Raw genomic sequence first — 250875 nt, forward strand, 5'->3', positions numbered from 1 at the left:
CATGTTCTCCAGCCAGATGAAGCAGAATTAGATGAGACTCTGAGTTACTTTGAGAAGCCGATACAGATACTTGACCAGAAAGACAAACAACTCAGAAACAAGACTATTCCTCTCGTGAAAGTTCAGTGGAGTAGACATGGAGTTGAAGAAGCAACTTGGGAAGTCGAATCAGATATGAGACAACTCTTTCCAGAGCTATTTCACTGATGTGAGTTCTTATTCAGTATTTCTGTTATTTCCTTATCTCATATGCGTATAGACTGCATGCGATTTCGAGGACGAAATCATATCTTAGAGGGGGAGAATTGTAAGGCCCAAAATTATTTAATTTTTATCCGAGAATATTTAATTTGAGAATTTTTGGAGTTTAGATTTAAATTCTAATATTCTTAAATTATTTAGGATTGAAATTGAATTAAAAAGAAGTTTCAAGGGCCAATTTGCAAATAGTGAAGAAATGAGGGGTCAAAGTGCAATTTTTATAGCTAGTGGAGGACACTTGTCTACACATGAATATGAACGTGTATTGTAAGCATTTTGAATCAGAGTTATCAATTCCTTCAGCCCAAAATCGAGAACATCATCTTCTACCTTGGAATTTTGTCTTCCAAGTTAAATATTTCAAGATCCGTGCATCCGAATTAAATTCCGGGCATAGTTCCGTGATCCTTGAAAGAAGAGCTTCAATTTGGTGTAAGTATCTTTATGATTCAGTATATTTCGAAATTGTGTGTGTGAAGAACTCAGAATTTGAGTATGGATTTATGTTCTTGAGATTCTATGTGTTGTATTATCGCAATCGGGTCGAAGATTGGATGCCGTTTCTATTTCTTATGAATTTTTCAGCATGTATTTTGAAATGTTAGCTGATGATATGCTGGTATATTGATGTATTTTGGCTGGTATATCATGTATTTTAAGTAGATATGAATGATAGATTGGTTGGATTTCAGTTTCGGCTACCGATTCCGTACCGTTATGCCGTCGGTTTGAAAAATGATTAAGTTTGAGTCTAGATTGTTTGAGCTGAGTATGATGTGAGTTCTTGCTGATGTTCTTAGACATGTTTGATGTATTTTCAGATTGAAAACAGGGGACTTCAAGTTAAGAATCATGACTTCGAAACCAATCGACGGAAGAACAAGGTTTGTGACTTGTTAGCCTTGAAGATTGAGAAGAGAATGAGCAGATTTTGATTGTGTTTTTGTTGTGCAGCTATATCAGATTTGAAGAGCTTTGAAACCAAGTTTGAAAGGTATAAGACAACCTTAGAATAAGGGCTTTGAATATTCAAGAGGTTTCCTTGAATGCCCTTTTCAAAACCACATACTATGTGCTTATATGTGTTGTATTTGCACACTTACTTGCTTGTTTTATTTAACTTGTTATTAGTTGGCTTTTAGTCTTATGCTTCTAGATTTTGATGCATTCATATTGAGCCAACAGTCCTTGCAATTTTAATGGTAGATTCGTCAAAAGAATTTGGACGTTTGGATATATATCGAGGAGCATAGGAGATAGATCGACTCCTATTGCTAGAAACCCGATATAGTGTTTCAAAGTCCGGGAAAAGAGTTCAACGCCACCCCAAAAGGGAGAGTAGGTGGGAGATTTGTTGTGTTCTTCTTCCCCGGGTTCCCAAGAACCGATATAGAACTTGATAGCAGATTTTTTTAAAATCATGCATTGCAATAGATTGGTTTAATGCTTGTTGAGAGGTTTATATGAGTATTTCTTTGAACTATATGTTATGCATGATCTAGTTGTTTTATACTGGGATTCAATTCTCACCGGAGATATCCGGCTATTTCTATGTTTGTATGTGTGCATGGGAATAGATGGGGCGAGCACAGGACAAAGAAGATTGTAAGAAGAACGAGAGCAAGAGTAGCATGTGGTGAACTTGGGTTTATGTAGTAGAGTTGATGTCAACCTTTGTATTTAGATCTTGTCTATGTTTTGTTATAAACACTTGCATATAAAGACTTGTATGAATGACAAGAATAAGAACATTTGAGCATATAGATATGTATGTTGTCAAGAACAAGAGTATGTAAGATCTTATGGTTGTATGTCAAGTTCCTTGTTTAGTTACTTGGTTAGTTCATGGATTTCCATGTTTTCATCTAGATTTTGATGTTAAATTCATGCTATATATGTTTGTCAATGTTTGAGGACCAAAACAGGGACAAAGACATCATTTTTCAGCTGTTTGGAAGGCAAATCAGAGGGCCAGGCGCGCCCGCCCAGCCCAGAGGCGTGGTCGCGCCTAACCAAGGCACCTTGGGTGCCTTTGACCGAGCCCTATGCGCGCCCGCGCCACATGAGGCGCGCCCGCGCGTCAAGGTCTACTAAAAAAGAAAAAAAATTGTTGATCTTTTGCGACGTGTTTTTGCGTCGCCAAATGTCCTGTATTATTTATTTGATTTTTAAGCAGATTAATATTCTGATTGAATATTTCTTGTTATTAATCGCCCTATAAGATGAGATTAGCACCCGAGGTCCCCACATCTTGGGTGTCGCCAGTACAGGTTGTGCCGAAAAAAGGAGGTATGACTGTGGTAAAAATGAGAAAAACGAGTTGATTTCGACTCGTACTGTTACTGGTTGGAGAGTTTGCATTGATTATAGAAGGTTGAATAAGGCTACTAAAAAAGATCATTTTCCTCTTCCTTTTATTGATCATATGCTTGACAGGTTGGCAGGTTATAAACATTACTGTTTTTTAGATGGCTATTCTGGCTACAATCAAATTGCTATAGCGCCAGAGGATCAAGAGAAAACAACTTTCACATGTCCCTATGGTACTTATTCTTTTAGGAGAATGCCATTTGGTTTGTGTAATGCACCGGCTACTTTTCAGCGGTGCATGATGGCAATTTTTTCTGACATGGTGGAAGAAGTGATGGAAATTTTTATGGATGATTTTTTTGTGTTTGGGTCTTCTTTTGATCATTTTTTGCACAATCTGACCCTTGTTTTGCAGCGTTGCCAAGAAAAAAATCTAGTGCTTAACTGGGAAAAATGTCACTTCATGGTGCAAGAAGGCATCGTACTTGGGCATAAAGTGTCATCTAATGGGCTTGAGGTGGATCGAGCAAAAGTGGCTGTGATTGAAAAGCTTCCACCGCCAAATAATGTGAAAGCCATTAGAAGTTTCTTGGGACACGCCGGGTTCTATCGTCGTTTTATCAGAGATTTTTCTAAAATTACTAAGCCTTTGTGTAATTTATTAGAAAAAGATACATCTTTTATTTTTGATGATGCGTGTTTGCAGGCATTCACAAAGATCAAGGAGACATTAATTTCCGCGCCTATTATGATTGTGCCTGACTGGAAAGAGCCATTTGAAGTAATGTGTGATGCCAGCGATTATGCTGTGGGAGCAGTTTTGGGACAAAGAAGAGATAAAATGTTTCGGGCAATTTACTATGCCAGCCGCACTCTTGACGGAGCCCAACAAAATTACACTACTACTGAAAAAGAGATGTTGGCTGTGGTATTTTCTTTTGACAAATTCAGGTCCTATCTCATTGGCTCAAAAGTAATTGTTTACACTGACCATGCAGCTATTCGTTATCTCTTTGCCAAGAAGGATGCCAAGCCGAGATTGATTCGGTGGATACTCTTACTACAAGAGTTTGACTTTGAAATTAGAGACAAGAAAGGGAGTGAGAATTTAGTGGCGGATCATCTGTCTCGCTTGGAGTTGGAAGGAAGAGTTGAACATGGCCTCATCAAGGAGCAATTTCCTGATGAACATCTTTTTGAGGTAACTTCTAAACTTCCTTGGTTTGCTGATTTTGCTAATTTTCTTTCTTGTGGTGTTTTGCCTCCAGATCTTAATCATCACCAAAGGAAGAAATTTTTCCATGATGTCAAATTCTATCTGTGGGATGATCCGTTTGTGTACAAGAAGTGTTCGAACCAAGTGATAAGAAGATGTGTAGAGGAAGATGAAGCAAAAGAAATTTTGGAACAATGTCATTCTGCACCGTATGGTGGTCACTTTGGAGTCACACGGACAGCCACCAAGGTACTTCAGTCTGGTTTTTACTGGCCAAATTTATTTAAAGACAATTATACCTTGGTAAAATAATGTGATAGATGTCAAAGGATGGGAAATATATCGAGGCGTCATGAATTACCTCTCACCAATATTTTAGAAGTTGAATTATTTGATGTGTGGGGAATTGATTTTATGGGACCATTTCCTATATCTTTTGGGCAATCTTACATTTTATTGGTTGTTGATTATGTCTCGAAATGGGTGGAAGCAATCGCCACCTCCACTAATGGTGCTCGTGTAGTGGTGCAGTTTGTGCAGAAACATATTTTCACGAGGTTTGGAACTCCAAGGGCCATTATCAGTGATGAAGGTACGCATTTTTGCAATAAATAATTAATTACTGACAAAATATGGTGTTCGACATAAATTGGCATGTGCATACCATCCCCAAAAAAATGGGCAAGCTGAAATATCCAACCGGGAAATTAAGCAAATTCTGGAAAAGAATGTTAACACGAACCGGAAGGATTGGGCAATCAAGTTGGATGATGCACTATGGGCATACCGGACCGCGTTCAAAACTCCTATTGGCATGTCGCCATACAGGTTGGTCTTTGGTAAAGCATGTCATCTGCCAGTGGAGTTAGAACATCGAGCATATTGGGCGGTGAAAAAGTTGAATTTTGATATGAAAGCTGCTGGCGAAGAGTGATTGTTGCAATTGCATGAGATCGAGGAGTTTCGTAATCATTCATACGAAAATGCCAAGCTCTACAAAGAACAGACCAAAAAGTGGCATGACAAACTATTGTTAAAAAGAGAATTTGAGCCTGGACAGCATGTATTATTGTTTAATTCTCGTCTTAGATTATTTCCAGGTAAGTTGAAATCTCGTTGATCTGGTCTGTTCACCGTTGTTAAAGTGCATCCATATGGAGCCATTGAACTGAGCTGTCAAGATGGTCAGACATTCCAAGTCAATGGGCAGAGGTTGAAACATTACTTTGGTAATGAAGTGTGGAACATGAAGAAAGTTGCTTTGATCGAACCTGCTTAACAACACCAGGAATGTCGGGCTGACGACATTAAACCAAGCGCTCTTTGGGAGGCAACCCAAATTTTTAAATTTTGTTTTATTTTATTTTATTTTTTTTTAGTTACTTTTATTGAATTTCAGTTATTTTTATTTATTTTATTAATTTTGGTCCTAATTCGGAGTTTATTGCAGGTTCTTTTCTTCACAAAATCACATTTTGGAGTATGAAATTCGAGAATTTGGCGCTCCAGCGCTCTCTATGCGGCGCTCCAGCGCTGTTCTTATGTTGAAATTTGTTTTTTTAGAAAATTCAAGGATTTAGCGCTCTAGCGCTATCCTCTAGGCGCTCCAGCGCTTCTCTGTACGTGCAAAGTCGAAGGTTTAGCGCCCCAGCGCTACTTCCTTAGCGCTCCAGCGCTCTCTCTAAAAAAAACAGGCGCTTCAGCGCTTTGATCCCAGCGCTCCAGCGCTATCGCAGAATATTTGAAAAATAAAAGGGGATAGCAGAGTTCATTCATTCACACCCCACCTTTTCCATCTTAGCCTCCACGCGATCCGCCCTAGCAAATCGAAAAAACTTTTTTCCCTGAATATCTCGGCCACACCATCAATCGCACGTATTCATCCTTTCCTAGCATCTTGTTCGAATTTTAGTCATCCGGGTTCCAATATTTTTGCAGCTAGGGTTCCACGCAAAAAGGGATTCCATCCAATTTTCAGCTGTAGCAGCTCAGGTTTGATTTAACGGAGACAGGGGAATCTTTGTTGGTCGTCTTCTCTTTGAATCACTTTGCTCGTTCACTTTACCGTCGACTCAGAGATATTGCAAGGTTCAAGGTAAATTGATGGAATTGTTGAGATTAGTTTCTGAAATTTGCGGCTTGGAAGATTAATTGGATTGTGATATGTTTCCGTGGTGATTATGTGCACTTGAGTCATTCTAAAGTGATTATCCGATAGGCGATTCGTGAATGGGATTGTATATATTGGGTTGAAAATATTTAGTGGAGAGGTTATTGTGTGTTAAATTGTGTTGATTGGATTGTTTTTGCACTGAGTTGTTGGAGGAGTTGTATTCTTGCTGCAGTATTCTGTTGTTGGGGTTGTGATTAGAATATTGTAATGGCACCGAGAAAGAAACAAAAGCAGGGGGCATCTTCGTCCGTACTTTCGATGCTCATCGGTTTTGGGATGAAGAGGCCGCCAAGAATTATCCTCTCATGGTGAGCAGGAGCATGGTTAGAGAACGAGGTTTTGATCCTAATTCCCCTCTACCATTGTGGGATGTGCGACATGCAGCTGATGAGCGAAGATGGACGAGTTTTGTCCAACCTCCCGGTGATGCTGTGATTTCTTTAGTCCGGGAATTTTATGCCAATCTGAAATGCAAGCATGAGCAATACCATGTTCTAGTGCGAGGTAAGCGAGTGGCATTTGATGGACATTCTATTAACACCCTCTTCCATATGCCATATCTTGATATGGATGACTATTCGGAGTTCCAGGCCGGTGAGATAGACTATGATGAGATTCTAGCGACCCTGTGTGAGGAAGGGGCGCAATGGAAGATGAAAGATGAGAAGGTGGTGCATTTTCCGTCTGGAAAAATGAAGCAAGACGCGAGGTCTTGGTTTTTCTTGGTGGCTGCTCGTGTTTTGCCCACAGGTCACACTTCTGAGGTGACGAAAAAACGGGCTGTCTTGACTTACTGTATCGTCACTGGGAAGACGATAAACTTGGGAAATATCATTCAGGAATCCATTCTTGCAGCAGTTAGGGGCGCTACTACTGGAGGATTGCTGTAGTAACCCAGATACCATTTTAAGATAATAATATGTTAAACATGATTAAGGGTTGGTATTTAACCAATTTCGAAGTGTTATTGGACTTCAGAAGTAAAATTTGGGCTTTTTCATTTTGGGCCGGATAGTAAGTTCCGATCCCGGATAGTAAGCTCTGATCCCGGATAGTAAGCTCCGATCCCGGATAGTAAGCTCCGATCGGAACGGAAGCTCCGATCCTGGAACGGAAGTTCCGATCCCCAGCTGTCAAAAATGATCGATGACTCAGTCGCGAGTTTTGACAAGTGTCGGTCATAGAGCAGATCGGAAGCTCCGATCGTAGATCGGAAGTTCCGATCCTGGCGTGGCAGACATGCACGCAATGAGCTGGATCGGAAGCTCCGATCCCGAAATCGGAAGTTCCGATCCTGGCCGAGAAATTTGGCTATAAAAAGGGCCGTTCAGAGTTCATTTTCAATTACGAATTCCCGAGTTTCCTTCTTCAGTTATATAGTGTGAGATATACACTTGAGGGACCTATCGGTTATAATAGAGGTTCTGGAATAACCAAGGTGTGGTTATAGTCATCCGGGACTAGCGACTCCAAAGGGCTAACTACGGACGAAGGTATGGTCCGGGAATCTATTTAAGTTTTGGGAGTACTTATTAGCTTAGTTAAGGCTTATAGAATTTATGTAGTGATACGGTGAACTTTTGAATATAGGCTTGGAACCTAGGATCTATTATACTTGAACTAGCCTAGAGGTACGTACACATTGACTGAGATTGCCAGCGAGTATACATGTTTATATGTTGCATTTATTTGGAATTATTATATGGCATGATGTATGATTTACCGTTTTCTATACTCATATGTCATGTGCATATACACGTTGAGCCTATTTCTTGTTATACCTGATTATAGAGCCGCTCAGCTCTATACTCGATAGTCTGTCACTGAGGGTACCGCGACGGCGGGGGCATTTATGTTTGTCTAATCTGGTGTACTAGACGAGTGTGGTTGCACCCAGAGGTTGATCCGTGCGGTGGCAGCACTCATATGGCGCCGGTTCTGAGCATGACTTTTCAGATGACCCTGTACCAGTCATCATGTTGCATGTGTTATATACATATGTTTACTCATGTCTATGTACTGGGCGTAGCGCTCACGTCCTAGTTGTTATCTTGGACACCCTATTCCATGGGGCAGGTCGCAGGATGGACGGAGCTGGTAGTTCAAGGCAGGACTAGGGAGCAGGAGCTTTGAAAGTTTTTATACAGCAAGATTTATTAGCTGTATAATGTTTACTTTTAAGAATTTCGATATGGTTGTATCACTACAGATTTAAGCCTGGATTATATTACTAAGCTGATATGTAAATTATGGATTATGTTTCCGCACGTTTTTACTCTGTTAAGTATTTTGCTGTATTAAGTTTAATGCATGCTATTAGTTGCCAGTTAGTAGGTGATTCCATGCAGGGTCACTACATTTTTGGTATCAGAGCATGCATAGATTTTGGGATTAGTACTTGGGATTTAGTTAGTCTTGAGTAAAGTTTTGCGCATTTGGGATTTTAATGTGCAATTCTTTTCAGGATATGGCTGACGAGAGTCACGGTAGTGTTGGCCAGGGAGGTGGTCATCATCATCGTCTCCATCATCATCAGGATGATCAACATCGTCCTAATGAGGGTCGACGTCGCTATACTATTAATAAGTTTATGCAGGTAGGACCGAAACCCTTAGTGGGAGGCGAGAATCCTGAACAAGCTAGAAGCTGGATGTCTAAACTTGAGAGCACGTTCCGAGCTTTTGAGTGTACTGAGGAGCAGAAACTGGAAGTTCTAGAATTCGTTCTAGAGGATAGAGCACGTTTTTGGTGGGATGCCAAGGTTGCTCAGGCACGTACTGAGAGAGGACAGGTGACTTGGGGGGATTTCTGTCGGGAGTTTCAGAAATTATATTTTCCTCCGGCTGTTCGCCAAGCACGATCTATGGAGTTGCTTACTTTGAGGCAAGGATCAATGACTATTGATCAGTATCAGCAGCGATTTCTTGATCTGCTACCTTTCAGTCCCCATATCAATGAGAGTGATGCGTCGAAATATGATATCTTTCTGCAAGGCCTGAACCAAGATATCTATTCTCAGGTTGTCGTCTGTGATGACCCGGTATCTTATGAGACTTTGGTGAACCGTTGCCGTCTTGTGGAGACCAGCAACAGGCGTGGACAGTTGATGATGCCAGCACAGCCTAGTGGATTTGTTGAGCCTCGAGCTCAATCTGTTGTGCAATCCGGACCTACGTCTTCTTCTACTCCTACTACTTCATCTGGATCTCGTGGTTCACGAGGTATGTTCCGTTTTGGGAAGAAGAAGAAGGAGGAGTTTTGTAGCCATTGTGGTGGGAAGCATCCTGCAGCTTCATGTCGGAGAGCTACTGGTGCTTGTTATATTTGCGGTCAGCAGGGACATCTGCGGAGTGATTGTCCTCATCGCATGGGTTCTGCTAGTGGATCGGGATCCCAGGTTGGATCTCAGGCTTCTACTTTTCCACGTCAGCAGCCAGCACCACAGATTTCTTCTGGTTATCGTCCCCAGACTCAAGGGCAAGTGTTTGCTCTGTCTCAGGAGCAGGCTACTGAGGGAAGCGATCGCATGTTGGCAGGTAACTTCTTGTTATGTGGTATTCCTGCACTTGTATTAATTGATACGGGAGCATCACATTCCTTTATTTCTAGTCGCTTCGTTAAGAGACATAGATTACCTTATGTATCATTAGATATGGATTTAGTTGTATCTACTCCGTTGGAGCAGAAGGTAGTAACTAAGCGTCTAGTGATGGGTTGCCTTCTGGAGTTTGAGGGTAATGTGTTATCGGCTAATTTGATGATATTAGCGATGACGGATTTTGACTGTATCTTGGGAATAGATATGCTGACTTTGTATCACGCTACTGTGGATTGTTATCAGCGTCTGGTACAGTTTCATCCTGTTGAGGGTGATAGTTGGTACTTTTATGGTGAGGGTGCGCGACCTCCGATGCCACTTGTTTCGGCTCTAAAGGCATGTCATGTCTTGGAGTCAGGTGGGGAGAGCTACCTCATCTATGCAGTTGATATGTCCATGAGTAGTACGGGTATTGATCAGCTACCGGTTGTCAGTGAGTTTCCTGACGTATTCCCTGATGAGATTCCTGGTTTTCCTCCGGTTCGAGAGGTTGAATTTGGTATTGATCTAGTACCAGGAACTACGCCTATATCCCGAGCACCTTATCGTCTGGCACCGTCAGAGATGAGGGAATTGAAACAGCAGTTGCAAGATCTAATTGATAAGGGATATATTCGTCCGAGTGTTTCTCCGTGGGGAGCACCTGTTTTGTTTGTCAAGAAGAAGGATGGATCGATGCGATTATGTATTGATTACAGGAAGTTGAATCGTTTCACCATCAAGAATAAGTATCCTTTGCCACGGATTGATGATCTGTTTGATCAACTACAGGGTACTTCTGTTTATTCGAAGATAGATCTGAGATCTGGATACCATCAGATGCGGGTACGAGACTCAGATATATCTACGACTGCTTTCAGGACCAGATACGGGCATTATGAGTTTCTGGTGATGCCATTCGGTTTGACGAATGCACCGGCAGTCTTTATGAATCTAATGAATCAGGTATTTCGAGATTATCTGGATAGATTTGTCATCGTTTTCATAGATGATATTCTTGTTTATTCTCATAATAAGGATGAGCATGCACAGCATTTGAGAATTGTTCTACAGACGTTACGAGATAAGCAGCTATATGCGAAATTAAGCAAGTGTGAATTCTGGCTTGATCGGGTAGTATTTCTCGGTCATGTGATTTCTAATGAAGGGATATCTGTTGATCCTAGTAAGATAGAGGCAGTGCTGAACTGGTCTCGACCGACGACGGTTGCTGAGATTCGTAGTTTCTTGGGTCTAGCGGGATATTACCGTCGGTTCATCGAGAATTTTTCACAGTTGGCCAGGCCTTTGACTCAGCTTACACGGAAAGATGTTGCCTTCATTTGGTCCTCGGATTGTGAGGAGTCATTTCACGAGCTGCGTAGAAGTCTTACTACTGCACCTGTGCTAGCTCTACCTTCTGGATCAGGAGGTTATGTTGTCTATACTGATGCCTCTGGTCAGGGGTTAGGATGTGTTTTGACACAGCATGGACATGTTATTGCCTATGCTTCTCGATAGTTGAAGTTGCATGAGAGTAATTATCCAGTGCATGATCTCGAGTTAGCCGCCATTGTATTTGCGCTCAAGATTTGGAGACATTATCTTTATGGCGAGAAATTTGAGATATTTACGGATCACAAGAGTTTGAAGTATTTATTCACTCAGGCAGAATTGAATATGCGACAGAGACGCTGGATGGATCTCCTGAAGGATTATGATTGTGAAATCAAATATCATCCAGGTTCTGATAATCTTACTGCTGATGCCTTGTGTCGGCAGGTGAGACTGTCTGCACTTCAGACTAATGAAATATCTCATATGATTCAAGAATGTTGTTCATTTAGTTTTACGCTCAAGCACAAGAAAGGGAGGAATGGGATTCATTTGTATACTATTCTATCTGAGCCGGTATTGTATTCTCGGATCAGAGATGCTCAGATATCTGATGTTAAGACTCAGCGATTGGCACGTCTAGCCAATGGAGTTAATACATCTGGATTCCATTTTCAGGCAGATGGTTTATTGTGCCTATCCAATAGAGTGGTTGTACCTAATGTTGCGGAGCTCAGGAATGATATTCTATCTCAAGCTCACAGGAGTCGATTATCAGTTCATCCTGGAAGTATGAAAATGTATAAGGACTTGCGAACTAGATTCTGGTGGAAGGGAATGAAGCGAAGTGTTTATCAGTTTGTTTCGAGATGTTTGGTTTGTCAACAGGTCAAAGCTGAACATCGACGACCAGGTGGATTACTGCAGAATCTTGAGATTCCCGAATGGAAGTGGGAGCACGTGACTATGGATTTTGTCACCCACTTACCTATGACGTCACGTCAGTGTGATGCTATCTGGGTCGTTGTTGACCGTTTGACGAAATCAGCACATTTTATTCCTTATAACCGGGAGTATTCTTATGATCGCATGGCACGCTTATATATTCAGGAGATTGTGCGATTACATGGGATTCCAGTGAGTATCGTCAGTGATAGAGATCCGCGATTTACTTCACATTTTTGGGGTAGTTTTCAGCAGGCGTTGGGTACCACTCTGAGTTTGAGCACGGCGTATCATCCGGAGACTGACGGGCAGTCAGAGCGCACTATTCGTACGCTGGAGGATATGCTACGTTCTTCTGTCATGGATTTTGGTTTATCTTGGCAGGATCAGTTACCTTTGATTGAATTTGCCTACAATAACAGTTATCATCGTAGTATTGATATGGCACCTTTCGAGGCATTGTATGGTCGACGGTGTCGTACTCCGTTATTCTAGAATGAAGTCGTGGAACGGCAAGTCGAGGGTCCTGAATTGGTGCAGCAGATTGTAGACAAGGTAGATTTGATCAAGCATAGGATAAAAGTTGCTCAAGATAGACAAGCCAGTTATGCGAATATTCGCCGCAGGCCACTTCAGTTTGAGCCTGGTGAATATGTTTTTCTGCGAGTATCACCTTTTAGGAAGGTGATGAGATTTGATGTGAAAGGCAAGTTGTCTCCTCGTTACATTGGGCCTTTCCAGATACTGGAGAAGATCGGAGATGTTGCTTATCGTTTGGCTTTACCGCCATCTCTTTCCAGTATACACAATGTTTTTCATGTGTCGTTGCTTCGACAGTACATAGCTGATGAATCTCATGTGATTCAATCTACTGATATTCAGCTAGAGCCATATCTGTCTTTTGTTGAACGACCAATCTGTATCCTAGATAGGAAGGAGAAAGTTCTTCGGAACAAGACTATACCACTTGTGATGGTACAGTGGCAGCGCCGAGGCGTTGAAGAAGCAACTTGGGAAACTGAGAGTCGTATGCGAGCAGAATATCCTGAGTTGTTTGCTTTGTATTTTTGATTACCATATAAGATGTAATTACCATTGTTGTAATAAGACATGGTTTGATGTTTCATATTGTTATCTTTATTGTCTTTAGATGTTATTTTGCGGACGAAATATCTAAAGGTGGGGAGAATGTAGTAACCCAGATACCATTTTAAGATAATAATATGTTAAACATGATTAAGGGTTGGTATTTAACCAATTTCGGAGTGTTATTGGACTTCAGAAGTAAAATTTGGGCTTTTTCATTTTGGGCCGGATAGTAAGTTCCGATCCCGGATAGTAAGCTCCGATCCCGGATAGTAAGCTTCGATCGGAACGGAAGCTCCGATCCTGGAACGGAAGTTCCGATCCCCAGCTGTCAAAAATGATCGATGACTCAGTCGCGAGTTTTGACAAGTGTCGGTCATAGATCAGATCGGAAGCTCCGATCGTAGATCGGAAGTTCCGATCCTGGCGTGGCAGACATGCACGCAATGAGCTGGATCGGAAGCTCCGATCCCGAAATCGGAAGTTCCGATCCTGGCCGAGAAATTTGGCTATAAAAAGGGCCGTTCAGAGTTCATTTTTAATTACGAATTCCCGAGTTTCCTTCTTCAGTTATATAGTGTGAGATATACACTTGAGGGCCCTATCGGTTATAATAGAGGTTCTGGAATAACCAAGGTGTGGTTATAGTCATCCGGGACTAGCGACTCCAAAGGGCTAACTACGGACGAAGGTATGGTCCGGGAATCTATTTAAGTTTTGGGAGTACTTATTAGCTTAGTTAAGGCTTATAGAATTTATGTAGTGATACGGTGAACTTTTGAATATAGGCTTGGAACCTAGGATCTATTATACTTGAACTAGCCTAGAGGTACGTACACATTGACTGAGATTGCCAGCGAGTATACATGTTTATATGTTGCATTTATTTGGAATTATTATATGGCATGATGTATGATTTACCGTTTTCTATACTCATATGTCATGTGCATATACACGTTGAGCCTATTTCTTGTTATACCTGATTATAGAGCCGCTCAGCTCTATACTCGATAGTCTTTCACTGAGGGTACCGCGACGGCGGGGGCATTTATGTCTGTCTACTCTGGTGTACTAGACGAGTGTGGTTGCACCCAGAGGTTGATCCGTGCGGTGGCAGCACTCATATGGCGCCGGTTCTGAGCATGACTTTTCAGATGACCCTGTACCAGTCATCATGTTGCATGCGTTATATACATATGTTTACTCATGTCTATGTACTGGGCGTAGCGCTCACGTCCTAGTTGTTATCTTGGACACCCTATTCCATGGGGCAGGTCGCAGGATGGACGGAGCTGGTAGTTCAAGGCAGGACTAGGGAGCAGGAGCTTTGAAAGTTTTTATACAGCACGATTTATTAGCTGTATAATGTTTACTTTTAAGAATTTCGATATGGTTGTATCACTACAGATTTAAGCCTGGATTATATTACTAAGCTGATATGTAAATTATGGATTATGTTTCCGCACGTTTTTACTCTGTTAAGTATTTTGCTGTATTAAGTTTAATGCATGCTATTATTTGCCAGTTAGTAGGTGATTCCATGCAGGGTCACTACAATTGCCGCACCCATCATTGATCACTGCCCTTTGTGCACGTGCTGGGGTTATATGGGGTGCCGAGGAAGAGCTTTTTAAGGTCCAAGGACCGATTACTGGGACTACACGTGAGAATGTACCGCCACCTCCGCGAGCAGCAGCGCCTCGGGATCACCATGCGAGTAGCAGCCAGCCACCACCACTACTACTTACTGGAGCGTATGAGCATTTTGATGAGCGATTGACGCGAATGAAGCAGCGGCTAGACCTTCATTGTCGTCGGACTGATATTTTCATGGATTATATGGTGGATTTCACGACGACTCTAGCCCAGCGCTTTCCTGGCTCCAGTGAGGATCCGCAGTTTCCCCCACCTCCTACTTGGCCCCCTCGGGATGACGACATGGACGATGACCACTGATGGTCATTGTCGTAGGTATGTGTTTGTTCCTTGTTTTTATTGATATTGCACATTGAGAACAATGCACATATCTGAGTTTGGGGGATGTTGTTTGTTGTTTTAGATAAGTTTTGTTGAGTTGTTTGTTGAATGGATTGTTGTTGAAGCTGAAGCGAAGTTGAGTTGCGAGTTTGATGGGTTGTTGCATGCTAAATTAGTCACTAGTTCCTGCATCTGTGTTTTTAGTTTTCTCGTTTGTATTATGTTTTTGATTGTTTTGTTTTGTGTCAGTTTTATTGTTCAGTTTGTCGTTTTTTTTATGTTGTCTGTGTTCGTTTGTGTGGTTGTTTATTTGAGAAAACAAAAGCAAAAATGTGTAAAATGAGAAAATAAAAAGAAAAATGGCCTATGACGATGAAGTTGAAAAAAATAAAATGAAAATATAATCTAGTGTTGGCGACATTGGATCTTGAGTTCTCATTTTTTTTGCACTATAGCCTTGACTGTCGATACTCCTGATAAGTAGAGAAAATTGTGTGGATTTTGTGAGAAGATTAGCTGATTTGATTCTTAACTTTGGTGATACATACTCGAAACTGAGGTAGATTTTTACAAACAGAGAAATGATTTAGGCAACTTTTTTTTTGAGCCTGCAAGCCTTTGATTTGTTAGTCTTTTATTTGTAGCATTGCGATAAAAAAAGAAAAATCCAAAACTGAAAGAAGGCCGAAAAGAAAAAAAAAATCAAAAAATCCAATTGGATGAAAAAGAAAAAAAAAGCAAGAAAAGATAGAAAAGGATGGAGAAAGTAAGGTGAGGGGAGGCATTGAAGATGGATTGAAATTCGAGTCCAAAGAAAATGCAAAAAGGTGTAGAATGTATGGAGTAGAGGAGTCAGACAAATGTCTGACAATGCCCTGCAACTGATAAACCTAGCCTACTCAATACCGCATAAAATTATAAATATCCAATTCCCTTTACTTGAATCCTATATTCTTACATTGAATATCTATACTGGATACTTCTCTGCTATAAAAAGTGATTGCCTAATAGAACTACCTGATAAGTCTTGTTGATCTTTGTGAGTAACGGTTGAACTTGGTAGAGAGTGTGTTGAAACTAGAGAGCGGGGTTAATGATTCTTTGAGGCTTACTGATTGCATGATTTGATTGAAAGTTAGGTGGGTAGGCAAGATTGGCTAATCACACACACACGAGAACTCTTGAGAAAATTAGCTACACATGGATTAATTGCTGAACATCTGAGGCCAGTTGGGTTATTTTAGTTTTACTGCTTTCTTGTGTGTTTTTAATTCCTTGTGCGTCTTAGTATTTTGTTTGTTTTGTTTTGTTTTGTTTTGCTCGGGACTAGCAAAAGTTCAAGTTTGGGGGATTTGATAAGTGTAATTTTTACACTTATATTTTATATGAATTAGCTTGGTTTTTGTTGTGTTTTGAGCGATATTATGCATTTCTCTTGTTGTTTGTGTTGTTTGCAGGAATTTGAGTGTTATTCATTTTAGTTGGTCAAAATAAGTGAAAAAGAAGTGAAAAAGAGTTGAAGAACATAGAAATAAAAGTGCTCAGATTAGCGCTCCAGCGCTACAAGCCAAGCGCTCCAGCGCTACACGGATTCTTCCGAAGGGTGAAAAGTCGAGGAAATAGCGCTCCAGCGCTACATATACAGCGCTCCAGCGCTGTTGGAAGAAAATGACGGGCGCTCCAGCGCCGATGATTAGCGCTCCAGCGCTACGCAATCCTAAAATTTGGAAAGTTTCTGATCGAGTTTAAGAAAGGATTTTAAGGCTTATTCTGAGGATACGAGGGTTTTTAGGGAGTTTTCAGAGGAGAAGACGGCTATTGAGAATTTTTTAAGTGCACAAGAGCTCGAGATTCCGGTACGAAGACTGAAGACGGCGGCATCCGGCGACGGAAAAACTTCATTCTAATTCGTTCTAGTTTCTCTTTGAACTCTATTTTTCTTAGTTTATGGATTGTTGGAAAAACATGAGTTATTTGATTTTGAATTGCGTTATGAACTAATTTCTTAGTCTAGAGGTAGACGGATCTTGACTGGAAACCATGATTGAGATATTTTGATTTATATATTTAAATTTTTTCGCACAGTTTATTTGTGTTTTCCTGATCTTAATGCTTTCAATTTACTGGCCATAGATTGAATGTGTAACGCCCCATTTTTATCTTAAATGAGTTTATTTGAGTTAATCGGAGATTTCAGAGTTCTAGAGCCGACTTGATTTTGATCAGGGTCCTTTTTGCAAAAATTGGATTTTTTAGGGACTAAAACGCAAATTATGGATTTTATATATTATCTACACTTAGATTTTTAATTGGGAAAACTCACCTTCCTCCCCAAACCGTGAAGCACCATTGAAGCTTGGGGAAACGCCTTTCAAGCTTTTCCAATCTCGGTTTCCGGTCGATCCGTCCGTTAGAAATTATTTCTGAAGGCAGATTAGTGATCACTGCAGTGAGAGCTCCGTTATATCGTAAGTTTTTCTACGATCGGATACATTCTAGTTTTTGGATGTTGTTAGAATCGTTCTAGATTCGAGTATGTTGTTCTAGACAGAGTTCTGATCATTTATTATCTGTCGGTTTTGAATTAGAGCGACGTTTGGATTTGTTATGATTTTTGGAAGCCATTTTCGAAAATGTGGATTTTGAGATTGATGGGTTTGCTTTGTTATTGTTGTTTTTGGCATTGATATGAGGTTATATCAGTATTGAACTGCTGTCTGCATTTTCGGTTTGTTCAGTTTATAGCCGTTATGCCGTCGGTTTGAGTTTTGGGTTTTCGAATCGTTTTGAAAGAGTGGGTGCCCGGTGAGCGAACTTGTGGCTAAGGGCTTTGATGACTCTGTGTATAAACAATCTTTTGTTTAATATAATTTACACTTTTATTAATGGCAATGACTTTATCTTTCTTCATATTGTTATATTGTGATATACTATTGTTGTTTTGATAAAGACCTTGAATATACTATAGTGTATGTAAGATGTGGTAGAACATGAAGATGTCTATCATGAAACACATCTTATAGTCACTGTATATTCTAAACTATTCCTAGTCGATTGAGCCGTCCGATAATAAGGATAAGGATCGCTCGAGTTTGAGACTAGCATTTGCGATGCAGAGTACCACGTTTCATTAGTAAGGAACATAGAGATGTTCAAAGCATGCAAATGGATATTCATACGATGAATGATCGAACTACCCTATCCGGACTTTCCAAGTGGTTATCACTTATCGAGTGGATAAAGTCCGCGGTTTTGGTTGTACACCATTAGTCCTTACTACTTGAAACATCATTGAGACTCTATATGCTAGTACTGTGCTTTGACTCGTTTACCGACTCTATTGGGGTCATCAGGTGTCGGAATTGGGTACAGTTACAACACATATAGGAGTCGATGCTTTGTTGTCAAGGATTCACCACATACTTGCGAGTGTGGATATCCTATGCGATCTGAGGAGATATTAGTGTGACGAATCTCTGGCCAGAGTACATGATGTGTTTTAAGAAATGGTTTCTTAGTAACACATGCGATGTCACTATTTGATCTTCAAGATGTATTGCATAGTTATCGAATCTCGAACGACTCTCGATTTACCAATGGTTGTTGATTCGATCGGGATATATGGATGAAGGGACCGTACTGTACACTAACCAAAATATATTGGTTCTTACAGGCACTATCAGTGATACCTAGGGAATCATGGGGCGATGTTGCTAGGCGCTCTTACCATGATTCGATGGGCAAGTCGGAAATTGTTGTTCCGAGTCACAAGGAGTTGTGAGCCCACGGCTAGCTGTATCCCTGAACCATTGAGGGTCACACAGAGTAATGGATTTTTAATCCCCGTTGAGATAGTTAAATTTAAAGAGTTAAATTTAATGAACAAAGAAGTTGGACTTCTTATTTAAGAGTAGAGGAGTAAGATTTCCTAAAATGACATAGGGATGGGCATTTTTGGAAATCACTGAATTCGGATTCAGAAAAATTTATCTTGACTTTAAAAGGTGCAGAAATGGTTTCTGTGCACATTGGTGAAATCGGTTTATCAATCGGAGTCATGATGAATTTTATATTAATTTCTGAACATGCGGGCTTTGCTTGTCGGGCTTGAACTTATGACTAATGGGCCCTAAGCTGTTAGCGGCCTACATTATAAATAAGTTATTGCAGTACAGAAATTACACACAACAGGTCACAAAATTATTTTCGAAAAACCCTATTTTTCTAAGTGTGGCCGCCGCCCCCCTCCCCTCTGCTCGGAAAAATCCAGTCTGTGAATTTTGAATTACAGTCTGGTTTAACGGATCAAATTCGTTAATTCTCTTCGTAGAAACTTCTGATAGATTTTCTAGTGCAATCTATCAGAGGGATTAATTATCCGTTCGTGGACCTGATTGAAGAACAGTTCGTCCATCAGTTCCAGGGATATACAACAAGAGCAGAGAAATCTGTTGGTGTCCATAATCTCGATTCGAGATTGGAGGTAAAAATTTATAATTGTTATTTAATTTTTACATACACACAATTTAATCGTAAAGTTTTGATACCCATTATGAAATCGTTCCATATAAAAATTTTAAACTTCCGCTGCACCGGGTATCAATACTGATTGATCTGATCGCCGTTCTCCAACAGTGGTATCAGAGCCAGGTTGCTCAGATCAAGCGATTAAATTAATCGATTGTACAAAAATTTTTTAAGCCTCGGTTTTTGAAACAAAATAAATATTTTAAAAATAAAAATTTTTTTCGGGAAAACCCGGGCAGCGATTGGATCGCTGCCCGGGGGGGGCAGCGATGGTCGCTGCCCTGGCGCTGCCCAGGGCAGCGATCGTCGCTGCCCTAGGGGCAGCCGGGCTGCCCGGCCCGAGCCCCTTTGGGGCGCGGGCAGCCCGGGAGTGTCCCGGGCGGCCCGCGAAAAATTATTTTTAATTTTTAAATTAAAATTTTAATATGTTAAAATTCTATTTTTGGTCCGATCGAAAATTGTTTTTGATTTGTCCACGAGGCGTCGGATCGAATTGTTCGAGTCCGAAAATTTTAAAATTGATTTTTGGATAAATTTGAATTTTTGGAAAATTTAAATATTTTATCCGTTAAATTGAATTTTGAAATTAATTATTTTTGGTACAATTGATGATAAGATATGATCTTATGGATATGTTGAGTAAAATATGATTTTATGTATAAAATTGGATTTTATAGATAAAATATGATTTTATTTGATAAAAAGATAAAATATGATTTTGTATGTAAAATAAGATTTTATATATGGAATATGATTTTATCCTTTTAAATTTAAATTGCCATTGCATGTTATCCAATAAATTAATTTTGAATTAAATGTTATTGGATAAGGATGATCGATTGCCATGACCAATTTTGTAGGTGTATGTTAGGAATTTACATTTGTTTTTATTGTTGTTGGATTTATTAATGGGCCTGGTTTATGGCCCAATATGAATTGTCATATGTAATAAAAGTGGGCTTGGTTTATGGCCCGTTCCCACCCCTTAAAAATGTATCCCCTACTTGTCATTGTTATTTATTGTAAATACATTAGATTTAGTGGGAGATGAAGATTTGAAGATGGAGGTGGGCTCAGCAGACAATAAAGACAGAAGAAATGTAAATTGGAAGCACAATGTAATAGGATTGCATTGCATACTGCATATTACCTAGGATTGGACTAAGACTCGTGATTGGCAACCACGGGTCAATTAAAAATGGAATCGATCATCCTATATAATATGTGATATTATTGTTGTATGCATGTTTTAGACAAAATTGTGTGAATCCGGCAAGCATACAAAATTTTAAAAATGATGAGACAAATTTTCAAAATTAAAATCCCTCATTTTAAATATGATTTAAAATTGATATCAAGATAAATAAAGGAAATTTAAATTTGTTTAAATGTTCCTACCTTCCATCAACGATCAATGTATGAGATGCTACCCGCGGATACGGTCCGGCTCATATTATTGGGGGGGCCGTTCGTCGGAAAGCTATACATTGGATCGACACATGTTGTAAGTTGGGTGGAACTCCCATGGGATCGGCTCATATTATTGGGGGATCCACATGGCGACCGTCCATCACAACTTAATATTGATGGGTCATCTTGACATGTCACAATAAACGGCGTCATATTATTGGGCCCTTATTGGACATGAGATAAAAACGTGGAGGTTGCTTTGGAAGCAATTGGGCTCTACCTTTTGAAAATTATGGTTGGCTGATATTATTCGGGACCATAGTTTGTCAATTGGACTCCATGTTCTCACTAAGAAAAACAGTTTCCCGTTTTCACTAGAAGGTAGTGAAATCGTTAAAATAGTGGGAGTGAGATTCATAAAATAAATTTCGCCTATTTTATGTCTTAGTAAATTAATTAAACAATCACTGATATTTGTCTGTTTCTTTTCAGTATTTCATAAAGATGAATTCGCGTAATCCACTCTTCTCGATCCTCGAACAAAATAAATTGACTGGCGCAAACTATACGGAATGGTTCCGTAAGTTGAAGATTGTCTTGACTTCGGAGAAGATGCTCTACGTGTTAGAAAAATCTCCTCCGAAGGAAGCACCAGCTGACATAAGTCCAGAAGAGTTAGTCAAACTTGATACATGGTGGGACCATGATATCAAGGCCAAATGCTATATGCAAGCCTCGATGTCTGATGAACTCCAGAGGCGATTTGAGGATACCGTGAATGCTGCTGACATTCACGTACAACTCAAGGAACTTTTTGGGGCTCAATCGAGAGCTGAAAGGTTCGCTACTGTAAAAGAGCTAATGACGTGTCGCATGCGTGAAGGGACTTCGGTCCGTGATCATGAGGTACGAGTGATTTGGCTCATACAGAAGTTGGTAACCCTTGATTTGGTGTTGGAGCATGAACTCAACGTGGACTTACTACTTCTATCTCTTCCTTCTTCGTTTGACGGATTTGTGGTGAATTTCAATATGAACAAGATAGAGGCCTCCCTTGAAGAGATGGTCAATATGCTTGTGACATATGAATCCACTTTAAAGAAGGATAAACCGGCTTTCTTGGTGGGCTCCTCTTCTTCTGCTAAGAAGGGGCCAAGTACAAAGGGTAAGAAACGTTCTGCCCCACCCAAGAAAATCGAACCCGAGAAGAAGTACAAGACAAAGGCTTCAAACATGGAAAAGTCCAAGGATGTTTGCCATTATTGCAAGAAGCCCGGTCATTGGAAGCGTAACTGCAAGGAATATCTAGAGCAGTTGCGAACTGCGAAGGGTATGTTCTATATTGAAATAAATGTTTCACTTAATACTACTTCTTGGGTATTGGATACCGGATGTGGATCTCACATTTGCAATGATTTGCAGGTGATGACAAGAAGTCGCAGGCTTAGAATGGGTGAGACCCAGCTGAGGCTCGGAAATGGTTCCAGATTTGAAGCTAAAGCTGTGGGAGATGTTTATTTAAATTTGCAGAACGGTTTTAAGTTACTTTTGAGAGATGTTTTATTTGTTCGATTTGATTAAAAACATTATTTCTGTTTCTATGCTTGATAGAGATGGTTATTCTTGCAATTTTGTGAATGGGATTTGCAATATTTACAAGAATGAATGTTTGATTGGAAATGGACAACTTGAAAACGGTCTATATAACTTAAAACTAAAAGACGTTCCAATAAATTATGTTGATAAACCGGCAATAACAAACAAAAGGAAAATCGATAGTCAAAACCCGGCAAACCTTTGGCACGCTAGGCTAGGTCATATTTCCTCAAGGAGGATGAACAAGCTAGTGGGAGAGGGCATGTTTGATATGTCTGATATTAACTCTCTACCTACTTGTGAATCCTGCCTAAAAGGAAAAATGACTAAATCTCCTTTTAAGGGGAAACCTGAGCGTAGTCAAAATCTGTTGGATTTGATTCATACAGATGTTTGTGGTCCATTTAGAGTTGGTACTCAATATGGCCACACCTACTTCATTACCTTTACTGATGATTATTCTAGGTATGGGTATTTATATTTAATGAAATATAAGTCTGAAGCATTTGAAAAGTTCAAAGAATTCAAGGCTGAAGTAGAAAACAAGCTAGGTAAAAGTATTAAAGCACTTCGATCGGATCGAGGTGGAGAATACTTAAGTACCGAGTTTTTGGACTATCTAAAAGAGAATGGGATTCTCTCTCAGTGGACTCCTCCTATGACACCACAGCTGAATGGTGTATTGGAGCGTCGTAATCGAACTTTGTTGGACATGGTTCGATCCATGATGAGCTTCACTGAGCTTCCACCTTCGTTTTGGGGCTATGCGCTTGAAACGGCGGTATTGTTGTTGAACAACGTCCACACTAAAGCAGTGGACAAAACACCATACGAGTTATGGAATGGCAAAGCTCCTAAGTATTCGTACTTGAGGATTTGGGGATGTCCTGCTTACGTGAAGTAGACAGTGGGAGATAAGTTGGATAGTCGATCCACCTTATGTTATTTTATAGGGTATCCGAAAAATTCAATCGGATATTATTTCTATTATCCTGCTGAAACAAAGGTGTTTGTTTCAAGGAATGCCACCTTCTTGGAGAAGGAGTTCTTATTGGATAAGAAAGGCGAGATGATGGAACTCGAAGAAATTCAAGAAGAACCCGAAATACAAAATAATGATCCTACACCTCAGGAACCATTGATAGACACGCCTATACCTAGAAGATCCGAGAGGACTTCTAGACCTCCTATTCGATATGGTCTTCTTCTTGAAGGGGATCAAGATGAACCCGACGTTGGATGTGATCCAAGAAACTTCAAAGAAGCAATTTCTGATGCGGATTCAAATTTATGGCTTGAAGCTATGCAGTCGGAAATAGATTCGATGCATACAAACCAAGTTTGGTCTTTAGTAGATCCTCCCGATGGAATTGTTCCAATAGGGTGTAAATGGATCTACAAGAGAAAGCTTGGGCCTGATGGTAAGGTATTGACCTACAAGGCGCGATTGGTGGCGAAAGGTTATACTCAAAGACAAGGAGTTGACTATGATGAAACCTTTTCACCAGTTTCAATGTTCAAGTCCATAAGAATCCTTATTGCCATAGCTGCTTGGTATGACTATGAGATATGACAAATGGATGTGAAGACTGCTTTTCTTAATGGAGACATTAAGGAAGAAATCTATATGACGCAGCCTGAGGGATACACATCCATGGGAAGCGAGCATAAGGTATGCAAGCTTCAGAGATCAATCTATGGTCTAAAACAAGCATCAAGAAGTTGGAACCAGAAATTTGATGAAACAATAAAGGATTTTGGTTTCATCAAGAACCCGGAGGAACCATGCGTGTACAAGAAAGTAGTTAAGGATGTTGTGACATTCTTAGTACTTTATGTTGATGACATCCTACTCATTGGGAATGACGTAGGGATGTTGCAGTCAACAAAGACATGGTTATCAGGTAGATTCTCGATGAAGGATTTGGGTGAGGCATCCTATATTCTAGGGATACAGATCTATAGAGATAGATCTAAGAGAATGATAGGACTCACTCAAGCAACCTACATCGACACCATATTGAAACGGTTTTCAATGGATGGGTCCAAGAGAGGACATCTACCCATGTGTCATGGAGTTTCTCTATCCAAGTCTATGTGTCCCAAGACTGATGAAGAGATAGAGAAAATGACACATGTACCATATGCGTCAGCCATAGGTAGTATCATGTATGGGATGATATCTACCAGACCGGATGTAGCATTTGCTCTGAGTGTCACGAGCAGATATCAAGCTAATCCCGGTCAAATGCATTGGAAAGCCGTGAAGGACATTCTTAAGTACTTACGAAGGACTAAGAATATGTTCATGGTATATGGAGGAAGAGAACTAAAATTGGAAGGCTATACCAACTCTAGCTTCCAAAGTGACGTGGATGACTCGAAGTCAACCTCTGGATTTGTGTTCATGCTCAATGGCGGTGCTGTCTCTTGGAAGAGTTCCAAGCAGGACACCACAGCGGATTCCACCACTGAGGCATAATACATTGCAGCATCAGCTGCTGCTAAAGAGGCCGTTTGGATGAGGAATTTCGTCCAAGAGTTGGGCGTCATTCCTGAAGTTGTTGGTCCAGTCCCGGTGTACTGTGACAACACGGGTGCCGTTGCTCAGGCAAAGGAACCAAGGTCTCATCAAAGATCCAAACACGTACTAAGGAAATACCACATCATCCGGGAGATTGTGGAAAGAGGAGACATCACTGTCGAAAGAGTGGCCTCTGCAGACAATATCGCTGATCCACTTACTAAGCCCTTGTCAGGACCATTATTTGACAAACATCGCGAAGCAATGGGTCTACATAGTATGACTAGTTGGCTTTAGGGCAAGTGGGAGATTGAAAGAGTGGGTGCCCGGTGAGCCAACTTGTGGCTAAGGGCTTTGATGACTCTGTGTATAAACAATCTTTTGTTTAATATAATTTACACTTTTATTAATGGCAGATATCACTTACTAAGCCCTTGTCAGGACCAATATCACTTTTATCTTTCTTCATATTGTTATATTGTGATATACTATTGTTGTTTTGATAAAGACCTTGAATATACTATAGTGTATGTAAGATGTGGTAGAACATGGAGATGTCTATCATGAAACACATCTTATAGTCACTGTATATTCTAAACTGTTCCTAGTCGATTGAGCCGTCCGATAATAAGGATAAGGATCGCTCGAGTTTGAGACTAGCATTTGCGATGCAGAGTACCACGTTTCATTGGTAAGGAACATAGAGATGTTCAAAGCATGCAAATGGATATTCATACGATGAATGATCGAACTACCCTATCCGGACTTTCCAAGTGGTTATCACTTATCGAGTGGATAAAGTCCGCGGTTTTGGTTGTACACCATTAGTCCTTACTACTTGAAACATCATTGAGACTCTATATGCTAGTACTGTGCTTTGACTCGTTTACCGACTCTATTGGGGTCATCAGGTGTCGGGATTGGGTACAGTTACAATACATACAGGAGTCGATGCTTTGTTGTCAAGGATTCACCACATACTTGCGAGTGTGGATATCCTATGCGATCTGAGGAGATATTAGTGTGACGAATCTCTGGCCAGAGTACATGATGTGTTTTAAGAAATGGTTTTTTAGTAACACATGCGATGTCACTATTTGATCTTCAAGATGTATTGCATAGTTATCGAATCTCGAACGACTCTCGATTTACCAATGGTTGTTGATTCGATCGGGATATATGGATGAAGGGACCGTACTGTACGCTAACCAAAATCTATTTGTTCTTGCAGGCACTATCAGTGATACCTAGGGAATCATGGGGCGATGTTGCTAGGCGCTCTTACCATGATTCGATGGGCAAGTCGAAAATTGTTGTTCCGAGTCACAAGGAGTTGTGAGCTCACGGCTAGCTGTATCCCTGAACCATTGAGGGTCACACAGAGTAATGGATTTTTAATCCCCGTTGAGATAGTTAAATTTAAAGAGTTAAATTTAATGAACAAAGAAGTTGTACTTCTTATTTAAGAGTAGAGGAGTAAGATTTCCTAAAATGACATAGGGATGGGCATTTTTGGAAATCACTGAATTCGGATTCAGAAAAATTTATCTTGACTTTAAAAGGTGCAGAAATGGTTTCTGTGCACATTGGTGAAATCGGTTTATCAATCGGAGTCATGATGAATTTTATATTAATTTCTGAACATGCGGGCTTTGCTTGTCGGGCTTGAACTTATGACTAATGGGCCCTAAGCTGTTAGCGGTCTATATTATAAATAAGTTATTGCAGTACAGAAATTACACACAACAGGTCACAAAATTATTTTCAAAAAACCCTATTTTTCTAAGTGTGGCCGCCGCCCCCCTCCCCTCTGCTCGGAAAAATCCAGTCTGTGAATTTTGAATTACAGTCTGGTTTAACGGATCAAATTCGTTAATTCTCTTCGTAGAAACTTCTGATAGATTTTCTAGTGCAATCTATCAGAGGGATTAATTATCCGTTCGTGGACCTGATTGAAGAACAGTTCGTCCATTAGTTCCAGGGATATACAACAAGAGCAGAGAAATCTGTTGGTGTCCATAATCTCGATTCGAGATTGGAGGTAAAAATTTATAATTGCTATTTAATTTTTACACACACAATTTAATCGTAAAGTTTTGATACCCATTATGGAATCGTTCCATATAAAAATTTTAAACTTCCGCTGCACCGGGTATCAATACTGATTGATCTGATCGCCGTTCTCCAACACGTTTTTGGTATTGAGTGAAGCCTTGGCTTGTGAATGATCGTGGTTGTTGATCAACTCTTGTATTCGTACAGATTCGTTGGAGTGTGTCGAGCCCTGTGTTAGCAGCATTGTTCGTCGAGAGTTGGACGAAGAACGGTAAAGAGATTTCCTTGAACCGTTGTTTGTTGTTTAGGTTGTCTAGTTGTTGATACAATCTTTTGTTGTAGCTTGTCCGGAGTTGGATCTACGGCATTGAAAGGTAAAAGCAATCTTTGTAGCGGGATAGCATACTCGGGACAGTTGGTTCTTGAGTTTCCCTTGAAATCACATATTGCATTGATACTGGTTCTAGTTTATGGAACATGTATTTTGTTGATTATTTGAATGAATTATATGGCTAAGTTCCTTTTGTTTCTATATGCATTCATATTGAGCCAGCACTATTGTTTCGATGGGCATAACAGCCTTTTGTTAGACGTTTGGGAGCTATATTCGAGTGGCCTAGGACGTAGTCGTTGCGCCTAGTGCTAGCATACTCATTATAGTTGCTCAAAGTCTAGAGGAGTGGGATACGTGACACCACCTCGATTGGGAGAGTCGGTGAGTCGTCACGTGATCTCATCCTCGGGATCCCAAAAGCACAGCAGCAATCCTTTGTTATCAGATTTGATATCCCGGTTTAAAGACATGCATTTCATTACGTTGTTATTGATTTTGTTGTTGTCTTGGAAGCATGTTTATTGTTGCATTACTTGATATGTTGCTTTTACTGGGATTATCATTCTCACCGGTTATCCGGCTGTTGCTTTGTTTTGTATGTGTACTTGGCAACAGGAAGGGCAGGATCAAGTCAGCATAGACCTGGTTAGCGTCCAGAGCAAGAGATAGAAGTGAGACTCGTTTAGAAGTCGAATCAGCATGTCAACCTAGTTATGTTTTGCGATCATGTTTAGTCATTCGAACTTCTCGTATATGTTTTGTAAGCAAGAAACGATGTAGGTGCTATCGAATTGAATGTTGCTCTCCCCTAAACCTTTCTTGTATTGTTATTGGAATATCAAATACGCTTAATGCAAGTGTTTAGGTTTTGATTAAGTTTATTACAGTGCCTTAACTTTTCTGGGCGAGGGGACGGCTCGGGCGCGCGGCCTCTTTGCGAGGTATGAGCGCGGGCGCGCTTCCTTTGGCGCGGGCGCGCTGGGATTTGCGGGGCATAGGCGCGGGCGCGCGAGCCTCCTTTTAAAAATATATATATATATATATATATTGGGTTCTTGATTACTTATCGCTTGTTGTCTGATATTAGTTGATTAGAAACGAGGTCTCACATTAAGTGGTATCAGAGATTTAAGATTCTTGGTCGAACTAGAGTGAGCGGGTAGATCGAGTCTGCGTGTATTGACTCCTCGCATGTGTTTGAATTATTTTAACTGTGTACTTAATTCAATGCGAGCATGATTTATTATTGAGAATTATTGAATTACATGGTTATGTGATTTAATTTATAAAGCATGATCTACTTGAGATATAACTGTTTCTGTTACCGACTGGTATCCGGTATTCCAAGCGGTTGTAAGGGCACTGATTGTAGCGATTGAGATATCTCGTGTCCTAACCTTTGATTATCAGATGGGTCCTCGTCGAGTGATAAACAGAAACACACCGCCAGTTATCCCTGCGACTGAGCAGGCTAGCACTGAAGTTGATCAGTTGGATGCTTCAGCAACGCCTATGGAAACCTTGCTGAAGAGGTTTCAGTCGTTCAATCCGCCGTTATTGATGGGTTCAGAAAATCCAGTTGACTACGAGAGTTGGTTGGATGATATTGATCAGCTGTTCGATTCCATTGATTACACAGATAACTGCAGAATCAGGTTAGTCATTCATCAGCTACGTGGGGTTGCTAAGAGCTGGTGGATCATGACAAAGAAAGCAATGGAGAGTAGAGGTACGGAAGTTACTTGGACTCTTTTTAAATCTGAGTTTTATAAGCGGTTTTTTCCTATCTCGTATCGCAAAGATAAGGGAGCAGAGTTTGCCAATCTGAGGCAAGGGAATCTGAACATTGAAGAGTACGTGGCTAAGTTCGATAGTCTGTTGCGTTTTGCACCGCTAATTGCCGGAGATGAAGAAGCTAAGGCAGATCAGTTCATCAATGGTTTGAACCCCGACGTCTTCACATTGGTAAACACCAACAGGCCTAACAACTTTGCGGATGCTATGAATTACGCAAAGGGAGCGGAAGCAGGCTTGTGGAGGCAAAGAGGTAACCAGGTAGCACCTCAACAACAGAGGCAGTATCAGAACCCATCATCTCAGTATCAGAATCAGTCACCGCAGCATCAGAACCAGTAGCAAAGGTATGAAGGTGGAAATAGTGGGGGAAGCAGAAAAGATCAGTACAAAGCAAGAGGTAAATAGTTCAAAAGGCAGGGGAACAGTTCGTCTAGTTCCAGTGGTTCGAAGCAATTCCGTTCAGGACAGAGTTCTGGATCTTCAGCCATGTACTGCAGCAAGTGTGGGGGAAGACACTCACCGGATCAGTGTGTGGGAGTCTTCGGTAATTGTAACACCTGTCAGCAACCGGGACACTTCTCTAAGGTGTGCCCACAACGTAACAGAGATAGAGCTCAGAGTGGGAGTTCGTCTAGACCTGCAGCTCAGCCGGAGAGGCAGTCGTCTGCAGTGCACTCTTTCCAACCTCAGCAACAGCAAATAGACAGGGAGGTAGCACTAGTGCAAACCAGCCTCCGAGACAGCAAGCACGAGTCTTTGCTCTGACAGAGGATCAGGCTCAAGCAGCACCTGATGATGTTATAGCAGGTAACTGTTCGATTTTCGGTTATTCTGCTTATGTCTTGATAGATACAGGTGCTTCCCATTCCTTTATCTCTGAGAAATTTGTGTTATTGCATGCTTTGCCAACTGAATTGTTGACTACAGTAGTAGCTGTTACTTCACCTTTGGGTGGAGGAATTGTTTCTGTCAGACTAGTCAGGAACTGTGAACTTTGTTTTGAGGGAAATTTGTTAGAATTCGACTGTATTGTGCTTGGGTTGTCAGATTTTGATTGTATTGTCGGTATAGATGCTTTGACCAAGTACAGGGCAACAGTTGATTGTTTTCTGAAGGTTGTCAGGTTCAGACCTGAAATGGCAGACGAGTGGAAATTCTTTGGTAAGGGTTCTTGATCTAGAATTCCTTTGATTTCAGTGTTATCTATGACTCGTTTGTTACAGAGAGGTGCAGAAAGATTTTTGGTTTATGCGGTTGATGTACTGAAATCTAGCCTAGCTTTGGTTGACTTACCAGTGGTTAGAGATTTTGCTGATGTGTTTCCGGAAGATGTTCCTGGATTGCCACCCATTCGAGAGGTTGAATTCAGCATTGACTTAGTGCCAGGTACTCAACCTATTTCAAAAGTTCCTTATCGTATGGCACTTGTTGAATTGAGAGAGTTGAAGGAGCATCTTGAGGATTTAATTGCCAAGGGATACATCAGACCTAGTGTGTTGCCTTGGGGTGCTCCTGTGCTTTTTGTTCGGAAGAAGGATGGTTCTATGCGGCTCTGTATCGACTACCGCCAATTGAATCAGGCTAAGTTAAGAACATGTATCCTTTACCCCGAATAGATGACCTTTTTGATCAACTGCAGGGTTCTTCTGTCTACTCTAAGATTGATCTGAGGTCAGGTTATCACCAGTTGAGAGTGCGAGAGGAAGACGTTCCTAAGACCGCATTCAGAACGAGGTATGGTCATTTTGAGTTTATAGTCATGCCGTTCGGTTTGACTAACGCTCCAGCAGTTTTTATGGGTTTGATGTACCGTATCTTTCAGCGTTTTTTAGATGACTTCGTCATTATCTTTATCGATGATATTCTTATCTACTCGAAGAACCGTACTGACCATGCAGATCACTTGAGGACCGTACTCCAGATTTTACGAGCTGAGCAGTTGTTTGCCAAGCTGTCTAAGTGTGAATTCTGGTTAGATCGAGTTGTCTTTCTCGGTCATATTATTTCTGAAGATGGGATTTCTGTCGATTCCAGCAAGATTGAAGCGGTTATGAATTGGCCTAGACCTACTTCAGTGCCGGAGATCCGAAGCTTCATGGGTTTAGTTGGTTATTATCGTCGTTTCATCGAGGGTTTCTCGTCTATTGCCAAGCCTATTACCCAGCTGACTCAGAAGAATGCGCCTTTTGTCTGGACTGCAGATTGTGAGGCTAGCTTTGTTGATCTGAAGAGGAGACTGACCAGTGCTCCAATTCTTTCTATTCCGAAGGGTACTGGAGGTTTCACAGTCTATTGTGATGCTTCTAACCGAGGCTTGGGTTGTGTTCTTATGCAGCATAAGCATGTGGTAGCGTATGCATTGAGACAGCTGAAACCGCACGAGACTCGTTATCCGGTTCATGATCTTGAACTAGCTGCGATCGTCTTTGCTTTGAAGATCTGGCGTCACTATCTTTATGGTGAGTCTTTCGAGATCTTTTCTGACCATAAGAGCCTTAAGTACTTGTTTTCACAGGCAGAGCTGAATATGAGACAGAGAAGATGGTTAGACCTATTGAAGGATTTCGACTGTGAAATCAAGTATTATCCGGGGAAGTTGAATGCAGTTGCAGATGCCTTGAACCGAAAGCTACGTTCTTTATCTCTTACTACTATTGGTGTTTCTCAGTTGATCGATGATTGTTGCACTTCTGGTTTAGAGTTTGAAACAGATAGGGAGACTATCAGAGTGTTTGCTATTCAAGCCGAACCGGAGTTGTTTGTTGCAATCAGAGAAGTACAGAAGTCTGAGCCGAGCATTCAGGTTTCAGTAGAGAAAGTCAGATCTGGGCATCAGTCTGAATTCCAGGTTAGAGATGATGTACTGTATGTGAATAACCGTATTGTTGTGCCTGATATTTCGGAGTTGAGGCAGCGTATTCTTCGAGAGGCTCATTGCAGTCGGTTTAGTATTCATCCTGGAGGTCGTAAGATGTACAACGATCTGAAGATTCAGTTTTGGTGGAAGGGAATGAAGAGCGATGTAGCGAGGTTTGTATATCGGTGTTTGAACTGTCAGCAGGTGAAAGCAGAACGGAAGCGACCAGGAGGTCTGTTGCACAGTCTATCTGTTCCTGAATGGAAGTGGGATCACATTTCCATGGATTTCGTCACGAAGCTACCACGATCCGTTCGAGGATGCGATGCCATTTGGGTAGTGATCGACCGATTGACGAAGTCTACGTGTTTTATTCCGTACAGGATGACGTATCGTCATGATCAGATGGCTGAGTTGTATGTTAGCAATGTTGTGAGACTGCATGGTGTGCCGAAGTCGATCGTTTCAGACAGAGATCCTAGATTCACTTCTCACTTCTGGCACAGTCTTCAGGGGGCACTTGGTACTCGATTGCATCTGAGTACAGCTTATCATCCTCAGACCGATGGACAGTCAGAGCGGACTATCCAGACGTTAGAGGATATGCTGCGAGCGGTAGTGCTAGACTTTGGCACTAGTTGGCAGGATTTTTTGCCTCTTGTCGAGTTTTCTTACAACAACATCTTCCAAGCGAGTATCGGTATGGCGCCTTTTGAGGCTTTGTATGGTAAGAAGTGCCGATCTCCGTTGTTTTGGGATGAATTATCCGAGTCACCAGATTTGGGACCGGAGATGCTTAGAGATATGGCAGAGCAGGTTAAGATCATTCAGACCAGAATGAAGTCAGCTCAAGATAGACAGGCAAAGTATGCGAATGTCAGGCGTAGACCTCTGAGTTTTGATCAGGGAGACCGAGTCTTTCTGAAGATTTCACCTTTCAGAGGCACTGTTAGATTTGGGAAGAGAGGAAAGTTATCTCCGAGATTCATCGGTCCGTACGAGATTCTCGAGAAGATAGGCGATCTTGCCTACAGACTTGCACTTCCTCCGTCTTTATCTGGTATTCACGACGTTTTTCACGTCTCTATGCTGCGAAAGTATCAACCAGATATTTCTCATATCCTTCAGCCTGACGAAGCCGAGTTAGACGAGACCCTGAGCTATTTTGAACGACCGATTCAGATCCTTGATCGGAAAGAAAAGCAACTCAGAACCAAGTTGATTCCGTTGGTGAAAGTGCAGTGGAGCCGTCACGGCGTCGAGGAAGCGACTTGGGAGACAGAATCTGACATGAGACAGCGATTTCCGGAGTTATTCGGATGACGTGAGTTCTTCTTACTGTCTTTAGTTCTTTATTCTATCTTATGAGTTATGGTTCTTGTGGATTTCGAGGACGAAATCTCTTCTTAGTGGGGGAGAATTGTAACGCCCCGTTTTTATCTTAAATGAGTTTATTTGAGTTAATCGGAGATTTCAGAGTTCTATAGCCGACTTGATTTTGATCAGGGTCCTTTTTGCAAAAATTGGATTTTTTAGGGACTAAAACGCAAATTGTGGATTTTATATATTATCTACACTTAGATGTTTAATTGGGAAGACTCACCTTCCTCCCCAAACCGTGAAGCACCATTGAAGCTTGGGGAAACGCCTTTCAAGCTTTTCCAATCTCGGTTTCCGGTCGATCCGTCCGTTAGAAATTATTTCTGAAGGCAGATTAGTGATCACTGTAGTGAGAGCTCCGTTATATCGTAAGTTTTTCTACGATCGGATACATTCTAGTTTTTGGATGTTGTTAGAATCGTTCTAGATTCGAGTATGTTGTTCTAGACAGAGTTCTGATCGTTTATTATCTGTCGGTTTTGAATTAGAGCGACGTTTGGATTTGTTATGATTTTTGGAAGCCATTTTCGAAAATGTGGATTTTGAGATTGATGGGTTTGCTTTGTTATTGTTGTTTTGGGCATTGATATGAGGTTATATCAGTATTGAACTGTTGTCTGCATTTCCGGTTTGTTCAGTTTATAGCCGTTATGCCGTCGGTTTGAGTTTTGGGTTTTCGAATAGTTTTTGGTATTGAGTGAAGCCTTGGCTTGTGAATGATCGTGGTTGTTGATCAACTCTTGTATTCGTACAGATTCGTTGGAGTGTGTCGAGCCCTGTGTTAGCAGCATTGTTCGTCGAGAGTTGGACGAAGAACGGTAAAGAGATTTCCTTGAACCGTTGTTTGTTGTTTAGGTTGTCTAGTTGTTGATACAATCTTTTGTTGTAGCTTGTCCGGAGTTGGATCTACGGCATTTAAAGGTAAAAGCAATCTTTGTAGCGGGATAGCATACTCGGGACAGTTGGTTCTCGAGTTTCCCTTGAAATCACATATTGCATTGATACTGGTTCTAGTTTATGGAACCTGTATTTTGTTGATTATTTGATTGAATTATATGGCTAAGTTCCTTTTGTTTCTATATGCATTCATATTGAGCCAGCACTATTGTTTCGATGGGCAGAACAGCCTTTTGTTAGACGTTTGGGAGCTATATTCTAGTGGCCTAGGACGTAGTCGTTGCGCCTAGTACTAGCATATTCATTATAGTTGCTCAAAGTCTAGAGGAGTGGGATACGTGGCACCACCTCGATTGGGAGAGTCGGTGAGTCGTCACGTGATCTCATCCTCGGGATCCCAAAAGCACAGCAGCAATCCTTTGTTATCAGATTTGATATCCCGGTTTAAAGACATGCATTTCATTACGTTGTTATTGATTTTGTTGTTGTCTTGGAAGCATGTTTATTGTTGCATTACTTGATATGTTGCTTTTACTGGGATTATCATTCTCACTGGTTATCCGGCTGTTGCTTTGTTTTGTATGTGTACTTGGCAACAGGAAGGGCAAGATCAAGTCAGCATAGACCTGGTTAGCGTCCAGAGCAAGAGATAGAAGTGAGACTTGTTTAGAAGTCGAATCAGCATGTCAACCTAGTTATGTTTTGCGATCATGTTTAGTCATTCAAACTTCTCGTATATGTTTTGTAAGCAAGAAACGATGTAGGTGCTATCGAATTGAATGTTGCTCTCCCCTAAACCTTTCTTGTATTGTTATTGGAATATCAAATACTCTTAATGCAAGTGTTTAGGTTTTGATTGAGTTTATTACAGTGCCTTAACTTTTCTGGGCGAGGGGACGGCGCGGGCGCGCGGTTGTTGGCGCGGGCGCACGGAGCGTGGGCGCGCTTCCTTTGGCGCGGGCGCGCTGATGTCAGCGCGGGCGCGCGAGCCTCCTTTTAAAAAAAAATATATATATATATATATTGGGTTCTTGATTACTTATCGCTTGTTGTCTGATATTAGTTGATTAGAAACGAGGTCTCACAGAATGATATTTTATTTAGAATCTATCACTCGAGAGAGGAGATTTTGAATACGACATAGGAAAATACATCTATGGTGTTTATCCTGTTCGAGAGGCATATAACTCCATAGAAGTCATTAGAAGAATTCTTGTGCTTTTTACCGAATTTAATAATTGAACTTTGATAGAGATATTGAGTTTGTTATTGAATACGAATTTTTGCTTGACACTCGAGAGAGGTAGTAGAAAATAATAGGGATTCTTGACTAATAAACTAGAAGAATTAATAATTGAACAATAATTAGAAATAAATTATGGTGGACAGTCAAGTGAAGTCGAACTTTTAGCATTCATCGCTTATTGAATTTTACTCTCGTGAACTCGTGGTTATTTAGTTTTGTTCTTGCAAATTTTAGTTTTATAAAAATCAAACCATTTTCGTAGCTCTACATAGGATTATGATTTTATTAGTTGCAAATATTTGATATAATATCATTTATTCATTCTCCGTGGGATCGACTTGGACTTAATTCCTATATTATAACTTGACATCGTGCGCTTGCGAGCGAAAAACACGCAACATCTCTATATCTCACTTATTTAAACAACATTTATTTTTTATTTGTATCAATTATATAGTATAGTTTTCATATTAAATATCATTTGTACTACTCTTTTACTAATTTATCCTTATTAAATTTATAAAATGTATAATTATTTTATTTTACTAAGATTTCACTAAATAATGGCAAATGAGAAATTTATTTACAAAAGTTATTTTTCCAAAAACTTTCTAATATATATATGAAAATACACACAAGCCTAATTAGTAGGACGAAATGAGTATTTTTTTTAACCTTAGACAATAAATATTGATGTTTTTTTATTACATTTGTAGTCCCTAAATTAAAATTTCAAAAATATTCCACAATTAGTCGTCATCATTTGTTTTATAATGTCTCTTTCTAAAAACTAAAATATTTAGAAAGTCTATCGACTAATGACATGATTTCACTTGTCTTGAACACAATGGTGAAATTTAATGATTTGATTTATTTTTTTTATTTTTCTTAAAATTTTAATAATAATTATATTATGTTAAAAGCTTTTAGTAAATTAAAAACGTAACTGTGATGATAAAGTTGAAGTAAGTCCAAAAAATTAATATTTTTTTTAAATTTATAGACCAAATATCAAGCTAGCTTTCAATAATTATTTTTTGTTTTCATGAGTAACACAATATAGATTTAGGACATGAATTAAATATTAACAATTAATTTACCATGAATAAATAAATGGACACAAAAATGATATAATTAAATATTAATAATTAATCTAACTTGAATAAATAAATTGACTAATCTATAAAATGACATGAATAACCTTAAAAAACCTTGAAAATGATAAAAATATTAATTATTAAATAAAATAATGAAGGCAAAATTGTAAATTTATTATAAAATGTCAAAATATAGATTTAGAACATGAGTTAAATATTAAAAATTAATTTATCTTGAATAAATAAATGGACACAAAAATGATATGAATTAAATATTAACAATTAATATAGATTGAATAAATAAATTGATTAATTTATAAATAAATGAAAGACCTTAAAAAACCTTAAAAATTATAAGAATATTAATTATTAAATAAAATAATGAGGAACAAATTATAAATTCACAATTAAAAACATACAATTAATGAAAATAATGAGGGTATGGAAGGAAATTTACAATTCAAATTTATATATTTATATAGGTAAGTAATAAGTAATAGAGTAATAGATAATAGAATAGAGTAATAAAATAAATAATAGATAATAGATAAATTATATAGGTAATAGATAATAGATTAGTGAACCAACCAACGCATGTATTGCGTATTTTTATAATTATTTTTTATAATTAATTTGATTTATATTTAAATATGAATATATAAATAGTGGTCCATAAATTGGTTGATTTTATTGATAATAAATAGTACTCCATAGATTGGAACTAGGTGGGGGTCAACACGCACCGTTTAATTTCACGAGCCCGGCTATTGAGATAGGGCATGGTCTGTCGATTTGTCTTCTATTATTGCATACTAAAAAAATCATATAGGGCTCGTTTGGTTATGGTATTTAATTACGTAGATGATATGGTAGAAGTCAACCGCTTGACTCAAGCATATATTCCTCATAAGTTTTGGGGGATTGTGTCCTAACAGCCTGCTATATTATCAATCGACTTCCCACACCCCTTTTAGCCAATAAAACTCCTTTTGAAATGTTGTTTAATCGACAACCATCTTATGATCACTTAAAAGTCTTGGGTTGCCTTTGTTATGCTTCCATTTTACCACATGGAGATAAATTTTCTCCTCGAGCAGCCGAGTGTGTTTTCTTGGGTTATTCCCCTCATCAAAAAGGCTACAAGCTTCTTCATCTCTCCACTAATAAAATTTTTGTTTCTCGGGATGTTCGCTTCTATGAACACATTTTTCCTTTTGCTACTCCCACACCTTCGGTTCCCATATTTCCTCCTCCTACACACATGTTTTCTGATGATGATACTCCTCTACCTCCTCCTTCTATTCCTTCTCCTTCTCTGCCTCTTCGCCACTCCACTCGATCTTCTCGTCCACCCATCTGGACACGTGACTACAGTTGTCCTACTTTACATAATTCTTCTCATATTCCTTATCCTATATCTGATTTTATTTCCTATTCTCATCATGCTCCTACTTATCAAGCTTTTCTTACTAATCTTTCTGCCACTCATGAACCTCGTAGCTATCAAGAAGCAGTCACCAATCCCTGTTGGCGGGCTGCTATGGATGAAGAGTTAACTGCTTTAGTTTCCAATGGTACCTGGGAAATTGTTTCTCTTCCACCAGGAAAGACCGTGATTGGAAACAAATGGGTATTCAAAATTAAGTGTAAGGCTGATGGCAGTATTGATCGGTACAAGGCACGTCTTGTGGCCAAAGGTTACACTCAACAATATGGAATTGATTACCTTGATACATTTTCTCCTGTTGCTAAAATTGTGACTGTCCGTTGCTTACTCACTCTTGCGGCTCAGTTGAATTGGCCTCTACATCAAATGGATGTCACCAATGCATTTCTTCAAGGAGATCTAGACGAAGAAATCTATATGCAGCTTCCACAAGGCTTTGGTCCTCAGGGGGAGTCTAAGGTATGTCAATTACTCAAATCCTTGTATGGGCTGAAACAGGCTTCTAGACAATGGAATTTCAAGTTTGCTAAAATCATGCTTGATGCTGGATATTGTCAGTCACCGAATGATCATTCTCTGTTTGTCAAGAAAGATGATAAGGCAATTACTATTTTCCTGGTCTATGTAGATGACATAGTGATAACAGGTAGCAACAGTGACTCCATATTAGATCTTAAAACATATTTGCATTCCAAGATAAAAATTAAAGATCTTGGCCCACTCAAGTACTTCCTAGGCATTGAAGTTGCAAGATCAAAGAGGGGAATCAGTTTGAGTCAAAGAAAATATACTTTAGAATTGATTTCAGAAGCTGGGTTGTCAGCAGCTAAACCTTGTGACACACCCATGGAACAGAACTTAAGATTGACAACCAAAAAGTTTGATATTGGTGCTGGTCAGAGCAATTCTAGTGATGCTCTTCTCACAGATCCAGGAGCGTATAGGAGGCTTATTGGGAAGCTGATATACCTCACTGTCACACGTCCAGATATATGTTTTGCTGTGCAGACATTAAGTCAGTTTATGCAAGAGTCGAAGGAATCTCACATGGATGCAGCAATTCGAATCTTGAAATATTTAAAGACAGCACCTGGACTTGGAATTTTATTATCATCTAAGAACTCTTTTGAGATGAATGCGTTTTGTGATTCGGATTGGGGAACTTGTCCCATGACAAGGAGATCAATAACAGGTTATTGCATTAAGTTGGGCGATTCTCTAGTATCATGGAAGACAAAGAAACAAAGCACAATTTCTAGATCATCACCTGAAGCTGAATATAGATCTATGGCCAACACTACTTGTGAGATAACATGGATAAGAGGCTTGTTGAAGGATATGGGAGTACCTCTGTCGCAACCAACCATGCTGCATTGTGACAATAAATCTGCCATACACATAGCAGCAAACCCCATATTTCATGAAAGAACAAAACATATAGAAATAGATTGTCATTTGGTGAGAGAGAAGATACAAGAAAAGATAATCAAGACAGCCTATATTCCAACAAATGAGCAACTTGCTGACATATTTACGAAGGGACTTGGAAAAGCTCAACACATTTTTTTGTTGAACAAGCTCGGTATTGTAAATATATACCAAGCTTGAGGAGGAGTGTTAAGAGTCGTGTTTCTAATATTGTGTTTGTAAATAAGTAGTGTGTACATATAAATAGGTGCTGGAGTATTTCCAACTTAGTTAGTTGTAACCATTTTTGGTCAAACCTTATGGAAGCAGATTTACATTTTCTCTCGAGCAATATATTTTAACAGATATGTATATGGGGATTGGGGGCATCATCGTATAAAGTTGGGACTCTCCGTCTTCAATTGAAATAATAATATGTCAAATAGAAAATATAAATTTGTGGAAAAAAAACATTTATATTTTGACCCAAAATTTCATAGACTGATAGACCAATATTTTTTATTTTTTTTACTGTAATGGATAAATATTTTCCGGGGAAAAAAACAATAAATTATTGCACCCACCAAGGCACCAACGCACCCTAGAATAAATGTTTTTTTTTAAATAATAATAATAAAGAACAAAGAATATATGCATACGTACGTAGTTTGTAATTTTATGAATGTCCCTCGGATTCAATCATGAATATATCGGAAAAAAACAATAAATTATTGCACCCACCAAGGCACCAACGCACCCTAGAATAAATGTTTTTTTTTAAATAATAATAATAAAGAACAAAGAATATATGCATACGTACGTAGTTTGTAATTTTATGAATGTCCCTCGGATTCAATCATGAATATATCTGACAAAAGGCATGAAAATACTGACCAGTGTAATTAATTTGCATCGAGTAGCTACGTAGTAACGTGTGTCATTAACTAAAATAAAAATCTAAAAATGGTATACTAGTAACGAAACTCAGGCATAATTAATCACATCAAAGAGAAAATTAAATTTCATTCATATACATTAACCATTATATTGAAAAATATAGCCCCATATTAGCTATTATTAACTTAAAATGCTCACTCCAAGTCATATATTAAAATAATGATAAGTTTCGTCACCGTCTTACATATATTTATTTGTTAGATGGATTGACCTAATTTTTTATATAAATAATAAAAGATAATTTTTTATGGCTTAGTCGAATAGGTGATTTGTCTTAGAAAATTATATCATGAGACAATCTCACAAAAATTTTTGTACTAAAATAATTTGTAGTCGTTCTTTTAGGCAAATATTTTGAAAATTGAAATAATGGTGCTATTGTCTCGTCTCAGTCACTTAAGCTACATTTATACTCCCACTGTCTCACTCATTTAAATCATATATATATTTTTTTCATTCATCTCAATTTACATTTATATTCCCTCCGTCCCACTCATTTAAATTATATATATATATTTTCATCCATCTCAATTATATCGTATAATTTTCATATTTAATGTTATATATCTTTCTTACTGGTTTCCATATATAATGTATCTTTTACAAATTATATCTATTAAATTAATATCATTAACTATGTGTACGATTAATTTATTATATTTAATTCTTATTAAATAAGGATAAAATGAAACAAAATTTACTTTTTAAAACACTTTCTTAATTGAAAACACGAATATAAATAAGTGAGACGGAGGAGTATTTGAAAGACAAGTCGATAGCAATTCAAGATTCCAAAATATACTTTTGAATTTGATGCAGACATGCATATTAATTGGATGGGAAGAAATGAGTAAATTAGGGCGGTGGGGGCAGCTCCAAAGCAATAAATGTGAAGCGAATGAGTTTGAAAATTGAAAATAGAGCAAGAAAAACGGATGCATATTTACTGTGCGTACACCAATTTATATGCAAAAAAAGGCGAGAAGTAATTATATATGATAGTATTAATTTAATTTGTGACATTATTAGAAGTGGGAGTTTAAAGGTTGGAGCAGTTGACTGTTATTAATTAATATTTCTGATCTGAAACAAAAAAGATAAGAAGAGTTTAAAGGTTCAAGCAATAATTATTCTTTTAAAATATACGAGAAAATAAAATATATTAACACCGAAACTAAACTTTGGATACGAAATGAACTAAACTCGAAATAAACAAGTCAATAGAAGAAAAAATATCCCTTAAAATATTTGAAAAAAACTTAGGATTAGCTAAGTTTTTTTATATCTCTGAAATAAAACTAAAATCCTCCATCAAGTAATTTTTTTTTTCTCCATAAGTAATTTTCAATGCCCGTCTAAACTCTGAAAAAATATCCCTTAAAATATTAGGGAAAAAAACTTAGGTGAAATGTATCTCATGTTGCACTTTGAGATTCACAACCACGGGTTATACTCATTGAATTCATTGGTCAAATAAAAAAAATACAATTATCCAAATATTTATATATTTTAAAAAAAAATTATCGTTGCGATAAGAAAATTTTGTCAGTTGTACTCGATTTTGGACGTTTTGGCCCAAAAAATAAAATAAAATTGGACATGTTTCCCTGTAATTCGATTTCACTAGCGAAGATATATATTTCTGCCTTTTGCGCTATGAATTGCAATCGAGTTCATTCTGTTTGATACTATTCGATCAGTTTGATTTCGCGTGAATATAAATTTTATCAATAACTTGAGTTTTTATGCAAATTTCAATCAATTTAGTAGATTAATTCGGGAAATGTTGGTATGTTCGTTAGAGCAAAATTTCTCACCTACTCATATATAAGTAACCCAAAGGCTCCCAATTCAGCAATTAATGCAGTAATTTTTTGGAACCATATTTTGAGCTATGCGGCAATTTAATCACGGCTTATAATTTGGTTGATTATTATAATTTATTTGATCTGATTGATTAAATTTTATATAAAAATGATAAATTACAATTTTGTCTTTTTAACAAAAAAATAAAATATGAATAATATTATTTATAAGGGATGATATAGTAATTTAAATTCAATGATTTGATTGATGTAATATAAATAATTAATAGATGGATAAATAATATGACGTGAAAAACGCGAGATTAAATAAGATGAATTATAGACAAATTAATAATATATTATGTGCAAATTAAACTTCATGCTGAGGTAATCCCTGAACCTTAGACTCATGGCCAATCGTAGCATACGGCAACAGTTCTCTCATGCAACTCTAATACTGAAGCACTGGGTGATTTCATAATTTGAGAAAAAAAAGTGCCCACAAAGAAATTCACTGTAATTGAGGATTTGATGTAGAAGATTTAGGTATTGTGGGATTGCTTCTAGGAAGTGTTTGAGCTTTTCCTTCACAAACTTTGAAGGAATCCCAAAACACTGCCTTGGATTATTCAGGCTCTGATTGTGCTCCTACTTCCTAGCCTCCTAGGAGATCATAGTTCGCATGTTAACTTTAATATCATTGACATGTGAATGAATTCAACAACACCCAGTAGCCAGTGGTTTCCCCATTTCCTAAGCTGTACACTTCGCAATCTAAATATTTATGCGAAAGACAAGGATAAGTGATCAAAGTTCTTCAGTGCTCTTCTTAACAAGATAATAACATTTTGACCTTAAACACGTACCACCTCATAGATGGATTACTTAATCCGCATGCTTAATAATCCATTCATAAGAATAAACCTTAAAAAACGAATAAGCTTTTAAAATGCTAATAATTTTTTTTTCTCATTATTTCAGGAATGAACCAATCATTAACATGATTTCCGAATTCTCAATAAATTCAAGTAAAGCAGCATTAACCAATTCAATCAATCACGAGCTTCAAACAAATCAACAAAAAAAGAAGTGGAATATAAGGAATGTGGTTGACGATCACGAGTCCACAAATGGCCAAATGTTTTATTGTAATATGATATGATATGATTGAGATTTGAGGCCCCCACTTAGATGCCTATTACATATCCAATCCAACTACTACAAGTCTTCCAAACGAACGACTGCTGCTGAAACTGGGACATCATCAAGAAATGGAGAGCACCGAAGCTCGGTTGGGTGACACTGCGGGGAAACCCATTAGATGCAGAGGTATGAGCGCCATTCTATCTCAAATATTTGTTCATCATTTATGGGATTTATTCATAGACTAGTGTGTAAAATTTGTGGCTGCAGGGGGGTGGCCAGGAAGCCTGGGGAGCCTCTGGTGATAGAGGAAGTGATTGTAGCTCCTCCCAAATCCGGAGAAGTTAGAATTCAAATCATCTGCACTTTTCTCTGTTTCAGCGATGTCACTTTCTGGAAATTTAAAGTATGGATCTTGGAACTTTTACTTCATGTTTAATTTTAAAGAAATCGTCTTCAAGTTTCTGTCTTGTTGAATCTCGTGTATTTTTTTTTTTGGGTCATTATTCGTTTACCCTTGTGAAGGATCCTCCTGGTTATTATCCAAGAATACTGGGGCATGAATCTGTTGGGTAATTTTCAATCAATCTCATTTTTATTTTTCCAAATTTTGTCGATATATATATATATATATACATTCATGTATTTTTTAATTGATCGTTTTTAATAAATGCCTAAACAAACTTGATGAGGCGATATATGGTAGAAAATTTTAATGAAATACCATCTTTCTAAAACTAATCGATCTTAAGTATTATCTTAATATAGCTAGATATATACTTAAGTTCTTATCAAATGCATCAAGCTCGAATTAGAATTTTACTCTGAACTGAGCTCGAGTCAAAATTAATTCAATTTTTGTGCTCCAAGTCGATTAAAAGAGTTCAAACTTGAAAAAATAATGTAAAAAAAGTTGTTTACCAAACCTTATATTTTTTTATAAATGAATAACTTCCGACGCAAATATTTAATGGATATCGTTTCAAGAAACTGTGCGAGACCCACTTTATCCTAAGCTAAATTACTCAATCCTACACTATTTTGGGCCACAGTTGCAGAAACCTTATATATATAAAATCGACCATTTTCACCTGCCATGGTGTCGTAGGAGTTTTTGTGAATAAAAACATATAAAAATTCAGTCAATCCTCTAATTGATTAAAGAAATTTTGAAGGCAGTTGCTTGAGTATTCGCGTTTTGTCAATTGTATCATCGGATATAACTTCTTTATACATTCAAAGACATCGAAAAATTACATATTACACATCATACTAGAATGCTTAAACAATACTCTAACATGATTTAAGAATCATGGGGTGACCTTATTTAGACTAGACAGCCATTATGCAAGGCGGGAAGGGAGATTGCATGCAACCCAAACGAAGGGACATCTCCTAATTTCACATAATGAAACATTTTCATACGTGCATTACTTGAAATACCAGGTGGGCTACTTTTTCCAGACCGCGTATCTGTGGCCGCTGGTGGCAAGGGACCATTCCTTTCCCGAGGGGCACCACGAGCCATCTCCGATTTTCACGGATATTTTGTCACCTATAACTGCTGCATAAAGATTTGGCTGTGCTTCAAGGATATCAATCGAAGATCGACTGTGTATTCCTTGACATCGTCTGGTGTCAATCTATATTGATATTTAATAATTTAAAGTTAACAAATGCATGCTTTAAACAAACATTCTGTGCAAGAGAGGTGGAGAGGATTATGGTAGTGTTTGAGAGAGTTTTTAGGAAGCACTTCTCAACTTTTCCTTAACAAAATTTCACAGAATTTCAAAATTTTGTTAAGAAAAAATTGATAAGTGCTTCTTAGAAGCTCTCCCAAACACTACCTATATATAGCATACCAGTTTCACAATTTGGTCGTGAATGGAACTGCCCCAAGCATAGAAATGGTCGTAGAATACTGAAGGTATGCCTGGATGAGTGAGTATGTAAGCATAGCCCTGTACGTCACATGAAATGGAAATCAGCAAAGGTTTCAAAAGGGTAGAAGAGATACTGAAATTTAATTCTGTTGCATATAACGATGGCCCCCTAAGCAACTAACCGAAAACGATGAAAGTACCATACAAGTTAATACTTTCGTTTTGTCCAACTGAAAAGACAGTAATATTTGAGTTGTTTCCAGATGTATGGATAATTGAAGACCAGTTTAGGTCAGAAATCAGGATCTCACGACTAAATGTGAGAAAGAATATTATTAGATGATTCACAAATTTGTGAAGTTCAAATTTATCATTTGGAAGGCATTTATGAGAACAATCTCTGTTTGACAATATTGGCTTTCACTCACTAACATTTCGGTTTCCCATTCATAAACAAATATTTAGGGGAAAAGTTATGTTCTAAACAAATATTTTAAAAGTGATAATCAAGGCACCATGTTGTACAAATAAAAATGGTTGATATTACAATCAAGAGAAGATGGCAATACCTCCATAATATGATTTGATGGAAAAGGCCAATGAGCCTGCAAAAACAATTTTTTTCAAGTAAACAAACCTGAATCACTAAATTTTATTTGCAGCAAACAGAGATCAATCAGTACAAGAAGAGTATGATAATCATCAGCAATTTTGAAACACTGAATAACAGCTCTACCTGAGTTGATCCAGTGTCATGATTATCAAGAAACGTGACAGCCCTTGAAGGCCACCACCCTATAACACCAGGTGGCTTCCCTTGGGGGTCACGAAGACGCCAGAGTTCGCCTTTAACAGCTTCCTATAAGCAAGATATTGTCCAAAGAGAAAGGTAAAAAAAACTTGCAGCACCTGATTCTGTGGTTATTCACTGTCGTTTGAGTTTATGCATATCGTTTCAGATATCTTATAATTAATAGTAATGCGGAAAGATTTTTAAATATTAAGCAGAAACAAGTTTCAAATTAGTATGTTCAAATTACCTGAAGAATTCCCTTTGTTGTGAAGTCAAATGCAGCAGACAGTTGCCCCGTGCCATCAATCCAGTTGATAATCCTTTGCCGGTGACTATCTGCAATTTAGTTTTGGACAAAAATAAGTAGAGTGGGTCAATTGAATTTATTCAAGATGTAACCACGTATTGAGAACTCTCTTCATAAATTTCCCTTAAAAAATGGTAGAATAACTACTCATGTTTATGATGATAGCTGACATGGACTAATCCATTGCAATTGCAGTGTGAAACCTTGTTCTACGGAGTGAAATTTTCACACTTTTTCAGCAGAGTTAAATTCTAGTCCTACAGTTTTCATATTTCCAGTCAATTATATGAATTGATGAGCAAGAATATCTTCAAGAAGTTATACTTTGGTTGTACTCTAGGTAGTGGTCTCTGTAGTTGCAAGAATCCCAGAATTCTCCAACGGAAAATATAGGCTTCCCACCTTCAACATAATCTTTTACGTATTTTGCAGAGTACCTAGATTGGTACAACAAGAGAAATAGGATGAGTTATAAGCATAAACAAATAAAACATACAAGTCAATATTCCGAAATGACTAATCTCAAAACTTTATATAAAAAACAAAAGATGACATACCCTCTAGCGAAATCAAACCGAAAATCCTGAAAACCAACAGTATTACGCAGCCATCGAAGCCAGTTCGTGATGTCTCTCCTGACAAAGTCTTGCGTATGATCTATATTTGGCACCCCGTTAAAATTGTCTCCAGTACTTTTGTTCCCCTGAAGTGTTGATCAGTGCTACATACTATGAGTATGCCAGTGATTGAAATAGAAATCATAAGCATGAAAAAATTACAAAATCCCTACTCCCAATTCTTTTCACAAATTCAACTAAAGGATCCTTTGCCCTAGTGGCAAGGGTGAGGCTCCAAGACCTAGTGTTTATGGGTTCAAATCCACCTGAATGTTTAAATATAATTAGTTAACATTTATATAAATATCCCACCCCCAATGTATGAAATAAATAAATAAAATGACACTGACTATGCTTGAAAGAAGTTCTTTACAAGAGAAAAACCTCATGACCCAAGACCAAGCTTGTATTTCCACACACCAAAAGAAAGACAAAATCACAAATATTAGTGAATGAGAGCTACCAAAAAAGTCACATGAAGCCATTGAGCAATTGGTCAAGTGGCATCACCTCTCTCAAATATGGGAGAGGTCGTGGTTCTAAGCCCACAGACCCCACCCCCTTAGTTTTAAATAAACACACACATAATGCTGCAGCAACTCCAGATGGTATAACAAAAGTTATATTCCACTTGTGTCCATATATACTACCATGTACTAACCTTTCCACCAGTACAGGATGTAACAGCTTGTTCATCCCATGGTATTGGGATTCCATCATAACGGTTGTACATTCCGCCATTTCCCTGGGTGGTCCCAACGCGATGGTTTATGACAATGTCGGCCATTGCTCTAACTTTATATGTTTTCATCTTATTTAGTAAAGCTTTTAACATATTCTCAGAACCATACGAAGAATTGAGGGAGTAAAGGTTCTGTGGAAGATAACCTGTCATTTAAGAGAATCAGATGACAGAAGTGAACCGCAATAGCACATATAAAATAAGTACAACAATCAATTAGAATTGTTCAACCTTCAGGTGCAAATGAATGGGTGGGCGGGGGCAACCAAGCTGATGTAAAGCCAGATTGTGCTATATCAGGAACCTTTTTCTCTAGGTTCTTCCACCAGTCATGCTTATGAGACTCCCAATTGAAAGCCTACAAAGCAACTTTTTACAACATAGTTCTATCTGATTAAATATTTATTAAATGACTATTTTTCTTCTAAAATTTATTGAACAAATCAATTTCATCTGCTCAAACTAAACGACGAATATAATCAAGTCACCTGAAATAAAATTTCTTTACCCTTGCGCATTGCAGCAGCTGAACATAGAAAAAGATAAACGCGTTAATTCAGCTAGTATAAGATCAACAAAATGCATAATGATAACATGAATATGCAAGTTCCCAAGCAGTCTTAAAATGAAGTGAACATATTACCAATATCAGTCTGCTGATTATTTTGGTCATTGTCCTGCATTCAGTTCAAGGGCTATGAGTCAGAGTAGCCACCTTAGCTCGTTATAGAGATAAAACGATGTGAAGTATATTATACAAATTCAATTTTATATATTTCATTTTTTGCATTAATGCGTTAAATAAACTGACACCAATATACAAAAATGAAATCAAGTTCCTTACATTGGCTGTGTACCCCATATTGTATCACCAAGATATTGCCAAATATCTGGTAGACAAATGAATTGAAGTTCCTGCATTCACCAAAAACTCATCACTCGAAATTCACAACCAAGTTATGGAAGAACCATAAATCAAGAAACAATGTGCTTGACCACTCATGAAACATATTAGACCCCTCGTGAAGTTTAATTGAAAATGTTGGACAAACTTTCGATCGATCATTGTCGAACACCATTACGCATGTTCGACAAAATGCCATCAGGAGCAGGAATGACCCCAAAATAAATATGCTATATTCAAATAACATGTCAATAAACACAAACTAGAGAATCAGATCAGAAACTGTTTAATTTTCATTTAATAATATCTTTTCGAAAAATTGTAATTTCTACGCCAAAATATAAGAGTAGTCCTTGGTAGAATCCCCGATACTGCCACCCAAGACAACCCATAGTGTCAATCAACATAGACGCACACAATCTGATTCCTAGCAGGCTTAGTCCTTCAGCAAACTACACTAATGTAAAACATTAGCAATCATAACTAGACTCAAACAAAAGCTACCACCAGGTTTTCGCAAGACTCAAACATTTCATACAATGCCACCGCAGATTGGAAGGCTAACAGCACAAAACAAGAATCGGGAAGATATATACCACAAATCAGCAGAGTGGTGAAATGAGCGATCACAAGATGTTTGAAGTTAACTATATTTCCCGTATATATGGTACGAGAAAAGTTAAAAAGACGACATAATTCAACAAATTGAACAATGAATCTCCAGCAAAGAAAAGTTAAAACAAGTGGAGAATCAAAAAAAGTTGCAACTTTTGGGTGGGTAACACGCATAAAATGAATGAAATGTCAAATTGAGCGAGGTCGGGTTGGAAAAATTCTATTGGATTTGGCTTTTGAGATTCTATTCTTGTGGGTTTTTGATGGGGAATTGTGTTCCTCATGATTAACGGTGGACTCAAACGTAGGGAGTGTGAATGCATTGATTTGGGAAACTTCTCGTTCATGCCAAGTCTTTTGTATTTATTACAATTTCTTTTTTGAGAATTTAATTATTCAAGTCCATTTCAGAGTTGTATTTTTTAAATATCATACAATATAGTCTTGCATAATTATAAAAATACTAATGTGCCCTTTTTTTCTAACTTTCTCAATCTCTATCTACTACTTATAAATTTAATGAGTAATACTCGTGTGAGACAGTCTCATCCGTAAAACGGGTCAGTCCTACCTATATTTATAATAATAAGTAATATTTTTGGCATAAATTGTAATACTTTTTAATGGATAACTCATACAAGAGATCCGTCTCATAAAAATGACCCTTGAGACCGTCTCATATGAGTTTTTGCCAAATTTAATATCTCATTCCAAAAATAAAGTTTTCAGAATTTAAATATGATTGAATTTTGTGTTACCATGTCGATGGGAAATTGCTCAATTAAATATCGTGTCCATAAAAATGATATTTAGTTAAACAGTAAATTATTATTTAGATTATGAATAAAAGCACAATCTCCATGGTTTTGTATTTGTTTTTCGGTTTTGTTACTTTACACTTGTTTGATATTGTACATAATAATACCTCATAAAATATATTTTTATTAAAGCTCTTAGTTTTATTTAATTTACGACATTATTATTTAATGAAAAACGATTCAATCCATCTAGGGGATAGGATTTACTTTACTGATGACTATTCGGGGGCAAATTATGATGGTGTTGCAGGATACCATGATGTTGGTGTCTATAATTTGAAGGATGGAAGCATTGAAGCATTGCCTTGTTATTCTCCGAATTTGCATTGGCCTATCTGGATCACTCCAACTCTGTGTTGAACATGTGAGTTCTCTATCTATAATTTGATTGTGTTGGATGTGGTTTAGCAGGACGTCGAATGTACGTGGGAACTCATGTTGGATGAACTTTTATTGGTTGTGGTATCATGTTTGCTGATATGTATTATTGCTTAAATGTTGTTGAGATTAATAGAGACGCAGAGAGCGGTGAAGGTCGAATTTTAAGTGCAGTTTTTTGTGAAATTTTGTTCAGGAATGCAGGAAATGTCGAGAGCCTGAGGGCTTGGAATGGGACGAGATTTCTTACATTTGTGTGGTAAACATAATTACATAAACAAATATACAGTAAATGGTTCAACTGTTCAAGTATGCTCTAAAAGTTACATTCCTTCCATTTCCCTTCCCCGTGTATTTATGGAATTTCCATTATATAGTTGAAAATAAAAGATTTGTGAATAAAGCCATTTACGCAAGAATATCATGAGGTGATGCAAATGGGCCTAATATTCGCTTGTATTTATGAAATTAGATAACACATAGAATAAAGCATGCATGGTAGAATGTACGAAACCACAAAGCTTAATTAATTCGGAGTAGCATGCACAGCCCAAACCCACAAAACCGCCAGCCCAACTGACGCCCATATAGCTGCCGCAGGCCTCAGAGATTATGTTGGTATTAACCAGTGAGAATTGGCCCAAAATATCTGTTTGATGTGATCATTTTCCAAGCTCAAATCCAACGGTGGACGATATGTTAGGTGGCAGGTGACAGGTGATTGGTGGGATGGTGGCAGATGGGGCTTCTTAGTTGGGAAGTAAATTAAATGCCCTGCATTTAACTAAACGCGGAGAGGAGCTGATATGAATTTAGGAGGTGCTCGAAGATTCATATTGTTCCAAGATTTGCTCCGTGATTTACAATCAAGAATGGAAGGATTTGGAATTCATGGCAATCAAGTTGGAGTACTTGAAGATCAATTTGGAGGATGTTACAATACTATTGAAGTCCAAAGTAGTTCAGAAAGTGGAGAAAATATCAAAGAAAATACAAAAATAAGTGCCATGGACAGTGACATATGCGCGCCCGCGCCTTGTTCTACGCGCGCCCGCGCGTCCTTGCAATTTTTGAAGTTTGGCGGACAGAACCTTATGCGCGCCCGCGCCTCCGAGTTTTACACACAGTTCGGCGTGTTGTGTGTGTGCTAGACTTTTTGATATTTTTGGCATGATTTTCTTATTTTGAGTCTTTTATTCCTACTAGAAAACTTTTAAGAAGATATTATCATATCTTTAGATATATTTTTAAGTTATTTCGCGATATATTTTATTATTTGTAGTTGTATTATAAATACAACAAAAACATTCATTATTATATAGAATTCAGATTTTGATATTTATCAATTAAAATTCTCTCTAGAATTTTATTAAGCTTTTGCTTACCCAAAAATCAAACTTATCAAAGTTTTCAACTTTGTGGCGTTTGTCGATTGATTATCCTTGTGGGTTGTCAGAAACAGGTTTTCTGAAGGTCCCGTTGTGATCAATTGTTTCCTCTTCGTGATTGTTTGTTGCTAGTTTCAAGTAAACTAGAGGTGAATAATTCAAAACCTTTACTTGTTTTCAAGATTGGGCAATTTCTTGATTTCTTTTGTTATTGGATTGAGGGTACGATTTTAATATAATCGTGTTTGTCTTCCATACATTAAGAATTCATATCATTTGGTATCAAAGCTTAAGGTTTTGATTCAAGTAAGTCGTATCCTTCTTTAATCTATATTCTTTCTTCGTTCTTTGCTCATCTTTCCTTGTTCTTCGTTTTTCATCTCTCTCATCTCAAATTTTTGTGTCATTCTTTCAAACTTGTTATCCAAGTCTCGTGTCTTGTGCTACAAGTTATAAATTCAAAAAAAAAAAAGTGAAAAATCGAAAAAAAAAAAGTTCAAAAAAAAAATGAGATTTGAAATCGGTCAAAAAAAAAAAGTAGAGACCGAAAAAGTTTAAAAAAAAGGGAGAACCAAAATAACTTGTGGCAAAGTCTTGTGTCTTGTGAGTATTTGGGTAAAAAAAAATTATTTTAATCTTCATAAGTCTCTTGACTTGTTTTTGTGCAATCTACGTGAGTCGATTGGCAAGTGTTTACAAGTTTTGAACTTTAGAGTTTGATATTTAAAATCACAAAGCATAAGTTATTCTTTATTTGAGTGGAAAAAAAAAGAGTGTTTGAGCGATTTCTTTGGAGTGACTTGTGAGATTTTGGGTGAGGAATATTGTAATTACTAACCTTCTTCTTGCAGGTACGATGTCCTATAGAAATTATTTTGTTGGAGGAGATGATGAGTACATGGAGAGTAAAAGGAGATTTTATGGGTGTGGCAGTAATGGAAGTAATAAAAGTAAAATTTCATCATTCCATGGAGATGAGGATCCGAAATTGTATTTGAAGTGGGAGAAAAGGGTAGAGAGTGTATTAGATGATCGTGATATTTCTGAATCTAGGAAGGTAAAACTTGTCATAAAAGTGTTTACCGACTATGCTTGCACTTGGTGGGATAGGTTAGATGAGAATCGGGAGAGGCGTGGAATGAGTCCTATATCTACGTGGAATGAGTTGAAAAGGGTGTTGAGGAAACGCTTTGCTCCTAATCACTATGAGAGGAGAAGTGTTGTTTCCAAACGTGAGCATCAAGGTACATCTAAACTTACAAATTCTAGTACCTTTGATATTGCATGCTTATGGTGTCATAGAAAAGATAAGCATGATATGAGTCAATGTTTTAATGAGGCTATAATGAAATTGGAGGATTCTCGTGTAGAGATTGAATCTAATGGTGTCGTAGAGGTTGAATCAAAAGTTGAAGTTGAGTCGATAATTGAGGATGAAACTTCATTGATTGATGATGTGAGTGTCGAAATTTGTGCGGTGGAAGGTGAATGGCTTGTTGAAAACTCTTCTATTGTACATGGTGTGGTTGATAGTGGTATTAGTGTTGAATCTAAATGTGAAGTGGTAGGTGAGTTTGTATGTGTTGAGGAGTCATCTAATGTTCTTGTGATAGATGAGAGTTCTATTGATGTTCAAAGTGAGACTAGTACTTTGTTGGATGAGTCTTGTAATTTTGCTATTTAATTGAGTCCAAAAGAATTTTTTAAGGATCAATTGAAAGTTAAAAATTTGTGTGATATGGCTGAAAAAAAAAAGTGATAAAAAAAGTGAGATAGCCATGGAAAAAGAAAAAGAAAAGGAAATAATTAAGGCCGAAAGAAAGAGTGTACAAAAGAGTGAGATGGTCTTTGAAAGAATAAAATAGAGGAAAGAAAAGAGAGGAAAGAGACCAATAAACAAAGAAAATATTATGGTCCAAAATAGTGAGGTTGAAATTTTTGTGCAATTGAATGAAATTCCTAAAGTACTTATGTACAAAGAAGTTTTATCTCATTGTGATGATATAGCCGGTTCAATCCCGAGAAACGTTTGTTCTTCTTTGCAGGATTTTGGAGATGTATTGATGAGCAAGCAAAGAAGATACAACATGTTGGATCCATGTGAAATAGGTCACACACGAAGTGAGGTTAGAGATTTGAAAGTTGTTCCATTCGAGAGGTATGAATTAAATGTTGAATACCAATCAAATTTCTACTTTCAAAGGTATGATCTCAATTCTCAATTGTTGAGATTTAATGACTTCATTGAGAGATTTATGAATGTTCTATCTATGAAATATGGATTGAATTCAAATCTTAATCTTAAGTTATTGGAATCTAGGTATTTGAATAATTTGGATCAGATGATAGTGTTGAAATCATTTGTTGATCTTAATGTGTTGGAATCTTGGTGTGATATGAGATTAAGCAAGTTGATGTATGTTGTTATAAATTATTTGAATTGTTTTGATGTGAGTCAATTGTGCATGAATAGTATAGGTTGGAAGTCCTATTTGTTTGATTGGTTAGTGTTGACTTTTGGGCTAGCTAATGTGCGTAATATTTTCATGGGATTGATGAGTTGTGTTTTGCATGCCTCTAGGGATATATTTGTTGTTGTGTGCTTTGATTATATCTTAGTATATAACAAAATTTTTAAAGTGCATGTTGAACATTATAGAGTTATGTTAATCATGTTGGATATGAAGTTTTTGGGTCATGAGCATGTTAGAAAGTTGAATGTCTTTCGTGCAAAGGAACTTATTGATTTTGGTGTAAGTTCTCAAGGATTAAGAGTTGTTGGTGAAGAGTTGATTAAGTACCAACAAGGTAAGGAAAATGTGTTAGTTACTACACTATCACAAAGGTATGAGTTTTTATCTCTTTTGGTTACAAGGTTCTTATGGTTTGAAAATGTTAATGAATTGCAAGAATGGGTTAATAATTTTGAGGATGTGTTTGAAAAATACTTGTGCAATGTTAATGAAAAATTTTATGTGAGCACGTATTTATTTAAAGAAAATAAGTTTTTCTTTATATGTTCGTCATTGCATGATTTATTTGATGAAAGGACATGTGTGTTCAAAATGAAGTGTAATTTTGAGAGGTCCAAAATAATGAGTATAATGGATGAATATTTGTTGTGGTTACACATGAAGAGATATGCTGAGTGGAGTTGTAAGTGGGATAATGCATGTGAGTTGTTTCTTATTCCTAGAAAACAATGGTTGTATTTAACTATGCATTTTGTGTTAGGGTTAACTAGGTCTAAGAAGGCGAGGAACTTGAGTTTTGTAATGCTTAACAGAATTGTGATCATGTTTATGCATGCTAGTGGTTATAAGGTGTTTAGTTTGAGTATGGGAAAGTTTTTGTGTCTTGACATAGTTTTGAGTGTGCAAGGTATATTATTGCTTATGAGAAATATTTTTAAAGTTTCTAAGTTTTGCTTGGTTTTTGTAGACAAGGGGCAAGATTTGAGGACAAATCTTTTTGAAGAAGGGGAGTCTGATATGAATTTAGGAGGTGCTCGAAGATTCATATTGTTCCAAGATTTGCTCCGTGATTTACAATCAAGAATTGAAGGATTTGGAATTCATGGCAATCAAGTTGGAGTACTTGAAGATCAATTTGGAGGATGTTACAATACTATTGAAGTCCAAAGTAGTTCAGAAAGTGGAGGAAATATCAAAGAAAACACAAAAATAAATGTCATGGACAATGACATATGCGCGCCCGCGCCTTATTCTACGCGCGCCCTCGCGTCCTTGCAATTTTTGAAGTTTGGCGGACAGAACCTTATGCGCGCCCGCACCTGACGGACAGAGAGCCATGCGCGCCCGCGCCATTCCACGCGCGCCCGCGCCTTCGAGTTTTACACACAATTCGGCGTGTTGTGTGTGTGCGAGACTTTTTGATATTTTTGGCATGATTTTCTTATTTTGAGTCTTTTATTCCTACTAGGAAACTTTTAGGAAGATATTATCATATATTTAGATATATTTTTGAGTTATTTCGCGATATATTTAATTATTTGTAATTGTATTATAAATACAACAAAAACATTCATTATTATATAGAATTCAGATTTTGATATTTATCAATTAAAATTCTCTCTAGAATTTTATTAAGCTTTTGCTTACCCAAAAATCAAACTTATCAAAGTTTTCAACTTTGTGGCGTTTGTCGATTGATTATCCTCGTGGGTTGTCAGAAACAGGTTTTCTGAAGGTCCCGTTGTGATCAATTGTTTCCTCTTCGTGATTGTTTGTTGCTAGTTTCTAGTAAACTAGAGGTGAATAATCCAAAACCTTTACTTGTTTTCAAGATTGAGCAATTTCTTGATTTCTTTTGTTATTGGATTGAGGGTACGATTTTAATATAATCGTGTTTGCCTTCCATACATTAAAAATTCATATCAGGAGCTCTATAAATTGAGCTCCTCTCCCCCATTCAAAGTATCCCACAGCGCAGAGTGCAAAGAAAAAAGAAAGAAAAAAAAGAGAGAGTTTCTTGGGTTTTTTTGAGTGTTCTCTTGTGTGAGTTAGAGAAATATTTTTTTCTCGATAATACTCGGGTGTTGGGATCGGGTGAGAGATATAGTGTTTTGTACACTTGTAATATTTCTCCGGTATTAAATATTTGCAGCAGCTCTGTGGACGTAGCCTATATTGGGTGAACCACGTAAATCTTCGGTGTCCTTATTGATTATTTTTATTCCTCAATTATTATCGTCATGTTCGCTCCAGCATAATCCATAACAACTGTTATCAAAGCTGTTACGGTGTCCGGGAGCCTTGGTGAAAAATTTCTTAAAATTCTGAGTATGCTTTGTGGTTTCAGCTTTGTCTGATCTTTCACAACAGAAAAGATTTTTTGAAATTTTATTAAGGCATGAGAAGCGATGGCCGAAAATGACGGATCGGGATCGGGACCGGGAATCAATAAGTTCGACGGTACAGATTTCACGTTTTGGCGGTTACAGATTAAAGATTATCTGTATAGCAAGAAGCTACATCAACCTCTATCCGGGGTGAAGCCAGAAAAAGATGAAGGATGATGAGTGAGAGCTTCTTGACCGACAGGTGTTAGGGATAATACGATTGACCCTAACAAAGAACGTGGCCCACAACGTGGCTGAGGCAAAAACCACGGAGGAGATGATGTCTATTTTGTCGGACATGTATGAGAAGCCATTAGCAAATAATAAAGTGTTCCTCATGAAAAAGTTATTCAACTTGAAGATGGAGGAAGGTGTTTCGGTGGCAGCACACATCAATGAATTCAACACGATTGTTTCCCAGCTAACATCGGTTGAAATTAAATTTGATGATGAAATTCGTGCACTTATTCTTTTGGCGTCTTTACCAAATGTTTGGGAGCCGATGCGGGCAGCGGTTAGCAATTCTGCTGGAAAGGGAAAGTTACAATTCAATGATGTCAGAGATCGAATCCTTGGTGAAGAAGTTCGCAGGAGGGATTCGGGAGAAGCAACATTAGCGAGATTTGCCCTAAATCTCGAAAGCAGAAGTAGGAGCAGGAGTAGCGAAAAAGGTTCTAACCGATGGCGTGGCAGATCCAAATCAAGGAGTGGAAAAGACAAAAATACATTCGAAAAGAAATTAAAGTGCTGGAGCTGTGGTGAAACTGGTCACATGAAAAAGGACTGCAGATCACCCAAGAATAATGCAAATGTTGTTACTGAGGATGTACATGATGCCTTAGTACTATCCATGGAAAGCCCGGTTGATTCATGGATTATGGATTCGGGAGCTTCATTTCATACCACCGGTGATCGTGATGTGTTTAGTAATTACATCGCTGGTAATTACGGAAAAGTTTTCTTGGCTGATGAAAAACCGTTGGAAATAGCTGTATGGGTGATATCAGTTTGAAAATGTCAAACAGATCCATCTGGAAGCTCAACAAAGTGAAGCATGTACCAAAGTTGACCCGAAATCTGATCTCAGTGGGACAGCTCGATGACGAAGGCCATAAAGTGACCTTTGGTGATGGCTCTTGGAAAGTGAGCAAAGGAGCCATGATTATTGCTCGAGGAACGAAAACTAGAACCATGTACATGACTTTTAGTTGCAGAGACATTTTAGCAGCTGTGGATACTGGAGCTAACTCAAGTCTATGGCACTATAGAGTTGGACATATGAGTGAGAAAGGAATGAAGATGCTGATATCAAAAGGGAAGCTACCGGAGTTAAAAACTGTCGAACACAAATTGTGTGAAAGTTGTGTTCTTGAAAAGCAAAAAAGGGTGAGCTTTTCGAAAGGCGGTAGAGAACCGAAAGCAGCAAAGTTGGAGATGGTTCATACTGACGTGTGGGGGCCATCTCCTGTGACATCCCTTGGAGGCTCACGATATTATGTCACATTTATCGATGATTCGTGTAACACCCGAAAAATTTTAATACGTAAATTCGCATGCATAATTAAGGAAAATAATTATTTAAAATTTACATTTGGGTTAAATGACATTTAAATGTTATTATGTGAATTATATGCATGATTTAAATTTATTTTTTTATTTAACCCGCAATTATTATATTTTAGATTTTTGAGAAATTTTATTGAGTTGATCACGTAGACGGGACCGTGGACGGACGAGATACCAAAATTTTTAGCCAAAAATATTTTATGAGTTTTATGAGCCTTAAAATAATATTTTAAGGTATTTTGTCAAGAAAATTTTAGTATTTACTTATATATTTATTTAATAATTGATTTTTGGCCAAAATAATTCATTTTATTGACTTTTATTAATTTTTAAAAATCCTCTATATTATTATTTCGGGATTTTTGATTTTTTATCAGATTGTTAATATTTTAGGAGCTTAAAATTTTTATCTTTAAGGTATAATATCTATATATTGATTTAATGGGATTTTAAACCTATTATCTACTCAAATTTAAACCTAAACTAAATCCCTATGACCGATTAAAAAACCATCAGCCGCCTCCAACCCCTTTCTTCAACCTTGTTCACGCTTTCTTCAGCAGAAAAAACCCATAGCCGATCCAACCAAGCTCCATCTTTGAAGATTTTGGTCCGTTCGTCGTCCCGGAGCCCGTAAACGCATCTATCTTCGTCGATTTAATTATCAAGGCATGTCTATTCTTTCGTTTGAACACCATATAAGCTACTATTCATGCATGATTGTTTTATTCCAGATTTTTTATCATGAACTTTTCGATTTATGCATGTAGGTAAGGTTTTGATGCATGTTGATGATTCTTTCACTCATGGCTCACGTTTTTAATTGCATGGCTCGGTCCAGGGACTAGGGCTCGGTCAAGAGGTGAGTTAGGATCCTAGGAAGAGAACCATGGTCGGGCTAAGGGCTGGAGTTGGCCTGGTTCAAGGCTGGGATCGAGATGGGTCATGGGAGTCGGCAGTTTAGGGTTCAGTGGAAGGAGGCTTCGGGTTTGAGGTAGGGGCCATGGCTCGGACTGAGCCATGGTGGGTTAGGACCGCCCAGACATGGGCTACGTCTGGGCGGCAGCGCTCCGGCCAGGGGCGGCCGGAGCTGGCCGACAGCAGGCCATCGGCCGAGGAGGGCTGGGAAAGGGGGGATCGGGTTTTGGGCTGGGGCTGGGTTTGGGCCGGGTCTTGGGGTCCGGGTCAGGTCTGGTAGGTCTAGGGTCCGGTCATTAGGGCCGGGTCCGGGTTAGGTGGGCCGAGCTCGGGTATTTTAATTTTTAAGTATTTAATAGTTAAGTGGATTTTGGGCTATAATAATTAGTTAGAAAATTATTTGGGCCTCCAAATAATTTTATTTGGGCCTTAAATAATTTATTTAAGTTAGCCCAATGATTTTTATGGTCTTGGGAGCCCATGAATATTTTTGGGCCGGTCAGTGGATTTTTGGGCCAGTCTACAGTTTTATTGGGATTAATTAGGTTAATGGGTTTAAAAATCTTTATTTAGGCCCAGTTAAATTAATTAAGTTATTTGGGCTAAGATATGATTATTGGGCTTTTATTTAAGCTTAATGGGCTTAGAGTGAGTGACCAGTGATAAGTGCATTTTGTATGCATTATTTCATGTTATTTTTATGTCTATTTTGTGTGCATTCATATTATTTTTATGTGTTTTTATGTGTTTTAGTGCATGTGTGTGTATTTCACTCCTTGGGTTAATTTTGTAGGAAAATATATTGTTGAAGAGTGAATTGCGGACCAGCTTTGTTCAAAAAATCAAATTTAATTTTAGAGAGCTCCAAATCCGATCTCCACTGGTCAGATTAAATTTCACGATGTTTTGAAACTGCTGTCCAAATTTCAGCTCAATCCGACGGCTAGATCTTGAGATATGAATTTTTGAAAATCGTCGCTCGGTGCAGAAAACTTGTACTGCGCGCGCGCGAGAATCAAGCTCGCGCGCGCGCGAGTTTCGTGATCAGATCTCTGTTTTTAACTGCTGCGCGCGTGCGAGGCCTATGCCGCGCGCGCGCGTGTTTGGGGGTCATATGTGTTCCAAAAAATCCTTATTTTAAGAGGAAATTAACTGGTAGGCGTTTCGGACCATATATATAGAAGATATAACATATTTTTGGGGGTTTGGGAGGCTCCAGAGCGCAGACAACGCAAGAGGAGGCGGCTACAAGTCTTGGGAGAGAAGATTTTTCTTTTCTTTTCTTCTTCTAATTTTTATTTTTGAATTATTGTTTTTAATTATTGAGTAGTTTATTTTCAACCAAGACGGCATGATTGGGCCGAACAAATTCATGTAGAAAACTTGGATGTTTGTTTGGAATTTTTTAGAATTGATTTTATTTTATTGATTATCAGATTTATCTTTGCCTTACAAATTTCTTGGCCAGTTATTTGTTTGCTTGTTAATCGATTCCAATTTGTACAGAAGAGGTTTCGAATTCGATCACTTTGGTTTTCAATATAGTGTAAAACTGACTAGAAATAGAATTCGGTTTCAGTGTGCGGTTTAGGTGTAAACTGAATTTTCACAAATATTTAATGCATTCAAATTTGATTAGAATTACGAAAGATTAGTTCATCAATATTTGAATAGGTTTGATTGTTCTAGAAATAGACCTTTAAACAAATTAGGAGAATTCCCGTGAATTAAAATTAAATCTGAGTCCTGAATCGACTACATGTTACGTGATTTGTTCGGTACCTACGTGTGTCTTGGTTGTCTTTGTCTTAATTATTTTTATCTTCAGTTATTTTTATTTTTATTTCTTAATCAATTTTTATTTTATATTTTTATTTTATTTAATTCAAAATCCTTCTATTATTTTGTCTAGATTAAGTAAAATAATTAATTCTTGAGAATTGACTGCAGTCCCTGTGGGATCGACACTTGGACTCTCTGTCCACTTTACTATTACTTGACCTGGTACGCTTGCCAGTAGATTTATATCACACCGATTTAGCCGGTCAAGTTTTTGGCGCCGTTGCCGGGGACTGTTTAGTTGATATTAGGATAGATTATTTGCTTGAGGCTAGACATTTTTTTTTTATTTCTATCTTTTCGTTCTTTTCGTTTTTTTTTATTTTATTTTAATTTTGATTTTTTTTCTTTTCTTTTGCTTGTGAGGTACTTGGAGATGGATCATCATCAGGTGTTCACAAGATTTGGCCAGCAATACTTGGAGCCATTCTATGCTGTTTGGGGGAGATTCAATGATTTGGCGAACAGATTTCGATGCCATAAATTTTCGAGCTACACCCTCACTCAATTTTTTTTATGGTGGTTTGGATGAGATTACAAGAAATTGGGTGGATTATGGAGCGTTGGCCACTGGCAGTCAATTGTTTAGAAGAGATGAAGACAGTGCGATGCACTTGTTAAATGATATGGCAGATTTTGACTACCATTGGCATTGTGATCCTTCACTGCAAGGTTGGAGTCACCAATATCCTCCAGATATCAACTCTAAAAATTTTGCGAACCAGCCACCGGAGCATCAAGAAGACTGCATAGGGCGTTCCGAAGATTATGTGGCTCAGTTGGAAAATCTTGTGCGACAGCAGACAGAGTCAAATCAATTTTTAGAAAGCCGCATAAGTCTTTTGGATGAACAGATTGCGCTTATTAGAGAACCAATTTTGGATATCTGCCAATTGAGTGAAGTAACTGAGCCAGAGCATGAAGAAATCATTTTTGAGGAATCTTCTTGTGAAGAAGAGCCAAACGTAATAGTGGAGGAGGAAGAACTATACAAGGAGAGAGATTTTACCTCGTCAGTGGTCGTTTTATGTACACCGTTAGAAGATACTTTTTTGCCATTGACGCCACCTCCACAGTATTACATCCTCTTTGAGCTTCAGCCTAGAATCAGAGTCTCTTTCCAAAGGAAAAATTTCATGCCGAGTACTGTTGGACCGACAAGCTTAAACTGCAAATATCACGCCAAGCTTGAGGGCGAAGAAATTCAAAACCCATACGTAGAATCGTATGATTCTTACTATGGGCGGCAGCCGCTCTTTGATGGTGGCTTCTGCATAGTCGGGCTATAGACTATAATTTTAGCGCTGACTGGGAGGCAACCCAGTGTTTTTGTTTTTTTTTTATTATGTTTTTGGTTTTTATTTTTGTTTTTATTTGATTATTGTTTCTTTCCCATGCCAGTTGGTCGTGCCCGCCGATAATCTAGACTACTGATACCGTCCCAGAGGATACTGTCAAGAAGGAAGAGAATGCATCGAAAACCAGGGGAGTGTTATTTTTGTTTTTCATTACATTGTGTGTTTGTTTGCATTCTGTTCATTGTTCTGAAGCATTGAGGGCAATGCTTTGGATAAGTATGGGGGGGTAGACTAGTATTGCATTGTCTATGTGTTTGTGTTGCATCTGTCGTGTTTCATATTTCTTTGCATACAGTTTATTTTTGTTGTTGTTTGCATTGCATGGGTAGGATAAGTCATGGTAGCCTATGATGATGAAGTTTGAAAAAAAAAATTTTGAAAAATTTTGCTCTTGGCTTGACATGAGAAACTGTAGGTTGAACCGTGAATATTTTTAAGCACTAATGTTAGACCAGTGAATTGTAGCGAAAGATTTGATGAAGTTTCTGTCTGTTTGACCATTGCACGACAATAGGTGGTTTGTGGATCTTGATTGTGTTCTATGAATTTTGATGAGGCTCTAGTTTACACTTATGATCTTGGGTGCACCTAGAAAAAATTTATATACAATTCCATCCGGGCATTGAAAGGATTAAAATCCTAAAAAAAAAAAAAAAAAATTAAATTTAAGGCTAAGTATGCGGATTCAATGGGATTGATGCTCCATCCGGGCTATAGACGAGGGGATTAGAAAGAAAAAATAGAATGATTTTTCGTATCCTAGCCAGTTATAGCTAAGTCAGCGGGTAATTATTGGGGCTAATACAATACCGGGTGCAAAATCCGGAGGTGTGTAATTCATTATCTCAAGGGAGGTGGGTTTAGTCTAGAGGTCGTTGGAAGGAATGGACACTTGAAAAGTGAAACTTGCACTGATTTGTCATAGGTTGCTAAGCAGATTTGAGACGAATTCGGTCTAAGTTGTATGAAACTGGAATGACATTTCACACACACACGTTCACGTTAAACCGAAGGTGTATTATGAAAAGTTGAGAGCATGTCTGTGTTTTTTGTTTTGTTATTAAACTTCTCAGAGGCTTTGCACATTTATGAATCGTCCTCACTTATGTTTTTGTTTGCATGTTGTTTTTGCATGTCTTGCTCGAGGGCGAGCAAGAGTAAAGTATGAGGGTGTTGCTAAGTGCATTTTGTATGCATTATTTCATGTTATTTTTATGTCTATTTTGTGTGCATTCATATTATTTTTATGTGTTTTTATGTGTTTTAGTGCATGTGTGTGTATTTCACTCCTTGGGTTAATTTTGTAGGAAAATATATTGTTGAAGAGTGAATTGCGGACCAGCTTTGTTCAAAAAATCAAATTTAATTTTAGATAGCTCCAAATCCGATCTCCACTGGTCAGATTAAAGTTCACGATGTTTTGAAGCTGCTGTCCAAATTTCAGCTTAATCCGATGGCTAGATCTTGAGATATGAATTTTTGAAAATCGTCGCTCGGTGCAGAAAACTTGTACTGCGCGCGCGCGAGAATCAAGCTCGCGCGCGCGCGAGAATCAAGCTCGCGCGCGCGCGAGTTTCGTGATCAGATCTCTGTTTTTAACTGCTGCGCGCGTGCGAGGCCTATGCCGCGCGCGCGCGCGTGTTCGGGGGTCATATGTGTTCCGAAAAATCCTTATTTTAAGAGGAAATTAACTGGTAGGCGTTCCGGACCATATATATAGAAGATATAACATATTTTTGAGGGTTTGGTAGGCTCCAGAGCGCAGACAACGCAAGAGGAGATGGCTACAAGGCTTGGGAGAGAAGATTTTTCTTTTCTTTTCTTCTTCTAATTTTTATTTTTGAATTATTGTTTTTAATTATTGAGTAGTTTATTTTCAACCAAGACGGCATGATTGGGCCGAACAAATTCATGTAGAAAACTTGGATGTTTGTTTGGAATTTTTTAGAATTGATTTTATTTTATTGATTATCAGATTTATCTTTGCCTTACAAATTTCTTGGCCAGTTATTTGTTTGCTTGTTAATCGATTCCAATTTGTACAGAAGAGGTTTCGAATTCGATCACTTTGGTTTTCAACATAGTGTAAAACTGACTAGAAATAGAATTCGGTTTCAGTGTGCGGTTTAGGTGTAAACTGAATTTTCACAAATATTTAATGCATTCAAATTTGATTAGAATTACGAAAGATTAGTTCATCAATATTTGAATAGGTTTGATTGTTCTAGAAATAGACCTTTAAACAAATTAGGAGAATTCCCGTGAATTAAAATTAAATCTGAGTCCTGAATCGACTACATGTTACGTGATTTGTTCGGTACCTACGTGTGTCTTGGTTGTCTTTGTCTTAATTATTTTTATCTTCAGTTATTTTTATTTTTATTTCTTAATCAATTTTTATTTTATATTCTTATTTTATTTAATTCAAAATCCTTCTATTATTTTGTCTAGATTAAGTAAAATAATTAATTCTTGAGAATTGACTGCAGTCCCTGTGGGATCGATACTTGGACTCTCTGTCCACTTTACTATTACTTGACCTGGTACGCTTGCCAGTAGATTTATATCACACCGATTTAGCCGGTCAACCAGCAGTCTGGACCAACCCATGAAAAATAACTAAGTTCGGAATATATATTTAATTATTTTTATGCATGAAGTTTATATTTTAAGTATAAGTATATTTATTATGAAAACTAAATTAAATATATATTACGGACAATTTTTATTGCATGCATTCATGAAATTTTATATGATATGATTATGATTATGTATGAGTTGAGCAAAAATATTTTCTTGATGGAAATTGAAGTAGTGTGACATAAGGGTGGTTATCCACCATATGATATATGATTTATGCGGTAGTTTACTACCATAGGAGGTGATTTATCACCGCCACGTATGTTGGTTTATGAGACTGATCAGTCGACACAGATAAGCGTCACACTTACGGATAGGACCATAGACTGTTTCAAAAATATCATGCTCAATTATGTTATGTATGATGAGCAAAGATATGTTTATGATTAAGACTTATGTTTCAGTATTTATGTTATGAAAAATATTTCTATGCATGCTCATGTATCATGTATATGTATTAGTATGATTATGTGAAACATTATTTTAAACTTTGTTATAAAATATTAGACATATTGAGCCCCTAGACTCACTACGCTTATATGGTGCAGGTGAGTCAGATGATTATAATATTGCTCCTATCGGTGGCGAGGACGTATGAGCGAGCTGGTAGTGGATCCCGTGACCATCGCAGATTTTAGTTGATGTTTAAGAAACAATTATTTTTATTATGTTGAGTTTTTAAACAAGTTCATTTCCTTCTATTTTTAGGAATTTTGCATTATCAAACTTAGTATTTTTATTTCATGCATAATGATATTTTCAGCGAGTATTTAAGATATTTTTATGTAGTAATATTATTTCTTTTATGTTTATACATATATGTATGGGCGTATATGTATTGTATTATTTAAAAAAAAAAAAGTTTTTTCCGCATTTATTAGTAGTAGACGTTTCAATTGGTATCAGAGCGCGGTTCTTGGAGGGGTCTATCTGCTACGTGAAGCTCAGAAATCCTACTACCGGTCTATAAGTTTTAATTGTTTTCTTATGAATTATAAGGAGCATATGTAATGATTTAAGATTTTCATGTTAGTAAAGTTTTAGAACCCTTAAGTTATGCATTGCGATTTACGTAAAGAAAAACGTGGTGGTGCAGAATGCCTCTCAGACAGATGAATAGACGCGGAGGACCTCCACCTCCACCTCCACCTCCGCAGAACCCTATTTCAGCATTGGAGCAGGCCAATGCAAACATGATGGCTGGGATTACTGCTCTGTTGGAGCAGCAGGCGGTGCGCCCGAGGCTGTCACATGAGGAGGACGTGGCTGAGCGGTTCCAAAAGAAGGGACCGAAGGAGTTTTCGGGCACTACCGATCCGCTAGTTGCTGAGGGATGGATTCGATCCCTGGAGACCATCTTCGATTACATGGGGATTACTGATGCTGACCGGGTCAAGTGTGCAACCTATATGATGAAGGGAGATGCAGCTTTATGGTGGGAGGGCGCTGTCAGGGGAGTACACCTTCCTACCTTGACTTGGGCAGAGTTCAGGCGTATCTTCTACGCCAAGTACTTCACGGAGGATGTGCGTAGTCGCATGGTCCGAGAGTTTATGAGTTTCCGTTAGGGGGACAAGTCAGTGGTGGAGTACGTGAGTCAGTTTGAGAGGGGCTGTCATTTTGTGCCTTTGATTGCAGACAGTGCACCAGAGAAGCTGAGGCAGTTCGTTGAGGGATTGCGGGCTAAAGTCAAGCATGACGTTCGGATGATGGCCGTCACCACATATGAGGCTGCAGTTAGCAGAGCTTTGCGTTCTGAGGAGGGCAGAAAGGAGATTCAGAGAGAGCAGCAGGATAAGAGGCAATTTCAGCCAGGATATCAGAGGGCGACTTCGCAGCCTCCTGCGAAGAAGCAGTACGTAGGGCCATCTAAGGGCCCAAATCAGCAGAGGCCGCAGGGTCAGCAGCAGCAGAGGGGCGGGGCCCCTAAGACTGGAGGAGTTCCGATTTGCCCGCAGTGTCAGAAGACGCACACCGGGAAGTGTTTAGTGGGGTCCAATGTATGCTATCTTTGCAAGGAGCCAGGACATGTGTCTTACAACTGCCCGAAGAGGAAGAACACCACTGGGAGGGTGTTTGTCATGCAGGCTGAGGAGGCAGACCCAGATACCTCCTTCATCACCGGTATATCCTAACTTATGCTTTTAAGAAATTTTTTGGGAATTTACTTCATGATCCTAATTTGCATGGGTTATCTGTTTGCATGATTAGAGTAAGATGTATTTTTACTTGTGTTTAATTAAGAGAAATATTTATAACTTTTATTGGGAGAGAGTAAGTTTAGTATGCGATTGTTGGGATTTTCTGCGTGCAGGGAGAATTCTAGTAGGAGGAAACTCCACGTATGCGTTGCTAGATTCAGGGGCTACGCATTCGTTTATATCCCTAGAGTTTATCAGACGGATAGGCATTAAGCCCGAGGTTGCTGTTACCGGGTACGATGTAACCATGCCGTCTGGACAGGTCCTTTCTACCACTAGTATCTGCAGAGGCTTGGAGATGGATTTATAGGGGCGCACTATCAGGGCAGATTTAGTGGTCCTATCGTTGACTGGATTCGATCTGATTTTGGATATGGACTGGTTGTCAGTCAACGGGGCAGTGATTGATTTCCGGCAGAGAACAGTGGCAGTGAAACCAGGGAAGGGCGACCAGTTTGTTTTCTATGCATCTCCGAGCAGTGAGATCTCGCCGGTGATTTCTTATACACATGCGAGGAAGTTATTGAGACGTGGTTGCCAGGGGTTTTTTGCCAGTGTAGTCACATCAGCATTGCCACCTACCAGTTCCCTAGCAGAGATAGAGGTGGTACGTGACTTTCCAGATGTTTTTCCCGATGACGTTGTAGGAATTCCACTAGCGAGGGAAGTGGAGTACAGCATTGAGTTGATGCCGGACACTGTGCCTATTTCTAAGGCACCGTATCGACTCGCTCCTACAGAGATGAAAGAGTTGAAGGAGCAGATTCAGGAACTGTTGGAGAAGGGCTTTATTCGCCCTAGCTTTTCTCCTTGGGGAACTCCAGTGTTGTTTGTGAAAAAGAAGGATGGTAGCATAAGGCTTTGTATCGATTACCGAGAGCTCAATAGAGTCACAATGAAGAACAAGTATCCACTGCCGAGGATTGAGGATTTGTTTGATCAGTTGCAGGGAGCTTCGGTTTTCTCTAAGATCGATCTGCGATCTGGCTATCATCAGTTGAGGATTAGAGATGCAGATGTGTCCAAGACTGCTTTTCGGACACGCTATGGGCATTACGAGTTCTTGGTAATGCCGTTTGGTTTGACCAACGCTCCAGCGGTCTTCATGGATCTCATGAACCGCGTATTTCAGCCGTACCTTGATCAGTTCATCATAGTCTTCATTGATGATATCTTGATCTACTCGAGGAGCATTGAGGAGCATAGACAGCACTTGCAGACAGCATTGAAGACTTTGAGGGAGCATCGACTGTTTGCGAAATTCATTAAGTGCGAGTTTTGGCTAGAGCAGGTGGCGTTTCTTGGCCATATAGTTTCGAGAGATGGGATAGCAGTGGATCAGACGAAGGTGCAGGCAGTGCAGGATTGGGGAATTCCGAAGAATGCTTCAGAGATTCGCAGTTTCTTGGGTTTAGTAGGCTACTACCGGAAGTTCATCAAGGGTTTTTCTTCTATTGCAGTACCCTTGACTTCCTTGACCAAGAAAAATGCGAAGTTTATATGGAGTTCAGACTGCCAGAGGAGCTTCGATCAGCTTAAGAAAGCACTCACTACTGCGCCAGTGTTGGCGATGCCAGTGCCCCATGAGGAGTTAGTGGTGTTCACGGATGCATCTAAACTGGGTTTAGGCACCATGCTTATGCAGAGGGACAGAGTCATTGCTTATGCGTCGAGACAGTTGAAGATTCATGAGCAGAACTATCCGACGCACGATTTGGAGCTTGCTGCAGTGGTCTTCGCTTTGAAGATCTGGAGGCACTATTTATACGGTGAGAAGTGCAAGATTTTCACATACCATAAGAGTCTCAAGTACTTCTTCACTCAAAAGAAGTTGAACATGAGACAGCGCCGATGGTTGGAATTAGTGAAGGACTACGACTGTGACATTAGCTACCATCCGGGTAAGGCTAATGTGGTGGCTGATGCGTTGAGTCGGAAGACTTCAGTGGTATCCTGTTTGACAGTACAGTTGTCACTTCAGGAGGAGATTCAGAGATTCGGTTTGGAGTACTATTTGGGTGATCACGCACCAAGTTTGGCAATGTTAGTAGTACAGCCGAATCTTCGAGATCGTATCAGGGATGGACAACCTGCTGATGAGGATTTGCAGCGGTTGAGGCAGAAGGATGAGGCCAAGGGCAATCTTTTTTTTACCTTCAGTGATGGCATTATTCAGTACCGTGGTCGTATGTGCATACCAAACATTGATCAGTTGAGGACTGAGATCCTGACAGAGGCTCACACATCTCCGTATTCCATTCATCCAGGAAGTACGAAGATGTATAAAGATTTGCAGACGTATTGGTGGCTCGGCATGAAGAGTGATATCGCACGATTCGTATCTGAGTGTTTGACTTGTCAGCAGGTCAAGGCAGAGCACCAACGTCCAGCAGGGTTGCTTAATCCTCTACCCATTCCAGTATGAAAGTGGGAGAACATCACGATGGACTTTGTAGTTGGCCTTCCGAGGAGTGCTAGAGGATGTACAGCTATTTGGGTGATCGTGGATAGACTCACCAAGTCAGCTCATTTCTTGCCCGTGAGGACTACTTACTCGTTGACACAGTATGCAGAGCTTTATATCAAGGAGATTGTTAGACTGCATGGCATACCAGTGTCGATAGTATCAGACCGGGATCTGAGGTTTACATCTGCTTTTTGGAAGAGTTTACATACAGCATTGGGGACTAGACTATTGTTCAGTACAACGTTCCATCCCCAGACAGATGGTCAGTCTGAGAGAGTGATCCAGGTTCTCGAGGATCTACTTAGAACTTGTGTCATCGACTTTTAGGGTTCTTGGGAGACTAGATTACCGTTGGTGGAGTTTACCTATAACAACAGCTTCCAGGCATCTATAGGTATGGCTCCTTATGCAGCTCTCTACGGGAGGAGATGCAGATCTCCCGTGCATTGAGATGAGGTCGGTGAGAGGATTCTACTTGGTCCCGAGATTGTACAGCAGACTGCAGACATTATGATTCAGATTCGGGATCGTATGAGGACTGCTCAGAGTCTTCAGAAGAGTTATGGTGATACTCGACGACGAGATCTTGAGTTTGCAGTGGGTGATCATGTGTTTCTGAAGATATCACCTATGAAAGGGGTGATGAGATTTGGTCGAAGAGGTAAGCTGAATACGAGGTATATTGGGCCTTTTAAGATCTTGGAGAGAGTTGGCACGTTGGCCTACCGTTTGGCTTTGCCACCAGGGCTTGCGGCAGTGCACAACGTTTTCCATGTATCCATGCTACGGAGATATGTCCCGAATCCGGCGCATGTACTAGATTACGAACCTTTGCGGTTAGCATCGGATCTAGTATTTGAGGAGAGGCATGTTCGGATCTTAGCCAGAGAGGAGCGGAGATTGAGGACGCGGGTCATACCGATGGTCAAGGTCCAGTGGCAGAATCATTCAGAGGAGGAAGCCACTTGGGAGACCGAGGCAGACATGAGGACTCGCTACCCGGAGTTATTCGAGTAAGTACTTTAATTTTGAGGACGAAATTCAATTTAAGGGGGGGAGAATTATAACATCCGAAAAATTTTAATACGTAAATTCGCATACATAATTAAGGAAAATAATTATTTAAAATTTATATTTGGGTTAAATGACATTTATGTGTTATTATGTGAATTATATGCATGATTTAAATTTATTTTCTCATTTAACCCGCAATTATTATATTTTAGATTTTTGAGAAATTTTATTGAGTTGATCGCGTAGACGGGACCGTGGACGGACGAGATACCAAAATTTTTAGCCAAAAATATTTTATGAGTTTTATGAGCCTTAAAATAATATTTTAAAGTATTTTTTCAAGAAAATTTTAGTATTTACTTATATATTTATTTAATAATTGATTTTTGGCCAAAATAATTCATTTTATTGACTTTTATTAATTTTTAAAAATCCTCTATATTTTTTTTTCGGGATTTTTGATTTGTTATCAGATTGTTAATATTTTAGGAGCTTAAAATTTTTATTTTTAAGGTATAATATCTATATATTGATTTAATGGAATTTTAAACCTATTATCTACTCAAATTTAAACCTAAACTAAATCCCTATGACCGATTAAAAAACCATCAGCCGCCTCCAACCCCTTTCTTCAACCTTGTTCACGCTTTCTTCAGCAGAAAACACCCATAGCCGATCCAACCAAGCTCCATCTTTGAAGATTTTGGTCCGTTCGTCGTCCCGGAGCCCGTAAACGCATCTATCTTCGTCGATTTAATTATCAAGGCATGTCTATTCTTTCGTTTGAACACCATATAAGCTACTATTCACGCATGATTGTTTTATTCCAGATTTTTTATCATGAACTTTTCGATTTATGCATGTAGGTAAGGTTTTGATGCATGTTGATGATTCTTTCACTCATGGCTCACGTTTTTAATTGCATGGCTCGGTCCAGGGGCTAGGGCTCGGTCAAGAGGTGAGTTAGGGTCCTAGGAAGAGAACCATGGTTGGGCTAAGGGATGGAGTTGGCCTGGTTCAAGGCTGGGATCGAGATGGGTCATGGGAGTCGGCAGTTTAGGGTTCAGTGGAAGGAGGCTTCGGGTTTGAGGTAGGGGCCATGGCTCGGGCTGAGCCATGGTGGGTTAGGACCGCCCAGACGTGGGCTACATCTGGGCGGCAGCGCTCCGGCCAGGGGCGGCCGGAGCTGGCCGGCAGCAGGCCGGCCGAGGAGGGCTAGGAAAGGGGGGATCGGGTTTTGGGCTGGGGCTGGGTTTGGGCCGGGTCTTGGGGTTCGGGTCGGGTCTGGTAGGTCTAGGGTCAGGTGAGTAGGGCGGGGTTTGGGTTAGGTGGGCCGGGCTCGGGTATTTTAATTTTTAAGTATTTAATAGTTAAGTGGATTTTGGGCTTTAATAATTAGTTAGAAAATTATTTGGGCCTCCAAATAATTTTATTTGGGCCTTAAATAATTTATTTAAGTTAGCCCAATGATTTTTATGGGCTTGGGAGCCCATGAATATTTTTGGGCCGGTCAGTGGATTTTTGGGCCAGTCTAGAGTTTTATTGGGATTAATTAGGTTAATGGGTTTAAAAATATTTATTTAGGCCCAGTTAAGTTAATTAAGTTATTTGGGCTAAGATATGATTATTGGGATTTTATTTAAGCTTAATGGGCTTAGAGTGAGTGACCAGCAGTCTGGACCAACCCATAAAAAATAACTAAGTTCGAAATATATATTTAATTATTTTTATGCATGAAGTTTATATTTTAAGTATAAGTATATTTATTATGAAAAATAAATTAGATATATATTACGGACAATTTTTATTGCATGCATTTTGAAATTTTATATGATATGATTATGATTATGTATGAGTTGAGCAAAAATATTTTCTTGATGGAAATTGAAGTAGTGTGACATAAAGGTGATTATCCACCATATGATATATGATTTATGCGGTAGTTTACTACCATAGGAGGTGATTTATCACCGCCACATACGTTGGTTTATGAGACTGATCAGTCGACACAGATAAGCGTCACACTTACGGATAGGACCATAGACTGTTTCAAAAATACCATGCTCAATTATGTTATGTATGATGAGGAAAGATATGTTTATGATTAAGACTTATGTTTCAGTATTTATGTTATGAAAAAGGTTTCCATGCATGCTCATGTATCATGTATATGTATTAGTATGATTATGTGATGCATTATTTTAAACTTTGTTATAAAGAATTAGACATGTTGAGCCCCTAGGCTCACTACGCTTATATGGTGCAGGTGGGTCAGATGATTATAATATTGCTCCTACCGGTGGCGAGGACGTATGAGCGAGCTGGTAGTGGATCCCGTGACCGTCGCAGATTTTAGTTGATGTTTAAGAAATAATTATTTTTATTATGTTGAGTTTTTAAACAAGTTCATTTCCTTCTATTTTTAGGAATTTTGCATTATCAAACTTAGTATTTTTATTTCATGCATAATGATATTTTCAGCGAGTATTTAAGCTATTTTTATGTAGTAATATTATTTCTTTTTTGTTTATACATATATGTATGGGCGTATATGTATAGTATTATTTTTTATAAAAAAAAAGTTTTTTCTGCATTTATTAGTAGTAGACGTTTCAATTCGAGCAGGAAAGTCTGGGTTTATTTTTTGAAAAATAAATCTGATGTTTACGAAACCTTTAAAAGGTGGAAATTCATGGTGAAAAATGAGACCAACTTGAAGGTGAAGTTCTTACGGTCTGACAATGGGGGAAAATATGTAGATGATGAATTCAAGAAGTATTGTGAACTGAACGGGATCAAGATGGAGAAAACCATTTCTGGTACACCTCAACAGAATGGTGTGGCTGAAAGAATGAACAGAACCCTGAATGAACGTGCCAGAAGCATGAGATTGCACGCTGGACTGCCGAAATCATTTTGGGCTGATGCAGTTAACACTGCAGCGTATCTAATCAACAGAGGACCTTCGGTACCACTTGACTGCAGAATACCAGAGGAGGTCTGGAGCGCAAAGGAGTAAACCTTTCGTTCTTGATAGTGTTTGGTTGTCTTTCATATGTTCACATCGATTCAGCCAGCAGAACAAAACTTGATCCAAAATCAAAGAAGTGTTTTTTTATTGGTTATGGAGATAATGAGTTTGGTTATCGGTTCTGGGATGACCAAAATCGAAAGATCGTTCGGAGCAGAGATGTAATCTTCAATGAGTATGTGATGTATAAGGGCAGGTCAAGCGTTGGAGCTGGTGATGAATGTCCTGAAGTCAAGAAGACGGATGAAATACCATTGATGGATATTTCTGTGAATGAGTTGGAAACCAGTAACCTGAAAGATAAAAAAACTGTTGCACAAGATGATAAACCAAAAACTCCGGAAATTAAACTCAGGAGATCTTCTAAAACAATCAGACCACCTCAGAAATACTCTCCAACACTTCATTATATTTTGCTGACAGATAAAGGTGAACCAGAGACCTTTGAAGAAGCGATGCAAAATGATGATTCAATCAAGTGGGAGTTAGCCATGAAAGACGACATGGACTGCAAATATAAGAGAAATGGCATGAGCTGCTACATTGACTGTGTGAAGCCATGATTGAAATCAAGTCTTCAAGTGGGAGATTTGTCAGGTGGCAGGTGGCAGGTGATTGGTGGGATGGTGGCAGATGGGGCTTTTTAGTTGGGAAGTAAATTAAATGCCCTGCATTTAACTAAACGCGGAGAGGAGCTCTATAAATTGAGCTCCTCTCCCCCCATTCAAAGTATCCCACAGCGCAGAGAGCAAAGAAAAAAGAAAGAAAAAAAAAAGAGAGAGAGAGTTTCTTGGGTTTTCTTGAGTGTTCTCTTGTGTGAGTTAGAAAAATATTTTTTTTTCGGTAATACTCGGGTGCTGGGATCGGGTGAGAGATATAGTGTTTTGTACACTTGTAATATTTCTTCGGTATTAAATATTTGCAGCAGCTCCGTGGACGTAGCCTATATTGAGTGAACCACGTAAATCTTCGGTGTCCTTATTGATTATTTTTATTTCACAATTATTATCGTCATGTTCGCTCCGGCATAATCCATAACACGATACTCCAACTCCTCATCGAAATCGTTGACAAATTTAGGTACCTCAAATTCGTCATGTCTAACGTTATCCCACAAGAATTCCAACCTGTAGACGAATCTCAGCTTGCAATATAACCCGTTTCAATAAGTTTTAAAGCCACCCCTACTTTAATTTCTTTCATATGAAATAGTTTTCTTGAATTATATATTATTAAATGATCAATATTAATCCGATGGCAGGATATTACGTACCCTCGGCCAGCATTGTTGAAGAGGAGACGGCCGAGTGTGGAAAGAAAGAAGCAGCACTGAAAACTTGGGTGCACCATATATACAGATTCCATGTTATCTCTAACCTCCACCGGAATTGCTTTGTAAAGCCAACGTAAAGCAAATATTCCGGGGAAATTTTCAGCTCTAGTAACACCAGAGTTGATGTACACTACTGAGAATTTCTTCCCATTTAAGCCAGGAAATATCTCCTCCTCCAAGTATTTCATCACCGCCTCCACACTCACAATTCCTCCTGCATATATACAAAATCAATTGGGTTCTAAGATCAGCAGTAAATTTGTTTGAATTCTATATATATATATGCGCGTACGTACATATATATACCTGGAAAGAGTTTTCCTAAGATGTGAAGGATAGGATTGCCGCGTTTGTCCGTGCCTTGAATCTTGAAGATGTTGTGTTTCATGATGAGTTTTTGTTGTTCGCAGAGTGTGAGTACGGAAGAGGGAAGGTGGAATGTATTTTTGGAAGCCATGGGAGAGTTAATTATAATATGTTGATGCCTTGATGAAAAGAAACTGGTGCGATTTCTTATATGATCAGGGGTATGATGTATATGTGCTTGAGTATGGCTAGCATGATATACGTTAATCTTAGTCGATAATGTACACGCGTTGCCTGAAATATTTGGCAGAGAGAGAAATTGAACTTTGATTTAGTGAAAATATATATATTTCAAAAAAAATGAAGAAAAATAAAATAAAATGTGATAGAATAACGTTGATCACAGTAAGAATCCATCCACCAGGGTCCTTTTCCTTATTTTCATTTGTTACAAAAATTTTATTACCTATTTTGAAATAAATTAATTATTTGTGGTGACTAAATATTTGACACAAATGTACGAATCATGTGCCATTTTATCATTATTTCTAAACAAATCCAACAGGTACGATAATATTCCAATTGTTAGTTTGCTTCGACCAAAAACAAAATTAATTAATTGCGAGACTTGTCGGCATCTATTCCATGCATGCAATGCCAAAGGGTGCGTTTTCGAATATAATGAATTTAGGCTTTATTCATGCGGGTTAAGATATATCAAATATTCCGCTATTATATGTGTGAATTTACAAGTATATAATATATGGCATCTACTGTGAATGATTGAATTGATTTAAAAATTATATATATCTTTCTCGTGAATTCGTTAAAATAAAAAATTTAAAAAAAATTACTTAGTACGTAGGTCTTTGTAAAATTCGTAACTTGTTAAGAATCGGATTCTTGACAAGTAATTTTTTTAATATCAATATGTGATTAATTTATTTAATTTACTAGTATATGATTAATTCATGACACATCTTTCTCGTGAATTCGTTAAAATAATTTTTTTTTTAAAATACTTAGTTCGTACGCTTCGTAAAATTAGTAACTTTTTAAGAACCGGAATATGTATAAATTATTAGTCCATGTATAAATTATCTTATCTATTCTCACGTTCTTTTCGTTATACTATTTATCCATTTATTAATTATTTATTTTACATTAATTAAATCACTAATCATTTATCTTAAATCAATCAAATCATTAAATTTAAATTACTATATTATTCTTATAAATAATATTATTCATATTTTATTAATTCTTAAAAAAAATGTAAATTTATCATTTTTATATAAAATTTAATCAATCAAATCAAATAAAATATAATTTATCTATCAAATCAAAAACTATATTAACTATCATTTTTTATTTATTTATATTTGAGATTTTTCTTTTTTTAACGATTTTTCATACCATGTGTTTTTTATTCTCCATAAAAGAATCATTATTATCATCATTTTTAATAACAATTCTTGTGATACAGTCTTCATCAATCACTTGCATTTTTCTATCGTTATTATTTAATCAAACGATCTCTTTGTTATGCTAAAAATATTTACTTGCAAAGAATAACAATAATTTCATCATTCTCATTTGCATTCTGGTATGTTATCGTCTTCCATTACTTCGTTAATGATCAATGTATTTGTTGGACATCACATTTTCTTTTGATTTCTCGTTTTTCAAAATTTACTGATCTTTTTTTTTTGCCTACAATGCTCTCGTTGCTGAAATTTTTGATTGAATTTTGAATGTCTTTAATTACAAATGTTAACATTTCATATTTTATCTCAACCGTTTTGTTGCATATTTTTCTTTATTTATTTATTTGATTTAAAATTTGCATCAATGTAATTTTACATAGGGTGACAAATTTTACATAAATTCCGACCCGTCCTGATTTCCGACCCATTCTCGTCCCCAATATTTCCCGTCCCGAACTTTTTTCGACCCGAGTGGTCGGGATTTTTCCCGACCCGATCAATTTCGGGATCGGGATCGGGATAGGCAACTCTTCTCGACGGGATTCCCGACCCGATCCAAATATAAAAATAATATTTTTTTAATAATACTTTTTAATTAAAAAAAATAAATTTTTTTTAATTTTATGTTTTAATATTAATGTTTTATAATTATATACCATATAATTTTTTTATATTTATCCTTTCTAATATTAAAATTGAGTTATAAATTTTTATTTTGTTTTTTTTATTATTATTATTAATTATATGTTTTTTTTTATTAATCAAGTAGTTGTTTTAGTTTATTATGTAGTAAAAAAATGTTTTAGTTTTTTAATGGTTATGTATAAAGAAATTTTAATTTATTTGTAATGTATTAAGAAATTGTTTGATTTTTTCATAATTTTTTTTAAAAAAATATTATTCGGGATTACCCTCTCCCGACCCGACGGGATCCTGAATATTTGGGTCCCGACACTACTCGGGTGCGGGATCGGGAGAAAAAAAATATCCAAATTTCTATCTGGACGGGAATCGGGTAAGAGGGTTACGGGACGGGTCCCGATCCGATTCCACCCCTAATTTTACAGAATCTTTAATTTAATGTGAGACGTATCCATAATTTTTCTAGACTTTTTTTTGATTTACTAACTAACCCGTAGTAGATTGATTAACATAGATATATTTACAGACTTCAATAATATTTAAATAATATCAATCTTATAGTTTTGCTAAAATAATTGAAGATGTTCATCTCCAACTCTTGTAAAAATGTTCATTCGTTAATGTAACATCATCTCATAAAATAATTGTTAGATTTTTTGAGAAAGAAAAATAAATAATTTTTTAAATTTCAACTTTTATATATATGATATTTTTGTGTTGGTTTGTTCTTTATTTACTATTTTGGATTAAAACTTAATTCCACATGAATTGATTTATTTAACACCGACGTGTAATTTAATTTATATATATATATTAATAAAGTTTTAAAATCTGATATTTTATTGTATTTATGAACTCATGATATAATGATTTAGTTTAATACGTCCTTACGAAAATTAAACCTAACTTATAGTATTACTCTAATGATAAATCTAATATCTTATAATTTATCACGTCAACAATATATCATTAATTACGTTTATGTGTAAAAATATGCACAATTTGATGCATTCGCTAGCTGGGCCTTAAAACATTAATATCGACCCTGCATGACCTAGATATATGTTTGTTTTGACAAATATCTCATAGTGCGTATATAAATACATTGATTTATGTGTAAAGATATGAACAATTTGATGCATTCACTAGCTGAGCCTTAAAACATTAATATCGACCCCCTGCACAACCTAGATATATGTTTGTTTTGACAAATATCTCATAGTGCGTATATAAATACATTGATTTTTTACTAAAAAAAATCTGACTTGTCACTCTCTTCATCGCCTAGTTTTTCTTCACTTGGCTATTATACACTAACTCTTCCATTGCTGTGTGTATACATGCATATTTAAGAAAACCAATTAGCGCCGTAGTAAACAAAACGAAGGCTGAGATATGGATGAGGTGCGCCGTACAGGGGGGGTTGAGCCACATGTTCGTGACATTGTTCCTCTACTGCTTCGCCGAATCCATGGTGGTTCCGTCCATCACCGACGTCACCATGGCGGCGGTTTTCCCCGGAGAAGACAAGTGCTCCTTGGCCATTTATCTCTCTGGAGCGCAACAAGTGGTATGTAGATCCTGGCCTGGAATTATTTACTACTTTGCCAAAAAAAAAAAAAAAACATAATTTTCAGTACAAAATTAAAAAAACAGAGAATATAAAATGTATTTTGTAAAAAATATATACATCGAGTATTCAATAGATAAGAATTTTCATATGGTTTTATCACATGTAAAATTTTCGCAAGCGAAAGCATGAATTAAGATGTTGTGGAAGAAGAGTGGCATATATGAGGGAATTAAGTCACTTAAATTAAGAATTATAAATTTTAATTTTTTTTATATAAACACTAAACAAGTTTAAGTTTTAAACCAGTGGAACTTTATTCAAAAAAATTTACTCAAATTTCAACCACCTGACTTCGCCCAACCAATATTATTCCCACTTTTTTGGTTAATTTAATATTTTATATTATAAATAAAAATTAACTATTAGTTCATAAATAAATAATAACAATATAAAAATTTAGTTTTATATTATAATTATTTATATCAATTAAATTGCTTAACTATTTTAAAAATTCAAAATCAAATCTTTAGAAAAAAAAATAAAAGATCATAAAAAAAGGGAAAATTGTTTTTTTTTCCCATTAACTTGTCCATTTTTTGTTTTGGTCAATTAACTTTTCAAATATTGATTTTGATACACTTTGGTCCTATGGATGACGTGATACCAAAAAGTGACGATGTGGCATCGGTATGACACCAAAAAATACTGACATGTTAAGTTGTTACGTCATCAATTGAATCAAATAACCTAAAATTAAAATTTATTAAACCAAAACCAAATTTTAAAAAATCAATGACTCAAAAGTTAAAAAAATGGACAAGTTAATTAACTAAAAAATCATTTTCCGGTTTTAAAAAAAAACCAACATAAATTTAAGTTGCAGGAGAGTTTTGATATGGTGAGCTAGCACTCAATGTGGTCACAACACCGATCGACCAAGATGATATTCACTTATTGGACGTATATGATGTAGCTCAACAGTATGTGCGCACAATATCAAAACCAATTGTTTACGGGCGCTAATTTAGGGAGTTTTGATATAGCTCTATTTTATACGTGCTATTGCAGATAGTTGGGTTGGGAGCCCTAGTGGTGATGCCCATGCTAGGAAATCTATCGGACACGTACGGAAGAAAGATTATGCTCACCATCCCTATCACTCTTTCCATCATTCCCCTAGGTAATTAATTAACACTCTTTCTTAAATTGTATATGTAATATAATCGAACCATAATTAATTAATGGGTTGTATTTCATGAAAGGTGACCTGAATCTTGCAATGTAAACAAGTACTAGAGCTTAATGTATTTCATGAAAGATCAATTGAAGTTTGATTAAAATTTTTAGAATAATGGATGTTAGTGCATTAATTCTGTATTAATATTCATGAGTGATGCTTGTATTGATGATGCTATTCAGAATTTTAAGTCTGATTCGGTGACTTGTGAGCATTTGCACTCAAAAACTTGTATATATTTGATATCTAGCTAGGTCATGTGACAAACAAATGATAAATCTTTGAATTGAAATTACAGTGGTGCTGGCTTGCAGCATGACCAAGTACTATTTCTACGCTTACTATGTGCTCAAAACCATGATTGCCATGGCTACTCAAGGGAGTGTTTCATTTCTTGCTTTTGCATACGTGGTACGTTACTTTTCCATTGGAGCTAGCTACTATTGAAAAGGCCAATGCACCCATAATTTTAAAGAACTAGGGAGTGATTTTTGAAATTTGATGAGAAAAATTAGGAACTAATATATTACAAACAGAACATATCAAGAAAAAGATTCGATTTTTGTTGATTTTTTCGAGTGTATGGGATATGGTTGCAGGCAGACATTGTACAAGAGAGGAAACGGGCTTCGGTGTTTGGAATCGTATCAGGCATTGCGTTTGTTTTCACGGTGTTGGGGAATTTTTCGGCCCGCTTCCTCTCCACTTCAACTGCATTTCAAGTACTCGCCTTTTGTTCCTTGTTCTATATATGCATATAACAAAACAAATTATACATGTTTATCATGTCCCACGTACATGTTTATCTATAAGTATCATTTTTGTGTTCATTAATGTATATATATATATATATATAGGTTGCTACTGCAATATCGGTGATATCATTGGTGTACATGAGATTGTTCCTCCGCGAATCATTGATCAGCAGCAGCATTTGTGCAAACAAGAGCACGGAGACTGAGTGTCTACTGCAGAAAGCTCCTGCAAAAAAATGCCTGCTGTTCAAGAATCTACTTTCACTGGGTGATAGCATTAGCTTGTTAAGAAATAGGTCAGTTTTGTTTTAACAAATTTCATCTAATAACATGGCAAGTATTGTATCACATGGAATGTGTAAAAAAAAGTTCATTGAGTTTTGGCCGTGAAACCAATGGTCAGATTGGAATCAACTCCGTATTTTGAAGGACGATTGATGGTGGGATTATTTCCGCAAAAAATCTTCTAATGCATGTTGTTCTTTTATCATTTTGTTCTGCAGTCGGCCCTTTTTAAAAGCAGCAGTGATAGCATTCTTCTATAATGTTTCACAATTCGGCCTCTATGATTCATTAATGGTTCGTTTACGTTTTAGTGATTCTGGGAATTGAATATGCTGCATGAGCTCTTATTGAAGATATCTTCTGTTTTTTTAACCCTTGGCTTTATAACAATAATCCAGTATTGCATGAAGGCTCAATTTCACTTTAACAAAGATCAATTCGCCGATCTAATGATAATTTCCGGAGTTGCAGGATCTATATCCAGGTGGTTTTACCTTGAATTGACCTTATCATTATCAATTTATGTTCTGATCATGCGTTTGCATCGCGTGATGGCATTGCATTTGTGAGCTTTTCAGCTGATCATCTTGCCTGTATTCGGTCCTTTGGTGGGAGAGACAAATATGCTTTCTATAGGCCTTTTTTTCACCTTTGCTCATGTAAGTGAAAAACTATTCGAGGGACATTTATTCATGTTGAACATGTACACACAGGTTTTGAAAACAAGCTTAACTTCTTGATTGCAGATTTTACTTTACGCATCGCGTGGGCTCCTTGGGTACATTCTTGTCCTGTTTTCCAACAATTGTTATTTGTTACCAAGACTTTCTTCATGGCTTGTTGCTAATTCTTTTTTGCAGGTTCCTTATGTTGCGGCAATGATGTGCATTGTGTCTGTTTTTGCTCTGCCATGCGTGAGTTATCTGTTTCTTGCCACAATGTTTTGTCTCGAGCACAAAGTTTTTTGGACTTAATTATACATCAATGCATGTGCAGTTGAGGAGTATTGCTTCAAAGCTGACTGGTCCAGATGAACAAGTAAGTTTTATATGATATTTGGGTTGGAATGTAAATATGTAATGGAAAAAATGATGAGATTGAGATTTGAAATCTCCTTGACTGCCGTAGGGGAAGGCTCAGGGGTGCATTACTGTCATATTTTCCTTAGCTGGAATTGTTGCGCCACTTGCTTTCACTCCTTTAACAGGTATGCTGATTCCATAACCCTTAGCTTGCTGTGTTTAAAATAAATTAATCGTCGAGTCGGAATAGCTAGCTGTGTTTATGGTGGCGATCACTATTCACTTGTTGCAAATGTATCTCTCAGCTGAAACACATTGATCGTTACATAAAATTAGTCATTTTTCTGCATTGGATATGAGCAATAAACTCAATGTAATCTTCTAATTCCCTTTTCTTTCCTTTTTTTTTTCCCCCTCCTTTCCAAAGCTTTGTTTCTAGGAGACAATCCACCATTCCATTTCCCTGGATTCAGCATCTTCTGCTCTGCCATAGCTACTGTAAGTCCATTAGTCAAGAAGTAAGAAAAGATCATGACTTTAAACTCGAAAACGAGTTTCATCGTAACGAATCTTGATCAATGGCAGATGATCGCTTTGATTCTAAGTATGATGATCAAGCCTGGTCCCGCGAGAAATATCAGCATCAATTCTTCAGACCCCGCACAGCCATTAGTTTAATTAAGAGTACTATTGCTGCTAGCTTGCATGTTGACATGGATTATACTGATCATTATCGTTATGATCAACGCATAATGAAAAAAATATGTACGAAAAATGATCCCAATTAATCGTATTAATAACATATGTAAAAAGATAATCAAAATCCACTAATAATGTAAGATATGTTTACTCAAAAAAATATTCGGATATTGGAAATTAAATACGTGAAATAGAAGTGAAATTATAATGTCTCTAAAGTACACACACACATATATGATAAAGGTGTATGTGTTGTGGATACATGTGCGTGTGGCTATGATTTCATTTTTTTTTTTTTTTGAGGAGAATAATCGTTTATTATTTCTGCATATAAAAGAAAGAATCTTATTCTGCTTCCCTGCCATAGCTGTTACACTTCTTCTTCCTCCAATCACTTTTCTGTCAGCCCTATTTCTGATCAGGATCTATTCTCTACAGCTATATATGCTAAAATATTATTAACCAATTAATATTATCTGGTGATGCTACGTACGTCTAAAGGTGGGAAATAAATGTTTGGATTCGGCGGATATAACCTTGAAACATAGATTAACTTTTAAAAATAAATAATTATCCAAAATTTAAACGTCATGTCCAGTCAATGCATCGATCTACTTAAGGGGATGATCATATATATATATATATATATATATCTGCAACTTTCATTTGGTGGAAGTCCGGCGACTTGCTTCGCATCGTGTTGAGAACATATACATAGAAAAGGATGTTCAAGTAGTTGATTTTAAGATACACGTGACAAGATAAATATTTCTTTTATGTTAAACTGTGATTTTGTTCCATAAATTTGATATTTTGTTATTTTGATAGCTCGTAGGTTACATTTTAGTTTGTCGCGTTATTTTTATTTTAAATTTTTTTTTTTAAATGATGATGAAATGACATGACGGTGATTCAACAGTACTAACACTTTCGAATTAAAATTTTCAAAAATTGTAAAACACACACTAATTAAAATTGAAATCTAATAATATAATAATGAATAAAATCTACACAAAAAGACTTAAGTGATCAAAATTGAAATTTTCTCTATCCCCTTATATGCATTATAACATGTAATATAATGCTTATATCTTAAAATATTTGATATTATTTCTCCACCATCTATGGGTCTAGCTCGCGTATAATGGAGTTTAATTTATGGAAATAAAGTTAATTGGTCCAGCAATTACAAGCTATATATGTATTCTAAAAATGGATGATAAATTAAGATAAATTTAGAGCAAGTTTTTGTATAGTTATTATTTTTATGCACATAATAAAATTATAAAAAAAATGGAAGAAAGTAGGTAATTAGTGGCAATGTTAAACACATTGAACAAATACGATCGTCGGCTACGGTCGGTATGATCACTAGAAAATGTAATTCGATAAATAATCTAATTTGTATGAGTTGTTTAATTAGATAGAAAATCTCTACGCCTCATTATATATAGGGATGGTTTTTCGGTATACCGTACTAAAAATATTGGTATGAAAAAAATTCATATCAATATCGATAGCGAAATTTTGAAATTTTGGTATGGAAAAAATCCATATTGATACCGTATAGATATAGAAAAAAATTTGTTATACCGAAAAAATATCTGTATATTGAAAAAATTTCGGTATATATATATGGAACGAGATTGAGGCTTTGAGCATCGATATACTCGATCCATTTGAAGACGAACCAAATGAATGATAATTTATTTTTGTTAATAATTTATGAACCTCATTGAGTTGGGTTTGAAGTTTGGACCAAAAATGGATTTGGCTATATATACATAGCTAGGTTCATATATATTTTTATGGATCTCCTCTGTTCAAAATAATTTTGAATCATTTGATTTAATATTAGGATATTATTTTTATTTTAGTATGAACTTAATCGGAGTAATTTTTAATATGAAACCAGCTTTAATTAGGGGTGGCAAATTTTTAAAAAATCCCGACCCGTCCCGATTTCTAACCCGTTCTCGTCCCGAATTTTTTCCGTCCCGAACTTTTTCCGACCCGAGTGTTCGGGATTTTTTCCGACCCGATCAATGTCGGGATCGGGATCGGGATAGGCAACCCTTCCCGACGGGATTTCCGACCCGACCCGAATATAGAAATAATATTTTTTAATAATATTTTTTTAATTAAAAAAATTATTTTTTTTAATTTTATGTTTTAATATTAATGTTTTATAATTATATACCATATAATTTTTTTTATATTTATATTTTTTAATATTGACATTGAGTTATAATTTTTTATTTTGTTTTTGTTATTATTATGAATAATTATATGTTTTTTTATTAATCAAGTAGTTGTTTTAGTTTTTTTGTAATGTACTAAAAAAATGTTTTAGTTTTTTAATTGCTATATATAAAGAAATTTTAATTTATTTGTAATGTATTAAGAAATTGTTTGATTTTTTTCATAAATTTTATTCAAAAAAATATTTTCATAGAATTTTTTTAAAAAAAAATATTATTCGGGATTATCCTATCCCGAACATTCGGGTCCCGACCAGGGGCGTAGCCAGAAAAAAAAATTACCCTGGGCTAGAGGATTCGATAAAAAAATAAAAAAAAAAGAAATTTATTATTTAAAAATTAAAATATAATAAAAAACTAATTTATAATCAAAGAACACTTGCAAAACATTTAACGGTAACTACAAATATTATATAGTGATAAAAAAAATATAAATTACTAAAGATGTGATCGATGTTTCAAGTGACCTGACTTCGAAAAATTACTAAAGATGCTATGAAAGTTTAGTGAAAGTGATGATCATAGGTTTTCACAATTACAGAGGCGTGAATAAAAATTCAACTCTGCCTCGTACTACCCGTTCATGATTTTGTTCTTCTATTACTGGCTTGAAATCAACTTATGCTTCTAGTCTGCAAAGTATACTGTTCTATCTTCTTTAGCATAAACGGAAAGAAACAATTCTGTTTACTTACCTGCCAAACAATTTCAGTACTTCTTCTGGCAACTTCACCAACTTCTTGCTAAGTCCTGGAGTTGATATAAAATCAAGCTGATTCTATGTTCATATGAATATTCTTCTCTTGAACAACTGATCCAGCTCTTCAAATCAACTCCTTTCTAGACATAGCATATTCTGTATCTTTCTGAGTTGATGATTCATAGCTTTGGAGTTGTTCAACTAACATACTCCTCAGTACAATCGGAAATTCTACCGGGTGGATTAATTTTTACGGGAGCTTGAAAGGTTGAAATTGGCTTAACCCTTTTCTTTTCTTTGCTCACGGTTTCTTGACTACAATCTGAATGAAATCCATTTCATTTCATATATAAGTCCCACGTGTGATTCCCACTTGCAAGAAAATTGCATTTTGGTCCCTCAACTTTGGCATAATTGCAAATTAGTCCCCGGACAAGCGATTTAATTCAATTTCAATCCTAAATAATTTAAAAATAATAGAATTTAATTCTAAACTCTAAATATTCTCAAATTAAATATTCTCGGATTCAAATTAAATCATTTCGGAACTTATCGCATTTTAGTCCTTGAACTTCTCAATATTTGCAAATGGGTCCTTGCTCGGATTTCATCCTCAAATTCAATCTTTGATATTTATCATATTGGAATTCACATCTTAAATTCCATAAATATCAATTCAAATATTTTTAATCTTTTAATTTAAGAATTCCGGATATTAAAATCTTAAAATCCGAAAATCCTCAAATTAAATATTTCTGACCCGAAATTGAAATCTCTAATTTTCATAAATTCTTAAATTCATCTTTTCACTTTTATTCGGAATTTAAATCTTAAATCCCGTAATTCAGAACTTAATATTTTTGGGTCTTACAATTCCTCCCCTCTAAGGAATGATTTCGTCCTCGAAATCGCATTCGATCTTACTGCTGATTCTCGTAAGATGTATAGCTGACTGAAGTAATACTGACTTCAATTCTCTGAGCTTTCAATATCTATTCTGATATCTTCTCTTCTATCGTATTTTAATCTTCTTTCTGATCACTTCTGCAAAACATATAACCACTGAGTCAACTTATATCTAAGTTGCTCTTTCTCGTGATCGAATTCTGCATCAGTTAATCTGTCTTGCTTAACATCTTATCTACTTCTGTTGTATCTGAATTGAATGCACATACATATTCTAGCTGATATTCTTCAGCCAATGCATATGGATAACAATTCATCTATCTGACAATTCGAGTATTAATCCATAAGCTAGATCAAATACTCATAGGAATCAATTCTGAAACCTCTTTCTGAACCTAATGATGCTCGGAAAAGAACTTCTTAACTGATCATTATGTTCAGGCTTCAAATCGCTATTTGTTACTCATCTACTAGCTCTGTTAATGCTACTCTATTCTTATTCTGTTCGAAGCAATCTTCACATTCTCTATCGTTTTTTGACTCTTATCTGGTCTGATAGCTGATATTTCTGTAAGATTGTTTCAATATAAAGACAATTCTGTATTTCTGATCAATCAATCATCAAAATATTTTCTTTATATCTATCAAATAGCTGTCACAGAAATCATAGTAATCACGTGGCAAATAATCGATCAACTAGTACCGAATCTAGTACTATAGTTCTGAGCATATCCTCGGAAATCTGGATAATTACATCTGATAGTCCACTAATCAGAGGATGGTATAATGAAATCTCATACAACCAAACACTCAGAACATCTGACAATCAATGCCACAATCTAGAAAACAAATCTAAAGTCTTTATCTTGACAATAGATTTCAATAATTCCTGTAATCTGATCATCTTGCTAAATGCATAACCAGTATCTTTTTATGTTTGTATCATATCTAATACAACATATTCATGAATCTGTCAAAATCTACTACAATCTACATTGCAAAAGCATGATGATTCAAGTAGATTAGAACTAAAGTCGTTTACAAAGTTGATCTGATTTCAACTCTTATGTAACTAATCTGTTACAAAAACCACTTGAGTTCTTCTTTTCGACTTCTTTTACTGGAATTTTAGTATTGGTAATGGTAATTCTCTCGTATTTGTTTTCAGTTCTTCTTCCAATACTAATTTCCAAGTACTGACTACGTGTAAGTTATACATGCTTAGACAACTGAATGGATATTAAATCTTGTGTCATATACCTCTTTCAGAATCTGATATTCCATATCTAGAATATCTGGCATAATCAAACGATTATTCACCGCAAAAATTCATCTGTTCTGCTCTGCTGTCTTATCTCTTATCTTCATCTTGCGTTCTCAATCAATATTTTAGTGCTTGATCTTAAGATCCATGTTGCGTTTATCTTTTCAAACCAATCGAGTTTAGCTTGGATCGCAACAATTCTGATCGTTTGATTATCTGTCAAGCATAAACATTCAACAAGTATATATATTTGTACTCAATAAATCCATCAATTATCTAAAACCCATAAATCTTGCTTATAGTCTGAATCTGAATTTCTATCAGTTACGAGCCAAATACATCAAGATACACTGAATAAACACATCAAATAATCAATAATTCTCAAATTTCAAATCAAAGGAACTCGCTCAAGGAAATGTCAGTCAAAATCAAATATTCTGAATGACAGCGAGTGAATCAAAGTAGACTCTAGCAAAGAATAAGAGTCAATCAATATCAATCGAGGTCAAATAACACAACCTCAGAATCGATAGCAAGAAATTCAAGAATCAAGATTTCTATGATGGAATAGCTTCAGCAAAATTGAAGAAAAAGCTCAACTGTAACTGATTTTTCTTATTATCTATTGATATAAGTTCATTTATTAATTCTTAGCTGACAATAGTCGAATATAATCTTTTCGACGTAACTTATTGTCATAGAATTAATCATCATTTCGGTACTACATAACTCTTTTCTACTCAATCTGCTAGCTGTTTCTGAAGTTCTTCATTTCAAGTAATGCTCTTCTATACGAGTTGTCATAATACTTTTGTACTAGACACCACTCTATATAGACCTGCATTCATGTCGTAGACAAATCGATATATGTCATTGAACTATTTCTGTACATTCTAATCATTGACATATCTGTCAATTCTAGGTTAATTCTGTACTAGTTCAATATATCAACTAGACTTCTACTGACATTCTTCCACGATCAAACGTGATATAAACAGTACCAACATAATAGAAATTTATTTCTGCAACTCATATCATAAATTGCTAGTCATGTCTATTTCGTTATCAGTACACGGATTCAATTAACTGGTAACTGGTACTCAGTTATTGCATTAATATCTATAATGCATTCTAGCTTAATATCTCACACCTGAAGCACATTCAATCTTATTTCCTCAATTCTGTATTTCATCTTCTATGACTACGCAAAGGCAAAATCTCAGCAAATACGATGAATAAAGGCTCATCAGATACAGATTATAGCATAACAAATCACTGATCTATGAATGTATGTTATGCAATCAATATATAAGCGGTTAACTAGAATTAATTCACTTACCTGTAATATTCTTATCTGATACAACTTGAGCCTTTCAATCTTTGCTGTTGTTGCCACTATCTCTTGCTTCAAAGCTATACTGCTATGAAAGTTTAGTGAAGGTGATGATCATAGGTTTTCACAATTACAGAGGCGTGAATAAAAATTCAACTCTGCCTCGTACTATCGGTTCATGATTTTGTTCTTCTATTAATGGCTTGAAATCAACTTATGCTTCTAGTCTGCAAATTATACTGTTCTATCTTCTTTAGCATAAACGAAAAGAAACAATTTTGTTTACTTACCTGCCAAACAATTTCAGTACTTCTTCTGGCAACTTCACCAACTTCTTGCTAAGTCCTGGAGTTGATATAAAATCAAGCTGATTCTATGTTCATCTGAATATTCTTCTCTTGAACAACTGATCCAGCTCTTCAAATCAACTCCTTTCTAGACATAGCATATTCTGTATCTTTCTGAGTTGATGATTCATAGCTTTGGAGTTGTTCAACTAACATACTCCTCAGTACAATCGGTTCAAAACCTTACCTCAACACGGTTCTGTTCTATATGAGGTTCTGTTCTGTCTGAGGTTCTCATGCTATCTGCACAATCTGTCTTATTCGCTAACAGAAGCAATATATATGGCTGAGATTATAAAATACAATTGCAGTATAACATACATATAATCTCATGCTTCTGAATAGAACACATACTTGCAAATACTCATGCTTTTTCACATATTACATGCTTAAAATGAATTCACTTAGTCTAATGAATTCAATAACTCAAGTATACATATCAGCATATAAGCATGTAATTCTTATCTCAATAAAGCAAATAGTGTTCATCAAGCAATCATAGTCACATACCATTCTGTAACACAAGTAAAGCAGACTCATGCAATACTATAAATGCATGTGACTCAATCTACCCCTCTCAACTTCTATCTTAGTCCAAAACTTTATGCTCTGATACCACCTGTTGTGGGGACCCGGGTTGCTAATCTCATCTTAGGGCAATTAACGATTAATAGACAATTAATCGAACAATAAAAGAATATTCAAACCAAGAGCAAACAAAATTTTTTTTTTTTAAAGAAGGCCCCTCGCTCGATCGGGTAAACTTTACCGATCGAGCGAGCACAAAGTAAAAACTCTCGGGTCTGCATCCATATTGGCCTCGCTCGATCGGTGAAACTTTACCGATCGAGCGGGCATAAAATCTCAACCCTCTGTTTTGCAAAATAAAGGCCTCGCTCGATCGGTGAAATCCTACCGATCGAGCGAGCTGTATTTCCAGAAAATCTGCAGGAAACACTCTTATTGTCAACCATGGAACATGTATAAATATACTCTTTAACAAGCTGCTAAATACTATACATGCATTGACAAATTAATCCTAACATTCAAATACATCCATTCTTGAATATAAACTAGGATTTACAGATACATGTACAAGATTCCTTGTCTTCTAACATGTTTATATATAATACATATCAGCTGCTTAAAACCCGAGTCTCCACTTCTAATCATTCAATCTCGTGCTATCCAAATCACATTTGACTTGCTCATGCCCCCAACCTGATGCAATGCACACATACAAACAAAGTAACAACCGGATAACTCCGGTGAGAATAAATCTCAGTATGAAAGACATGCATATACATCATGAAAGAATATGGAATCTATATGTCATACTAATCTAAAATCATAAAACATGTAATAACATGTAGATCATAGAATCATCATCTATTCTTGAATTCTTAAAGCATAACGATTCATCTACAACAATAGCACACATTCATATCTAGAATAGCGTATTACAACATGCTAGCATTTATAACTGCATATCTAAACCATAGAAAATTCTAGGTTAATGCATAAATGCAATGCATGTGCCAAGGAATAGGCTATCAAATATGATACCAATAAGCTTAGTTCTTGGGATCCCGGGAAAATAAAATCTTTAACCGACCACCAACTTACCCAATCGAGGTGACGTAAATATCTTAATTCCCCTGAATTTGTGCAACTATAGTGAGTCTTCTAGCTCTGGAAGTAAATTTACATTCCGTGCCACTCAACTACAGCCCTCCAAACGTCATATGCACTTTAGGCCATTCTGCCCTCTGTGCTATTCAAGGTAGGGTTCAAGATGAATGCAACATAATCTGTATGCATTAATCAAATAAATACTGATAAACATCTTGAACACATAAGTCAATATTCATAGCAACAAAAGCAAGTAAATCACATAAGAGCACTTAAACAACTAAGTATGTGATTTCAGGATAACTCAAAAACCACCACGTTCTCGAGTTGTTCTACCTGGCAAGAATAATGTCAACTCATATCTTTCATCGCGATTCAAACCTCTTGAATCTGTTGCTAATGCTGATCATCTCAACGCTAGCCAAATCGGTCATACTATGTTGTTCATTACAATCAGTGCTACTTGAAGGTGTTTTTTATTCCACTTCAAATACTTCAAGTCATTCGAACTCGAACTCGTCGATTCAACTTCGATAATCTTCAATTCAAATCTGAAATAGATTATAACATATCTAAACATCAATGTCCAATCTGAATCGATGTTTCTTGAAAGCTTATACAGTTCAAATCTTGCTAATACAATCGAAATTCAAACCGACGTCGCAACTATTCGAGTCCGATAAATCTTTCGATTCAAATATCATTATATCTTCATTCTCAACATAATCTCATATTCAATTCATCCACAATAAGCTTAAAGATCAGCTCTAGACATTCATAATGTCTATCAATTCAAAATCTTGAACCGACGGCGTAACGGTACGATTTCGAAAATCCCAAAGGCTTTAACATCTTCATAACAAGCATTTCAACTCAATAGCATTACAAATTCAGTAGCTTACACACGTGCATATCAATCCCTAAATTTCAGATTTTTGATAAATCTTTCAAAATTCATAAACATGTTCAAACGACGATCTTTTCTCAATCCGTCTTAGATGTGCTATCGTCGTATATGCTAGAACATATTTATACAATCAAATCTTAATTCTAACAACAACTTAAAAATCAAACATGGTAGAACTTCATAAAACTTACTTCAAAACGAAGCACTCGGAGCTGTGATCGCAAATATATGTTCAATCAGAAATTCTACCAGGCGAATTAATTTTTACGGGAGCTTGAAAGGTTGAAAATTGGCTTAACCCTTTTCTTTTCTTTGCTCACGGTTTCTTGACTACAATCTGAATGAAATCCATTTCATTTCATATTTAAGGCCCACGTGTGATTCCCACTTGCAAGAAAATTGCATTTTGGTCCCTCAACTTTGGCATAATTGCAAATTAATCCCCGTACAAGCGATTTAATTCAATTTCAATTCTAAATATTTTAAGAATAATAAAATTTAATTTTAAACTCTAAATATTCTCAAATTAAATATTCTCGAATTCAAATTAAATTATTTCGGAACTTATCGCATTTTAGTCCTTGAACTTCTCAATATTTGCAAATGGGTCCTTGCTCGGATTTCATCCTCAAATTCAATCTTTGATATTTATCATCTTGGAATTCACATCTTAAATTCCATAAATATCAATTCAAATATTTTTAATCTTTTAATCTAAGAATTCCGGATATTAAAATCCGAAAATCCTCAAATTAAATATTTCTGACCCGAAATTGAAATCTCTAATTTTCATAAATTCTTAAATTCATATTTTCACTTTTATTCGAAATTTAAATCTTAAATCCCGTAATTCAGAACTTAATGTTTTCGGGCCTTACAGTTGTTTTCTCTATCTTTGAATTTTTTTTAAAAATCAAACCAAACAAATCTCACAAATATATTTTAGAAAATAATTTAGTACAAATATTGGTCTAATAAAGAAATTTAACTGGACAAGGTTATATATATACTATAACTAATAATAATAATAATAATAATAATAAATCAACCCCGGGCTGGAGCACACCCCAGCCTTTGGGGTGGCTCCGCCCCTGGTCCCGACACATCTCGGGTGCGGGATCGGGAGAAAAAAAAAATCTCAATTTCTATCGAGACGGGAATCGGGTAAGGGGATTACCGACCCGATTTCACCCCTAGCTTTAATGGGTCCTGAATCCAATTCAGAGAACCGAATTGATTCACCTTGAATATACATAGACCGGAAAGGATTATTGTAATTTGTAAATTATAACTTTAATTTGTAGCTCTTCCCCTATATATGTGCAAATTAATGACGTCTATAAAGAGCTAAACGGAGAAAATGCATTGAGATTTGAAGCGAGTTAATTTCGGTTGGTAAGAAAAAGCCAAAGTTATCATTAAGCCTACAATAAATACTTGGATGAGTACTGTTTGGTTTAATACATGTAAGATGAGGTGATAAAATATTTATGATATAGAGAGTATGTAATTAGGATATTGAAAAATATGAGGTTTTGTTTGTATAAGTATTTTAAAAACGTTTTTAGTGTTTATAAGTGAAATATTTTTAAAAAAGTTATTTTCCAAATATAATTTTCAAAACAATTTTTTTATGGTTCTGGAATAAAAAAAACTATGGTTAAACGATATTTTAAATAATAACACCATTATAGAATTGATGTTTCATTTTTAAATTATATATGCTCTCATTGGCAAAAAAAATAAAAAAATTATGCTATCATGATCTTCTCAAATTTAACTAAATGTAATAATTAAAATAAGGGAAAACTGCAATTTTCGTTCTTTATATTTGTCATTTTGCAATTTCGATCATCTATGTTTTCATATTTTAGTTTTAGTCATGCATGTTTCGATTTTTGGCAATTTCAGTCCTTTTTATTCAAAAATGCTTATGTCGTCAGCTCACATCAGCACTGCATTTGTGCCACATCAGAAAAATGACTAAAATTGTCAAAAAAATAAAGATAGCGGACTAAAACTGAAATCTAAAAATATAGAGGACCAAAATCGCAAAATAATAAACATATAAGACTAAAAAAACAATTTTCCCTTAAAATAATTTATTTTGAAAATTTTCTGAAACTCTATACTACATAGTTAAATGATAATTAAATCCGTAAAAAAAATATAAATAATTTGAAACATGCGAGTATAAACAACAAGATTCCAATTCATAAGAAATATTAATGTTCATTCTATATATATATGAATAAGTTTAGAATTTCAAATATATATTTAAATCGAATCGATACCTATTTTAAACAAATTAAACAAACACAGTAGCAAATCAGATGGTCTAAATGAATGACAAGCCATCTTGGAATCATCTGTGGCTTTAAACATTATTATTACCAAAATTTGTCACTTTTAGCTCTCCTCTCTCTCCCTCTACATTTACTCATCTTTGCCCGCCAACAACCCATTTCTCATTCAGATTACGGTAACATTTTTTTGTACTTTCTTCTATATATATATATATATATATATATATATATATATTTATTCTCCGGCGCGGCGGCGAATGATCGATGTCGCCTGAAACAGCAATTCTTGGCTGCAATGGAGTTCCGGGCAAGCCTTATCCCGTCGCTTTAGCCTCCCATGAAGATGTTGTCAAGGATCATATACTCTTCTTGAACACTCTTCGAAGCTTCCACACCTCTCTGGGCTCCAAATTTATGTACGTATAATATACATTTTCTCCTACAAGATTAATTTTCACATTTTTTGCATGTAATAAGTCATGTAATTATATATATCCTTACCTTTTTTTAATTTGGTGGAATTAATTAAAGGGTTCCGGTGATTGGAGGGAAGGGGCTGAATCTGCATGTTCTATATGTGGAGGTCACTAAAAGAGGCGGCTACGATAAGGTCTGATTATTTAATTAATTATAAACATTTCATAATATATGCAAGAGACACATATGTTTTAGCAAATTTTTTTTTTCTTCTAATTATTTCCTTAAAATTATTAATGATTTTTCCTGGGAATTAATATAAAAAGGTGGTGACGGAGAAAAAATGGAGAGAAATTAGTTCAGTGTTTGATTTCTCGGCAAAAACCACCAGCGCTTCTTATGCATTAAGGAAACATTATTACACTCTCCTCCACCGCTACGAGCTGGTTTACTTCTTCAGGCTTCAAGGTTCCATTCTTGCGCAAGCAGCTGGTATAATTAATTAATTAATTATTTAAAATCATGACTATTTTTGTTTTTCAAAGTTAATTAATTTTTGTTACTTTTTCTTCACATATATATTATGGATATTAATTTTGGATCCAAAAGGAGCATGGAATCGTAATAAATTTAGTACTGATTCAACTTTTTGGGGAGGTGAAGTATCTTTTCAAGAAATCATATTTCTGTTTGAATTATTGCATGTGAATGTTATATATATTTGAAAGAATAATTCTGTCCTTGAAAAGAATAGATATTGCCTGCAGAAGAAAATCTTGGACCTATAGAAGAGTAGGCATCATTAATTGAAGAGCAAAGTTGATGATAATAAATTACATAGGAACCACACATCTTTTAATTTCTCTGCCACAAACGTTATTGTTTCATATTCTGTGGGTACTGGTAAAGTTTGCTTGGCTATTCACATTTTTTTTTTCCTTTTTTTAAATTAATTAATTTATATACTATATAAAGTTTTTGAGTCTTAAATCTAATATAATGTCCATATTTGATGTGGATATAGTTCATGATGATCGCCAACGTTGTCCACCCCAATATAATTAATTTCTTCTATTTAAATTAAATCACCCTAATATATGTTCGGCCCGATTTAAACTGACCTATCCAAAACAAAAGGTAGCATCGTCTGAGATGATGTTACGGTAAATCGTTCGATTCATATATATAATAAAAAATAATATTTTTGATATAAAAAATTACACTTTTTTCACGAACAAAACATCTCATAACTTTACGCGACCGTGACAGCCTGTTCCTCTTTCCAAGCAATTGGAACGATTGATGGAAAATTCGATTGTGGATACCTGGTTTCGATCAAAGTTGGGGAGGAGACACTAAATGGTGTGCTGTATCATATTCCAAGCTGTCATGTTGGTGATCATTCTGCGTTGATTCCTCGACCCTGCAACGCTATCATACGCTACACCCCACAGCTTCACCAGACAGGTCTCAGGAAAGAAAGAAGAAGGAGAAGGAGAAGAAGAGGAGGAGATCCGGGCCGTCCGAAACCCAACAGGAGCGGATACAACTTCTTTTTTGCTGAAAGGCATTCGCATCTGAAATCGCTGTACCCGAATAAAGAGAGGGAGTTCACGAAGATGATAGGGGAGTCATGGAACAAGCTCTCCTCTGAAGAAAGGATGGTACGACTACTATATAATTTGGTATCCATGCATGCATATATATATATATATTCACGTGCATCATTTGTAACACAGATTTACCAAGGCTATGGAGTCCAGGACAAAGAAAGATATCAGAAAGAAATGAAAGAATACAGGGAGAGACTGAAGATAGAGCAAGCCCATTATTAAGCTCAAGCATTATGATTATGTGTATGCATGGGAATTGGGAAAGTCAAAAAGGAAATGCAGAATACATATGAAACTTGAAACTCTAGCTAGCCTTATAACTTCACCTTCAATGTCGTGACGCTTAGTTTTCTATTTTGGTAAACATAATTCCTTTTTTTCTCCATTTCCTCTTCATCTCGAAGTTTTTCTTTATTACCAATTTTCTCGCAGTGATGGACTTAAATTGCACAAAAACAAAAAACAAGCACTCCATATAACCAAGTTTTGAAAGAAAGCGCTCAATCTTTTTCTGTTTACACCTAACCAAGGGAGACTTGTACTTTAATACATAGTATAGATATAAATATAATATTATCAATTTTTAATTGTTTTTTTTTTAATAAGGAGACAAGAACCCTAATGGGCTTTCTTTCATGGTTATTTAACTGAAGAGCAACAAATGATCCAAAAGTAGGCTCAAGATGTGGGCTTTGACTTAGTTCTTACATTGAAGCCCAATTACTGTACGGCCTCACAAACAAGGAAAAATACTCCTTCACAGCTAATCAAACCAATTTTATTTTTTTCATTTTTTTTTTGTTTTGGGGGTCAGCAAATTGGGTGGGATCACAGTGGAACACGATCCCTTTCAATTTTCGCCTTTATTTTCGCTGGTTCACCGCCATAACAAATTCCTCCCTCCTGAATTAGATAATTCATCGGATATGGAAACCATAACCACCACCACCGGCGCCGTTTCTCTGCCGATATTCTCCCCCTGTAAATCCAAGGATCTTTCTACCCGGCGTCTCCTCCGCTTTTCCTCCGTCCCCAGAAGTCAGCTCTCTTTTTTCCCCCCTTAATTTTTCTCTCCTTTTTGTTATTCAGCTCTCTGATGCTTTTGATTCCCTGTTTGTTTGTTTTTTTTGCAGATAGTAACGGTGGTAAGAATAACTGCGAGCCCGATCCCCAATCCGATTGTGCTGATTCTGCTCTCGTCCCCGTTCTCAGGAATCGAACGCTCTCCAAGGTACATACTTGCGTTTTGAATTTTCCCTTTTTTATTTTTTCGATGATTTTTATGATTTGCTTTATTTCTTCTTCCCTTCCAGCTCCTTCTTTTTTATGGAACTCGAACTTTTGATTCATGGAAATTACTGCTGTTAAATAGCTGAGAAACTTTCTTTTTTACTGAACTCAATTTTGATTTGGGTTTGCGTATTTCTGTAGGATGCAGCGATGGGGTTGGTTTTAAGTGCTGCGAACGTGAGAGGTTGGACTACAGGATCAGGCATGGAGGGACCATCGGTTCCAGTCGGGTCGGATTCTGATTCGGATATGGAACGGGTGTCCACTTTCCCGTGGTCACTCTTCACAAAATCCCCAAGGCGTCGGATGCGCGTGGCCTTTACTTGCAATGTTTGTGGCCAGCGTACTACTCGGGCCATCAATCCACATGCCTACACCGATGGCACCGTCTTTGTACAGGTACCCGTCTACATAAAAGTTCAAGTTTTTTTCCCCGAAAGTTCAAGTTTAATTTTTATTTTTATAAAAACGATAACTTTCGCGCATGCGCATTAATATTAGGATTGTTATCTTGTGGGTAATATTGGGCACTATCCTCCACAGGGTCGGAGCCAGAAAAATCAAATAAGGGGGGCGAGATGAACGAACACATATATTTCGAGTGAATAACTTACATAAAAAATAGAAACCATCACAAAATCCTTATATATATTTATAATATACCCAAAAACAAAAAACACTTCACATGAAAAAGAAAAACTTACCGTGTGTCGGTGTGTACAAAAAATCAAAGATGAAAGATCATATAATAATGATATAAAATTGCAACTCCGAAAATCTGAGAAATAGAGATGTAGAAATTTGATCGAGATTTTTTTTAGGGATTTGGAGAAAATCTGGAATAGATAGCTTCTCACTTGTTTTCTTCTTTTTATCAGTTTGTCTTCTCACGTTTTTAGTTAATTTTTATTTATTTTAACGTTTTTAATCTTTATTTAAGAAATAATATTTTAAAGGAAAAAATAACTAAAAAGATTTGGCCCACTCGCCCCACCTCCCCCCCCCCCCCCCCAAAACCCACCGTCTCCCTCTACCCCCCACCCCCTGTTCAGCTTAAAAATTGAGGGAGGGCGGCTGCCCCCACTGCCCCCCCCTTCCCTTCGTCTCTGATCCTGGGTTTATTTTAGTGGTTGTTGAATATGGGTGAATCTATTGAGCAATCAGTATGGTTTAACTAGTGAGAGGACGAGGAAAATATGACAACTTTGTGACCAGATGATTTGACCATGATGATTTAGTGTACTTTAGGGTCGTTGAGGGGGAGATGTTAAGTTTAAGAATGTAATGATGAAAATTCAAGATTTTTCGTCGAAGGTAGACTTACTGGTGCATCTCTATGCAATGCCGTAACCATTATTGTCGGCCTATAGTGCACGCATCTAGCTTTGAGGCTCAGTTCTTCTGCAGTGCGCCTTCAACGCAAATCAAAGGCTCATTCTTTTTGATGAAGCTGACTCCTCGTGTTTGTTTGCTTTTTAAGTGATGCCTTAAATGTGGGTTTGGTAAATGTAAAGTAAATTGTAAGATTATGGTCATTTATTATCCCAACTGTTGGATAAGTATATACTTTAGTGTCGTTTGATAATGTGAACGGATCTTATCTCTGAGCAAGTTACTAGGGATACATCTTCGAGTTGTGTCTATGCACTATGCTGTCCTTGAGCCTAAAGTGCATATTACACTTTTTATTAAGTAGCTTACACATTAGAGAACACGACATTTAGTTTTTATCATTGGAGTACTATATCTTAGAACAGTCATTTAATGGAATTCTTTTGTATTCTGGCAGTGTTGTGGGTGCAATATATTTCATAAACTGGTGGATAACTTGAATCTCTTCCATGACATGAAATGCTATGTCAATTCGAGCTTCAACCCGGGCGGAGAGAATGCTATTGGCTTCAAGTATTTTGACATGGATGAGAACAGCAATGATGATATATTTCCACCCATATGAAAGGTGGCATATGGAAGCATGTTAGGTATTGTTTTACCTGTTAAACGTGCCTTTGTTGGGCCTATAGGGGAACTGTGTATTATTGTGCATGTAAATAGAGATGTGGCGGTTAACTATGGTTGAATAAGTAGTGTTAACGCAAAGCTTGTATAGATGTTTATAAAAGCAGATGCCTACGATTTAATGGCGCATATTTATGGGTTAACAACACACACACTAATGAGGAGCAGGATTTTTACTTGAATTGGTTTGTGTTTTGAATATTGTGAAAGAATTAAATGGAATGGTAGGCCCAATATATGTTCCTCTTTTTAAGATCGTTGGTCCCTTTAATCTTGCCTATATGAAATAAAATACATTATGAATTTGCATACCTCTCCATAAACAAATAACATTGGCAAGGGAAAAGGTTTGAGTGGGGTTTTATATATATATATATATATATATATATATATATATATATATATATATATTTGCTTTTTTTTTTTTTTTTTCTGAAAGCCAATTTCCCTCTCCAAGAAAATTTAGAAAAAAAAATCATATCATTAAATTCCATTTCAATTTACCATTTTATCATTTCTCAAGAATATTATATTAAGTAATGTTTTAAAATTTTCAAATACCTCACCCCTAATAATTATCTGTATAAACATCAGTTCAATATTTAGTTGAAGAAAAACTGAGCTCAAATAATGGTAGCAATCGAAAACAATTGTACGACATATATTTGCAAATTGCAACTAATAAAACCATTCTAACAAACTGCGTCCACAAAATATAGAATTAAACTCCTACCACATTAAAAACTTGTCTTTAGTTCTTCCACAATTCCTACCTCACATTCCAAATATCCAATCCCACATAACAGGATATCTCCTTCCACATTATCCAACCTCCGACTATCACACTATATTTAAAAAAGCAATCATTTCCTTCCTCGTATAAATTAAATCCCATAGTTGATTCTGTCCAATACCCTTTTCACGTCACCCGTATACTAAAGAATGGCCACTGTTGCATTTACTACTGTTACAATTCCATCTTGCACTGGCCTCAAGGCTGGTGTCTCATCGTCGAAAGCCTCGGCCATCAAAGTATCCGCCACCCCCGTTGCCTCGAGGCTTGCTGTCAAAGCCTCACTTAAAGAGTTCGGAGTGGGGGTTGCTGCCACCGTAGCCAGCGCAATCTTGGCAAGCAATGCCTTGGCTGTCGAGATAAAGCTTGGTGGTGATGATGGCTCACTAGCTTTTGTCCCTGCAAACATTGAAGTGGCATCAGGAGAGAAACTCACCTTCACAAACAATGCTGGATTCCCACACAACGTGCTTTTCGATGAAGATGAGGTCCCGTCAGGAGTCGATGTATCGAAAATTTCGATGTCTGAGGAGAATCTTCTCAATGCTAAAGGAGAGGTTTATGAAGTGACTTTGGTAGAGAAAGGAACTTACAGCTTCTATTGTGCTCCTCACCAAGGAGCTGGAATGGTTGGGAAAGTGACTGTGAAATAGGTTTTTTTTGCTGTGTGTGTGATTTGCTATGTTGCTGAATGCTTAAAGAATCTTATTTTTTGCATCACTTTATCGACATGATATAAATGTATCAAAGTCAGATTTTTTCATGAGTTGTTCGCTTTTTGTGTGAATGAATCTTATAAACCATGCATATAATCCACCACTTTACATATGTACTTTTCATTTTTCACGATACATTGATATGAGAAAGAAACAATCTATAAGACAATTTTCATATATCCAACAATAAAGATATCAACAAAACAACTGCCTAAACCAAATTATAGTCCCACACACTATCATGTTCTCTTTGATTTCTTCTGTATTTGTCGATCTTTGGCTTATGAAGTTCAGATTCCATAGACGTCCTTCGTTCACACATCGATACATTAAAAGATCGATGAAGCTAAAGATTTAGACAGCAATCCGAGCCACTAAGTATTAGTTTTAGACTAGGGGCTCTGCAGGGTTGGAAGTATCACTGCTGCAATATGTAGCAGCAGGAGGCGGTCTGATCGTGGTACTTTGAATGAAAGCTATCATCTGCACAAATCAAGAAACTCATCATAATCAAACTTATCTTTTTCAATATGGCTTTTATTTTCACTCCTGATAAGTCACTTACAGCAGCAAAACCAGAGCACATGATACTGAATCCAGGGAAGTAAAATGGTGCATTGTCGGATAGAAACAAAGCTGAAATAGAAAAAAACAAGCAAGTCTTGAAATAGCTCAACAGATGCTTTAGAAAATCGAACTTCTGGTGTGGTTGTTTGATTTATTCAAAAACTACTCGAATCAAGTTCTATATTGAGCCTTGAACACCAATTTGTTTTTCAATTTTTGGTTCGAATGCACTGGTAAGTAAAAGCTATATTTTATAGTGGATGTGCAGCTCAAATAGATGATTGGCAATTGTTGCCAAATATCTATCCCATTTAGAAAACCAAAATGGTTCGGGTTACCTGCTAAAGGGCTGAAAACAATCGGAGAGACGATGCTAGAAAAGGAGCATATGCCTGTAATGCATCCTTGAGCCTTGCCCTAAAAACAATCAAGCAACCGAATTCGAAATCTCATGGCTTTTCTAAAAGAACATTTCAATTCGAATCTAAAATGGATTAGGCCAACAGTTACCTGTTCATTTGGACCAGTTTGTTTAGAAGCAATGCTCCTTAACTGCACATGAATCGACAATATGAAGAAACATGTGAAGCTTAAAACTTTGCTTTGATTCAAGAAATAAGGAACCTACACAAGGCAGGGAAAAAGTAGCCACGACGGAGATCATAGCTGCAGCATAAGGAACCTGAAAATTCAAAATTTAGAAAAACTACCTATCAAATTTTCATAATGGAAAAATCTCATCCACAATTTTTGAGAAACAGATCAAGAAACGTACCCAAGGTGCCCATGCTATGCTGTAAAGTATCATCTGCAATGAACAAATGAAACAAGTTTTTATCAGCTCTTCAAGTAAATCTTCTGTCAAATTTATGTGAAGTTTAGCACAAAGATTTACTTACATGAGCAAAGCTGAAAAAGAGACCTATAGAAAGCATCTTTTCTTCTCCCATGAAAGGAGTTAGTATTGGCATGATGATCAGCTGAAAAGTTTACAAACGAATCACAGTCACGAAAAGTTTATGATAAAAATAATGTGAATGCAAGGGAAACAGCTACCTGTGATACTGCTCCGGCAATCCCAACAATTATCATTAGATCGGCGAATTGGTCTTTGTTGAAGTGAAACTGAGCCTTCAGGTAGTACTACATTGAGGTTGAGTGCAAAGAAAACATATCATTATAGGCATTTTGCTTAATGAAATCAAATATCCAAATATCACTGGAACATGTAACAAACCATCAAAGAAGCATAGAGGCCAACGTCCCCAACATTGACGAAGAACGCAACCACTGCTGCTTTTGAAAATGTGGGGCTGCAGAAATGATGAACACTTGTGAGAGAAAGATTTTTGTTCTAGATATTTTAGACTGCCCTCTTCCCCGGCACACATCCTCGCATTTGGTAGAATGATAATAAGGGAATATTTCTTACCTTGTCCTTAACAAGCAAATAGCATCATCAAGCAAAGGCAGGTTCTTGAAATGTTTGGATTGTTTTGCAGGAGCTTTTTGTAGAAGACAATCAGTCTCTGTGCTCACTTTCGAGCAAATATCGTTGTTCCCGAATGACTCCGGAAGAAACAATCTCATGTACACCAATGCTATCACTGACATTGCAGCAGCAACCTATGCACACAAGATTTTAAAAGAACTCATCTAACCGATACTAGTTTTGCTCGTCTAACAATGTAAAATCATATTAAATGTAGCATTATCGATATCATTTCATGTAGCAACCAGCCTGGTTTTCTAATATTCAATATAGATTAGTATGCGAAAAGGTGAATACCTGAAACGTAGCAGAAGTGGAAAGGAATCGAGCCGATAGATTCCCAAAGACGAAAGAAGAAGATGCAAAGCCTGATATGATCCCAAACACTGAAGCTCGTTTGCTCTCTGGAACATTATCTGCCTGTAACCAACTCCACACACACAAATTTTTTTAAAAAATAATGACAAAATTTCTTAATACAATCTGTATCTCAGCAATATATATAGTAAACAAGAACAGGTCACTGTATGTTAAATTCAAATCTTTATTTCAAAAAAATACAACTAAAAATCCAAAATTTAAAATTTATACTAGTTGTCTCTAGAGTCCTTGTGTTGTATATCCTCAATATATATAATGATGCTGGAAATGGAGAAGTGACGTACCACATATGCAAGAGCAAGAAAATGGACAGTTCCTTCTGTTGCCATGGCAATCACAGTTTTTAGCAAATAGTAACCGTAAAAATAATATTTCGTCCTTCTGTAAGCCAATATCACTGTCAAAAATAAATCACATCACTAATGTAGTCCATTTTTCATCGCATATCATGAAAAACATGCAACATTAATAAATATAATTCACTCATATATCAGATTAAGACAGCGTTTCATAAGGAATTATGTGAGCGTTGAAATTTTTATTTTTATATTTTCAAATAGTTATCTCCTATGTATTTCAATACAAGTGAGAATACTATATTTTTAAAAACATAACATATAGTGAGTTCATTGTTCATAATTTCATCTTTATTTAGTACCGTGGGAAGACTACGCTTTATTCTTTTATTCATTACTGCTTTTCATCCCTTTTTCTGAATATACTTTTTTTAAAAAAAAATCTTTTTACCTTTGAATTTCTTTTTTTAACTTTTTCAAGTACATATGTTCGTTCAAAAGTAATCCGACAAACTTATAATTCATTACTTCATCGTTTGATAATATGTTTTAACGTAACGCATGCCCATCCCCGACTTATAACCAAATCATATTTAACAAATAAAAATATATTATATAATATATAGGATACATAATATTATATTCGAAACGTGTGTGCGCCGACCACTAATATACCGAAGAGAAGAAAAGTTGAGAAGTGAATATACCTAGAGGAAAAACGGAGAGAGCCATAGGGAGTGTGAGCATGACCTTTCTCCCATAAGTATCAGAAAGATTCCCCACCAATGGCATCACCGCAAGCGATCCCAGCCCAATAATCTACAGATTTCGAGATGTTGAGGTGTCTAATTTCTTTTGACCAAAAAACAAATATTGAAGTTTATTTAAATTTATTTGTAACAAAGTTCAAATGTAGAATCATTTGAAAAAGTAAAAAATATGTGTGCCATGCATAATCATGTATATTTCTGATCATGTAATTATTTGATATGTCTTTGATGTTCTGATTATGGTCTTCCACGCCATACTTCGTGGCATCGTTACCACACAAACTTTCATTGCAAGCAATGACAAAACATTAGCAAATGGGCAACAAATTAAAGCATGCTCGATCTATTCTGCTATATTTATTAATAAAGTCCATCAATCGTCTCTTTTCTACGCTATATCCTTTTTAAGTAATTAAATCTTTTTAATATATGTATATATATTCAGTAATTATATATATGCGAAAAATAAATTAAGAATAAAATTAATGTTGCACAAAATGGTGCATACTAACATAACTAAAATTGATAAAAAAAAAAAAAAAAATTTGGAGCAAGACATATAAAATAAATAATTAAAGTGAGGATACAATTTGCTTTTACTTTTTCAAAACATAGGAAATAACAAAAAAAAAACAAAAAATGTGACAAAAATTTATGAGTTATTGATCAGTTACCCTCGAGTTGGGGTAATTAATGCTTCTTTGTGTTGTATTTCTTAATTAATTAATCTTGTGGGTCCACCCCAAGACTTCAATAATTCTTTTTTTTCCTTGAAATAAGTAAACCACCGTTGGAGTTAAATGGACAGGAGCTTTATTTTAAGCATGTTATTCTCTATTTATTTTTTTTTTGTTGGTGGATTTTAATCGCAAAACCTATATATTTAAATGGCGACAATAGTCGATTTTCCAAGTCCGGAAAATATATATAAATGAAGGAATATCGATTGTGGTTTTTGATTTGCTGCGTTACATTAATATTGATAAATGCCAATTCATTGGCAGAAAAGTAACGCATTAAAAATTGCCGGAGAATGAAGCAATGTACCAAAAGTGTAAATAACAAACAAATAAGCAAAGCCTTCTTAATGATAAAACCACTCCTTTAGTGCTACATGAAAATATAGCTTCACCTTCTTTCCAAAAAAAAAAATAAAATTTGTACCCTTCACCTTTTACACAAGTAAGGTATAATGACCATGCATAAATTCAAATAAATGATAGCATAAGAAATAAATATTCTTTCAACGTATATATGAAATAGTTCACAAATTTTTTTAAAAAAATCAACAATTTAATGAGTTTTGGACGTAATATTATTTTTTAAACTTAATCGTGCACGTCTTAATTTAATTAATCAACGAAGTGTTTGTAAATGTTTTAAAAATGGATTATATTTACAAATTAAGTTTAGTACTGTCTGCAAATGCTTTACAAAGTTTAGAATTCCATTTCACAATAAAACGAGCTTATGAGAAGTGCGCAAAAGGTTATTTATATGTAATAAATAGTTTGATAAGAAACAACTGAAATATCAACCAAAACCTTGCGTTCACGTTCAAGGACTAATAATGTTTTCATGCCATATCAAAATATGTATAAGCAAATCCAAAACATTTGGCATCAATAAATGGATTAGTAGTAATAATTATAACTTAATTATATATCTTAAAACAATAATATTAAAGCGCCTAATTAATTACCGCTTGTTGAGCTCCTGTGAGATAAATGGCCAAGGAACATTTATCTTTTCCAGGGCAAATCGCCCCCATTGTCACGTCGGTGATGGCCGGAACCACCATGAAATTGGCGAAGCAGTAGAGAAACACCGTCATGAACAGGTGGCTCAGCCCTCCTCCTCTGGACAGCTTCTCCATATCCTTGAGTTTGTGCTTGTGTGTGTGTGTGTTTTTTTTTGTACCTGATCTTTTATAGTATCCAGTCGTCACTACTGTTTAATTTAAAGTGAATTGCATGTGTAGGATTTCATTCTTTTTTCCTTCTAACGAAAGGAAAAGCAAATAATAGATTAGAAGGTTCAAAGGATTTCGGTAAAGAAAAGTTAAAGAATTAAGAAGATTAAAGTTGATTGTTTGTGCTTTACTTGAGAGTGAGTAAATGCATACATGTACATATATATATATATATAGATAATTTATAATATTTTTTTGTGGGGATGGTGTGGGGTAAGTGGGGGGTGACCCTAGTCAAAGAGTAACGAAAGTGCGACGTTGAAAGGATGCGTAGCTTGTAAGTTCATTGCAAGGCATGCAAATAAAGGAAATTAATTAAATAAGCTTGTCTTATCAAAGAGTGCAATTGTATATCAATTATTTACGCTTTATTGCGTACAAGGTTAAGCAAGATGTCACTTATGGATCACCGACATACTCGCCTCTAGGGACTCTACTCTACTTACGAATAAGGAAAAAATGGTCGTCTCGATGCTGAACTAGTTTAAAAAAATAATCCAAATATATTTTCTTAAAATTATTGTTATATTTGAATACGACATATATATATATATATAGATCCGATTCCCTGCAAGTGCGACCATTAAAACCCGGTAATAAATTTTAATGGTCGCACACAGTTTTCCTGCATTCTAGAGTGCAGATGATCAAAATTATATATATATATATATATATATATATAATGGACACATGAGGGTGCCACGAGATGTTCACGCTGAAAACATTAAACACCCATAAAGTTGTGATCCTTCTAGTAACTATATATAGCTTTTATTTTAGTAATACATGGTACCGTTTAATCCTAATTAATAAGATTTTGGTCCTTTTTCTGGTATTAAAAGTTGTATACTGTTTTTTTTTAAAGAAAAAAGGGTTTTAATATTGATTACAATCTGGTGGCTTCTCTTGGATATGAATTTTTTTACCATGGGTTTTAAGGCAAATTTCCTTAGAATGAATGTTTCTTTTTTAACTTTTAAGTGTTTTAGTTTTGATGAAAAAAATTACTGAAATATAGGGGAATCAAATGAACTAACTGTTGTTTTTAAATCAATAATATATTCACTAAAACAGTAAAATAACGTAGCTAGATCGAATTTGTAAATTAGTTTGTTTCCACAGCCACAGGCAAAATTGATCCTCCCAATTTTTTATGTACACCAAAGTATAAATAAAGATCATAGGCCATAACCTTCGTGTTTCCATTCCTTCCTGTTGGGCCTTTTGAGGGCTCTCTCTTTGAGTAGATCCATTAAAATTGGACGGTATATGCTTCTCAAAATTAAATCACCAGTCCATAACAAAAATATAGAACTTGCTTTCAATTTTTATTTTCTTTAACCAAAAAAAAAAAAAAAACTTCAAGGCTTGAAATCTTCTTTTGGTTTTCGAAATTTCGAATGTTAAATTTGGTTAAAATGATCCTAAATGAAATTTAAAGATTATTATTTTTTCTTAAAAAAACAAAGAGTCGTTTACACTTCAAAATGGACTATTGATAATGAACTGGGTCGGATACACTATTCATTTTACGGATATGAATTTTTTTTTGGGAAAATTGCGTTTTTGGTTCTGTATGTTTGTTACTTTGCGATTTTAGTCTTTTATATTTTTAGATTTCAGTTTTAGTCCGTTATCTTTATTTTTTTTTGCAATTTTAGTCCTTTTCCGATGTGGCGCTGACGTGGCACCAATTCAGTGCCGATGTGGAGCTGACGTGTACTGTGCCACATAAGCATTTTTGAATAAAAAAGATCGAAATTACCAAAAATCAGAACATGCAGGATTAAAACTGAAATATGAATACATAGAGAACCAAAATCGCAAAGTGACAAACATACATGACTAAATTTGCCATTTTCCCTTTTTTTATGTTGGAAAAGGAGATTTGTAACGATTTCATTTGCAATTTGTTTTTGAATTATAAAGAAAAAACAAAGAGAAGAAAAAGAAAAAAAGAAAAGAACTTTATACATGTATATACGAGATTGACTGAATCATTAATAAACCTAGCGTATAACAAGAAATTAAAATCACGAAATGTTAACATGGACTAAGGAAAAAAAAAAAAGGATTTTCAATTGCTTTTTATTGTGATGTAATCAAATTTAGCTGGAGAGGCTTCGGCTGAGCCATAGTTCTTCTCTTCCACAAATTGATCTCCTTTCTCGGCTCCAAAGTCAACTCGGCTACACACATCGGCGCCGAAACAGGGATTATGCCTTCATATTCTTCATCACGGTATCCTCTTTCTTGGTCGGAGTTGAAATCTTCTACGTCTTCTTCTGGTGCAATTCGTGCGGTTGTCCAATCAAAGTTCGCGAAAGTGTCACGACTACTGGCGAATCTCCGCATCTCGCTCAAGCTCGGCGTCCTGTCGGGCGGCGGCGGCTTGGCTTGATCGGCTGACGCGTCGGATCTTCTTCTCGCGCTGAGAACTTTCCGAATCCCCTGTGGCGGCTTCTTCTTCAGCTCAGGCACGGGGCGATCGGGCCTAGTTTTGTTGTTTTTGTTGGGCCCTGGAGAAGAGACGGGCCTGAGATCGTATTCTTTGGGTAAAGAAACTTGGTTGTTCTTGCATATCTTATTCCTGTGCTTGATCTGACCCATGCACGACACTTTCGGTGAAGTGGGCTCTTGCGTTTCCGAGTTCTTGGGATTCCGTCGGGCTTCGACCGGAATCATGGACACTATCGGGCCGGAAAGACCTTTATTAATCTTGGCTTTGATCTTGTTCACGTTGAAATCGGGCCACTTGGCTCGGCCGGACGGGCTGAACGGAGGCGGGCTTTGGAATGAAACCGATGCTTGTGCTACCTTTGGTAGAAAGTTCAAAATCTTGTTCTTCGATTTCACCGTTGCCTTCTCCATTTGCTGAATTCTAATAAACTTTGGAAAATGATCTTTTTAGATTTGAGGTTTTTATATTGTCAAAACACACACACACGTGTGGGTGTGTGTGTGTTTTTATAGATAAGGGTATCATGTGTACAAGATGGAAATAGGGTTCCTAATTTGACATTTTCAAGAAAGAGATGACAAATCATAATGTGAGATAATATTAGTCAAATGCAAAAATACGACTGAGAAAAACAAGTTGTAGCCTCCAAAATTAATTAATCGAACAATAGGGTTGTATATATATGTGTGTGTGTGTGTGTGTATATGCTAAGACAAACATATTTTTAAGTAGAATAGCTACTGTATAACTTCTTTAAAAAAAAAAAAAAAGGTTTGACTCTATGTACATTAAAATAGCCTTGTTAAAAATCTTGATTAGAGTAGTGATCGTATAATCATATCTTCCATCAAATGAAAGGTCCAAAAATCTGGCTTAATTTGCTCCATTTAAATAGTAATCTGCGGAAATTAGTGAAGAAATATGGTTTGCTATACGTATAATTAATTTCATTTTTCATTTAGTGATCAGTAATTCTCGCTTTTAAATGGGTAGCATTGGAAATTAAGTAATTAACAAGGTCCAGTGACACGATGATTTAATAATAATGAAATTATTGCAAGATATTGGTCAAAGAAGACTTTCCTGCGTGCCAATTAATTTTATCACGTGTTTCCTGAACGCAATTGGAAATTTTGAAAACAATAAATTTGACACAGAAATTTCAATGAGTTATTGTTAAATAATGGAGGCAGATATTTATTTATTTATTATTATTATTATCCTTTCTTCTTCTTTTTTTTTTTCCTTTCGCAAGAGCCCGATGCATTTGAATTCATAATTTGCACGTGATACTTAGTTTTAGTATAAAATAATTAACCTAATAAATAATTTTTAATATATTTATGTTTCCTTTCTTATTTATATATATTTTTTGAGACTACAGTTGTAACTGTACATTTAAAATTAATACCGTGAATGTTCCCTTTTTTCCCTTGATAATTCACTTGTTACTGTGTCTTTATTGATTTATTATATATTTGTGTTTTGCAAATGAAACTTGATTCTTCTTAGCTTGTTGACCTCTATTCGGTGGATTGATTCTCGTCATATGAGACTACAAGAAAAGGCAAAAATGTTATTACTTAAACCTCTGCACAAAATGTGTAATTTATATGGCTTATTTATTATAAACAGAGGGAAACATTAGAATTATTTATTTGGAGAAAGGGATATTTACAAAAATACGAGTTTATAGACTGCTAAGGTGTTTTTATATTCAACATTACATATGTATACATACACATACACACAAACACAAACACAAACACAAACACAAACACACATGTTTGTTGTTAGTTTTTAATGGAATCATTAGTTGGAATTTAAATAATGGAATTTAAAAATAACAGCATAATATAAGTTGTGCGGTTTTGAATAAGCTAAGGTGCCGAAAATTGTCGAGATTTTAAATTTTGAAAGAAGTCAACACATACTGCACCCAACTTGGAAGGTTTATTTATTATTATTATTTGCGACGTTAAAGGGAGAAAACTGCTTTAAGCCAAATGTAAGTTTTGCCGGCTTCATGCCATCTTCATAACAATATTCCTCGAACCAACTCATTACTTGGAAAATACCATTTATACATTGTATATATTATATCTATAGGTTGAGGGATACAAACAAATATTTTTTTTTTGACCTTGATCAATATTTTTTTAAAAAAAATGACCTCCCCAAATGATATGAATTGCACTAGAGGATGTCATTTTTTTTAAAAAAAAGTTGACCAAGGTTAAAAAAAAAAAACCCTATAAGCTATGTTTGGACAACAACTTTAAAAACGTTTTTAGTGTTTTACAAGTAAAAAAAATTAAAAAATGTGTTTGGACAAGATTTATATAAAAAAAAATTCTTGAAAAAGTGTTCTTAAATTACACTTTTTTAAAAACAAATAAGAGGTACTTCCCCCCGTCTCATATATGATGTCTTGTTTTCCTTTTTCATATGTATCAAATATATAGGCATATACTATATTTAGTAAGCTTTTATTATCCTATTTTACTACTATACCCTTATTTCATTTGGGTTTTTTGCTATTAACTAGTTTTTGAAAATACATAAACCTGTTATTAATTGTATTCCTTCTATCTTGGAAAATGTGTAAAAAAATAGACATTCATCTTCCGAAACACAAATCTGGTATACTTTTAACCATCCGCATCTCCTACATCCTAATTCATCTTGTGAACAATCGGTCATGAGTGAAATTGTGGTTCAATGTTCATTTTTTTTTGTTGAACTTGTGATTATCAAACTAGTATTTCAATTTATATTGTCCATTAAAAATTCAAAAATAGTTTTGGCGAGAAAATAAGGCGCATATTTATCTAAGTTGAAATTCAAATTTGGCAGATTTAAAAATTCATGCATGAAATCAAATTTAATGCAATTGAAATTTTTAAGAATCCGAAAAAGTAAGTCAGTTGATTTGGAATTAAATTCAAAGAGGACAACGAGGGAGTATTTCTTTTGAGGAAAAAACACGGATCAAATTTCGGGTTAAATGAGTCATGGGTCGGGTCACCTGGTAAATGGCTCCACTCACAAATCTGCCTTCCCTAGACCTAATCGTTCTGTCTCCTTTCTCTCGCTCATTTCTCATCTTCTAGGTGGTTCCACGGGAGAGTATTGTTTGTCCGAAATTATTGGCTTTAAAGGCGAATTAGAGCTCAGAAAGAGGTCTCTCGTGAAATGGTAAAATTTCTATGGTCGGAATGATGTGTTTTGGGCTCTGCGACGAAAGATGATGGAGGAGAAGTTGATTTGTGCTGGGTTTTTCTTGTTTCTTTTAGCTTTGATTGTTCGAATTAGAGTATTTTTATGAATCTTGTTTTGCAGTGGATATTAAATATCCATTTCAGTTCCGAACTCATCCACTTTCGTTGCTCGGGGCTCGACTCCATTTTTGGCATTTGCTTTTCTATTGGAAACATCGTTTTTCGTAGGATTCTATTAATTTCTTATTCACATTTTCTGTCACAGCTTGCAAGGCTAAGGATCTGATCTTAGAGCTCATTTCAAGATTTTGCTTTGAGGACCCTGGTTCTGTCCTTTAGAAGGTTTGGGTTTTGTATTTAATGAATGTCAATTGCTACTTGTATCCTAAGGACCTACATTGTGAACACAAATGCTCTGCTTCTTAATCCATTTTGTGAAATTTTTTTGCAGTAATAGATTATAAAAGTCTATATTAAATTGGTGATGGCCTATATGTATTTCTTGGTTCACATTGTCTGGTTTATTAAAATTTTTTTAGTGCAGCTCGTTACTCAGTACTCAGTAGTCAATCTTGTGAGGAACGTAACTTCGAACCGAATTTTGAAATCACTCCGATTAGGCTCCTTGCCAATTGGCATCTAGGTTTTATATCAATTGTTAATATCTCAGTTTCTTGCACCAGCCTCCTGCAAATAGGATCCATTTTTATGGTTGGGTTGATCATGAACTACGCATAGATTCACATTAAACTAGTTAGGTTGATTATTCGTGTAACACAGAAATAACTGAGTTTGCTACTTCTGGTCTGTGTCTTTTTTCCTTGTTTGGGGGTATATATTTTTCCTTTGAATTCTTTAGCATTTGATGCTTGTAGTTTGGTTTTCGTTTGTTTGTTGCAATGCCTTTGATTCTTTGTGAGTTGGAAGCACCTGCTGTGATTCCTGTGATATCAGACATATTTGGATTGAGATCCTTTTGTTTAATCGATTACTTCATATTGACTATTTCTTATGGTGGGAATCTTTTTATTTTTAGTTTACAACATATGTTGAAGTATGCATTAAAGTTGCAACGAACTGCTCGAATGAAACATCATTCCCTTGATTATCCTGCACACACGCTCCCCCCATTCAAGTTTTCCTTGTCTGAAGTGAATTTAAAACATCCTCAAAGTTGATGTTATTGGAAATCCAAAGCTGAATTAGAGGTGATTTTCACTTGACAAGGGATGCAAACATTATCGATCACTTGTGAAATCGATTAAACATCAAAATTGTCCACCAATGGATATCTGAGTTGATGAGTTTTTTGAGATAGAAATTGTGAAAATGAAGAATTAAATAGACAACGAGAGGCCTTGTTTGGTTTGATGTATTATTAATTTATGTATAACTTATCCCAATCAATTTCGCTTTATTTTCGTCATATTATTTATCTATTTTTTAATTAATAATTTTACATCAATTAAATCAAATAAATTATAATATATCCATCAAATCAAATAATGTATTAACTAATTTTTCTTATTTATTTTTAATTTACATTATATTACTTATCCATGAATTACTTATCATATCACTCAAAACAAATGGTGTTTATATCTCACTGCAGTCGTTAGAAAATTACAACTTTTCTATGTGATTTTAAACAGACACTCACTTTCTTACTACAAAAGAAAATATATCTCACAAATATTATAGAAATACAATCAATATTCGAATGTTTTTGAGATGAAAGAACTTTTCGAAAATGCCCATGCTTTTTTCTTCATTGGGAATTTCCGACCATCTGCAGCTAGCTTTGAAAATTATGTTTACATTAAATGTAAATTGTTTGAACTGATTACCACGACTTTGACAGCTCTAATGACAAGTTACCACGCCACAAAATAATAATAACCATAATCATAAGTAAGAATTTCAAATACAAAATTTTCCTAAAAAATGAAGTTAAATATTAATTATTTTTCATTGGATTATTTTTCTGCAAAATAATATCATTCTTGCTTTCTTTTTCATATTGTAGTAAGAAATGGTTTTATACTTGCGTTTGTTGAATTATTAATCTACTCTTTGTACATAAATATGAGTTAAACGTCGATGCTTTGTAGGTTATTTGACAACAAGATCCCAAATTCAAGACGAAATATCAAGTTCCAAAGTAATTATCTCTCCCAACTATTTTTATTGTTTTTAAATCGAACGCGTCTAGTATTTCCAAAATCAAGAGTGTGTTTGGTTTAAGAAGCCAAAAGAGAAAAAGTGATATTTTTTTTAAAAAAATGATTTTATTGTTTCAAATATGTTTGGATAAATTTAAAGTGTTGTTAAAAGCACTTAATTAAGTCAAAATAAGTGTTTTTCTTAAAAGCTCATAGTTGTAGCTTTTCAGATGTTTTTTTTTTATAACTCAACTTTAAAAAATATTTTCAATATATTTATCCAAACAAAAATTATTTCAATTTTTACTTAAAAAAGTGTTTTTAAAAACTAACTCAAAAAAACACTTATTTTTAAAAAAAAACCTTTGAAAGCAAACGGACTCTTATAAACTTCTATGTAGAAATAAAATAAAATAATATATCGAACGGGTTTTAAATATGTTGGGCCAGCCCACTAGAATGAGAAGTCGGATCTTGTAACCCTAATTCGAGATATCTAGCACCACTATTTGGCCCAAACGCGGGCCCTGGGTAATGGCCCGTTTTTGTATATATCCACCACAGGATCCAGTTGAGAACTTGGTATTTTTTTTTATCGTCAATGGGGAAAATTGACGACTAAAACGATATCTCGGCGCCATTAATCCAGCTGAGAACTTGTTTACCAGATGTCAAAGTCGAAGCTTTCCAATGGAGATGGAGGTGCCAATCTGCCTCGCACTTTCAAGTACTTATTGGGTACAGTCCTATCAATCCTATCCAATTTTCTTCGCTACTGTTTGTCTTAGGATCTTGTAATTATAATGATTTTGCTTATGTGTAGCTACGCAGTTTTTATCGAGGGGAATCCCATTCATTTTCAATTCCTGGATTGTCAGACACTTGACTGAGGAAGATTATGCGGTAATATGAAAATTCTTGAGTTAAGTTCCATATATATTTGGTCGGAGTATGCAGTTTTGGAAAATTCCATTTTGTTGCTGTGAAGCTGGGATAAGAATAGACATTTGGAAATTATCCATGTCGGAATTCAAACAGTTTTTGCATAGTTTATGGTCTAAAGTTTTAATTTTGGTCCCCAAGGATTAGACTAATTCTTACTTGCGAATGATGTTTGAATTGGAATTAACTAGTTTCAAAATTTCTGTTTCGTGTTATGAAAAATAGCACTGAAATGCTCTGGGCCGAAATAGTGTCTCAGAATTGGAGTGGAGCAAATGAACTCAGAGCATTATGTTTGTTAAATTTATAGTTTATCAGGCACCGAGTCTTATATTTCATTATTATTTCTGCTAATCATGTTGTTAATTCTTGAATGATGTCCGGGGCTTATAATTCCTATTGAGGCGGCCATATCTTTCAAAATATTCGTAGCATGCCATTTAGTGTTTTTTTTTTTCTAGTTGGCTGGAAGATTTTAGTTGTCCTTTTGAGTTGCAATTGTTGAATCACATGTTTCAATGATAAGCTTTTATTGAATCATCTCATCTAGAAACTTTAACATGCATACAAGTGATTCAGTTGTATCAATAATTTCAAGTTTTACCTAATTCTGTTTATTTCTTGACAAAATGCAGTTGTATGCTGTTCAGTTTCATCTTTTTGTTACCTGTGTATTGTTTCTCAGCCGAGAGGGGTTTCGGCGTGCGTGCATGAGGGCAGATATTGGATGGTATGTACTTGGATGTTTCCAATGATGCCACTGTAAGGCTTGAACATGTTTTTTCATCATCCGTGCAAAACATTTCTACGTATTTCATCCACTTGGTTGGATTCAGTATTTTGCCCCGAGTTGCTTCCTCCTTCAAGTAGTTAATAACTTCAAATGAATGTTTTATGATGATATTACCAAGATATCCGAAGTTATTTTCAAGTTGTTTAGAATGGAGCTTAATTTTTTAATAGATTAATGATTGAGTCTAGTGCCACTTTGTGCCGAATTAAATATAAACGGATGTTCTCCTACGCCCACTAAAGTCCTTATGCTATTTATCTGAAGTACACATCTGTAAGTGACTAAGCCTTATTTTGCAGTGATGGGGTTTCAGGCACAGGAACGAATGCCGCAAAGATTTTGAAAATGGCTTGGTTAACTTTCCCTTTCGGTGCAGTTGTTACAATCGTAGCATGCTTGCTAGTATTCTGGTGGCAAGGCCTAAGTTATTCTAGTCCATATGCACAAGCTATCTTGATTAACGGTTAGCTAATTGTGCAATCTCATAATTCACATATCTAAATATGAAATGAAATTTTGAAAACTTTCTTTTAAGATCTACATATCCTTATATAACGAAAGGTATTGCATTTGAAAGTAATTTATGCCGTGGTTCCATATTCATTATGTTATATCTTTCATTTATGCTTCTCTGCCTAGTTGAGATGTTTTGATTGGTTCCTTTTTCCTGCATAGGCAGGTTTTGCATGTGTACTTGAGCTTCTGGCGGAACCCTTTTATATATTGTCCCAGACCATGCTTCTTCTTCGATTGCGGTTGCTAGTTGAAACTGCAGCTACTATTTCACGCTGTACTACGACATATTTCCTCATCCTGAAGCAACCTGACCTGGTGTGTGGTATTTTATTTGCATGTACTGTCAAATGTGAAGGACCTTTATATTCCTTTATTATGATAAGCATTTATTGTCAAACGCGAAGGATCTTTATATTCCTTTATTATGATAAGTCATAGTTGACCATTTGTGTTATTAAATGAATTGAATAAATCCCTAATTTCTTATTGTTTGCTCTTTTAATGTTTGATTGGAACTCTAGACATACCTGAGAGCTGCTTTTAATATCCTATGTTAACCTATATGTTTTATGGTTCCCCACGGTTTTTCCTTTCTTCATAATCTTCCATCTTTTGTAGTCCTAAATCCTATTATTATAATCTGACTTTTTTTAACCTGCGTGTATTTTTTAAATAACATGAACAACTATGGTTCTATTTTCAGGAGAAAGCAATCGTATTTTCCCTGTCCCAGACAGCATATGGAGCATTTATTTTCTTTGGTTATTGGGGATACTTTCTTCTATTTCGAGTTTATAAAAATGATGTCCTTTTCCCATTCCGGTATTGCTCTACGTTCTATAATGTTGGAGCAAAATATTTAATCTTTAATTTGAATGGCAAAGTTCTTCGGAAGTGATAGAAGTCATTATATTCAGTTTTCATTGTAAGCTGCTGATTTTGTGCAGAGTCGGGAATATGATGGCTTATGACCGGCCACTTGCAAACATGTGTTTGATTTTCACTCTTCAATCCTTCCGGAAGTTGATTCTTCAGGAAGGTGAAAAGATGGTCCTTGTGTGGTTGGACACGCCATATAACCAAGCAGTGTATGGAATTGTGGACAAACTAGGTAAGTGGTCATTCATGACACCTTTTGCTTGTATTTATAATTGCTTGGTGTCGACGAACCACTCAATTTCCAGGTTTAGTGAGAAATTATCACACCATAATTGAGTATTCTGAAATGTATCAGTTTGATCTTTCAGGGAGCTTAGTAGTGAGACTGGTTTTTCTTCCCTTTGAAGAAAGTTCATATGCTACATTTGCAAGGTCTGCATCAGGTTTATCTCTTTTCTATTTCATTTTTATTAAAACCAAGGAAAAGAATTATTTTTTCAACTCAATGTTTTGTCATTCACCACTGCACAACATATTGTCTGCTGATCAAGGTTTTCTGTTGGTTTGCCGATATTTGCATTTTCAGATTCTGAAATATATGATTAGATACATAAGGTGTGCATCACTACCAATCCTTAGGCTATTATCACTTGATGCAGGTGGTCCTGCATCATCACTGTCAATAAGAAAGATGTTCTTGAGTTTGTTTGCAGTTTACCATAGTGGCTGAAACTATATCAGTTGTGAACATCTCACATCAACAGAGTATCATGTGCTAATAGACTTCCCCATTATTTATTTATTAAATGAATTTGGAAAAAAATCGATCATTTCCTACGAGGTCAAACATTTCCAGTTTCTATCGGCATCATTTAATTTAGGTTGCATTCGTTTTTTACTATGTTAGTGTTTTATCTTAATGTCTGTGCAGGGGATCACGGAGAGAAAAAAAGGAATCTTGGCATGCGTCTGACAGATGCTCTGAAGCTTGTTTTGCTCATAGGTAAAATTTTGTCTTGTAATGAATCATTGTTTTTTTTCCTGTGCGGTAATGAAAGTATTGTTTGGAACTCCGATTATTTAGAGTTTGCTACCTTGTATGTATTAACCTTATGGCTGGCTGGCAATGCTTGAGTTTTTTTTTTTTTTTGAATAAAAAACCAATAACATTACTAAGAACCGATAGAATCCAACATTACAATACGACAAAGCCAGTTGGGATAACCTCTTTGAAACCATTCAAAACTAGAATTAGATTTCAGAGCTTGTCTAGCAAGGCTGTGTGTGGCCTTGTTCGCCTGTCGCCCCATATGCCGAATTGAAACGAACTGATCAGATTGCATAAATTCTCGAATGTCCAGTGCGATGACAGCATCTTGGCCTAGATCTTCTTGAGGCTTGGTAATTTCTTGAACCGCCAACAAAGAATCAGAGAAAACATAAATGTTCGACACACCAATTTGTTGACAGAATTCCATTCCAAATCTAATAGCTTCCAATTCCATTCCCTTCACCGAGCCCCGATGTCGAATTACCATAGCTTTCGCTCCTACTATCAAACCATCAGAGTTTCGAATGATTGCACCCAGACTTCCTTTCTTTGTTTTTTGATCCATTTCAGCATCCACATCTATTCTTACAACTTTCTGGAGGGAACCATCTATGAGAAGTCAGGTTATGTCCTAATCCCACAGAACCATTACAGACCACATTAGCAAGTCGGTAATTATCTAGCCAAGCACAACTCCAACTAACATTAGGTTCTGTTGTACCTTTTTCTCTGAATTGTGATTCCATTTGCAAACCTCTCCCCAAATAACCCAAGCCATCACCACAAAGATTTCCAACTGTGCTCTCAACAAAGTTTTAGCAAGAGCCACCAAACAGTCCAAAAAAGAAACTTTTCGAAGTAAATGCATGAGTTTTATTTAACGCCTTTCTGTTATTTCTTTAATTTTTTTATTTTTTTATATGATCAGGTCTGATGGTTATTGCATTTGGTCCGAGTTATTCTTACTCTCTTATAAGATTGTTGTATGGTCGGAAGTGGAGTGATGGAGAGGCTTCAACAGCACTCCAATACTATTGCCTGTATGTGATACTTTTAGCCATGAATGGTAAGTTTTTGTTCTCTACATTCCATAATATTGTATATAACTTTATTTATCTAGTTTGGGGGTTAACTTATCTTTTGTGCGATTAACAGTAGTTTCATGTGTTTTTGTGGGCTTCGCCGCATGTCTCTGGATTATGTTTGACTGATTTGCAAGAAGTTTTTGTTAGTAATTGAGGTGATTTTTTTTTCTTTTGTTGTCAGGGACATCTGAAGCGTTTTTGCATGCAGTAGCAACAGAGAATCAACTTAAGCGCTCAAATGACTCATTACTTGTCTTCTCACTGATTTATCTAGTCTTGAATGTCTTGCTTATACGATCAGCAGGCGCAGTTGGATTAATCTTTGCGAATTCTTTGAGTATCCTTCAGGTTTAAATTCTTTGAGAAAGCCATAAATAGAGAATATGTTCCATTCAGTATCTGGGTATCCGCTATGATCTTCATGTCAGCCTTCTGAGTACATTTTAATGTTTTTATTCTATTTATTTATTTATTTATTTTTGGGTGGGGTGGGGGGTCTGGCACAGCTTCCTGAGAATCATAGCTATGGTAAGAATTATGTTAAAGCCATTTGAAGTTGAAGACATGGATGTTGAGATGCTCGGAGGATTTCTCTGGCTTCAATATTATATTTTACTACAATGTAGCGATTACCTTGGTCATCAATGATTTTACAATCCAGTTTTTTGCTTCTTGACCATTACAAAGATATGATCTTCAGGATAATCTATTCAGCCGTTTTTATCAAAAGATATTTCAAGGTACATCTACATCCTATGCGACTTACCCCAATTTTCTTTCACCAATATTATAGCTTGACCTTCATTGATTTGGACTATGTTCATAAGGTCCATATTTCATTTCAGATTTTAAAAATCTCTTGTTTATTTGCTTGCAGGATTCTTTCTCCTTTCCCTTCAGCAGTTGCTTGCCGTCCGGCTTTGAATACCTACTACTTTCAGGTGTTGCCACTCTCATCCTCGAGAAAACATATCTGAACCGAGATAACTTCTGGACGTCTTTCCCTATTCACTTCTCTTTTGGATTTGTGTGTTTCTGTGTAGCTGGTATAGCAATGTAAGTATAATTTCCTCTTGCATGATCTTACTTGATCAAGTTTCAGTCTTCTCTTTTGCTGATTCAAGAACAAAGACGAAGTGGCGATTTCTTTTGGAATTTATTCTAGATGTCAAAGTTTTGGTGAGGTATTTCTAATAGTTGTGATTTATATTCTTTTGTAGATACCGTAGAGAGAAGGCTTTCATTCACAAAATCGTACGTTTCCGGGATCATGCTGACTGAATCTGCTCCGGTGTGCCCCATCCCCATCCCCGGGTTGTATTTTTGATCAAATTTACTTTCTTGTCAACTACAGAAACAATTGCCACAAAAATTAGTTGAGAAGGCTGTCTGACTCATGATAAAGATATTTTTTTAATGCCAAGCTTAGTTATTAATAATTTGCTATAGTTGGTTTCATATCATCTTATGAATTAGTCCGTACCACTACCATATCATGTTACCAGAAACGTGAAGAACTTCCTATGTGGGCTGCTAACAAGTAACAAGTTAGGTCGCCTTACCTTAAACTAAGTTACTTTTTAAAACTACTTGATAAAATGTAGCAAGAAAATGGCAAGTATTCACTGTTTCTCCAAGATAAGAGGTATATGCATTTCAAGATATAATGATACTCTACCGTTCATGAGATAGAACGATGAAAGATTGAATAATAAATTAAAAGATGAAAATAATACAAATATGTTTTAGCATTAGTTATCGTAAAACTTGAAGCAAACATAATATTATACAAAATGTTGAATATCACATCTTATCGTATAGAAAGAATATAATTTTTCTCTCTATAAATTTTCAGAAACTTTTAAATGAGGGAAAACAAAATTTAATTTAAACTATAATTTTTCACCGTTGGTGGAAGCCAGTTTGACGCCACATTTAGTCATTTACTTCCAAAATTAGATTTGAAAGTTGAAATCGAACACTTGTCTTGCGAAAGCAGATTGCATGGTTATTAGTGCTTTATTAATTTAAAGTGGAAAAACATTGTGCACGCAACTCTCTATGCATTCCCACTCGTCCATTCCCTCTTTATTTAATGCTCTTTTCAGATTTTCAAAGAAAATTAACTACCAATGCACACGAGAGTATTTATTAACTACCAAACGTATAACTTTCGAATATTCCCTCTTTTAATTAGGAAGTTAAAAAAACAAAACTTATGCATTTTCTGCAAAATCAAATCAAATAAACTAATTCAAGTTTAACTTGATCAATCATGTAATTGGGTTACGCCAAGATAGGACTTAGGAGATAGGCTCGAGTAATTTTATCATAAAATTAATTAAAATATTTTGTTTGAAAATTAAAAGAATGGGAAAAAAATACAAGGTATACGTACTATATTTCAAAAGGAAAAAAATAATAAAAATCATGCCACTGAACTTACCAAATTAAAATTGACTATTCTAGAATGAAGATTATGGAGAACTAGCCATTTATGATTTGAATTAAATAATTACTTTTCTAATACGTAATTAATGATGTGGTTGCCTAATAAGTACGTACGGTGTTAGGCTGTAAATATCTTGCAATTAGTGAAATACAACTTACTCAAGTAAATGTGTTAATGAATGAGTTCACTATGGCGCATCACTTCGTCAACAGTCAACACATACCATCGAGTGATATTTTTTTCGCCAGTCTCTAGTACTCACTAGCTTCAAAATATCGTACTCTAAAATGACATTAAATGTTTTATTTCTATTTATTTTATTATATTACTTATTTTAAAATAAAAGTAAACTATAATTTATTGTATCTGTTGCTCAGCTATATTTGAAGTATTAATGAAATGCAATTATACAATTGGAGAATGAAGTGTGCACGAAATTCATTCCTTTTGACCTTTGTTAACAAACCATCCTCGTTTCTTCTCATTTTTATCGTGCCATGCTACTTTAACATTCCCATCTACATAATATATATATTTAAATTAATTATATAATTGCATAATTAATTCATTCAAAATTAATGTACAAAGGAGGAGATGAAAGACACAAATTGATGAGTTTCCATAATCAAAATTTAAGAAGCAGAATGTGAATACAAATCCTAATCCTTGTTCTTTCTACTCTTCAACATGGATCATTATCGGGCGGGTGGAAGAATTCGGATCCAATCTTGGCCCGACAAACCGGGCAAAAGGGTTGCTTGGACAACCAGGCATGGATACAATGCAGATGAAATCCGTGATTGCAACCCGGAATCATTTTCGCGGGTTGCTGGTTCTCGATTTCGTCCAAACAAATAGCACAGTCGGAGCCCAGAATCAAGTCTTTTCCGGTGACTTCGGGGAGCTTTTCGAGATCCGAATCCGAGAGGCCGTTGTGTTGATTGGGTTTCACGGGTGGCGGGAACTGATCCTCCTGGCCGTTGCCGGTGCCATTGTTGGTGCTTGCTGCATAGCACAGCAAGCAAATGTACACCAGGAACACCGCTGTCATCCCGGCGCACGGTAGAAACAGAGCCAGAAATATCGAAACCAGCATTTTTTTTTATGGAAGATTTAGCGTGGCGCACACCATGGCTGATGGTAGAAATTCCAATATATATAATATATGAGGGGGGTGGATTTATATAGTGGGATGGGATGGGATGGGATGGGATGGGATGGCAGGGGTCCAGGCTGTAAGGGACTGTTTGACGGGAAATAAATTTATTTCATGTTACTCTCATGTAATAAATAATAATAAGTGTAAATGAATCGAATCGAGCTCAGTAATTAGCATAAATTTAAGGTATGGATTCGAAGCTCGAAAATTTTAAATTTTTTTGCTCGAGTTCAGCTAGCTCAAAATGAAGTTCAAGTTCAAATTCGATTCAAAATGTTTGAATTTATGAGCGATCTATTCGAACTATTTTTTGAACATTAAGATCCAATGATGAATGTTCGGAAGTTTGAAATATCTGAAAAGCTCGAAATGTATATATATTTTTTACTATATAATCTATAATATTCTATAATCTATAATTCATAATCTATAACTCCTGTAAATATATGGATTTCATTTGTGATTTTTTTCTAATTGACCTTTTTCTCCATAATTAATTATTAATTACTTCTTAATTATTATTACTCATTAATTACCCAACTATACTAATTGACCTATTCTTCGATAATTAATTAATTACTAACAAGGTTCTAAAAAAAGTGAAGTTTGTTGAAGTGTGAGAGTCAAGTTTTAAACTTTTTAAGTTTAAGCGTGATTACTACGATCTTTAGCATACACTTAAGCGTAAAAAAACGTTTTTAATTTAAACTATTATTATAGTCATCTCAAACAAATTAACTGAGTAAATAATGAATAAATATAATAAGTTCAAATGTAATGCATTAATTCTTTGTGAGATTCTAATAGAATTTATTTCATCATTCATTTCATAACATCTGTCATCGAACATAAACTAAATTAATTGGTCTAATTTAAAACATTAGCTGTAAAATCCCTCAATATGTACTGTATTCACATCATCGCTACACTTAACCATACAATATTGTACATTTCTAACATTGCTAACAATCACTCACTAATAAAATCGCTAATTTATGATCTATTTTCGTCCTATTAATCAATTTTGGTTTTTAAAAAAATCACATTTAAGCATATTTAACGACATTTGACATGATCAACTTATTTCTGACCGTTTTTACCGCTTTTGGTCGAAGCGAATTGTTTTCGTAAAACTTCAAGCTTAAACGAAATTAAGAGAGACTTAATCAAGTATTTTATAACACTGATTACTAATGACCATAATTTAATGATAATGGGATAATATTAAATACACATGCTCCACTTAGATAATAAAAAACAAAAACAAAGAGGTTGATATATGTCGAGATATGTGATCACGTCAAAGTTAAAAAATTACATTTTAAAGAGGAAAAACTATATGAATATTGGTATTCATCGATGATGAAGGAGTGATTACTTTGCTATTACAACTATGGGTGGGATTGGGTTGGGACTCGTCCCGTAACCCCCTTACTCAATTTCCGTCCCGATAAGAATTGAAATATTTTTTTCTCACGATCCCGCACCCGATAAGTGTCGGGACCCGAATGTTTGGGATCCCGAATATTTGGGATACCGTCGGATCGGGAGAGGGTAATCACGAACAATATTTTTTTTAAAAAAAATTTATATGAATTTTTTTTTAAAAAAAATATGAAGAAACTCAAAGAATTTATTAGTACATTACAAATAAATTAAAATTTCTTTGTATATAACCATTAAAAACTAAAACATCTTCTTAGTATATTACAAATAAACTAAAACAACTACTTGATTAATACAATAAAAACATATAATTATTCATAATAATAAAAAAACAAAATAAAAATTTATAACTCAATGTTAATATTAAAAAAGATAAATATAAATATTAAAAAAATAATTATATGGTAGATACTTATAAAATATTAATATTAAAACATAAAATTATAAAAAAAAATTATATTTTTTAATTAAAAAATATTATTAATATATTCGGGTCGAAAAAAATCCCGACCATTCGGGTCGAAAAAAGTTCGGGACGGGAAAAATTTGTGATGGGAACGGGCTGAAAATCGGGAAGGATCGAAAATTTTTAGAATTTTTCCAGCCCTAATTACAACACAAATATTTCCAATATGCATGTTTTTACAGTTACATGAATTGAAGTTTGGTTTAGTTTTACGCACCAAAAAATATGTCATTTGCTTTTTAATTATACCTGACAAATCATCGCAATGTATATGTGTGGGGACCCGGGTTGCTAATCTCATCTTAGGGCAATTAACGATTAATAAACAATTAATCGATCAATAAAAGAATATTCAAACCAAGAGCTAAATTTTTTATTTTTTTTTTTAAAACTGAGCACCTCGCTCGATCGGGTAAATTCACCCGATCGAGCGAGCAAGAAAATCCTGCTCTCGGGTCTGAATTCATATTGGCCTCGCTCGATCGGTGGAAATCACCCGATCGAGCGAGCCCAAAAGCTCAATACTCTGTTTTTTTCAAACACAGGCCGCGCTCGATCCGTGGAGTTTACCCGATCGAGCGGGCACTCTGTCCAGGAAATAAAAATGCAACTTTGCTGTACAATTTGATTCCAAATCTCATACAAACTTTCATATAAACTTCTAAACATGCTTCTAGATTATTTACATGCATTCAAACTCATATCAAGTGATCTAGAATACATGAATTCTCAAATATATATCAATACTTGACAAAAACAACCTATACAAAGGTTCTTGCTTTCTAACATGTTTACCAAATAATAATTACAATTCATCTGCTTAAAACCCGAGTCACCACATGCTATGACTCTTCTCGATCTATCCAAGCCAACTCTAGCTTGATCATGCCCCAACCTGATGCAATGCACACATACAAACAAAGCAACAGCCGGATAACTCCGGTGAAAATAAATCTCAGTATGAAAGACATGCATATACATCATGAAAGCATATGGAATCTATATGCTATAAAACTCTAAAATCATAAAACATGTAATAACATGTAATTCATAGAATCATCATCGCCGCTTAAACTCTTAACACATAATGATTCATCTAAAGCAATAACACACATTCATATCTAGAATAGTGTATCACAACATGCTAGCATTTATAACTGCATAATATAAACCATAGAAAACTCTAGGTTAATGCATAAATGCAATGCATGTGCCAAGGAAAAGACTATCAAATCTGATATCAATAAAGCTTAGTTCTTTGGGATCCCGAGGAATAAAATAACTATCAAACCGCCGACACTCCCAATCGAGGCGGCATCAAGTATTTTAATCCTCTAACTTTGGTGCAATTATAGAGAGTCTTCTGGCTCTGAAAGCGAAGGCTGCAATCCATGCCACTCAACTATAATTCTCCAAACGTCATTTCGCAATCTAGGCTAATTTGCCCTTATGCTTTACAGGCTGGAGTTCAAGATGAATGCAACATAAGCTGTATGCTTTAAAGACTGTAAAACATCTTGAACATATAATCACATAATCAATCAAAGCATCAAAACTCATATAAATCACATAAGAGCACTGAAACAACTAAGTATGTGATTTCAAGATAACTCGAAAACCACCACGTTCTCGAGTTGTTCTACCTGGCAGGAATAATGTCGATTCATACCTTTCGATCGTGGCTTTAACATATTCAATCTTGCTAACATCAAATCTGATGACGTATTTAATTTCTATTCATTTCATGCTTGCTCATTCGACGTTGATAGTTGATCAGAGTCTGGATTCAACTTGAATGGTTCAAACGACTCGAACTCGTCGATTCGACTTCGATAACTTCCATTTCCAACTGAAATGAAGTGTAAACCATGCTCAATATCATTATCAATCTGATATTTATTGCTAAATTCAGTCTATAGCTGATATCGGATTAAATTTCAAACCGGCGGCGTAACGGTTCAAAGTCGGCAATTCTTAAAGCATAAACATACTCAATACTATGCTCTAAACATAATATCATCACCAAATGATCAGCTTATAAACGTACATAACAAGTCCCAAATTTCAGATTTCGAAAAAATCTTCGCAAAATCCAAAACATGTTCAAACGACGATCTTTTCTCGATCCGTCTTAGATATGCTATCGTCGGATATTCTAGAACATGTTTATACAATCAAATCTTAATTCTAACACCACCATAAAATTCATACATGGTAGAACTTCATAAAACTTACGTCAAAATGTAGCACTCGAAGCTGTGATCGCAAATATATGCTCAATCGAAAATTCTACCGGGCGGATCAATTTTTATCGGAGCTTGAAATGATGAAAATGGCGTTGGATTGGTTTTTCAGACTTCTCTGCCTTGTTTCTGCTCAATCCCACGTGAATTGCTAAGAAAAGAGTGAAATTTAGATATATTGGCCTATTTGCAGTTTAGTCCCTGAACTTTGGCTTAATTGCAATTCAGTCCCCGGACAAGCGATTTAATTCAATTTCAATTCTAAATGATTTAAGAATAATAGAATTTAATTCTAAACTCTAAATATTCTTAAATTAAATATTCTCGAATTGAAATTAAATCATTTCGGACCTTATCGCATTTTAGTCCTTGAACTACTCAATATTTGCAAATGGGTCCTTGCTCGGATTTCATCCTCAAATTAAATATTTCTGACCCAAAATTGAAATCTCTAATTTTCATAAATTCTTAAATCCATCTTTTCACTTTTATTCGTAATTTAAATCTTAAATCCCGTCATTAATAACTTAATATTTTCGGGCCTTACAATATGTAACCATTAAGATTCATTATTCGCTTGATTTGTGTCTGCATTGCTGGGGACAAGTATTCATGAACTCATTTTCTCAAATCTAATCCACAATTTTCGAGAACTAATATTTGAGGTAACGTTAGCTTGTTATTTTTAATTTTATTCTTTCAAATAAATGTGATTGATTTAATTTCTGTCATACTGAAACAAAGTTTAAGTCATCTGTAATCAACCAACTAATGAAAATGGCTTGATTTTGGAACTCTCAGTTTTGATATATTTTATCTCTATCTATTTATTAGTCATTATCGTGTAAATAGATCAAATTGATGATGGATTCTTAATCTTCAATTCATATTAATATATATTTTTGATTTATTGATCTTTCTTTACAATTTTCACATAGTATGTGCTCAATTTGAACTAACTGAAAAATTAGTTTTACCATGCCATTAAATTACTAAAATAATCAATTATCCTTTAAACCTTGATTTGCCTTTGAGAATAAACTCTTTTCTCCATGTAGTGATGTTATTCATATTTTTTTATCAACGTAACTATCGCATCCAATTAATTTTATAAAAAAGACAAAAAACTGTTTTTGAGCTTTTTTGTACAAATTTATATACTAACAACAAAAATTAATTAAATGTTAATTTTTATTTCAAGACATGAATTATCATTGTTGGTAGAGATCAATGTAGATGATGTTACTAGGATCACAATGTTCGATGATGTTGTTGCAACGTTCGTTGGACATCATATTCAAGAGTACTACATCATATTCAAGACTGCATCAACATCCAAAAGGAGATTCATATTATATAGCTAGCACATATAAATATTTAGTAAAAATTCCAATTACAATTATATAAAGTAAACATATTTTTCTGTGTGTTATTAATTTGTTTGATAAATGATGTAGCTTACGTCATATAAAGCAAAGGTTATTGATTCATTGGATGACGTGGTCAATGATAACTACAAATTCTTGTTTATGATGGGTGAATCAGTGAATATAAATAATAACATATTGTTGTAATAGTTGATGAAATTGAAAATATGCCTAAAAAGTTGGAAAAACCCAACAAAGCAACGAAGAAAAAAGCAAAAAGCAAAAATAAAGTGCTAAAAAAAGAAATTGTAACAAAAGTAGAATGCGTAACCAAGAAAAAAGATAAGTCTAATAAACATTATTATTTATACAATTGCCTACATTATATTGAACTTCATTTTCTTTAATTCAAATACTCATTTGAGTTCAATATTTATCAAATAATATCAGAATATTATTTATATTTGTTTCAACTTTTTATCTAATTATTGAAATTATCATTCATGATATTAGACTTCAAAGTTTCGGGGCTTTACGTGTAACATACGTGCACCTTTTTAGTTATATTAAAATACCAAAGCTTACATTAATGACTCACAAACTATCGAACAAAATAATTTTAGCTCGCGAATCGACTCGATTCATTTACAACCATATGTAACACCTCAAGTTATATCCAAAAGGTGGATATTTTTTAATGTATATAGTATTGAAGAAAATTTATATGTTTCACACTTAAATACACTAGCTAACAGAACAATGCTTTTGAGGTATCATCTCATTTCCTCTGTTTGGCTCTTGCCTATAATAAGTAAACTTGAGGTGCATTGAATTCAGGTAAGAAATGACAAAATGAGAGTTATGAAAAGACGAACAGAAATTGTTTTTGCAGTTTTGCGAGGTTGACGTTTCTTCAATGCCAAGGATGACAAGACACACACGATTTGTATACACGATCATGAAATTAAAAATATATATTCACTTTTATAATAAAAGATAAAAACGTTTATTTGAAAAAAGTTTAAGAGTAGGTGATTTCGAAAAATGTAAAACTAGAATCCAACCATTTGAGTCTCATTTCTCGATTGTTTTAATTTCAGTTTGGTTATTATCCATATTTAATTTAATTTAATTTTTGAACGATTCGACTGTGAGGTAGGTTATCAACAAATAGGCTATAATTATTTAATAATTTATTGATCTTATATTTACTTCATACACAACTTGCACATAATTCAAAAAAAAAATATTGGCCCTAGATTCGATTTTTGTCATTAGCATTAGCATTAATACCTATAAGAAAATGATTGTCGGGAAAACCAAGTGATTCCGGTCTATATATAGGGAGTTTAAATTTGCAATCACTAAAAAAATAATTGTTAGATTTTGGTTTAAAAAAATAACTTTTGTGTATTTTTTAAACCCAAATTATATATTAGCTTAATTATACTTAACTTAATTGAAATTCAAAAGCTAGTTATATGTTTCTCCAAAAGCGATTCTAATAAAATGGTCAATGGTTAAAATCACTCTAATAACTTATTTATCAAGCACTAACTAACTTTGATTTTTAGATTTTCACATTTGTTTTCAAACACAACCAAATTTTGTTTTTTCTTAACTTTTTATTAATTTATAAATTAATCACTTCTATAAAAGCACAATCTTTTGCAAATACACCCTAAAATTTTTTCGCATATTCTCGTGGAATCATATGATAAGGTGGTGATTGAGGCGCTGAACAATATGGAACATGATTCTTCGGGTTAGTGCCTTGTTTTAAAAGATTTTATAATTATTTCCAAGGATTTTCTTTATTGTAGTTTTGTTTTTTTGCATATAAATAAGCAAATAAAGCTGTCCATGTCTTGGCTAGAAAAACTATTTCTATGACTGATCGGAAGGGATGAGACTATGAGTCACTCCGTCTCCTACTTTGATTTCCAATGTAATTATTCGGATATGGTGTAATTATAATGAGTTCAAAGAAGAAAAAAAAAAGATCTAATTATTGTCCCCGCAACTTTAATATTTAGTGGGCATGACTAAATTTAAGTAAATAAACATATTTTGATTTTTCATTAATGGATCTTAAATGATGGAAGTTGAAACAGTAAGCCTTTTTGCCAACGTAAGCGTTAAATTTAATGATTTAAAAATATTTTAGTTGATAATATTAGGTAATACATCAAGATCAAATTAACGAAACAGTCCTTTTAATAAAACACAAACCGCGATTGTGAAGTAATAAATATTTCAACTGGGAAATAGATTTCTATATATGAAAGGAATACCTTCGCTTCACACCAACGCAATTAAATAAAAAAAAAAAGTAAAATCATTCACTTTTCCTTTACGAAAGAAATAAGGGAAATGGTACATGCACACATTGAGTTATACGTTACACATGAAATTACAAAATTATCCTTCCATTTGATTTGAAAAAAATCTTTCCAAAATACATTAAAGATATTTATGTAATTTCAAGTGCAACGTGTAACCCAACGTATAACCCTCCGTATACATGTAGCATCATCCAAAAAATAATAATGCCTCCATTTTTTACATCATATCATATGCAACAAATTGAATATATATTTCCCATGAAACACTACACTTTTGGTAGTTTGCTATCTCCCCTGCTATTTGTTGACCTCAAATAAACCAAAGAGCATGGATTTCGGCAGCGATAGGTTAAGATTTCTCTGTTTCTTTCTTCTACTTATATTTTCTCCGATCAGATGTCAGGCTCAGATTCCGGCGGAGCATGACGGGTTTTGGTACGGGAAAAGACCGGACAGGGCGGAGTCTGTGGTCGTGGAGGCTTTCTTCGATCCAGTTTGCCCCGACAGCCGGGATTCGTGGCCGCCTCTGAAGAAAGTCGTTCAATACTATGGCTCTCGTGTTACGCTGGTCGCTCACACTTTCCCTTTGCCGTGAGTGAATAGTTGGATACATATTTTACTTTTATAGCATATATTTGTTTTAATAAATGGAATTCATAAGAGAGAATAATTTGGAAGTAATTAAGTGGATATCACATATGATTTATGACTAAGAATTGGATATTCATTTGTGTATCCAAATTTGTCACCAAATATGCTCACGAATTTGCACCGATCGACACTGCTACAGTTCAAGAAAGAAGTCAAGTAACCCCTTTTTCTCTCTCTGTTTCTCTTCCCCTTCTTCAGGGACACAAAACACTTATAAAAATAGATGTTTAAATTTGTGGAAAGTCGATTGAAAAATACATGATCAGATTTGATATGTTTCAGGTACCACGACAATTCCTTTGTCTCTTCGCGTGCATTGCATATCGTAAATAAGTTGAACACCACAGCCACCTACAGTCTACTGGAGGCATTTTTCGACCATCAGGTAATTAGAGTGATCACTTCATAAGCATTTAATTTATTTATTTTTTTTGCTAAAATCGGAAGTCGTCTGGAACAGGAGCAATTCTATGGCTCATCGACATTGAACCTGTCCAGAGCATCAGTCGTGGATAAAATAGTAAAGTTTGTGATCAAGGAACTCGGTCCCTCGTTTCTTTCTGCGATCAAATCGGGATTCACAGACTCCAAAACTGATCAAGTAACAAGAGTTGCTTTCAAGGTAAAATGTCAAGTTAAGTTTTGTTTTTTGTTTTTAAGCATGTTATGTTTTGCATTTGAACTGTATTGGTACGTTACATACGAAACCAGATGTGGCATTTGCATCATGATGAAAGTTGCATCAAATTGCAATTAACAACAAACTTTTGAGTCGATGGATTCCCATACAATTGGTTACTAGACGATGAATCCTAGCTATAGTATGAATCAGGGGGCGATTGAAATAGCTTATACGTACTAACAAATTAAATTATATTAATTTGTTTGTAGTATGGTTGCATACGAGGGGTTTACGGCACGCCTTCCTTCTTCGTCAATGGATTCCCAGTACCAGATGCAGGGTCGCCACTCGACTACGAGAAATGGAGGGAAATCATTGATCCTTTGGTTACCAAAATTTTGGGCTTAGAATAAAATTAATGGGAGCTTGGAAGCCGTTACTGGGAACAGTAAACATGTACTGTGCTTTTACAAGCTCAAGTAACAAAACCGGCCCCAAGCAGCCGAAATATCTCATTCTATTTCTATGAGATAATAATTGACATTAAATTGTCTTACTTTTGAGATATTGTTGATATGTGATAATCATAAAAGAACACTTGATATGTGCACGCAATTTCTAAGTTGTCAAAATTTTGTATTACTCGTATCGTTTATATTTAAATAACATTTTAATATTAAGTTACGTGTATTAAAGAATAAGTTTTTTATTTTCTAATTATATATTTGAATTAAAAATTGGAAATTAAATTACATATGAAATTAATTAAAATAGAGATATATTTATTCAAAAAAGTAATTTTTTTTATTAAAATGAATAAATAAAAATAATATTAAAGTGAAAGTCATGAGATCCATAAATATTTAGTTTGTGAGATATTTGATTGATGATGTAGAACATGAGACCCATAAAACAATGTGCATGCAATTTCTAAGTTATCAAACTTTTATATTACTTTATCGTACCGTTAAATATTTTTATTTTTTTACTAAAAAATAGATATAAAAATTACAGATGAAATTAATTAAAGTAGAGATACATTTATTCAAAAAAAAGTATTTTATTAAAATTAATAAATAAAGATAATATTAAAATGAAAGTGAGATTCATAAATACCAAGTTTGTGAGATATATAATTGTGAAATATGAGACATTTGAATAATAAGATATTTGATTGATGATATGGAGCATGAAATCCTTAAATATTTGATTCTCCTAATGCTTTATTAATTTAAAGTGGAAAAACACTCTATGCATTCCCACTCTCCATTCCTATTTATTTAATACTCTTTTCAGATTTTCAAAAAAAAATTAACTACCAATATGACGTTATTATATTACATGCGCACGAGAGTATTTACAAAAGTAAAATCGTTCCCTAGTCCTTTATTAAAAGAAATAATTAATGCCTACTTTACTTCATATCATATGCCACAAATTGAATATATATATATGTCCCATATATGAAACACTTGGTAGGTTGCTATCTCCCCTGCTAAGTGTTGACCTCAAACAAAACCAGAGAGCATGGATTTCGGCAGTGATAGCTTAAGAATTCTCGGTTTCTTTCTTCTACTAACATTTTCTCCGATCAGATGTCAAGCTCAGATTCCGACGGAGCATGACGGGTTTTGGTATGGGAAAAGACCGGACAGGGCGGAGTCTGTGGTCGTGGAGGCGTTCTTCGATCCAATTTGCCCGACAGCCAGAATTCGTGGCCGCCTCTAAAGAAAGTCGTTCAATACTATGGCTCTCGTGTTACGCTAGTCGTTCACACTTTCCCTTTGCCCTGAGTGAATACTTCATATATTCCTAGTGGATAAAGGTCGATTGACAAATACATGATCAGATTTGGTATCTATTTTGCAGGTACCACGACAATGCCTTTGTCACTTCGCGTGCATTGCATATCGTAAATAAGTTGAACACTACAGCCACCTTCGATCTATTGGATGCATTTTTCGACCATCAGGTAAGAGTAATCACTTCAGAAGCATTTAACATTTTTTTTTTGTGCTAAAATCCGAAGACGTCTTGAACAGGATCAATTCGATGGCGAATCGACATGGAACGTGTCCAGAGCATAAGTCGTGGACGAAATAGTAAAGTTTGTGACCAATGAACTCGGTCCCTCCTTTCTTTCTGCGATCAAAGAGGGCTTCACGGACCCCCAAATTGATCAAGCAACAAGAGTTGCTTTCAAGGTAAAAATGTTGAGTTACATTGTTTTGTTTTGTTTTTCAAAAAGTATTTCATTTTTGCATTTGCATCGTATTGTTACATATGAGACATGTAGTGTTTGGGAGAGCTTTTAAGAAGCATTTTTCAGTTTTTCATTAACAAAATTTTAAAATTTTGTGAAATTTTGTTAACAAAAAGCAGAGAAGTGATTCCTAAAAGCTCTCTTAAACACTGCTGTCGTATCTATATCCAGTTGAAATTATCATCAGTTCAAATATAAATCAACGTGACAAAATTATATATATTTGTTTGTAGTATGGTTGCATACGAGGGGTTTACGGCACGCCTTACTTCTTCGTCAATGGATTCCCAGTAGCAGATGAAGGATCGCCACTTGGCTACGAGAAATGGAGGGAAATCATCGATCCTTTGGTTACCAATTAAAACTTTGGGCTAATTAGAATAAAATTAAGGAGTGATTGTTTACAAGCTTAAGCAAGAAAACCGGCCCGAAGCAGCCGAAATGTTTCATTCTCTGAGATAATTAATAATTAACATTAAATTGTCTTACTTTTGAGATATTGTTGATCCGTTGTTGATTATGATAATCCATAAAGGCACATTTCTGTAACATATATATTATGGGATGATTCACAACTCACAAGAATAAACTTGTACACAAATATTTTTTAAGATAAAATACTAAAAGAACATTTTTTATAACTGTCATGTAATAAAAAAATCCAGAACCATCAATTAAATCATCAAGAATACAAAACGATAAAATGTAGCGGAAACGTATGTAATACCCGTGACTAAATATTTGAAAATAATTAACAGATTATATTTAAGAAAGTTTTCACCAGTCAATATATATATATATATATAAACACACACACACACACACGCACTCACACACACACACACACACACACACACACACACATATATATATATATATATATATATATATATATATATATATATATATATGATTTTGGTATAATTATTTTTCTAGATAATTTTATTCTCGATTCAATTGTAATATAAACTTATAAATTTAACTTTTGATATGGACACGTTACTATTGAATCTTTAATTGATAAGTTAATAGTTATAAAATTATTTTTAATGAATATTAATGAGTAAATTAAAGTTACTGGTCAGTTTCTCATTTGTGCTTTCAATATTGGAATAAAAGAAATTGAAAGCTCCATTTAATTTGTTGACATCCGTTTCATGTAATCTAGTGTCTATAAATTCTTCTTGGGCAAATGACCAACTTATGTTTCAATTATTTTTCTTTTTCAGCAGCTTCCAAATCGTGTGTTAGAAATATTTTTTTTTTTGAGTTTTGTCTTTTTCACCTCATCTTTTATTCTCTTGAAATTTTAATTCTTCTATTTTTCACACACAATCATATGAACGACAACCATATCCGTATCGATTTTAAGACAAATTCCATGTCTAAAACAATAAACGATAGCAACCACTATCGAGAGCATTGAGAGGTCAATGGCCATCGAAAATAGTCACCATTCAAGCATAGACATTGAGTATTGTGTACTTGTGGATATTTAAGGATGCTTGAGGTTTATAGTTCTTAAGTTTTGTCATAAGTCGATGATCGAGGATGGTCCATGTAATCTCTACTATATGCATTCGAGGTCAATGGAAGAGGTAAGTGGGCTTTTACCTTTCTTTTGTGTGATATAAGTTTCTACATTTATATTTATTTTTGCGTGTGAGTTAAGTTTTATAACATAAATACTTATACTTTTGAAAATTCGATCGGCATGATAATATTCGTTTCACTTTGATATATATTATTTGTTAGCTATTCGTGATATTATTTGAAACAAGTTAGAATTATTTGAAAATATTTGAGATGCACTGTTAAGAGTTGATTTAGAAATGGTTAAGGAATTTCCGACGATTTGATTTGATTTGATTTGATATGGCCCTGATGCGGTGGGTTATAATAACCGTTCCTTTTGCCTCGCCCCTTAGAGGAGTAACATATAGGAGACTGATCAGTAGAACCACAAAAAATGAGATAATTAACAGTGCAATATTTGCTTCGTATTTGTTCGAATTCAGCATGCTTATTTTGTTGCGAGATTATAAAATATACATGAGTACATGTAAATATATTTTGGTGTTTATCGTGCTCAATCGGCCCCCACTTGCTGAGTGTTTTCCAAAACACTCACCCCCTTACTTTGCTCTCCAGATAAGAATGAAGATGAGTTAGATGACGAAGAACAGAATAAGTTCTGAGGTTGGTGAGGATGGATCAGTTCAAGTTGAAGAAATATTTTTACTTTAAATTTCAGTTTCGCTTCCGCATTGTTGCACTTGTGTTTTTTCTCTGTAAAAACAGTTATGGTTTATGAAATAGACTGGTTTTTGGCAAGACTTGTACTATGAGGCTTGTTGTTTCAATGTTAAATTGTTAAACAATGTCGATGTCAACTAAGCCCATTTTCGGGGCGTGACAGCGTACCTCAATACACAACAATTAGTACTTATGTGAATCCACATTGTTTGATCTTCCAAATCAATACGATTTGCCTTGAGAGTCTTTTAAATTATCTCACGCTCTCTAACTATCGATGATGTATAGTATATATAGTATGACTTTGTCGTGTGATCCGGAGACCATATCCCTTTATTTACATGTAGAAATTCTATTTAAGCTCATATTCAAATAGAAAAACACTATTGGTGGAACGGTCAAGAGAATTACATACATTATTTTGCAATAATGTATAAAGGTTGAATGATATATTTTTTTGTGTAGGTTTCATTCTTGAAAAATAATGTATGTAATTCCCTAAAACGTGCAAAATAATGTATAAAGGTTGAATGATATATTTTTTTGTGTAGGTTTCATTCTTGAAAAATAATGTATGTAATTCCCTAAAACGTTCCATCAATATTCAGTCAAGCTTTATTATTTGAAATAAATTTCTTTTTTTTAAAGTATTATTAAATTTTTGCATGCATGTTTAATTACAAATGTACTCAGACAGAAATAAAATAATTTTCTAAAAAAAATAAATCAAGGTAGCAAAAAACACTCAACATGACACCCCATGCAGTTCTACATCTATTCCTATATATTATGTAAGAGCCCCTTAGCGTGGTTTCTTGGTGTGTCCATTAATATAATACATAAATAAAAACAAAAAAAACACACAACCGCTTTCTTCCACTATCTCATTATTTTTCCTCAATTATGATTTTTTTCTTCTTTTTTTTTCCTTCTAACTATTTTTTTATTTTCTCACCAACTTTTGTATCTATTCATATATATATATATATATATATATATATATATATATATATATATATATATATTATGTAAGAGCCCCTCAGCGTGATCTCTTGGTGTGCCCATTAATATAATACATAAATAAAAACAAAAAACACACACAACCGCTTTCTTTCACTATCTCATTATTTTCCTCAATTATGATTTTTTTCTTCTTTTTTTTCCTTCTAACTATTTTTTTATTTTCTCACCAATTTTTGTATTTAATATATAATATAATAATTTTATTTGACAGTTTTATTTAAAATATAAATTTATTACAAAAACGGATTATTAGCACGCAATGTGTGCAACAAAGTGGCCAGTTGTAATTAAGCGTGATGCGTGGCCATCTCTTGAGTCTTGACCGTACCAAATATCATGATAGTTACTATTATTATTTTTTTCTAAAAAAAGTTATTGACTAATTAAAAATTTTCTAACCGAAATGGTAAATAAAAGATAAAAACATTTTTGATGAAAACCGAAATTACATAAGTTACATAAAATTTAAAATCGACCAATTTACAAAACTAAATTGCAAATTTCCCTTGTATTTTGACTAACTTGAGATTATTATATATACTAGCTATAGATTTCAAATCTAGCCATTTTTCATACATGTATATGCATGTTGGTGATATCCCGGGAAGCCAGGGGTATCAGGGTTAAGGAGAAGCAGAAGCATCAGGAATGCTAGTCAGGGCAGTGAACAGAGCTATATCGAGTCAGGGACATTAGGGATGTATAAAGGCAGACCTGGAGCTCCAAGATCCTGGGAGGACCAGGTCTTCATGACTTAGACAAAGCCCATTTCTCCAGGACATGATCCCCACGATTGCCATAATCCCAAGCCTTCCGGCTTCATCGTGTGTGACAGGTAAACGTGGGCAACTCTTGCACCCACGACCCAGATCGTGGCCAATACCCTGGAAATGCGGAGTGACTTTCTCACTCCAAGGCTTATAAATACCTTGCCTCAGATATTTGTAGAGGTATGTTCATAAAAAATTCCAAAGCACTATATTCATTTTTCTTGAAGCCCACTCTATTTCTGAGTCTGACTTAAGCATCGGAGTGGCCCCATCGGAAAACCTTCCGGCGTCCCACTAACGTTCTTTCATTTCTTTTCCTTGTGTACAGATCATCTCGATCAAGGAGGGACAAACCACACTTCATCTCTACTAGCCCGGTCAGCTCGTCAAGCCCACTATACTACCCTTGATAGCTCGGGCACTCGTTTTTATCAAACATCATCATTAGTGTCGTCTGTGGGAAACTTGTTCTATAAGACGTAGATATGGTTTCTCATGAACAAACATCACCAGAAGGCCTCCAGCAGGGCCGGAACATTATTATTCCTATGGATCAACTCGAATCATATGTTCAGATATAATACAGAAGTCGTTAGCAGCTACAAAGAACCACAATAAAAGGAAATAACAATGGAGGAAGAGGGGAATCGGGGTAATCCGCACCATAATGCCCGAACCAAAGAAGGAGAAGAAGAGGAAAGTTCTTGGATGCACTCAATCCAGCCTTCTGTGGCGGATGAGCTGCAGGAACTCAGAAAGAAAATACAAAAGTTAGAAGAAGAGGGTCCCAAAATGGCCTGGTCTGTTAAGATTCCGGGTTGCCCTTTTTCACAGGAGGTGATAGAGGAGCCCTTGCCATCCCATTATAAGTCGGCTAAAATCCGAGAATATGATGGGAGCACTGACCCAGAAGAGCACTTGGCTCGGTTTGAGAATGTGGCTATGCTACATTGCTATGGAGACAAGATCAAGTGCAAAGTCTTCTTAACCACTTTGGTGGATTCTGCCCAAAGATGGTTTGAAAAGTTGGAGCCGCAGAGCATTCGATCATTTGCAGATTTCAAGCAAGTGTTCTTGCAACACTTTAGCAGCAGCAAGAGGTATAAGAAAATGGCCTATAGCTTATTTGAAGCAAAGCAAGCAGGAGAAGAGTCTTTGAAAGCCTACATTAAAAGGTTCAATAAGACTGCTCTAGAGGTCCCGACCTGTGCCCAGGAGACTAAGATCACTGCCTTTACTCAAGGTCTTCGGGAGGGGGAATTTTCAAATCATTAGTAAAAAAAGCACCTCGGACTTTTGAAGACTTATTGGCTCGGGCCGAGAAATACATTAATATGGAGGAGGCCCAGAGGCAAAAGAAGGAGGCGACTCGAAGAGAGGGAGGTCGGGAACAGGGAAAAAGCAGAGAAAGTCAAGACCGCATGGGGCGTTTGTCCCGGTATGCACCACACAGAGTAATCCAGGACAGGGCTGTGCATGTATGCGAAGTAGGTGCTGAATCTCAGACTCTTGTCACTAGGGACAAATCTTTGAAGTATTGTGTTTTTCATCAGGAAGGCACACATGATACCAATGAATGCCGAACGCTACAGCAGAGACAGCAGCAACCTTATATCCGGGATGGCAAGCCGGTTCAAAAAAGGCCTCGGGGTCCGCCTTGGATCCAGGGGTCCCAGGCGCTGGTTCCCCCCAGAACTGGCGTTGTTTCCCGAGAGGGAGGGAAACAAGAGACAGGTCCTCGCACAGAGGATAGAAAATCAGGATAGGGACCATCTAAAGGGGTTATCAACATGATTTCTGGGGGATCTACTGACGGAGATTCAAACAGAGCCAGAAAGTTTTGGAGCCGGAGGGAAAGTTTGGGGGTGGAGGAAGAAAAGCCGGGTGCAGGGCCAGTCATCACGTTTGGACCCCGAGATCTGGAGGGGTTGAACCTGCCACATAATGACGTCTTGCTTATACAGGCCCGGATTGCTAACTACGATGTACGAAGGGTATTTGTAGACTCAGGAAGCTCGGTGAATGTCCTGAAACAGGACGCCTTCGAGCAGATGGATTTGCAGGGGTATGAGTTGAGCCCCGTAAAGACTGCCTTATACGGATTTGCTGGGCACACAGTACAGCCTCAAGGGGAAATATTACTACCCATAACCTTGGGAGCTGGAGATGTGAAGAAGACGATCATGACAAAGTTCACGCTGGTGGAAGCACCCTCCTCTTACAACGTCATCTTGGGGAGACCGACTATGAATGCCCTCAGAGCTGTGGCCTCAGCTTATCATTAGAAAATTAAATTTCCCGTGGGAGATAAGGTAGGAGAAGTCCGAGGGGATCAACCTTCTTCCCAAAAATGTTATGCCGAGACAGTTAGAGTCGATTACAAAAGGGCCAGGCAGATCGGGAAGGAGGGAGGCCAGGGGGAAGAGAAGTCTGTTCTGTGAAGGAGTCTAAAGGCGAATATGAAGAAGTGGAGCTGGTACTCGGGCAGTCTGGGAAGTTTTTCAGGATTGCCCGGAACATGGAAACAAATTTGGCCGAGTCACTGAAAAGCTGTCTCATCCGGAACAAGGACGTATTCGCCTGGGCTCAGGGCGATTTGATAGGAGTTTCATCTCATGTTGCGGAGCATAAACTTAATATCACCCCTGGATCCCGGCCTGTGATACAAAAGAAAATACATTTCGGAGCCGAGAAGGATAAAGTGATCGCGGAGCAGGTTCAAGAGCTACTACGGGCGGGGCACATCAAGGAGGTAAAATTTCCTATTTGGTTGTCCAATGTAGTACTAGTACCAATGGCCACAGGGAAGTGGCGAATGTGTGTGGATTTTTGGGACTTAAATAAAGCCTGTCCCAATGATTGTTATCCTTTACCCCGGATTGACCACTTGGTAGACTCCACATCCGGTTGTGAATTGTTGTGCTTTATGGATGCATATCAGGGCTATCATCAAATTCCTTTAGCCCGGGAAGATCAAGACAAAGTTAGCTTCATCACATCGGGAGGTACTTTTTGTTACGTGGTTATGCCGTTTGGTCTAAAAAATGCAGGGGCTACGTATCAGAGGATGATGGACAAAGTGTTCCGGGAGCAGGTGGGTCGGAACGTGGAGGTATATATGGATGATATATTGGTGAAATCTAAGACCCGAGATTGCTTTATACCCGACCTGGAAGAAACTTTTGCCACCGTTCGGCGGTACGGGATTAAGTTGAATCCAGCCAAGTGTATGTTCGGGGTGAAAAGTGGCAAATTTTTGGGGTTCATGGTGACTGAACGAGGGATAGAAGTCAACCCGGAGAAGGTAAAGCTGTTGCAGGAAATGCCTTCACCCACATCAATCAAGGAGGTACAACGGCTGACTGGGCGAATCACAGCCCTAGCCCGATTTATCGCTCGGTCAGCTCATCGTAGTTATCCCTTTTTCCAAGTGTTGCGCACAACCCAGAGGTTTGGCTGGACTGAGCAGTGCGAGCAATCCTTTCAGGAATTGAAGGAGCATCTAGCTAGCTTGCCTATCCTGGTTAAGCCAGAGCCAGAGGAAAAATTGTGGGTATATCTGTCTACTACTGAGAGGGAGGTCAGCACCATTTTGATAAAGGAGGAAAGAGGAGATCAGAGGCCCGTATACTATGTCAGTCATGCTTTGAAGGGGGCGGAGGTCAGATATGCGGAGATTGAGAAAATGGCCCTGGCTTTGGTAATAACAGCCCGGAAATTGAGACCTTATTTTTTGTCTCACCCGATAACTGTCCTTACTAATAGCCTTTTAGGGCGTATCCTGACTCATCCAGATGCCTCGGGGAGGCTTGTAAAATGGTTAGTAGAGTTGGGAGAATATGACATTGAATACCAGCCGCGTAAGGCCATTAAAGCCCAGGCCTTATCCGATTTCTTGACAGAGGTGACCACTTTTGGTCAGGAAGAGGTATGGAGAATATTTGTAGATGGAGCCAGTGATGTTGGAGGCAGTGGCATAGGAGTCATCCTGGTTTCACCCACCCAGGAGAAAATCAAAATCGTCATGACGTTGGATTTCCAGGCCTCCAATAACGAAGCCGAATATGAAGCCGTGATAGCTGGGATGCGACAGGCTCGGGAAGTCGGGGTAAGTCATATTATAATATATTCTGACTCACTATTGGTTGTCCAGCAAGTAAAGAGGACCTTCTGTACCCGAGAGGAGAAATTGATAAAATATAGTAAGGTAATTGAAGAGCTTGGGGCCAGTTTCATTACTTGGACTATAGAGCAGATACCCTGGGAAGAAAATATGGAAGCAGACGTCTTGGCTAAAAAAGCTGTAACTGGGGAAAATGGTGATAAAGAATCTCTGGTACAGAGGGAGATGGTGGCTGCTATAGAAGCCTGGGAGCCGGTCATCTGGGAAGATACATGGATGATCCCTCTGGTCAGGTATCTTACCAATGGGGATCTCCCAGCAGACAAAGGACAAGCCCGGGTCATACGAAGACAGATAGCCAGATTTGCTATCCTCGGAGGTAGGCTATACAGGCGTTCATATCAGGGTCCTTTGCTCAAATGCTTGGGGGAAGGGGAAACAGAATATGTCTTGAGAGAAGTACACGAGGGATGCTGTGGAAACCATGGAGGGTCTATGAGTCTGGCCCGAAGGGTATTGTTGGTAGGATACTGGTGGCCCACTTTGCAGGCTGATGCATCTAAGATTGCCCGGTCTTGTGAAGGCTGTCAGAGGTTTGGTAATGTGCAGCATAGCCCGGCAAGTAATTTAAATCTGGTATGGGCCTCATGCCCCTTTGATCAATGGGGTTTGGACATAGTTGGGTCTTTTCCGCAAGCCCGGGCACAGAAGAAATTCTTATTGGTAGCCGTGGATTATTTTTCTAAATGGGTGGAGGCAGAGCCTTTGGCAAAAATAACAGAAGCTGAAGTAATGAAGTTTTTGTGGAAGAACATAGTCTGCCGATTTGGGCTCCCAAGGAAGTTGGTCTCGGATAATGGCAGGCAGTTTCAGGGGCAGAAATTGGCAGACTGGTGTGCCGAGATGGACATTAAATAGACCTTCACCTCGGTAGCCTATCCTCAAAGTAATGGTCAAACGAAGGTAACCAACCGTACTATTGTTTGATCTTTACAGGCTCGGTTGCATGGAATGGGAAAAGACTGGGTAGAGGAGATTCCGAGTGTATTGTGGGCCTATCGCACCACTCCGCATACTGCCACACAAGAATCACCTTTTAGCCTGGTATATGGTTCGGAGGCTATTCTGCCAGTAGAGATTGGACAGCCTTCAGCTCGGATTAGGGCATATGATGATACAGACAAAGGAGCCCGGGCACAAGAATTGGATCTCATTGAAGAACGAAGGGAGAAAGCGGCTCACAGAATGGAAGCCTATAGAGCTCAGGTGATGAGAGTTTATAATCAAAAAGTCAAGCCTCGGAAATTCAAAGAAGGAGAATTTGTGTTGAAGAGGGTTAATCCAGCAGGGGAAGTAGGGAAGTTAGATGCTCGATGGGAGGGGCCATACAAGCTTATCAGAAGGGTCGGTGCTAATACTTGGTACCTACAAGATAGTCAGGGACGCCTCCTTAAATGACCATGGAATGCTTTGCATTTGAAGAAATATTTTGTTTTTTGATTGTAATTAATGTCTATTAATGAAGGGGTTTATTCATTCAAGAATATTTTATAAGCCCGGGAGGTTCCAGGCCCCGGTACCCATCTTAAGCCCAAGGCATATATAAGCCCTTGGCATTATAAAAGCCCGGGAGGTTCCAGGCCCCGACACCTATCTTAAGCCCAAGACATATATAAGCCATTGGCATTATATAAGCCCGGGAGGTTCCAGGCCCCGGCACCCATCTTAAGCCCAAGGCATATATAAGCCCTTGACACTATATAAGCCCGGGAGGTTCCAGACCCCGGCACCCATCTTAAAGCCCAAGGCATATATAAGCCCTTGGCATTATATAAGCCCGGGAGGTTCCAGGCCCCGGCACCCATCTTAAGCCCAAGGCATATATAAGCCCTTGGCATTATATAAGCCCGGGAGGTTCCAGGCCCCAACATTCATCTTAAGCCCAAGGCATATATAAGTCCTTGAGATTATATAAGCCCGGGAGGTTCCAGGCCCCGGTACCCATCTTAAGCCCAAGGCATATATAAGCCCTTGACATTATATAAGCCCGGGAGGTTCCAGGCCCCGGCACCCATCTTAAGCCCAAGGCATATATAAGCCCTTGGCACTATATAAGCCCGGGAGGTTCCAGGCCCCGGCACCCATCTTAAGCCCAAGGCATATATAAGCCCTTGACACTATATAAGCCCGGGAGGTTCCAGGCCCCGACACCCATCTTAAGCCCAAGGCATATATAAGCCCTTGGCACTATATAAGCCCGGGAGGTTCCAGGCCCCGGCACCCATCTTAAGCCCAAGGCATATATAAGGCCTTGGCACTATATAAGCCCGTGAGGTTCCAGGCCCCGGCACTCTTAGGCCCAAGGCATATATAAGCCCTTGGCATTATATAAGTCCGGGAGGTTCCAGGCCCTGGCACCCATCTTAAGCCCAAGGTATATATAAGCCCTTGGCACTATATAAGCCCGGGAGGTTCCAGGCCCCGGCACCCATCTTAAGCCCAAGGCATATATAAGCCCTTGACACTATATAAGCCCGGGAGGTTCCAGGCCCCGGCACCCATCTTAAGCCCAAGGCATATATAAGCCCTTGGCATTATATAAGCCCTTGGCATTATATAAGCCCGGGAGGTTCCAGGCCCCAGCACCTATCTTAAGCCCAAGACATATATAAGCCCGGGAGGTTCCAGGCCCCGACACCCATCTTAAGCCCAAGGCATATATAAGCCCTTGGCATTATATAAGCCCGGGAGGTTCCAGGCCCCGACACCCATCTTAAGCCCAATGCATATATAAGCCCTTGGCACTATATAAGCTCGGGAGGTTCCAGGCCCCGGCACCCATCTTAAGCCCAAGGCATATATAAGCCCTTAGCATTATATAAGCCCGGGAGGTTCCAGGCCCCGGCACCCATCTTAAGCCCAAGGCATATATAAGCCCTTGACACTATATAAGCCCGGGAGATTTCAGGCCCCGACACCCATCTTAAGCCCAAGGCATATATAAGCCCTTGACACTATATAAGCCCGGGAGGTTCCAGGCCCCGGCACCCATCTTAGGCCCAAGACATATATAAGCCCTTGGCATTATATAAGCCCGGGAGGTTCCAGACCCCGGCACCCATCTTACGCCCAAGGCATATATAAGCCCTTGGCACTATATAAGCCCGGGAGGTTCCAGGCCCCGGTACCCATCTTAAGCCCAAGGCATATATAAGCCCTTGGCACTATATAAGCCCGGGAGGTTCCAGGCTCCGGCACCCATCTTAAGCCCAAGGCATATATAAGCCCTTGACATTATATAAGCCCGGGAGGTTCCAGGCCCCAGCACCCATCTTAAGCCCAAAGCATATATAAACCCTTGGCACTATATAAGCCCGGGAGGTTCCAGGCCCTGGCACCCATCTTAAGCCCAAGACATATATAAGCCCTTGGAATTGTATAAGCCCGGGAGATTCCAGGCCCCGGTACCCGTCTTCAGCCCCAGGGCATCTATAAGCCCTTGGCACTATCTACTCTTTTATAAGTAAAGCATTAAACAATGGATAAAGAGAACAGACGAATTGCATTACGAATAAAGGAGTACAAGAGGAGGGGCTTCTACGGCACAATTACAAAAATTACTTCAAAATACTGGGGTTGTCAGAGGGGCCCCCGTCTTCAATTGTCGGAGCTCCTTTAGGGAGGGCAGCCTCTGCACCTTCAGTATCTTTGGCACTAGGGAGGGAGTCAATGGCCTTGTCCAAATCAGGGAAATCTTTTTGCTCAGTGGACCATAGCCCAGCCTCCTCAAACTGATCTCGGCACTTGTAAAAGCCAGTCTGGAAGAAGGCGTAGGATTTGTCCACTACAGCCTCTTGAAACTCCGCTGAGGTCAGGACAGCGGCCTTGATCTCTTCTTCAGATTTTAACCGGGTCTCCAGGGCTGACACCGCTTTTTCGGCCTTATCCTTGGCCGCTGTCACCTCTGCCTGAGCCTTGGAAGCTTCCTGTTGGGCTGCCTCCATTTGAGCCGTGACCGCCATATGACGATCTTGACTCTGTCCCGCGGTAGCCCGAGCTTGAGCAAGATCAGCCTGTGCAGATTGCACGATATTTTCAGCTCTATCTAAGGAGGACCGAAGGCTTGAAACCACTTGGTCATGAGTCTGCCTCGTCATTTGCAGCTCCTGCTCCAACTTCTTGTTCAGCTCTAAGATTGCCCAGGACCTCTCAGCCTCTACATGCGCCCGGTCTGTTTCAATCCGGCCAAACCGAATTGCATCTTCATAGCTTTCCACCAGCATATGCAGCCCCTGTAAACACAGGTGTTAAAAAGAAATGCAATGTCAGAAAATCATTCAATCCAGAAAAATTAGACTTACAGATATAATCCGGTAGGTGCCCTCGAAGTATTTGACATCAGGGCCTTGATGACAAAGATAGTGTTTCTCCGCAGGAGTTAGGAGATCTTTCAATATTCGTACTCCCCGATCGGAGGACCCTGCCTGAAATATATTCTCCCTCGCACCCAGGGGGCTACAACCCGGTGCAGCTTCATAAAATGGTGCTAGGGGTTGGAAAGAAGGAGACAGGGGAGCCACCTCTTCGGGGTCACTTAGAATGACCATGTCTGGTTCCCCCACAGCTTTTCTTTTACGGATCAGAAACAAGGAGGGTTCAGCAACAGGGGAACTAGACTCATTTTTTACCCCGGTTTCCATTAAAGGAATCATGGGCGTTACAACAAAAGACGGGGGGGGGGGGGGGGGGGCCGGCCCAGGACCAGTTGGGGAGCATAGACGCTCTTGGACCTGGCTCCCTTGTGCCCGCCGTTTCTCAGCTAGTTGAAGGACTCTGGCTTTCCTGGCCGCCTCCGCAGCTTTGGTTTCCTTTCTTTTTTGAGCAGCCGCCTTCTCAGCTGCCCGTTTCTCGGCAAAGGCCTGCTTCATTAGTCGAGATTTTTTCTTTTTCTTGGTGGCCGGTTCTGCTGCACAAAATGTGAATGAAAAGAATTGGTACATTAGAAACAGTATGGAAGAGAATCAAGTACATAATAGTAGTAAAGCATACCAGAGGCCAGGGCCGGGGCATCATACTCATCAATAATCCGGTCTACCGGATCAACTACCCGGGCACCCAACCCATAATCATTAAAGCTTTTCTCCTCCAGGAGAGGGGCTGAAGGAAACTTCTGGTTTTCCACCAGCTCTTGAGAGCAAAGATATGGTTCTTCTAGCTTATAATTCTTAGGGAGTTCGGGCTGGGGAGGAAGGGCAGTCAAGAATTCGGTGGGTCTGGTTCGGTTACTAGGTAGCTGAACATAAAAGAATCTTTCTTTCCACCCCTTCCAAGAGGAGGGGGTGTCGTCTAGGAACCGGGCATTTTGCCGGGCGTTCAAAGAGAAGGCCATCTCAGTGAAACGACATGCATAGTAATAGTGAAAAACAAGAGGGGTGATGGCCAAATTTTTTGCTTTGAAAAGGACGTAAGTGGCGGCCATCATACGAAAAGCATTTGAATGAAATTGGTTCAGGGGAACCTTGTAAAAAGCAGCAATTTTATAATAGAAAAGATGAAAAGGAAAACGAAGCCAATTCCTGAGCTGTTCCCTGAAGAAGGTATAAAACCCCTCGGGCGGCTGGTCAGCCCGGCCAAGGGACCCGGGAATAAGAATAGAATACGCAGGAGGGATGTTACCCATAACTCGAAGCTCCTATATGGATTCTGGGCGTAGGGTAGTGGTAAATTGGGAGAACCAGGGACCTTCAGGGTTTGGTTTGGGCAAAGGAAGAAGAGGGTTAGAAGCAGAAGCTTTAGCTTTGCCTTTATCCTTAGAAGTCCCAGTTTGGGCCTTCTTTGGACGAGAGGAGGAAGAGGCTAATCTCGGTTGGACACTGGAAGTGACAGGGGGTGGAGAATCATGGCGTAGGGCCGCGGACTCTACACTAGCAGAGCCACGAGCATTGGCACCAGATATAGAAGAGGCAGATTCTGACATTTTTTAGGAAGACGACAAGGTAAAAGAAGGGGACACTGAGTATAAGGTAGAGTAAAAACTTACAGAAGAAGGACGGAGCACGAACAAGGGCTGTAAGAAATAAGCTTGAAATACAGAATCGCCGGAGCCGATGAAACTTAGAAGCAGGGAAGGAATGCGTGAACAGAGAAAGTAAAAAATGAAGGAAGGGGTTTAGTATTTATAGGTGAAGAACTTACATCTAGGACGTAGATTTAAAGGTGGTCGGAGGGTAAGGATGAGCTTGGGAAGTTGAACCGGGCAGCGTAATGATCATACGGGCAGTTGAAAGGACAAGTAACGTCCACTAACACCTGCCCGTCACTTCAAATTCTAGGGCTAACGTCAGCCCTACAGCATTTAACAAAATTTCACAATTTTTTTAAAGCCCCACGGAATGGTGATACCCCGGGAAGTCAGGGGTATCAGGGCTAATAATAATCAGAAGCATCAGGGATGTTAGTCACGACAGCGAACTGGGTTCTAGCCCGACTATTTTTAGGGAGGAGTGGTGATATCCCGGGAAGCCAGGGGTATCAGGGCTAAGGAGAAGCAGAAGCATCAGGGATGTTAGTCAGGACAGCGAACAGAGTTCTAGCCCGACTATTTTTAGGGAGGAGTGGTGATATCCCGGGAAGCCAGGGGTATCAGGGCTAAGGAGAAGCAGAAGCATCAGGGATGCTCGTCAGGACAGCGAACAGGGTTCTAGCCCGACTATTTTTAGGAAGGAGTGGTGATATCCCGAGAAGTCAGGGGTATCAGGGCTAAGGAGAAGTAAAAGCATCAGGGATGCTAGTCAGGGCAGTGAACAGAGCTATACCGAGTCAGGGACGTTAGGGATGTATAAAGGCAGACCTGGAGCTCCAGGATCCTGGGAGGACCAGGTCTTCATGACTTAGACAAAGCCCATTTCTCCAGGGCATGATCCCCACGATTGCCATAATCCCAAGCCTTCCGGCTTCATCGTGTGTGACAGGTAAACGTGGGCAACTCTTGCACCCACGACCCAGATCGTGGCCAATACCCTGGAAATGCGGAGTGACTTTCTCACTCCAAGGCTTATAAATACCTTGCCTCAGGTGTTTGTAGAGGTATGTTCATCAAAAATTTCAAAGCACTATATTCATTTTTCTTGAAGCCCACTCTATTTCTGAGTCTGACTTAAGCATCGGAGTGGCCCCGCCGAAAAACCTTCCGGCGTCCCACTAACGTGCTTTCATTTCTTTCCCTTGTGTACAGATCATCTCGATCAAGGAGGGACAAACCACACTTCATCTCTACTAGCCCGGTCAACTGGTCAAGCCCACTACACTACCCTTGATAGCTCGGGCACTCGTTTTTATCAAACATCATCACATGTTTATACTTTATATCGTTACTTATATTCTCTAGTGGATATATGATATGAATATTATATATAAAACAATAGAATCTTCCCCATGAGGTATCCTAATGATTTTTTAAAAAAATAGATAATATTTCATATCATCTCGTGTCATATCTATGTGTCTATGCAATATTGACAATTTATTGCGCTGACTTTCTTGAAAATTTATTCAATTTCCCCCTTTATTTTTGTTTCCTTGATCCTAAACCTATATAAATTTTGTTCAGAATTAAAGTCCAATATTTATTTTAAATAAAGAAAAAAAAAAAAAAAAACTAACTCAAACAATGTACAACATATTGGCGTAGGGAGTTGTACGCTTATCCGACTAGTTTTATTATCCAAACACGTCCCTGAATACTCGTTCCTAAAATTGGGGATAAGTTTGGCCAAATCAACTGCCTACCGGTTTAAATGAAATGAACTAGGGCACAGATGCTGGACCGGCTTATAAATAACTGAGAAGTAAGCCGCAAATCGATCAGGGCGTAACGAAGAAACGTAGCCGGAGAAGAGGGCTTTCGCTTCGCGGACCAATTTTTACTTATCCTTTCACCGACTGAACACTAATTCAAGGTAAATTTTCAATCTTTTTGTCTTTATAACTTTATATATTTTCAAAATTTATGAATTAATCGCATCCAGATCTGCCCGAAACCAAGTTATCCCTCTTTTATGTCAATTATCGACTGATTGATCGAGGTTGTTCCTCTGTGTTATTGCTTTCCGGCTTAGGATGCTCAAGTTCAAATTTTTTTTTTTTTTTGGGATAAAAATTGAATTTTGCTGCTTTTGAGTTCTGTGTAGAGCATGGATCGTTACCATAAGGTGGAGAAGCCGAGGATGGAAACACCGATTGATGAGAACGAAATTAGGATTACGAGTCAAGGCAGGATGCGAAGCTACATCACTTATGCAATGAGTTTGCTTCAGGTGTGTTTGTATTTGCGGGCATATATGCGTTGAAATTTTGTTTAGCATTTTGATTTCAGGTGTATGTATGTATATGATGTTGTGGTTACAAAACAGGGGGCGGAGCCTTCCCCAAGTCTGAAGGGGGAAGTTTTGAAATACAATTTTGCTGGGGCGTAAACTGAAATTGTTTATAATTTCTACAAATTTAAAATTTTCCAAGGTAAATTAATTTTGAAATCTCACCGACCTTAAATGAGTCTCCTTAGAAAGTTTTCTATGGTTATCTGGTAATTTCTTCTATTTTATTGGCATTGCTTATTTTATCTTTAATTTGATCACCACATTTCTGGCCTTCTGGGTCAAGTTCTTGAGTTCTTCTGCTGTTTTTAGTTTTGATTTACATTTATTGGGTTATTCCATAAGTAAATTTGGTTACATACGATGTAGCTGATTCACTTGAGATGTCTGTCCATTTTTTGGTTACGATGTAGCTGATTCACTTGAAATGTCTGTCCAGTTTTTGGGACTTGTTTCTGCTAATACTTGGTTTGCATGGGTCGCGAATATCGTAGTAAGATTTGAAAATATGATCTTACAAAATGTCCTATAACTTGGCACTTTCAGCTTTGCCCTTTTAAAGAATAGCCCAGTATGAAGTATGTACCATTTCCCGGGAGTTATTTGTTTCTCTTAATTTATCATGCTATATATGACAGGAAAAGGAGTCAGATGAAATAGTGTTCAAAGCAATGGGAAGAGCCATTAACAAAACTGTGACGATTGTGGAATTGATCAAGGTAGTGACTTTTTCTTTTGTTTTTTTGAAAGGAGTAGTGACTTTTTCTTTAAAACAAAAATATTTGTATCTTTTGAATATTGAGTTATTCCAAAAGATGTATGATTTTACTCTTTTTTATAATTCAGAGGAGAATTGTTGGACTTAACCAAATTACATCAATTCAATCCACTGATATAACTGACACATGGGAACCCCTGGAGGAAGGTCTCCAAATGTAAGTGTGCTCAAAAAGAACATAGAAATTAGGATGTTTAAATTTATGAATTTAGATAATTTTTCATCGGAATTAGCATGATTGTAACATTGTTTGCTTTTTGTAATAGTCTGGAAACCACGAGGAAAGTTTCGATGATCACTATTACTCTTTCAAAAAGAGATTTGGATAAGACTAATATCGGGTGAGTTATTTTAGATTCTCTATATTTGTAAAATTGCTTGGTCTGCTTGCTCTAAAACTAACGAAACTCGCTATTAGTCGTGCTTTGTAAATCTCAATTCTTTTGTCAAGTGTAAGGGAAAGCACATTTTTTACTCCCCCAAAAGTATTGATATCATAGATTTTCCCTTTATATAATGTTTCTATTTTGTTCTTGAAGTAGAAGTACAGACCATTCTTTGTAATTCGGGCCATTATTTGCTTTAGGTACCAACCTCCCATACCAGCTGACCAGGTGAAGGTGTCTACGGAGGTCGACTATGATGGAGGTGGGTATCATGGTTTCTGATTTATGTACTTGTTCCTCTTAACCTGAGCTTAGGAATATCTGTGTTTTAATTGCATAGAAGGGTCACCTCCTACCCGAGGAAGAGGAAGATTTGGTAGGGGAAGGGGAAGGGGAAGGGGAAGGGCCAGGGGCCGATCAGGTATAAAGTTGATTTACATTTTTTGTTGGAGTTAATATGTAACTTTATGTTGAAAGTTTGAGCTTAATCATGCTTATGTTTATTCTGCATATATGCTATTGCAATTGCAGGGAATGATTTTCCAACATATGAGTACGATGATGGAGGCTATGAGCAGAATCGTGGGTATGCCAGGGGTAATTGGAGAGGTCGAGGTAGAGTTCGCAATTTCCGTGGCCGTGGTAGGGGAGGTTACAATGGTTTCCAGGTGGATAATCAATATGATGCTGGAGGCTACAATCAAGAGGTCCCTCGAGGTATTACACGGATTCTGGTTGATTTTTTTCCATAAACTGCTGAATTGTTATTTCTGAAGCGGTGTGAATTAGGGTTATGTAGATGTAGATGAGGCCTCTATTTATTTATTCGAGTTCTCTGATATTGTCATGTTCCCCTTTTTCAATCAAAATTACATGGGAATATAAGAAAATTGTAAATAGTACAGCCTTCTTAAGGAAAGTCATCCAAGAAACTTGTGGTTAAACGGTGTGAGGTTCTACCGACTCTGTTTCCATGTGTTATTGTTTCAACATCTTGGATTCCACTCGGGCACAAACAAGAGGTGTTGGAGACGTTGATATGCTTGTATTCATTAATTTCGAAAGAACAATAATATGTTTTGTTGTGTGCTAGAGTCTGGATCTTGAAGCACTATGAATTATCCTGACCACTTATAGTTTAGCTGACACGAAGGTCCTAAATTTGCGACGGGGCCTCGGATGCGAGACCCAATTGTAACAAAACATCCCGTCTCCAACTCAAAGAACAAAAAAAGAAAAAAACGCAGTATGAATTATGTTTAAGCTGCTCTATTTTGGTCACTCACTGTGCCTACTTTTGCTGCAGGCCGTGGCCAGGGAAGGGGTCCACGTGGTAGGGGTCGGGGATTCAGATCTAACAGACCGTTCCATGCTTCTGACGCTGCGGCTGCTGTGGGTGCTTAGCTTAGTTTAACCTTGGCGGCGCTGTGAGAAGGATATGATGTTCATTGTTCGACTGGTTGACGGATGTTTGCTCTGCTCCATATTTATCGTTATTATTTTTGTTAGTTTTAACTATAGGATGTTCTATGTGATCACTAACTAAGGCCATTAACCTTTCCAGATCTTCTGTTTCAGTTGGTGTTTCATTTCCTGTTTTACGGAAATATATGTGACACGTGTACCAACATAAATTAAAATATAATGTGACACGCTTGTCTTTCATTTGTGATATCGAACGTAAAATGACACACTTGTAGAAAAGATCATCCCGGCCTCTTTCTTGCTTATTAATTTATTTTGCTTTCATAGTTTTTGAAGTTAATTTTAATGTAGTTTCGTTGCTGTGGAACATACTTTTCTTTAATTTGTACGTATGAAAAAACTTGCTTAAAATTTATTTTTTGATTAAGTCTTTTTGTTTTGTTCTTGTTTTGTTTTTGTGTTTTTGGAGTTCTCCTAATGCATGTTCTATAATCGCTGCCTGAACAACCTGTTCAGCTTCTACTGCTTTACAAATCAGGAAAATTGATAATTGCACGTTGTAATAGCGGATTTATGCCATTTTACAAGTGAGTTAATGAATTATGTGTGGGGTGCAACAAAAAAATCTCTTTTTTAAAAAAAAATTAAAAATGTAAACTATTGTCTATCACTTTTATACCAAAATATGAAAGTATTGTCTATCACTTTTATACCAAAATATGAAATAAATAACGATATGTTCATGAAAACTATTGGTTATTCTATTTTCATGAGGTGGGAATATCGGGTCATGACGTTAAAGTGTAGCCGCCACTGAATAAAAAATTTAATACTGTTTCTGTGGCCGCCTGGAATTCACAAGTTTTCCTTGTATCCCAAGTTTGAATATTTGGACTTGTAAGTTAATGACGGCCGATCTACCTTATCAATAGGAGTTCGTGCCTGATTTGTTCACCAAATGCAGGAATATAGTTCTATAAATTATGTGTTGAAATCTCTCCTCCGGGGACAAGAATGCAAGAAATGGACACAGAAATATGTGAAGACATTGTTGTAGTGGGTGCTGGCATATCTGGTTTGGCTACGGCTTTGGCACTTCACAGGTATGTCTCGGAATTGACTTTGCATATTTTGCAGCTTGAGATTCAACTAATTTTTGTTCGAAACACAAATACCTTAACAGTGTACATGGACTCTTAAAACTAAAAAAATTTCTTTTGTAGGCTAGAGCTTATAGTGTTAAGGGAACCAAACAGTTGAGTTGCATGGAGTACATAACATATATATTCATTTGTAGGTTGGGAATTCGGAGCCTGGTATTAGAATCATCCGATAAATTGAGAATCACTGGGTTTGCCCTTACACTGTGGGCCAATGCCTGGAAGGCTCTTGACGCACTAGGCATCGGGGACCTGGTTCGAGAAACATCTCTACAAATGCAAGGGTATGGGAAAAAAGAATTTTTGATACACTGATTGAAACCTTTTTGTTATTCATGACTTATATGCTTATTTGTATGATGAAATGTTTGCATCAGTTCTGAAAGTTGCTTCCAATTCTTGGTGCAGATTTCTGCATGTCTCTTCAGATGAAAGCCCGTTTATTTCTGAGCAATCCCCATCCCAACCCAACAAGGCAGAAGTGAAATTGTGAGATGTGAATTTGATTTATTTTCGACGAATGAAACTTAAATTCATCGAAGTATTTGAATGAATGTATAAATCACCCTACTCGTCCAGCACTGCAATTATCATGAGAAATTTGCGAAAAAGGGGGCTTAAGCTTATTTCATTTTCTGACTATCATATGTATGTGCATGTTGTATGCCAGTAATTTCGAAACCCGTTGCGTGAAAAGAAAAGACTTGTTGGAAACTTTGGAGAGGGAGCTGCCCCAGGGAACTATCAGATATTCTTCAAAACTTGTATCAATCGAAGAATCAGGAAAAATTAAATTGGTGCATCTTGCGGATGGCTCAGTTGTCAAAACCAAAGTGAGTTTTTTATCATATAACACAACTTTTATTTTATTGCAGTATTTTTTTTTTTTTTTTGAAAATAAACATTTGATTCCATTTATAACAAGCTAGCAAGTCCATATGTACAATATCTTTCTAGAACAAGGGGATGGAATCAATATACTCTAAATCCTCTGACTATTCAGAGCCTTTGTTGCTAAAAAATGTGCCACTTGATTAGTTGTGCACGTAATGGTGACTTACATGTAAAACACTCAGGTTCTGATTGGGTGTGATGGTGCGAACTCATTGGTGGCCAAGTGGTTGGGGCTCCAGAATCCAGTCTATTCGGGTCGATCCGTAATTCGAGGCTTTGTTAATTATCCAGATGGCCATGGCTTCCAGCCCAAGTTCCATGCATTCTTTGGAGGAGGAATTCGTTATGGTTTTATTCCCTGCGACGAAAAGAACGTATATTGGTTTTGCACTTTCACTCCATCTTTCTTCCATTGTAAGCCTTTTGTTACTCCATTGAATCCAGTTTGATTAATTTTAAATATATAAGTATAATATCATGTAATTTTTTCTTTAAAATTCATATGCTGGATTGTTTTATTGCATTTAAATTGTTTCCGAACATCGGACTACACATTTGATCTATTTGGGTTAACAGACGATGTAAAGGAGCAAGATCCCTTGAAAATGAAGCAATTTGTGTTGGCCAATATCCAGAAAGCACCAGTACGAGTCTCACAAATTGTGGAGAGAACTGAACCAGAATGCATAATTTATTCTTCTTTAAAACTGAGATTGCCATGGAACATTCTGACCGGAAATTTGGGGAAAAACAACGTTTGTGTAGTCGGGGACGCCCTTCATCCCATGACACCAGATATCGGTCAAGGGGGATGCTCTGCTTTAGAAGACAGCATCATTCTTGCGCGATGCATCGGTGATGTTTTATGGAACGCGAAAGGAAATGTGGATGAATACACCGAGATGGAAAAGGGCGTAGAAAGGTACGTGAGAGAGAGGAGATGGAGAAGTTTCGGTCTTATTAGTGCAGCGTATTTGGTTGGTATGATACAAGAGAGTGAGGGGAGAGTGATGAGCTTTTTGAGGAACAAGTTTTTGAGACAATACGCGGTCCAGCTTACATTGAGAATTGCTGACTTTGATTGTGGGGTGCTACTGCCTCGTTTTTCAAGTTGAATTTGGGATTCTTTTTTATCAACTAGCTGTGGCATGTGTGCATGGCGCACATATATGGTCGTGTATTAATTAATTTAACCACGATGGGTTGGTTTTGGTCAGCATCTGAGTCATTTCCTCATCAAAGCGTTTGTTATATCAAATAATATTCATTAACTTATTTACCGATTAATAATTACCAAAATACGACTAGATTAGGAAATGGATTTGGAACAAAACAACGTTTGTGTTGGTGGGGACACTGAAGCCTTTCAGTGTAATATATCCTTTGACGCCGGCTATAAGTCAGGGTTGATGCCCAGCTTTAGTAGAAAAATGTATAATAATGCTGAATACATTGTCCATGACAGCAAACAAGAATATATAAGAAAAAAAGGAAGAAGACGAAGAAGCAAGAAACGGCATGATTCTTTGCATAATTAAGACACTCTCTGCATGCTTGAATCATGCATGATTCAAGGTTTCTTTATTCATCTTTCATTCCCATCCACTCTCAAAACCATATTTTCCAGCAAGATAACACATTTAAGAATAGAACATGTAAACGCTTCTAAGATTATATTCCAGAAGATGATCAACCTAATGTCTTAATCAAACCTCATGTTATAATATTGACTGAAGATTTCGCCTAAAATCACACACTGAAATCGAATACTATTTCTAGCTAGTTTAACCATGTGTAGATCAATATTTTTGAAGCTATTTTTTATTTCTTCTATTTCAAGTCCAGATCGAACAACAAACATGCAATTAATTGGCAAAATTAAAAGCAAGAAATTTGTGTAAACATTAATCAATAAACATAAAATAAATCAAAATATCAATCAATCCAAAACATGAGCAAAAATCAATAGTTTGACTCTATCAAGTAGGGGTGAGCATTCGGTTAATTTGTTCAAAAACCGAACTGAATTAACCGAATTATTTTTGGGCTAATTAAACCGAACCGAATTTATGTTAAAACCGATTTAACCGAACCGAATTAAAATCGGTTAATTCGGTCGGTCACCGAATTAACCGATTTTTCACAAAATAAATTAAAAAATACAAAATTTTATAAAATTAATGATTAATGATTGAAATATGGTATTTTTATAATAATAAAACACATTAAGCTTAAAAAAATTAAAATAACAAAAATTAAGTACAATATTAATATAAACACATTAAAAATATATTATAAATTATATGTAAAGTCTAATAAAAAAATTCAAAATTTAATTATTTATAATTCTGCTAACCGAATTAACCGATTTTTTTAAAAAAAACCGATTACCAAACCGAATTAACCTATTTAACCAAAATTTCGTAACACTAAAACCGAATTAATCGAACCGAATTTTCGAATTCATTCGGTTCGATCGGTTAATTAGATTTAACCGAAATAAGATAATTTTGAAATCAAAATTTTGAATTCATGACTAATAAGATAAGTGAAAAAGAATAAGAAAATCTCAGGCGATGATACGTGAATCTTGCTTGTGTCGTTGGCTTCTTCTCTCTCCCAAACTCTAGCCGTAGTCCCAAAAAATTAGCAAAAGTTCTCCCAAGTTAGGCCGTGGTTTTCTTCCTTAATTAGGACCCAAGAGTGAAGTCTATAAATTAAGTTATTTTCGAGTCCACTTCTTCAACTCCATTTCTCTTTTTTTTTTTTAAAAAAAAAGGAGGAATTTGGAACAAGTTTGAAAGAAATGGACGAAGAGATATATGAAGATATTGTAATCGTGGGCGCTGGAATATCTGGTTTGACTACAGCTTTGGGACTGCACAGGTAGCGATCGATCGATCAAATATGTTTATATATCATGAGTCATTAATTAATTAATTATTGTCCGAAAGATTTCTCCGGCCCATGTGGTTTAATTTGTTTATGTGTTTAAGGTTGGGGTTGAGAAGTCTTGTTTTGGAATCATCAGAGTGCTTAAAATTCACTGGATATGCGCTAACCACGTGGCCCAATGCCTGGCGAGCACTTGATGCAGTTGGCGTCGGAGATTTGCTAAGGAAAAACTCCATTCTAACTCAAGGGCATGTCATCACAATTAAACTCTCTTCCTATTTCGCATTGCCAACAAATTATAATTATTTTTTTTTCAATTACTTAAGACATAGAGTTAATGACGTTGCAGATTTAAGGTTGTCTCTTCGGGCTCCATTCCGCTCGGTGCGGAGCAATCCCATGATCTTTTATTATTGTGAGCTAGCTGCATGCTTCATTTCTCGTCTTAGTTTCGGTCATTAATTAATTCGATATAATAATATATATGTGTTACGTTCAAATTTCATGGATTACGTACAGCAATTTTGAAAGCCGTTGTATCAAAAGGAAAGATTTGTTGGAAACCTTGGAGAGCCAACTGCCTCATGGAACTATCAGATATTCTTCTAAAGCTGTTTCTATCGAAGAAACTCAAACGGGCAACTTTAAATTGTTGCATCTTGCCGACGGTTCGCTTGTCAAAACTAAGGTACGTAAATCCAAGATAGATACTAGCTAGAATATATATATATATATATATATATTATAATAATTTTATTTTTTTTAAAAAAAAATCACCTAAATAATTCCTGAGTTAATTTCACTGTTCGATCGATATATCCACCTCTAGCAATATAATTATTGGTTTCAGAAGGTATATTTTTTTTAAGGGTGCGTTTGGATTATTTTGCTCCAATCAATTGATTCTCAAGTCAAAACCACCTTTCGTTCGAATTAATTAAATTCATCCATATATCTAAATTAATTAATGTACCTAAATGAATTTAGGATATTAATTTATATATATAAGTTCATATATAAACTAATTAAGTATTATTGTAAGGTATTGATCGGATGTGATGGAGGGAATTCGATGGTTGCGAAGTGGCTGGGGCTTGATGATCCAGTTAGTACAGGGCGATCAGCCATTAGAGGCCTTGCTAATTATAATAATCCTGATCATGGCCACGGGTTCGACCCCAAGTTTCATGTCTACTCAACTTTGTGTGTGCATTTTGGTTTTGTTCCTTGTGATGAAAATAGCCTATATTGGTTCTGCAACTTCAGCCCCTCCTTCCATCGATGTAAGGCCCATTATTATATATATATATATATTCACCATGTTCGACGATTTAAATTACCATATTTTTGCTAGCTTAATTTTAATTTCATATGTTGCATTAAATGTATATATATGGACATGCATGCTTGAAAATAAGACAAGCAATATGAGCATATAAAGATTTAGCACATGATTGCCACATGACAAATATTCATTCTTTCAACTCGGTGATGAGCTTTTACATTTACATTCCGTTGTTTTTCTATCATTTTCTGACAGACAACGAGGAAAACCAAGATCCCTTGAGCATGATAAAATTTGTGGGGAGCCAACTCCGCGATGCACCGCCAAACATATCAAACATCGTGGAAAGAACTGAGCTACACTGCATCTGCTACACACCTTTAAGATTAAAATTCCCATGGAATGTTTTGTTAGGAAGAAATTTCGTGAAGAACAACGTTTGTGTGGTCGGTGACGCCTTTCATCCCATGACACCGGCTATAGGTCAAGGCGGAGGTTCGTCTTTAGAAGACAGCATCGTTCTTGCACGATGCCTTGGGAAAGCTCTTGCAACATCAAATTTCGAACAAGAATACGACGACGAATACATCAGAGTTGAGAAGGGTCTACGGATGTATGTGAAGGAGAGGAGATGGAGAATTTTGAGCCTCCTAACTGCCGCATATATTGTTGGTTTTGTACAACATTCTGGTAATAAGGTTATCAGCTTCTTGAGGAAGCGGTTTTTGAGCAAGAATCTTGTTAAAATTACGGCTAGGATGGGAGACTTTGACTGTGGGGATTTAAGTACCATTCCACAGAAGATGAGAATTTGAACCCTCGGCTCCTAGTTTGTCTATCGGATCAATACACTATCAAATTAAATTAATAAAGGATGATGATGCATGTACATCGAGGTTTACAAGTTGTTTACATATTAATGAATGGAATGAATGATATATGGAAAAATTTGTTCGATGCAACTGATCATTTAAGATTGATATATGTAGTAGTATCGAGTATGGAAAAATATTTGCAATGGTATTTTTGTACCTTGAAGCTTTTTTGGATTCTAGAATGATGTTGAGTTTATATTGAATAATTATATTTAACTTGCACTTATGTTTTTGTTTTTGTATTTGTTTTTTTTGTTTCTGTTTTTGAGAAGAGACTTATGTTTTTGTTGGAACTTGCTTTTCAAATAAATTTACCAAACATATATATACTCATTGGAAATTTTAAAAATAATCTCTCAATTTAATATATTTAGGTTCGTATATGCATTTTCACACAAATAAGAAAGTTATTGGAAAAGTAAATTTGATAAATAAATTTCAATTGTACCCTTATTATATTAATCTTTTGATAGGTTATAAATCACGATTAAAAAAATATTTGGTTTTTATTGTCAAAACTAATGACATTGTATGTAGATATACATATATGTTGAAATTAATTGCATACACTATCATTGTAAAATCTGATTGCTAAAAACACTTATAAAAAATAAAAAAAAAATGATATATAAACTCCAATGCTTTCAAATCTTGAATTAAATTTAATCTATACTGAATACAATCTCATAGATCTTTAACCATACAAAGCATCGTACCCATTTCTTTTCTATTATTTTTCAAAAAAAAAAATCACTGTTATTCTATTCATTAGCTATGCAATTGTCAATTATAATTTTAACAAATGTACATTAAAATATCTATTTTATGATTTCTACCCATTTATAAATACTAATAAACTTATTCTACCTAGCCATCTGTAAATGCTGCTGTACAAAAGATACAATAATTACTTCAATCTTCAAAACTACGTCGTTTGTTTAGATATTTAATTAGTATAGTTCTATTTTGAAAAATAAGTAGTTTAAATTATTTACATATTTATTCTATTTAATTTCCATTTTGGACATTACATTTGATATTTTTAAAATAAAAGTACTTGTCTCCTCTGCTTCTTCCACTTTAACACTATAAAAATTTTAAGCATAACCGGAAAATAAATCACGTTTGTCCAAATGAACAAAGTATGAAAAAGTCAAAGGTCAGGCTACTTTTTTTTTTTTTTGAGGAAAAAAGGCTACTAATTAATAACCACAAGATTAAGTAAATACTATTTAATTTATTGATAAATACTAACTATATACTGCGAGTGGTGATTACTAAGGGAGAAGAGTTCATTTGTGAACATTAATTCACACTTCAAAGTGACACTTTTTTATATGTAAAAGAAAAGAAGATAGATAGAAAAAAAAATAAAAAATAAAAAATAAAAAAAGCGTATATATTTTATACAGTATAATCCAGTATAACATAGCTTCGCTCTAGCAAACGGGCCATAATCATGGAAAGAGATAACGAAAACACGCGACCATGCTGATTGCTGACGTTAAATATATTATCTTAATTACATATCAAATTAAATCCTAAAATAATTAACCAGTATAAAAAAATCTATGAACGTGTATATATGTATATCATAATTCAATTTCTCAAAAAAAAAAAAAAGTATATTATAATTCAAACTAACTTGTAATTTTTAGAAGTCAGTTACTAATAAATGATAAATGCATAGAGTAGCCAGTGGCTTCATCAGTGCAAGAATTAATGCGAGAGAGGACTTTGAAAATTTTCATTGTCTAGACAAGTTCGGCAGACTTAATTAATTAGGCTATGTTTATTTAAAAATGTTTCAATGTTTTATAAGTGAAAAAAATTAAAAATATATTTTAAAAAATTGTTCTCCAAATATAATTTATTTAAAGCACAATTGAAAGATGTCTTTTGATGTTTTCAGAATTAAAAAAGAACATGGGCGAATGAGAACATCGGAAATGCTATTTTGGAATTAGAATGCAAATCAGTTGGAATTCACCAGTCACCACATTATGAAATATGTTTCAAAATTATATATCTATGTTATATAATAAAGCAGGAGGGTAATCGAGTAATTATGTTTGTTGTCTTGATGTAAAATTATCTGCTTTTCAAAATTTTATATGTAAGTACGTTTTTAAATTTTTAGATGGATAATTATCACTTCTAATAAAAAATACAATTAAAATTCATTAATTTAAGAATAACGAAAACCATGATTTTAAATAATTGTCCAACTATATAAATACGCAATACATGCAAAAAGACCCTTGTTAATAACTAAGATTGAAATCTATCAATTCAATCGAAATGTAATGAAGAGTGTACCGGAGATTATACTCATCTTTAATCAGAACTCCAATGATTGGCAATTGGCATCCTTCTTTAATTTCTTTCCCCCCATACCATATTTGGCGGTGATTCATAGAATGGTAATATAAAAATTTTCATGGCATTTAATTGGATGCCGGTATCATCACATGGCAAATGACAACATCTTACAATGTATGCCAAAAGGCATGTGCTTTACACATGATATAATAATGGGTTGCACCAGATATGGTCGATAAGGCACATGACATGAGAGGTCACATTAGGCCAAATTTTTTGTCATTTTTTGAGCAAATCTACTGATTTTGTTTTCAAATTAGCAAATCATGTGTACCATTCGAAATCCATCGATCGATGATAGTTAGCTTAGCTAGCTGAATTTTCGAACGAAACTCTTGGGATCATATGAAATTGAGTCATTTCGTCATCTAATTTAGGTTGTGAAATCCATGTGGGCTCGTGAGTTACAGGGCAGAGAACATGGAATAATTGAATGAGATTCAGGATTGTCAGATAATTCATTTGAAAAAATCGTGGGTTTTTTTTTTTTTTTTTTTTTTTTTTGGGGCAATCACATGTGACTGGTTCCAATACCAGAAATCATGGCACCTATATAAGGACTACAAAATCTTGGTCATTATAACAAATCTATATTTCTACCAATCTTATTCTTCATAATTGTTCTTGGAACTTACGTACCAAAGAAATGTCGATTATTTATAATGTTGCTTTTGCATTAACATTCACTCTTGGTTTGACCAGTTTGATCGTTAGTGCCAGTGCTTTCGCAGCTTCTGGATGGATCCAGGCTCATGCCACCTTCTACGGCGGCAGCGATGCTTCGGGAACAATGGGTAAGTAAGTTAAATTATTTTCAAATTCTCAAATAGAAACCCGTTTTAGTATATTATTCTTTAAAATTTTCTTGTAATCATATGTATATATGTAGGGGGTGCTTGTGGATATGGGAACTTGTATTCAGCTGGGTATGGGACTAGGACTGCGGCATTGAGCACTGCATTGTTCAACGATGGGGCATCATGTGGGCAGTGCTACAAGATCATCTGTGATTATAAAAATGACCCACAGTGGTGCAAGCCGGGGGTGTCTATAACCGTCACCGCCACTAACTTTTGCCCACCGAATTTCGATCTCCCGAGCAACAACGGAGGCTGGTGCAACCCGCCCCGCCCACATTTCGACATGGCCCAGCCTGCCTGGGAGAAGATCGGCATTTACCGGGGTGGAATCGTACCTGTACTTTACCAAAGGTTTGTCTTTGTTTTTTACGGTATGTTTGGGAGAGTTTGTAAGAAGCATTTTCAATTTTTTCTTAACAAAATGCTGATAAGTGTTTTCTAAAATCTCTTTCAAACGCTACTTTTGTCTGGTTAATAACTAGGTCAAATAATGGCTCATGAGTCGCGTGATTGCAGGGTTCCTTGCAAGAAACATGGTGGTGTTAGATTCACGATCAATGGAAGGGACTACTTTGAACTAGTCTTGATTAGCAATGTGGGAAATGCTGGATCGGTTCGATCGGTTCAAATCAAGGGCTCGAGAACGGGCTGGATGGCTATGTCCAGAAATTGGGGTGCAAATTGGCAATCCAATTCATTTCTCAACGGCCAATCTTTGTCATTTATGGTCACTTCCACGGATGGGACCACCAAAACTTTCTTGGATATTGCGCCATCTAACTGGGCTTTCGGCCAGACATTCTCTAGCCCAATCCAGTTTTAAGATCACCAATGGGCCCTCGAGATCTAGACGGCACGGTCCATAGGCTGCGGCGTGCTTGCTGAAAGCAGCCCGCCGAATTCAACAGAAATTGGACCCGGAAATTAGTCCACCAGGGAACGTGGTGGCACTAAATTTGAATTTATTATTATATTATCATTGAAATATACATGTGTCTGCGAAATAGGGGCTTTCGGATTATTTTTGCTTAACTTGTAATTATAATGAACTATTATAATCAAGAGGAAGATTTTACTATTCCACGGAATTTTTTTTTTGTTTTTTGTTCTTTATATATACTCTTTGTTAAGTGTCTGCCGGTTTAGAAAGTTCACAAACCAAAAAACAAATTTTCAAAACATAGAAAAAAATGAAATAAACGTTAAAAAAATTTTCCAATAAAATTAAATTTGAACGAAAAAATTATTTTAAAATATATTTATACCTCTTAAGTATATTTAACTAATATTTTTATTGTGAGCTTGTACAGATAAATTTTGATGTCTTAATAATTTGATTAAAAAATTGTAATTTAACATAGTTAATAATAAAAGTTAAAAGTAAAGGTATACAAGTAGAACTGATAATTGAAATATTTCAACGTCCATAGGGCTGGACCACATATGGGCTGATGGATAATAATTTGATAATCTTAAAGCCCAAGTTTATGTCCCCATTTTCTTCATAAAGCCCAATCCAATTTCCTCATCGTACTTCCGTATTTAAACCTAAGACCTTCGTAAAAAACCAAAAAAGAACGAGAACCGGAGAACTCCGATGACAGAACTAAATCCTAACGATATTTCGGAACAAAATCTTGAAATTCATCTGGATGACAGCAAGCCAATTCTTGGGTTTTGCACTTCATCTTCAGTCAATGCCCATGAATTCAAACTGGAAAATCAGCTGCTCGATCAAGAAGAAGAAGAAGATGATGAATTGAGAGAGCTTTTGCTGGTTAATGTTAAGGAATTACCCACAGTGCCTCCTTCTGCAGTGGAGGTCAATTTTACAACTTATTTTGCTCCAGGTGAGTTAAAGGTGTCAATTATACAGGCTTCCTGCTAGCTATGAAAATTAAAGTATCGACAATTTTATTTTGATTCCCAGATTTATTGAAACCTGGGCATGATCAATATGTTCATCGTCACGCCAACGGGTATGATCTGTTTCATTCAAAACATTTGCGTTGTTCTTTTCTTTTCTTTCCTTTTCTTTTTTTTTTTTTTTAATAAGAAATTGCAGCTTGTTAAACGATGAGAGACTAGCAAATGGAAAACCTTTTTTTTCTGAGCGACATTATATATTTTAGTGGAGTTGTTAAGTTATAATATTTTTTTATTGATAGGTTGTGCGTGATTGGCTTGGCTTCAACTCATGTAGCGTTCAAGGATGAAGGGGGAATAGTTTCTGTAGACTTTAATGTAGGGAAATCTGATAGGAGTGAAATTAAAGTGACTGGAAAACGGAAAAAGGTGAACTTTTTTCGTTTGGTTTCTTATATTTCTTAATAACTTTAAAGATATCATGTTGAAAATTGTTGCAATTTTTTTTATATCTGGATGGGTTTTCATTTGGTGGCATTCAATTTTAGAGGCCTGGTTTGAATAGTTTCCTATGAATGAACTTATGTCAAATGCACAGATTATCAAAACTATCAAGTGACCGCGGAAAGAAATTTGCTGTCATTGGTATATAGTGCTAGTTTTGTGGATCAGCATCTTGAGATTAAAACTGAACAATAAATATTATGGTTCAAGAAGCTTAATGTAATCCACTAATTCATGGTTTGTCTATTAAATTTTATTTCTTGTTGTTTATTAATTTCTTGATTCAAGGGCAGGCCAATTTTAGAGGGTTTGCATCACTCTTTCATTGTTTCAGCATATAGAACTTTTGCATCATTGGTTAATCGGCACAATGTTGGCGAACTGCTTTAATTTTAGTTGATAAATGTGCAAGATTATAGTCGCAGTTGAAATTTATGTTACATGATTCATCAATCATGTGCCAGATTATTTGAGAGATGCTTTTGTTGATTGTTTCATGTAGAATGCTCAACGCTTTGAATCCAATACAGCACTGTGTAAAGTGTGCACTCCAGATGCTTCTTATATAGTGAGGTTGAAATTCTCTTCATCTTGGCCTTTTAAATATGGGCCCTTGTTTCTTTGAACTTTAAGGTATCGTTCTTCTACAGGTGCTGTGTGAAAGGATCTCTATTGGAAGTCAATGAAAGGTTAATCAAGAAACCTGAGTTGCTTAATTCCTCGGTAGGCTTAACTATCGTCTATGAGTTGCTTTTATTTAATACTCGTGCTCTCTTGCCATACTCGTGCTCTTGTTTATTGAATGTTAAGTTTTGTAGTTGATACTTTACAGTTTTAGCACTTTTATCATCTTTTTAGAAAAAGTCGTGCCTTTTCTGAGCATTTATTATTGTGGATGCTCACATTTCTGTGAGAGTGGATAGAGAACGAGCTTTTGAACTCTCAACTCTTTCTAGACTGATTCTTCTTTAACTTGAAATTTACTGGTGAGTTAGAAGAATTAGATACCTGACATTAATCAAGATATTTTCATCCTTCAACTGTTTTCCTCTGAATTTCTTTTCTTTAGTTTATTTATCTTATTTCTGTGGACACTTTGCTGAAAGTGGATAATGGAATAACATTTAAGATTTTTACCAGTAAATGTAAGATTTGAAATTCATGAAGTATCTTCTGTTGAATGGACTTGTATGTATTGTCACCGTGATTGACAGCTATAATTTTTTTTTTTTGGAATTTTGTTGCAGGCAGACAGAGAAGGATACATTGCGATTATCATGCCTAAACCTGAAGATTGGCTCAAGACTAAGGCTTCTTTGTTGAGCATAGAAGAATACAAAAACTTGAGAACCGAATGTTGACTGTTAACAATTGGCGCACTCGGAATTTATGCTTCTAATCAGGTGAAAACAAAGATACATTCTTTGGGGTAAATCTCTAATCATATCCTGACTTGCTATTATATTATAGATTGTTCTTTTACAAAAATTTTGAAATGTTGCAACTGTTGTTGTATCCTAGTTATTTATTTCAATTATTTTTGTCTAAAATTTATATCCTCAGCTTAAGTTCCTTGGACTATGACTATTGACTTGTATCAATATTTAACCAATTCCTGAACCACTCTTCTTGTCCGATTTATGTTGAGAAAACACAAGTATATCTGCTTCTCCAGATCTTCCAACTGTTCCACAAACCAAGATTCATGAATTTGAAATTCCTGCAGAACTTTTAACATCACATTCTTCCATTTCCTCATGACACAAATGCTCGCCGCGAGTTTCATGTGCTCCATCTCATCATGTAGCGTTTGAACCAGTTGACTCATTGTGTCGAAATCATTAACCAGTATATAAACCCCTCTCCCCACTGTATCAAGTTGTGCGCTTAGCTCATCAGGGCAAGTTTTGTTGAACTTTTGCTTGTCTTGGTTCCATTTCTTTGTCAAGAACAGGCAGAAAGAACCCAGAATTGGACCTAATGCGCCACAACCCCTGGCTGCGACGACCTTTTTGATGTATAGTATGAATCTCGATCTTCCCTTAGTCTTTAGGCATTGTGATGATATTTCATGAAGTAAAAGCATACTGCTGTCGTGCAATTCGTGGAATTTCTTCTGATTCATGGTTGAAAGGGGGTTCTTACTTAAGGCAAACGAGGCAAGACTTCCGTAAACCATTAGATATTGATCTTGGGTCCAACTTTTGTTGTTTGGCACTCGTTTAATAAACTTTATAATGTGATCTATTTGACGATAATGGGCACGTACTTGGTGGACATTTTGGAGTAGCGATTCACAGACTTGGCACGCTTCTTGGCTGATTCGCAAGTAATTGATGAGTGATGGATGGAGGTTGGAGCTCTCGAGTATGGAGGTTAGGGTCTCGGGCTCTAGCAAATATTCAGAGAGCTTGATACCGTGTGTATGCACAGAAGACGGCGATGAGAATGATTTTTCGAGTCGGCCTCGAATTTTACTGCGTATTTCTATGTAGGACTTGGTCCTAAAGGCTTCCTTGTATTCTTCATTCACGTTATCTGACGTTCCCCCTAAGCTTTGCATATCTTCTCCATATCTACCTGCATTCGGTTGACAAAACACCATTAAAATGGCATCAAATATTTCAAGAAAACTACAATTCAAAGCAAGTTGATACGGATGTTCTTAGTTCTAATCTGTCAAATTAAATAGTACGCAGAACTAATTTGTGCTACGTCTTTTACTGAAGGGGTCTTTTGTACAAGGTTATATTGCAGAATCTGATATTTTTTAGCGCAAATCTAAGTGCTATAAACCAAAATCCAATAAGGGTTTCATTTCCAAAAAAGTGCAAGAAAGTAGATCCAAAAGGGGTGATTGAGATGGGCATCGAATCAGTATATTCGTGTTGTTTCCAAATAACTCACCTCTCTTTTGGATCGACAATTTTCTGAGCTTAGACCATATCATGATCTTTTTCATCCTAAATAGCAATTTAAGAAGCAAAACTTTTGAAGTTAACTTGAAAGGGATATTTTGTTACATGCCAAAACAAGAAAATAGTCGGCAGCTTATATATAACATCTGGCGCCGCTGAATGATTGAGTCTTATGTTGTAGCTTTCCTTGTACGTAAAAGTTCTCTACGTATATTAGACTTTTGACAAAAATACAATCAACCAGCTAGCTTAGCTGCATGCATGAAATGGAGGCCATTAATGCGTGTGTGGTTGTGTGTGTATATATAGGGTATATCTTTGATATGTTTGGTTTCTTTTGCGTCTTGAGATATTTGTGTGGTCATCTCGAGAAAATTTAAAAAGAGTGAGAAATTTATATGTTTCGTCGCCTAACAATTAATCAAATATGTGCCCTTGAATTGTGAAATATTTTCATTTTTTGTAATTTTGTAATTATAATTAAGATTTCGAAAAATATGTCTCTATAAAATTACATCCATTTCTTATAACGCTACGCGTTTGGCCTGAAATTCCACGTGGACAAACAGCAAAATTAAATTAGTTTATGATTTCTTAAACTTTCTAGGAGTTGACGTTTGCTCACGTTTCTTAGTGTCATATTGCCGCGTGTCGTGTGATTTTTAATTATTACTGAAATTTAAATATTTTTTATTTTAAAATAAAATTAAATATTCAACTTATATGGTCTGCATTGGGGTATATGGTATGTGCAAATCCATGTTGATTTTTCAAAAATTGAAAACGAAATAATGGATTGGATTGGATTGGACTGCTTTCAATAGATCGATGACATTCAATTGAATTCTATCGGGATTTTATTTTAATTCAACTTGAAAAATTTTGAGATAAATGTTTGAAAAGAATTCCGATCGAGATAATGCTAGATATAAATTTTGAAAATAAATATATGTAAATAGATACATAATGATTATAATCATATAATTATTATATTGTATTGTTAATTACTTACTTTAAAAAATATTCACATGCATACCTATGGTAAAAAAAAAATTGTTAAAAAATGTACCAAATCATGTTCTTCGAGTGGGAACAAGCATGCCCATTTTTAATATATATAATCGTCAATTTTATAACCACAAATAATTAGACGAGTCATCCTTTACTTCGAAACTAATTTGCCGGCTTAGCAACACACACACATAATGTATAAAACTATTGAATTCTTAGAAGATATGGAAAGCTATATTGACCATCATTCAATCCTCAAGTTGGAAATTGTTTATGAGTTAGAGCCTTCAAATGCATGGAAAATCTTGCAAAATTGGATAGAAAATTACTTCATTATTTTATTATTATCAAAATAGATTAAATATAAGTTATATAAATATTACTTGATTAGCTAGTATATATAGCTTTTATGATAATATTCTAGTAGCGCACAAGTCAAAAATTGATATATTATAATAATATAAACTTGGAAATGTTTACTTGGAATTAGTACGATTAAATCATATAAATGACTTGACTTTCTTGACGTTCCAAATTAATTATTATCACACATATGCGTAAAGCATTTATGCTTCTTTGACTCGTTTTTGGGCAACTACAAAACACGTAGTTTTTATTTTCAATCAACATTATTGACGTAAATTTCTCATGCGTGGGGTCCAAATTTCTTTAATAAACTGACGCTCCTATTTCTTTTTAAGTCAATTGATTTAAATATACAAGAAAGTAAATTTTTTTTGTATATGTTTTGATCGAATATTCGTCTCATAAATGATGGTCCTGAGCTTGTTGGTCCCGTGATGTTTTACGATTCATAATTTTAAACACAAAGACAACTTTATATCCCCTCCCCTACATAATCAAAATGGTTGCTGTTGTTTCACTTTCGTTTAAGCTTTCTCCACCTCAAAATTCGATCGATCGCCATATGTTTCCAATTTCCATCAAATTTTTATTCAAAATTCAAATATACACGGTCTAATTAACAACGTACATAAAACCCAAAAAACACATTTCAAAGTTTCGAATTATTCGCCCGATGCAAGCTCATGAAAATCAAGCTTTAATAAAAAGCTAAGCTATATTTTTTGCAACATATATAAATGATAAAAATGACTAAAGTTTAGAAGATTGGCGTGCAATATCGATGACAAAGCGATACTTGACATCGTTGTTGGCGAGGCGATGTAGGGCTTCATTGATCTGATCAGTTCGGACAACCTCAACCTCACATGATATGTTGTGTTTCCCGCATACATCCATCATCTCTTGTGTTTCTTTCATGCTCCCTATCATGCTTCCCTTCACCACTCTCTTCCCTTTTTATATATATATATCATTTTTTTTAATATTAATTTTGTTTGAGAGCAGCTTAATTACAAATTAAAATCAAAGACCGGAATTAATTAATAGTTAATTAAAGTAAGAAGGCTCACCGAAGATCAAGGGGAAAGATGGTAAATCCATAGGCTTATCCGGCGCACCAACAATCACCAGCGTCCCATTTACTTTCAATAACTCCAAGATGGATCCCAGGGGATGTTTGGCTGATACTGTGTCCAAAATAAAATCTAGACTCCTCTTCTTCGACTGCATATATGCATGCCCAAAATATATTATAAGTAGTTATACTATATACTTCAATATTAATTGCATGCATGTCACAAGGATATATTATAATGTATATATATATGTAGCTAGCTAGCTAGGAACCCATATATATATCAAATTATTACCAGCATTTGATTTCCACTTGTGCTTAAGATGAAATCATCGACACCAAACCGGTTTTTAGCCTCTTTCTCTTTGAAGGGAGACGTGCTGATTATAGTCAGATGATGGCCAAATGCCTTTGCGAATTTGGCCGCAACATGGCCCAGCCCTCCGAGCCCAACCACGCCTATTCTTTTGGGTGGCGAGTCCACCAAGTTGTTGTCTTTCAGCGGACAATACACCGTGACTCCCGCACACAAGAGCGGTGCCGTTGCAGCCATTGGCAAGTTCTTGGGCACACGTACTACATACCTTCCACATGAAAAATCTCATACATTATATTAATCGAATGTCAACTGCTAGCTTCTTGTAGAAAAGATTAATGGGCATGGGATTTAATTTGTAAAATTTTACCTATGATCTGCAACCAAACATTCGGAGTAACCCCCGTAAGTGATGCTTCCATCCCAGAAAACTCCGTTATATGTGAACTGAACCTGATCGCAGTAATTTTCTTGCCCGCTTACGCAGAACTCGCAGTTCAAGCAAGTAGCCGCCATGCAACCCACTCCAGCCCTGTCCCCGACCTGGAAACCGGCAACATTGCTGCCCACCTTCGTTATAATCCCAACGATTTCATGCCTTATATATGATCAAACCATAAAAAGTAATTACTTTGGATCGAATTTGTCGAAAGATCATATATACAATCGTGTTGGAAATTTAATTACCCTGGAATAATGGGATACTTGGTTATGCCCCACTCGTTTTTGACATAATGAATGTCGGTGTGACATATCCCGCAGTAGAGAATTTTGATGGTAACATCATTAATCCCGTTTTCTCTAACAAATCAAAGATTAATTAATGTCCCAATCAATTAAAATCTTGGTAATTAATTGAGCTAAATGAATTATTAAGATAGTAAAGTATATTATATATATATATATATATATATATATATATATATATATATATACCTGCGATTGAAGGTGCAAGGAGTGATCTTGCCTGAGGAGTCATGAGCTGCCCACCCGGACACAGTTTGTGTGTGCTTTGTTGTTGTTTGAGCCATTAATTAATTTCACACAAAAGTCTGCGTACTGAATTATTTGTCATGGGAAATAAAAAGATAAAAAAAGAAAAGACCTATTTATAATGCCAGTTTTTAGCGACCTTGTATCTCATGTATGTTGAATGCCACGATCGAGAAATTTTCCAAGTGAATACTTGGAAATATCTCGGTAGATAAAAAATTGTGTCTTAATATTTGAGTAGGTAGTCAGTTTGAGGTACACGAGCTTTACTTGACAATTTGGTAGTTGTTTTTTTTTTTTCCTTTTTTTTTTATAAAGTCATCGTAGCATGGATCTAGTTGGGTTGAGTTAATATTCTAACTAAAATATGATGAAAACAATTGGATTCAATATCTCAACATAGAAAAAAATCATCAATTCTATCCAACTACTCTTAAGAATAATAATCAAAACTTCGAAAGTGTACCAGGATCCATGATTTGTGAACGATTATGAGTGATGATATTCAATCTTACAGTTTTCCTTTGAAACCAGAAAGTTTTGTCGATGGGAAAAAAAAAACCGATGCATTGTTCTGTAAAATTGGGACCATAACCTCTTTTATAACTAAATAAGATTTCACTATTTTTTTTCTCAAAAAAAAAAAAAAGATTTCACTATTTCTAATTTGGCCCTTCAACAAATCATAAATATCATGAACGGTATCCACACGATAATATCATGACAATTAAGTCCTTAAGGCATAGTTTGGTACATAGGATATGATAAGGATATGATAAGTATAGGATATATAATATAAGAATAAATTAAGGATAAGTAAAATGGTAGGATATTATATTGAATGTTTGGTATGATTTTAATAAGAGTGATTAAATTTATATATTCGATTTTAATGACAAAATTAACCCTACCGTAATGTGAAGGAGAATGAGGCGTGTTTAGAGTTTAGATGTTTTTTATACGTGGAGGGTAATCACGTCTTTTTGTAGTATTTTTTTTAGTTGTATTAAATTTATCACACCAAATCAAAGGCATACATAAGTCCCCTTGTCAAAGCATTTATCAAGGGCTCATTGACTTATCATGGACTTTTTAAAAATGTACCAAGCATGAGATGGAGAAGGATAATTTATTAATCATTCTCTTAGTCTTATCATGTGTACCAAACTATGCCTTAGACCACATCAATTTATGACTTATTTAATTGATGACATTTAAACATTTACAATTACATTTAGGGAAATTTGCTTTTTTGGTCCTATATGTTTGTCACTTTGCGATTTCATTCCTTTATATTTTCAGATTTCAGTTTTAGTCCGCTATCTATATTTTTTTGGCAATTTTAGTCCTTTTTCTGACGTGGCGCTGACGTGGCACCAATTCAGTGCTGATGTGGAGCTGACGTGTACAGTGCCACGTAAGCATTTTCGAATAAAAAGGACCAAAATTACCAAAAATCAAAACATGCAGGACTAAAACTGAAATGTGAAAACATAGAGGACCAAAATCGCAAAATGACAAACATATAGGACTAAAGCAATTTTCCCTTATATTTATGACCCCAACAATTCCAACAAAATAAAATTGTAAAAAATTTATATGAACATATGGGGTTGATGAAAATCCACATGGCAAAAGGAAATTTTAATATAGTAGAGCATACTAGATATCATTGTGTTAGCATCTCATCATTTTGTATAATCACAAATTATGTGCTCGATGTATATAAATTCATGATTTTACTACGCGAAATTAATCATCAGTTGAACAAATCATTTTTTTTGACGTAATCTTGTAATTTACTTATTATATATGTGCCAAAAATAAATTCATCCCCGATCAAGAAATAAATAAAATAATGAATTCATCCGAAACCAGAAGAAGTTTCGTCCCTTTTAAATGAGAAGTTAATGGGAAAGTTTTGACTATTATTTGTCTACACGTGCCTATATTCAATGCTGAATTTGTTTGGTTTGCTGGTTCATAATATTTTCCTGGTACATGTCTTGAATGTAACGCGAAATTCCAAAAAGGAAAATATATACGTATAGTGACCATTTAGGCATTGACTGTTCTTTTTATAAAACATTTATTGATTAGTTTTCAATAATATTTTAATTTTTTTTAATTGACATTGTTTTTTTTTGTTTGACCAATTGACAGATTGTTAATAAACATATAATCATTCAACAAGTGTAAAAAATGAGGTGGGGTCATTCAACAAGTGTAAAAAATGAGGTGGGGTCAGATAATGTAATCACAGGGCCTCAGCAATCTAATTGCGTACGTAGCCCAATCCAATCCAAATACTTATTAGCCCATTACGTAACGTTCGTCCATGATTTTTCTTTTTCTTTTTTTTTTTTCTTTTTTTCTTTTTCATTCTTATTTTACACACACACACACGAAATTAATTAATACGGCCAAAATATTTGATAACATTGCCCTCATTTTTCGTTTGATTTTGAATGCAATTCTCGCATTTGTATGGAAGAAAAAATTAAAGATAAAATCCGGTGATAAAGAAATTTTTTTAATTTTAAATGTGGAAAATATTAGTGATGATATCACGATATTAGAATCTAATAAATCACGTTTACTTTTCTGTGAGACCAATGACCAATCCAATCCAGTTAAATTATTAACACTACATTTCTTATTTGTGTAAATACATAGATACACAATATTAGCTACTCATTAATGCAGCTACTCGCCAGTATAGATTTTTTTTCCCAATCTAATCAATTGTTTTTATATTCTAATTACTAGCCGTAATTAAAAATAAAAATAATTTATTGTATTATGGGTGGACTATAAATTAAGAATGAAACATTTTAATGATGTCGAAGAGTGGAAATTTTATTTTCACCCAGATAGTTTTTTTTTTCCTATAAAGTTGAACTTAATGGTATACTAGTAATGGATCACAATCGTGTTTAATGTTTTGTATATATATCTAGTTATTATATATTTTTTAATTTTAACCATAAAATATTAATCTGGCATAATATCATTATTAATATCAATGAGAAAAGGCGCTTTGGAAAATCGAACAAAATCAATATTTTAGTAATTTTAACTATAATAAAATATTAATGTGGCATAATATCATTATTATTATATATATCAATGAGAAAAAGTTGCTTTGGAAAATCGAACAAAATCAATGAGAATTTTGGGGTCTTTTTAACTCGTTTTACTAATAGTCAAGATTACACTACTCCAATCACATGCACAATATTTGATGTTTTAAAGGATTTACTCAAATTAGGTATAAAAATGTTAATGTTTTTTTTTCTTTATTTTGGACAGTCATAGGGGGGTAATTATTTAATTAACTAAATATCACATGCTGCTAATAAAATCTAAATTCAAATTAAACTTGTAAAATCTTGCAAATACTCATAATCATTTTTTTTTACAAACATAATCAATTTCGAAACACCAAAATTTTCTAAAAGAATTCATAATAATTTTTTAAAAACATTAAGGTTCTTTTTGGACATTTACTTTAAAAACATTTTCAGTGTTTTATAAGTCAATAAAACATAAAGTGTGCGTTTGGATAAAATTTTTGTAAAATATTTTTTAAAAAGCGTTCTCAAAGTATAGTTTTTAAAGACCATTTGATATATATTTTTAGATATTTTTATAATGAAACTATGAAAATTAAATATGAACATTACTTTTGAAATGTTAAAATGTTTTTATAAAATAATTGTCCAAACAAATATTTATTTGCAAAACAAATTTTAAAACATTTTATAAAAATTTTTAAATTTGTATTTTAGAAAAATATTTTATAAATATATGTCTAAATCAAACCTAAATATTATTCAAACAAATTTTATGCAACGTTAATATATATATATATATATGTATCAACTAACATGGCTTGGGATGAGTTTGGTGCGATTTTATTGAATGTTGTTCCCAATGACTTCTGTTTGTACTAGGGACGGCTCTACATTCAATAATACCCATTTCACGCTTTCTTTTTCTTTTTTATAATATCTAGTTATGTTGTTTGGCAATATTGTTTATATTATAGATAAATAAAATAATTATGAGAATGATTCTAAAAGATAAATAAAGCAATTAAGTGTACGTATTATTTTCCCAAATTGTTTATGTGATATGGTTATAATTTCATGCCAATAAACTATTTCCAATTTAGGTAGTGTTTGGAAGAGCTTCTAGGAATCACTTCTAGGAATCACTTCTCAACTTTTCCTTAATAAAAATATGAAATTTTACTAAAAAAAAGTTGAGAAATGCTTCTCAAAAGGTCTCCCAAACACTACCTTAATCTAAAATAATAAACGTTAAAGCATAAGAGTTTTATCATTCTATTTTTAAATTTGAAAAAAATAAAAATCTAGATGAAAATACTCGCATGAGCTTAGTCTCAAATTAGTCATTTTAGTATATATCTATTACTATATGTTAAACTTCAGTCATATATAATAATCAATTTAGCCACGTGTCACGTGTGTATTATACAGTTCTCCCACTTTAACTAAAATTACGCGCAAATATTAACAAAAAATACGAAAAAACTAACAACAGTAAAGAGATGAGAAAAAAATTTGAAAAACCGTTATATAATTTTCGAAAACTGATTTTCAAAAAACTAAAATTTACCAAACAAACATATGTTTCTAGTATATCATAAATCATTCGCATTCTTTTAAACCAAATTTCCTTGTTTTAAAACTCTAAGCAAAAATAATGGAAAAAATATTTTATATATTTATATATAAATAATATCAATAAATATTAATGAATTAGAATTTCACTAGGATTAATATCGTACAGAAAATAATAAATAATGACTCTGAAAAAAAAAATATATAAATAAATAATGAATGGTAGGGGCAAGGGTGTCATTTGAAGAGAATCCCATTATAACAAGGGTTTTATTAAAATCAAACCTATTAAGGAAAATCTCTCTCCACCTTGACACCGGTAGCCACCGCTGCATCAAATACTTCGCAAGAACACTCTCACCCACGCACATTTGAAGGAGAAGAGTTTTCACATATCGCATAAATTCGCGATTATCCCTTTTTGTATAATAATCATCAATCTCTAGCGCAGCTTTTTTGATTTTCCCAGTTTTGTTGTGTGTGTTTTTTTTTCTGGGTTTACCCTAGGATGGTGACGGATCACTCGCCTCGTTCCCCGACTGCCGTCGCCAACGGTGGACTTGACAGCCCTCACTCGGGAAGACGGGGTCTCCCATCGCCGTGGGCATCCGTCGTTCGAGGCGATTCTGAACAAATCTCCTCTCCAACAGCCGCTGCTCCTGGGGTTTCTTCACCGCCGCCGGAGGCTGCTCATGCTTCTGATAATTCCGTGGTCGAAGGTTCCGTTTCGGAGGCCCAGCCGGAGAGCTCCAATGTTAACGGTGAAGGCAATGCGGGTCCACCTAGGAGGCCCGCTTGGAATAGGCCAGGAAACGGCGTCGTCGAGCCTGTTTCTGTCATGGGTGGAGCCGTTTCCTGGCCTGCTTTGTCTGAATCAACCCGACCTGTTCCGAGATCATCATCGGATTTTCCGAGATCCGGGTCTGATGGATCGGTCTCTTCATCTCAGGTGAAAAATATTTATTTATAGAATATAATTTTATTTCTGCCGGATTTTTTTCCTACACGAATGTAAAAGATGCGATGATGCTTCCTGTTTACGTGGTTTATAGATTCTCATGTCTGATCCTACTGAATTCTTGTATATGATTTAAATATGGTTTTTTTGCTGTAAATTTGAGTTTTTTTGGTACCACTATATCAGTAAATATATGTTTCCTTTAATATATTTTTCCATATGAAAATGAACGGCTGTGATGTATGTATCAACTCTGGATCACTTATAAAATTTGCGTTGTTTTTGCGAACTTGCATTTTTGATCCTGCATGAATTAATCGGGGCATATAATGTCTTGTGTCTTGAATTTGATTTTTAACCCTCAAACCTTGAGGCATTGGGTTTCCAAGTTGTCAGTCACTTTTATGCCATTTTAGTAGGGATAAATTGTGATCGACTGGATATTACTTCGATGTTAACACAAATTCATTATAGTTATTGAATGTTTTTTCCCCTTTTTGGAGGGGCATCACCAATGCTGATTGTTTTTGTTTGTGTCTGATAGGCTCCTATAATATCCCAGCCACCTCGGAGACAATCTAACTCTAATACATATACTAATTCGACTGCAAACAATACGATGTCTTCTAGACCAAGATCCAGGAATCGCGGAGGCGGTGGTGGAGGCAGTTCCTCTGCGAGTGGACCATCTCAAAATAACTTTAGCCGGCCATCCCCCCCAGCGCCGCCGCCCTTTCCAATACTTGAAGTTCATCGTCAACCATTTCATCCTGTGTTTGATGTGCCTGTGAGAAGTGTGAGACCAGTTGTTGGTTCTCAGCCGCATACAGGAAATGACCATTCTTCTCAGAGGACCAATCCAAGACGGGGTAATTTTGGGGGCCGTCCTCGTGGAGATGGGCCTCACCACATGAATCATGGAGCCAGGCGAGATCATGATCGTAGAGATGTTCATCTATCCCCTCAATATGTGCCTCCACCGTTGGGGTATATGCCAAACCCTCTGGCCCCTGGTGCTCCGCCATTCATTGTCCCGCAACCTATCAGAATGTTTCCCAACCAAATGGGTTTTGGTAAGTTTCTTAACAATATTTTTTTGAAAATTTTGCTATTTGAACTTTCTAAAAATGCCGATGGATCTTTCAGATATGATGTCTTCTTACATCTATGTTCCACCCATGCACGCGGAGACCTTTCATGCTATGCCGATTGTTCCTCCCACACAACCACCTATGCCGATGAATCCTTTATCAAACCTAATCGTTTCACAAATAGACTATTATTTCAGGTAATTTTCCTGGAGGGTTAATGTTAAGAAATAATTATGACAGTAATTCTTTTGTCTTGCTATCAGTATTTTATCTGTTAATTTTTCGCTGAAGTACATATTTTGTGCCAGTGACGCTAATCTGGTGAAGGATAATTTTTTGAGGTCAAACATGGATGATCAGGGCTGGGTGCCCATTACTTTGATAGCCTCCTTTCCTCGAGTAAGTTATTATTGGTGCTGTAGGTGTACAACTCAAATATGTTTCCTGAACTCTGTCATTTATTTATATTTGTTAGCTCATATTTTCGTAATATTCATATTACAGTGTTAGTTAACGGTTATTTTCAATAATCATCTGATAGTTACATAACGGTTATTTGCCAAGATATTATTACTTCCATATAAAGCAATTCGTGTTTCTCCTGTACTACTGATTTAACCTCTGTTCTTGGAATTCATCTGTATGCCACTCAATTTGTGCGAAACCTCTCAACTTTTTGGTTGCATCGACTTATAGTACTTTTAAGTTTGAGCAGTTGATGAAAGTTTACTAGTTGATTTGATCTTTTTTGCAATGTGTTTTCTAATTAACTTCTAATCTTTCTGAGTTCCTCTTTTTAACCTTTTGTTTTGGCCAGTCTTTGTATGTGATTAAAAGCCACCCACATCCTATCGGTTTGTGCTGGAACTATTATTTCTTTGAACTCCTTTGATGCTCTTGTTCAGGAAATTTGGTCAGCAACTGGCGGATTAATTTACACGTTTTTCATGGTCGCATTTACGTCATTTTGAATTATGTCTTTGTTGCACGAATTGCACCCAATGTACAGATCAAGGTTTGTTTTTTCGTATGCTATTTCAGGTACATCAATTGACTCAGGATATCTCACTGATTTTGGAGTCCATGAGATACTCGACTGTTGTGGAAGTGCAGGTTAGCCTTACATATATATATATATATATAGATATAGGTAGTTTAAAATCCCATTTATAATATCACGTCATTTGTTGTTTATGCTAAAGGGAGACAAGGTGAGGAAACGCTATGAGTGGAACAGATGGCTAAACTCCTCTGGTCGTCCTAACATTGATGTTGGCTCACATAATATGGATGCCACAACAGAAAGTGCTTTGGCAACATCTTTCCGAGAAGTTTCACTTAATGAAGCCTCAACCAGTGCAAATGGCAACGTTGACTCGAGGGGCAGTCATACAGAGATGGTTACTGGTAGGTTTTTGTCTGAGGAGCTGACTGGTCCTTCAAGGTTGGCGAATGGAGATGATGCTGTGGAAGAATCCCATTCAATTAGTGTATGAAACTTTAGCAAAGAAAGTTTTGGATATTCAATCAAGGTCAATTAATTTTCCTTGGATGTATGTAGAAGATAGAATGCTCAACCATGGAAGTAAATTTCAATAACCAACTATCTTCTGTTTTCAGGAGGGAACTGGAGAAATTGAAATTGATGAGCATTTGTAACTTATCAAAGTTAAGAGGAAGTGGAAGCTGAGGAGAATACCCAAGCTAACGACCTTTATTGGCGACAGACTGGCTGTTTTAATTGCAATATGGATGAAAATAATGGATTTTTTACAATAGTTTGGTACTTGATTTTTGGAAGCCTCCACAAGAGTCGTTTTAAGTGAACTTTACTTGGTATACTGGGCATTATGAGAATGATGTTGATTGTGTGGCGAACATGAGCGCTAACTCTCCTTGATTTTGTTTTATATAACTTCTTGATTATCTATTTATAAGATGCCCGCTCATTTTTTGAATCCTTCTCCTCTTTATCATGTTCTTGTATTGTTTGATTATCGTTGGAAAAAATTCTTGGATTTGCTGTTATGACTTCAACCGGACTCTACTTGAACAATTCAGTTGTTGATCTATAGTAAGGTTTAAGGTAGACCTGATCTAGAGTTGAACCAGTTTTTCTCAATTTGTTTTCAAGACATTCATGTTTTTTTGTTCAATCACTGAACTTCTGAGCCTCTTTATTTGTTTTGGGACTTGGTAGGCTTTGTTAGCATTGATAAGATGTATATCAACAACCATACGTGGAGTTGGTTGAAGAATACTTGTGTCCTGTCTCTCTTCTTTCTTTGGGTATCTTTTAACTTTTAGGCATTAGTATCTTATAGGGGGCCATTTATTCCCGAATCTTTGATGGTGCATTCGATTTTGATGGATCTGAAGCTAGGGATTTAAAGTCCATGATAATAAATCTACTGGCTGATTTGTTTTAAAAATTATTGTGGTGATGGGTTACTCTTTAGTGATTCATCGAGATAACTGTGTCCGTCTCATTGTGCTTCATTTGATTTATGTGCCAACACCGTCGAAATCGATACCCTGCATTTGGTAAGAAATTTCACTTATGTTCTATTGTGGCCGAAAACCATGCATCTGTGGCTAGAAAATATTAGGTAAGCATGCTGTTAGACCTGATTTTACAACCCAGACAGTCTCATCATATTCATATGATTTTCTAGGCCAAAAATATGTACTAAAAGCTTGGTTGAGATATCGTGTTAGGAGCTCCGTCGAATATTATCACATTTTCTTTCGTGTATTTGTTATATTGTAAGATGCACGATACTTGTGCAGTCTAAAAATCAAGGAAATATGTGTTATGTCAATTTGGAATAGATATATCGAATATATGATACAAGAGGAAGGCTTTTGAATCACATGATAGTTCGATGCCTTCACTTGCTTTTTCCTATGCTTTTTCTACGAGTGGGTGTGCGAAAAGATTCTCCATATTGTTCCGTCGAGGCACTTCCATTTCCGCCCATAGCCGCTGATAATATATATCTACAAATATAAAATAATTCTCCTTGTTACGCCATTAAGGATTTAAGGTACATTGTGATTTATATAGACTGATTTTCCACTGAAACATTGGCAATATGGGTTTGAAGTTTGAAGTAAAAACTCGAGTGCGTAACCTTTTCTTGGCTTAATGGTTTTAAATAATAATCCATAAATAAAAAGCAGTGTATTTCTACTTTATTATTATAATTAGCAGTGTATCCCCAATCAGAATGGTGGTTGAATTTTTCCCCTAACTTAAAGGAAACATTTTAAATTTATCTCTCACGTTTCATTTCACTTTTAATTTCATCCACCGCCTTTCATATTAATTCAATTTCATCACTGATCCCACTTTTCAACTCACATTCGGATTGGAATTCCTACTAATACAAAGTCATATTAGTTTCTCTAACAAATAATTAAAACAAGTTAATTAGATTAAAATTCTCATTTTTATGAAAAAAATAAATTAAAATGTCCACTTTTCATGTAATCGGTAGGTCCGTTTGATTTTTCCAATATTAACTAGTGGCTTTTTGGTTTTTTTTATAACATTAACTAGTGGTTTTTTTTTTTTTTTTTGTGTTTATACTTTATAACACAGTTATATTTCATTAATTATATGATTTTTTAACATATCATTAATTATACGATTACTATGACACTATGTATCTTATTTTATTATTTCAGTATGTAATTATGTTTTCATTTTATATATAACTAGTTTATGTAGTTGGCTAATTAATTATTTAATTAATTTTCCACTTCGACGTGTATAATTATGTTTTTTGTTCAACTATTTTTTACACTTACAAAATTTTGGATATGTTGCTCTGTATTTTGAAATTTATTATTTTATTAATTTAGCACATAATTAACAACTAAGTTTGCGCAATTTAGGGAGTGTTTGCAATCATTAAAAAAATAAATGTTAATTTTTGGCATAAAAAATCATTTTTGTGTGTTTCTTAAACCTAAATTATGTGTTAGCTTATGTTTAACTTAATTAAAATTCAAAAGCTAGTCATGTGGTGAGTATGATTCTCCAAAAGTGATTCTAATAAGAAGGTCATTGTTAAAATCACTCTAATCACTTATTTATCAAATACTACTAAACTTTGATTTTTAGATTTTCACATTTGTTTCCAAACACTACCAACTTTTGATTTTTCTCAACTTTTTTATAATTTATAAATTAATCACTTTAACAAAAGCATAATCTATTACAAACACTCCCTTAGTTGCATTTGCTCAATCTTTAAAAAAAATCTCCATTTAATTTTTTTTAAAAATGTAATAGTTTATAAAATTTAATTTAATTTAATTATACAATTTATACTTGTATAAAGAGTTTTGTTATGCTGCCCACCTACCGTGCTCAACTAATCCTCATTCAACTATTGGATGCACAATTCAACAAATCCAATAATTGAGTGCCACCTTATAATGGGCACATTGAGTGAGCACGGTGAGTAGGTAGCATAACAAAACTCCTTGTATAAAATTAACAAAACAAATTTTGAATTTGTAATACTATTCAAAATTTTAAAAGCAAGTAATTGAATAAATTTTCAATGAATGAAAAAGTGTATTTAAGTAAAAAAAAAAAAAAACCTAAAAACGTGGCCAGATTTTAACCAATAAAAGAGTTAAAAGATTGAAGTTAATTAAAAAGTAAGTCATGGATTTGACACTAGTTATGTGTTAGGTTGGTGCAAGGGTACAATGTTACACCATTTTGGTGAAAATTTTAAGTTTAATTTTTAATAATTAAATTAAATTATTCTTTAAATTGTAATTTTTATTTTTAATTTTTTTTATTCAATAAATAACTACATTCATTTTTGTTTTAAATTATATATTTAATTTTGAATAAAATAATCAAATTTTAATTTGATAACTATGACAATTATCTTAAATTGTTTTATCTTAATATTATTTTATGTGTAAACGATTTAACTATTATACTAAATCAATTAATGCGTTTAATTATTTAAATAAATAAAAATTTTGAATTAATTAAAGTAATTGTTTACATAATAATTGTTTATTTAAATTAATTAATTCAACATTTTAATAATTTTTTTTATTATAAATAGAAATTAATTAAACAAAAATTAATGCATTTTATATTTCAATTATTTTGTGAATGGAAGACACGTTTTACCTTTCTAAAGCTTGTCGGGTTGACATATTCCGTAAACAATATATGTGAGTTGGGCTGAAATTTTATAACTCATTAAAAATAGGCTTAAATGGGCCGGTCTGTGCAGGTCGCAAAACTAGTGAAGACAGACAGGGCGAACTCGGGTTGGGCCGTGGGTTGAGAATTTAAAAACCCAAGATTGATGGGCCTTACTTCATTCTTCTTTTTCCATCCGAGTCGTCTTCTGTCTCTCTCCTCCCTTCTCGGTTCTCAGCAAGGACAAAAACGTAAACTTCCCCCGCAAAGCATTTTACCCAAAAATCTGATTCAGAATTCTTGAAAGAAGAGACAATATCGCTGGTATTTTCACGCTCCAGAAAGGTCAAATTTTTACTATTTTCGTTTTTTTGTTTAATGATTTACCTTCATTAGGCGTGTCATCAAGATCTGTATTTGTTCTATGAAGCTAGATATGCTAGTTGTAATGATTATGCTTCATCCTTTTCGAGACCTGTGTAGGGGGAAGTTTTCACTGAATTGTGTGATTCATACGCATTTCCTAACGCTAAAATGGGAGATATATTTTGTAGGTTTAGTGTGTATTTTCCTCCTGTTGCCTAATGTTCAATGTTCAGTGCGTTATTTGATCGTGAAGTGCTTGTAGTGAAGATGTTTGTTAAATTGTCTGAAGCGGAAACGATGAATTATTTGAAGTGGCTGTAGATATTATATTTGTTGTTTCTCTATCTCTATGTTGGATGCAATTTCAAGGGCTAATTATTGCAATGAGAATTTTGAAGCTTGTCCTTGAAATTATTAGTGTACAATTTAACTATTTAAAAAAATTTTGTGAGCGAGCAGTGTGCAGGCAAGCTCAGAGAGAGAAGTAAGAATGAACCCTTAACCTAGAGTTGGATCATATTTGAATCTCAAGAGAGAGAAATACAAAGTTCCACATAGTTGTCGTTTCCCAATTTTCTTGTATTTGTTCAAGAGGGTCGGACTTCTAATTAGTGAATTCAGTAAATTAGGTCCCTCATGTTGCATAATATTCAAAGTTCCGCATCAATCCTTTGCCATTCTAAATGTTTTGCACTAGCACAAACAAGATGTTATAGCTTGCTATGTTTAGACTTGAGACAACACTGTTCGCAGTTGGATTCTGTGTGAGTGTGTGTCCGAAGTTGAAACTGCTTCATTTATCTTGGGATGGCGGGATTGGCTTTAGGTTTTTGGTGTTTCTGCGGTTGGCCGAATATAATTCCGCCCTGCCCACGGGAGGATATTTCTGTAATAGGCTTTACATGTGCCTCTATGTTATCTTAAACATGAAAAATAATGATTTATATACTAATCGTGTTTGTATATAATTCCTGACGCCTCTAGCATTTGTACTTTTTGTTGTTTTCTTTAACCTTTTAACATATCGTGTGCTATATTTATTTCCATGATTACTTGGTCTTTGTAGAGAAGCCATGGCTGGAAAAGCTGTAAAATCTGTTGCAAAAGCAGTGGGAGAATACCAGTTTCCATGGCAAGAAAAGTTAGCAAAGTACAAAGATGAGCTTTCGAAGGGGGTATGGGGTTACTGGGAGCTTGGGGCGTGGAAACCTCTTGGTATCAGTGCACGTCGCCGAGCTCAGCTCCGGAAAGAAGTCCTTCTGGCTGGAGCAGATTGGCCATACGATCCAGAGAGGAAGGAGATGAAGACCAAAAGGAAAGGACATAAGGTTGACAGATTAGCTGCTGAAAAAAGAGAACGTACTTCTGAATTAATGGAAGCCATGCCTCAGATGTTGGCGGACTATAGGAAGAGAAAGTGGGAGAGGAAGATGAAAGCAGAAGACGATGCAGCGAAAAAGGCCATTCAAGAGTAGGTTCGACTTGTACCATTTTCATTCTTGGATGTGTCCTTTTGGTTTAGTATCATGCTGATGTTGAAATTATATTAAAATGTGTCGTATAAATAATTGTTGAGGCCTTATCAAATAGACTGCTAGAAATGGTGTCTTGAAATTGGAAATGTGCTCCAGAATAATGGTTTTGTGGAGAACTTGTTACATCCAAATCTTCAAAACATGAAATGCAGAGCACTCCAAATCTTAGGGGTGATCTTGAGCTCGTGGTATGTGAAAGTGTGTGCATGACATCTCAACATATGTTAGATATGATCAGAGGTGTCATGGATGTTGAATAAATGTGTTGATTAAGCTTAATCACTGTCTTATACAGGCAAAGTCTAGGGGCGGATTATCTCATGTCCAATATTAAAATTCATATTTTGTACGTTATAGCAGATGAATCTAATCCACACTTGTATTTTTCGGCTGCGGGTTCGGCTCCTCGATCTTGGCATCACATTAGGATTGGTTCGTAGGACAATACCTACTGTTTACGAGTTTGTCTATCATATATCGAGAGTAATTATCTCGATATCACATTTTTATTAAAGTTGATATCGTGTGTTGATAATCTAAGTACTAAACATTTGCCACATCAAAGGAAAGAAATACTCTAAATATAGTATTGAATAATTCGCCCTGATAATGCTCTTAAAGTGTACAAGAAAGAAATCGATCAATCGTCCCATTGGCTAAGCAAAGACTCGACGCTTTCGAATTACTGGTCACTGGGCACGCTTGGTGTTGTGAAGTATACTTTTCGTAGATAAAAGAAATAAAATAAGCAAAATTTATTCGAATAGGGTGACCACTAAGAATCCATACATAAATGTAATGAATATGAGTCCAATCACTTTAAACGCCAATATGGGAAATAAATTTTCAAAAAATATCAGCATTATACTTTCGCAGAAAGTGAAGAGGTTTCACGAACTTTCCAGCTATAAATTAATTGAAGACATCATTATCCAAACATGAAGCATGCCTCCAATCATTACTAACTACAATTATTACAGGCCACTAAACACAATCATCTAATTTACGGCTTTGTTTATGCTAATGTGCTGCATCCAAGGGCCCATGTTTTTTTGAGATTTAATATAATCTCATTTGAAATGAGATCATATTAAATCTCAAAAAACATGGGACGTTGGATCCCATTCGAGCATGAGGTAGCATTGACAAAACCCTAATATACTACTACACGCCCCCCATACTTTTGGCGCCAAAGTTTGCATGCTTCGACGCCGATTCTTCAACTTTTGCAAGCAATACAATGATTAGGTTTGATTCTTTTGAATTAGTTTGTATCAATCGAATAAAGGCGTTTCATACCACATAATTTGTTATGATAGATACATATTATTATCAATTTATATTAAATACACTCCAAACTTTATTCTTATTTTCTTAGTAAATTAGAATATGAATGGGAGAAAATGGAGTACAAATAATATTGATCGGTTATCCTTATTATTCTTAGGCCTTCTATGGTCTAAAATTGATATTAGAATTATAGTTTTTTTTAAAAAAATTTTGGATTTATGCATTTATTTTTTGTTGGAAACCAAAATAATGTCTTATTTAATTTTTATTTATTTTTTTTTTTTAAAAAGAGGAATGAAAATCAATAGAAAATAGCTTATATATTGGACTTGACTCGCACCTCGAAATGAATCACAGTTGGAACATGGCCGTAGCGAGTAGTGATGCTCTTGCTCATGGCAGGAACTTGAAAAATGCGCTGATCGCGGTTGCCGCTCCTCTGCCCTCGATTCTCTTCTATCTTTCCTTCCTTCGTCAATCCAATAATTCTCTTTCTCCGCTCTATCTTTGGTGCTATCACCATCCTCTCCTGTTAGCATTCGTTCTCTTCTTCCTCAACATCAGCCTCCTTTTCTGGGTTGTGGGACTACTCCAAAACAGCCACTGGGTGGGTATTTCCTGTTCATTTGCAATTATGAATGATGGGTTGTTGTTTAATTTTGTTTTTATGTGAACTGAACTAGTGTAAATTAATGGGATGTTGCAGATGATAGACTTGTACTGGACGGCGATACCCGTGATGCTCGTATACTACTTTTCCTCTCACCCGTTAGCTGATAGCAACGTCTGGAGGTCCAGGCTCGTTATCTTTCTGACGTCGGTTTGGTGCATTAGGCTCAGCCACAGCTACTTCCGCCGAGAAAGGTGGCAGTTTGGTGCTCGAGAAGATTGGAGATTCACGGATATGAAGCAACAGTATGGCGAAAAATGGTGGTGGGCTTCTTTATTATCTATCTACGTTTCGCAACAGGTGATCATATTATCCGGTTTCTTAGTTTTTATGCCAAATTTGAATCTTTTGCGGTGGATTTGTTTTAATTGTGATATACTGCTCATGTATTGTTAACTTGCAAGATGCAAATTTATATGATGTTTCCAACTTCTGCTGCTGCAGGTTTTTCTGTTGGGCAATTGCTTGCCTTTGTATGTAGTCCACTCGAAAAACACGCAGTTGAATATCTGGGATTTAGTTGCTACATCAGTGTGCTTGGCTGGTGTAACTATTGCCTATTTTGCAGACACGCAACTTCACAATTTCGTTATTAGAAATGACAGGCTGAAACTACTTGGTCAGCCGTTGGTGCCTGTTCTTGATGAAGGCTTGTGGCATTACTCGCGACACCCGAACTATTTTGGGGAGCAGTTGTGGTGGTGGGGACTTGTGATCTTCGCCTGGAACTTGGGTTGTGGTTGGACTTTTTTTGGTGCACTGATGAACAGCTTGTGCCTCGCATATGTCACGACTCTCGTGGAGCGACGAATGGTGAAACAACAGCACAGAGCGGAAGCTTACACTCGCTATCAAAAGGAAACATCGGTTTGGATTCCCTGGTTCAAGAAATCATTAGCAAGAAAGGAGAAGGAAACATGATCCATGGCTTGGTGTGTTTGTTGCTAAATGTCGTGCTTTATAAAATGTGTGTTCAATTGTTCATAGTTTCACCTCTTGAACCACGTAGCCGCTTGTGTACTCCTCTGTTTCTACCTTTAAGGAAACTAGTGCCTTTTGGATGTTGGCCGGAAAAAAACTTCCACAAGTATTCAACCTTGATCGAAACAAACTTGTGGAGAATGATTGCTCTAATCTTATATTAAGCGGAAGATCTTCGTCTGTTAATGTGTTTCTTGAATATCTAATCAACAAGAATCCAGTGTGCTTTTCTTCTGGGATGAAAACTGTTCGAAAGAGCATGCATGTACAATGTAACATGAAAGCACCCCTTATTTGTAATCCAAATATGTCATGTAAATTGCTTCTGGAACTTAATTTGAGCGTATGAGGTCTAGAAACAGCGATATTGCCGAATGTTGGTCCTAACATCACAGACATGATCAAGTGTAAGATAATGTACGTGTGTGTGTGTGTGTGTTTTTTTTTTTTTTTTTTAGTGCCGTGTGGATGTAGCCAGCAAAAACATTTCCCTGTTGGCTTCGGATACCGATTTAACTAACCTATTCGCATGCTTGATATAATTTGGAAGTAGTCATCTTCATGATAGAGTTCATACAGCTTATTTTCAGCATCCAGTAGTGATATTTGGCAAGAGATGAATAAGCATTCAACCATTAAAGTGGGAGATTGAGACATGGATGAACAGGTACCTTAAGATTTGATGTTGTAGCGTCTCTACCATATCTTGTCTTTCATAGTTGTATCAAAAGAAGGCACGCATATACAATAAGTTATCATAGCATTTAAAAGAATAGAATACCAGAAATGGTAATGTATTTAATAGTACAGGAATTGCTGATCCATTTTGACACATAAAATGGCGCTTATAAATTGGTAAAGTCATGCTTTTTCTTAGCAGTGAATAATATATAGTTGTAGCTCAATATAGTTCTACGTTTGAAAAATATGTCGCTGATCCGACATCAAATGCTTCCACCCAATGATCCATGCGTACCAAATAGATTACTGATTACGTAACATCGGAGAAGTGGATTAAAAAAATTGAAATTTATGTGTACATTTTGTGACACCATATGAATTTTATTGTCGAAATATAATTTTCTTTTCCTGGCTTCTTATTAAAATTGTTGGATCCACTTATAATTTGAACCGATGCATTTTAGCTTGACAAGAGATCCTTTTTATTTGTAGCTAAAAGCAAACGAATTGAAGTACTATTGATGGCAGAGGTGAAACCGTGAAAGGAAGTACCCAAGAAAATGAAAAGGACACTTTGAATGTAAGATTTTAAAGTTCAACCTTTTGCTCTTATTTTTGCCTTCAACTTTTCACAAAATTAGATTCTGCTCTTGTGACATATATTGCAAATGTCATCATTAAGAGGGAATCATTCAAAATTTGCATTTTTTTTAATCTAAAACAAATATTAGAATCAACAACTGATCTCTAATTTTCTATCTATATCTACAACACTGATAAACTAGTAAAGTAGCCAAGAAAAAGAAAGAACTAGACATGAACAAATAAAGCAAATCACAGAATCACCCAAAAAGGAGCACAATGGTTGAGAAGAGTACAAACTTATTCCGCAGTGCACTCTGCTTTTGGTGCCCTTTTACCAAAATGTTGAAAGATATCACCAAAACAGTAACAAATTTGTCCCCATTATTATTACTGCACTCCCCCTTTTAATCAATGAAATAAAGTTGTTTGGTTGCAGTGAATCTTCCGTGCTGGAGGTAGAGGTAGAGTCCAGTGCAGTGCAGTGCAGTGCAATGGAGGTTGGCAAATGGCAGATTTAAGTACTTCTCTGCCAAGCTTCAGTCGAGGCAGGCTAGCTGCTATTGGCCGTTTCATTTCAACCCTGCCATCTTACAGAAAAAAAGTTTTATTTATTACTGCATATATTATAATTAAATAACAATATGGCTAATTCAAAACCACCAAATATGGGTGACTGGTCCGTATGACGAGTCAAATATGGTGGCCTTACTGTTTTTTTATTTTTATTTAGTGTGATAAATATACATAGAAATCAGAATTTTGATTTATGTAATTTTATTGAGTATTAATTTCTATCTAGTAGTATGCGAAGGTTTTGGTTCCATCTTTGGTGAAGGAAACTAGACATAACTAGGAGTTGGGGTATGGTGGGCCTAAAATCTAGGATGAGAGGGTGTATAATTCTAAATCATGATTCTGAATGAGTCATATATTAAATTTATAAAATCTTAAATTATATAACATGTAGGGGTTTATCATTAATTAACAAATGTGAATTTAGATTTAATCTTTGATATTTGGATTTTTCATTCTTAATTTTTCAACACTTGTTTATTGTTCTAGTTATTGGAGTTTGATTGATGTTTATTTTCATCTCAGAATGATTAATAATGAGTTAGCATATATACAAGCTTTAAGAGGTAATGAGCCTCCATCTTATTATTTCCTTTCCTCCATTCAATAAAAAGAAATAATCAAATAAAAAGAAGCTTTTTTTACCTTTTCAAAACATTTTTTTCCCCTCAATCTTCACATGCATCACAAAAGAAGTATTCGAAGATATTGATATCAATCCATAGAGTTACTTATCAGAGTTTTTTCCCCCCCAAAATCATAAGAACAAGACATGATTATTGAATCCATAATACTAATCCTACTGTACTGCAATCAATATATTAATTATGATTTCCTTATCTAAATGATTGATTTGTATTTATAGGCACATAATCTTTCCTACCTAGCTATCTCATACGATAATCATATATATATCCATAGAATTTGGGTCAATGCTACCACAAATTAAAATCCTCTGCGATTGAAGTCCCCACATCACCAAAAAAACAAAACAAAATATCCGATCAGTTCAGTTGAGTTCACATCCACCAACTTCCTTTCTCCGACTTTTTTCTTGGTTCAGAATTTTGCAGGCTTCTGTGGACCTAAGAACACCTCTAAACTCGCCTCTTTCAACGTCCCACACACGGGACAGTGCCCCAGAAGTGGCTCACACGCCGTGCAGCAACACAGGTGCTTGCAAGGGAACAAAACAACACACGATCTTCGAGCCTCGCATGATTTGCAAACAATCTTTCTACTCTCTTCTTTTGTCTTTTCCATCTCCTTTGTATTGCTGCTGCTCGAGGAAGAATCACAAAGCGAATTCTCTTTCAGTCTGAATCGTTTCAACTTGTTGTCGAGGTCAGAGACAATGGCTTCTCTTTCTGTGGCCTTTGTCTCCCAGGCTTTGGCTTCCATTTCTGCTCTTCGCAACAACTCTTGAAGCTCCATCGCTTTGTTTCTTGCATTGCTTAGCTGTTCGTCTTTTTGCTGCATTATGAACTTGATTCTTGATTCGTAGTGCTTGTGTAGCACTATAGCTTGTTTTCGAGTGGCATCTTGCATGAGTGATCTTAAATTCTGATTCTGTCGCATATATCATATGTATAGATTAACAATAATTTAGAACGACCCGATCGTTAAATAATTATCAGTGCAATTTTAGAGATGATGAAGATTTAACGATTTTGAAATCTGAAAAACGTAGAAGATCAGAGAACATTTAAAAAAAAAAATTTGTTTCCCACTTGGTCCTATAAATAGTATATTTGCCAAAAATATACAAAATCATCTCATATAGTACGAAAACAAACACCCTCCTCCCCCTCACGCGACCAAATTCGCAGTCTCCATGCAACTAAAACTGTAGATTATAGACATAATATACTTCAATATTCAGGCTCGCGGAGTCATCTATCTAGTCATATAAATGTTTCAAACCAGAAGTATATTAATTTCTCTAGATAAAATGATATTTTTGTTTGATCAAGAATCAAATTAAAATGAGAGTTTTACGTACCTCCAAGTGAAGAAACCAATTCATTTCAAGGTTTTGCCTCTCAGCTTCAGAGGACAAACACTGCAGGAACTCCATAGACAGAGTCTCAGAGCAAGAAGCAGCAGCTTGATTATTATCACAAGAACCTAACGCTGGAAGCACAACTCCTTTCCTCTGCACATCATGGCCCTGTATTTCTTGAAAACAAAGCCCATCTTCAAACCCCATAACCCATCCATAACCCATATTCTCCAAGGGCAGAAAATCAGCCCGAACAGCCATAGTACTCCCTAGCTAGCTTTTAAAGCAAAAGCTCAACAGATGGGAATCAAGAAAGAGGCAAAAGAGGAGCTGCCCTTTTGTGAAGACAAGCTCCTTCTGTGGGATATAAGCGCTAAAGTTGGTACTGCAACATGGAAACAAGATGGAGTAGGTTAAAAGCTAGAAAATTGATCTTTTCTTGTTACATCAGAAGAGACGCATGACATATACTTTCTCTTTAAAACCATATTTATGAGAAATGGGCATAAATTTTGGCTGATTTGTTGCTTTAGGTAGTGGTTTTTGTGAAAGGGAGCAGCATGAAAGGAACCTTTCTTGGGTAAGGATCTGTCTTTATATAGAGGTTACCATAAATGTGACAAGTTTTAATATCCAAGAGGGATTAAATTACTTTGATTTAATTGGGGAGGGGGAGCATTAAATATACTGGCAGAAATGTAACTTTTCTGGGACTCTCTTATTCTTTATAAATGATGACCACGACCAAACAACGACTCAGTTTTAAATCTTTTTTTTTGTTTTTTTCATCTTAAAAGAAGCCAGTTTTGTAGAAACAAATTCATTTCTTTATTAATTAATGCTATGCAACATATTTTCTTTACCTTTTAATATACGGTGGGGGATGGCAGAAAAGAGGGGGAACGTGGAAATGTACAAAATCAGATAAAGATTAGGTAGCCCCAAACAAAATTTTAAAAAATAAATAAATAAATTGAAAAAGGGAGACGTACACATGCAGATTTTGTGACAGGGAACAGCACTGTTCACTATTCGCTGTTCGGTCCGCAGTTACTGTACTCGGGTTGGTTACCCCTCGATGGACAAGTTGCATTTTTATTTTTCACTACGCATAATTTATAATTCATTGTTTTTAGTCAATGGTAAACCAAAATGGGACATATGTAGAATTTAAGGGCTCGTAGTCTTGAGTTGGCAAAATACTGCATATTCCTCGTTTTGATAATTGAGAATTTTTTTATTTTTTTTGGTTTTATATGAGGAGAATGTTTCTTCGAAAAATTTCAATGCTAGCGTAAAGATATTGTTTGTGTGCTAGCGTCGACAATCATGTTTTATTTATACATGAGATGCAAATGAAGTTGAGTCGTTCGATCTATCTTTCAAACACTGCTGTCAAATGAACATTTTTTTAAGATAATGATTTTGGTCCCAAGATTTTGCATTTGTGTGGTATTTGTTGGTTAGTGTAAATATTTGTGTATTTTCTTCATGGTAAAATACTAACTTCATCATGCAGTTGCATGCAGTGGCGGAGCCACGTACAAGGGCGTTCGGGTGGCCCGAATTTTTTTTTTTAATTTTCTTATATAAAATTTTTGAATAATTTTGGTTTAATTTGGTGTTAGCCCGAGTAGCTCAATTCAAAATATTAAAGAATACGGGAGCTTAGAATTTTAGCCCGGGTAGACTAAAATTTCTGGCTCCGCCATTGGTTGCATGGTTATTATTCTCTAGTGGGTGATGTTACATGTACATGGAAGGAGTTACACGTTGTGTTACATATTGTACTTGAAATTACATAAATATACTTAATTTATTTTGGAAAGAATTTTTTCAAATAAAGTGGAGGGATAATTTTGTAATTTAATATACAGTGTGTAACTCAATGTGTATATGTATCATTTTTCTTCTCTAATTTTCTTTTAACTTCACAAAGTATTATATATATTTGAAGTCAAACTTTAATCCAATAACTATCCGAGTATGAAAATTATTCAAATTTATAGCTTTAACGAAATTGGAACCTGAGAATTTTCGTTTTTGGTTGATAAATTTTGTAAAGAATGATGTTATTCATTCTTGAATAAAATATGAGGTTTATTGTAAAAAAAAAAGAAATTGGAAAACAAAGTTAATAATATCAAAGAATTGCGTGACTTACGTCTGAAAATAATATGACAAGAATCGAGTTTACCTTATGTGAATTCAAATTGGATTGGTTATTGAAACCCAAAAGGTTAGCAAAATCAATAGTTTTATTGGGCTTAAAGACCCAAACAAGAAAAGTTGGGTCCGGTGGCCCAAACCCCAGGAGGAGACGTGTCGAGAATAAAATATCGCGTAAAGGGTAAAGTCGTAATAACACAAGACCGCGTCAAAATCGGAGACTCCACGACTATATATTCCCCCTCGAAGCCAACCCTAATACAAAGTTTCCCCTCAGATTTTTAGGTTTTGCCGACTCGTTAGGTTCTCGAGCTTTTGCGACTCCGCAACCCCTAGGGTTCTTCGAGATTCTGAATTTTACATTCAATTTGCGCAAATAATCCACAAGATTCTTCGTAAATCTACGGGTCTAATAGTTTGTCCGTCACCGTTAATTTATTTTCTTTTATTTCATCGTCAAATCTTCGATTCGGTCTAGAAGGTATGTCTCGGTGCTTTCCGTACCCACCCCCTGGGTATACACCGAGCAGAGCCAGCAAAGAGGCTTTGATCGAATCGATTAAGGTTGGTTGAACCAAAAACCCTGATTGATGTGTATACATGGGCATGAGTCCTCGTCGATTTGATTTTTCGGGCTTTGGGGCAGTTCTTTATGTATGGGGTAAACATGTTAATTCAGAGAATCTTGAATCGTTTCTTTGCTAATTGTTGTCGTGTTTTCTGAATGTTAAAATTATTTCCCAAAACCTAATGACAGTAGATCTGAATATGACCTTTTTTCGGAATTTAGCCAAAAAAAAATCAATCTTTGTTTGTTTACTGAGCAAGAATTGTTTATTAAAATCTTTGATAAATCTACTTCTGATCACGTTCACAGTATGTTGGAGAAATTTTGCATGTTTCTCTAGCTTCTGGAGTAAACTAGTTGTTTTGCTTTTGATAGCATTCGAATCCTCTTGTATAAGTTTTTCTCGAGTCTCGACAAGGTAACTCATTGGTGACATTGTTGGAGAACTGTATGTTTTTAAATTGGAAAGAACAGTCTAGTGGTTCTGCCGTTGCTTTCAAGTGTTATTAGTAGGTTGTTGAATTTAAAAAAGCTGAGTATTATAAGCTTATGGAATAAGGCCTGGGTCTTCTTTGTGTCATTTGAAAATTCATGTCACCATATAGGACTAAACTAATGTGCAGTCATGGGCATGTCCAATAAGTTCAATTGTGCGGTTTATGGAATTTTTACTGAGGGAAAATTTCATTTTCAATAAAGACACTTGGCTACGGTGGTCTTGTTTAATTTCTTGTGTAAACTAAACTTTGATTGTGTTTTTGAGCAATTCTCACCATGTTCATTAAATCTCATTTAATTTTGCATCCATGTTATGAAGGATCGGCCAAGTCTGTAATCGAAAAACCGATTTTCAAGTTGCTAAAATTTGATGAATTTTTTGATAATTCTCCGTAAGCTAATCTAACCTCATTTAATTGGGTTGTCTCCTTCAAAAGGATCGGCTAATTCTTTACATTTCATTTAGGGAATCAATTTTTCAAAGTGTCTCGTGGTGATGTTTTCTTCTAAACCATTGTTTATTTTGTTGAAAATGAAAATTTTGAAAATCCTATTGCTACACCTTCTAAATAAGTGCCAAAAGGTTAAAGATTATTGGTTGTTTAGAATAGTTGTGATCTGGCAATGACATCTTCTATGAGGTTGGAATACTGGACTTGTAATGAAATATCCGTGTTGGATAAGATGCATGATTACCTTCATGCTAGTCTTAATTATGTAATGGTTGCTGTTGGGCATGGGCAAGCTGAGGTCTAAGTTCATTTCGTGCCCAATTGGCATCAAATACTAAAACTGTTATTTTGGTGCACCAAAGCTCCAAAAGGAAAAGGAGAAAGCCAAGGCACAAAAGAAAAAGGAGAAGAGAAGGGAGAAGGAAGATGAAAGGAAGGAGAGGAAAGGTGAGAGGAATGAGATAAGGAAAAAGAAAAATGAGAAGACTGATCCGAATTCAAAAAAGAGGAAGACAGATGAGGGAAAGGGGGAGAAAAAAGGGAGAAGGGAAGAGAGAAATGAGAAGCCTGATCTGGATTCAAACAAGTTCGATTTCCCTAAAGAACAGATTGGCAAAAATATCTCGACACATAGGGAGCAGCTAGAAAGAAGTGGTCTTACGGAGGAGCATGCTCAGCCTATTTGTTTGCAGTTACCCAGCACATCTTCCGAAAGCACAGAAAATAGCAGTAAGAGGAAGAGGTCATCCTCGCCTGTAAATGTCATACGGGGTCACGGTAACTACTCTCCTCCCTTACAAAAATCTAATTCACCATTGTCATTTTTGTGGGTAATATACTAATTCTATATTTCACGGATGTGAAACAGGTACTATCATCAGGATACAGCTTGCCTCAAAGAAACAGAAATTGTCTGATCTTTCGACAAATGAACAACAGTTATGCTCCACATCCGGAAGAACAGACCTTCCACCTCTGAGAAATCGGCAACCAAACTTTTCTTTATTGCCTGAGAAAACCAGCGACTTTCTTCTAGGTGACTTCAATAGAACCGATGAAAAGAAGATTACTTTGACTTCTGGAAAGTCTGAACCTGCTGCTCCAGCCAAAACAGGAACTCCACCTGGCCTTGATGCCATTGAGGGTTCCAAGAAAAGCCCGGAATCAGTACAGTACCAAAATCTAATTGAGAATTGGGTTCCACCATCGCTGCAAGATGCACCTTCTAGTCCGGAGGATCTAGATTGGCTCGTCTGTAGCAAGGATCATGGGCTACGTTCCGAGAGAAGACAAAAATTTGAAAACAATAGCATGTTTTGCTCTAGCAGCTCATCGTTATGGCAGCCCCGTGCCCAGCTCTTGCCTGAAGTTGACGTATATGCATTGCCATTTACGGTTCCTTATTGAGTTCGAAACAATGTAAATAGAGATATTCGTTTGAGGCTTGTGCCTGAGGAGTTTTGTAGTTGCCTCTTTCCAAGGCATTTAGCATTGATTAGACATTTTTGTATATGTTGGCGAATTAGATTACAATGGTTATTTTCAACGGTTACATTCTGAATTTCCTGATCTTTTTTTTTTTTTTTAAGAATTTGGTAATATGAAAACATTATCATATAACATTGGTCTATACTTGATTTAAAATCGTATGTGGTGGTTTTGGCATTTCTCAACTTGCATCAATAAAATTAAAATGTAGAATTTCAGGAATATTTTTTTTCAAGAAGAATTTTATTGATTGTTTGAATTCTATGTGAAAAACAAAAACTACAGAAAATAATATTTGGATTTATTTTTAAAAACTTTTAAAGAAGGAAGAAATAAACCATACCTATGAATCTTAATTCCTAGCTCGAGCTCTCGAAAAAAACATGCTAGACAGCAACGATCGATCATCGATGGACCTTGAGTTGAACTAAGAACAAGTTTTCAGCTAAGATTTAGGCATTTAGCATCTCTCGAGCCCGGACAGAAATCGACTCATGGCTATGGAGTCACTTTGCTTTCATAAATCAGTAGTGGAATAGAACAAGCCCAAACCGTGACCACCATTGTATTTTCTTTGGCTATCACACTTAAAAATGGCAGGGAGTAACAAGATACATCAGAAAGGACACAGGTCAAAACCACATATATCATGAGCCTAATATTATAACGAAGAACCAAAGGAAATCCCAATGCATTAGCAAATATAATCAATCCACTTAGTTAGGGCCTAGCTGCTCCAAGGCCATGATTGATCGTTCACATGCTCTTTCTTGCCTTGGTCACAAAATAGAACAGGCTTTGTGCACTTTCTTCTTCTTTTTTTGCTTCGGTGGTTGCAACACTATCTTTATTGCCGCATCGAAAACAGCCTTCACATTCTGCGAAAAAAGCATGGAAAGATGCCCCACTGTAAGAGGGTGTGGGATTTTGTTTTCATGTAAATGGTACTGAGTTAAAGATACCTGCTGCGTTTTTGAACTGCACTCAATGTATATGTGGGCTCCTATTAGTTTCCTGAGTTCCTCTCCCTATATGAATATTTAAGAGAAGGACCTTAGAAGGACACGACAAGAGGACCTCGGAGGGTCAGACTAAGAGAGATATCTCTCTCTTTTTACCTGAGATGTACTAATAGGCAAGGCTCCAGGATGACTGACGAAGAATTGCTTATCATCTCTTAGATCTGTAAATCAAAATGTTACACTCAATCAATCTTATGCTTGCTGTCAAATGAAGCAAAATACCGTATTGAAACCAAGAAACACAAGCTTCGGAGAGAATGCCGGGATAATTGAGCAGCAAGTTTAAATTAATATATATATTTATTATATGTTCACAATTTTCTTGCTTAGTTTGATTACTACCATTATTTAACCTTTTCAAACTTTTATAAACAGGCATTTCAGTTCTGCAACAATGTCGTGTCACTACTATCCTTATATATCATTCAAAAGCGTAATACAAACATCAAGCCACTGCTTTGTAGAAAGAAAATGTTTAGTTCAATGTCAGCCATCTTACCAAGCTTTGTTCCGACAAGAATTATTGGAACACCAGGAGCATAATGTCTCAACTCAGGAACCCACTGAAGAAAGGAAAGACACGGTCAGTTTTTTTGATACATTGGACGATGACAATACTTTATGAGATTCTAACCTTTTTTGCAACATTTTCATAGCTGGCCTTGCTAATGAGAGAAAACGCGAGAAGAAAAACATCTGCCCCACGGTAGCTCAATGGCCGTAATCTATTATAATCCTCCTGACCTGATGCGTTTTATGTAAAACCAAATCAAAAGGGAAAGGCATTAGATATGAGAAATATGTCAAAAGAATTACCAGCAGTATCCCATAATCCTAGGTTCACTGTGCTACCATCCACAACCACATTTGCGCTGAAGTTATCAAAAACAGTAGGGACATAATCCTGTTGCACAGAAGGGAAAGAGCAGAAATTGAGATTTAAGTTTTAACCATGTACAACAGCATTTACGGGCAGCACATCTAAACTTATCATCTATACCAGCAAGAGCATATTTCTAAGTTGCAGCAGAAATTAGAGCAAGCCAGGAAATTGAAATAATAAAATTAAAGATAACATTTTGTTTAAAAAATTTGCACATTCTGAGAACTTAAATTACTAAAAAGGCAGCCTTGGCCAAGCACCAAAGGTAGAAAGATGAAAAGAACCAGAAATGTTGCTCCATTAAGTTCCTACCAAGCCACCACTACAGGTTATGTGGTTGGGTAATATTTATCTTTCATTATTGCAAATAATCAAAAATTGATACCAAGTTGACGTTCTTGAAGAGAAACGCTCAAAAATACATTTGGAGTATAAAGAATAAATATATTGAAAAAAAGAAGCAAAACTCACCGTAGGAAATGTGTTGCTAGTATAAGAAATCAACATACAAGTTTTGCCTACAGCTCCATCGCCCACCGTCACACACTTGATGAACCTTGTTGCGCTCATTTCCACCACTCTGATCCCAGCCAAAGGACAGCCTCGAGCTTCCTTCTCTTCTTCTACAAGTTTAATCAAGAAAAAAAAACATTAATTTCCACAAATGTGACTCAAAACAAATTAAAATTCAACAAATCAAGAATCGCGCCTCAAGAACCTCACACCACAAGTATTACAACCAGAATTCACTAAAAAAAATGCAAAGAAGAAACATTCACTTCTGGCCCTTGAGTGGTAAAGAAGATTGCCCCGCAAGATTTGCCAACTTGCCCGCAAATACACGACTTTATGACAGCTTTCCAAATGTATCTAAAATAAATGTTGGGGGGTCTCACTTTTGGTTGAACTTAGTTGCTTCAGTCATTTCACTAATCAACCCTATAAAAAAACTTAGATACTTTTGGTAGAACTAATGCTCTCCATTGATGAAGCAGGCACATGGGTTGGAGTGGCTCAAAACCAAAGCGTCCATGTGCAATGGATATCCGGTGACCAACCCCCTACCCACTAATTCAAATCCCTTGACCAATTTGGGGATATCGTACCGTTTGCAATTTTGATGGGATTCGTTGCCGGGTCCTTGTTAGACAGCCCAAGATTGCATTTTTTCGAGACAAAAAATCCCAAGATTTGTATATTTTGCATATCGTATGTGTAGAGATACGGTAGACCACTCAACCTGTGGTCCCTTCCATCTTCCAATCAAAATTTGATGCGAGGATTATGGACTGTGGAGAAGAAAGTGAAAAATAACAATAAACATAAACAATTTTTTTGACGGGATAATACCTAAACAATTGTTATCCTTTGTGTGGGTTTATTTGGCTTGACAAACCCATAGGATAGGATAGGATAGGATCATAGGACTTGGGAGTCATTCTTCTAGGCTCTAGCCTAGCCAAATGTAGACAATCTAGCCAGCATCTTGTAGTTCAAGTCAACGTGTTAAGTTTGAGATGAGTATAAGAACTTAATTTTTTTTAAATCTAGATTATTTGTTTTTTTAAGCCATAAAATTATTTGATTAAGATAATATTGGCAAATGCTTAACAAATGGTTGATACTATCATATTTGTCATAGTAGTTGTCATTGGACCGCCGGCCCAAGCCCAATTATATTATTTTTTGGCGAAAAATATTATTGCCTCATTCCATTCATTTACTTAAGTTTTCTTTTTATAAGTTGAGGTGACAGATTTTAGAATCTATAATCTTCACAGGCGTGATTAAAAGGCAAATTTTTCCAAACCGGCGAACAATAGTATTGATTTCAAGTTTCGACGATCAAGATTTCAATAGTTCAATCTTTTACTGTATCCATTTTTTGTTAAATAAAGTCCAAGTTTTATTTTTGTACTATTAGTTGACAATTGTATTATTTATTTGATTGCCCTTATTTTTAGTAAATTCATCAATAGTATTAATTCCTAAACTAAGTTACCTAAAATTTTACCAATCGTAATTATCGTTAAATTTGTAGATATACTTAAATAAATAAAAACTCAAGACGAATAGTAATAGTATGATGCACTTAACTAATTATTGGTTTTTATTATCTTAATTAAAGTTTTATTTTATTTATTTACGATCATATCTGGTCTTGTTTCCACTTTTCCAGTTATTCTCGATACTATTTTAAAATATTGGATTTTCCGTTATTTAAATCGTGTATCTCCGTCACTTGTAGTTATTTATCATTCAATGAATGATTAATAAATGATCCACCGATATTAATCTAATCAAATTTAGAATGTTTCTTAATGTGTAGTTCTACATAAGCATTAAAGACTTTCTACCCGGGGATTATTTGAAACAAGACATGTTACTTAGCTAATTTTAACGTTTAAATATGTTATTTCATCTCTCATTATTTTTCATTATACTTTTAAATATATATATTTAATTAATCATAATATCTTATAAATGATATATTGCTAATAAATTGAAATTTTAAAATAATATATCATCGATCAAATTTACAGTTGAAATATTTTTCAAAAAATTCTTAATAAAAACAATTTAAACATATATATAAAATTAAATTTATTATTTATTTACATAAAATTGATAGAGTTAAAATAATAAATTATCTTATAAATATAACGTTCATAATCACTTGATATTTTTATTAAATATTATAAAAATAATATACATACAAAATTATTTTTAATCTCAAATTGCAATATAACTTGTATTTTTTAAGCTTTAAATTTTATAAATTTTTGGTAAATTAAAATGTTATATCCCAATATTTACATTTTTATGAGTTTATGGTTTACCAATATTTTGTGTTCATATTAAAATGTGATATAAAATATTTATAATATCACATTTTTAGATTAAAATATATTTTTTAGATTCTTTATTTTATTTAGATATGAGAAAAAATTATGGTAGTTTTTTAAAATATTTAATTTTAGCTGTTTATATACAAAAAAAATATTGCATTTAGAGTTTTTTTTTTAAAAAAGTAAACCCAAAATTTAAAATATAAGGAAAGTTAGTTTAAGGACAAATTTGTCTAATTATAAATTGCATATAGAAGGTGAAGTCCCATCTAAAAATTCTTAAAAGACAAATGATAGGAAAAAAATTACCAATATCAATACATCAAATTAAAGTAAGAACATCGTTCGTATTACACATATATGTTACATAATAAAAGTAGGGATCATTCAACATCGGAATTCAGACCAGCTTATAATGATTAATTTATTACACATATATATTGCAGCGTTACGAAAAACCTTTGCGAACCCCCCCGTGTTTTTTAAAAGCAAAAGGAGGGGTACACAAAAATCAGTAGAAACAGAGTAGGAATTGTCTGATCAGTAAATGGGCTAGCGGAGGCGGAGAAGTCGCCGGAGATGGTCAGTGGCTCCGGTATCGGTGTCGATCCCCGCTGCCTCAACTTTGCAGCAGAGCTTTGGCCTCAAAGAAAACCTGGGCAAAGGCAAGCTGCTCGGCGGAGGAGATATAGCGAACACCACAGAACCTGAAAACTCGTCGGAAATGTTAGCTTCCACAATTTTATAATCATGGGGAGTGATGTAATTACCTGGTGAGGCTAAAGGCGAAGCTTTTGCAACGGTATTGGTAAGGTTACCACCCAAAGGAGTAGTGGTGGTGGATATTGAAATGATTTTGTTCTCTTTTCTGGAAGAATTTGGCCTCTTGGGTGAGTCTCTTGTTCTAATTATATAATTGTTGCCGGTTTTCCTGTTCGTAGGAGGGCAAGAGAAACCTCTGGTGGAAGCTGGGAGAGGAAGAAGAGGTGGCTGAGCCGGTGGTTGGAGTGAAAATGGAGGGTAGGAGTGGGAAAGAAAAGGTGGTGGTGGAGCCTGTAAAATACCAGGTTCTTGAAAATTTGAAGGCGAAAATTTCCCAAAGGGGCTACATGCTAAAGGATGGTTGATTTTCTTAGGATTTTTGTATGCAGGAACTGTTTGATTTGGTGATCTTTGAGTCATTAGTACTGCCTAGCTAGCTAGCTCCGTTGGAATATATATATATATATATATATATATATATATATATATATATATATATATGTGCAGGCAAATCAGAGCTCGAGTAATATATATATATATATAGATCAGCAAATTCGATTAGGCAAATGATCTCAAATAAAACCGGATGATCAGAGGCCCTTTCAGCGCAGAATAAATTAATTGATAGAAAGATATCAACAAATTACAGAGAACTATTTCCAACTTCTTGGCAAAAATATGGGATAAACGAGAAAACAAAACCACAGAGAATTAAATTTATATATATATAAAATCTAATCTAGCTTAATTAATAAATATGGGATTTCTTCGAGTATGAAATGAAACCCAGCTGGGGTTTGGATTCTCAAGATCCGAAAGAGCAACTTTCTTGAAGCTCCCTTAGGTCCCTTTAAATAGAAAGAGAATCCTCCAACGGCTACTTTATTTTATTTATTTATTTATTTATTGCCTTTTTTTTTTTTTCTTCTTTTTGTGTGTGAGTCTCTTTGGTATACGGTATACCAACTTTATATATATTGGATTTCTGAGAAATAGGAGTGGAACTTGCAAAATTCATGTCACGAGTATTATTTTTTTATTTTTTATTTTTACAATTTCTTTGTGTAGTCTGAAAATTCATTGATCAACATCTTGAGACGATTGTAAATAAATATATAGTTCAATATTTTAAAGATGGATGAAGTATGTTTGATCATATTTGGAAAAAAAAATTGAGACTTTAATGTGAGCAGGCGTTGAATTATTTAACTTTAAATATTAGATTATATTTGGAAATAAGTACAATATATTGGGAAAATTGCATGTAAACTTAGATTGATAATTTGAGTAATAAAATATTAAATGTAGTGGAAAATGTGAACTAAATGAGCTTAAATAAATATATTATATGTAAAGTAATTAAAAAAATGGTCTATTTGTTTATCCAACATATAAATTTGACTTAGGGAGAAAAGATTAGTAATTTTCATGGTGGTCGGTTGACGCACGGGATATATATATATATATATATATTCCCGAGTCTTTGATATTAAACGGTGTAGGGCGGCAACCGCCGGTGCAATTGTGACCGTAGGATCTTACGAATCATTTTCAAGATGTAGCCGTTGTGCCCGTGAGGACTGTCGATCTTCCTCGATATACGTGGATATGGACTTTTGGATAAATCAGGGCCGTACACGTCTTTGGTTGCCCTCTCGTGGAAGGAATGGGGTTATAGCTTAGGTAGCTACGGATTTTTTAAAACAAAAATTGTAAGTTTTACAGGTCGGTCAAACATATTTAATTTTCCGATTAATCAATATATATATATATATATTATATATAATTATGACAAAAACTTCTATCAAACGGTCTCAAGAGTCATTTTTTTAGACGGATCTCTTATATGAGTTTTCAATTAAAAAGTATTATATTTTATGCCAAAAATATTACTTATTATTATAAATATAGGTAGGATTGACCCATATCTCGAATGAAACCGTTTCACATAAATATTACTCATATATTATATACATCACCATGCATGCACAAACATGATATGATTGCCACATTTGTTCCTTATTAATTAATATTAATATCATATACGCATGGCACCAGCTCAATTGACGTCAAATTTTACAAGAAAAAAATAAGATTTTTTAGATGATACATTTCATAAAATGTAACATCAACATTAAATGTTTTTAAGATCTTAAAAAAAGATTTTAAAAAAAAACAAGATGAGCGTATGCATGATCGGATAACATTAATGATATCCTAGTCCCGGTGGGGTGGTTCACCCGGGAGGAGGATAAGTAGCAGAGATGCCTCTCTTCTCGTGACAGCGGAGCAGGTCCTAGCCCGACTATCTTTAAGAAGTGTGATGGTGTCCCGGTGAGATATCCCGGGTGCCTAGAACCCGGGGTAGGGTATAATCTGGAGGAGTGATATCCTAGTCCCGGCGGGGTGGTTCACCCGGGAGGAGGATAAGTAGCAGGGACGCCTCTCTTCTCGGGACAGCGGAGCAGGTCCTAACCCGACTATCTTTAGGAAGTGTGGTGGTGTCCCGATGGAATATCCCGGGTGGCTAAAACCCGGGTAGGGTACCCGAGCCTGAGGCCTGGGAAGCCATGGAGATCCCGGGTGGTTGAAAGAGGCCCGGATAAAAACAGGGGAGCCAGGAATCTAGGAATAACCCTTAGGAGGGTAGAAAAGGAAGGAAAGTGGGTGGGGCCCGAGCTTTTTTGTCACGCCCCGCTCCCGGGTCGGGTGACATCGCCGTTGCTTTCAAATAAAATTCGAAAACAACCAGACTCTTAGTACAGAATTTAACTAAAACCAGTCTATTTCATAGATAAAATCCAAAATATATGTACAACTCAAAATTTCCAAATTTGGAATAAACTTTGCGGAAATGTCTTACAACTTAAAAATCAGTATAATAACTATAAAATCTCAAAACTATCTTCATCACCATCTTCAAGACATGACTTTTCTCGATTTCTTGATCAACTCGATCTTCATTCCTATCTGAGGAGGAAAGTAAGGGGTGAGTGTTTTGAAAAACACTCAGCAAGTGGGGGCCGAACGATCATATCAAAAATACATATATATAGATATATTCATTTGAGAAAACTTATACTTGGATTTCAAGCATGTCATATTTCAAAACATATCATCTAATAACATGTCTCATCATAACTTAACATAAACATCATCATCATAACAAAATCAACATGATTTATATATTTTGGCCAGACACTGAAATTCTTCTCATTAATCGTGGCTAACTGATCAGTTCCCTATATGTAATCCCTCTAAGGGGTGAGGTCATTTGTCAGTTATTCTTACCCACCGCATCAGGGCCATAACATAGCATAGTTCGAAAATTCTCTTTCCACTTTTAATTTGAGTCATAATAGTGCCAAAACATACTTATAACAAATCTTATCAAGAATAAGAATTACATAGCAAAATTCGAAAGAATATCATGAATGATCGAAATTTTAAATCATACATAATATTTTAAAACATAAGCCCACTTACCGTTTAGATAAGTACGAAAATCAACAGACAAAACTTGGATCGAAAATTCCAAAGACATTTCTCGAAAATCAAAATTGATAAACTTTCGAAAATTCCAAATTGGCTTCCTCAAGGGTCGGTAGATTATTGGACAATCTCTTGCACTAATTCCTCCAATTTCCTAGGCCACAACCTTCGAAATCATGGGAAGATTAGTAACTCTAATTGCTAGCTTAATCTTCTTTTAAAAAAAACTAAAGAAAGTGGACCTACCTTGAAATCTCAAAATTCGAAGAGCAAAAGTGGCGTGAATCTTCTGACACAATAAGAAATTCTGCACTCTTCGAAAATAAAAAAAAAAATAGTGGGAACTGTTGAAAATATATATAAATATATATTATTATTTATTGTTGAATGTTGAAGGTTGAAAGTTGAAAATTGAGTTGTAAAATATTGAAAATTAGTGTGTGATGATGTAATTAATGATGTATTAATTTTTGACTAATCTCCAATTGAGATCTATAAATAGGTCTCTCCATTTGTGTAGAAAAACACAATTGTGAAGAGAGAAAAATTTTATAAAGTGTAGAATTTGATAAATTTTGAGTTTTTGAGTTTTTACTTTTTACCGTAAATTTTTACTTTTTCACAACACGTTATCAGCACGATCGCTCGAAGGTTCTCTATATTTTCCGACGCTCCAAAATACAAGAAGAAGTCAAAAATATTCAACAAGTAAGAATTTTTATTTTACTGTTTATATATTTTTATTGTGTATATATTAATATATAATATCATGTTATGAAAAAATAAGTTTTTTTCAAAACTTGTTATAAATCCTGGGAGGATGTTAAGACGACATCCCACACTCCCGGTAAGGGATACGACAAGTATAAAAGCCTCTAAGGTTTTTAAACAATAACGTGATATATATTTATTATGTATATATATATTAACTATATTAATATATAATTTCATGTTATTATATAAAAGGTTGTCTATGACACTGACCTTATAATAACGTGATATGATATATATTATTGTGTATTTATATACTAACCATATTTGTATAATCTCATGTTATTATATAAAAGGTTGTCTACGACACCGATCTTATAATAATGTGATATGATATACTATACCTGACTTTATACTAACTATATTGGTATAATTTCACAACATTATATAAAAGGCTGTCTACGACACTGACCTTATAATAATGTGATATGATATACATAATTATTTAATTATGATTATCATTATATGCATTACATGATTATCACGAATTTTTATTCAACACATACTCAATTTTTTCTTTACCCCCAACGGTCACAAACGGTAACAAAACGGCTAGTTTTTGCCCTATAAATATGTTCACTCAAACTCATTTTCAATCACACCAAATTCATTCTTTCTCTCAAAATATTTTATCCTCGGTTTTTTCGAAGATGGAGATGATGACATTTATAAGGATATTTTTCATAACGACTATGATCATCATGCTCACGAGTCTTTTACTCACCAGCGATTTTCCAACACATATTTTTTCTCTATTTGTATACGCACTTGTAATTTACGTTCTTCCATTATTTTGTATTGTCATATTTATGGAAATTAACTAATAAAATGCATTGTTATTTTCTAGTACCACCATGTCGAACTTGGCGAAACTCGAATTCATTGCACTTGATATAACCGGAAAGAATTATATGCCATGGACCCTCGATGTAGAAATGCATCTCGAGTCATTGGGTCTTAACGAAACTATCAAAGAAAATAACATATCATCCTCACAAGATAAAGCAAAAGCGATGATATTTTTACGCAGACATCTTGATGAGGGGTTGAAATGTGAATATTTGACTGAAAAAGACCCAATGATTTTGTGGAAAGGGTTAAAAGAACGTTTTGAGCATATACGAGAAGTTATACTTCCGACCGCACGAGATGAATGGAATACTTTAAGATTCCAAGATTTTAAAAAGGTGAGTGATTATAATTCTGCGATGTATCGAATTGTCTCACAGCTGAAATTTTGTGGGCATAATATTACTGAGATGGAAATGCTTGAAAAGACATTTTCTACATTCCACGCATCAAATATAACTCTACAACAGCAATATAGAGTGCGTGGATTTTCAAGATACTCAGAACTCATCGCATGTTTACTCGTGGCGGAAAAGAATAATGAATTGCTCATGAGAAATCATCAGTCCAGACCTACTGGTTCAACGGCATTTCCTGAAGCAAATGTCGTAAGTAAAAATGAAAACCAAAATCAAAGATATAGACAAGATTTTGGTCAAGGTCGTGGACGAGGACGTGGGCGTGGACGTGGGAGTAGAAATGATCGCGGTCGTGGTCGAGGCCGTGGATTTGAAAATAAAAGAGATAGTTATTTCAATAACTCATCTCAAAGGAACGTCACGAACCACCCACAAAAGAGGCATCATGATAATACGGGTGAAAATGAAAATCATCCAAAAAGAACTGAGAGTGTTTGTTATAGATGTGGCACTCCAGGACATTGGTCAAGAACTTGTCGAGCCCCTGAGCATCTGTGTAAGCTCTATAAAGATTCAATAAAGGGGAAAGAAAAAGAGACCAATTTTACTGAAAACATTGACCATACAAGTGGTTCAATGAATTTAGATGCTGCCTACTTTTTGAATGATTTCGAAGATATTGATTAAATGTACTGGTGGGAAAAGAATGTAACAATGTAATTTTTATATTATAAAACATATTATATTTTGCATGTATTGTTTTATTCTGCAATTAAATTGTAACATATTATAATTTGCATGTATCTTTCTTAATTCATTTTATTGCATATTGTTTTTGAAGATCATTATGGAAAATGCTATGATCAAATATGGAAATAATGCACTGGAAGTTTGCATACCAGATAGTGGTACAACGCACACTATCCTCAGAAATGAAAAATATTTCTTGGAATTAAAACCAACAAAAACAATGGTGAATACAATATCAGGTCCTGTAGACTTGATTGAAGGATGTGGCAAAGCACAATTTTTGTTACCTAATGGTACAAAATTTTTGATAAATAGTGCTTTATATTCACCACGATCACAAAGAAATTTGTTGAGTTTTAATGATATATATTCTCATGGTTATGATACGGAAACAATAACCGAAGGAAATGAGAAATATATGTGTCTTACTACATATAAATCAGGAAAGAAATATGTAGTTGAGAAATTATCAATGCTCCCTACTGGATTGCATTATACACATATAAGTCCAATCGAATCAAATATGGTTATTGGAAATTCTTCAATAATAACAAATTGGCATGATCGATTGGGACATCCTGGTTCAATAATGATGCGAAGGATTATAGAAAATACAAGTGGTCATCCACTGAAAGACCAGAAGATCTTTCAGAATAATAAGTTTCAGTGTAAGGCATGTTCTCTGGGGAAACTTATTATAAGACCATCACCAGCTAAAATCCAAAAGGAATCACCCATATTTCTTGAACGTATTCAAGGTGATATTTGTGGGCCAATTCATCCACCATGTGGACCATTTCGATACTTTATGGTATTGATCGATGCCTCTAGCAGATGGTCACATGTATGTTTATTGTCCACTCGGAATGTGGCATTTGCAAAATTGATGGCTCAAATAATAAAATTGCGGAATCAATTTCCCGAATATACGATCAAGAAAATAAGACTTGATAATGCTGGAGAATTTACTTCCCAGACTTTTAACGACTATTGTATGTCGATGGAAATTACTGTTGAACATCCTGTAGCTCATGTTCATACACAAAATGGATTAGCTGAATCATTGATTAAACGTCTGCAGTTGATTGCTAGACCAATGATTATGAGAACGAAACTCCCTATTTCTATATGGGGACATGCAATTTTACATGCTGCTGCATTGATTCGCATCAGGCCAAGTGCATATCATAAACACTCCCCATTGCAGCTTGTATTTGGCAAAGAACCAGATATTTCTCATTTGAGAATTTTTGGATGTATGGTATATGTGCCTATTGCACCACCTCAAAGAACAAAAATGGGACCTCAAAGAAAGAATGGTATTTATATCGGCTATGATAGTCCATCAATCATTAGATATCTTGAGGCTCAGACAGGCGATGTGTTTACAGCACGGTTTGCTGATTGTCATTTTGATGAAAATAACTTCCCAATGTTAGGGGGAGAAAAGAAACACATCGAAAAAGAAATCACATGGTATGTACCATCATTATTACATTTGGATCCTAGAACTAAACAATGTGATAAAGATGTACAGCAAATTGTGCATTTGCAAAGAATAGCAAATCAAATGCCAAATGCATTTGCAGAAACAAAAGGGGTAACAAAATCATATATACCTGCTGTAAATGCCCCTGCTCGAGTTGAAATTCCAAAGAAACAAAATGAAGACATTCATGATGTCATAAAACGCCTGAAGCGTGGAAGGCCAATCGGTTCAAAGGATAAAAATCCTCGGAAAAGAAAATACATAGAGAAAAATGATGATCAGAAAATAGAAAATGGTGTTCCAGAAGAAACACACGATGATGAAAATATTTTTTCAGAACCACAAACTGACGAGAATCATGAAATCTCTATCAATTATATTAATACTGGAAAAATATGGAACCGAAAGAATGTACAAGATATTGATGAGATATTTTCGTACAATGTGGCATGTGACATCGTAAATGAAGATAATGAACCAAAATCTTTTGGTGAATGCAAAACTCGAAAGGATTGGTCAAAATGGAAAGATGCCATCCAGGTTGAATTAAATTCGCCAAATAAACGTAGTGTTTTTGGACCTATAGTCCTTACACCTAAAGGTGTTAAACCTGTTGGGTACAAATGGGTTTTTATTCGAAAGAGAAATGAGAAAAATGAAATAGTGAGATATAAAGCTCGACTTGTTGCACAAGGTTTTTCTCAAAGACCTGGAATTGATTATGAAAAAACATATTCTCCTGTTATGGATGCAATTACGTTTCGGTATTTGATCAGTTTAGCAGTGTCTGAAAACTTGGACATGCGTCTAATGGATGTTGTTACAGCTTATTTATACGGATCACTTGATAGTGATATATACATGAAAATCCCTGAAGGATTTAAGATGCTAGAAGCACAAAGTTCAGAACCCAGAGAATTTTATTCTGTGAAATTACAAAGATCATTGTATGGGTTAAAGCAATCCGGCCGAATGTGGTATAATCGGCTAAGTGAACACTTGATGAAAAAGGGATATGTAAATGATCCAATATGCCCTTGTGTTTTCATCAAGAAAACAACATCGGGATGCGTGATTATTGCTGTATATGTTGATGATTTAAACATCATTGGAACGAATAAAGAAATTCAAGAAGTGATGTTATACTTGAAAGAAGAATTTGAAATGAAAGACCTTGGAAAAACCAAGTATTGTCTTGGTTTACAAATTGAACAAAAAGAATGTGGAATTTTTGTTCACCAGTCTAATTATACAGAGAAGGTCCTTAAACGTTTCAATATGGATCAATCAAATCCTTTAAGTACTCCAATGGTTGTCAGATCATTGAATATAGAAAAGGATCCATTTCGTCCATGTGAAGATGATGAAGTTGTTCTTGGTCCTGAAGTACCATATCTAAGTGTCATTGGTGCCCTTATGTATCTTGCAAATTGCACTAGACCAGACATATCTTTTGCAGTAAATTTATTGGCAAGATTCAGTTCATGTCCAACGAAGAGGCACTGGAACGGAATTAAACATATATTCCGTTATTTACGAGGAACGACGGATTTGGGACTTTTGTATCCAAAAGATACAAATCAGAGAATAATTGGTTATGCTGATGCTGGATACTTATCTGATCCACATAAGGCACGTTCCCAAACCGGATATGTATTTACTCGTGGAGGCACTGCAATCTCTTGGCGATCACAGAAACAAACACTTGTTACAACTTCATCAAATCATGCCGAGATTATTGCACTACATGAAGCAAGCCGTGAATGTGTCTGGCTTAAATCAATGACTCGGCATATCCAAACTTCTTGCAGATTATCAGTGGACAAGAATCCAATCACACTGTATGAAGATAATGCCGCATGTGTTGCCCAAATGAAAGAAGGATACATCAAAAGTGACAGAACTAAACATATTCCTCCTAAATTCTTTGCATACACTCAAGAGCTGGAGAAGAATAAAGATATTGATATCTGTTACATTCAATCAAGTGAGAACTCATCCGATCTCTTCACAAAGGCACTTCCCACGGCGATATTCAGAAAACACATTTATAATATTGGGATGCGCAATCTACGAAATATGTGAAGAATCATTCATGTTGACATCAGGGGGAGTTTACGTGGCTGCACTCTTTTTTCCTTACTATGGTTTTTGTCCCAATGGGTTTTTCCTAGTAAGGTTTTTAACGAGGCAGTATACAACACGTAATGGAGATAGTCATTCTATCATGATCATCATCACAAGGGGGAGTGTTGAAAATATATATAAATATATATTATTATTTATTGTTGAATGTTGAAGGTTGAAAGTTGAAAATTGAGTTGTAAAATATTGAAAATTAGTGTGTGATGATGTAATTAATGATGTATTAATTTTTGACTAATCTCCAATTGAGATCTATAAATAGGTCTCTCCATTTGTGTAAAAAAACACAATTGTGAAGAGAGAAAAATTTTATAAAGTGTAGAATTTGATAAATTTTGAGTTTTTGAGTTTTTACTTTTTACCGTAAATTTTTACTTTTTCACAACAGGAACATAATTTTGGCTTGCATGAATATTGAAACGAAGGAGTCGGCTGCTTGCACTTAAAATAGGATAAAAGTCAGCCTTGATCTCACGTATCAGGAAAAGAAAATTTCAGATTTTTAGTCCTTAATTTGATTGCCAAATAAAGGTTGATTTCATGAACAAAAATCCCGATCATCAGATCTTGGAAAAGGTAAGAGTACAATTTGCATAATTTGAGAGATCCTTTCATAAATGGTGTAGACTTGTAAACCAAGTTCCGGGTTTTACATTTTCTATTCTTAGGGCCAGGGAACGGCTACGTTTACTTAGAGTATGTCAGGTCCAAAACACAGACCAAATCATTATTAACCACGTGCCAGCGGGATGGGCTCTTTCTGGAAGTGACGGGGTGTCTAAATCACACGTGAAAAACATCCCATCCTCCTGCAGGCTGTCAGTAAACCCATACCCAATAATCATTAAGGACCCGGGCGGGCGACTATAAAAAGAAACCTAAGGAGAATCTCTCAGGGAATGATGATAATTCCGCACACACTCACTCTCTTAGATATCCGTATAAAATTCCATTTCCGAAGGGATAAGACATTCATCTATCTTCGGCACCCGGGTCCCCTGTCCATCGTCCGGGTACTCATTTTATGATTATCGCATCATTGGCGCCGTCCGTGGAAAAGTGAGTTCAAGGCGTAGATATGACCATCATTGATGATCCAGAAAGCTCTAATCGAGCAGTGGCCGCAATTCAAGAACAAATGAATGCTATGGTGGACGCTGCTGTACAAAGAATCATGGCAGTACATCAAGAAGGAGGAAAGGATGGCCAAGGAAAGGAGAAGGAAAAAGGAGTAGAAGGAGAAAGAGAACAGGAGGCGAGACCCGAAAAAGAGAAGAGCAAAGGCATACACTTGGAAGAGGAGGGAAACTGTAGCGACCCTACCCGGATCCGCTACCTAATCAGAGTTAAGATCATAATTAAACATGCATTAAATAAATCGCTGCGAAAGACTTAAATAAAAACAGACCGGTAGAATACAACCCGTTAAACAAATTCGATTATACGACCAAATCGAATAAATAGCCTAAAGGCAAAACCTACAGCTAATCCTGTTGTTTTCACTGGTCACTGGCTACTCCAAGCTCCTGGTGCTCAATCCTGCACCTACACCTGCCCCGTCGAATGAGGTGTCCAGATACACAGAAAAGACTGGACGTGAGCTCTAAGCTCAATATGAAAGCATTGGGTAAAACATACAAATATGATGCATGCAAATGATAGGGTATCCATATCTGGGATAACTGTATACAACTGCTCAGTAATGGCGCCTAGGACATGAGTGGTACAACCCGGGGAGCAAACCCTGTGTACACTGCTCATTCCTATAGGATGTGGACTGTGTCCCCAGATGCTAATCACCCATGACCCATCAGTCACTGGGCACTAGACATCACCCATCCAGACAGGGCTGAGCGGTCCTACATGGCTCATCTCATAAGATGGACAGACACAATATGATATGCACATGCTACATAATAATATGACACACAAATGCAACATATAAGCATGTAAAACCTGCTGGCTATCTCAGTCTGTACTTACGTACCATTCTACAGGCAGTTCATAACAGTTCCGCTCTAGGTTCCAAGCCTATATCAGCTCTACAATGCAATTACCCATGCATCAATAATTAAGCTCTAAAAGCCTTATCTAAACTATTGCATACTCCTAAATAATTTAAGGAGACCATAGCTATACCTGCGTCCGTTGTCAGCCCGCTGATGACAATTGCCTCAAAACTTAGGCACATCTTTGCCTCGACGTCGGGATCGCTATGCCACTTCCGGATTCCCAATAGGATGCCTAGAACTCCCTAGATCTGAGTTAGAAGGCCTAGGAATTGAGAGAGGAAAAGGAGAGGTGCGAGTTGAAAATGAAATTTCGGACCTCTATTTATAGGCGAAGTTCGGGCCGTCCGAACTCGACTTCGGATCCTCCGAACTGGTTCGGATCCCCCATTCCTGACTTCGGAGCCTCCGTTCCTGTTCGGAGCCTCTGATCCTGACTTCGGATCCTCCGAAGTCCCATCAATGATGTCACCCATGACGCATTATCTTCGGAGCCTCCGATCCGAGTTCGGATCCTCCGAACCCGTTCGGATCCTCCGATCCAGTTCGGAGCCTCCTAACCCTGTTTGGAGCCTCCAAACCATCCGAACTCTCGGAACCTTCCCGACCATTTTCGAGTGTCCTGAATCCATTTCTGGACTCCGTTAACCCATTTGGAATTTTCTTAATCATGTTTTACTTAATCTAAACATGATTACACGATTAATTATTCATTAATCGTTAATTCTAGATACGGGTCACTACAGAAACTCACATGCTAGGTCTGCAAATATCACTATGGCAGGAGAGTTGGAGATGTTGAAACAAAAAATACAAAAGCTGGAGAACACACACCCGTGGGAATCTTCGCGGGTCAAAAGCTTGGGCTGCCCTTTTTCCCCGGAGATCATTGGGGAGCCACTTCCGATCTATTTCAAGTCTACCAAAATCAAGGAATACGATGGTAGCACCGATCCCGAGGAGCATGTAACCCGGTTTGAAAATGTGGTCATGTTACATTGTTATGGTGATCAAATTAAGTGCAAGGTATTTCTGACTACCTTGGTGGACTCTGCTCAAAGGTGGTTCGAAAACTTGGAAGCAGGTAGTATTAAGGCTTTCAAAGAATTCCGGGAGGTCTTTTTACAACACTTCAGCAGTAGCAAGCGATATATAAAGACCACTCTCAGTCTTTTTGAGATAAAGCGGTCGAACGAGGAATCTCTAAGAGCTTATATTAAAAAGTTCAATAGAGTGGCCCTGGAAGTATCTGCGTGTGCACCGGAAACCAAAATCACCGCTTTCACGCAGGGACTAAAAGAAGGAGAATTCTTCCGGTCTTTGGTCAAGAGGGCTCCCCGATACTTTGAGGACCTCTTGGCTCGAGCAGAGAAATACATCAACATGGAAGAAGCCCAACGGCAGAAGAGGGAGAAAGACAAGAAGGAAGCACACAGGGAGAAAGGAAACCAGAGTAATCCGGGAAGAAAAAGGCCGGATCAACCGGGGAGGCTTGCCACCTATGTTCCCCACAGGATGACCCGGGACCAAGAGATTCATTCATGTGAGGAGAGTGCCCAGCCGTTGCCTCCAAAAGGCCGGGAAAATATTGCTCGATACATCGGGTAAACACTCATGACACCAGTGAATGCCGGAGGCTCATATCAGAGCCAGGACAGGCTATACCAGAGGAGGAAAGGCATGTGGAAAAGAAGCAGCGGGGGCATCCCTGGGTGCCACGGCTCGACATCGCACGGGCCAATAAGCCCGACCCTCCGAGGACCCGGGAGATAACGCCTCGAAGGCCAGATAAAGAACCCCGAGAGGGATCTTCTAAAGGGGTGATCAACATGATTTCGGGAGGATCCACTGATGGGGACTCTAATAGGGCTAGAAAGTCCCGGAGTAAGAGAGAAGTCCTGGGAATTGGGGCCCGGAGGCTGGACCCTAGCCCAATCATTACATTTGGGCCAGGGGATTTGGAAGGGGTGTGCCTACCTCACAACGATGCTTTACTAATTCGGGCTCGAGTTGCTAACTATGACGTAAGAAGGGTGTTTGTGGATTCAGGGAGCTCTGTAAATGTCATCTTCCAAGAAGCATTCGAGCAAATGGATTTGCAAGGTTGTGAGATCCATCCCATGAAAACATCTCTGTATGGGTTCACAGGACATACCGTTCGACCCAAGGGAGAAGTGTGGCTACCAATCACCTTGGGATCGGGTGATATAAAGAAGACTGTCATGACCCTCTTTACCATGGTGGAAGCCCCATCTTCCTACAATATCATCCTAGGAAGACCGGCCCTAAACGCTTTTATGGCTGTCTCCTCTGCATACCACCAGAAGATCAAATTCCCGGTGGGAAATCAAGTGGCCGAGGTAAAGAGAGATCAGCATTCCTCTCGGCGATGTTATGCGGACACCATCCGAGTGGACAATAAGAGGGCCCGGGGGGCGGAGAGAAAGGACGATCCCCAGCAGGAGGAGGTATGCACAGTGGAAGAGGTGAAAGAGGAATATGAGGAGGTGGAGGTAATGCCCGGAAAGCTGGGGAAGATTGCCCGGATGGCTCGGGGTCTGGAGCCTGCTTTGGCTAAGCAATTGAAAACTTGCCTGGCCCAGAACGCGGATGTGTTTGCCTGGTCTCCCAAAGAGCTAACGGGAGTCCCGGCTCATCTGGCTGAGCACAAGTTAAATATCCTCCAGGGATCCCGACCTGTCAAGCAAAAAAAGAGACACTTCGGGGCAGAAAAGGACAAGGTCATTGCCGAACAAGTTCGGGAGCTGCTGGAAGCAGGGCACATCAAGGAGGTACAGTTTCCTACTTGGTTGTCTAACGTGGTGCTGGTACCCAAGAGTACAGGGAAATGGAGAATGTGTATGGATTTCCGAGACTTAAACAAAGCCAGCCCCAAGGACTGCTATCCCCTGCCCCGGATTGATCAATTGGTGGATTCCACCTCCGATTGTGAGCTGCTTTGCTTTATGGATGCTTACCAGGGCTACCATCAGATTTCCCTAGCTAGTGAGGACCAGGATAAGTTCAGTTTTGTCACGTCAGGAGGAACATTTTGTTATGTGGTTATGACTTTCGGTTTAAAAAAATGCATGAGCCACCTATCAAAGGATGATGGATAAAGTCTTCCAAAATCAATTGGGCCGGAATGTGGAGGTATATGTGGACGATATTATGGTAAAGTCCAGGACCCGAGACCCTTTTATTCCCGACTTAGAAGAAACCTTTGGTACCTTGCGAAGGTATGGGGTGAAGCTCAACCCGGCTAAGTGCGTGTTCGGAGTAAAAAGCGGGAAATTCTTGGGATTTGTAGTGACCGAGAGAGGAATAGAGGTAAACCCGAAGAAGGTAAAAATCCTGAAGGAGATGTCATCACCCTCCTCCACTAGGGAGGTGCAGCGGTTGATCGAAAGAATCACTGCCCTATTTCGTTTCATTGCTCGGTCTGCCCATCGAAGTCATCCTTTCTTCCAGATTTTGAGGAAGGCTCAAAGGTTCAGATGGAGTGAGGAATGTGAACGGGCTTTCCAGGAATTGAAGGAGCATCTGGCAAATCTGCCTATCTTCGTTAAGCCTGAACCAGGGGAGAGGTTATGGGTTTATATTTCCACGACAGAGTTTGCTGTAAGCACGGTGCTGATAAAGGAAGAGGGAGGAGATCAAAAACCAGTTTATTATGTAAGCCACGCTCTGAAGGGGCCTGAGATCCGATATAGTGAGATGGAAAAGATGGCCCTGGCCCTCGTCTTGACTGCCCGAAAGCTTCGGCCTTACTTCCTATCTCATCTGGTCACTGTCTTAACTAATAGCCCCTTGGGCTGGGTGATGACTCATCCGGATGCTTCAGGCCGATTGGTCAAGTGGGCAGTAGAGCTAGGAGAATACGATGTGGAATACAGGCCTCGGGCAGCTATCAAGGCGCAAGCTTTGTCTGACTTCCTGACCGAGGTCATCGCCTTTGGTCAAGAAGAGGTATGGAGGGTCTTTGTGGATGGGGCTAGCGGTCTGGAAGGAAGCGGGGTGGGAGTGGTCATCATTTCTCCCACTCAGGAGAAAACCAAAGTTGCTATAAGGTTATCATCTTTTAGATCAAAAAATGAAGCGGAGTATGAGGCAGTAATCTTGTAAGGCCCGAAAATATGAAATTATTAATTATGGGATTTGAGAATTAAATTCCATATTATGGGCTAATATTTATTTAAGAAGTAATGGAAATTATAGATTTAATTTTCGAGCCAAAAATATTTAATGTGAGAATTTACGGATTTTGAGAATTAAATTCCGAGAATTCTTAAATTAAAGAATAAATATTCGATTTGAATATTTATGAAATTCAAGATTAAATTCCATGTTTCGGGAATTAAAGAAGATTAGTTTTGAAGATACAACCCGAGCAGGGACTGATTTGCAAATATCGAAGTTGAAGGGCTAAAATGCAAAAGGCCGGGATTATTTGATTACTCCGAATTTATTTAATTTTAATCCCAGTATATTTAATTTGAGAATATTTAGAGTTTCGATTTAAATTATAATATTCTTAAATTATTTTGGATTGAAATTGAATTAAAACGAAGGCCGAAAACTGAATTGCAATTAATGAAGACTTGAGGAACTAAATTGCAATTATAAAATACATATCCGATTTTAACTTAGATTATCAGCATATGCACGTGTATAAATCAGATTTCCTTCAGAAAAGTTGAAGTTAGAACAGAGAGCCGAGACATCTTCAATTTCTTTGAAATTTTGATTTTCAAAACGCCGTATCTTTTGATCCCGTCGTCCGATTTTGATTCCGAAAAGTGTTCTGGAATCCTTGAAATGAGGCCTTCGATTTGATGTAAGTATTTAATCATCTCGGCATGTTTTGAAGAACGAAATTTGGTAGAGATCAGTACTTTGTTATATGATTATGTTCTTGACGTGTTGTATCGTTTATTTTCGAAACCGGATCGAATATGGATTAAGGAATGAACTTGTTATGATGTCCAGCTTGTATTTGATATACTTAGCTGCTGTTATGAGGATTAGAATTATGTATTAATGATTTGGAATGGACGTATGAATTGTATTGAAGTTAAATAAGTTAGATTCGAATTTGATATTTCGTCGGTTACCGATTTTCAGTCGCTACGCCGTCGATTCGTGTTTTTGGATCGTTTTGATAGCCTATGACTGATATAAGACATTGTTTGAAATGTTATAGATGATATAGCATTTTTATTTCTCAGTTTTAGATGAGTTTCGAAGGCTAACGACTCACGTCTCCGAGTTGTACCGAATAAGAAGAAGTTGAAGTTTGAAATAATTTTGAATGAAGTTAGATTGATGATTTTGAACTGAATTTGGAATGATTGAATAGAATGAAGATTGATATGAATGTTTTGATGCTATGTTTCAGATTTGGAGCGTTCAAAACAAAAAAAAATACAAAGGTATAATAACGATATCGAGAGTCAGGAAGTTTGAAACTCAAGATCGATTCTTCTTGAGTTCTTCCGCCAAAATCACATACGTATTTATTGCTTTGTTTTGATTTTGATGTTGTCGATCCATCCCAGGTAGTGGATTTTTGATTTTGAGTCGATATGAATTTGATACGATGATGATATGAATTGATTCTATGCCAAGGTCGGAGGGTGACCTTATTTTCTAGCCCGAGAATGGCTACGATAGATGGATATCCATGTCAAGATCGGATACGAATCTTGATGGCAACGAAGAAGTATGAATCAATTCCTGATCGATCGATTGAAGCGTTAATTACTCTATTTGTTGAATCGAGTGAAATAGAGTCGATATGATTTATTTAACGCTTTTGATATGTTGCTTATACTGAGAATGATTTCTCACCGGAGTTTATCCGGCTGTTGTTTTGTTTTGTATGTGTGCATGGCAATAGGTGGGGCAGGAGCTAGTCTGAGACGACATTGATAGCTCGGGAGAGAGATGTAGCAAGTGTGGACTCGGGTTTAGCGGAATTTGTGGTCCTAAGATGTTGTCAAGCATGTTAGAAACTATACTAATTGATCATGTTTGAAGAATACTAGTTAAATCTCTTGTCTTGTATAGTTCTTTAATGTTTTAATTTATGAGATGAATGTATTAACTTTGGACTCATGTATGCTAGTTCATAGATATTTCCATGTTCTAAACTTTATTGAAGTGTTTAGAATTAATTTTGACAGTACCAGATCAAGAGCAGATTTTTATTTTTCGAACAGAGTTGCACAGGATCGATCCTGTGAATTGGTAGGATCGATCCTGACACAATGGGATTCTGGACAGAAACTTGGATTAAGGTCCAGGATCGATCCTGGGAGTTCACAGGATCGATACTGACCAAGATTTAAAAAAAAAAAAATTTCTGCTCTTGGTTTATTACTTCTAATTGTTTGATTAATTGTTTAATTAATCATTAGTTGCCCTAAGACGATATTAGCAACCCGAGGTCCCCACAACAGGTGGTATCAGAGCGTAAGTTTCTTGGACTGAGATAGAAGCTGAGCGGGGTAGATTGAGTCACATGCATCTATATTATTGCATGATTATGCATTACTCGATTTGATGATTCGATGATTTGATGAATTGCATGTGAGCATGATTTACTTTTGAAATGAAACTACTTGATTTATGATTTGTAAATAATTTCCGAATTTCTTACTGATGTTGTTATAAGATTTTTCCTGGGTGATGTATGCACCCAGAATCGAAGAGAACAGTGTTCTTTGGGTGATGTAAGCACCCCAGACTAAACAGAATGGTATGGTCAGTCTGAACAAAAACTGTATGGCTCAACTGAACGAAGTATTTCCAATTGAACATATCAGAATATCAGCGAATGAATAGATATTATTGTAGGTAGAAGTTGGCCTGAAGAACTTGACCAGTCGTTCAAATACCTGAAAGATACAGATGAATGACGTATCAGATTGATTGTCTACCAACTTCAAGACCTAGCAACCAGTTGATAGAATTTGATGAAGAAATTCTGACAGAATTGAGGTATATTTATTTGTTGGTAAGTGCTCAGAACAGATTGTGATTAACAATTCTTTGCCACAACAAATAAAAATGATGAGAAAAAGAAGAATATACCAATCAGAATTAGAACAATTTGCAGACTGAAGAATATATTCCTAGATTTTCAAGCCTACTACTACGATTCTATGAATTGTAGATGATAATAATGAAGCTCAAGATTGAGTGTTTATTAATGGCTTGAATTCGAAGAGTATGTCTGACTAATGTTGACGACTGAAATATTTTATGCAAGACATTGACAGAGCAAAGAAAACTGAAATTGAATGATGCAGCAGAAGGAATGAAATTGTAAAGATGCTACAGTGTGTGAGATAAACACAACTTTAGTTACAATTTTTATTCCAGAGCAGATACGAAATAAACGATACGAAAGTAATTCTCTAACTCTAGCGAACCGAGACAGATTAGTCTAGTTCTGAATACAGAAGAGGTTAGAGATTATTGCACTCATTGTGGAGGAAGATATTCTAGCAATCAGTGTAAAGATATTTGAGGCAGATGTGCTAGAATCTGTTCGAAGGAAACATAGATTCTAAGAATATTCAAAATGAAAAATAGTTCCAGAAGTATACAGAGGATCAAAATGAAATTGCATCTGAGAATGAAATTTCAGGTAACAGATTTATTTTGTTTTGACCTGTTTATTATTGGTGCAATAGATACATGATAGCTGAAAGCTTATTATATGATTACCTCTGTATCAGAAAAAAGACTTTGTGAATGAACTGAAGAATGGAACTATTGCTTCGATGAACTGAAACTGAACATGATTTTGTTCATATTAAAATATCTGTTTATGTTGCATGATAGATGATGATGCAATAATCGAATACAGATTAGCAGAAGAATTGATGATAAAAAGCGATAAAATTAGATCAGCAAGAACATAATGTGCATATGAATAATATGATATAGAATCTCTGTGAGACCTCGGTTCTAAACAATAATTAAAGGAGTAATTCAATAAGTAAGCAATTAAAAGCCAAGAGCATTTTTTTTTATTTACAGGGGGGCGCGCGGGCGCGCCGCTTGAGGCGCGGGCGCGCATGGCGTCCTGCCCAAGCCCTCGCGCTGGCGCGCCTGAAGCTCTGCCCAAAACTTCCGAAATGTAGTGCGGGACGCGTGGGCGCGCCACCCGAGGCGTGGGCGCACATGGCCTGCTGAATTGGCTCAAAACAAGCCTCCAAAAGTGCAATAACATAACCAAAAGAACTCTAACATGATCCAACTAATATATATCCAACAACATAGCATTTAAATACATAAAAGTGAAGAACACGCATCGATGCTAGCTATTACAAGCCGAATACAGAATACAAGAGTTCTAACCACAAGCAAGACCACTTCCAATCCAAGTTCAAGTTCTTAACATGCTTCAAAACATAAACTAGATTGTCATGCTAACAAGACTTCTAAACCGAGTCTCACTTATACATCATTCCCTCAAAGCTAACCATGCCTCTTCTGACTTGATCCTGCCCCACCTGTTGCCAAGTACACATACAAAACAAAGCAACAGCCGGATAACCGGTGAGAATGATAATCCCAGTAAAAGCAACATACAAGTAATACAACAACAAACATGCTTTCAAAACAACAACGAAATCAATAACAACGTAATGAAATGCATGTCTTAAAACCGGGATATCAAATCTGATAAACGAGGGATTTCTGCTGTGCTTTTGGGATTTCGAGGATGAGATCATGTAACCACTCACCGACTCTCCCAATCGAGGTGGTGCCACGTATCCCACTCCTCTAGACTTTGAGCAACTATAATGAGTATGCTAGCACTAGGCGAAATGACTACGACCTAGGCCACTCAATTATAGTTCCCAAACGTCTAAACAAAAAGGGTTATTCTGCCCGCTGAAATCAAAGTTGGCTCAAGATGAATGCATAACAGAATATAAAACATAGCTATATAATAAAAGCTCAAGCAATTCAACAAGACACAAGTTCCTCATTCTAGAACAAGTGTAGATGCAAGTATGTGCTTTTAAGGAAAACTCAAGAACCAACTGTCCCGAGTATGCTATCCCGCTATCGATGACTGCTTTTACCTTTCAAGGCAGTAGTTCCAACTTCTGGGAAGCTACAATAAAATATTGTATCAAAGTCTAACCAATCTAAACAACAACAAGGCTCAAGGTAATTATCTATACCGTTCTTCGTCCAAATCTCTGAAACGAACAAATGCTATTAACCCTGGGCTTGACAAACTCCAAACAAATCTGTTCAGATATAAATCAAAGATCAATAACCATGATCAACTTACAAGCCAAGTTCAACAACTCAAAAATGGTTCGAAATCCCAAAACTCAAATCGACGGCATAACGACTAAAAACTGAACAAACCGGAAACGCAGACAGCAGTTCAATACCGATATAATCTTATAACAATGCTAATACAACAACAACAAGGCAATCCCAACAAATCTCAAAACTCAAACTTTCGAAAATGGCTTCCAAAATCATAACAAATCCGAACGTCGCTCTATTTCAAAACTGACAGATAATAATGATCAGAACTCTGTAGAGAACGACATACTCGAATCTAGAACGATTCTAACAACATCCAAAAACTAGAATGTATCCGATCGTAGAAAAACTTACGATATAACAGAGCTCTCGTTGCAGTGATCGCTAATCTGCCTTCAGAAATAATTTCCAACGGCCGGATCGAGCTTCGGACTGAAATCAGAAAGCTTGGAAGCTCAATGAATCGGCTTCAATGGAGGGAGGCGATGCAATGGAGGTGATGGAGAAGAGAATGGGTCCAAAAGCCTTATAAATATCTATAAAAATCGATAATTGCGTTTTAGTCCCTGAAAAATCCAATTTTCGCAAAAAGGACCCTGATCAAAATCAAGTTGGCTCGTGAACTCTGTAATCTCTGATTAACTCAAATAAACTCATTTAAGATAAAAACGGGGCGTTACAATTCTCCCCCACTAAGAAGAGATTTCGTCCTCGAAATCAACAAGAATCACAACTCATAAGATAGAATAAAGAACTAAAGACAGTAAGAAGAACTCACGTCATCCGAATAACTCTGGAAAACGCTGTCTCATGTCAGACTCTGTCTCCCAAGTCGCTTCCTCGACGCCGTGACGTCTCCACTGCACTTTCACCAACGGAATCGACTTGGTCCTGAGTTGTTTCTCCTTCCGATCAAGGATCTGAATCGGTCGCTTTAAGTAGCTCAGAGTCTCGTCTAACTCGGCTTCGTCAGGCTGAAGGATATGAGAAGGATCTGGATGATACTTTCGCAGCATAGAGACGTGAAAAACGTCGTGAATACCAGATAAAGACGGAGGAAGTGCAAGTCTGTAGGCAAGATCGCCTATCTTCTCGAGAATCTCGTACGGCCCAATGAATCTCAGAGATAATTTCCCTCTCTTACCGAATCTGACAGTGCCTCTGAACGAAGAAATCTTCAGAAAGACTCGGTCTCCCTGATCAAAACTCAGAGGTCTACGCCTGACATTCGCATACTTCGCCTGTCTATCTTGAGCTGACTTCATTCTGGTCTGAATGATCTTAACCTGCTCTGCCATATCTCTAAGCATATCCGGTCCCAAATCTGGTGACTCGGACAAGTCATCCCAAAACAACGGATATCGGCATTTCTTACCGTACAATGCCTCAAAAGGCGCCATACCGATACTCGCTTGGAAGCTGTTGTTGTAAGAAAACTCGACAAGAGGCAAAGAATCCTGCCAACTAGTGCCAAAGTCTAGCACTACCGCTCGCAGCATATCCTCTAACGTCTGGATAGTCCGCTCTGACTGTCCATCGGTCTGAGGATGATAAGCTGTACTCAGATACAATCGAGTACCAAGTGCCTCCTGAAGACTGTGCCAGAAGTGCGAAGTGAATCTAGGGTCTCTATCTGAAACGATCGACTTCGGCACCCCATGCAATCTCACAACATTGCTAACATACAATTCAGCCATCTGATCATGAAGATACGTCATCCTGTACGGAATAAAATAAGCAGACTTCGTTAATCGGTCGATCACTACCCAAATAGCATCGCATCCTCGAACGGATCGTGGTAGCTTCGTGACAAAATCCATAGAAATGTGATCCCATTTCCATTCAGGAACAGATATACTGTGCAACAGACCTCCTGGTCGCTTTCGTTCTGCTTTCACTTGCTGACAATTCAAACACCGAGATACAAACCTCGCAATGTCGCTCTTCATTTTCTTCCACCAGAACTGGTTCTTCAGATCGTTGTACATCTTACGACCTCCAGGATGAATACTAAACCGACTGCAATGAGCCTCTCGGAGAATACGCTGTCTCAACTCCGAAATATCAGGCACAACAATACGGTTATTCACGAACAAAACATCATCTCTAACCTGGAATTCAGACTGATGACCCGATCTGACTTTCTCTACTGAAATCTGGATGCTCGGCTCAGACTTCTGTGCTTCTCTGATTGCGACAAACAACTCTGGCTCGGCTTGAATAGCAAACACTGTGATAGTCTCCCTATCTGTTTCAAACTCTAAACCAGAAGTGCAACAATCATCGATCAACTGAGAAACACCGATAGTAGAAAGAGATAAAGAACAAAGCTTTCGGCTCAAGGCATCTGCAACTGCATTTGACTTTCCCGGATAATACTTGATTTCATAGTCGAAATCCTTCAACAGATCTAACCATCTTCTCTGTCTCATATTCAGCTCTGCCTGTGAAAACAAGTACTTAAGACTCTTATGATCAGAAAATATCTCGAAAGACTCACCATAAAGATAGTGACGCCAGATCTTCAAAGCAAATACAATCGCAGCTAGTTCAAGGTCATGAACCGGATAACGAGTCTCGTGCGATTTCAGCTGCCTCGACACATACGCTATCACATGCTTATGTTGCATAAGAACACAACCCAAGCCTCGGTTAGAAGTATCACAATAGACTGTGAAACCTCCAGTACCCTTCGGAATAGAAAGAATTGGAGCACTGGTCAGTATCCTCTTCATATCAACAAAGCTAGCCTCACAATTTGGAGTCCAAACAAAAGGCGCATTCTTCTGAGTCAGCTGGGTAATAGGCTTGGCAATAGACGAGAAACCCTCGATGAAACGACGGTAATAACCAGCTAGTCCCATGAAGCTTTGGATCTCAGGTACTGATGTAGGTCTAGGACAATTCATAATCGCTTCAATCTTGCTGGGATCGACAGAAATCCCATCTTCAGAAATAATATGACCGAGAAAGACAACTCGATCTAACCAGAATTCGCATTTCGACAGCTTGGCAAACAACTGCTCAACTCGCAAAATCTGCAATACGGTCCTCAAGTGCTCTGCATGGTCAGTACGGTTCTTCGAGTAGATAAGAATATCATCGATAAAGATAACGCTGAAAGATACGGTTCATCAAACCCATAAAAACCGCTGGGGCGTTAGTCAAACCGAACGGCATGGCTATAAACTCAAAATTACCATACCTCGTTCTGAATGCGGTCTTAGGAACGTCTTCCTCTCGCACTCTCAACTGGTGATAACCTGACCTCAGATCAATCTTAGAGTAGACAGAAGAACCCTGCAGTTGATCAAAAAGGTCATATATTCGGTAAAGGATACCTGTTCTTAACTGTAGCCTGATTCAACTGACGGTAGTCGATAAAAAGCCGCATAGAACCATCCTTCTTCCGAACAAAAAGCACAGGAGCACCCCAAGGCGATACACTAGGTCTGATGTATCCCTTGGCAATCAAATCCTCAAGCTGCTCCTTCAACTCTCTCAATTCAATAAGTGTCATACGATAAGGAGCTTTTGAAATAGGTTGAGTACCTGGCACTAAGTCAATACCGAATTCAACCTCTCGAATGGGTGGCAATCCAGGAACATATTCCGAAAACACATCCGCAAATTCTCTAACCACCTGTAAATCTACCAAAGCTGGGCTAGATTTCAGTACATCAACTGCATACACCAAAAATCCTTCTGCACCTCTCTGTAACAAACGAGTCATAGATAACACTGAAATCAAAGAAATTCTAGATCGAGAACCCTTACCAAAGAATTTCCACTCGTCTGCCATTTCAGGTCTGAACCTGACAACCTTCAGAAAACAATCAACTGTTGCCCTGTACTTGGTCAAAGCATCTATACCGATAATACAATCAAAATCTGACAATCCAAGTACAATACAGTCGAATTCTAACATATTTCCTTCAAAACACAGTTCACAGTTCCTGACTAATCTGACAGAAACAATTCCTCCACCCAAAGGTGAAGTAACAGCTACTACTGTAGGCAACAACTCAGTAGGCAAAGCATGCAATAACACAAATTTCTCAGAGATAAAAGAATGGAAAGCACCTGTATCTATCAAAACATGAGCAGAATGACCAAAAATCGAACAGTTACCTGCTATAACATCATCAGGTGTTGCTTGAGCCTGATCCTTTGTCAGAGCAAAGACACGTGCTTGCTGTCTCGGAGGCTGGTTCGCACTAGAATTACCTCCCTGTCTGTTCTGCTGCTGAGGCTGGAAAGAGTGCACTACAGACGACTGCCTCTCAGGCTGAACTGCAGGTCTAGACGAACTCCCACTCTGAGCTCTATCTCTGTTACGCTGAGGGCATACCTTAGAGAAGTGTCCCGGTTGCTGACAGGTGTTACAATTTCCGAAGACTCCCACAAACTGATCCGGTGAGTGTCTTCCCCCACACTTGCTGCAGTACAAGGATGATGATCCAGAGCTCTGTCCTGAACCAAACTATCGGGAACCACTGGAACTAGACGAACTGTTCCCCTGCCTTTTGAACTGTTTACCCCTTGCCTTGTATTGATCTTTTCTGTTTCCCCCACTGCTACCACCTTCATACCTCTGCTGCTGGCTCTGATGCTGAGATGGTTGATTCTGATACTGAGACGGTGGGTTCTGATACTGCCTCTGTTGCTGAGGTGCCACCTGATTACCTCTTTGCCTCCACAAGCCTGCTTCTGCTCCCTTTGCGTGATTCATGGCATTCGCAAAGTTGTTAGGCCTCTTGGTGTTAACCAACGTGAAGACGTCGGGGTTCAACCCATTGATGAACTGATCTGCCTTAGCTTCTTCATTCCCGGCAATTAGCGGTGCAAAACGCAACAGACTATCAAACTTGGCAACGTACTCTTCGATGTTCAGATTCCCTTGCCTCAGGTTGGCAAACTCTGCTCCCTTGTCTTTGCGATACGAGATAGGGAAAAACCGCTTATAAAACTTAGATTTAAAAAGAGTCCAAGTAACTTCCGTACCTCTACTCTCCATTGCTTTCTTTGTCATGATCTACCAGCTCTTAGCAACCCCACGTAGCTGATGAATGACTAACCTGATTCTGCGGTCATCTGTGTAATCAATGGAATCGAATAGCTGATCAATATCATCCAACCAACTCTCGCAGTCAATTGGATTTTCTGAACCCATCAATAACGGCGGATTGAACGACTGAAACCTCTTCAGCAAGGTTTCCATAGGCGTTGCTGAAGCATCCAACTGATCAACTTCAGTGCTAGCTTGCGCAGTCGCAGGGATAACTAGCGGTGTGTTTCTGTTCATCACTCGACGAGGACCCATTTGATAATCAAAGGTTAGGACACGAGATATCTCAATCGCTACAATCAGTGCCCTTACAACCGCTTGGAATACCGGATACCAGTCGATAACAAAAACAGTTATATCTCAAGTAGATCATGCTTTATAAATTAAATCACATAACCATGTAATTCAATAATTCTCAATAATAAAGCATGCTCGCATGGAATTAAGTACACAGTTAAAATAATTCAAACACATGCGAGGAGCCAATACACGCAGACTCGATCTACCCGCTCACTCTAGTTCGACCAAGAATCTTAACTCTCTGATACCACTTAATGTGAGACTTCGGTTCTAAACAAAAATTAAAGGAGTAATTCAATAAGTAAGCAATTAAAAGACAAGAGCAATTTTTTTTTTTTACAGAGGGGCGCGCGGGCGCGCCACCCGAGGCGCTGGCGCGCATGGCCTGCTGAATTGGATCAAAACAAGCCTCCAAAAGTGCAATAACATAACCAAAAGAACTCTAACATGATCCAACTAATATATATCCAACAACATAGCATTTAAATACATAAAAGTGAAGAACACGCATCGATGCTAGCTATTACAAGCCGAATACAGAATACAAGAGTTCTAACCACAAGCAAGACCACTTCCAATCCAAGTTCAAGTTCTTAACATGCTTCAAAACATAAACTAGATTGTCATGCTAACAAGACTTCTAAACCGAGTCTCACTTCTACATCATTCCCTCAAAGCTAACCATGCCTCTTCTGACTTGATCCTGCCCCACCTGTTGCCAAGTACACATACAAAACAAAGCAACAGCCGGATAACCGGTGAGAATGATAATCCCAGTAAAAGCAACATACAAGTAATACAACAACAAACATGCTTTCAAAACAACAACGAAATCAATAACAACGTAATGAAATGCATGTCTTAAAACCGGGATATCAAATCTGATAAACGAGGGATTTCTGCTGTGCTTTTGGGATCTCGAGGATGAGATCACGTAACCACTCACCGACTCTCCCAATCGAGGTGGTGCCACGTATCCCACTCCTCTAGACTTTGAGCAACTATAATGAGTATGCTAGCACTAGGCGAAATGACTACGACCTAGGCCACTCAATTATAGTTCCCAAACGTCTAAACAAAAAGGGCTATTCTGCGCGCTGAAATCAAAGTTGGCTCAAGATGAATGCATAACAGAATATAAAACATAGCCATATAATAAAAGCTCAAGCAATTCAACAAGACACAAGTTCCTCATTCTAGAACAAGTGTAGATGCAAGTATGTGCTTTTAAGGAAAACTCGAGAACCAACTGTCCCGAATATGCTATCCCGCTATCGATGACTGCTTTTACCTTTCAAGGCAGTAGTTCCAACTTCTGGGAAGCTACAACAAAAGATTGTATCAAAGTCTAACCAATCTAAACAACAACAAGGCTCAAGGTAATTATCTATACCGTTCTTCGTCCAAATCTCTGAAACAAACAAATGCTGTTAACCCTGGGCTTGACAAACTCCAAACAAATCTGTTCAGATATAAATCAAAGATCAATAACCATGATCAACTTACAAGCCAATTTCAACAACTAAAAACGGTTCGAAATCCCAAAACTCAAACCGACGACATAACGGCTAAAAACTGAACAAACCGGAAACGCAGACAGCAGTTCAATACCAATATAATCTCATAACAATGCTAATACAACAACAACAAGGCAATCCCAACAAATCTCAAAACTCAAACTTTCGAAAATGGCTTCCAAAAATCATAACAAATCCGAACGTCGCTTTATTTCAAAACTGACAGATAATAATGATCAGAACTCTGTAGAGAACGACATACTCGAATCTAGAACGATTATAAAAACATCCAAAAACTATAATGTATCCGATCGTAGAAAAACTTACGATATAACGGAGCTCTCGTTGCAGTGATCGCTAATCTGCCTTCAGAAATAATTTCCAACGGCCGGATCGAGCTCGGACTGAAATCAGAAAGCTTGGAAGCTCAATGAATCGGCTTCAATGGAGGGAGGCAATGCAATGGAGGTGATGGAGAAGATAATGGGTCCAAAAGCCTTATAAATATCTATAAAAACCGATAATTGCATTTTAGTTCCTGAAAAATCTAATTTTCGCAAAAAGGACCCTGATCAAAATCAAGTCGGCTCGTGAACTCTGTAATCTCCGATTAACTCAAATAAACTCATTTAAGATAAAAACGGGGCGTTACAATCTCGAAGTAAGATTCTGTGATTTCGATTTCATATATGATGTTTGATTACAGAACTATTCCGAAATCAGTATATTCGATGCCCTAGATATGTTCAAGATCTAAATCAGCATTGATAGATATGCCGATGAATAGAGATTACAGATATGTTCCAGTAAGATTTTGACTTTGGTATAAGTTGTGAACTGGAATTCAATAGCGAATTGATGAATTGATGAATTTATGAATTACCGACGTGATGAGATTATGAACTGAATATTGATCTTGAGGTATATATAAGATAGTTGATGATATGAAAATCAGTTACAGGTGAGTCTTTCCTTTGATTATGCTGAATCGAATACATCAATTGGACATATAATTCTTGAAATGTTTGATTTCGAGTGGCTCTCCTTGTTTTGTTCATAGAACCTGAGTGATTCACTAATTCTGAGTTATGTGATGCAAGTGAGTTGTTTTCACTTTGCAGAGTTTGTTATCCAGAACATTTGATTTTGGATGATGTGGGGACCCGGGTTGCTACTTTTATCTTAGGGCAATTTATTATACATAACAATGAATCAAGTACACAAAGGATATAAAGATCCAAGAGCTAATTTTTTTTTTTTTAAATTACAGTGTCTCGCTCGATCGGCGAAAGTTGCCCGATCGAGCGAGCTCAAACTAGAAGCTCTCGGATCCAGGGAATTCTTGGCCTCGCTCGATCGGTGAACTTCTACCGATCGAGCGGCCAAGAAAACTCAAACCCCCTGTTTTGCAAAATAAGGCCCTCGCTCGATCGGTGAACTTCTACCGATCGAGCGAGTTACATTTCCAGAAAAATGCAGGAAAGATTTTTGCTGTACAAACTTGAAACAAAATCTGCTCAGCTTCTCAACTTCATTTCAAATACAATGCTAGCAAACCTTGCTTCAACTCCTTCTCGGTTCGAATCGGGATTCTCGAGTCGTCAATCTTCGAATAAAAGCTGAGAAATAACATATCAAATAACTAACAAGATCAGATGAAACTCAAACCATGCTCCTTTTAATCAATAATATCAAAGTCTTGACATTTTGCGAATCGACGGCGTAACGGCTATAAACCGGCAATCCAAACAATCCAAAACAATCCAACAATCAAGATCACTTATAATCTCATATCAATATCATCAAAAGCATCATAATAAGATAGGGTAGGGTTCGAATTTTGCTTGCTAAAATCATATAAAATCCGAACGATAGTCTTTTTCCGAACCGTCTGCGAATACACAATCGGTACAGCTCATAAATGCTTATATCTTAAAATCATAAATTTCCATCTTCAACATACAAATAAAGTCTGAGAAAGATGAATGAAACTTGTACCAAAACGAAGGTCTCGGAGCGGTGATCGCAGATATATATTTATCTGGAATTTCTGATGATCGAAACACGCAAAATCGAAGCTTTAAAAGACTGAAAATCTGAAAATGACGTTTTGAAACCCTTCAGCCGTGCCTCTGCCCTTTTCTTTACATTTCATCTGATTTTACACGTGAAGAGGAGATAAATATAAGCATATTTGCAGTTTAATCCCTGAAATTTTGGCTATTTGCAATTCAGTCCCCGAAAAAGCGATTTAATTCAATTTCAATCTTTTTTAATTTAAGAATATTAAAATTTAATTCTAAACTCTAAATATTCCCAAATTAAATAGTCTCGGATTAAAATTAAATAATCTCGGGCCTTACATTGCTCCCCCACTAAGACATGAGTTCGTCCTCGAAATCATAAGCAAGCTGTATGGACAATCTGTATACACATAAGAGAATGAAATAACATAAAGCAGAATAAGAACTCACATCAATGAAACAACTCTGGAAATCTCTGTCTTATGTCTGACTCAGTCTCCCAAGTCGCTTCTTTTGTGCCATGTCGACTCCACTGAACTTTGACTAGCTAAATTGTCTTATTTTTGAGCTGTTTATCTTTGCGATCAAGAATCTGAATAGGCTGCTCAAAATAACTGAGAGTCTCGTCAAGTTCAGCTTCATCAGGCTGAAGAATATGGGAAGGATCAGGCTGATACTTCCGCCGCAGCGTAGAGACATGGAATACGTCATGAATACCAGACAAAGATGGAGGAAGAGCGAGTCGATAAGCAAGATCGCCTATCTTCTCGATAATCTCATACGGACCAATAAAACGTGGAGATAATTTTCCTCTCTTTCCAAATCTGACTGTACCTCTAAACGAAGAAATCTTCAAGAAAACTCTGTCTCCCTGATCAAAAGATAGAGGTCGTCGTCTGATATTTGCATATTTTGCTTGTCTGTCTTGAGCTGTTTTCATTCTTTTCTGTATAAGCTTCACTTTTTCTGTCATTTCTCGGATCATATCTGGCCCAACATCTGGTACGTCTGAGATATCATCCCAATACAACGGTGATCTGCATTTCTTTCCGTACAGTGCTTCAAAAGGAGCCATCTCAATGCTCGTCTGATAGCTATTATTATAAGAAACTTCTGCAAGTGGTAATGAATCTTGCCAATTAGTACCAAAGTCTAGTACTACAGCTCTCAACATATCCTCAAGTGTTTGGATAGTCCGCTCTGACTGTCCATCTGTTTGAGGATGATACGCTGTACTCAGATGCAATTGAGTACCAAGAGCTTGTTGCAAGCTATGCCAAAAGTGTGATGTAAATCTAGGGTCTCGATCTGACACAATAGATTTAGGCATACCATGTAATCTTACCACTTCTCTGACGTAGATTTCTGCCATCTGATCATGTCTGTACGTCATTCTGTACGGAATGAAACATGCTGATTTCGTCAAACGATCGATAATCACCCAAATGGCATCGCACCATCTGGATGAACGTGGTAGCTGTGTAACGAAATCTATGGAAATGTGATCCCATTTCCATTCTGGAACCGATAGACTCTGCAATAGACCACCTATTTTCTTTCTTTCTGCTTTTACCTGTTGGCAATTCAAACATTTAGACACAAAATCTGTGACATTTGCTTTCATCTGTTTCCACCAATACTGTGTCCTCAGATCATTATACATTTTCCTGCCACCAGGATGAATACTGAATCGACTGCTGTGAGCCTCTTTCAATATCTGCTGTTTCAAGTCGGAAACATCTGGAACAACAAGTCTGTTATTCACATATAACACATCATCAGCACTGACCTGATATTCAGATTGATGTCCAGATCTGACCATAGCAATAGAATTCTGAATATTCTGATCCTCTTTCTGTGCTTCTTTGATTCTTATCAAAAGTTCTGGCTCAGCTTTCATAGCATAAACATGGATAGGTTGCATATCTGTTTCAAATACTAGTCCAAAAATACAACAATCTTCCACCAATTGAGATGCACCTATCGTAGACAAGGATAAGGAACATACCTTTCTACTCAAGGCGTCTGCAGCTGCATTAGATTTTCCTGGATAATATTTGATCTCACAATCGAAATCTTTCAGTAAATCAAGCCATCTACGCTGTCTCATATTCAATTCTGATTGCGAAAACAGATATTTCAAACTTTTATGATCATAAAAGATGTCAAAATTCTCACCATAAAGATAATGTCGCCATATTTTTAATGCAAAGACAATAGCGGCAAGCTCCAAATCATGGATAGGATATCGAGTCTCGTGTGGCTTTAACTGTCTCGAAGCATAAGCAATAACATGCCCTCGCTGCATAAGCACACAACCCAGACCCTTGTGAGAAGCATCACAATATACTACAAAATCACCCGTACCTGATGGAATCGTCAAGACAGGTGCACTGGTAAGCCTCTTCTTTAACTCCAAGAAACTCATTTCACAAGCTTCAGTCCAGACATATGGCTTATTTTTCTGAGTCAATTGTGTAATAGGCTTCGCAATGCTGGAGAAATCTCTGATAAAACGTCTATAATAACCTGCCAAGCCCATAAAACTTCGTATTTCTGGCACTGATATAGGTCTAGGCCAATTTAGTACAGCCTCGACCTTGCTTGGATCCACTGAAATCCCATCACCTGAAATAATATGTCCAAGAAACACAACTTTCTGCAACCAAAATTCACATTTCGATAACTTGGCATATAATTTCTCATTTCTCAAAGTCTGTAAAATGATTCTGAGATGTTCAGCATGATCATCCACATTCTTGGAATATATCAAGATATCATCTATAAAAATAATGACAAAGTCATCCAAGTATTTCTGAAATACCTGATTCATCAATCCCATAAATACTGCAGGAGCATTGGTTAAACCAAAAGGCATGACGATAAATTCATAATGTCCATACCTTGTTTTAATGCAGTTTTTGAAATATCTTCATCTCGTACTCTCAGCTGATGATATCCAGATCGCAAATCAATCTTAGAATAGATGCTCAAACCCTGTAGTTGATCAAACAAATCATCCATTCTAGGCAGTGGATATTTATTCTTGATTGTTACCTTGTTCAATTGACGATAATCGATGCATAATCGCATTGAACCATCTTTATTTCGTACAAATAGTACCGGAGCGCCCCAAGGTGAAACGCTCGGCCTAATGTACCCTTTGACCAATAAATCTTCCAGCTGATCCTTCAACTCCTTCAATTCAATAGGTTCCATTCTGTAAGGAGCTTTGGATATTGATTGCGTACCTGGCATTAAATCAATGCTGAAATCTATCTCTCGGACTGGAGGTAAACCAGGAATTTCATCAGGAAATACATCAGCAAATTCATGTACAACTGGAATATCTATTACTGCTGGACTGGATTTCAATACATCGACTGCATAAATCAGAAATCCTTCTACACCTCACTGCAATAACCGGGTCATAGATAACACAGATATCAAAGGAATCTTGGCTCGAGAACCCTTACCGTAGAATTTTCATTCAAATGTCATTTTTGGTTTAAATCGAACCACTTTCTGGAAACAATCTACAGTTGCCCTGTACTTGGTTAACATGTCTATACCAACAATACAATCGAAATCTGATAATCCAAGTACTATACAATCTAGATCAATCACATTTTTATCATATTGCAAAGTACAATTTCGAATCATTCGAACAGAGATAATACCTTCACCCAAAGGTGAAGAAATAAAAACAGCAGTAGGCAATGGCTCAGACGATAAAGAATGCATCATAACAAATTTTTCAGAGATGAATGTATGTGATGCACCTGTATCTATAAAAACATAGGCAGGATAACCATAAATAGAGCAGTTACCTGCTATGACATCGTCAGGTGCTGCTTGAGCCTGCTCCTCAGTAAGTGCAAATACTCGAGCCTGTTGTCTAGGAGGTTGAGTCATAGTCTGGCTTCCTCCTACTTTGGTCTGTTGCTGAGGTTGCTGAGGCTGGAATGAATGCACTGATTGCCTTTCTGCCTGAGGTGCTAGCCGAGAAGAACTTTCACCGATAGCTCGTTGGGGACATACTTTGGCATAATGACCTGGTTGGCGACAAATATTGCAATTACCTGACACACCTTTGCACAGATCGATAGCATGTCGTCCACCACACTTACCATAAAACATTCTTGTATCCTTTCTAACATGTTTATCCACTCAAAGTACATGTTTTGCTGCTAAAACCTGTGTCCTCACATGCTAAGACTCTATCTCGAGCTATCCCTGTCTTTTCTAACCAGCTCCTGCCCCACCTATTGCCATGCACACATACAAAACAAAGCAATAGCCGGATACCTCCGGTGAGAATAAAATCCCAATATAAATAACAAAACATGCAATAAAAATAGCATCTCATCTAATGCTATAAAATAAATGCAATGCATGTTTGAAGAATAGGCTATCAAAGCTGATATCAATAAAGCTTGGTTCTTTGGGATCCCGAGGAATAAAATAACTATCAAACCGCCGACACTCCCAATCGAGGCGGCATCAAGTATTTTAATCCTCTGACTTTGGTGCAATTATAGAGAGTCTTCTGGCTCTGAAAGCGAAGGCTGCAATCCATGCCACTCAACTATAATTCTCCAAGCGTCATTTCGCACTCTAGGCTAATCTGCCCTTTATGCTTTACAGGCTGGAGTTCAAGATGAATGCAACATAAGCTGTATGCATTAAAGACTGTAAAACATCTTGAACATGTAATCACATAATCAAACAAAGCATCAAAACTCATATAAATCACATAGAAGCACATAACAAAACAATAGCAAAAACGTATGTGATTTACTCGAGAATAATAGCTATCTCGAGGGTTCTATCCCTGCTGGATAGCTGTCATTTATACCTTTCGATAGAACGTCTGAAAGTACTTCAAATCTGTAAATACAATCAACAACAACATGTCAAAATCTGCTCAGCTTCTCAACTTCATTTCAAATACAATGCTAGCAAACCTTGCTTCAACTCCTTCTCAGTTCGAATCGGGATTCTCGAGTCGTCAATCGTCGAATGAAAGCTGAGAAATAACATATCAAATAACTAACAAGATCAGATGCAACTCAAACCATGCTCCTTTTAATCAATAATATCAAAGTCTTGACATTTTGCGAATCGACGGCGTAACGGCTACAAACCGGCAATCCAAACAATCCAAAACAATCCAACAATCAAGATCACTTATAATCTCATATAAATATCATCAAAAGCATCATAATCAGATAGGGTAGGGTTCGAATTTTTCTTTCTAAAATCATATAAAATTCGAACGATAGTTTTTTTCCGAACCGTCTGCGAATACACAATCGGTACAGCTCATAAATGCTTATATCTTAAAATCATAAATTTTCATATTCAACATACAAATAAAGTCTGAGAAAGATGAATGAAACTTGTACCAAAACGAAGGTCTCGGAGCGGTGATCGCAGATATATATTTATCTGGAATTTCTGATGACCGAAACACGCAAAATCGAAGCTTTAAAAGACTGAAAATCTGAAAATGGCGTTTTGAAACCCTTCAGCCGTGCCTCTGCCCTTTTCTTTTCATTTCATCTTATTTTACACGTGAAGAGGAGATAAATATAAGCATATTTGCAGTTTAGTCCCTGAACTTTTGGATATTTGCAATTCAGTCCCCGGAAAAGCGATTTAATTCAATTTCAATCCTTTTTAATTTAAGAATATTAGAATTTAATTCTAAACTCTAAATATTCCCAAATTAAATAATCTCGAATTAAAATTAAATAATCCCGGGCCTTACAGATGACCTTGATTGAGGGATTTTCTCAATCTTGATTTATTTCTTTTGATTTTGAGAATTATTGATCCTTTGATGATATTTCAGCGTATTTTAAGATTTTTGGCTCGTAACTGATAGAAGACTTTGGAATATGATCCATGATTCTTGGGTTAGATGATATGAATTGTTGGTATTTGGAGATAGAAATGAGGAATGAAATAGGCATCTGATGAATTGATTCCAGATTTCTGTGTATTTTGGTTTGAATATTCAGACGAATATATCATCAATCAGAATGATTTTCGATTGGAAGTAAGCCAGAACTGTTCAGAAGATGAAAGACACACAGAAAGTAAACTGAAGCGATGAGAATTCAGTACAGAATGCCAGATTGAGATATGAATTGAAGCCTCAGATCAGAATGAATGAATTCTATTATGATAGATTATCTGATTGTTCTTGATAGTTCCGAAAAGAAATATCAGATTTTGAAGAAAAGGCACAACAATTACTTTAAGATTCATCCAATAATTATTTTATCATAAGATAAAGCAAATGGAGGTAACAGAATTAGTACGTTTTTGAAGTTAAACGTACAGAGAGTTTCTGATGAAGTTGAACATATTATGATAGATTATCTGATTGTCTTATTCTATGATTCATGAATAGTCCGAATAGACTATGCAGAATACACTGTATGAGATGTGAATAACAGCTATCTATTCAGATCTGTAAAGAAGATAGAGATATGATGAAATTACAGGAATGATTAAAATCTATTGTCAGGATTAAGACTTTAGATTTATTCGATAGAATGTGGCATCGATTTATTGACTAATGTTCTGAGAGTTGGTTATATGTGATTGCATTATACCATTCTTCGATTGATGGATTATCTGAGTTGATTTTCCAGATGTTGAGAATATTCTCATAACTTTAATACCTGATTCGGTATTACTTGACTTGATGAGTTGCCACTTGATGATTATAATTCTTGTCACAGTTATTGATTTAATTTTGAGATAATGCTATGATGATATGATGAAAAGAAATCTGATTTCTTTGTGTTGAAATGATACTACCGAGGTATATGACATCAGATCAGACATGATTTGTGGATATCAGATCAGATTTGATTTGAGACACACAAAGATTTTGAAGATGAATCTGTACGAAATGAAAACAGAGAAGAAAAAACAGAATTAGTAATTGAATGATAGATATAACTTTTGAAGCTGAAACTGATTCGTTAAGAGAAAGAGTTATTTTTGAAACATCATTCAATTCAGAATTGAGACAGAGCAAAGTTGTTTTACAGATTCAGAATATGAATGAGAATACTGATTTTGAAGCGATGAACAGAATAACAGTGTAGATTTGATATATGTTCTATGCAGAGCATGGAATAATATGGAGAAAGAAACAAGTTGTCACTGGAACTGAATTTCACTGACTGAGATGTCAGATGAAATTGATGATTTGATTGAACGATTTAATCTTTTCAGCTTGATATGATGGATCTGATTTGTTCCACGTATCTATGTGAACGAAGTATCAGTAGATTCTTCCTATGTACTTTAATTAGATGAAATAGATATCGAAAAGATTCTGAGTTAAGTCGATTAGTCGACAAATCTTTAATTGAAGAAAGAAACAGCTCAGAACGAATTATTTTCAATGACTTAAAGTACAACTGAATAGATACCGAATACACGAGAATAGAAGCAGATTCGAAGAAAGAATCTGTTGAGAGATGAAGAGATGCGATATGAAGATCAGAGTTGAATGATTTAAGTGAGAATTACTTCAGATAATCATTCAGTTTATCAGATTGAATAGTTTGATTGAATACGATTTCGAGGGCGAAATCATTCCTTAGAGGGAAGGAATTGTAAGGCCCGAAAATATGAAATTATTAATTATGGGATTTGATAATTAAATTCCATATTATGGGCTAATATTTATTTGAGAAGTTATGGAAATTATAGATTTAATTTCCGAGCCAAAAATATTTAATGTGAGAATTTACGAATTTTAAGAATTAAATTCCGAGAATTCTTAAATTAAAAGAATAAATATTCGATTTGAATATTTATGGAATTCAAGATTAAATTCCATGTTTCGGGAATTAAAGAAGATTAGTTTTGAAGATACAATCCGAGCAGGGACTGATTTGCAAATATCAAAGTTGAAGGGCTAAAATGCAAAAGGCCGGGATTATTTGATTAATCCGAATTTATTTAATTTTAATCCGAGTATATTTAATTTGAGAATATTTAGAGTTTTGATTTAAATTCTAATATTCTTAAATTATTTTGGATTGAAATTGAATTAAAACGAAGGCCGAGGACTGAATTGCAATTAATGAAGACTTGAGGGACTAAATTGCAATTATGCAATACATATCCGATTTTAACTTAGATTATCAGCATATGCACGTGTATAAATCAGATTTCCTTCAGAAAAGTTGAAGTTAGAACAGAGAGCCGAGACATCTTCAATTTCTTTGAAATTTTGATTTTCAAAACGCCGTATCTTTTGATTCGGTCGTCCGATTTTGATTCCGAAAAGTGTTCTGAAATCCTTGAAACGAGGCCTTCGATTTGATGTAAGTATTTAATCATCTCGGCATGTTTTGAAGAACGAAATTTGGTAGAGATCAGTACTTTGGTATATGATCATGTTCTTGACGTGTTGTATCGTTTATTTTCGAAACCGGATCGAATATGGATTAAGGAATGAACTTGTTATGATGTTCAGCTTGTATTTGATATACTTAGATGCTGTTATGAGGATTAGAATGATGTATTAATGATTTGGAATGGACGTATGAATTGGATTGAAGTTAAATAAGTTAGATTCGAATTCGATATTTCGTCGGTTACCGATTTTCAGTCGCTACGCCGTCGATTCGTGTTTTTGGATCGTTTTAATAGCCTATGACTGAAATAATACATTGTTTGAAATGTTATCGATGATATAACATTTTTATTTCTCAGTTTTAGATGAGTTTCGAAGGCTAACGACTCACGACTCCGAGTTGTACCGAATAAGAAGAAGTTGAAGTTTGAAATAATTTTGAATGAAGTTAGATTGATGATTTTGAACTGAATTTGGAATGATTGAATAGAATGAAGATTGATATGAATGTTTTGATGCTATGTTTCAGATTTGGAGCGTTCAAAACAAAAAAAATACAAAGGTATAATGACGACATCGAGAGTCAGGAAGTTTGAAACTCAAGATCGATTCTTCTTGAGTTCTTCCGCCAAAATCACATACGTATTTATTGCTTTGTTATGATTTTGATGTTGTCGATCCATCCCAGGTAGTGGATCTTTGATTTTGAGTCGATATGAATTTGATACGATGATGATATGAATTGATTCTATGCCAAGGTCGGAGGGTGACCTTATTTTCTAGCACGAGAATGGCTACGATAGATGGATATCTATGTCAAGATCGGATACGAATCTTGATGGCAACGAAAAAGTATGAATCAATTCCTGATCGATCGATTGAAGCGTTAATTACTCTATTTGTTGAGTCGAGTGAAATAGAGTCGATATGATTTATTTAACGCTTTTGATATGTTGCTTATACTGAGAATGATTTCTCACCAGAATTTATCCGGCTGTTGTTTTGTTTTGTATGTGTGCATGGCAACAGGTGAGGTAGGAGCTAGTCTGAGACGACATTGATAGCTCGGGAGAGAGATGTAGCAAGTGTGGACTCGGGTTTAGCGGAATTTGTGGTCCTAAGATGTTGTCAAGCATGTTAGAATCTATACTAATTGATCATGTTTGAAGAATACTAGTTGAATCTCTTGTCTTGTATAGTTCTTTCATGTTTTAATTTATGAGATGAATGTATTAACTTTGGACTCATGTATGCTAGTTCATAGATGTATTTCCATGTTCTAAACTTTATTGAAGTGTTTAGAATTAATTTTGACAGTACCAGATCAAGAGCAGATTTTTATTTTTCGAACAGAGTTGCGCGGGATCGATCCTGTGAATTGGTAGGATCGATCCTGACCAAGATTTAAAAAAAAAAAAATTCTGCTCTTGGTTTATTACTTTTAATTGTTTGATTAATTGTTTAATTAATCATTAGTTGCCCTAAGATGAGATTAGCAACCCGAGGTCCCCACAAATCTCGGGTTTGAAATTGGCCCGGGAGGTGGGGGCGGGGCACGTAATTGTGTATTTTGATTCTCAACTGGTAGTGCAGCAAGTCCAGGGAACTTTTAGCATCAGGGAGAAGAGATTGCAAGAATATGTGGGGCTTATCAAGCAGCAGGGAGAGGAATTTTCTAGCTGGAGCATTGAGCAAATTCCCAGGGAGCATAATGCTGAGGCAGACGCCCTAGTCAGGATGGCATCATCTCTGACTAGTATTGATAGCCGGAAAGTGATACAACAGTCCGGATCGGTGATGGCCATAATAGAGAGAGCATAAGAGGCCTTGGAGAGATCCTGGATGGCTCCCCTCGTTGAATACCTACAGGAAAGGATCCTTCCCGAGGATGAAGCATATGCCCGAAAACTCAAAAGGCAGGTAGCTCGATTTACCCTGGTTAATAAAAAATTGTACCGGCGATCTTTTCAGGGTCCCTTGTTAAGGTGCCTAGCCAAGGAAGAAGTGGGTTATGTACTTCAGGAGATACATGAAGGCTGCTGCGGAGATCACGGAGGGGCTCTGAGCTTGGCCCGGCGTACCTTGTTAGCAGGATACTGGTGGCCCACCCTACAACAGGATGTCCGGTAGGTAGTCAAAACGTGTGAAGGGTTCCAAAGGTTTGGGAACTTCTCTCATAAACCAGCGGCATAATTACAGGCGGTGTGGGCATCTTGCCCTTTTGTTCAGTGGGGCATGGATATCGTGGGACCATTCCCTACGGGCCCCGGACAGAAGAAGTTCTTGCTAATGGCGGTGGATTATTTATCTAAGTGGGTAGAGGCTGAACCTTTGGCAAGAATCACTGAAGAAGCGGTGTTGGGATTTATTGGAAGAACATTGTCTGCCGATTCGGCTTACCCTGGAAGCTCGTCTCGGACAATGGGAGGCAATTCCAGGGAAAGAAAATAAAAGATTGGTGCACAGAGATGAAGGTGAAACAGACATTCACCTCCGTAGCATACCCCAAGAGCAATGGGCAAGTGGAAGTAACTAATAGGACCATTATCCAATCTCTACAGACCCGTCTCTTTGGTGCTGGTACGAGTTGGGGGGAGGAGGTCCCGGTGTGCTATGGTCTTGTCGCACTACTCCCAGGACAGCCACCGGAGAAACACCCTTCAGCCTGGTGTATGGGTCTGAGGCCGTGATCCCAGTAGAAATTGGACAGATCTCCCTCCCGGTGAAAGCCTACCAGGAGGGAGGAACCATGGACCGGACGCAGGAGTTAGACCTGATTGAGGAAAAAAGAGAGCGGGCCGCTATTCACATGGAAGCTTATCGGAGCAGGATAATCAAGGCGTTCAATCAAAAGATCAAACCTTGGGACTTCCAGATAGGGGACTTGGTATTGAAGAAGGTTAACCCGGCAGGAGAGGTAAAAAAGCTAGAAGCAAAATGGGAAGGGCCTTACAAGATAATTCGGAGGGTAGGGAGGAACGCCTGGTACTTGGAAGACAACAGGGGTAAGGTTCTACAGAGGCCCTGGAACACTATGCATCTTAAGTCGTATTATTCTTGAAAGTGAAAGCTCACCTGTAAATTATGTTTTTTCCAGTTGTATAAATAAAAAGTATGTTTGTATCTATTGTTAACACAGAATAGAAGTCCAGGTGATCCACCACCCTGGCTCCAAAAAACCCAGGGGATCCATAACCCTGGTACTCAAAAGCCCGTGGTAATTCACAAGCAATATAAGTCTAGGTGATCCACCACCCTGGCTCCAAAAAACCCAGGGGATCCACCACCCTGGTACTCAAAAGCCCGTGGTGATTCACGAGCAATATAAGTCCAGGTGATCCACCACCCTGGCTCCAAAAAACCCAGGGGATCCACCGCCCTGGTACTCAAAAGCCCGTGGTAATTCACGAGCAATATAAGTCCAGGTGATCCACCACCATGGCTCCAAAAAACCCAAGGGATCCACCACCCTGGTACTCAAAAGCCCGTGGTAATTCACGAGCAATATAAGTCCAGGTGATTCACCACCCTGGCTCCAAAAAACCCAGGGGATCCACCACTCTAGTACTCAAAAGCCCGTGGTAATTCACGAGCAATATAAGTCCAGGTGATCCACCACCCTGGCACCAAAAAAACACAAGGAAACCAGCATTCGGGCACCTCGAATACCTGGATAGTTGGCCACCCTCATATTCGAAGCTAAAGGTAAATAAAATTAGGACGGGTATTTCTCCTGGAGGGAAATAATAATAAATTGCCCCCAAGAGAAGGTTGTTAAGATAAAACTAAGGCAAATAAAAAGCGAGTAAGGAACGAAGTTTAACATTACTTAAGGAATCACAATATGCACTTATACAAAAGTGGGGAGGATCTAAAGGTATAAAGGGGGGGTGGAAATCTAAGCCTCAGGCTCTGACAGGTTGGCCTCTTCCCGAGATTTCTCTCCTCCGTTTGCACTTGCTCCTACCTGAGGTTTTTCTCTTTCATTTGCGGGACCAGAAGGTAGAGAAGCGATGGCCAAATTAAGGTCTGGAATCCCTTCCTGTATGAGGCCAGCTGCCTCATACTGAGAAGAACAGAGATCAAAGCCCTGGGCAAAGAAATCAAAGGACCTGTCTATCACCATCTTCTCAAAATCCTCAGAGGAAAGGAAGGACTTCCGCCATTCAGCTTTGGTAACCGAGCGCTCCTCCAAAGCCTGGGTGGCATCCAAGGCTGAGGAAAGGTGCAGATCCGACTCTGTACGGGCAATCACCAGCTGGTTCTGCATCATCTCCGCGGATGCCCGAAGTCTCTCCGCCTCATGCCGAGCCAGGTCCTTCTCCTCCCGAGCCTGACCGAGCTCCCGGGTAGTTTGTTCTATTTGAGCCTCGAGGGATTGAATCTCGGAGGAGCAGCGATCTTGGACTTCGGCCAGTTTGTGCTTCCAATGCTCCTGTATCCGAGCAGTGTCCGCTTGGGAGCTTTCCAGAGACTCTTGGAGGGATTGGACCTCGGCCTGATGCGCTTCTCCCGTTCTGGCCGCCTGCGTACGAAGCAAAGCAATACACTCCTCAAAGGAGCCGCACTTTTCACTCTCCCGGACAAGGTTAGCATTCGCCTCATCTAAAGCGTTTGCCAGCATGCATAAACCGTACATCCAAGAAAAGCCCGTCAAATACAGCAGGAACTATGTTACCCATTTTGTCCGGAGAAAGGAGTTTACCGTATAAGCATGCGAGATGCCCTCTGAGAGTTTGAAAGTCACGCCCAGGCCGCCAGTAAGGAATGGTCTTTGGGGGATAGCAGGCTCTGGATTTGGGCCACTTTCGAAGAGGCTGACCCCGAGAGGAAGAGGGGGAAGGGAGAACCCTAGTCACTACCATCCGCTGGGCCACCCCGGGCGTGGTTGGTTAGCTCGACACTGGAAGCAGGCACCTCCTAGCCGGGTGTAGGAAGGACCCCGGACGGGGTTGGGGCTGTGAGAGCAAGGTCTTTGCTAAGAGAGGCATCCTCCGAGTCACTCAAATTGATCATTTCCGATGCCTGGACAGCCTTCCTCTTTCGCTGGGAGAGCGGCACTTCGTCCTCTAAGTCCTCCGCGAACAAGGAAAGTTGGGACTGGGGTCTTAGTTGAGGCGGAGCCAATGCCATAACAGGGGCCTCCGTAGCTCCAACTCCCACTAATGAAGGAGGAATGGCAGAAGGAACAAGCGGAGGGGAAGGAGAGATGGCAGCTGACGGACCTTGGGGAGGAAGGCAACTCTTTTCATCTACCCGGGCCTTTTTTCTCATCTCTTCCAGGGCTTGAGTTTTCTCTTTCGCAGCCTGCCTCTCTGCTGCTCGCCGGGTAAATTCCTCTCTCATCATATCGGAGGGACCTGCATTAAAAGGAAAAACATAAGCACCAATGCTTGCTCAAAGAAAATCATAACAAGATAAAAAGAAGAGAAGGAAACCATTACCGGGTTGAGCGCCCGGGGCATCATTTGCATCGATCACCTGATCAAGGGGATCTTCTACCCGGGTACCCAACCCGTAGGCTATCAGATTATCGGTGGTCAGGAGGGCTGGGGAGGAAAAGGTCCTGTTCTGGACTAGGGCCAAACTGCGAATGTAAGGCTCCTCAACCTTATAGTGTTCAGGAAGCTCGGGTTGTGGAGGGAGGCTAGATAGGAACCCCGTCCCAAAGGTGAAGGGAGCCGGGGGTTGAATAAAGAAATACCTTTCTTTCCATCCTTTCAGAGACGAATGGATATTGGAAAGAAAGCGGCCATTTAACCGGGCGGCTAAGGAGAAGGCACCTTCGTTAAATCGACAAGAAAAAAAGTAATGAAGAATGAGAGGGGTAATAGCTAGGTTATGCATCTTAAAAAGGATATAAGTAGAGGCCATGATTCGGAAGGAGTTTGGGTGGAATTGATTGACAGGGACTCAGAAAAAATCAGCAACTGCCAAATAGAAGGGGAGAATAGGAAATCGGAGCCCACTACGAATCTGATCTCGAAAAAAAGTATAACAACCCGCCGGAGGAGTATCAGGAGTACTCCCCGGTAGAGGACGAAATAAAGAATAAGAAAAAGGGATCTTCCTCGAGCAGCGGAGTTCTTCCGCGGCCCCTTGGGACAGAGTGCTGGGGAGATAAGTGTACCAACCCAGGGAAGGAGGAGCAGAGGCGAGGGGTTTCGGGTTCTTCACCTTCTGTTTTCCTTTTCCCTTCAGGCGGGAAGAAGAGGTGGCAGAGGGTTTTGTTCGACCGCGAGATATTTTCTGCAATGAAGGGCGACGGGAAGGAAGATCAGAAGCAGAGCGAGCATCGCTCGAGCTACCGCTTGGCTCTTCATCTCTAGGCGAGCCTTTGGCATTCGCCCCAGAGGTGGAGGAAGTACCCGAAGACATGAGAATGAAAAACTTATAGATAAAGTGAATAGTGAAGGGCAGAACACGGATAACAGAAAACGAGAGGAAGCTGCAGAGAAGAGGGAACGATCGCGCAAAGAGAAAGATGGTGAGAAGAGGAATGAAGGGTCACAAAGGTTTAAATACTCGAAAAAAGGCCAAACCAATCTGAGCCATGTATTTTGAATTGAACGGCAAAGATACACGAAGCGTGCTCAGGAAGCTGAAGCAACTTCTGACAGAATCTCTGACACACGCACTACGAAGAGGTTAGGGCTGACGTCATGCTTCACCCACCCGGCGATACTGAGATAACCCGGGGTATGGGACCCGGAAGGGTTAAGCACCTGGGCTATCCCAGGAATCCGGGGGCCGGGAGTATCTAAATACTAACTCCTCGGGACAGTGAAGCGGATCCTAGCCCGACTATCTTTGGGAAATGTATTGATATCCTAGTCTTGGCGGGGTGGTTCACCCGGGAGAAGGATAAGTAGCAGGGACGCCTCTCTTCTCGTGACAGCGGAGCAGGTCCTAGCCCGACTATCTTTAAAAAATGTGGTGGTGTCCCGGTGGGATACCCCGGGTGGCTAGAACCCAGGGTAGGGTATAATCTGGAGGAGTGATATCCTAGTCCCGGCGGGGTGGTTCACCCGGGAGGAGGATAAGTAGCAGGGACGCCTCTCTTCTCGGGACAGCGGAGCAGGTCCTAGTCCTACTATCTTTAGGAAGTATGGTGGTGTCCCGGTGGGATACCCCGGGTGGTTAGAACCCAGGGTAGGGTACCCGAGCCTGAGGCCTGGGAAGCCCTGGAGATCCCGGGTGGTTGAAAGAAGCCCGGATAAAAACAGGGGAGCCAGGAATCTAGGAATAACCCTTCGGAGGGTAGAAAAGGAAGGAAAGTGGGTGTGGCCCGAGCTTTTCTATTCTTAGGGCCAGGGAACAGCCACGTTTACTTAGAGTATGTCAGGTCCAAAACACAGACCAAATCATTATTAACCACGTGCCAGCGGGATGGGCTCTTTTCGGAAGTGACGGGGTGTCTAAATCACACGTGAAAAACATCCTATCCTCCTGCAGGCTGTCAGTAAACCT

General features: G+C 36.7%; 29 protein-coding genes across 38 annotated transcripts; 19 read left to right on the forward strand and 10 right to left on the reverse strand.

Moving 5' to 3' along the window:
* Positions 1-44523: 44523 nt before the first annotated feature.
* LOC140861004 (probable alpha-amylase 2) lies at positions 44524-49240 on the reverse strand. 2 transcript variants are annotated; one of them, XM_073264003.1, is made up of 13 exons: positions 49205-49240; positions 48549-48619; positions 48348-48381; positions 48193-48230; positions 47936-48062; positions 47624-47850; positions 46903-47048; positions 46670-46782; positions 46286-46374; positions 45982-46104; positions 45815-45850; positions 45225-45323; positions 44525-45002 (listed from the first exon to the last, which is right to left on the reverse strand). In XM_073264003.1, exons 2-13 carry the CDS (start codon positions 48564-48566, stop codon positions 44811-44813), a joined length of 1242 nt encoding a protein of 413 aa, XP_073120104.1. In that variant the 5' UTR covers positions 48567-48619; positions 49205-49240; the 3' UTR covers positions 44525-44810. The 2 variants fall into 2 exon arrangements, with proteins under 2 accessions (XP_073120105.1, XP_073120104.1); XM_073264004.1 differs by lacking the exon at positions 49205-49240 and having other exon boundaries at positions 44524-45002.
* LOC140861005 (uncharacterized) lies at positions 47994-75486 on the reverse strand. Its single transcript, XM_073264005.1, has 6 exons — positions 75342-75486; positions 74976-75249; positions 48549-48619; positions 48348-48381; positions 48193-48230; positions 47994-48062 (listed from the first exon to the last, which is right to left on the reverse strand). Coding segments are annotated over exons 1-4 (429 nt in total). The 5' UTR covers positions 75424-75486; the 3' UTR covers positions 47994-48062; positions 48193-48230; positions 48348-48379.
* A 3265-nt stretch (positions 75487-78751) lies between these two features.
* LOC140866327 (uncharacterized) lies at positions 78752-83253 on the forward strand. The gene is made up of 14 exons (XM_073271298.1): positions 78752-79040; positions 80112-80223; positions 80579-80691; positions 80880-81002; positions 81138-81331; positions 81539-81614; positions 81719-81801; positions 81895-81983; positions 82067-82098; positions 82181-82234; positions 82317-82358; positions 82449-82527; positions 82770-82840; positions 82928-83253. The coding sequence occupies exons 1-14, from the start codon at positions 78870-78872 to the stop codon at positions 83018-83020; spliced, it is 1332 nt and encodes a 443-aa protein (XP_073127399.1). The 5' UTR covers positions 78752-78869; the 3' UTR covers positions 83021-83253.
* An 11708-nt stretch (positions 83254-94961) lies between these two features.
* On the forward strand, positions 94962-97052 carry LOC140867104 (high mobility group B protein 9). Its single transcript, XM_073272183.1, has 5 exons — positions 94962-95113; positions 95229-95307; positions 95441-95606; positions 96384-96778; positions 96854-97052. The coding sequence occupies exons 1-5, from the start codon at positions 94962-94964 to the stop codon at positions 96947-96949; spliced, it is 888 nt and encodes a 295-aa protein (XP_073128284.1). The 3' UTR covers positions 96950-97052.
* Positions 97053-97526: 474 nt separating this feature from the next.
* On the forward strand, positions 97527-100158 carry LOC140866281 (uncharacterized). Its single transcript, XM_073271242.1, has 4 exons — positions 97527-97765; positions 97861-97958; positions 98159-98416; positions 99807-100158. Exons 1-4 carry the CDS (start codon positions 97654-97656, stop codon positions 99972-99974), a joined length of 636 nt encoding a protein of 211 aa, XP_073127343.1. The 5' UTR covers positions 97527-97653; the 3' UTR covers positions 99975-100158.
* A 751-nt stretch (positions 100159-100909) lies between these two features.
* LOC140860194 (plastocyanin-like) lies at positions 100910-101592 on the forward strand. Its single transcript, XM_073263053.1, has one exon. It carries the CDS (start codon positions 100979-100981, stop codon positions 101480-101482), a length of 504 nt encoding a protein of 167 aa, XP_073119154.1. The 5' UTR covers positions 100910-100978; the 3' UTR covers positions 101483-101592.
* Positions 101593-101801: 209 nt separating this feature from the next.
* Positions 101802-107140, reverse strand: LOC140860192 (uncharacterized). Its single transcript, XM_073263052.1, has 14 exons — positions 106754-107140; positions 104989-105100; positions 104270-104382; positions 103902-104024; positions 103545-103738; positions 103350-103425; positions 103169-103255; positions 103012-103092; positions 102888-102920; positions 102741-102794; positions 102623-102664; positions 102451-102529; positions 102111-102181; positions 101802-102028 (listed from the first exon to the last, which is right to left on the reverse strand). Exons 1-14 carry the CDS (start codon positions 106925-106927, stop codon positions 101933-101935), a joined length of 1335 nt encoding a protein of 444 aa, XP_073119153.1. The 5' UTR covers positions 106928-107140; the 3' UTR covers positions 101802-101932.
* A 1833-nt stretch (positions 107141-108973) lies between these two features.
* On the reverse strand, positions 108974-109931 carry LOC140866423 (uncharacterized protein At1g76070-like). The gene has a single exon (XM_073271411.1). It carries the CDS (start codon positions 109892-109894, stop codon positions 109112-109114), a length of 783 nt encoding a protein of 260 aa, XP_073127512.1. The 5' UTR covers positions 109895-109931; the 3' UTR covers positions 108974-109111.
* Positions 109932-112534: 2603 nt separating this feature from the next.
* Positions 112535-121566, forward strand: LOC140864244 (uncharacterized). Of its 2 annotated transcripts, XM_073268290.1 has the most exons (17): positions 112535-112682; positions 112971-113047; positions 114817-114866; positions 115536-115605; positions 115691-115770; positions 116445-116539; positions 116902-117065; positions 117282-117433; positions 117822-117940; positions 118066-118229; positions 118366-118440; positions 118929-119000; positions 119977-120114; positions 120315-120470; positions 120821-120873; positions 121011-121189; positions 121354-121566. In XM_073268290.1, exons 4-17 carry the CDS (start codon positions 115536-115538, stop codon positions 121412-121414), a joined length of 1578 nt encoding a protein of 525 aa, XP_073124391.1. In that variant the 5' UTR covers positions 112535-112682; positions 112971-113047; positions 114817-114866; the 3' UTR covers positions 121415-121566. The 2 variants fall into 2 exon arrangements, 1 of the variants encoding a protein (XP_073124391.1); XR_012144168.1 differs by lacking the exons at positions 112535-112682; positions 112971-113047; positions 114817-114866; positions 121354-121566 and having other exon boundaries at positions 115449-115605; positions 120315-120481; positions 120640-120873; positions 121011-121104.
* Positions 121567-123267: 1701 nt separating this feature from the next.
* On the reverse strand, positions 123268-123636 carry LOC140861887 (E3 ubiquitin-protein ligase ATL23-like). Its single transcript, XM_073264888.1, has one exon. The coding sequence runs from the start codon at positions 123634-123636 to the stop codon at positions 123268-123270; it is 369 nt and encodes a 122-aa protein (XP_073120989.1).
* Positions 123637-131883: 8247 nt separating this feature from the next.
* On the forward strand, positions 131884-133560 carry LOC140866695 (uncharacterized). Its single transcript, XM_073271727.1, has 4 exons — positions 131884-132202; positions 132545-132647; positions 132723-132884; positions 133154-133560. The coding sequence occupies exons 1-4, from the start codon at positions 131940-131942 to the stop codon at positions 133295-133297; spliced, it is 672 nt and encodes a 223-aa protein (XP_073127828.1). The 5' UTR covers positions 131884-131939; the 3' UTR covers positions 133298-133560.
* A 7426-nt stretch (positions 133561-140986) lies between these two features.
* LOC140861888 (uncharacterized) lies at positions 140987-141481 on the forward strand. Its single transcript, XM_073264890.1, has one exon. The coding sequence runs from the start codon at positions 140987-140989 to the stop codon at positions 141479-141481; it is 495 nt and encodes a 164-aa protein (XP_073120991.1).
* A 2849-nt stretch (positions 141482-144330) lies between these two features.
* Positions 144331-144777, forward strand: LOC140861889 (uncharacterized). The gene has a single exon (XM_073264891.1). The coding sequence runs from the start codon at positions 144331-144333 to the stop codon at positions 144775-144777; it is 447 nt and encodes a 148-aa protein (XP_073120992.1).
* A 6319-nt stretch (positions 144778-151096) lies between these two features.
* LOC140861090 (uncharacterized) lies at positions 151097-154532 on the forward strand. Of its 3 annotated transcripts, none has more exons than XM_073264093.1 (9): positions 151097-151277; positions 151509-151634; positions 152333-152413; positions 152541-152629; positions 152739-152813; positions 153059-153120; positions 153202-153279; positions 153390-153575; positions 154165-154532. In XM_073264093.1, exons 2-9 carry the CDS (start codon positions 151512-151514, stop codon positions 154260-154262), a joined length of 792 nt encoding a protein of 263 aa, XP_073120194.1. In that variant the 5' UTR covers positions 151097-151277; positions 151509-151511; the 3' UTR covers positions 154263-154532. The 3 variants fall into 3 exon arrangements, with proteins under 3 accessions (XP_073120194.1, XP_073120193.1, XP_073120195.1); XM_073264092.1 differs by having other exon boundaries at positions 151100-151277; positions 153199-153279; XM_073264094.1 differs by lacking the exon at positions 151097-151277 and adding an exon at positions 151731-151836 and having other exon boundaries at positions 151507-151634; positions 153199-153279.
* A 132-nt stretch (positions 154533-154664) lies between these two features.
* Positions 154665-157614, forward strand: LOC140861089 (monooxygenase 2-like). Its single transcript, XM_073264090.1, has 6 exons — positions 154665-155386; positions 155581-155727; positions 155852-155932; positions 156114-156276; positions 156520-156751; positions 156914-157614. The coding sequence occupies exons 1-6, from the start codon at positions 155298-155300 to the stop codon at positions 157450-157452; spliced, it is 1251 nt and encodes a 416-aa protein (XP_073120191.1). The 5' UTR covers positions 154665-155297; the 3' UTR covers positions 157453-157614.
* Positions 157615-159125: 1511 nt separating this feature from the next.
* LOC140867432 (monooxygenase 2-like) lies at positions 159126-161441 on the forward strand. The gene is made up of 6 exons (XM_073272506.1): positions 159126-159223; positions 159334-159480; positions 159582-159647; positions 159752-159920; positions 160275-160515; positions 160773-161441. Exons 1-6 carry the CDS (start codon positions 159144-159146, stop codon positions 161330-161332), a joined length of 1263 nt encoding a protein of 420 aa, XP_073128607.1. The 5' UTR covers positions 159126-159143; the 3' UTR covers positions 161333-161441.
* Positions 161442-163976: 2535 nt separating this feature from the next.
* Positions 163977-165697, forward strand: LOC140894695 (expansin-A11-like). The gene is made up of 3 exons (XM_073303268.1): positions 163977-164568; positions 164664-164985; positions 165151-165697. Exons 1-3 carry the CDS (start codon positions 164421-164423, stop codon positions 165455-165457), a joined length of 777 nt encoding a protein of 258 aa, XP_073159369.1. The 5' UTR covers positions 163977-164420; the 3' UTR covers positions 165458-165697.
* A 528-nt stretch (positions 165698-166225) lies between these two features.
* On the forward strand, positions 166226-169070 carry LOC140865544 (uncharacterized). 2 transcript variants are annotated; one of them, XM_073270221.1, is made up of 7 exons: positions 166226-166484; positions 166565-166613; positions 166803-166929; positions 167507-167577; positions 167655-167727; positions 168252-168407; positions 168959-169070. In XM_073270221.1, the coding sequence occupies exons 1-6, from the start codon at positions 166232-166234 to the stop codon at positions 168363-168365; spliced, it is 687 nt and encodes a 228-aa protein (XP_073126322.1). In that variant the 5' UTR covers positions 166226-166231; the 3' UTR covers positions 168366-168407; positions 168959-169070. The 2 variants fall into 2 exon arrangements, with proteins under 2 accessions (XP_073126322.1, XP_073126321.1); XM_073270220.1 differs by lacking the exon at positions 168959-169070 and having other exon boundaries at positions 168252-168568.
* LOC140865543 (UPF0496 protein At1g20180) lies at positions 168591-170006 on the reverse strand. 2 transcript variants are annotated; one of them, XM_073270218.1, is made up of 2 exons: positions 169912-170006; positions 168591-169584 (listed from the first exon to the last, which is right to left on the reverse strand). In XM_073270218.1, the coding sequence occupies exons 1-2, from the start codon at positions 169964-169966 to the stop codon at positions 168602-168604; spliced, it is 1038 nt and encodes a 345-aa protein (XP_073126319.1). In that variant the 5' UTR covers positions 169967-170006; the 3' UTR covers positions 168591-168601. The 2 variants fall into 2 exon arrangements, with proteins under 2 accessions (XP_073126319.1, XP_073126320.1); XM_073270219.1 differs by lacking the exon at positions 169912-170006 and adding an exon at positions 169700-169742.
* A 1856-nt stretch (positions 170007-171862) lies between these two features.
* On the reverse strand, positions 171863-173758 carry LOC140866762 (probable cinnamyl alcohol dehydrogenase 6). The gene is made up of 6 exons (XM_073271801.1): positions 173627-173758; positions 173378-173491; positions 173061-173288; positions 172670-172958; positions 172370-172523; positions 171863-172252 (listed from the first exon to the last, which is right to left on the reverse strand). The coding sequence occupies exons 1-6, from the start codon at positions 173719-173721 to the stop codon at positions 172050-172052; spliced, it is 1083 nt and encodes a 360-aa protein (XP_073127902.1). The 5' UTR covers positions 173722-173758; the 3' UTR covers positions 171863-172049.
* Positions 173759-178607: 4849 nt separating this feature from the next.
* LOC140863581 (la-related protein 1C-like) lies at positions 178608-182259 on the forward strand. The gene is made up of 7 exons (XM_073267109.1): positions 178608-179281; positions 179835-180363; positions 180437-180578; positions 180690-180780; positions 181423-181494; positions 181584-181913; positions 182002-182259. The coding sequence occupies exons 1-6, from the start codon at positions 178841-178843 to the stop codon at positions 181875-181877; spliced, it is 1569 nt and encodes a 522-aa protein (XP_073123210.1). The 5' UTR covers positions 178608-178840; the 3' UTR covers positions 181878-181913; positions 182002-182259.
* Positions 182260-185766: 3507 nt separating this feature from the next.
* On the forward strand, positions 185767-187777 carry LOC140866074 (uncharacterized). Of its 2 annotated transcripts, none has more exons than XM_073270948.1 (2): positions 185767-185887; positions 186996-187777. In XM_073270948.1, exon 2 carries the CDS (start codon positions 187003-187005, stop codon positions 187402-187404), a length of 402 nt encoding a protein of 133 aa, XP_073127049.1. In that variant the 5' UTR covers positions 185767-185887; positions 186996-187002; the 3' UTR covers positions 187405-187777. The 2 variants fall into 2 exon arrangements, with proteins under 2 accessions (XP_073127049.1, XP_073127048.1); XM_073270947.1 differs by having other exon boundaries at positions 185776-185908.
* A 1338-nt stretch (positions 187778-189115) lies between these two features.
* Positions 189116-192415, forward strand: LOC140866437 (uncharacterized protein C594.04c-like). Its single transcript, XM_073271423.1, has 5 exons — positions 189116-189361; positions 189461-189724; positions 189869-191072; positions 191579-191666; positions 192108-192415. Exons 1-3 carry the CDS (start codon positions 189119-189121, stop codon positions 190343-190345), a joined length of 984 nt encoding a protein of 327 aa, XP_073127524.1. The 5' UTR covers positions 189116-189118; the 3' UTR covers positions 190346-191072; positions 191579-191666; positions 192108-192415.
* A 718-nt stretch (positions 192416-193133) lies between these two features.
* LOC140867707 (probable BOI-related E3 ubiquitin-protein ligase 3) lies at positions 193134-194696 on the reverse strand. Its single transcript, XM_073272755.1, has 2 exons — positions 194247-194696; positions 193134-193813 (listed from the first exon to the last, which is right to left on the reverse strand). Exons 1-2 carry the CDS (start codon positions 194505-194507, stop codon positions 193304-193306), a joined length of 771 nt encoding a protein of 256 aa, XP_073128856.1. The 5' UTR covers positions 194508-194696; the 3' UTR covers positions 193134-193303.
* Positions 194697-196692: 1996 nt separating this feature from the next.
* Positions 196693-199494, forward strand: LOC140863603 (uncharacterized). The gene is made up of 3 exons (XM_073267139.1): positions 196693-196979; positions 198296-198710; positions 198802-199494. Exons 1-3 carry the CDS (start codon positions 196899-196901, stop codon positions 199338-199340), a joined length of 1035 nt encoding a protein of 344 aa, XP_073123240.1. The 5' UTR covers positions 196693-196898; the 3' UTR covers positions 199341-199494.
* Positions 199495-199875: 381 nt separating this feature from the next.
* Positions 199876-202657, reverse strand: LOC140863604 (rac-like GTP-binding protein 5). Of its 3 annotated transcripts, none has more exons than XM_073267140.1 (8): positions 202433-202657; positions 201798-201949; positions 201260-201347; positions 201078-201187; positions 200943-201006; positions 200540-200604; positions 200384-200449; positions 199876-200299 (listed from the first exon to the last, which is right to left on the reverse strand). In XM_073267140.1, the coding sequence occupies exons 1-8, from the start codon at positions 202530-202532 to the stop codon at positions 200201-200203; spliced, it is 744 nt and encodes a 247-aa protein (XP_073123241.1). In that variant the 5' UTR covers positions 202533-202657; the 3' UTR covers positions 199876-200200. The 3 variants fall into 3 exon arrangements, with proteins under 3 accessions (XP_073123241.1, XP_073123243.1, XP_073123242.1); XM_073267142.1 differs by lacking the exon at positions 202433-202657 and adding an exon at positions 202045-202416; XM_073267141.1 differs by lacking the exon at positions 202433-202657 and adding an exon at positions 202106-202415 and having other exon boundaries at positions 199877-200299.
* Positions 202658-204502: 1845 nt separating this feature from the next.
* On the reverse strand, positions 204503-205739 carry LOC140866943 (uncharacterized). Its single transcript, XM_073272004.1, has 2 exons — positions 204946-205739; positions 204503-204882 (listed from the first exon to the last, which is right to left on the reverse strand). The coding sequence occupies exons 1-2, from the start codon at positions 205355-205357 to the stop codon at positions 204728-204730; spliced, it is 567 nt and encodes a 188-aa protein (XP_073128105.1). The 5' UTR covers positions 205358-205739; the 3' UTR covers positions 204503-204727.
* A 12891-nt stretch (positions 205740-218630) lies between these two features.
* LOC140861890 (uncharacterized) lies at positions 218631-219920 on the forward strand. The gene has a single exon (XM_073264892.1). The coding sequence runs from the start codon at positions 218631-218633 to the stop codon at positions 219918-219920; it is 1290 nt and encodes a 429-aa protein (XP_073120993.1).
* A 25327-nt stretch (positions 219921-245247) lies between these two features.
* LOC140861891 (uncharacterized) lies at positions 245248-246466 on the forward strand. Its single transcript, XM_073264893.1, has 3 exons — positions 245248-245325; positions 245605-245833; positions 245967-246466. Exons 1-3 carry the CDS (start codon positions 245248-245250, stop codon positions 246464-246466), a joined length of 807 nt encoding a protein of 268 aa, XP_073120994.1.
* Positions 246467-250875: the final 4409 nt, after the last annotated feature.

The sequence above is a fragment of the Henckelia pumila genome, chromosome 4 (genome assembly GCF_033568475.1).
Source record: "Henckelia pumila isolate YLH828 chromosome 4, ASM3356847v2, whole genome shotgun sequence".
Lineage (NCBI taxonomy): Eukaryota > Viridiplantae > Streptophyta > Magnoliopsida > Lamiales > Gesneriaceae > Henckelia > Henckelia pumila.

Coding starts and splice junctions, on each gene's coding strand:
- LOC140861004 (XM_073264004.1), bottom strand. Junction 45,851..45,981: donor ATGACACTGGATCAACTCAG/GTAGAGCTGTTA, acceptor TTGTTTTTGCAG/GCTCATTGGCCTTTTCCATC. Junction 45,324..45,814: donor CATCAAATCATATTATGGAG/GTATTGCCATCT, acceptor TGTGACGTACAG/GGCTATGCTTACATACTCAC.
- LOC140861005 (XM_073264005.1), bottom strand. CDS start 75,423: ATGAAACACAACATCTTCAAGATTCAAGGCACGGACAAACGCGGCAAT. Junction 75,250..75,341: donor CTTAGGAAAACTCTTTCCAG/GTATATATATGT, acceptor GTATATATGCAG/GAGGAATTGTGAGTGTGGAG. Junction 48,620..74,975: donor TTCAACAATGCTGGCCGAGG/GTACGTAATATC, acceptor TGGTGAATGCAG/GAACTTCAATTCATTTGTCT.
- LOC140866327 (XM_073271298.1), top strand. CDS start 78,870: ATGAGGTGCGCCGTACAGGGGGGGTTGAGCCACATGTTCGTGACATTG. Junction 81,332..81,538: donor ATTAGCTTGTTAAGAAATAG/GTCAGTTTTGTT, acceptor TTTGTTCTGCAG/TCGGCCCTTTTTAAAAGCAG. Junction 82,528..82,769: donor TGCTTTCACTCCTTTAACAG/GTATGCTGATTC, acceptor TCCTTTCCAAAG/CTTTGTTTCTAGGAGACAAT.
- LOC140867104 (XM_073272183.1), top strand. CDS start 94,962: ATGTCGCCTGAAACAGCAATTCTTGGCTGCAATGGAGTTCCGGGCAAG. Junction 95,308..95,440: donor AAAGAGGCGGCTACGATAAG/GTCTGATTATTT, acceptor TAATATAAAAAG/GTGGTGACGGAGAAAAAATG. Junction 96,779..96,853: donor TCTCCTCTGAAGAAAGGATG/GTACGACTACTA, acceptor TTTGTAACACAG/ATTTACCAAGGCTATGGAGT.
- LOC140866281 (XM_073271242.1), top strand. CDS start 97,654: ATGGAAACCATAACCACCACCACCGGCGCCGTTTCTCTGCCGATATTC. Junction 97,959..98,158: donor GGAATCGAACGCTCTCCAAG/GTACATACTTGC, acceptor GTATTTCTGTAG/GATGCAGCGATGGGGTTGGT. Junction 98,417..99,806: donor ATGGCACCGTCTTTGTACAG/GTACCCGTCTAC, acceptor GTATTCTGGCAG/TGTTGTGGGTGCAATATATT.
- LOC140860194 (XM_073263053.1), top strand. CDS start 100,979: ATGGCCACTGTTGCATTTACTACTGTTACAATTCCATCTTGCACTGGC.
- LOC140860192 (XM_073263052.1), bottom strand. CDS start 106,927: ATGGAGAAGCTGTCCAGAGGAGGAGGGCTGAGCCACCTGTTCATGACG. Junction 105,101..106,753: donor TCACAGGAGCTCAACAAGCG/GTAATTAATTAG, acceptor CGAAATCTGTAG/ATTATTGGGCTGGGATCGCT. Junction 104,025..104,269: donor TTCTTGCTCTTGCATATGTG/GTACGTCACTTC, acceptor AGTTGGTTACAG/GCAGATAATGTTCCAGAGAG.
- LOC140866423 (XM_073271411.1), bottom strand. CDS start 109,894: ATGGAGAAGGCAACGGTGAAATCGAAGAACAAGATTTTGAACTTTCTA.
- LOC140864244 (XM_073268290.1), top strand. CDS start 115,536: ATGTCAAAGTCGAAGCTTTCCAATGGAGATGGAGGTGCCAATCTGCCT. Junction 118,230..118,365: donor TGGAATTGTGGACAAACTAG/GTAAGTGGTCAT, acceptor TTGATCTTTCAG/GGAGCTTAGTAGTGAGACTG. Junction 118,441..118,928: donor ATTTGCAAGGTCTGCATCAG/GTTTATCTCTTT, acceptor ATGTCTGTGCAG/GGGATCACGGAGAGAAAAAA.
- LOC140861887 (XM_073264888.1), bottom strand. CDS start 123,636: ATGACAGCGGTGTTCCTGGTGTACATTTGCTTGCTGTGCTATGCAGCA.
- LOC140866695 (XM_073271727.1), top strand. CDS start 131,940: ATGGATTTCGGCAGCGATAGGTTAAGATTTCTCTGTTTCTTTCTTCTA. Junction 132,648..132,722: donor AGGCATTTTTCGACCATCAG/GTAATTAGAGTG, acceptor CGTCTGGAACAG/GAGCAATTCTATGGCTCATC. Junction 132,885..133,153: donor TAACAAGAGTTGCTTTCAAG/GTAAAATGTCAA, acceptor ATTTGTTTGTAG/TATGGTTGCATACGAGGGGT.
- LOC140861888 (XM_073264890.1), top strand. CDS start 140,987: ATGATTTCTGGGGGATCTACTGACGGAGATTCAAACAGAGCCAGAAAG.
- LOC140861889 (XM_073264891.1), top strand. CDS start 144,331: ATGGGAAAAGACTGGGTAGAGGAGATTCCGAGTGTATTGTGGGCCTAT.
- LOC140861090 (XM_073264092.1), top strand. CDS start 151,512: ATGGATCGTTACCATAAGGTGGAGAAGCCGAGGATGGAAACACCGATT. Junction 152,414..152,540: donor CGATTGTGGAATTGATCAAG/GTAGTGACTTTT, acceptor TTTATAATTCAG/AGGAGAATTGTTGGACTTAA. Junction 152,630..152,738: donor CTGGAGGAAGGTCTCCAAAT/GTAAGTGTGCTC, acceptor TTTTTGTAATAG/TCTGGAAACCACGAGGAAAG.
- LOC140861089 (XM_073264090.1), top strand. CDS start 155,298: ATGCAAGAAATGGACACAGAAATATGTGAAGACATTGTTGTAGTGGGT. Junction 155,387..155,580: donor ACGGCTTTGGCACTTCACAG/GTATGTCTCGGA, acceptor ATTCATTTGTAG/GTTGGGAATTCGGAGCCTGG. Junction 155,933..156,113: donor AACAAGGCAGAAGTGAAATT/GTGAGATGTGAA, acceptor GTTGTATGCCAG/TAATTTCGAAACCCGTTGCG.
- LOC140867432 (XM_073272506.1), top strand. CDS start 159,144: ATGGACGAAGAGATATATGAAGATATTGTAATCGTGGGCGCTGGAATA. Junction 159,224..159,333: donor ACAGCTTTGGGACTGCACAG/GTAGCGATCGAT, acceptor TATGTGTTTAAG/GTTGGGGTTGAGAAGTCTTG. Junction 159,648..159,751: donor TCCCATGATCTTTTATTATT/GTGAGCTAGCTG, acceptor GATTACGTACAG/CAATTTTGAAAGCCGTTGTA.
- LOC140894695 (XM_073303268.1), top strand. CDS start 164,421: ATGTCGATTATTTATAATGTTGCTTTTGCATTAACATTCACTCTTGGT. Junction 164,569..164,663: donor CGATGCTTCGGGAACAATGG/GTAAGTAAGTTA, acceptor GTATATATGTAG/GGGGTGCTTGTGGATATGGG. Junction 164,986..165,150: donor GTACCTGTACTTTACCAAAG/GTTTGTCTTTGT, acceptor GCGTGATTGCAG/GGTTCCTTGCAAGAAACATG.
- LOC140865544 (XM_073270221.1), top strand. CDS start 166,232: ATGACAGAACTAAATCCTAACGATATTTCGGAACAAAATCTTGAAATT. Junction 166,485..166,564: donor TACAACTTATTTTGCTCCAG/GTGAGTTAAAGG, acceptor TTTGATTCCCAG/ATTTATTGAAACCTGGGCAT. Junction 167,728..168,251: donor CTGAGTTGCTTAATTCCTCG/GTAGGCTTAACT, acceptor ATTTTGTTGCAG/GCAGACAGAGAAGGATACAT.
- LOC140865543 (XM_073270218.1), bottom strand. CDS start 169,966: ATGAAAAAGATCATGATATGGTCTAAGCTCAGAAAATTGTCGATCCAA. Junction 169,585..169,911: donor ATTGTCGATCCAAAAGAGAG/GTGAGTTATTTG, acceptor AACCGAATGCAG/GTAGATATGGAGAAGATATG.
- LOC140866762 (XM_073271801.1), bottom strand. CDS start 173,721: ATGGCTCAAACAACAACAAAGCACACACAAACTGTGTCCGGGTGGGCA. Junction 173,289..173,377: donor AAGTATCCCATTATTCCAGG/GTAATTAAATTT, acceptor ATCATATATAAG/GCATGAAATCGTTGGGATTA. Junction 172,524..172,669: donor CAAGTGGAAATCAAATGCTG/GTAATAATTTGA, acceptor GCATATATGCAG/TCGAAGAAGAGGAGTCTAGA.
- LOC140863581 (XM_073267109.1), top strand. CDS start 178,841: ATGGTGACGGATCACTCGCCTCGTTCCCCGACTGCCGTCGCCAACGGT. Junction 180,579..180,689: donor CAAATAGACTATTATTTCAG/GTAATTTTCCTG, acceptor ATTTTGTGCCAG/TGACGCTAATCTGGTGAAGG. Junction 180,781..181,422: donor TGATAGCCTCCTTTCCTCGA/GTAAGTTATTAT, acceptor ATGCTATTTCAG/GTACATCAATTGACTCAGGA.
- LOC140866074 (XM_073270948.1), top strand. CDS start 187,003: ATGGCTGGAAAAGCTGTAAAATCTGTTGCAAAAGCAGTGGGAGAATAC.
- LOC140866437 (XM_073271423.1), top strand. CDS start 189,119: ATGGCCGTAGCGAGTAGTGATGCTCTTGCTCATGGCAGGAACTTGAAA. Junction 189,362..189,460: donor TACTCCAAAACAGCCACTGG/GTGGGTATTTCC, acceptor GGGATGTTGCAG/ATGATAGACTTGTACTGGAC. Junction 189,725..189,868: donor CTATCTACGTTTCGCAACAG/GTGATCATATTA, acceptor CTGCTGCTGCAG/GTTTTTCTGTTGGGCAATTG.
- LOC140867707 (XM_073272755.1), bottom strand. CDS start 194,507: ATGGCTGTTCGGGCTGATTTTCTGCCCTTGGAGAATATGGGTTATGGA. Junction 193,814..194,246: donor ATTGGTTTCTTCACTTGGAG/GTACGTAAAACT, acceptor TATATGCGACAG/AATCAGAATTTAAGATCACT.
- LOC140863603 (XM_073267139.1), top strand. CDS start 196,899: ATGTCTCGGTGCTTTCCGTACCCACCCCCTGGGTATACACCGAGCAGA. Junction 196,980..198,295: donor CTTTGATCGAATCGATTAAG/GTTGGTTGAACC, acceptor GGTGCACCAAAG/CTCCAAAAGGAAAAGGAGAA. Junction 198,711..198,801: donor AAATGTCATACGGGGTCACG/GTAACTACTCTC, acceptor GATGTGAAACAG/GTACTATCATCAGGATACAG.
- LOC140863604 (XM_073267140.1), bottom strand. CDS start 202,532: ATGCAAAATATACAAATCTTGGGATTTTTTGTCTCGAAAAAATGCAAT. Junction 201,950..202,432: donor TCCCATCAAAATTGCAAACG/GTACGATATCCC, acceptor TTAAACTTGTAG/AAGAAGAGAAGGAAGCTCGA. Junction 200,300..200,383: donor GCAGTTCAAAAACGCAGCAG/GTATCTTTAACT, acceptor CTTTTTTCGCAG/AATGTGAAGGCTGTTTTCGA.
- LOC140866943 (XM_073272004.1), bottom strand. CDS start 205,357: ATGACTCAAAGATCACCAAATCAAACAGTTCCTGCATACAAAAATCCT. Junction 204,883..204,945: donor TTCGCCTTTAGCCTCACCAG/GTAATTACATCA, acceptor ACGAGTTTTCAG/GTTCTGTGGTGTTCGCTATA.
- LOC140861890 (XM_073264892.1), top strand. CDS start 218,631: ATGATTTCGGGAGGATCCACTGATGGGGACTCTAATAGGGCTAGAAAG.
- LOC140861891 (XM_073264893.1), top strand. CDS start 245,248: ATGGCTCCCCTCGTTGAATACCTACAGGAAAGGATCCTTCCCGAGGAT. Junction 245,326..245,604: donor CCCGAAAACTCAAAAGGCAG/GTAGCTCGATTT, acceptor GCATAATTACAG/GCGGTGTGGGCATCTTGCCC. Junction 245,834..245,966: donor CTCGTCTCGGACAATGGGAG/GCAATTCCAGGG, acceptor CAATCTCTACAG/ACCCGTCTCTTTGGTGCTGG.